The sequence below is a fragment of the Carcharodon carcharias genome, chromosome 25, assembly GCF_017639515.1.
Source record: "Carcharodon carcharias isolate sCarCar2 chromosome 25, sCarCar2.pri, whole genome shotgun sequence".
Taxonomy (NCBI): Eukaryota; Metazoa; Chordata; class Chondrichthyes; order Lamniformes; family Lamnidae; genus Carcharodon; species Carcharodon carcharias.
Window position 1 is genome coordinate 46440302 of NC_054491.1, and position 270524 is coordinate 46710825.

At 50.9% G+C, this 270524-nt stretch overlaps 2 protein-coding genes across 2 annotated transcripts; both read right to left on the reverse strand.

Annotated features, from left to right (window-relative positions):
* Positions 1–735: 735 nt before the first annotated feature.
* Positions 736–62053, reverse strand: birc5b (baculoviral IAP repeat containing 5b). The gene is made up of 4 exons (XM_041174298.1): positions 61976–62053; positions 55296–55405; positions 4128–4245; positions 736–849 (listed from the first exon to the last, which is right to left on the reverse strand). The coding sequence occupies exons 1-4, from the start codon at positions 62051–62053 to the stop codon at positions 736–738; spliced, it is 420 nt and encodes a 139-aa protein (XP_041030232.1).
* Positions 62054–95283: 33230 nt separating this feature from the next.
* On the reverse strand, positions 95284–218801 carry LOC121269599 (zinc finger protein 385D-like). The gene is made up of 8 exons (XM_041174299.1): positions 218756–218801; positions 211159–211301; positions 208141–208251; positions 124144–124318; positions 116744–117031; positions 115527–115702; positions 106354–106455; positions 95284–96680 (listed from the first exon to the last, which is right to left on the reverse strand). The coding sequence occupies exons 1-8, from the start codon at positions 218799–218801 to the stop codon at positions 96459–96461; spliced, it is 1263 nt and encodes a 420-aa protein (XP_041030233.1). The 3' UTR covers positions 95284–96458.
* Between the last annotated feature and the right edge of the window lie 51723 nt (positions 218802–270524).

Consider the following 270524-nt stretch of genomic DNA (forward strand, 5'->3'; position numbering starts at 1 on the left):
CATGGTGCTTTCCAATGATATCCTTCAGGATAGATTCTAGAAAAAGGACAGAGCAAATTTCAGCAGAGTGGTATCTCCTCATTATACCCCCGCAAATGCTGAAGGGAAAATTCTGGATTGTTGCATAGTTAAGACTGAAGTTGGCTTTGATACCAAGGCAGCATTTGACTAAGTGTGGTATCAAAGAAGCCCTAGCAAAAAAAACTGGGGTCAATGGGAATCGGGGGGAAACTCTCCGCTGGTTGGAGTCTTACCTAGCACAAAGGAAAATGGTTGTGGTTCTCGGTGGTCAAATCATTTAGTCCAAGAACATCACTGCAGGGTAGTGTCCTAGGCCCAACCATCTTCAGCCACTTCAATGACCTTCCTTTCATCAGAAGGTCCTCAGTGGGAATTGGGGGATTCGGGGAGGGGTGTGGGGATGCGCAGATGATTGTTCAATACCATACTCAGCTCCTCGGGTACTGAAATCAGTCCACGTCCATATGCAGCAAGAGCTGGACAACTTTCAGCCAAGGCTCAAAGGTGACATGTAATATTCATGTAACATGTAACAGCAAACCTCTGCACTCCAGTAAAAAAAAAACACTGCCCTCATCATCAGGAACAGAGAGCTGCAACACAGTCAAACAAAATGATGTCCTTCCTGCAAAACTGATTATAAAATATCCTTTTATTACAACATTACAGAAACAGATAAAATCCAGACATCTGTGAAACTTCAACATTCTGAAATCACTTCTTCCGAACAGCATTGAACTTGGGGTTTGTCAAGTTTTCCAGAACTTTTACTCTTGCAGCTTTAACCGATTCTCGATACATACTCACTTGCTCTGAAGCAACTTTCTTCTACAAAGTTGAAAAAAAATGCAAATAAATAGAAGCTTTTCAGTATTCCACAGTCCAACAATCAAAGAGCCAGTAAGTCAGCACTGTCAGCAGGGCTGACACATTGTACATCAGGTGTGGAGAGTACCTTTCAGGCTGCTACTGTACAGAGCTAGGTTCAAGAAAATACATTCCCCACTTCAACCATCTGAAGCTAATAGGTTCAATAAAAAGTAAAACTCCCTCTACACCATCCCCATCAAACACTCCCAGGACAGGTACAGCACGGAGTTAGATACAGAGTAGCTCCCTCTACACTGTCCCCATCAAACACTCCCAGGACAGGTACAGCATGGGGTTAGATACAGAGTAAAGCTTCCTCTACACTGTCCCCATCAAACACTCCCAGGACAGGTACAGCAACGGGGTTAGATACAGAGTAAAGCTCCCTCTACACCGTCCCCATCAAACACTCCCTGACAGGTACAGCACGGTGCCCCATCAAACACTCCCAGGACAGGTACAGCACGGGGTTAGATACAGAGTAAATCTCCCTCTACACGTTCCCATCAATCACTCCCAGGACAGGTACAGCACGGGGTTAGATACAGAGTAAAGCTCCCTCCACACTGTCCCCATTAAACACTCCCAGGACAGGTACAGCACGGGGTTAGATACAGAGTAAATCTCCCTCTACAATGTGCCCATCAAACACTCCCAGGGCTGCTACAGCACGGGGTTAGATACAGAGTAAATCTCCCTCTACACTGTCCCCATCAAACACTCCCAGGACAGGTACAGCACGGGGTTAGATACAGAGTAAAGCTCCCTCTACACTGTCCCCATCAAACACTCCCAGGACAGGTACAGCACGGGGTTAGATACAGAGTAAAGCTCCCTCTACACTGTCCCCATCAAACACTCCCAGGACAGGTACAACACGGGGTTAGATACAGAGTAGCTCCCTCTACACTGTCCCTATCAAACACTCCCAGGACAGGTACAGGACGGGGTTAGGTACAGAGTAAAGCTCCCTCTACACTGTCCCTATCAAACACTCCCAGGACAGGTACAGCACGGGGTTAGATACAGAGTAATGCTCCCTCTACACTGTCCCCATCAAACACTCCCAGGACAGGTACAGCACGGGGTTAGATACAGAGTAAAGCTCCCTCTACACTGTCCCCATCAAACACTCCCAGGACAGGTACAGCACGGGGTTAGATACAGAGTAAAGCTTCCTCTACACTGTCCCCATCAAACACTCCCAGGACAGGTACAGCACGGGGTTAGATACAGAGTAAAGCTCCCTCTATACTGTTCCCATCAAACACTCCCAGGACAGGTACAGCACGGGGTTAGATACAGAGTAAAGCTCCCTCTGTACTCTCCCCATCAAACACTCCCAGGACAGGTACAGCACGGGGTTAGATACAGAGTAAAGCTCCCTCTACACTGTCCCCATCAAACACTCCCAGGACAGGTACAACGCCGGGGTTAGATACAGAGTAAAGCTCCCTCTACACTGTCCCCATCAAACACTCCCAGGACAGGTACAGCACGGGGTTAGATACAGAGTAAACGTCCCTCTACACTGTCCCCATCAAACACTCCCAGGACAGGTACAGCACGGGGTTAGATACAGAGTAAAGCTCCCTCTCTACTGTCCCCATCAAACACTCCCAGGACAGGTACAGCACGGGGTTAGATACAGAGTAAAGCTCTCTCTATACTGTCCCCATCAAACACTCCCAGGACAGGTACAGCACGGGGTTAGATACAGAGTAAAGCTCTCTCTACACTGTCCCCATCAAACACTCCCAGGACAGGTACAGCACGGGGTTAGATACAGAGTAAAGCTCCCTCTACACTGTCCCCATCAAACACTCCCAGGACAGGTACAGCACGGGGTTAGATACAGAGTAAAGCTCCTCTACACCGTCCCCATCAAACACTCCCAGGACAGGTACAGCACGGGGTTAGATACAGAGTAAAGCTTCCTCTACACTGTCCCCATCAAACACTCCCAGGACAGGTACAGGACGGGGTTAGATACAGAGTAAAGCTTCCTCTATACTGTCCCCATCAAACACTCCCAGGACAGGTACAGCACGGGGTTAGATACAGAGTAAAGCTTCCTCTACACCGTCCCCATCAAACACTCCCAGGACAGGTACAACACGGGGTTAGATACAGAGTAAAGCTCCCTCTACACTGTCGCCATCAAACACTCCCAGGACAGGTACAGCACGGGGTTAGATACAGAGTAAAGCTTCCTCTACACTGACCCCATCAAACACTCCCAGGACAGGTACAGCACGGGGTTAGATACAGAGTAAAGCTTCCTCTACACTGACCCCATCAAACACTCCCAGGACAGGTACAGCACGGGGTTAGATACAGAGTAATGCTCCCTCTACACTGTCCCCATCAAACACTCCCAGGCAGGTATAGCACGGGGTTATATACAGAGTCAATCTCCCTCTACACTGTCCCCATCAAACACTCCCAGGACAGGTACAGCACGGGGTTAGATACAGAGTAAAGGTCACTCTACACTGTCGCTATCAAACACTCCCAGGATAGGTACAGCTCAGGGTTAGGTACAGAGTATGGCTCCCTCCCCTTACACTGTCCCCATCAAACACTCCCAGGACAGGTACAGCACGGGGTTAGATACAGAGTAAAGCTCCCTCTCTACTGTCCCCATCAAACACACCCAAGGCAGATTCAACACGGTGTTAGATACAGAGTAAAGCTCCCTCTACACTGTCCCCATCAAACACTCCCAGGACAGGTACAGCACGGGGTTAGATACAGATTAAAGCTCCCTCTACACTGTCCTCATCAAACACTCCCAGGACAGGTACAGCACGGGGTTAGATACAGAGTAAAGCTTCCTCTACACTGTCCCCATCAAACACTCCCAGGACAGGTACAGGACGGGGTTAGGTACAGAGTAAAGCTCTCTCTATACTGTCCCCATCAAACACTCCCAGGACAGGTACAGCACGGGGTTAGATACAGAGTAAAGCTCTCTCTATACCGTCCCCATCAAACACTCCCAGGACAGGTACAGCACAGGGTTAGATACAGAGTAAAGCTCTCTCTATACCGTCCCCATCAAACACTCCCAGGACAGGTACAGCACGGCGTTAGATACAGAGTAAATCTCCTGTTACTCTGCATTCGATTTTAATCAAATCTCTGATCTACAAGATGGAGGCGAGTGAATCACCTTCCATTTAGAGTTTTTTTTTCCCTTGAAGTAAACGTGTACAGAAAGGTTTAAATATCACCATGTATAACTTCAGCCGCTCCATTTCCAATCTGAAGAACTCTTCCACAGTCAGATCCAATACATCAGCTTTCAAAGCAAGGAATGCACAAGCTGGAGAGTGACTTTGGTGCTCCAGCCTGTTGCAAAACAGTCAAGGGGGAAAAGGAAAAAACAAAGATTAGTTGGGGGACAGTCACAGTTGTTCAGTAATACTCTTACTCAGACCAGGAGAACACTCTTATCGGTGTTCCAAAGGTATGACAAAAATTGTCCTTTTCAACACTGATTCCAGCCCAGCGCCCGAGGATGTTGCTAAACTTAAATTTTTCATTGCATCCCATCTGTAACCATGTCTCAGCTAGACCTAGGGAAGAGGCAACATACCATCTGAACACAAACATTCTCTAAAGGCCCCCATACACCAAACCACATGACAAATTACCAGGCATGCCTATCAATACACACCTCCATTCCAGACCTTTCCCCTTCTTGTACAAGTTGGTAAGTGATTCACTTCCTAGTTCCCCGAATTGTAGGCTTCTCTCCTTCATTGTGCCCAAGGAACTGTTGTGGGGTCTGTTGAGCAGCTTAAAGCCTCTCAGATGCCAGCTCAATAACGTTCCCTCTATTGCTACATGGGCAAGCAGGAAAATTGAGACCATGCACAACTTCCCCAAGGTTTGTGACTGCATAATCAGTCTTAAAACAACCACACCGTGCAATTCATTAGCGACCGACGGCCCAGCCGAGGCACAGGTCCAGACCGACGGCCCAGCCGAGGCACAGGTCCAGACCGACGGCCCAGCCGAGGCACAGGTCCAGACCGACGGCCCAGCCGAGGCACAGGTCCAGACCGACGGCCCAGCCGAGGCACAGGTCCAGACCGACGGCCCAGCCGAGGCACAGGTCCAGACCGACAGCCCAGCCGAGGCACAGGTCCAGACCGACGGCCCAGCCGAGGCACAGGTCCAGACCGACAGCCCAGCCGAGGCACAGGTCCAGACCGACGGCCCAGCCGAGGCACAGGTCCAGACCGACGGCCCAGCCGAGGCACAGGTCCAGACCGACGCCCAGCCGAGGCACAGGTCCAGACCGACGGCCCAGCCGAGGCACAGGTCCAGACCGACGGCCCAGCCGAGGCACAGGTCCAGACCGACAGCCCAGCCGAGGCACAGGTCCAGACCGACAGCCCAGCCGAGGCACAGGTCCAGACCGACAGCCCAGCCGAGGCACAGGTCCAGACCGACAGCCCAGCCGAGGCACAGGTCCAGACCGACAGCCCAGCCGAGGCACAGGTCCAGACCGACAGCCCAGCCGAGGCACAGGTCCAGACCGACAGCCCAGCCGAGGCACAGGTCCAGACCGACAGCCCAGCCGAGGCACAGGTCCAGACCGACAGCCCAGCCGAGGCACAGGTCCAGACCGACAGCCCAGCCGAGGCACAGGTCCAGACCGACAGCCCAGCCGAGGCACAGGTCCAGACCGACAGCCCAGCCGAGGCACAGGTCCAGACCGACAGCCCAGCCGAGGCACAGGTCCAGACCGACAGCCCAGCCGAGGCACAGGTCCAGACCGACAGCCCAGCCGAGGCACAGGTCCAGACCGACAGCCCAGCCGAGGCACAGGTCCAGACCGACAGCCCAGCCGAGGCACAGGTCCAGACCGACAGCCCAGCCGAGGCACAGGTCCAGACCGACAGCCCAGCCGAGGCACAGGTCCAGACCGACAGCCCAGCCGAGGCACAGGTCCAGACCGACAGCCCAGCCGAGGCACAGGTCCAGACCGACAGCCCAGCCGAGGCACAGGTCCAGACCGACAGCCCAGCCGAGGCACAGGTCCAGACCGACAGCCCAGCCGAGGCACAGGTCCAGACCGACAGCCCAGCCGAGGCACAGGTCCAGACCGACAGCCCAGCCGAGGCACAGGTCCAGACCGACAGCCCAGCCGAGGCACAGGTCCAGACCGACAGCCCAGCCGAGGCACAGGTCCAGACCGACAGCCCAGCCGAGGCACAGGTCCAGACCGACAGCCCAGCCGAGGCACAGGTCCAGACCGACAGCCCAGCCGAGGCACAGGTCCAGACCGACAGCCCAGCCGAGGCACAGGTCCAGACCGACAGCCCAGCCGAGGCACAGGTCCAGACCGACAGCCCAGCCGAGGCACAGGTCCAGACCGACAGCCCAGCCGAGGCACAGGTCCAGACCGACAGCCCAGCCGAGGCACAGGTCCAGACCGACAGCCCAGCCGAGGCACAGGTCCAGACCGACAGCCCAGCCGAGGCACAGGTCCAGACCGACAGCCCAGCCGAGGCACAGGTCCAGACCGACAGCCCAGCCGAGGCACAGGTCCAGACCGACAGCCCAGCCGAGGCACAGGTCCAGACCGACAGCCCAGCCGAGGCACAGGTCCAGACCGACAGCCCAGCCGAGGCACAGGTCCAGACCGACAGCCCAGCCGAGGCACAGGTCCAGACCGACAGCCCAGCCGAGGCACAGGTCCAGACCGACAGCCCAGCCGAGGCACAGGTCCAGACCGACAGCCCAGCCGAGGCACAGGTCCAGACCGACAGCCCAGCCGAGGCACAGGTCCAGACCGACAGCCCAGCCGAGGCACAGGTCCAGACCGACAGCCCAGCCGAGGCACAGGTCCAGACCGACAGCCCAGCCGAGGCACAGGTCCAGACCGACAGCCCAGCCGAGGCACAGGTCCAGACCGACAGCCCAGCCGAGGCACAGGTCCAGACCGACAGCCCAGCCGAGGCACAGGTCCAGACCGACAGCCCAGCCGAGGCACAGGTCCAGACCGACAGCCCAGCCGAGGCACAGGTCCAGACCGACAGCCCAGCCGAGGCACAGGTCCAGACCGACAGCCCAGCCGAGGCACAGGTCCAGACCGACAGCCCAGCCGAGGCACAGGTCCAGACCGACAGCCCAGCCGAGGCACAGGTCCAGACCGACAGCCCAGCCGAGGCACAGGTCCAGACCGACAGCCCAGCCGAGGCACAGGTCCAGACCGACAGCCCAGCCGAGGCACAGGTCCAGACCGACAGCCCAGCCGAGGCACAGGTCCAGACCGACAGCCCAGCCGAGGCACAGGTCCAGACCGACAGCCCAGCCGAGGCACAGGTCCAGACCGACAGCCCAGCCGAGGCACAGGTCCAGACCGACAGCCCAGCCGAGGCACAGGTCCAGACCGACAGCCCAGCCGAGGCACAGGTCCAGACCGACAGCCCAGCCGAGGCACAGGTCCAGACCGACAGCCCAGCCGAGGCACAGGTCCAGACCGACAGCCCAGCCGAGGCACAGGTCCAGACCGACAGCCCAGCCGAGGCACAGGTCCAGACCGACAGCCCAGCCGAGGCACAGGTCCAGACCGACAGCCCAGCCGAGGCACAGGTCCAGACCGACAGCCCAGCCGAGGCACAGGTCCAGACCGACAGCCCAGCCGAGGCACAGGTCCAGACCGACAGCCCAGCCGAGGCACAGGTCCAGACCGACAGCCCAGCCGAGGCACAGGTCCAGACCGACAGCCCAGCCGAGGCACAGGTCCAGACCGACAGCCCAGCCGAGGCACAGGTCCAGACCGACAGCCCAGCCGAGGCACAGGTCCAGACCGACAGCCCAGCCGAGGCACAGGTCCAGACCGACAGCCCAGCCGAGGCACAGGTCCAGACCGACAGCCCAGCCGAGGCACAGGTCCAGACCGACAGCCCAGCCGAGGCACAGGTCCAGACCGACAGCCCAGCCGAGGCACAGGTCCAGACCGACAGCCCAGCCGAGGCACAGGTCCAGACCGACAGCCCAGCCGAGGCACAGGTCCAGACCGACAGCCCAGCCGAGGCACAGGTCCAGACGGAATGCAATCAAAAGTGCCAAGTTTACTAACGTAATGGGATGCTGGTCCTGAATCAATATCGGACATCGTACAGAACATTGTAGCTGAGCCCCTCGCTTGCAACTGCCCCACACATTCAAATTCCAAAGGCAAAGGTCAAGCCCACCTCACTCCAGTCTGCTCAAAATATACAACTGAAATCTCCATTGCGAAACGCTTTAACACGCCGACCACAAAGCCTTGGAGGCTTTTCCTATAGTTCATACCTGGCTCCAGAAATCCCAAATTCCTCAGATTTTTAAACACACAATACAGGAGGAAGGACATCAAACACATCACTATTCAGTCGCTCCAATTCTGACAGGGACCACAACTGCCCTAAGACCACAACAGGACCATTTGTTTCTGAACTAGCGACCATTGGATAATAACAATGGGGTCGCTCCATATTCAGCAGAAGGGAAAAAGTGGTGGCATTAATCTTGGCACTAACCCCTTAGTTTACCCAGTATCAAAATACAGACCAGGATAGTAAGGAGTGCAAAAGGCAAAGAGGGAATTCCTGAAATATGTACAAGAGAATTTGCTTGATGTGTGTTTCTAGCCCAATGAGAAATGAAGTAGTGCTTGGTCTAGTTCCTGGCAATGAACTGGGGAAAGAAAAGATTGTTTCAGTGGGAGAGAATTTGGGGAAGAGGGATCACAATAGTAGGTTGAGAAAAATCAGGGGAGGACCAGGTACGACCATTGTTGAGATACCCAACTGAAGAGCAGGCATGGAAGAATGGAGGCAGAAAATTAGCCATGATCGTAGCGAATAGCAGACCAGGCTTGAGGCACTATACTGTCTAGTTCTTTCTCATAGTCTTAAAAATTCAGAGAGTTGAAAAGGGTGGATTGGAATGGAACACAGCAGACAAAGCAGCAGTTGAAGAGGTGCAAAACAACAACAAAAATAGCTGGAAAACTCAGGTCCGACAGCATCTGCAGAGAGGAACACAGCTAACGTTTCGAGTCCTTATGACTCTTCAACAGAACTAAGGAAAAATAGAAGAGAGGTGAAATATAAGTTGGTTTGGGGTGGGTGGGGGGAGGGAGGGTGGGACAAGTAGAGCTGGATAGAGGGCCAGTGATAGGTGGAGATAACCAAAGGATGTCACAGACAAAAAGAACAAAGAGGTGTTGAAGGTGGTGATATTATCTAAGGAATGTGCTAATTAAGGGTAGAAAGCAGGACGAGCAAGGTACAGATAGCCCTGGTGGGGGTGGGGTGGGGTGAAGGGATCGAAAAAGGCTAAAAGATAGAGATAAAACAATGGATGGAAATATATTTAAAAGTAATGCAAATAGGTGGGAAAAGAAAAATCTATATAAATTATTGGAAAAAAAAGGGGGGAGAAATCAGAAAAGGGGTGGGGATGGAGGAGAGTGTTCATGATCTGAAGTTGTTGAACTCAGTATACAGTCCAATAGGCTGTAAATTGCCTAGTCGGAAGATGAGGTGCTGTTCCTCCAGTTTGCATTGAGCTTCACTGGAACAATGCAGCAGGCCAAGGACAGACATGTGGGCACGAGAGCAGGGTGGAGTGTTAAAATGGCAAGTGACAGGGAGGTTTGGGTCATTCTTGCGGACAGACTGCAGGTGTTCTGCAAAGTGGTCACTCAGTCTGCGTTTGGCCTCTCCAATTTAGAGGAAACTGCATTGGGAACAACGAATGCAGTAGACTAAATTGAGGGAAGTGCAAGTGAAATGCTGCTTCACTTGAAAGGAGTGTTTGGGCCCTTGGACGGTGAGGAGAGAGGAGGTAAAGGGGCAGGTGTTGCACCTTCTGCGGTTGCATGGGAAAGTGCCGTGGGAGGGGGTTGAGGTGTAGCGGGTGATGGAGGAGTGGACCAGGGTATCACGGAGGGAACGATCCCTGCGGAATGCTGCCAGGGGGGTGAAGGGAAGATGTGTTTGGTGGTGGCATCGTGCTAGAGTTGGCGGAAATGGTGGAGGATGATCCTTTGAATGCGGAGGCTGGTGGGGTGATAAGTGAAGAGGTGCCTTCAGAGAAATGCAGGCCAGGCCCATTTCATTGCGGGATAAGGGAGGGATACCCAATGCTCTAGCTCCTTGGGTGACTGAAGATAAACATTAAAATGAAACAGAAAAGGAGGCTTATTACAAATGCAAGGTTGATAATACAAATGGGACCCAAGCTGAATATACAAATTATTCAATTTTAAAAATGGAATGGAGGTGGGGCAGAGTTCAGAATAAAATAACCCAAGAGATCACTCCAGAACATAAATCATAAAAAAAGGTTCTAAAGGAAGGATTGGGCCAATTGGGGGTGAGAAATCTTTGAGAGTGAGCGCATGACTAAGGGTCTTTATTATTGTAAAAAATGCAAATCCCTGAAGCCAAGCGATAGCCTCCATGTTTGCTGAGTTTAAAACAATTATTCTGTCAGTCAGTTTTGTAGAGGGGTCACTCCTCGGTAATGTGCAGTATTATTTGTGGAAAGACACAAAGGAATTTGTATTGAGGGCCCAGAGGTGCAGGTTGGCTGTACAGTGTCCCTGACCTGTCCCTAGCCACAGTCACCATGGCAATTCAGAGCCTGCCATTGGCAGATGGGGTTTGGCACAAAGAACTTGTTAATGACTTCCCATATCACCCATTCCTTGATCCAGTGGATGTCCTGCTGGTAGATCTCCCTGGGGAGGCTCGGGGTGGGAGGGTGGGGGGGGGAAAGAGAGCGGGGTGGTCTATACGTGAGGCTCGGGGGGGGGGGAGAACGCTCTCTGTATGGGACACTGAGATGGAAGCCAGGCAGGTGGGTTGAGCGGATCATCGTGGAGTGATGGAGAGTGATGCACAACAGCTGTGCGGCTGTCAGTTGGTGGAGTGATATTTGCAAGGACAGGAAGCCAGGGGAGAAGTGTTAAGCAGAGAGTTCTAGTTATGATGCACATTGTTGCACACGATCCAGCAAGTTTGGTTAGTAGGTTGTTTCTGGTAATATATACTTTACATCTGTCTTTATCAGAGAAGACACAGCCAGTATTGCTATTGCATAGGATAAGACTAGATAGAGGAGGCAAGTTAGGACCCTGAGGTAAAAAAAAGGCACTCAGTCCAACTGGGGGTAGGGTGCAAATCACAGAGGGTTTGGCTACAAACACATTGGGCACTGGAGTGGCACCAGAGGAATGCAAATACTCCACCGTTTAAAAATAGGATAAACTCTGCAAATAACAGTCAGCTCAATGCAGTTCTGGAAAATTCTAGAGACAATAATTCAGGACAACATTAATTGCTATTCAGAAAATTATGTGAAAATAGTCAGCACATCTTTTAGAGAGAAGTCCTGTTTGAGTAACTATTTGCTTTGAGTTCTGATCTTCAGCACATGGCCAATGAGGGTAGTGTGGTGGTTCATGTTGTGGATATAGACCGATGACATTACTGTCATGATAATAACCGAGTGTAGTTGTGGACTCCAGTATTAGACTCTATACGGTGCTCTGTATTATATATGGGGACACCTGACCTTGGGGCTGAAGGTCAGTTAGCACAGGTTGGTTACCTGTCTGGATAGAATCCAGATGCTGCAGCTGTGTGTTCGTGTTAGGAAAATGTGTTATCAGTAAAGTTAGCTCAGCTACAATGTCGACAGCCTGTGTGCATCATTAAAACAAGCAGCAAGACACAGTCAGAAATAAACTAAACACAACAATAGAGGTTCCGGTGGGGGGGGGGGGGGGGGGGGTTGGGGGCCCGGGGGCTGGGGGGGGTTCCAGCAGCAATTCAAGCTGTTCCTTACAGCGACACCAGTGATAAAAAAAGGCCCTCAAAAAAAAGTGACGAGAGAAATGACTTGAAAGAAATAACGAGCAGGATTTTCCGGTCAGCGAGCAGAGGCAGTGGTGGAACTCCCGACGTTATCCTGCATCATTTCCGTTTTCAGGTCGGCGGGGGCGCAGCCAAGTCAGCTGCACACCTGCCGACCTGTCAACAGCCCATTGAGGCCATTGAAAAAACTAATTAAGGTCATTAATGGACCTGCCCGTTCAACCTTAAGGCTGGTGGGCAGGCCGGGACCCCTGGCGGGCTTTGGAAAAAGCATGAAGGCTCATCCATGGGTGGGATGAGGTTTCATGAGGGTACTTAAATTTTTATCCAATCTTGCAAGTTATGAACATGTCCCAACTCATGTGACAGTGACACATGAGGGGACATGTCAGGGAAAATATTCTATCATTTGTATTACAAATTTCAGGGAGATCTGTGCACCCTTTCACACGCATGCACGAAAGAGTGCACCCCTGGGTGAGGGACCCCCCCCCCCCAACCGCCCGCACAGGGAGCGCATAGCACTTCCTGGCACGTCACGCTAGGTGGGCCTTAATTAGCCCACCCATGTAAAACGGCAGCGTGTCCCTGATCAGGGTCATCAATCGGAGGTGCGCCTGTGCCCATACATCCCCCAACAGGGGGAGAATTTTCCCCAATTCAAAAATTTGAAGCCTACTGCAGCCACGTATGAAAGAGACTAATTTGTTTTTTTAAAAACGGGCTTGCCAGGCAGCGACAGCATTAGTCAGTATGTAACAGAGCTGAGAAAGTAAGCCAAACCGTCTGAATTTGGAGCACTTGAAGAATCACTCATCCGAGATAGAATCATTTACGGAATCACAAATGTCACTCAGAACGGCTTGTGCAGAGAAGTTGATCTCACGCTGGAGAAAGCAATAAATACCTGCAGAGCGGCAGAAACAGTAAAATGCCAGATTAAACAGATGACAGATGATAAGCTGTACACAGTCAAGCAGTTAGACGCAGTTAAACAGAAACAGCCCCAGGAAAGAACAAATAGACAGCCTGAAGGTAAAAAGAACAAAACTGCTATTAAAACATTTAACTGCAGCCGATGTGGGACAGACCATTTACCACAGTTGTCCAGCTTACAGAAAGCAGTGTAAGAACTGTGATAAACTAAATCACTTCACTAAGATGTGTAAATCAAAGAAAGTGCAAACCATCGACAATGAAACTGAACTTTTCATTGGTGCAGAAACAACAAATTCCAAAGATGACGAATGGAAGGTTGATTTTAAAATTGTCAACATGATGGTGAATTTCAAGCTTGCCACAGGTGCACAAACAAGTGTCATTCCCATAGCCTGTATCGTAAGATAAGCAAAGAAAAACAGCTAACTAAAGCAAAAAAGCAAAGCTGTCTACTTCCACAGCAATTTTTCACCTGTGTAAGGCAAGTGTACACCTAGTGAACCAAAAACACAGTCTCAAGCACTTCCATTCATAGTGGAGAAAACTGATGCAAAACCCATTCTTGGAATCAAAGCTTGTGAAAATCTGAAGCTAATCAAAAGAATAATGACTGTCACCACTGATAACATGCTGAGTGAGTATAAAGATGTGTTCCAGGGGATTGGCTGCCTAAAAAGGAGAACACGTCATCAAGATTGACAAAACTGTGACACGCAAAATACACCCACCCAGGAAAATAGCAGTCATGCTGAGAGAGAGACTGAAAGCAGAGTTGGACAAACTTCACATCAAGAAAATTGAAGAACCGACAAAGTGGTTTAATCCAATTGTAATTGTGGAAAAATCAGATGGGAATCCGAGTCTGTCTGGATCCCAGAGACCTAAACCAGGCAGTACAAAGAGAGCATTACCCACAGTAGGAGAGATCACATGTAAGCTAACTGATGCTAAATACTATTCAGTCTAGAATGCAAATTCAGGCTTCTAGCAGGTCAAGCTGGATGAAAGCAGCTCCTATCTCGGTACCTGCAACACTATACAGGCTCTTACGCTTACCTTTTGATATTATTCAACTCCAGGTGTTCTACTTTTAGGCTTTTAATATATCTGTTAGTAGATGTTGATAAAATGTTTCCCCTACAATTATTTCTTAATTGTACAGCTGCCTGAAGGGTTAGAGGGTGTGGAAACCTATATTGATGATGTACTGGGTTTAGGGAGCCTCACATGAAGAACAACCACAGACTGAGGCAGGTGCTGGCCAGAGTGAGAGAAAGGAACCTCAAGTTGAAGGAAAAGTGCAAAATAGATCTTCATGAAATCAAATACTTGGGGCATGTGCTAACAAGTGAGGGACTGAAGCTGGACCCGAGTAAAATCGAAGAGTAGTGAACTTGCCACTTGCAGAATGTAAGAAAGATTTGGTGACCTATGTCGGGAAATTCATCCCAAACATATCAGACCTGACAGCATCTCAGAGAACTTCTACAAAATGATGTGGAATGACACTGGGAACATAGTCGCCAGGAATTTTTGACCAGTCTGAAGAGAACATTGACCCAGGCACCAGGGTTAAACTATTACAATGTCAGTCAGCCAGTCACGATCTCAGTAGATGCTGCAGAGACTGGCCTGGGAGCTGTCCTCTCGCAAAATGAGGCACCAGTGGCGTATGCTTCAAAGGCAATGACTGAACACAGCAGTGGTATGTCCAAATAGAGAGAGACATGCTAGCAATTGTGTTTGGACTGGAGCAGAATTTTGCCCTCGGTTGATGGGCGGACCCCACTGACTTGCCGGTGGGTGCGCAGCCAAACTCCACCGCCAAAATGGGACCTGCGCCAGAGTGGGGGAACTAATTAAGGCTCGCCCAGTCCGACAGGAAGTGCTGTGTGTTTCCTGTGTGGGAGGTGGAGGGATTCCCCATCTGTTAAAGTGCTGCTCCTTCACGCATGTGTGCGCAAGAGTACACTGCTCCCTGAGACCAAGGACTATCTCAGGGAGATTAGTGAGTGTCAAAAACATTAAAAATAGAATAATTATCAACATGTCCCCATCATGTGACAATGTCACACGAGATGGGACAGGTTAATAAAAAGGACAAACTTTATTAAAGTTTTTAAAAACGTACATGAAACTTCACCCCGTCAGTGGATGAGGTTTCCTGTGTTATCAGGAACCCGCTGGGGCTCCTGGCCTGTCCACCAGCCTTAAGGTTGGACAAGCAGGTTTTTCAATGGCCTCAATTGGCCATTAACAGGTCAGCAGGTGAACAGCTGATCTCGCTGTCTGCCCGTCTTCCTCAAAATTGAAAGGGACCGGGATGACTTCAGGGGTTCCTCCTGACATCATTTTCCCATTGGCAAGCAGGCCTCTCCCCCAAATCACCAATGGGAACATTCTGGCCCTAGGTGTTTGGTCTAGAATGCTTCCACCAGTTTGTCTATGGCAAAGACATAGAGATAGAATTGGATCATAAGCCTTTGGAAGCTGTATTTCAAAAGCCCCTGAATTGTGCACCAAGATTCCAGAGATCACTAATACACCTGCAGAAGTATCTGGTCAGAGTTAAATACAAACTGGGCAAGGAAATGTACATCACAGATACTGTCACTGACACCTACCCATCACAGAGAAAGAGGATAAAGAAACAGAAGCACAGGTTCACTTGCTGGCAAAAGAACTTACCTGTGGCTGTAACCAAACTGGATAAGATCAGGGAAGTGACCAAGAACAACCCCACCCTGAGAAAACTGCAGCAGATTGTATGGGCCAGCCAGTTTGCACATCGGAGCAGAGCCCTTTCTGCTGTACAAGAATATTGCAACTTTCCTGAGGAAATGCATGTGGCAGAAGAAATACTTCAAGGGAGAAAAGATCATAATTCCTGCAACACTGAGGGAAGAAATGCTGCAGCGCATACATAAAAGTCACATCGGCATAGAAACATGCAGGAGAAGAGCTCGGGATGTAATGTATTGGCCTGGAATGGGAGCACAAGTCAGGGAAATGGTGGATGCATGTATAGTGTGCCAAAATTACAGCGAATCCAACAGAGGGCGCTGGTGAGAAGTGACTGAAGCATTCTGGGAGGAGTCATTGCAGACACCGCGACTCAGGAGGGAATTTAGGAGCACCCACTGTCAAAGAATGGAACAGCCCCAAACATTACATTGCTGTAGTGTTTCCATCCCTCCCTCCTCCTCAAACCTAAAAAGAAGAAGAGGCAGTGCCTTCAGGAGTGTACCAGACCTGTGAAGGATACTCTTCTGAAACTGGATTTTAAAGAAAAAGCACCTAATTGGTGAGTAAATCCTGGGAACAGACTCGGAGGGAGGAGCATTGGAGAGGTGAGTATAAATCTAGCTTACCTAGGGGATTTGCGGCTTTGTCTCTAGGGAACAGACTCAGAGGGAGGAGCACCGGAGCGGTGACCTCAGGGCACAGAGTAACTGAAGCCAAAACTGAAAAAGTGACATCACAGGAAAGCTGTGACCTGATTGGTTGGTAGGAAATCTGCAGCAAATTTGAAAAAAACACTGCAAAGCTAATTTATAAATTAATTATCTAAGTAGAGATGGCTGGGCAGGTGATGTGCTGTAGCTGTATGATGTGGGAGCTGGCAGATCCCATTGCGAGCCGCAGTGACCACATCTGCAGCAAGTGTTGGTTGCTGGAGGAGGTCCGGCTCAGAATTGATGAGCTGGAGTCCGAGCTCCAGATGCTGCGGCACATCCAGGAGGGGGAGAGTTACCTGGACGCTTTGTATCAGGAGGCGGTCACACCCGGTAGATTAAGTACCTCAAGTCTGGTCAGTGGTCAGGGTCAGCAGGGTGTGACTGCAAGTGAGGCAGGTAAAGGGATCCTGTGTTCAAGAGCTGAGGCTCCTCTGTTCCTGACCTTGTCCAACAGGTACGAGGTACTTGTTCCCTGTGTGGATGAGGAAGAGGGCTGTAGGGAGGATGAGCCAGCTGACCACGGTACCATGGCACAGGAGGCCATTCAAGAGAGGGAAGCAAAAAGACAAGTGGTAGTTGTAGGGGATTCTATAATTAGGGGAATTGATAGCTTCCTTTGTAAGCAGGATCGAGTCCCGCATAGTATGTTGTCTGCCCGGTGCCAGGGTGAGGGACATCTCTGACCAGCTCGAAAGGATATTGGAGATGGAGGGGGAGGATCCAGCTGTTGTGGTCCACGTTGGGACAAATAACATAGATAAGACTAGGAAAGAGAACCTGTTTGGGGATTATCAGGAACGAGGAACTAAATTAAAGAACAGGTCCTCAAGGGTTATAATCTCTGGATTACTACCTGAGCCACGTGCAAATTGGCATAGGGATGTGAGAATAAGGGAAGTAAACACGTGGCTAAAGGAGTGGTGCAGGAAAGAGGGGTTCCATTTCGTGGGGCACTGGCATCAGTATTGGAACAGGAGGGATCTGTACCGTTGGGACGGTCTCCACCTGAACCGATCTGGGACCAATGTTCTAGCAAAAAGGGTAAATAAGGCAGTCAACAGGACTTTAAACTAGAAGGTGTGGCGGGGGGGGGGGGGGGGGGGGGGGGGGGGAGGGCAGGTGGTGTGGTGGAGGAAAGGGTAAAACCCCAAGAATTATGACTAATGGGAAACAAAGCAGCAGGTTAGCGTGTGGTGGGGGAGTGGGGGTGGATTCAACTTCATGGAAAATTATGAAAAAACTGAAAATAGAGAGCCCAGAAGAGGCTATTAAAGTCTCCAGAACACAAAATAGGACAGAGTGTTTGGAAAGGGCTAGGAATCTAACTTCAAGCACATCAGATAAAGGGACGACAATGAGAAAGGGGATGGGAAATACAGGACTGAAGGTGTTGTATCTGAATGCACGCAGTATACGAAATAAGGTAAATGAGCTTGTGGTGCAGATTGAAATTGGCAGGTATGATGTGGTGGGCATCACGGAGACATGGCTGCAATGGGATCAGGACTGGAGCTAAATATCCAAGGATATACATCCTATCGAAAAGATAGGCAGGTTGGCAGAGGGGGTGGGGTTGCTTTGTTAGTAAGAAATGAAATTAAATCGATAGCAAGAAATGGCATAGGGTCAGATGATGTAGAATCTGTGTGGGTAGAGTTCAGGAACTGCAAAGGTAAAAAAACCCTAATGGGAGTTATGTACAGGCCTCCGAACAGTAGTCAGGATGTGGGGCACAGGATACACCAGGAGATAGAAAAGATGTGTAAGAAAGGCAAGGTTACAGTGATCATGGGGGATTTCAATATGCTGGTAGACTGGGAAAATCAGGTTGGTAGTGGATCCCAAGAAAAGGAATTTGTGGAATGTCTACGAGATGGCTTTTTGAAGCAGCTTGTGGTGGAACCCACTAGGGAACAGGCAATTCTAGATTTAGTGATGTGTAATGAGGCAGATTTGATAAGGGAGCTTAAGGTGAAGGAACCCTTGGGAGGAAGTGACCATAATATGATAGAATTTACCCTGCAATTTGAGAGGAAAAAGCTGGAATCAGATGTAACAGTATTACAGTTGAATAAAGGCAACAACAGAGGCATGAGGGAGGAGCTGGCCAGAATTGACTGGGAGATGAGCCTAGCAGGAAAGACAGTGGAACAGCAATGGCAGGATTTTCTGGGAGTAATTTGGGAGACACAGTAAAAATTCATCCCTAGGAAGAAGAAGCATACTAAAGGGAGGATGAGGCAACCATGGCTGACAAGGGAAGTCAGGGACAGCATAAAAGCTAAAGAGAAAGCATACAATGCAGCGAAGAGCAGTGAGAAACCAGGGGATTGGGAAGCCTACAAAGACCAACAGAGGACAACTAAAAAAGAAATAAGGAGGGAGAAGATTAAATATGAGGGTAAACTAGCCAGTAATATAAAAGAAGATTGCAAGAGTTATTTTTAGATATATAAAGGGTAAGAGAGAGGCAAAAGTGGACATTGGGCCACTGGAAAATGACGCTGGAGAAGTAGTGGTGGGGAAAAAAGAAATGGTGGAGGAACTGAATAGGTACTTTGTGTCAGTCTTCACAGTGAAGACACGCATGACATCCCCAAAGTTCAAGAGAGTCAGGGGTCAGAGGTGAGTATGGTGGCTATTACCTAGGAGAAGGTGCTAGGAAAACTGAAAGGTCTGAAGATGGATAAATCACCTGGACCAGATGGATTACACACCAGAGTTCTGAAGGAGATAGCTGAAGAGATAGTGGAGGCGTTAGTGGTGATCTTTCAGGAATCACTGGAGTCAGGGAGGGTCCCAGAGGACTGGAAAATCGCTAATGTAACCCCCCTGTTTAAGAAGGAAGTGAGGCAAAAGACGGGAAATTAGCCTGACCTCGGTCGTTGGTAAGATTTTGGAGTTCATTATTTAGGACGAGATTTCAGAATACTTGGAAGTGCATGGTAAAATAGGGCAAAGTCAGCATGGTTTCATCAAGGGGAGGTCATGCCTGACAAATCTGTTAGAATTCTTTGAAGAGGTAACAAGTAGACTAGACAAAAGGAGAGCCAATGGATGTTATCTACTTGGACTTCCAGAAGGCCTTTGACAAGGTGCTGCATAGGAGGCTGCTCAGTAAGATAAGAGCCCATGGTGTTAGAGGCAAGGTACCAGCATGGATAGAAGATTGGCTGTCTGGCAGGAGGCAGAGAGTGGGGATAAGGGGGTCCTTCTCAGGATGACGGCCGGTGACTAGTGGAGTTCCGCAGGAGTCAATGTTGGGACCACAACTTTTTACATTAATGATCTAGATGAAGGAACTGAGGGCATCCTGGCTAAGTTTGCAGATGATACAAACATGATACAAAGGAGGTGGGGAGGCTGAAGGATTTGGACAGGTTAGGAGAATGGGCAAAGAAGTGGCAGATGGAATACAACATGGGGAAGTGTGAGGTCATGCACTTTGGTGGGAAGAATAGAGGCATAGACTATTTTCTAAATGGGGAGAGAATTCAGAAATCTGGAGTGCAAAGGGACTTGGGAGTCCTAGTCCAGGATTCTCTTAAGGTTAACTTGCAGGTTGAGTCGGTAATTAGGAAGGCAAATGCAATGTTGGCATTTATTTGGAGAGGACTAGAATATAAAAGCAGAGATGTGCTGCTGAGGCTTTATAAGGCTCTGGTCAGACCACATTTAGAATATTGTGAGCAATTTTGGGCCCCGTATCTCAGGAAGGATGTGCTGGCCCTGGAGAGGGTCCAGAGGAGGTTCACGAGAATGATCCCAGGAATGAAAGGCTTAACATATGAGGAACATTTGAGGACTCTGGGTCTATACTCAATGGAGTTTAGAAGGATGAAGGGGGATCTGATTGAAACTTACAGAATGCTGAAAGGCCTGGATAGAGTGGACGTGGGGAAGATGTTTCTATTAATAGGAGAGACTAGGACCCGAGGGCACAGCCTCAGAGTAAAGGGAAGACCTTTTAGAACAGAGATGAGGAGAAACTTCTTTAGCCAGAGAGTGGTGAATCTATGGAATTCATTGCCACAGAAGGCTGTGGAGGCCAGGTCATTGAGTGTATTTAAGACCGAGATAGATAGGTTCTTGATTGGTAAGGGGATCAATGGTTACGGGGAGAAGGCGGGAGAATGGGGCTGAAAAACTTATCAGCTATGATTGAATGGCAGAGAAGACTCGATGGGCCGAATGGCCTAATTTCTGCTCCTATGTCTTATGGTCTAAATCGCAACAAAGAGAACCACTTCAACCACAGTGATCCAGAGGGGCCCGGTATAGTAATTGTAGCTTTAAAGGAGTGTAATGACTGTAGTTTTAAGGCTTAGTGTTGTATGGTATCATGTGACAGTGTGAATGAATCAGCTTTTAAGTGCAGGGAACATTAGAGTGAGAGTTCTTCTAGTTGTGGAGCTTGATGGAAGCATGTAACTGCTGCCGCAGCCTGCAAATAAAATTCAATGTGTCTAATGAGAAACCATTCTGGAAAATCAAGCCCATAACAAACTGGCGACGAGGATAAATCGGGTTTGGCATCGTCCAACGACTGAGTGTATCTTATTTAAACAGATGATATGCTCACCAGGCATGCTACATTTAGGCAGGATTGACCCTTTCAAACCATCCACAGAGGATTGGTGTCAAAATGTAGATCACATCAGGTTCTATTTACAGGCAAATGAAATAAATGGGGGAGGAAAAGAGGGGGAACAATTTTAAGCATTTGCTGGAGTAAAACTATAATTTAATCTGAAGTTTGGCTGCTCTGAACGCTCCCTGTTCCTTCACTGTCACTGGATCAAAATCCTGGAACTCCCTCCCTAACAAGGTGGCTCACTGCCACCTTCAAGGTCAGTTAGGGTTGAGCAATAAATGCTGGCCTAGCCAGCGATGCCCACATCCTATAAATTAATAAAAGTAAGACTGTTAAAGGGGAAGACCCAAGTGTGTACACAACTCCAAGTCTTGGAGGACAGGACAAGTTGAGAAAACTCTTTCAGTGTGGATCCTTGGCCAGGAATTTAAGCCAAATCTTGATAAGACCCTGGTTAGGTCCCAGCTGGACCATTGTGTCTAATTCTAGACATGGTTGTCAAGGAATTGGGAGAGGCATGATTTACCAGAAAGGTACCAGGGATGAGAGGTGTCATGTTATCTGGAGACACTGGAATCGCTCCCCTTAAAGCAGAGAAGATGAAGTATAGAGTTTAAGAGTTTTAATAGCCCCTCCTTTTTTTTTTTTAAATTGTTTCCAGTGGCAGTCAATAACCAGATGGCACAGATTTAAAGAATCAAAGGAAATACAAAGACTTAAACCACAAGCAGGAATGCACTGCCCAAAAAGTGTGGGGCAGTTGATACCAATTCAATAGTAACCTTCAAAAGGAACAATGGATAAGTAATTGAAGGGAGAAGAGGACTACAGGGAAAGAATCACAATCTCAATTGTTACAGCACAGAAAGAGGCCATTCAGCCCATCAAATCTGTGGCAGCTATTTGTAGGGGCAATTTACTAGCGCCATTCTCCTGCCTTCCTGTAGCCCTGCAGAGATTTACCTTTCAGATAATAATCCAATTCTCTCTTGGATGCCTCAATTGAACCTACTTCAGCCACACCAGACAATGCATTCTAGATCCTAACCTCTCGCTCTGCATTCTAGATCCTAACCTCTCGCTCTGCACGCCAGATCCTAACCTCTCGCTCTGCACGCCAGATCCTAACCTCTCGCTCTGCACGCCAGATCCTAACCTCTCGCTCTGCACGCCAGATCCTAACCTCTCGCTCTGCACGCCAGATCCTAACCTCTCGCTCTGCACGCAGATCCTAACCTCTCGCTCTGCACGGCCAGATCCTAACCTCTCGCTCTGCACGCCAGATCCTAACCTCTCGCTCTGCACGCCAGATCCCTAACTCTCGCTCTGCACGCCAGAATCCTAACCTTCTCGCTCTGCACGACAGATCCTACATCTCGCTCTGCACGTCCGATCCTAACCTCTCGCTCTGCACGCCAGATCCTAACCTCTCGCTCTGCACGCCAGATCCTAACCTCCTCGCTCTGCACGCCAGATCCTAACCTCTCGCTCTGCACGCCAGATCCTAACCTACTCGCTCTGCACGCCAGATCCTAACCTCTCGCTCTGCACGCCAGATCCTAACCTCTCGCTCTGCACGCCAGATCCTAACCTCTCGCTCTGCACGCCAGAATCCTAACCTCTCGCTCTGCACGCCCAGATACCTAACTCTCGCTCTGCACGCCAGATCCTAACCTCTCGCTCTGCACGCAGATCCTAACCTCACGCTCTGGCACGCCAGATCACTAACCTCTCGCTCTGCACGCCAGATCCTAACCTCATCTCGCTCTGCACGCCAGATCCTAACCTCTCGCTCTGCACGCCAGATCCTAACCTCTCGCTCTGCACGCCAGATCCTAACCTCTCGCTCTGCACGCCAGATCCTAACCTCTCGCTCTGCACGCCAGATCCTAACCTCTCGCTCTGCACGCCAGATCCTAACCTCTCGCTCTGCACGCCAGATCCTAACCTCTCGCTCTGCACGCCAGATCCTAACCTCTCGCTCTGCACGCCAGATCCTAACCTCTCGCTCTGCACGCCAGATCCTAACCTCTCGCTCTGCACGCCAGATCCTAACCTCTCGCTCTGCACGCCAGATCCTAACCTCTCGCTCTGCACGCCAGATCCTAACCTCTCGCTCTGCACGCCAGATCCTAACCTCTCGCTCTGCACGCCAGATCCTAACCTCTCGCTCTGCACGCCAGATCCTAACCTCTCGCTCTGCACGCCAGATCCTAACCTCTCGCTCTGCACGCCAGATCCTAACCTCTCGCTCTGCACGCCAGATCCTAACCTCTCGCTCTGCACGCCAGATCCTAACCTCTCGCTCTGCACGCCAGATCCTAACCTCTCGCTCTGCACGCCAGATCCTAACCTCTCGCTCTGCACGCCAGATCCTAACCTCTCGCTCTGCACGCCAGATCCTAACCTCTCGCTCTGCACGCCAGATCCTAACCTCTCGCTCTGCACGCCAGATCCTAACCTCTCGCTCTGCACGCCAGATCCTAACCTCTCGCTCTGCACGCCAGATCCTAACCTCTCGCTCTGCACGCCAGATCCTAACCTCTCGCTCTGCACGCCAGATCCTAACCTCTCGCTCTGCACGCCAGATCCTAACCTCTCGCTCTGCACGCCAGATCCTAACCTCTCGCTCTGCACGCCAGATCCTAACCTCTCGCTCTGCACGCCAGATCCTAACCTCTCGCTCTGCACGCCAGATCCTAACCTCTCGCTCTGCACGCCAGATCCTAACCTCTCGCTCTGCACGCCAGATCCTAACCTCTCGCTCTGCACGCCAGATCCTAACCTCTCGCTCTGCACGCCAGATCCTAACCTCTCGCTCTGCACGCCAGATCCTAACCTCTCGCTCTGCACGCCAGATCCTAACCTCTCGCTCTGCACGCCAGATCCTAACCTCTTCGCTCTGCACGCCAGATCCTAACCTCTCGCTCTGCACGCCAGATCCTAACCTCTCGCTCTGCACGCCAGATCCTAACCTCTCGCTCTGCACGCCAGATCCTAACCTCTCGCTCTGCACGCCAGATCCTAACCTCTCGCTTGCGCAGTCCTAACCTCTCGCTCTGACGCAGATCCTAACCTCTCGCTCTGCACGCAGCAGATCCCTAACCTCCTCGCTCTGCACGCCAGATCCTAACCTCTCGCTCTGCACCGCAGATCCTAACCTCTCGCTCTGCACGCCAGATCCTAACTCGTCGCACGCCAGATCCTAACCTTCGCTCTGCACGCCAGATCCTAACCTCTCGCTCTGCACGCCAGATCCTAACCTCTCGCTCTGCAGCCCAGATCCTAACCTCCGCTCTGCACGCCAGATCCTAACCTCTCGCTCTGCACGCCAGATCCTAACCTCTCGCTCTGCACGCCAGATCCTAACCTCTCGCTCTGCACGCCAGATCCTAACCTCTCGCTCTGCACGCCAGATCCTAACCTCTCGCTCTGCACGCCAGATCCTAACCTCTCGCTCTGCACGCCAGATCCTAACCTCTCGCTCTGCACGCCAGATCCTAACCTCTCGCTCTGCACGCCAGATCCTAACCTCTCGCTCTGCACGCCAGATCCTAACCTCTCGCTCTGCACGCCAGATCCTAACCTCTCGCTCTGCACGCCAGATCCTAACCTCTCGCTCTGCACGCCAGATCCTAACCTCTCGCTCTGCACGCCAGATCCTAACCTCTCGCTCTGCACGCCAGATCCTAACCTCTCGCTCTGCACGCCAGATCCTAACCTCTCGCTCTGCACGCCAGATCCTAACCTCTCGCTCTGCACGCCAGATCCTAACCTCTCGCTCTGCACGCCAGATCCTAACCTCTCGCTCTGCACGCCAGATCCTAACCTCTCGCTCTGCACGCCAGATCCTAACCTCTCGCTCTGCACGCCAGATCCTAACCTCTCGCTCTGCACGCCAGATCCTAACCTCTCGCTCTGCACGCCAGATCCTAACCTCTCGCTCTGCACGCCAGATCCTAACCTCTCGCTCTGCACGCCAGATCCTAACCTCTCGCTCTGCACGCCAGATCCTAACCTCTCGCTCTGCACGCCAGATCCTAACCTCTCGCTCTGCACGCCAGATCCTAACCTCTCGCTCTGCACGCCAGATCCTAACCTCTCGCTCTGCACGCCAGATCCTAACCTCTCGCTCTGCACGCCAGATCCTAACCTCTCGCTCTGCACGCCAGATCCTAACCTCTCGCTCTGCACGCCAGATCCTAACCTCTCGCTCTGCACGCCAGATCCTAACCTCTCGCTCTGCACGCCAGATCCTAACCTCTCGCTCTGCACGCCAGATCCTAACCTCTCGCTCTGCACGCCAGATCCTAACCTCTCGCTCTGCACGCCAGATCCTAACCTCTCGCTCTGCACGCCAGATCCTAACCTCTCGCTCTGCACGCCAGATCCTAACCTCTCGCTCTGCACGCCAGATCCTAACCTCTCGCTCTGCACGCCAGATCCTAACCTCTCGCTCTGCACGCCAGATCCTAACCTCTCGCTCTGCACGCCAGATCCTAACCTCTCGCTCTGCACGCCAGATCCTAACCTCTCGCTCTGCACGCCAGATCCTAACCTCTCGCTCTGCACGCCAGATCCTAACCTCTCGCTCTGCACGCCAGATCCTAACCTCTCGCTCTGCACGCCAGATCCTAACCTCTCGCTCTGCACGCCAGATCCTAACCTCTCGCTCTGCACGCCAGATCCTAACCTCTCGCTCTGCACGCCAGATCCTAACCTCTCGCTCTGCACGCCAGATCCTAACCTCTCGCTCTGCACGCCAGATCCTAACCTCTCGCTCTGCACGCCAGATCCTAACCTCTCGCTCTGCACGCCAGATCCTAACCTCTCGCTCTGCACGCCAGATCCTAACCTCTCGCTCTGCACGCCAGATCCTAACCTCTCGCTCTGCACGCCAGATCCTAACCTCTCGCTCTGCACGCCAGATCCTAACCTCTCGCTCTGCACGCCAGATCCTAACCTCTCGCTCTGCACGCCAGATCCTAACCTCTCGCTCTGCACGCCAGATCCTAACCTCTCGCTCTGCACGCCAGATCCTAACCTCTCGCTCTGCACGCCAGATCCTAACCTCTCGCTCTGCACGCCAGATCCTAACCTCTCGCTCTGCACGCCAGATCCTAACCTCTCGCTCTGCACGCCAGATCCTAACCTCTCGCTCTGCACGCCAGATCCTAACCTCTCGCTCTGCACGCCAGATCCTAACCTCTCGCTCTGCACGCCAGATCCTAACCTCTCGCTCTGCACGCCAGATCCTAACCTCTCGCTCTGCACGCCAGATCCTAACCTCTCGCTCTGCACGCCAGATCCTAACCTCTCGCTCTGCACGCCAGATCCTAACCTCTCGCTCTGCACGCCAGATCCTAACCTCTCGCTCTGCACGCCAGATCCTAACCTCTCGCTCTGCACGCCAGATCCTAACCTCTCGCTCTGCACGCCAGATCCTAACCTCTCGCTCTGCACGCCAGATCCTAACCTCTCGCTCTGCACGCCAGATCCTAACCTCTCGCTCTGCACGCCAGATCCTAACCTCTCGCTCTGCACGCCAGATCCTAACCTCTCGCTCTGCACGCCAGATCCTAACCTCTCGCTCTGCACGCCAGATCCTAACCTCTCGCTCTGCACGCCAGATCCTAACCTCTCGCTCTGCACGCCAGATCCTAACCTCTCGCTCTGCACGCCAGATCCTAACCTCTCGCTCTGCACGCCAGATCCTAACCTCTCGCTCTGCACGCCAGATCCTAACCTCTCGCTCTGCACGCCAGATCCTAACCTCTCGCTCTGCACGCCAGATCCTAACCTCTCGCTCTGCACGCCAGATCCTAACCTCTCGCTCTGCACGCCAGATCCTAACCTCTCGCTCTGCACGCCAGATCCTAACCTCTCGCTCTGCACGCCAGATCCTAACCTCTCGCTCTGCACGCCAGATCCTAACCTCTCGCTCTGCACGCCAGATCCTAACCTCTCGCTCTGCACGCCAGATCCTAACCTCTCGCTCTGCACGCCAGATCCTAACCTCTCGCTCTGCACGCCAGATCCTAACCTCTCGCTCTGCACGCCAGATCCTAACCTCTCGCTCTGCACGCCAGATCCTAACCTCTCGCTCTGCACGCCAGATCCTAACCTCTCGCTCTGCACGCCAGATCCTAACCTCTCGCTCTGCACGCCAGATCCTAACCTCTCGCTCTGCACGCCAGATCCTAACCTCTCGCTCTGCACGCCAGATCCTAACCTCTCGCTCTGCACGCCAGATCCTAACCTCTCGCTCTGCACGCCAGATCCTAACCTCTCGCTCTGCACGCCAGATCCTAACCTCTCGCTCTGCACGCCAGATCCTAACCTCTCGCTCTGCACGCCAGATCCTAACCTCTCGCTCTGCACGCCAGATCCTAACCTCTCGCTCTGCACGCCAGATCCTAACCTCTCGCTCTGCACGCCAGATCCTAACCTCTCGCTCTGCACGCCAGATCCTAACCTCTCGCTCTGCACGCCAGATCCTAACCTCTCGCTCTGCACGCCAGATCCTAACCTCTCGCTCTGCACGCCAGATCCTAACCTCTCGCTCTGCACGCCAGATCCTAACCTCTCGCTCTGCACGCCAGATCCTAACCTCTCGCTCTGCACGCCAGATCCTAACCTCTCGCTCTGCACGCCAGATCCTAACCTCTCGCTCTGCACGCCAGATCCTAACCTCTCGCTCTGCACGCCAGATCCTAACCTCTCGCTCTGCACGCCAGATCCTAACCTCTCGCTCTGCACGCCAGATCCTAACCTCTCGCTCTGCACGCCAGATCCTAACCTCTCGCTCTGCACGCCAGATCCTAACCTCTCGCTCTGCACGCCAGATCCTAACCTCTCGCTCTGCACGCCAGATCCTAACCTCTCGCTCTGCACGCCAGATCCTAACCTCTCGCTCTGCACGCCAGATCCTAACCTCTCGCTCTGCACGCCAGATCCTAACCTCTCGCTCTGCACGCCAGATCCTAACCTCTCGCTCTGCACGCCAGATCCTAACCTCTCGCTCTGCACGCCAGATCCTAACCTCTCGCTCTGCACGCCAGATCCTAACCTCTCGCTCTGCACGCCAGATCCTAACCTCTCGCTCTGCACGCCAGATCCTAACCTCTCGCTCTGCACGCCAGATCCTAACCTCTCGCTCTGCACGCCAGATCCTAACCTCTCGCTCTGCACGCCAGATCCTAACCTCTCGCTCTGCACGCCAGATCCTAACCTCTCGCTCTGCACGCCAGATCCTAACCTCTCGCTCTGCACGCCAGATCCTAACCTCTCGCTCTGCACGCCAGATCCTAACCTCTCGCTCTGCACGCCAGATCCTAACCTCTCGCTCTGCACGCCAGATCCTAACCTCTCGCTCTGCACGCCAGATCCTAACCTCTCGCTCTGCACGCCAGATCCTAACCTCTCGCTCTGCACGCCAGATCCTAACCTCTCGCTCTGCACGCCAGATCCTAACCTCTCGCTCTGCACGCCAGATCCTAACCTCTCGCTCTGCACGCCAGATCCTAACCTCTCGCTCTGCACGCCAGATCCTAACCTCTCGCTCTGCACGCCAGATCCTAACCTCTCGCTCTGCACGCCAGATCCTAACCTCTCGCTCTGCACGCCAGATCCTAACCTCTCGCTCTGCACGCCAGATCCTAACCTCTCGCTCTGCACGCCAGATCCTAACCTCTCGCTCTGCACGCCAGATCCTAACCTCTCGCTCTGCACGCCAGATCCTAACCTCTCGCTCTGCACGCCAGATCCTAACCTCTCGCTCTGCACGCCAGATCCTAACCTCTCGCTCTGCACGCCAGATCCTAACCTCTCGCTCTGCACGCCAGATCCTAACCTCTCGCTCTGCACGCCAGATCCTAACCTCTCGCTCTGCACGCCAGATCCTAACCTCTCGCTCTGCACGCCAGATCCTAACCTCTCGCTCTGCACGCCAGATCCTAACCTCTCGCTCTGCACGCCAGATCCTAACCTCTCGCTCTGCACGCCAGATCCTAACCTCTCGCTCTGCACGCCAGATCCTAACCTCTCGCTCTGCACGCCAGATCCTAACCTCTCGCTCTGCACGCCAGATCCTAACCTCTCGCTCTGCACGCCAGATCCTAACCTCTCGCTCTGCACGCCAGATCCTAACCTCTCGCTCTGCACGCCAGATCCTAACCTCTCGCTCTGCACGCCAGATCCTAACCTCTCGCTCTGCACGCCAGATCCTAACCTCTCGCTCTGCACGCCAGATCCTAACCTCTCGCTCTGCACGCCAGATCCTAACCTCTCGCTCTGCACGCCAGATCCTAACCTCTCGCTCTGCACGCCAGATCCTAACCTCTCGCTCTGCACGCCAGATCCTAACCTCTCGCTCTGCACGCCAGATCCTAACCTCTCGCTCTGCACGCCAGATCCTAACCTCTCGCTCTGCACGCCAGATCCTAACCTCTCGCTCTGCACGCCAGATCCTAACCTCTCGCTCTGCACGCCAGATCCTAACCTCTCGCTCTGCACGCCAGATCCTAACCTCTCGCTCTGCACGCCAGATCCTAACCTCTCGCTCTGCACGCCAGATCCTAACCTCTCGCTCTGCACGCCAGATCCTAACCTCTCGCTCTGCACGCCAGATCCTAACCTCTCGCTCTGCACGCCAGATCCTAACCTCTCGCTCTGCACGCCAGATCCTAACCTCTCGCTCTGCACGCCAGATCCTAACCTCTCGCTCTGCACGCCAGATCCTAACCTCTCGCTCTGCACGCCAGATCCTAACCTCTCGCTCTGCACGCCAGATCCTAACCTCTCGCTCTGCACGCCAGATCCTAACCTCTCGCTCTGCACGCCAGATCCTAACCTCTCGCTCTGCACGCCAGATCCTAACCTCTCGCTCTGCACGCCAGATCCTAACCTCTCGCTCTGCACGCCAGATCCTAACCTCTCGCTCTGCACGCCAGATCCTAACCTCTCGCTCTGCACGCCAGATCCTAACCTCTCGCTCTGCACGCCAGATCCTAACCTCTCGCTCTGCACGCCAGATCCTAACCTCTCGCTCTGCACGCCAGATCCTAACCTCTCGCTCTGCACGCCAGATCCTAACCTCTCGCTCTGCACGCCAGATCCTAACCTCTCGCTCTGCACGCCAGATCCTAACCTCTCGCTCTGCACGCCAGATCCTAACCTCTCGCTCTGCACGCCAGATCCTAACCTCTCGCTCTGCACGCCAGATCCTAACCTCTCGCTCTGCACGCCAGATCCTAACCTCTCGCTCTGCACGCCAGATCCTAACCTCTCGCTCTGCACGCCAGATCCTAACCTCTCGCTCTGCACGCCAGATCCTAACCTCTCGCTCTGCACGCCAGATCCTAACCTCTCGCTCTGCACGCCAGATCCTAACCTCTCGCTCTGCACGCCAGATCCTAACCTCTCGCTCTGCACGCCAGATCCTAACCTCTCGCTCTGCACGCCAGATCCTAACCTCTCGCTCTGCACGCCAGATCCTAACCTCTCGCTCTGCACGCCAGATCCTAACCTCTCGCTCTGCACGCCAGATCCTAACCTCTCGCTCTGCACGCCAGATCCTAACCTCTCGCTCTGCACGCCAGATCCTAACCTCTCGCTCTGCACGCCAGATCCTAACCTCTCGCTCTGCACGCCAGATCCTAACCTCTCGCTCTGCACGCCAGATCCTAACCTCTCGCTCTGCACGCCAGATCCTAACCTCTCGCTCTGCACGCCAGATCCTAACCTCTCGCTCTGCACGCCAGATCCTAACCTCTCGCTCTGCACGCCAGATCCTAACCTCTCGCTCTGCACGCCAGATCCTAACCTCTCGCTCTGCACGCCAGATCCTAACCTCTCGCTCTGCACGCCAGATCCTAACCTCTCGCTCTGCACGCCAGATCCTAACCTCTCGCTCTGCACGCCAGATCCTAACCTCTCGCTCTGCACGCCAGATCCTAACCTCTCGCTCTGCACGCCAGATCCTAACCTCTCGCTCTGCACGCCAGATCCTAACCTCTCGCTCTGCACGCCAGATCCTAACCTCTCGCTCTGCACGCCAGATCCTAACCTCTCGCTCTGCACGCCAGATCCTAACCTCTCGCTCTGCACGCCAGATCCTAACCTCTCGCTCTGCACGCCAGATCCTAACCTCTCGCTCTGCACGCCAGATCCTAACCTCTCGCTCTGCACGCCAGATCCTAACCTCTCGCTCTGCACGCCAGATCCTAACCTCTCGCTCTGCACGCCAGATCCTAACCTCTCGCTCTGCACGCCAGATCCTAACCTCTCGCTCTGCACGCCAGATCCTAACCTCTCGCTCTGCACGCCAGATCCTAACCTCTCGCTCTGCACGCCAGATCCTAACCTCTCGCTCTGCACGCCAGATCCTAACCTCTCGCTCTGCACGCCAGATCCTAACCTCTCGCTCTGCACGCCAGATCCTAACCTCTCGCTCTGCACGCCAGATCCTAACCTCTCGCTCTGCACGCCAGATCCTAACCTCTCGCTCTGCACGCCAGATCCTAACCTCTCGCTCTGCACGCCAGATCCTAACCTCTCGCTCTGCACGCCAGATCCTAACCTCTCGCTCTGCACGCCAGATCCTAACCTCTCGCTCTGCACGCCAGATCCTAACCTCTCGCTCTGCACGCCAGATCCTAACCTCTCGCTCTGCACGCCAGATCCTAACCTCTCGCTCTGCACGCCAGATCCTAACCTCTCGCTCTGCACGCCAGATCCTAACCTCTCGCTCTGCACGCCAGATCCTAACCTCTCGCTCTGCACGCCAGATCCTAACCTCTCGCTCTGCACGCCAGATCCTAACCTCTCGCTCTGCACGCCAGATCCTAACCTCTCGCTCTGCACGCCAGATCCTAACCTCTCGCTCTGCACGCCAGATCCTAACCTCTCGCTCTGCACGCCAGATCCTAACCTCTCGCTCTGCACGCCAGATCCTAACCTCTCGCTCTGCACGCCAGATCCTAACCTCTCGCTCTGCACGCCAGATCCTAACCTCTCGCTCTGCACGCCAGATCCTAACCTCTCGCTCTGCACGCCAGATCCTAACCTCTCGCTCTGCACGCCAGATCCTAACCTCTCGCTCTGCACGCCAGATCCTAACCTCTCGCTCTGCACGCCAGATCCTAACCTCTCGCTCTGCACGCCAGATCCTAACCTCTCGCTCTGCACGCCAGATCCTAACCTCTCGCTCTGCACGCCAGATCCTAACCTCTCGCTCTGCACGCCAGATCCTAACCTCTCGCTCTGCACGCCAGATCCTAACCTCTCGCTCTGCACGCCAGATCCTAACCTCTCGCTCTGCACGCCAGATCCTAACCTCTCGCTCTGCACGCCAGATCCTAACCTCTCGCTCTGCACGCCAGATCCTAACCTCTCGCTCTGCACGCCAGATCCTAACCTCTCGCTCTGCACGCCAGATCCTAACCTCTCGCTCTGCACGCCAGATCCTAACCTCTCGCTCTGCACGCCAGATCCTAACCTCTCGCTCTGCACGCCAGATCCTAACCTCTCGCTCTGCACGCCAGATCCTAACCTCTCGCTCTGCACGCCAGATCCTAACCTCTCGCTCTGCACGCCAGATCCTAACCTCTCGCTCTGCACGCCAGATCCTAACCTCTCGCTCTGCACGCCAGATCCTAACCTCTCGCTCTGCACGCCAGATCCTAACCTCTCGCTCTGCACGCCAGATCCTAACCTCTCGCTCTGCACGCCAGATCCTAACCTCTCGCTCTGCACGCCAGATCCTAACCTCTCGCTCTGCACGCCAGATCCTAACCTCTCGCTCTGCACGCCAGATCCTAACCTCTCGCTCTGCACGCCAGATCCTAACCTCTCGCTCTGCACGCCAGATCCTAACCTCTCGCTCTGCACGCCAGATCCTAACCTCTCGCTCTGCACGCCAGATCCTAACCTCTCGCTCTGCACGCCAGATCCTAACCTCTCGCTCTGCACGCCAGATCCTAACCTCTCGCTCTGCACGCCAGATCCTAACCTCTCGCTCTGCACGCCAGATCCTAACCTCTCGCTCTGCACGCCAGATCCTAACCTCTCGCTCTGCACGCCAGATCCTAACCTCTCGCTCTGCACGCCAGATCCTAACCTCTCGCTCTGCACGCCAGATCCTAACCTCTCGCTCTGCACGCCAGATCCTAACCTCTCGCTCTGCACGCCAGATCCTAACCTCTCGCTCTGCACGCCAGATCCTAACCTCTCGCTCTGCACGCCAGATCCTAACCTCTCGCTCTGCACGCCAGATCCTAACCTCTCGCTCTGCACGCCAGATCCTAACCTCTCGCTCTGCACGCCAGATCCTAACCTCTCGCTCTGCACGCCAGATCCTAACCTCTCGCTCTGCACGCCAGATCCTAACCTCTCGCTCTGCACGCCAGATCCTAACCTCTCGCTCTGCACGCCAGATCCTAACCTCTCGCTCTGCACGCCAGATCCTAACCTCTCGCTCTGCACGCCAGATCCTAACCTCTCGCTCTGCACGCCAGATCCTAACCTCTCGCTCTGCACGCCAGATCCTAACCTCTCGCTCTGCACGCCAGATCCTAACCTCTCGCTCTGCACGCCAGATCCTAACCTCTCGCTCTGCACGCCAGATCCTAACCTCTCGCTCTGCACGCCAGATCCTAACCTCTCGCTCTGCACGCCAGATCCTAACCTCTCGCTCTGCACGCCAGATCCTAACCTCTCGCTCTGCACGCCAGATCCTAACCTCTCGCTCTGCACGCCAGATCCTAACCTCTCGCTCTGCACGCCAGATCCTAACCTCTCGCTCTGCACGCCAGATCCTAACCTCTCGCTCTGCACGCCAGATCCTAACCTCTCGCTCTGCACGCCAGATCCTAACCTCTCGCTCTGCACGCCAGATCCTAACCTCTCGCTCTGCACGCCAGATCCTAACCTCTCGCTCTGCACGCCAGATCCTAACCTCTCGCTCTGCACGCCAGATCCTAACCTCTCGCTCTGCACGCCAGATCCTAACCTCTCGCTCTGCACGCCAGATCCTAACCTCTCGCTCTGCACGCCAGATCCTAACCTCTCGCTCTGCACGCCAGATCCTAACCTCTCGCTCTGCACGCCAGATCCTAACCTCTCGCTCTGCACGCCAGATCCTAACCTCTCGCTCTGCACGCCAGATCCTAACCTCTCGCTCTGCACGCCAGATCCTAACCTCTCGCTCTGCACGCCAGATCCTAACCTCTCGCTCTGCACGCCAGATCCTAACCTCTCGCTCTGCACGCCAGATCCTAACCTCTCGCTCTGCACGCCAGATCCTAACCTCTCGCTCTGCACGCCAGATCCTAACCTCTCGCTCTGCACGCCAGATCCTAACCTCTCGCTCTGCACGCCAGATCCTAACCTCTCGCTCTGCACGCCAGATCCTAACCTCTCGCTCTGCACGCCAGATCCTAACCTCTCGCTCTGCACGCCAGATCCTAACCTCTCGCTCTGCACGCCAGATCCTAACCTCTCGCTCTGCACGCCAGATCCTAACCTCTCGCTCTGCACGCCAGATCCTAACCTCTCGCTCTGCACGCCAGATCCTAACCTCTCGCTCTGCACGCCAGATCCTAACCTCTCGCTCTGCACGCCAGATCCTAACCTCTCGCTCTGCACGCCAGATCCTAACCTCTCGCTCTGCACGCCAGATCCTAACCTCTCGCTCTGCACGCCAGATCCTAACCTCTCGCTCTGCACGCCAGATCCTAACCTCTCGCTCTGCACGCCAGATCCTAACCTCTCGCTCTGCACGCCAGATCCTAACCTCTCGCTCTGCACGCCAGATCCTAACCTCTCGCTCTGCACGCCAGATCCTAACCTCTCGCTCTGCACGCCAGATCCTAACCTCTCGCTCTGCACGCCAGATCCTAACCTCTCGCTCTGCACGCCAGATCCTAACCTCTCGCTCTGCACGCCAGATCCTAACCTCTCGCTCTGCACGCCAGATCCTAACCTCTCGCTCTGCACGCCAGATCCTAACCTCTCGCTCTGCACGCCAGATCCTAACCTCTCGCTCTGCACGCCAGATCCTAACCTCTCGCTCTGCACGCCAGATCCTAACCTCTCGCTCTGCACGCCAGATCCTAACCTCTCGCTCTGCACGCCAGATCCTAACCTCTCGCTCTGCACGCCAGATCCTAACCTCTCGCTCTGCACGCCAGATCCTAACCTCTCGCTCTGCACGCCAGATCCTAACCTCTCGCTCTGCACGCCAGATCCTAACCTCTCGCTCTGCACGCCAGATCCTAACCTCTCGCTCTGCACGCCAGATCCTAACCTCTCGCTCTGCACGCCAGATCCTAACCTCTCGCTCTGCACGCCAGATCCTAACCTCTCGCTCTGCCACGCCAGATCCTAGACCGTCTCGCTCTGCACGCCAGATCCTAACCTCTCGCTCTGCACGCCAGATCCTACCTCTGCGGCTCTGCACGCCAGATCCTAACCTCTCGCTCTGCACGCCAGATCCTAACCTCTCGCTCTGCACGCCAGAGTCCTAACCTCTCGCTCTGCACGCCAGATCCTAAGCCTCTCGCTCTGCACGCCAGATCCTAACCTCGCGCTCTGCACGCCAGATCCTAACCTCTCGCTGCTGCACGCCAGATCCTAACGCTCTCGCTCTGCACGACCAGATCCTAACTGGCTCGCTCTGCACGCCAGATCCTAACCTCTCGCTCTGCACGCCGAGATCCTAACCTCTCGCTCTGGCACTCCAGATCCTAACCTCGTCGCTCTGCACTCCAGATCCTAACCTCTCGCTCTGCACTCCAGATCCTAACCTCTCGCTCTGCACTCCAGATCCTAACCTCTCGCTCTGCACTCCAGATCCTAACCTCTCGCTCTGCACTCCAGATCCTAACCTCTCGCTCTGCACTCCAGATCCTAACCTCTCGCTCTGCACTCCAGATCCTAACCTCTCGCTCTGCACTCCAGATCCTAACCTCTCGCTCTGCACTCCAGATCCTAACCTCTCGCTCTGCACTCCAGATCCTAACCTCTCGCTCTGCACTCCAGATCCTAACCTCTCGCTCTGCACTCCAGATCCTAACCTCTCGCTCTGCACTCCAGATCCTAACCTCTCGCTCTGCACTCCAGATCCTAACCTCTCGCTCTGCACTCCAGATCCTAACCTCTCGCTCTGCACTCCAGATCCTAACCTCTCGCTCTGCACTCCAGATCCTAACCTCTCGCTCTGCACTCCAGATCCTAACCTCTCGCTCTGCACTCCAGATCCTAACCTCTCGCTCTGCACTCCAGATCCTAACCTCTCGCTCTGCACTCCAGATCCTAACCTCTCGCTCTGCACTCCAGATCCTAACCTCTCGCTCTGCACTCCAGATCCTAACCTCTCGCTCTGCACTCCAGATCCTAACCTCTCGCTCTGCACTCCAGATCCTAACCTCTCGCTCTGCACTCCAGATCCTAACCTCTCGCTCTGCACTCCAGATCCTAACCTCTCGCTCTGCACTCCAGATCCTAACCTCTCGCTCTGCACTCCAGATCCTAACCTCTCGCTCTGCACTCCAGATCCTAACCTCTCGCTCTGCACTCCAGATCCTAACCTCTCGCTCTGCACTCCAGATCCTAACCTCTCGCTCTGCACTCCAGATCCTAACCTCTCGCTCTGCACTCCAGATCCTAACCTCTCGCTCTGCACTCCAGATCCTAACCTCTCGCTCTGCACTCCAGATCCTAACCTCTCGCTCTGCACTCCAGATCCTAACCTCTCGCTCTGCACTCCAGATCCTAACCTCTCGCTCTGCACTCCAGATCCTAACCTCTCGCTCTGCACTCCAGATCCTAACCTCTCGCTCTGCACTCCAGATCCTAACCTCTCGCTCTGCACTCCAGATCCTAACCTCTCGCTCTGCACTCCAGATCCTAACCTCTCGCTCTGCACTCCAGATCCTAACCTCTCGCTCTGCACTCCAGATCCTAACCTCTCGCTCTGCACTCCAGATCCTAACCTCTCGCTCTGCACTCCAGATCCTAACCTCTCGCTCTGCACTCCAGATCCTAACCTCTCGCTCTGCACTCCAGATCCTAACCTCTCGCTCTGCACTCCAGATCCTAACCTCTCGCTCTGCACTCCAGATCCTAACCTCTCGCTCTGCACTCCAGATCCTAACCTCTCGCTCTGCACTCCAGATCCTAACCTCTCGCTCTGCACTCCAGATCCTAACCTCTCGCTCTGCACTCCAGATCCTAACCTCTCGCTCTGCACTCCAGATCCTAACCTCTCGCTCTGCACTCCAGATCCTAACCTCTCGCTCTGCACTCCAGATCCTAACCTCTCGCTCTGCACTCCAGATCCTAACCTCTCGCTCTGCACTCCAGATCCTAACCTCTCGCTCTGCACTCCAGATCCTAACCTCTCGCTCTGCACTCCAGATCCTAACCTCTCGCTCTGCACTCCAGATCCTAACCTCTCGCTCTGCACTCCAGATCCTAACCTCTCGCTCTGCACTCCAGATCCTAACCTCTCGCTCTGCACTCCAGATCCTAACCTCTCGCTCTGCACTCCAGATCCTAACCTCTCGCTCTGCACTCCAGATCCTAACCTCTCGCTCTGCACTCCAGATCCTAACCTCTCGCTCTGCACTCCAGATCCTAACCTCTCGCTCTGCACTCCAGATCCTAACCTCTCGCTCTGCACTCCAGATCCTAACCTCTCGCTCTGCACTCCAGATCCTAACCTCTCGCTCTGCACTCCAGATCCTAACCTCTCGCTCTGCACTCCAGATCCTAACCTCTCGCTCTGCACTCCAGATCCTAACCTCTCGCTCTGCACTCCAGATCCTAACCTCTCGCTCTGCACTCCAGATCCTAACCTCTCGCTCTGCACTCCAGATCCTAACCTCTCGCTCTGCACTCCAGATCCTAACCTCTCGCTCTGCACTCCAGATCCTAACCTCTCGCTCTGCACTCCAGATCCTAACCTCTCGCTCTGCACTCCAGATCCTAACCTCTCGCTCTGCACTCCAGATCCTAACCTCTCGCTCTGCACTCCAGATCCTAACCTCTCGCTCTGCACTCCAGATCCTAACCTCTCGCTCTGCACTCCAGATCCTAACCTCTCGCTCTGCACTCCAGATCCTAACCTCTCGCTCTGCACTCCAGATCCTAACCTCTCGCTCTGCACTCCAGATCCTAACCTCTCGCTCTGCACTCCAGATCCTAACCTCTCGCTCTGCACTCCAGATCCTAACCTCTCGCTCTGCACTCCAGATCCTAACCTCTCGCTCTGCACTCCAGATCCTAACCTCTCGCTCTGCACTCCAGATCCTAACCTCTCGCTCTGCACTCCAGATCCTAACCTCTCGCTCTGCACTCCAGATCCTAACCTCTCGCTCTGCACTCCAGATCCTAACCTCTCGCTCTGCACTCCAGATCCTAACCTCTCGCTCTGCACTCCAGATCCTAACCTCTCGCTCTGCACTCCAGATCCTAACCTCTCGCTCTGCACTCCAGATCCTAACCTCTCGCTCTGCACTCCAGATCCTAACCTCTCGCTCTGCACTCCAGATCCTAACCTCTCGCTCTGCACTCCAGATCCTAACCTCTCGCTCTGCACTCCAGATCCTAACCTCTCGCTCTGCACTCCAGATCCTAACCTCTCGCTCTGCACTCCAGATCCTAACCTCTCGCTCTGCACTCCAGATCCTAACCTCTCGCTCTGCACTCCAGATCCTAACCTCTCGCTCTGCACTCCAGATCCTAACCTCTCGCTCTGCACTCCAGATCCTAACCTCTCGCTCTGCACTCCAGATCCTAACCTCTCGCTCTGCACTCCAGATCCTAACCTCTCGCTCTGCACTCCAGATCCTAACCTCTCGCTCTGCACTCCAGATCCTAACCTCTCGCTCTGCACTCCAGATCCTAACCTCTCGCTCTGCACTCCAGATCCTAACCTCTCGCTCTGCACTCCAGATCCTAACCTCTCGCTCTGCACTCCAGATCCTAACCTCTCGCTCTGCACTCCAGATCCTAACCTCTCGCTCTGCACTCCAGATCCTAACCTCTCGCTCTGCACTCCAGATCCTAACCTCTCGCTCTGCACTCCAGATCCTAACCTCTCGCTCTGCACTCCAGATCCTAACCTCTCGCTCTGCACTCCAGATCCTAACCTCTCGCTCTGCACTCCAGATCCTAACCTCTCGCTCTGCACTCCAGATCCTAACCTCTCGCTCTGCACTCCAGATCCTAACCTCTCGCTCTGCACTCCAGATCCTAACCTCTCGCTCTGCACTCCAGATCCTAACCTCTCGCTCTGCACTCCAGATCCTAACCTCTCGCTCTGCACTCCAGATCCTAACCTCTCGCTCTGCACTCCAGATCCTAACCTCTCGCTCTGCACTCCAGATCCTAACCTCTCGCTCTGCACTCCAGATCCTAACCTCTCGCTCTGCACTCCAGATCCTAACCTCTCGCTCTGCACTCCAGATCCTAACCTCTCGCTCTGCACTCCAGATCCTAACCTCTCGCTCTGCACTCCAGATCCTAACCTCTCGCTCTGCACTCCAGATCCTAACCTCTCGCTCTGCACTCCAGATCCTAACCTCTCGCTCTGCACTCCAGATCCTAACCTCTCGCTCTGCACTCCAGATCCTAACCTCTCGCTCTGCACTCCAGATCCTAACCTCTCGCTCTGCACTCCAGATCCTAACCTCTCGCTCTGCACTCCAGATCCTAACCTCTCGCTCTGCACTCCAGATCCTAACCTCTCGCTCTGCACTCCAGATCCTAACCTCTCGCTCTGCACTCCAGATCCTAACCTCTCGCTCTGCACTCCAGATCCTAACCTCTCGCTCTGCACTCCAGATCCTAACCTCTCGCTCTGCACTCCAGATCCTAACCTCTCGCTCTGCACTCCAGATCCTAACCTCTCGCTCTGCACTCCAGATCCTAACCTCTCGCTCTGCACTCCAGATCCTAACCTCTCGCTCTGCACTCCAGATCCTAACCTCTCGCTCTGCACTCCAGATCCTAACCTCTCGCTCTGCACTCCAGATCCTAACCTCTCGCTCTGCACTCCAGATCCTAACCTCTCGCTCTGCACTCCAGATCCTAACCTCTCGCTCTGCACTCCAGATCCTAACCTCTCGCTCTGCACTCCAGATCCTAACCTCTCGCTCTGCACTCCAGATCCTAACCTCTCGCTCTGCACTCCAGATCCTAACGCTCTGCACTCCAGATCCTAACGCTCTGCACTCCAGATCCTAACGCTCTGCACTCCAGATCCTAACGCTCTGCACTCCAGATCCTAACGCTCTGCACTCCAGATCCTAACGCTCTGCACTCCAGATCCTAACGCTCTGCACTCCAGATCCTAACGCTCTGCACTCCAGATCCTAACGCTCTGCACTCCAGATCCTAACGCTCTGCACTCCAGATCCTAACGCTCTGCACTCCAGATCCTAACGCTCTGCACTCCAGATCCTAACGCTCTGCACTCCAGATCCTAACGCTCTGCACTCCAGATCCTAACGCTCTGCACTCCAGATCCTAACGCTCTGCACTCCAGATCCTAACGCTCTGCACTCCAGATCCTAACGCTCTGCACTCCAGATCCTAACGCTCTGCACTCCAGATCCTAACGCTCTGCACTCCAGATCCTAACGCTCTGCACTCCAGATCCTAACGCTCTGCACTCCAGATCCTAACGCTCTGCACTCCAGATCCTAACGCTCTGCACTCCAGATCCTAACGCTCTGCACTCCAGATCCTAACGCTCTGCACTCCAGATCCTAACGCTCTGCACTCCAGATCCTAACGCTCTGCACTCCAGATCCTAACGCTCTGCACTCCAGATCCTAACGCTCTGCACTCCAGATCCTAACGCTCTGCACTCCAGATCCTAACGCTCTGCACTCCAGATCCTAACGCTCTGCACTCCAGATCCTAACGCTCTGCACTCCAGATCCTAACGCTCTGCACTCCAGATCCTAACGCTCTGCACTCCAGATCCTAACGCTCTGCACTCCAGATCCTAACGCTCTGCACTCCAGATCCTAACGCTCTGCACTCCAGATCCTAACGCTCTGCACTCCAGATCCTAACGCTCTGCACTCCAGATCCTAACGCTCTGCACTCCAGATCCTAACGCTCTGCACTCCAGATCCTAACGCTCTGCACTCCAGATCCTAACGCTCTGCACTCCAGATCCTAACGCTCTGCACTCCAGATCCTAACGCTCTGCACTCCAGATCCTAACGCTCTGCACTCCAGATCCTAACGCTCTGCACTCCAGATCCTAACGCTCTGCACTCCAGATCCTAACGCTCTGCACTCCAGATCCTAACGCTCTGCACTCCAGATCCTAACGCTCTGCACTCCAGATCCTAACGCTCTGCACTCCAGATCCTAACGCTCTGCACTCCAGATCCTAACGCTCTGCACTCCAGATCCTAACGCTCTGCACTCCAGATCCTAACGCTCTGCACTCCAGATCCTAACGCTCTGCACTCCAGATCCTAACGCTCTGCACTCCAGATCCTAACGCTCTGCACTCCAGATCCTAACGCTCTGCACTCCAGATCCTAACGCTCTGCACTCCAGATCCTAACGCTCTGCACTCCAGATCCTAACGCTCTGCACTCCAGATCCTAACGCTCTGCACTCCAGATCCTAACGCTCTGCACTCCAGATCCTAACGCTCTGCACTCCAGATCCTAACGCTCTGCACTCCAGATCCTAACGCTCTGCACTCCAGATCCTAACGCTCTGCACTCCAGATCCTAACGCTCTGCACTCCAGATCCTAACGCTCTGCACTCCAGATCCTAACGCTCTGCACTCCAGATCCTAACGCTCTGCACTCCAGATCCTAACGCTCTGCACTCCAGATCCTAACGCTCTGCACTCCAGATCCTAACGCTCTGCACTCCAGATCCTAACGCTCTGCACTCCAGATCCTAACGCTCTGCACTCCAGATCCTAACGCTCTGCACTCCAGATCCTAACGCTCTGCACTCCAGATCCTAACGCTCTGCACTCCAGATCCTAACGCTCTGCACTCCAGATCCTAACGCTCTGCACTCCAGATCCTAACGCTCTGCACTCCAGATCCTAACGCTCTGCACTCCAGATCCTAACGCTCTGCACTCCAGATCCTAACGCTCTGCACTCCAGATCCTAACGCTCTGCACTCCAGATCCTAACGCTCTGCACTCCAGATCCTAACGCTCTGCACTCCAGATCCTAACGCTCTGCACTCCAGATCCTAACGCTCTGCACTCCAGATCCTAACGCTCTGCACTCCAGATCCTAACGCTCTGCACTCCAGATCCTAACGCTCTGCACTCCAGATCCTAACGCTCTGCACTCCAGATCCTAACGCTCTGCACTCCAGATCCTAACGCTCTGCACTCCAGATCCTAACGCTCTGCACTCCAGATCCTAACGCTCTGCACTCCAGATCCTAACGCTCTGCACTCCAGATCCTAACGCTCTGCACTCCAGATCCTAACGCTCTGCACTCCAGATCCTAACGCTCTGCACTCCAGATCCTAACGCTCTGCACTCCAGATCCTAACGCTCTGCACTCCAGATCCTAACGCTCTGCACTCCAGATCCTAACGCTCTGCACTCCAGATCCTAACGCTCTGCACTCCAGATCCTAACGCTCTGCACTCCAGATCCTAACGCTCTGCACTCCAGATCCTAACGCTCTGCACTCCAGATCCTAACGCTCTGCACTCCAGATCCTAACGCTCTGCACTCCAGATCCTAACGCTCTGCACTCCAGATCCTAACGCTCTGCACTCCAGATCCTAACGCTCTGCACTCCAGATCCTAACGCTCTGCACTCCAGATCCTAACGCTCTGCACTCCAGATCCTAACGCTCTGCACTCCAGATCCTAACGCTCTGCACTCCAGATCCTAACGCTCTGCACTCCAGATCCTAACGCTCTGCACTCCAGATCCTAACGCTCTGCACTCCAGATCCTAACGCTCTGCACTCCAGATCCTAACGCTCTGCACTCCAGATCCTAACGCTCTGCACTCCAGATCCTAACGCTCTGCACTCCAGATCCTAACGCTCTGCACTCCAGATCCTAACGCTCTGCACTCCAGATCCTAACGCTCTGCACTCCAGATCCTAACGCTCTGCACTCCAGATCCTAACGCTCTGCACTCCAGATCCTAACGCTCTGCACTCCAGATCCTAACGCTCTGCACTCCAGATCCTAACGCTCTGCACTCCAGATCCTAACGCTCTGCACTCCAGATCCTAACGCTCTGCACTCCAGATCCTAACGCTCTGCACTCCAGATCCTAACGCTCTGCACTCCAGATCCTAACGCTCTGCACTCCAGATCCTAACGCTCTGCACTCCAGATCCTAACGCTCTGCACTCCAGATCCTAACGCTCTGCACTCCAGATCCTAACGCTCTGCACTCCAGATCCTAACGCTCTGCACTCCAGATCCTAACGCTCTGCACTCCAGATCCTAACGCTCTGCACTCCAGATCCTAACGCTCTGCACTCCAGATCCTAACGCTCTGCACTCCAGATCCTAACGCTCTGCACTCCAGATCCTAACGCTCTGCACTCCAGATCCTAACGCTCTGCACTCCAGATCCTAACGCTCTGCACTCCAGATCCTAACGCTCTGCACTCCAGATCCTAACGCTCTGCACTCCAGATCCTAACGCTCTGCACTCCAGATCCTAACGCTCTGCACTCCAGATCCTAACGCTCTGCACTCCAGATCCTAACGCTCTGCACTCCAGATCCTAACGCTCTGCACTCCAGATCCTAACGCTCTGCACTCCAGATCCTAACGCTCTGCACTCCAGATCCTAACGCTCTGCACTCCAGATCCTAACGCTCTGCACTCCAGATCCTAACGCTCTGCACTCCAGATCCTAACGCTCTGCACTCCAGATCCTAACGCTCTGCACTCCAGATCCTAACGCTCTGCACTCCAGATCCTAACGCTCTGCACTCCAGATCCTAACGCTCTGCACTCCAGATCCTAACGCTCTGCACTCCAGATCCTAACGCTCTGCACTCCAGATCCTAACGCTCTGCACTCCAGATCCTAACGCTCTGCACTCCAGATCCTAACGCTCTGCACTCCAGATCCTAACGCTCTGCACTCCAGATCCTAACGCTCTGCACTCCAGATCCTAACGCTCTGCACTCCAGATCCTAACGCTCTGCACTCCAGATCCTAACGCTCTGCACTCCAGATCCTAACGCTCTGCACTCCAGATCCTAACGCTCTGCACTCCAGATCCTAACGCTCTGCACTCCAGATCCTAACGCTCTGCACTCCAGATCCTAACGCTCTGCACTCCAGATCCTAACGCTCTGCACTCCAGATCCTAACGCTCTGCACTCCAGATCCTAACGCTCTGCACTCCAGATCCTAACGCTCTGCACTCCAGATCCTAACGCTCTGCACTCCAGATCCTAACGCTCTGCACTCCAGATCCTAACGCTCTGCACTCCAGATCCTAACGCTCTGCACTCCAGATCCTAACGCTCTGCACTCCAGATCCTAACGCTCTGCACTCCAGATCCTAACGCTCTGCACTCCAGATCCTAACGCTCTGCACTCCAGATCCTAACGCTCTGCACTCCAGATCCTAACGCTCTGCACTCCAGATCCTAACGCTCTGCACTCCAGATCCTAACGCTCTGCACTCCAGATCCTAACGCTCTGCACTCCAGATCCTAACGCTCTGCACTCCAGATCCTAACGCTCTGCACTCCAGATCCTAACGCTCTGCACTCCAGATCCTAACGCTCTGCACTCCAGATCCTAACGCTCTGCACTCCAGATCCTAACGCTCTGCACTCCAGATCCTAACGCTCTGCACTCCAGATCCTAACGCTCTGCACTCCAGATCCTAACGCTCTGCACTCCAGATCCTAACGCTCTGCACTCCAGATCCTAACGCTCTGCACTCCAGATCCTAACGCTCTGCACTCCAGATCCTAACGCTCTGCACTCCAGATCCTAACGCTCTGCACTCCAGATCCTAACGCTCTGCACTCCAGATCCTAACGCTCTGCACTCCAGATCCTAACGCTCTGCACTCCAGATCCTAACGCTCTGCACTCCAGATCCTAACGCTCTGCACTCCAGATCCTAACGCTCTGCACTCCAGATCCTAACGCTCTGCACTCCAGATCCTAACGCTCTGCACTCCAGATCCTAACGCTCTGCACTCCAGATCCTAACGCTCTGCACTCCAGATCCTAACGCTCTGCACTCCAGATCCTAACGCTCTGCACTCCAGATCACTCCACTCCAGATCCTAACGCTCTGCACTCCAGATCCTAACGCTCTGCACTCCAGATCCTAACGCTCTGCACTCCAGATCCTAACGCTCTGCACTCCAGATCCTAACGCTCTGCACTCCAGATCCTAACGCTCTGCACTCCAGATCCTAACGCTCTGCACTCCAGATCCTAACGCTCTGCACTCCAGATCCTAACGCTCTGCACTCCAGATCCTAACGCTCTGCACTCCAGATCCTAACGCTCTGCACTCCAGATCCTAACGCTCTGCACTCCAGATCCTAACGCTCTGCACTCCAGATCCTAACGCTCTGCACTCCAGATCCTAACGCTCTGCACTCCAGATCCTAACGCTCTGCACTCCAGATCCTAACGCTCTGCACTCCAGATCCTAACGCTCTGCACTCCAGATCCTAACGCTCTGCACTCCAGATCCTAACGCTCTGCACTCCAGATCCTAACGCTCTGCACTCCAGATCCTAACGCTCTGCACTCCAGATCCTAACGCTCTGCACTCCAGATCCTAACGCTCTGCACTCCAGATCCTAACGCTCTGCACTCCAGATCCTAACGCTCTGCACTCCAGATCCTAACGCTCTGCACTCCAGATCCTAACGCTCTGCACTCCAGATCCTAACGCTCTGCACTCCAGATCCTAACGCTCTGCACTCCAGATCCTAACGCTCTGCACTCCAGATCCTAACGCTCTGCACTCCAGATCCTAACGCTCTGCACTCCAGATCCTAACGCTCTGCACTCCAGATCCTAACGCTCTGCACTCCAGATCCTAACGCTCTGCACTCCAGATCCTAACGCTCTGCACTCCAGATCCTAACGCTCTGCACTCCAGATCCTAACGCTCTGCACTCCAGATCCTAACGCTCTGCACTCCAGATCCTAACGCTCTGCACTCCAGATCCTAACGCTCTGCACTCCAGATCCTAACGCTCTGCACTCCAGATCCTAACGCTCTGCACTCCAGATCCTAACGCTCTGCACTCCAGATCCTAACGCTCTGCACTCCAGATCCTAACGCTCTGCACTCCAGATCCTAACGCTCTGCACTCCAGATCCTAACGCTCTGCACTCCAGATCCTAACGCTCTGCACTCCAGATCCTAACGCTCTGCACTCCAGATCCTAACGCTCTGCACTCCAGATCCTAACGCTCTGCACTCCAGATCCTAACGCTCTGCACTCCAGATCCTAACGCTCTGCACTCCAGATCCTAACGCTCTGCACTCCAGATCCTAACGCTCTGCACTCCAGATCCTAACGCTCTGCACTCCAGATCCTAACGCTCTGCACTCCAGATCCTAACGCTCTGCACTCCAGATCCTAACGCTCTGCACTCCAGATCCTAACGCTCTGCACTCCAGATCCTAACGCTCTGCACTCCAGATCCTAACGCTCTGCACTCCAGATCCTAACGCTCTGCACTCCAGATCCTAACGCTCTGCACTCCAGATCCTAACGCTCTGCACTCCAGATCCTAACGCTCTGCACTCCAGATCCTAACGCTCTGCACTCCAGATCCTAACGCTCTGCACTCCAGATCCTAACGCTCTGCACTCCAGATCCTAACGCTCTGCACTCCAGATCCTAACGCTCTGCACTCCAGATCCTAACGCTCTGCACTCCAGATCCTAACGCTCTGCACTCCAGATCCTAACGCTCTGCACTCCAGATCCTAACGCTCTGCACTCCAGATCCTAACGCTCTGCACTCCAGATCCTAACGCTCTGCACTCCAGATCCTAACGCTCTGCACTCCAGATCCTAACGCTCTGCACTCCAGATCCTAACGCTCTGCACTCCAGATCCTAACGCTCTGCACTCCAGATCCTAACGCTCTGCACTCCAGATCCTAACCTCTCGCTCTGCACTCCAGATCCTAACCTCTCGCTCTGCACTCCAGATCCTAACCTCTCGCTCTGCACTCCAGATCCTAACCTCTCGCTCTGCACTCCAGATCCTAACCTCTCGCTCTGCACTCCAGATCCTAACCTCTCGCTCTGCACTCCAGATCCTAACCTCTCGCTCTGCACTCCAGATCCTAACCTCTCGCTCTGCACTCCAGATCCTAACCTCTCGCTCTGCACTCCAGATCCTAACCTCTCGCTCTGCACTCCAGATCCTAACCTCTCGCTCTGCACTCCAGATCCTAACCTCTCGCTCTGCACTCCAGATCCTAACCTCTCGCTCTGCACTCCAGATCCTAACCTCTCGCTCTGCACTCCAGATCCTAACCTCTCGCTCTGCACTCCAGATCCTAACCTCTCGCTCTGCACTCCAGATCCTAACCTCTCGCTCTGCACTCCAGATCCTAACCTCTCGCTCTGCACTCCAGATCCTAACCTCTCGCTCTGCACTCCAGATCCTAACCTCTCGCTCTGCACTCCAGATCCTAACCTCTCGCTCTGCACTCCAGATCCTAACCTCTCGCTCTGCACTCCAGATCCTAACCTCTCGCTCTGCACTCCAGATCCTAACCTCTCGCTCTGCACTCCAGATCCTAACCTCTCGCTCTGCACTCCAGATCCTAACCTCTCGCTCTGCACTCCAGATCCTAACCTCTCGCTCTGCACTCCAGATCCTAACCTCTCGCTCTGCACTCCAGATCCTAACCTCTCGCTCTGCACTCCAGATCCTAACCTCTCGCTCTGCACTCCAGATCCTAACCTCTCGCTCTGCACTCCAGATCCTAACCTCTCGCTCTGCACTCCAGATCCTAACCTCTCGCTCTGCACTCCAGATCCTAACCTCTCGCTCTGCACTCCAGATCCTAACCTCTCGCTCTGCACTCCAGATCCTAACCTCTCGCTCTGCACTCCAGGAACCTAACCTCTCGCTCTGCACGTCCAGATCCTAACCTCATCGCTCTGCACTCCAGATCTAACCTCTCGCTCTGCACTCCAGATCCTACCTCTCGCTCTGCACTCCAGATCCTACCTCTCGCTCTGCACTCCAGATCCTAACCTCTCGCTCTGGCACTCCAGATCTAACCTCTCGCTCTGCACTCCAGATCCTAACCTCTCGCTCTGCACTCCAGATCCTAACCTCTCGCTCTGCACTCCAGATCCTAACCTCTCGCTCTGCACTCCAGATCCTAACCTCTCGCTCTGCACTCCAGATCCTAACCTCTCGCTCTGCACTCCAGATCCTAACCTCTCGCTCTGCACTCCAGATCCTAACCTCTCGCTCTGCACTCCAGATCCTAACCTCTCGCTCTGCACTCCAGATCCTAACCTCTCGCTCTGCACTCCAGATCCTAACCTCTCGCTCTGCACTCCAGATCCTAACCTCTCGCTCTGCACTCCAGATCCTAACCTCTCGCTCTGCACTCCAGATCCTAACCTCTCGCTCTGCACTCCAGATCCTAACCTCTCGCTCTGCACTCCAGATCCTAACCTCTCGCTCTGCACTCCAGATCCTAACCTCTCGCTCTGCACTCCAGATCCTAACCTCTCGCTCTGCACTCCAGATCCTAACCTCTCGCTCTGCACTCCAGATCCTAACCTCTCGCTCTGCACTCCAGATCCTAACCTCTCGCTCTGCACTCCAGATCCTAACTCTCGCTCTGCACTCCAGATCCTAACCCTCTCGCTCTGCACTCCAGATCCTAACCTACGCTCTGCACTCCAGATCCTACCTCTCCGCTCTGCAGCTCCAGATCCTAACCTCATCGCTCTGCACTCCAGATCCTAACCTCTCGCTCTGCACTCCAGATCCTACCTCTCGCTCTGCACTCCAGATCCTACCTCCGCTCTGCACTCCAGATCCTAACCTCTCGCCTGCACTCAGATCCTACCTCTCGCCTCTGCACTCCAATCCTAAACCTCTCGCTCTGCACTCCCCAGATCCTAACCTCTCGCTCTGCACTCCTGATCCTACCTCTCGCTATGCATCACCAGATCCTAACCTCTCGCTCTGCACTCCCAGATCCTAACCTCTCGCTCTGCACTCAGATCCTACCTCTCGCTCTGCACTCCAGATCCTACCTCTCGCTCTGCACTCCAGATCCTAACCTCTCGCTCTGCACTCCAGATCCTAACCTCTCGCTCTGCACTCCAATCCTAACCTCTCGCTCTGCACTCCAGAACCTAACCTCTCGCTCTGCACTCCAGATCCTAACCTCTCGCTCTGCACTCCAGATCCTAACCTCTCGCTCTGCACTCCAGATCCTAACCTCTCGCTCTGCACTCCAGATCCTAACCTCTCGCTCTGCACTCCCAGATCCTAACCTCTCGCTCTGCACTCCAGATCCTAACCTCTCGCTCTGCACTCCAGTGATCCTAACCTCTCGCTCTGCACTCCAATCCTAACCTCTCGCTCTGCACTCCAGATCCTAACCTCTCGCTCTGCACTCCAGATTCCTAACTCTCGCTCTGCACTCCAGATCCTAACCTCTCGCTCTGCATCTCCAGATCCATACCCTCTCGCTCTGCACTCCATGATCCTAACCTCTCGCTCTGCACTCCAGATCCTAACCTCTCGCTCTGCACTCCAGATCCTAACCTCTCGCTCTGCACTCCAGATCCTAACCTCTCGCTCTGCACTCCAGATCCTAACCTCTCGCTCTGCACTCCAGATCCTAACCTCTCGCTCTGCACTCCAGATCCTAACCTCTCGCTCTGCACTCCAGATCCTAACCTCTCGCTCTGCACTCCAGATCCTAACCTCTCGCTCTGCAACTCCAGATCCTAACCTCTCGCTCTGCACTCCAGATCCTAACCTCTCGCTCTGCACTCCAGATCTACCTCTCGCTCTGCACTCCAGATCCTAACCTCTCGCTCTGCACTCCAGATCCTAACCTCTCGCTCTGCACTCCAGATCTAACCTCTCGCTCTGCACTCAGATCCTAACCTCTCGCTCTGCACTCCAGATCCTAACCTCTCGCTCTGCACTCCAGATCCTAACCTCTCGCTCTGCACTCCAGATCCTAACCTCTCGCTCTGGCACTCCAGATCCTAACCTCTCGCTCTGCACTCCAGATCCTAACCTCTCGCTCTGCACTCCAGATCCTAACCTCTCGCTCTGCACTACTCAGATCCTAACCACGCTCTGCACTCCAGATCCTAACCTCTCGCTCTGCACTCCAGATCCTAACCTATTCGCTCTGCACTCCAGATCCTAACCTCTCGCTCTGCACTCCAGATCCTAACCTCTCGCTCTGCACTCCAGATCCTAACCTCTCGCTCTGCACTCCAGATCCTAACCTCTCGCTCTGCACTCCAGATCCTAACCCTCTCGCTCTGCACTCCAGATCCTAACCTCTCGCTCTGCACTCCAGATCCTAACCTCTCGCTCTGCACTCCAGATCCTACCTCTCGCTCTGCACTCCAGATCCTAACCTCTCGCTCTGCACTCCAGATCCTAACCTCTCGCTCTGCACTCCAGATCCTAACCTCTCGCTCTGCACTCCAGATCCTAACCTCTCGCTCTGCACTCCAGATCCTAACCTCTCGCTCTGCACTCCAGATCCTAACCTCTCGCTCTGCACTCCAGATCCTAACCTCTCGCTCTGCACTCCAGATCCTAACCTCTCGCTCTGCACTCCAGATCCTAACCTCTCGCTCTGCACTCCAGATCCTAACCTCTCGCTCTGCACTCCAGATCCTAACCTCTCGCTCTGCACTCCAGATCCTAACCTCTCGCTCTGCACTCCAGATCCTAACCTCTCGCTCTGCACTCCAGATCCTAACCTCTCGCTCTGCACTCCAGATCCTAACCTCTCGCTCTGCACTCCAGATCCTAACCTCTCGCTCTGCACTCCAGATCCTAACCTCTCGCTCTGCACTCCAGATCCTAACCTCTCGCTCTGCACTCCAGATCCTAACCTCTCGCTCCTGCACTCCAGATCCTAACCTCTCGCTCTGCACTCCAGATCCTAACCTCTCGCTCTGCACTCCAGATCCTAACCTCTCGCTCTGCACTCCAGATCCTAACCTCTCGCTCTGCACTCCAGATCCTAACCTCTCGCTCTGCACTCCCAGATCCTAACCTCTCGCTCTGCACTCCAGATCCTAACCTCTCGCTCTGCACTCCAGATCCTAACCTCTCGCTCTGCACTCCAGATCCTAACCTCTCGCTCTGCACTCCAGATCCTAACCTCTCGCTCTGCACTCCAGATCCTAACCTCTCGCTCTGCACTCCAGATCCTAACCTCTCGCTCTGCACTCCAGATCCTAACCTCTCGCTCTGCACTCCAGATCCTAACCTCTCGCTCTGCACTCCAGATCCTAACCTCTCGCTCTGCACTCCAGATCCTAACCTCTCGCTCTGCACTCCAGATCCTAACCTCTCGCTCTGCACTCCAGATCCTAACCTCTCGCTCTGCACTCCAGATCCTAACCTCTCGCTCTGCACTCCAGATCCTAACCTCTCGCTCTGCACTCCAGATCCTAACCTCTCGCTCTGCACTCCAGATCCTAACCTCTCGCTCTGCACTCCAGATCCTAACCTCTCGCTCTGCACTCACAGATCCTAACCTCTCGCTCTGCACTCCAGATCCTAACCTCTCGCTCTGCACTCCAGATCCTAACCTCTCGCTCTGCAACTCCAGATCCTAACCTCTCGCTCTGCACTCCAGATCCTAACCTCTCGCTCTGCACTCCAGATCCTAACCTCTCGCTCTGCACTCCAGATCCTAACCTCTCGCTCTGCACTCCAGATCCTAACCTCTCGCTCTGCACTCCAGATCCTAACCTCTCGCTCTGCACTCCAGATCCTAACCTCTCGCATCTGCACTCCAGATCCTAACCTCTCGCTCTGCACTCCAGATCCTAACCTCTCGCTCTGCACTCCAGATCCTAACCTCTCGCTCTGCACTCCAGATCCTAACCTCTCGCTCTGCACTCCAGATCCTAACCTCTCGCTCTGCACTCCAGATCCTAACCTCTCGCTCTGCACTCCAGATCCTAACCTCTCGCTCTGCACTCCAGATCCTAACCTCTCGCTCTGCACTCCAGATCCTAACCTCTCGCTCTGCACTCCAGATCCTAACCTCTCGCTCTGCACTCCAGATCCTACCTCTCGCTCTGCACTCCAGATCCTAACCTCTCGCTCTGCACTCCAGATCCTAACCTCTCGCTCTGCACTCCAGATCCTAACCTCTCGCTCTGCACTCCAGATCCTAACCTCTCGCTCTGCACTCCAGATCCTAACCTCTCGCTCTGCACTCCAGATCCTAACCTCTCGCTCTGCACTCCAGATCCTAACCTCTCGCTCTGCACTCCAGATCCTAACCTCTCGCTCTGCACTCCAGATCCTAACCTCTCTCGCTCTGCACTTCCAGATCCTAACCTCTCGCTCTGCACTCCAGATTCCTAACCCTCTCGCTCTGCACTCCAGATCCTAACCTCTCGCTCTGCACTACCAGATTCCTAACCTCCGCCTCTGGCACTCCAGATCCTTACTCACGCTCCTCACTCCAGACTCTAACCTCGCGCTATGCGCTCCAGAGCCTGACCTCTCGCTTCTGCAACTCCAGATCCCTACCTCTCGCTCTGCAACTCCAGATCCTAACCTCTCGCTCTGCCCTCCAGATCCTATAACCTCCTCGCTCTGCACTCCAGATCCTAACCTCCCTCTGACTCCTGATCCAATCCAAGCAATCCTAACCTCTCGCTCTGCACTCCAGATCCTAACCTCTCGCTTCTGCACTCCAGATCCGAACCTCTCGCTCTGCTCCCAGACCTAACCTCTCGCTCTGCACTCCAGATCCTAACCTCTCGCTCTGCACTCCAGATTCCTAACCCTCTCGGCTCTGCACTCCAGATCCTAACCTCTCGCTCTGCACTCCAGATCCTAACCTCTCGCTCTGCACTCCAGATCCTAACCTCTCGCTCTGCACTCCAGATCCTAACCTCTCGCTCTGCACTCCAGATCCTAACCTCCTCTCGCTCTGCACTCCAGATCCTAACCTCTCGCTCTGCACTCCAGATCCTAACCTCTCGCTCTGCACTCCAGATCCTAACCTCTCGCTCTGCACTCCAGATCCTAACCTCTCGCTCTGCACTCCAGATCCTAACCTCTCGCTCTGCACTCCAGATCCTAACCTCTCGCTCTGCACTCCAGATCCTAACCTCTCGCTCTGCACTCCAGATCCTAACCTCTCGCTCTGCACTCCAGATCCTAACCTCTCGCTCTGCACTCCAGATCCTAACCTCTCGCTCTGCACTCCAGATCCTAACCTCTCGCTCTGCACTCCAGATCCTAACCTCTCGCTCTGCACTCCAGATCCTAACCTCTCGCTCTGCACTCCAGATCCTAACCTCTCGCTCTGCACTCCAGATCCTAACCTCTCGCTCTGCACTCCAGATCCTAACCTCTCGCTCTGCACTCCAGATCCTAACCTCTCGCTCTGCACTCCAGATCCTAACCTCTCGCTCTGCACTCCAGATCCTAACCTCTCGCTCTGCACTCCAGATCCTAACCTCTCGCTCTGCACTCCAGATCCTAACCTCTCGCTCTGCACTCCAGATCCTAACCTCTCGCTCTGCACTCCAGATCCTAACCTCTCGCTCTGCACTCCAGATCCTAACCTCTCGCTCTGCACTCCAGATCCTAACCTCTCGCTCTGCACTCCAGATCCTAACCTCTCGCTCTGCACTCCAGATCCTAACCTCTCGCTCTGCACTCCAGATCCTAACCTCTCGCTCTGCACTCCAGATCCTAACCTCTCGCTCTGCACTCCAGATCCTAACCTCTCGCTCTGCACTCCAGATCCTAACCTCTCGCTCTGCACTCCAGATCCTAACCTCTCGCTCTGCACTCCAGATCCTAACCTCTCGCTCTGCACTCCAGATCCTAACCTCTCGCTCTGCACTCCAGATCCTAACCTCTCGCTCTGCACTCCAGATCCTAACCTCGTCGCTCTGCACTCCAGATCCTAACCTCTCGCTCTGCACTCCAGATCCTAACCTCTCGCTCTGCACTCCAGATCCTAACCTCTCGCTCTGCATTCTAGATCCTAACCTCTCGCTCTGCACTCCAGATCCTAACCTCTCGCTCTGCACTCTAGATCCTAACCTCTCGCTCTGCACTCTAGATCCTAACCTCTCGCTCTGCACTCTAGATCCTAACCTCTCGCTCTGCAGTTTTATTCTGTCTCCATTGCTTCTTTTGCCAATTACCTGAAATCTGAGATCTCATTCTCAAATCCTTCCAATGGGAACATTTTTTCACCTATTTACTCTGTCCAGACCCCTCATGATTTTGAATACCTCTATCAAATCCTCTCAACCTTCTCTTCTCCAAGGAAAATAGTCCCAACGTTTCCAAATCTACCTATCTGAAGTTTCTCATCCCTGGAACCATACTCATGAAACTTTTCTGAACTCTGTAATGCCTTCACATCCTTCCTAAAATCCGACTACCCAAACTGGACTCAATAATCCCGTTGAGGCTGACCAGTGTTTTTACACAAGTTTAACATAACATTCTTACTTTTCTACTCTATCCCTTCCCCCCTCATTAATAAAGCCGAGGATGCTTTAGATTCTATGAACCGCTCTCAGCCTATCCCGCCACCTTTAATGACTTATGTACAATACATCCAGGTCCCTCTGCTCCTCCTTTATGTTATATTGTTTGTCCAATTTCTTTCTACCAACACGAATCACTTCACATTTTTCCACCTTAAAATTCCATCTGTCATACATTTCACTAACTTGTCTAATGTTCTTTTGAAGTTCTGCACTGATCTCAGTTCCAAATACTTCATCATTCACACATTTTGAAATTGTGCTCTGTACACCATGGTCTAGGTCATTAATATGTATTAGGAAGAGCAAGGGTCTCAACACTGACCCCTGGGGAACATCATTATAAATTTTCCTCCAGTTGAAAAACATCCATTAACCTCTAATGTTATCTGTCACTCAGCCAATTTTGCTGTCCTTTTATTCCATGAGCTCTAACTTGCTCACAAGTGCAGTATTTTTAATCAAGTGTCTTCTGGAAGTCCATTTTACCACATCAACCCGCTCTGTTAACTCAAAAATCTTCAACAAGAGCAGAGTAGGATTAATTGGATGCTCCAAAATGACAACACAGGCAAGATGGACAAGTGGCTGCCTCCTGTCCTATATTATTCTATTGATTGTAACACTTTAGCATGAGGCTCCCAGATAACCATAGCTCAGCACTACATCCCAGTTATCACACAACTTCAGGATAAATGCCAAGTTCATTCTAATAGAACAAATGATAAATATATCCCCTCCCAGTCCCCATCTACCAGGGGTCATCTTCAGGCTCCCAGCTTTCCAACTCCTTCAGACAGAAAAAGCAGGTGGCGATATCAGGTTCATTCTCAGTTGGGCAGTGTAGAAATCCAGCCTCAGCCATCTGGAGAGAGACCGTGAATCATCAATGCATCAACATCAGGACCAACGCAATCAAAAATCAACATGATCAGATCCAGCTCGAGGGCAGAGAAGTTTCAAAAAGTGATGTCAGCATAAAAGTGAGAGCTGATTGGTGAGCAGTGGGTAAGTGTTTTTCTTCCATTTAAAATAGATTAAGCTAAAAAAGGTCATGGTTCTAGTTTTTATTTAAAAGTACATGAATACAGTAAAGTTTAAGAGGGGTTTTTTCCCCAACTAGAGGCTTGGCAGGGCAGCTCAGTCCCGTGTTATGTGCCGCCTGCAACATGTGGGAAGTCCTAGACGCTCCTTGAGCTCTGACTGATCACGTGTGCAGGAAGTGCCACCAGCTGCAGCTACTTGAACTCAGTTTCAGAGTTTCAGCGGCAGCTGGAAGCACTGAGGTACATCCGCAAGGCTGAGAGTTTTGTGGATAGCACGTTTTTAGACGTGGTCACCCCACAGCATATGGAAGTGCAGACAGAGGGAATGGATGACCATTAGTCAGAAGAAAGGTGTCAGGCAGGTAGTCAGGAAATCCCCAGTATGCATCACGCTTGAGAACCATTTTTCTGTGTTGGAAAAATGTGAGAGTGATGGTTCCTCTGGGGAGAGCAGCCACACTCATGGCACTGAGTGGCTCAGCTGCACAGGGTGGGGAAGTGGTGGGGGGGAGAGAAAAGAGGTGGAAGAGCAATAGTGGTAGGAGGCTCGATAGTAAGAGGAACAGACAGGCGTTTCTGCGGCTGTAGATGTGACTCCAGGATGCTATGTTGCTTCCCTGGTGCCAGGGTCAAGCATGTCACTGAACAGCTGCAGGGCATTCTAAAGGGGGAGGGCAAACAGACAGAGATCGTGGTGCATATTGGTATCAACGACATAGGTAGAAAGAGGGATGAGGTCCTGCAAGCAGAATTTAGGGAGCTAGGAAACAGATTAAAAAGCAGCATCTCAAAAGGTAGGAATCTCTGGATTACTTCCGGTGCCATGCACTAGTGAGTATAGAAATAGGAGGTTAGTCCAGATGAATGTGTGGCTGGAGAGATGGTGCAGGAGGGAGGGCTTTAGATTTCTGGGATATTGGGACCGTTTCTGGGGGCGGTGGGACCTGTACAAGGCGGATGGGTTGTACCTGTTCCAGAATGGGACCAACATCCTGGCGGGGAGGTTTGCTAGTGCTGTTGGGGAGGGTTTAAACTAACTTGGCAGAGGGGTGGGATCCTGAGAAAAGGTTCAGCAGGGAGAGATGCACAGCCAAAATTAGGTGAGAGCACAAGTGAGCCTGGGAGACATAGAAATTATAGGCCAGTTAAGGCACAAGGGAGTTTGGCAAGGTTGGATGGTATTTATTTTAATGCAAGGAGCCTGATGAATAAAGCAGATGAGTTGAGGGCACACATTAACACATGGAAGAATGATGTCATTGCTGTCACAGAGACATGGCTGAGAAAGGGGCAGGATTGGCAGCTCAATATTCCAGGATATAGGGTCTTCAGGCAAGACAGGGAAGGAGGTAAAAGAGGAGGGGGTATTGCAATATTGATTAAGGAATCAACTATAGCAGTGAGGAGGGATGACATCTTAGAAGGCTCCTCAAATGAAACCATATGGGTAGAACTTAAAAACAAAGGAGCAATCACATTGCTGGGAGTGTACTGTAGGCCCCCAAACAGTCAGAGAAATAGAAGAGCAGTTATGTAGGCAGATTTCAGAGAAGTGTAAAAATAATAGGGTAGTAATAATGGGGGATTTCAACTTCCCCAACATTAACTGGGTTAGTCATAGTGTGATAGGTTTGGAGGGAGCCGAATTCTTAAAATGCATCCAGGAAAGCTTTTTAGGTGAGTACGTAGAAGGTCACAGAATCACAGTGCAAAAGAGGCCCTTCGGCCTATCGAGTCTGCTCCAACACGTGAGAAACACCTGACCTACCTACCTAAGCCCATTTACCAGCACCTGGCCCATAGCCTTGAATGTTATGACGTGCCAAGTGCTCATCCAGGTACTTTTTTTTTTTAAAAAGGATGTGAGGCAACCCGTCTCCACCACCCTCCCAGGCAGTGCATTCCAGACCATCAGCACCCTCTGGGTAAAAAGGTTTTTTTCTCACATCCCCCCCTAAACCTCCTGCCCCTCACCTTGAACTTATGTCCCCTCTTGACTGACCCTTCAACTAAGGGGAACAGCTGCTCCCTATTCACCCTGTCCATGCCCTTCATAATCTTGTACACCTCAATCTTCACTGCTCCAATGAAAACAACCCAAGTCTATCCAACCTTTCTTCATAACTTAAATGTTTTATCCCAGGCAACATCCTGGTGAATCTCCTCTGCACCCCCTCCAGTGCAATCACATCCTTCCTATAATGTGGCGACCAGAACTGCACACAATACTCCAGCTGTGGCCTCACCAAGGTTCTATACAACTCCAACATGACCTCCCTATTTTTGTAATTTATGCCTCAATTGATAAAGGTAAGTGTCCCTTTTTCACCACCCCACTAACATGCCCCTCCGCCTTCAGAGATCTATGGACACACTCGCCAAGGTCCCTTTGTTCCTCAGAACTTCCTAGTGTCATGCCGTTCATTGAATACTTCCTTGTCAAATTACTCCCTCCAAAGTGTATCACCTCACTTTTCAGGGTTAAATTCCATCTGCTACTTATCTGCCCATTTGACCATCCTGTCTATATCTTCCTGTAGCCCAAGACACTCAACCTCACTGTTAACCACCCGGCAAATCTTTGTGTCATCCGCAACCCACTACCCTCTGCATAAAAAAGTTCTTCCTCATGTCCCCCTTACACCTTCTGCCACTTATCTTGAATCTATGTCTCCTGGTTCTAGAATTCTCCACCAAGGGAAACAATTTTATCCTGTCCACTATCTATTTCCCTCATAATTTTATACACCTCAATCAAGTCACCTCCCAGCCTTCTTTGTTCTGAGGAAAATAACCCCAACCTATCCAATCTCTCCTTGTAGCTACACTTTTCTAACCCTGGCAACATTCTTCTAAACCTCCTCTGCACTCTCTCCAGAGCTATTACGTCTTTCCTGTAACGTGGTGACCAGAACTGCACACAATACTCCAGTTGTGGCCTCACTAGTGTTTTATATTATTCCAACATTATATCCTTACTTTTATATTCTATACCTCTGCCAATGAAGGAGAGCATTCCATATGCCTTCTTTACAACCTTGTCTACTTGAACTGCTGCCTTCAGGGTCTTGTACGCCAAGATCTCTCACTTCATCTACCCCTCTTAGTATATTCCCATGTCATCACCCTCTGTCTGCTACAACTAAGCCAATTTTGAATCCACCTTATCAAATTACCTTGTATCCCATGTGCATTTGCCTTCTTTATAAGTCTCCCATGTGGGATCGGTGTTGGGTGTCTTGATACTTGTGGTATACATAAATGATTTAGACTTGAATGTAGGAGATTTGATCAGTAAGTTCGCGGATGACACGAAAATTGGTGGGGTGGTAAATGTGAGGAGGATAGCCATAGATTATAGGAGGATATAGACAAGCTGGTCAGATGGGCTGATCAGTGGCAAATGGAATTTAATCTGGATAAGTGTGAGTGATGCACTTGGGCAGGACAAACAAGGTATGCAAATACACGATGAATGATAGAACCCTGAGAAGTACGGAGGGTCAGGGGACATTGGTGTGCATAGCCACTAGTCCCTTAAGGTAGCGGAACAGGTAAATAAGGTGGTTAAGGCAGTACACGGGCTACTTGCCTTTATTAACTGAGGCTTAGAATATAAGAGCAAGGATGTTATGCAGGAACTGTATAAAATAACTGTGGTTAGGCCACAGCTAGAGTATTGCGTGCAGTTCTAGAATCTGCATTATAGGAAGGATGTGATTGCACTAGAGTGTGTGCAGAGGAGATTTACCAGGATATTGCCTGGGCTGGAAAGTTTTAGTTATGAAGAGAGATTGGATAGACTAGGGTTATTTTCCCTGGAGCAGAGGAGATGGATGGGGGACATGATTGAGGAGTATAGATATGGTAGACATGAGGGAACTGTTCCCCTTGGTGGAGGGATCAATAACCAGGGGACAGAGATTTAAGGTAAGGGACAGGAGGTCTAGAGGGGATGTGAGGAAGAATTTTTTCACCCAGAGGGTGGTGGGAATCTGGAACTCACTGTCTGAAAGGGTGGTAGAGGCAGAAACCCTCATAACATTTAAAAAGTATTTGGATGTGCACTTGCGATGCCATGGCATACAAGGCCAAGGGCCTAGTGCTGGAAAATGGGATTAGAATAGTTCGGTACTTGTTTGACGGTGCAGACTTAATGGGCCGAAGGGACTTTTTCTGTTGTGCGGACTCTAGAATATGTGGAGAGAAACCATGAATCATCAATATAGCAACATTTGGAGAGAAATTGGCCCAGGTTTCACAGCAACGGTGAAGCTGCACACTCACCATGGAGCACAAAGAAACCTGTAGTGAGCTCCATATCCTTCCTCCTTGGGAAGGGATCTCATCCTGCGGAGAAACCGGGGTGGGCGGGTGACAAAAGAGGAAAAACACCCCACAGAGGAGGAGGAAATTACTGGATTTTCAATTCTAACTACGTTTGGGATGTCGGAAGTTGCAGTTCATTTCAGAGAAATGATAGCAGACACTTGAATTTCCCTCAGTCACAAAACCCAGAGCACAGTAAATCCTCCTCATTATTCATTAACAGCTGGGCTCATTTTTTCCTCAAGGTGATGTCTAATTCCATGTGGAAAGTTATTATTGAATCTATTTCCACCACCTTCATACAGCACTGAAGGTTCCATGTAACATTAAATAACTTTTCAAAAAAAAAAAAAGAGTTGATTATATACTTGAAAAGTAAAAGCTCAGGGCTATGGGGAAAGAGAAATGGGATTAATTTTGTAACCCTTTCAAAAATCTGTACAGACGCAATGGGCTGAATCCTGTGATTCTCAGATTCTAATAGCTGGATGACTTCAAACGAATCTGTGCACAAAAAAGTGTTTAAAATTTAGAAGCCTCAAATGGTAGAGATTCTAGGGCAATGATATTTCAATTAAAAATATTTAAGCACAAAAAGGTCCAAACTGGGAGATTTATAAGCTACATTACAATCAAGTAATTAGGCTTTTAGTCACCATAGAAGTAGGTGGTCATGATCCCAAGGAGCACCATTAAACTCCTGAATAGAAGACAGGGCTAGAGATTCCCAAGGGATTAACAGTTGTGGAAATAATGATCTGGAACAGCTCACAGGGTCCAAAAAGCAAAAGAAAGAGAGAGAGAGAGAGGGAGAGCCAAGAGCTTCCCAATGGGATTGGGAAAGATAAAAGGTCCATTTAAACTCCTGCAACCCAGATGGAAGCAAAAGTTAGGCAGCTGTGTCAATTTTCAATTCAGCAAGTTGTTTATTTAACCAATTTGGATATTTGAGCCACCTTCAGACAGAACTCATTAAGGCCCCTTAACTTTTTGGGGTTTAAAAATAAAACGTAATTGTGGCCCTTCTCTCAAAGCAAAATCAGTCAATTTTTGATGGAGACAGGGTTAATTCTACTGTTTTTGGATGTTAGGGTAAGTCTTTGTTCAGGAATAGCCCTCAGACTAGAAAACCACCATTGTCACCTTGTTACTTAAGGACAAGGGAAAATTTAGGAAATTATAAATTCATTTGTTAAGGGAAGCTACTAGAGTCAGTTATGTCTAACAAACGTAGTTGAATGGTTACCTCCAAAAAACCAATATGGTAGGTAAAGCAGCCAGGAATTAAGAGGGTGAATCTAGGGCAGTGCCATGAGCTTCTTGTTAGTTTTACTCCTCCTTCCCCTTCACCCAAAAAAGAAACAGACAAGGTGGCAGGGGGAGTGGTTGGAACACCCCCCCCCACCCCCGCACCAAGTAAAGGGAGGGAAACTAAGAGCAAGATAAGGATGACCCAGATATATTATCCTATCCTAGTCTTTAGTAACTGACAGGTCACCTGACCAAACAATCATTCTTCTAATGAGTGCAGGTACACACTTGCAAACAAAATTTAATACTTCAGTTATTTAATACTTCTCAGTTTGTCTCTTCTCATTGTAACTTATACTTACAGTAATTATTCAACCAACAAGCTATTGTACATCCAATATCCAGATAAATGTATTACCTTACACAAGGTCAAAAATCAGCAGTGGTAGCGCTGACCTCAGCCTCCTGGTTTAAATTGGGTTGAAACTCCATTTGAGAGTCAACACAGACCTAGAAACATTTAGTATCACCTTAAAGAAAGACATTAACCTCTAATCTTGTGGAGAGGGGATTGCCTGGCCAGCTCCCACACCAGAGGAACTCTCAGCTCAGTTCCCTCCACCCTGTTATTCAGGGACGTACAAACTCCCAGGACAGTTTCTGTTTTGTGCTGGACAGTACAGAGGCATTTCAACCTCTCCCCTACACACAAATAAAAAACAGATCATCAGACAGTCTCATCAACATACACAATCCACTCAGACTGACAGTCAATTACATTCACACATTCCAATAGTTCCCATACTCACATTTTCAGGTGTACATCGGCAGTTCTCAGTAAATGGCCAGTTTTTGAACGTGGCCAGCCTGTTCTCATAGGAATACATTAACTTAGACTCCAACAGCCACCTGCAATGATCAACCATCTTACTCAAGAACAGCTCCTTTGTGCTCACCCTCCCTGCTACTGAGAGTAATCAGCTCCAGCTGATCAGTCACTCACCCTATTAAAGGAATGAACCAATAAGACAGGGCCCTGTATTAAATGGGCTGGTGGTTCCATTAATTTAAACCAAATGCTACTGAATAATCTTCAAGCACCCTCCTTTAACCAGTAAAATACAATTGGACAGAAGCTTGGTGGGACAACTGTCATTCAACGATTAAGTAGAATCAATTGCAGTTAGCAGTTAGGCTGGAGAGAGGAACATCAGACAGAGGTCCGGCTTTTTCTTGCCCACTGGCATCGGGTGTTCAGTAGCATGAACAGACAATATGGTGTAATCTGCCAAGTTGCCTTCAGTAACCCTGCGAATGGAGTGCAGCAGAGATACATCTGGTCACGACCAGATAGGTCCATCAGTTCCAGTATAGACTTCCTAAGCTTTCAGTCAGATCCACCGACGTCAAATCGGTGTTCTTCTCTAACCACTGCCTCCTACTGGCTGACTGTCACTTACAGGAAGACCAGAGGGTGGGCAGGGGGACATGGAAACTGAACGCGCAACTGCTGACCCCAGAGAACATTGAGGAGCTCAAGAGGGATTACAAAGGTTGGAGAACCATGAAACCCCTCTTTGAGTCGCTGACACACTGATGGGAAGCGATCAAGAGAAACATCAAGTGGTTTTTCATCCTCAAAGGCATCCAGAAAGCTAGAAAGGAACAGAGGGAAATGTCCTGACTCCAGAAAAACATGCAGATTCTGCTCCGGCTGCAATCAATGGTGGTCAATGTCAAGGAGGAACTCAAGAGGTGAAGAGCCAGCAAGCCTCGCACTTTGCCTCGGAGGCCTCCAAGATCATCTTCCGTTCCAGAGTCCGCTCCGTGGAGCAGGATGACACTGCTCACGTTTCTTCTTCCAAAAGGTACACAGAGACAGCTCTGTGATCAGCAGCCTGAAGGAAGAAGACAGCTCAGTAAAGTCATCACAGTCCGACATTTTGAGGATCAGCAAATCCTTTTATGCCGGATTGTATGACATGAAGTCCACAGACAGCACGGCCTCCCAGTCCTTCCTGTCCTCTATCACGGAGGTCTTAGACGACAGCACACGGGAGAGCCTGGACAAACCGCTAACTCCTGACGAACTGACTAAGGCCCTTGAGTCCTTCGAGAAGAGTAAAATTCCCAGAAGCAACGGCTTGCCAGCGGAGTTGTATTCTGCTCTGTGGGACTGGATCAACCCAGACCTGCTAGAAGGGTATGAGAGTATGCTCCTGGCCGGCAGTATGTCAGAATCCATGAGGAAAGACATCATCACCCTCATCTACAAGCACAAGGGGGAAAGGGAGGAAATTAGAAATTGGCGACCCATTTCACTGTTGAACGTGGACTATAAGATTCTGTCCAAGGTCATTGCCAATCGGGTCAAGTCCGCTCTGGAATTGGTGATCCACCCTGACCAGACCTGCGCTGTGCCGGGCAGGAAGATCTCTGACAGCCTCGTGCTGCTCAGGGATACGGTTGCCTATGTACAGGACAGGGGTGTGGATACCTGCCTCATCAGCCTGGATCAGGAGAAGGCCTTTGACAGAATATTGCACACCTACATGATGGATGTGCTCTCCAAAATGGGGTTTGGGGAGGGAATTCGCAACTGAATCCAACTGCTCTACACTAACATCAGTAGTGCAGTCTCAATCCATGGGTGGGAATCAGATAGCTTTCCTATTAAACCTGGATCAGGCAGGGCTGCCCTCTCTCGCCTGTTCTTTTCGTGTGTTGCATAGAACCCTTTGCTGAGTCCATCAGGAAGGATCCGGGCATAAGACGAGTGACGATCCCAGGCAGTGGAGGCACTCAGATCAAAGTCTCCCTGTACATGGACGATGTTGCCGTCTTCTGCTTGGATCCGCTGTCGGTGCACAGACTGATCCACATGATTCCAAATGCTTCAGTGCAGAGGGATCTGGGTGTCCTCATGCATGAATCGCTGAAAGCTAGTCTGCAGGTACAGCAGGTAATAAGGATGGCAAAAGGAATTTTAGCATTTATTGCTAAAGGAATAGAATATAAAAATAGGGAAGTGTTGTTGCAACTGTACAAGGCATTGGTGAGACCGCACCTGGAGTACTGTGCACAGTTTTGGTCCCCTTACTTGTGGAAGGATGTAGTTGCATTGGAGGTGGTTCAGAGGAGGTTCACTAGATTGATTCCGGAGATGCGGGCTTGTCTCACGAGGAGAGATTGAGCAGTTGAGGCCTTTACTTGCTAGAGTTAAGAAGGATGAGAGGAGATCTAATTGAGGTATATAGGATGCTAAAGGGGATGGACAAAGTAGACGTGGAGCAGATGTTTCCCCTTGTGGGGCATTCTAGAACGAGAGGCCATAGTTTTAGGCTCAGGGGTGGTAGATTTAAATCAGAGATGAGTAGGAATTACTTTTCTCAAAGGGTCATGAATCTGTGGAATTCACTACTTCAGAGTGCAGTGGATGCTGGGATGCTGAATAAATTTAAGGAGGAGATAGACAGATTTTTAATTAGTAACAGGTTGAAAGGTTATGGGGAGAGGGCGGGAAATTGGAGTTGAGGCCAAAATGAGATCAGCCATGATTGTAATGAATGGTGGGGCAGGCTCGAGGGGCTGAATTGCCTATTCCTGCTCCTCATTCTTATGTTCTTATCTTGTTCTTATCTGCAACCAGTTTGAACTGGCCCCAGGAGCCAAGGTAAATCGTGGGAAGAGCGAGGCCATGTTCTTTGGGAACTGGGCTGACCGATCCTTTGTTCCCTTCACCATCAGGTCAGACAGCCTGAAGGTGCTGGGGATATGGTTCGGAGGGACCAGGGAATGAGTTAGAAACTGGAAGGAGCGAGTGTCTATGGTGAAAAGAAAACTGGGCATGTGGGAGCGACGCTCCCTCTCCATTGTGGGTAAGAACCTGGTCATCAGGTGTGAGGCACTCTCGCTGTTGCTGTACGTGGCGCAGGTCTGGCCCATTCCACACTCCTGTGTGGTGGCGATCACCCGAGCCATCTTCCGCTTTATCTGGAGGTCAAAAATGGATCGTGTCCGCAGAGACAAGATGTACAAATCTCTAGATAAAGGGGAGAAAAAATGTGTCCAACATCGCCCTCATACTGATGGCCACCTTTGTGTGTGGTTGCATCAAGCGGTGCATAGACCCTCAGTATGCAAACACGAAGTGTCACTACATGCTGAGGTTCTACCTGTCCCCGGTGTTGTGAAGGATGGGTCTGGCCAAGCTGCTGCGAAACGCTCCAAGTAGTTGGACCGTGCGGTACCACCTGTCCCTCGTGGGAAAATTTATGCAGAGAAACACCTTTGACCACAAGTCCATCAGGCAGTGGTCGGCATGTAACGCCTTAGAGGCCCTGAGGGAAAAGGAGAGGGTGGATCCTGTGGGATGGTTCCCTGAGCAGACTGACAAAGTCATTTGACAGAATACCTCATCGCCAAAACTTTCCAACAAACACCAAGATGTAGCTTGGCTGGTGGTGAGAAAGGCCCACCCTGTCAGATCCTTCCTACATGCCAGGAGTCTCACTCCCTCTGCACATTGTCCTCAAGGTGGCTGCGGTGGGGAAGAGACCGTTGTTCACCTCCTTGTGGATTGTGCCTTTGCAAAGAAGGTCTGGAGAGAGATGCAGTGGTTTCTGTCGAGGTTCATCCCGAGCAGTTCTGTGACACAGGACTCTGTGCTCTACGGGCTGTTCCCAGGGACACACACCAAGACAAACATCAACTGCAGCTGGAGGATCAGCAACTCGGTGAAAGACGCTCTTTGGTCTGCCCGAAACTTGTTGGTCTTCCAGCGCAAAGTGTTGCCCCCAACCGAGTGTTGCAGACTGGCACATTCTAAAGTCCAGGACTACATGCTGAGGGACGCACTAAAGCTTGGGGCAGCCACTGCAAAGGTGCAATGGGGAAGGGTCGCTGTCTAAGACTTTTCTGAGACAGTGCACCGATGGGTGGGGGGTGCTGGGAATTGTATAGACCCCTCGGGCTGTATGACTCATATTGAATATATGCAGTGAATATTACATGTGTCACAATAGGATTGAAGTTCCTCAGAGTGTAACATGATCTATGTCGATAACTTAAATACCATTGCACTGTCTGTCTATAATGACCATGTTGAAATGTATTGAAGCGCCTCACGATCTATGTGGAAAACTGGAATTTGATTGCACTTTTTATGATGACCATTTAGAAATGTTTTGTAATGTTCTTTCAGATATTTTATGAATAAAGTATATTTTTCCATTAAAAAAGGACAATATGGAGCAATCAGTTTCATGATGGTGTGAAAGCAGTTTGAGATCATCTGCTCAGTGACAGGCCGCGTATCCCACCATCGGGCATTAGGAACCTCATTGTAACACATCTGTACATCATTATTAACCCCATTGTAACACATCTGTACATCATTATTAACCCCATTGTAACACATCTGTACATCATTATTAACCCCATTGTAACACATCTGCATATCATTATTAACCCCATTGTAACACATCTGTACATCATTATTAACCTCATTGTAACACATCTGTACATCATTATTAACCCCATTGTAACACATCTGTACATCATTATTAACCCCATTGTAACACATCTGTACATCATTATTAACCTCATTGTAACACATCTGTACATCATTATTAACCTCATTGTAACACATCTGTACATCATTATTAACCCCATTGTAACACATCTGTACATCATTATTAACCCCATTGTAACACATCTGTACATCATTATTAACCTCATTGTAACACATCTGTACATCATTATTAACCCCATTGTAACACATCTGTACATCATTATTAACCCCATTGTAACACATCTGCATATCATTATTAACCCCATTGTAACACATCTGCATATCATTATTAACCTCATTGTAACACATCTGCACATCAGCCCACCGGAATCATCCCCCCCCCCCCCACCCCCTGTCCGTTGGATCATCCGTCCATGTCGGAGGGAAAGCAGCAGATAAAAGGTGTGAACATGGAGGGAAACTCGGGGGTGGGGGGGAGGTGGTGGGGAGGTGGGACAAGGGCTGCCTTGTAGTTGAGGCAACCTGTGGGAGGGGGTAGGGTGGGGGGTAGGGTGGGGGTGGGGGTGGGACAAGGACTGCCTTGTGGTTGAGGCGACCTGTGGGAGGGGGTAGGGTGGGGGTGGGGTGGGGGTGGGGGTGGGGTGGGGGTGGGACAAGGGCTGCCTTGTGGTTGAGGCAACCTGTGGGAGGGGGTAGGGTGGGGGTGGGGTGGGGGTGAGGTGGGGGTGGGGGTGGGGGTGGGACAAAGGCTGCCTTATGGTTGAGGCGACCTGTGGGAGGGGGTAGGGTGGGGGTGGGGTGTTGGTGAGGTGGGGGTGGGGGTGGGGATGGGACAAGGGCTGCCTTGTGGTTGAGGCGACCTGTGGGAGGGGGTGGGGTGGGGGTGGGGTGGGGGTGAGGTGGGGTTGGGGGTGGGGGTGGGACAAAGGCTGCCTTGTGGTTGAGGCGACCTGTGGGAGGGGGTAGGGTGGGGGTGGGGTGGGGGTGAGGTGGGGGTGGGGGTGGGACAAGGGCTGCCTTGTGGTTGAGGCGACCTGTGGAAGGGGGTAGGGTGGGGGTGAGGTGGGGGTGGGGGTGGGACAAGGGCTGCCTTGTGGTTGAGGCGACCTGTGGGAGGGGGTAGGGTGGGGGTGGGGTGGGGGTGATGTGGAGGTGGGGGTGGGACAAGGGCTGCCTTGTGGTTGAGGCGACCTGTGGGAGGGGGTAGGGTGGGGGTGGGGTGGGGGTGAGGTGGGGGTGGGGGTGGGACAAGGGCTGCCTTGTGGTTGAATATAGCGCAGAAGCATTCAGGATGGAGGGGTAGGTTGGGCGAGGGAAGCAACCATGTATTAGGGACACCTTATATAAAGTGAACATTCCTCTGCAACGAAAACAGTTCAAGCGCAGCCATTGATATGATTGGAGTCGAGCTTCTAGCTTATCTGCCCACTCAAGCAATGCAAAGGCACCAAAATGCCACCAAAATGCTCCAGAGCTTTTCAACCCCCATCAGCACAGACTGCAAGCTAATGAGGGTTTCAGTGGACTGCAGAGCAGTTGTACGGCTGCACATTTTGTACAATCTCCTTGCTAAAGCTGGCCGAGGAGCAGTCACTGGTAGAGGTGCTCACAGTCCCTTGCAATGTCAGCATCCTGATTTGGACCAGTCTGCCCGATGGTTCAAGCTAACAGTGCTGCCTTGTTAGGAGGTTAGGAGGGTGCCTGTGCATGAGCTGAGAGTACAGCTTGCAGTCCAATGGGCAGCAGCAGCCAATCATTCGGGTGGAGTGAGGCGGAGGTGGGTGGGGTCTCAGGCAGCCATGAGGCGCACCAATCTCTGGCTATCCAGCCAGCACTCTCCGAGATGTGTTAAGGGGCCTTCAGACTTAACCAGGACAGGTTCTTGGTACACCCATGCTAACCCACGTGTCACTCGCTTTCACCCTGCAGGTGGAGTACATCAGGAGCAAGGAGCCTAGTGAATTAGCTGGATGCCTCGTGGCACACAGAGAGCGAAGAAGACAGAGGAGAGAGCGCGACTGAGGCTCCTGGCTGCACAGAGGGAGGAAAAGCACCCTCTAAAAGAAGGGGCAGCTGGGGCCCCCGCACACATACTGCCCAAGAGCCACAGTGAGCTGTGGCTGGTCGGCGCCTTGCCAAACCCAGACATCGCCTTTCATTCCTGCAAATTATCGAGGACCAATGTCGCCGAAGATTGCGCATGTCTAGGGAACTGGTTGCTCACATCTGCCACCTGCTGCAGGATTTGGTGCCAAGGGGACATGGAGGGAAACACTGCCAGTGGCATGAAAGTGATCTTGGTGCTCAATTTCTACACCAGTGGCTGCTTTCAGGGCTCCATAGGTGACCTATGTGGGATCTCACAAGCCTCCACCCACAAATGAATCCACAAGGTCACAGATTCCATCTTTGCGAGGGCAACAATTTTGTGTATTTCGCCCGGGACTGGGACAGTCAGGATGCAAAAGCAACTGGAGTTGCCCAGATCTCGGGTTTCCTACAGGTGCAGGGTGCGATTGACTGCACTGCATTCAGGTCTCCGTTACAACATGCAGTGGACTACATCAACCTCAAGGGATTCCACTCGCTGAATGTGTAGCTGATGTGCGATCACCAGAAATGTATCCTGCAGGTGTGTGCACGGTTTCCAGGGAGTATGCATGACTCCTACATCCTCAATCAGTCACAGACCCTGGAGCCTTCCAGGGCCCACAGAAGCTGCAGGAATGGCTCCTCGGAGACAAGGGCTACCCACAGAGGCCGTGGTTGATGAACCTGTGCAGCGGCCTCAGACTGCAGCAGAGTGACGGTATAATGAGCTCATGCTGCAACTCACAACTTGGTGGAGCAGACCATCGGGATGCTGAAAATGAGGTTGGAGGCTGGTGAAGCCTTGCAAAATAATCCAGAGAGGGTGTCACACATTGTCATTGCCTGCTGCACCCTTTACAATCTGGCACTGCAATGGGGAGAGGAGCTGGCTGAGGAGGAGATGGATGAGCTGGAGGTCTCCTCTGATAAGGAGGACGCTGACAGGGATGAGGATGAGGAGGTCCTCGAAGGTGACAATGATGGGAATGAGGCCCTCGCACTGGCCAGATGTGACAGGCTCACTGGGGAGGCCCTCATAGCTGCCAGATTTGTGGAGGAGGATGACGATATGCAGTGAGGTGTCCCCATAGATCCTCACATTGCATCTGCGAATGTTTGACTCCAGCCTGGCTTTAGGCAGTGTGAATACCCTCTATGATAATGCTCCTGTCATGGAGAAGCAGTGAAGTCCTTAATAGTCACTTGATTGCAGGAGGATGATGACGACATGCAGTGAGGGCACTCCACAGATCTTCACACAGCCTCTGAGAATGTCTGACTCCTGTCTGGCCGAGGGCAGCTTGCTTGCGTTCTGTGATCAGGGTCACATCATGTAGACACAGACATGATGCTGTGTCCACCTCCAGTACCTCAGCCCTTCAGGAGCTGGTGCACAGCGTCACTGGTCACAGATGCTGACGAGATGGGGCCCAGCCCCAACTTAAAGGTGCAGAGAGCACACAGAGAGAATGAGAGAACCCTGTGGTGCCTGCCCACTACATTCTGGCAGCAATGACAAGCACCGCCGAGGTGCAGGCATCAGTAATGTTTCCAGGGAGTGTGAGGCTGGACCATCACTGTGGTCTGAAGGTTGCACAGACACAGGGAAGAGATCCTGGACTGAGACACCTGCCTTTATCTTGTACAGAAAGGTTTCACATCTGAGTGACACAAACACTGCTCATCAGAACAAGGAGCCATAGGCAGGGAGACATTCTTGGGAGTTTATTGACAATGGTGAACATACGACCGGTGCCCAGGCTGACCTTCCTGAATGGACACGGTGTGCCTCGTTGCTGCCTGAGTGGGAGCTTTCTGTGTGGCTCTGCCTGGAGCAGGAAGAAGCCAGGAATTGTTGCTGCTGCTGTGGTTTTCTACTGTGAATTGCATGGCAAAATCAGGGAAACATCTCTCTTAAGGAAGTTTCCTATCTGCTGAGAGAGGGGAAGAACACTGCAGGGAAGGGGAGGAGAGCTGCACCTCTTAGAGAGGGCCTACAGCCAGGGGCCTCAGGCTTTGGGCCTAGCCCCATTTGGAGGGAGGAGAGGACCAGGAGGGATCAAATTACCTCTGGAACAAAGAACTGTTGTAACATCAAGAGGTGGGTGCTGTCAACCTGAGGGGGTGTGGGGAGAGGATTTCTCTCCAGGAGATTATTATACTGACAGGGGGAGACTGAAGAGCAAGTAATATCGGCAGGGTATGGCTGTGTTTGTGGATTTTCTTTTTGATGTATTGTGACAATCTGCGCCCACCCCACCCTTCACCTTGGGTTGGAGCCCAGGCTAGCCAGAGCTGCTCGGTGAAGGATACCATCTGTCCGAAAGACTGTGTGCCAGGCAATTCCAGCTACCCAGACAAAGACGCTTGCTTCCCCTTGTCTGAAGACACACCTTCTGTGAAGAAACCACCTCCCAACCACCCCAACCCCGTCTCCACCCCACCAACCACCACCCCCACCCCAACGCCCATTCCACCCCCACCCCAACACCCATTCCACCCCCACCCTAACACCCATCCACCCCCACCCCAACACCCATTCCACCCCCACCCCAACACCCATCCACCCCCACCCCAACACCCATCCACCCCCACCCCAACACCCATTCCACCCCACCCCAACACCCATCCACCCCCACCCCAACGCCCATTCCACCCCCATCCCAACGCCCATTCCACCCCCACCCCAACACCCATTCCACCCCCACCCCAACACCCATTCCACCCCCACCCCAACACCCATTCCACCCCCACCCCAACGCCCATTCCACCCCCACCCCAACGCCCATTCCACCCCCACCCCAACGCCCATTCCACCCCCACCCCAACACCCATCCACCCCCACCCCAACACCCATTCCACCCCCACCCCAACGCCCATTCCACCCCCACCCCAACGCCCATTCCACCCCCACCCCAACGCCCATTCCACCCCCACCCCAACGCCCATTCCACCCCCACCCCAATGCCCATTCCACCCCCACCCCAATGCCCATTCCACCCCCACCCCAAACCCATTCCACCCCCACCCCAACGCCCATTCCACCCTCAGCCTAACACCCATTCCACCCCCACCCTAACGCCCATTCCACCCCCAACCCAACGCCCATTCCACCCTCAGCCTAACACCCATTCCACCCCCACCCCAACGCCCATTCCACCCCCACCCCAACACCCATTCCACCCCCACCCCAACACCCATTCCACCCCCACCCCAACGCCCATTCCACCCCCATCCTAACGCCCATTCCACCCCCCAACCCCATTCCACCCCACCCAACTCCCATTCCACCCCCACCCCAACACCCATTCCACACCCACCCCAACGCCCATTCCACCCCCACCCCAACACCCATTCCACCCCCACCCCAACGCCCATTCCACCCCCACCCCCACCCCAAAGCCCATTCCACCCCCACCCCAACGCCCATTCCACCCCCACCCCAACGCCTATTCCACCCCCACCCCAACACCCATTCCACCCCCACCCCAACGCCCATTCCACCCCCACCCCAACGCCCATTCCACCCCCACCCCCACCCCAACGCCCATTCCACCCCCACCCCAACGCCCATTCCACCCCCACCCCAACGCCCATTCCACCCCCACCCCAACGCCCATTCCACCCCCACCCCAACGCCTATTCCACCCCCACCCTAACACCCATTCCACCCCCACCCCAATGCCTATTCCACCCCCACCCCAACACCCATTCCACCCTCACCCCAACACCCATTCCACCCCCACCCTAACACCTATTCCACCCCCACCCTAACGCCCATTCCACCCCCACCCCAACGCCCATTCCACCCCCACCCCAATGCCCATTCCACCCTCACCCCAACACCCATTCCACCCCCACACCAACGCCCATTCCACCCCCACCCCAACGCCCATTCCACCCCCACCCCAATGCCCATTCCACCCCCACCCTAACACCCATTCCACCCCCACCCCAACACCCATTCCACCCCCACCCCAACGCCCATTCCACCCCCACCCTAACAGCGGCACCTGACAGCCCCGTGCTGTTCCATCCTCTGCCTATGTCTTCCTCCCTCCCTCTTTGTCTCTCTCTCTCTACCCTCCTCTCTGAACTTTCTCACTTGGGGAGTACGTTTCCCACCCTTGTCTCCCTGTATTATATGAATAACAATACCGGTTTGGGCTGGTTGCGGCTCTGATAGCCCATAGCTACACCGGCAGGGCCAATGAAAGCCACCTATATGGGGGCGATGGTTTCTCCATCTCCTGCCTCTCCCATAGTCCTGTCACCTTATTGCCTGGTGACCAGGGAAGATAGCGCTGAGAGCTACACCCACCTGATGTGTGCATTGAGGCCTGCGGGAAGACAATGGCCACAGAGGTTGGCCCCTTGACTGTTGTGGCAGCCTCAAAGATGTTCGGGCTTTATCCTGAGGTCCGAGCGGGCAGTGCACCTGGCCCTTGAAAAGGGGCTCACTGTGGGCAGGACCCCCTTGAGGCCACCGCCGGGAGGCTCATTATTTCAAACATCCCGCCCTTTGTCTCCAGTGAGCTCCTCCTCCCCGCCTCCATCAACTGGGGGAGGTCAGGTCTGGGGTTGCACTGATCCCGCTCGGCCTCAGGGACGCGGCCCTCTGCCACGTGCACTCCTTCCGGCGCCAGGTATTCGTCCGCCTGGCCCGGGATGAGTGCATGGAGGGGGGCCTTTAATTTAGATTTTGAGGGGGCTGCCTACCGGGTCTTTTGGACTGCGGATGGCGTATGGTACCATGCCTGTAAGGAGGTGGGTCACGTGAAGAACTGCCCCTGCCTCCAAGGCTGACAACATCACCCAGGCGGCAGCAGCTGGCACTGCTGCTCCTCCCCCCACCACCCGTCCATCTCCCTCCCCCCACCACCCCTCCATCTCCCTCCTCCTGCCACCACTCCATCTCCCTCCCCCCACCACCCCTCCATCTCCCTCCCCCCACCACCCCTCCCCCCACCACCCATCCATCTCCCTCCCCTCACCACCCGTCCATCTCCCTCCCCCCACCACCCCTCCATCTCCCTACCCCCGCCACCCCTCCCCCCACCACCCCTCCATCTCCCTCCCCCCACCACCACTCCATCTCCCTCCCCCCACCACCACTCCATCTCCCTCCCCCCACCACCCCTCCATTTCCCTCCCCCCACCACCACTCCATCTCCCTCCCCCCACCACCCGTCCATCTCCCTCCCCCCACCACCCCTCCATCTCCCTCCCCCCACCACCCGTCCATCTCCCTCCCCCCACCACCCGTCCATCTCCCTCCCCCCACCACCCCTCCATCTCCCTCCCCCCACCACCCCTCCCCCCCCACCACCCCTCCATCTCCCTCCCCCCACCACCCCTCTATCTCCCTCCCCCCACCACCACCTCCATCTCCCTCCCCCCACCACCCGTCCATCTCCCTCCCCCCACCACCCCTCCATCTCCCTCCCCCCACCACCCCTCCATCTCCCTCCCCCCACCACCCCCCCATCTCCCTCCCCCCACCACCCCTCCATTTCCCTCCCCCCACCACCCCTCCATCTCCCTCCCCCCACCACCCCTCCATCTCCCTCCCCCCACCACCCCTCCATCTCCCTCCCCCCACCACCACCATTCCATCTCCCTCCTCCTGCCACCCCTCCCCCCACCACCTGTCCATCTCCCTCCCCCCACCACCCGTCCATCTCCCTCCCCCCACCACCCCTCCATCTCCCTCCCCCCACCACCCCTCCATCTCCCTCCCCCCACCACCCCTCCCCCCACCACCCATCCATCTCCCTCCACTCACAACCCCTCCATCTCCCTCCCCCCACCACCCCTCCATCTCCCTCCCCCCACCACCCGTCCATCTCCCTCCCCCCACCACCCGTCCATCTCCCTCCCCTCACAACCCCTCCATCTCCCTCCCCCCACCACCTCTCCATCTCCCTCCCCTCACAACCCCGTCCATCTCCCTCCCCCCACCACCCCTCCATCTCCCTCCCCCCACCACCCCTCCATCTCCCTCCCCCCACCACCCCTCCATCTCCTCCCCCAACACCCCTCCATCTCCCTCCCCCACCACCCCTCCCCCCACCACCCATCCATCTCCCTCCCCTCACAACCCCTCCATCTCCCTCCCCCCACCACCCCTCCATCTCCCTCCCCCCACCACCCCTCCATCTCCCTCCCCCCCACCAGCCGTCCATCTCCCTCCCCCCACCACCCCTCCATCTCCCTCCCCCCACCACCCCTCCCCCCACCACCCATCCATCTCCCTCCCCTCACAACCCCTACATCTCCCTCCCCCCACCACTCCTCCATCTCCCTCCCCCCACCACCCCTCCATCTCCCTCCCCCCAACACCCCTCCATCTCCCTCCCCCCACCACCCCTCCATCTCCCTCCCCCCACCACCCGTCCATCTCCCTCCCCCCACCACCCCTCCATCTCCCTCCCCCCCACCACCCGTCCATCTCCCTCCCCCCACCACCCCTCCATCTCCCTCCCCCCACCACCCCTCCCCCCACCACCCATCCATCTCCCTCCCCTCACAACCCCTCCATCTCCCTCCCCCCACCACCACTCCATCTCCCTCCCCCCACCACCCGTCCATCTCCCTCCCCCCACCACCCCTCCATCTCCCTCCCCCCACCACCCCTCCATCTCCCTCCCCCCAACACCCCTCCATCTCCCTCCCCCCACCACCCCTCCATCTCCCTCCCCCCACCACCCCTCCATCTCCCTCCCCCCACCACCCCTCCATCTCCCTCCCCCCACCACCCCTCCATCTCCCTCCCCCCACCACCCCTCCATCTCCCTCCCCCCCACCACCCCTCCATCTCCCTCCCCCCACCACCCCTCCCCCCACCACCCATCCATCTCCCTCCCCTCACAACCCCTCCATCTCCCTACCCCCACCACCCCTCCATCTCCCTCCCCCCACCACCCGTCCATCTCCCTCCCCCCACCACCTGTCCATCTCCCTCCCCCCACCACCCCCCCATCTCCCTACCCCCACCACCCGTCCATCTCCCTCCCCCCACCACCCCTCCATCTCCCTCCCCCCACCACCCCTCCATCTCCCTCCCCCCACCACCACCATTCCATCTCCCTCCTCCTGCCACCCCTCCCCCCACCACCTGTCCATCTCCCTCCCCCCACCACCCGTCCATCTCCCTCCCCCCACCACCCCTCCATCTCCCTCCCCCCACCACCCCTCCATCTCCCTCCCCCCACCACCCGTCCATCTCCCTCCCCCCCACCACCCCTCCATCTCCCTCCCCGCACCACCCCTCCATCTCCCTCCCCCCACCACCCCTCCATCTCCCTCCCCCCACCACCCGTCCATCTCCCTCCCCCCCACCACCCCTCCATCTCCCTCCCCTCACAACCCCTCCATCTCCCTCCCCGCACCACCCGTCCATCTCCCTCCCCCCACCACCTGTCCATCTCCCTCCCCCCACCACCCCTCCCCCCACCACCCCTCCATCTCCCTCCCCTCACAACCCCTCCATCTCCCTCCCCCCACCACCCCTCCATCTCCCTCCCCTCACAACCCCTCCATCTCCCTCCCCCCACCACCCCTCCATCTCCCTCCCCTCACAACCCCTCCATCTCCCTCCCCCCACCACCCCTCCATCTCCCTCCCCCCCACCACCCCTCCATCTCCCTCCCCCCAACACCCCTCCATCTCCCTCCCCCCACCACCCCTCCCCCCACCACCCATCCATCTCCCTCCCCTCACAACCCCTCCATCTCCCTCCCCCCACCACCCCTCCATCTCCCTCCCCCCACCACCCCTCCATCTCCCTCCCCCCCACCACCCGTCCATCTCCCTCCCCCCACCACCCCTCCATCTCCCTCCCCCCACCACCCCTCCCCCCACCACCCATCCATCTCCCTCCCCTCACAACCCCTCCATCTCCCTCCCCCCACCACCCCTCCATCTCCCTCCCCCCACCACCCCTCCCCCCACCACCCATCCATCTCCCTCCCCTCACAACCCCTCCATCTCCCTCCCCCCACCACCACTCCATCTCCCTCCCCCCACCACCCGTCCATCTCCCTCCCCCACCACCCCTCCATCTCCCTCCCCCCAACACCCCTCCATCTCCCTCCCCCCACCACCCCTCCATCTCCCTCCCCCCACCACCCCTCCATCTCCCTCCCCCCCACCACCCCTCCATCTCCCTCCCCCCACCACCCCTCCATCTCCCTCCCCCCACCACCCCTCCATCTCCCTCCCCCCACCACCCCTCCATCTCCCTCCCCCCACCACCCCTCCATCTCCCTCCCCCCACCACCCCTCCATCTCCCTCCCCCCCACCACCCCTCCATCTCCCTCCCCCCACCACCCCTCCCCCCACCACCCATCCATCTCCCTCCCCTCACAACCCCTCCATCTCCCTACCCCCACCACCCCTCCATCTCCCTCCCCCCACCACCCGTCCATCTCCCTCCCCCCACCACCCCTCCATCTCCCTCCCCCCACCACCCCTCCATCTCCCTCCCCCCACCACCCGTCCATCTCCCTCCCCCCACCACCCGTCCATCTTCCTCCCCCCACCACCCGTCCATCTCCCTCCCCCCACCACCTGTCCATCTCCCTCCCCCCACCACCCCTCCATCTCCCTCCCCCCCACCACCCCTCCATCTCCCTCCCCCCACCACCACTCCATCTCCCTCCCCCCACCACCCCTCCCCCCACCACCCATCCATCTCCCTCCCCTCACAACCACTCCAACTCCCTCCCCCCACCACCCCTCCATCTCTCTCCCCCCACCACCCCCCCATCTCCCTCCTCCTGCCACCCCTCCCCCCACCACCTGTCCATCTCCTCCCCCCACCACCCGTCCATCTCCCTCCCCCCACCACCCGTCCATCTCCCTCCCCCCACCACCCCTCCATCTCCCTCCCCCCACCACCCCTCCATCTCCCTCCCCCCACCACCCGTCCATCTCCCTCCCCCCACCACCCCTCCATCTCCCTCCCCCCACCACCCCTCCATCTCCCTCCCCCCACCACCCCTCCCCCCACCACCCATCCATCTCCCTCCCCTCACAACCCCTCCATCTCCCTCCCCCCACCACCCCTCCATCTCCCTCCCCCCACCACCCCTCCATCTCCCTCCCCCCACCACCCCTCCATCTCCCTCCCCCCACCACCCCTCCCCCCACCACCCATACCATCTCCCCTCCCCCTCACAACCCCTCCATCTCTCCCTCCCCCCACCACCTCCTCCATCTCCTACCCCCCGCCACCCCTCCATCCCCTCCCCCCACCACCACTCCATCTCCTCCCCCCACTCACCCCCATCTCCCCCCCCCCCACCACCCCCTCCATCTCCTCCCCCCCCCCCACCCCTCCCCCCACCACACCATCCATCTCCCTCCCCTCACAACCCCTCCATCTCCCTCCCACCACCACCCCTTCCACTTCCCTACCCCCCGCCACCCCTCCATCACTCCTCCCCCCACAACCACTCATCTACCTCCCCAGCCCCACCACCCCGGACCATCACCCTCCCCCCACCACCCCTCCATCACCCTCCCCCCACCACCCCTCCATCTCCCTCCCCCCACCACCCGTCCATCTCCCTTCCCCCCACCACCCCCCCATCCTCCCTCCCCCCCACCACCCCTCCATCTCCCCTCCCCCCACCACCACTCCATCTCCCTCCCCCCCACCACCCCCCCATCTCCCTCCCCCCACCACCCCTCCATCTCCCTCCCCCCACCACCCGTCCATCTCCCTCCCCCCACCACCCGTCCATCTCCCTCCCCCCACCACCCGTCCATCTCCCTCCCCCACCACCCGTCCATCTCCCTCCCCCCACCACCCCCCCATCTCCCTCCCCCCACCACCCGTCCATCTCCCTCCCCCCACCACCCGTCCATCTCCCTCCCCCCACCACCCGTCCATCTCCCTCCCCCCACCACCACCCCTCCATCTCCCTCCTCCTGCCACCCCTCCATCTCCCTCCCCCCACCACCCGTCCATCTCCCTACCCCCACCACCCCTCCATCTCCCTCCCCCCACCACCCCTCCATCTCCCTCCCCCCACCACCCCTGCATCTCCCTCCCCCCACCACCCGTCCATCTCCCTCCCCCCACCACCCCTCCATCTCCCTCCCCCCACCACCCCTCCATCTCCCTCCCCCCACCACCACCATTCCATCTCCCTCCTCCTGCCACCCCTCCCCCCACCACCTGTCCATCTCCCTCCCCCCACCACCCCGTCCATCTCCCTCCCCCCACCACCCGTCCATCTCCCTCCCCCCACCACCCCTCCATCTCCCTCCCCCCACCACCCCTCCATCTCCCTCCCCCCACCACCCCTGCATCTCCCTCCCCCCACCACCCCTCCATCTCCCTCCCCCCACCACCCCTCCATCTCCCTCCCCCCACCACCCCTCCATCTCCCTCCCCCCACCACCCGTCCATCTCCCTCCCCCCACCACCCGTCCATCTCCCTCCCCCCACCACCCCTCCCCCCTCCATCACTCCATCTCCCTCCCTGCAAGTTTCCCTGACCTAAGGGGCTGCTTTTATTTTGTCCCTGATTTTGTTAATTTAGTTTATTTGGTTTGACTCGAGTTAATTCTCCTTTAACTGTCCTAACCTGCCGCTACATCTTGGTGCTCCCCAGACATCCACAGCGGAGGTGGAGCAGCCTGCTGACTGCGACACCCTGTCTGTGATGATCCTGGCGGGTGTCTTCCGGAGGGCCGAGACCTGGAGGGGTCCTGCAGTGTGACCCTGCTTTCGGGGTCCTGCTGTGCGGCACTGACACCCTCCTCGCCCTGTGGAGCTGGAGCTGCTGGGGTCACTGGATGGCCGGCGGGTGAGTGATAACCCACCCACCATGGAAACCGCATGTTTCCTGGGAGTGCATCAATGAGGTGGGTTTGGGATGATAGGGAGAGAAAACCTAAACCCACCATCGCCGTCAGCGGAGTTTAGAAGAGTGAGGGTGATTTGATTAATGTATACACGATCCTGAACTGTCTTAACAAGGTGGATGTGGAAAGGATGTTTCCTCTTGTGGGTGAGTCCAGAACTTGGGGACTATGTCTTAAAATTAGGACAGAGATGAGGAGGTGCTGTCTAAGGAGCCTTGGTGAATTCCTGCAGTGCACCTTGTAGATGGTACACACTGCTGCTACTGTGCGTCGGTGGTGGAGGGAGTGAATGTCTATGGATGTGGTGCTTTGTCCTGGACGGTGTCCAGCTTCTTGAGTGCTGTGGGAGCTGCGCTCATCCAGGCAAGTGGGGAGTATTCCATCCCACTCCTGGCTTGGACAGACTTCGGGGAGTCAGGAGGTGAGTTACTCATCACAGGATTCCCAGCCTCTGGCCTGCTCTTGTAGCCACAGTATTTATATGGCTAGTCCAGTTCAGTTTCTGGTCAATGGTAACCCCCAGGAGGTTGATAGTGGGGGATTCAGTGATTGGAATGCCATTGAACATGAAAGGGCGATGGTTGGATTCTCTCTTGTGGGAGATTCCCATTGTCTGACACTTGTGAGGTGCGAACGTTTCTTGCCACTTGTCAGCCCAAGACTGGATATTGTCCAGGTCTTGCTGCATTTGAACATGGACTGCTTCAGCATCTGAGGAGTCGTGAATGGTGCTGAACATTGTGCAATCACCAGCGAACATCCCCTCTTCCGACCTTATGATGGAAGGAAGGTCATTGATGAAGCAGCTGAAGATGGTTGGGCCAAGGACACTACCCTGAGGAACTCCTGCAGTGATGTCCTGGAGCTGAGATAACTGACCTCCAATGACCACAACCATCTTCCTTTGTGCTAGGTATGACTCCAACCAGTGGAGAGTTTTGCCCCTAATTCCCATTGACTCCAGTTTTGCTAGGGCCCCTTGATGCCACACTCGGTCAAATGCTGCCTTGGTATCAAGGGCAGTCACTCTCACCTCACCTCAGGAGTTCAGCTCTTTTGTCCATGTTTGAATCAATTCTGCCATGAGGTCAGGAGCTGAGTGACTCTGGCGGAACCAAAACTGGACATCAGTGAGCAGGTTATTGCTAATCAAATGCTACTTGATAACACTGTTGATGACCCCTTCCATTAAGTTACTGATGATGGAGAGTAGACTGATGGGGTGGTAATTGGCCGGGTTGGATTTGTCCTGCTTTTTTGTACAGGACATACCTGGTAATTGTCCACATAGCCGGGTAGATGCCAGTGTTGTAGCTGTACTGGAACAGCTTGGCTAGGGGTGCAGCAAGTTCTGGAGCACAAGTCTTCAGTACTATTGCTGGAATATTGTCAGGGCCCATAGCCTTTGCAGTATCCAGTGCCTTCAGCCATTTCTTGATATCACATGGAATGAATCAAATTGGCTGAAAACTGGCACCTGTGATGTTGGGGATCTCCGGTAGAGGCTGAGATGGATCATCCACTCGGCACTTCTGGCTGAAGATTGTAGCAAATGCTTTAGCCTTATCTTTTGCACTGATGTGCTGGACTCCTCTGTCATTGAGGATGGGGATATTTGTGGAGCCTCCTCCTCCAGTGAGTTGTTCAATTGTCCATCATCATTCATGAATGGATGTGGCAGGGCTGCAGAGCTTAGATCTGATCTATTGGTTGTGGGATCGCTTAGCTCTGTCTATCACTTGCTGCTTATGCTGTTTGACACACAAGTAGTCCTGTGTTATAGCTTCACCAGGTTGACACCTCATTTTGAGGAATGCCTGGTGCTGCTCCTGGCATGCCCTCCTGCACTCTTCAGTGAACCAGGGTTGATCCCCTGGCTTGATGGTAATGGTAGAGTGGGGGATATGCCGGGTCATGAGGTTACATATTGTGTTCGAGTACAATTCCAATGGCCCACAGCATCTCATGGATGCCCAGTCTTGAGTTGCTAGATCTGTTTGAAATCTATTCCATTTAGCACGGTGATAGAAACATCAAAACATAGAAACTAGGAGCAGGAGGAGGCCATTCGGCCCTTCGAGCCTGCTCCACCATTCATTATGATCATGGCTGATCATCCAACTCAATATCCTGCTCCCACTTTCTCCCAATATCCTTTGATCCATTTCACCCCAAGAGCTATATCTAACCCCTTCTTGAAAACATACAATGTTTTGGTCTCAACTACTTTCTGTGGTAACAAATTCCACAGGCTCACCACTCTCTGGGTGAAGAAATTTCACCTCATCTCAGTCCTAAATGGTCTACCCCATATCCTCAGACTGTGACCCCTGGTTCTGGACTCCCCCACCATCGGGAACATCCTTCCTGCGTCTACCCTGTATAAGTCCTGTTAGAATTTTATAGGTTTCTATGAGATCCTCCCTCATCCTTCTGAGCTCCAGCGAATATAATCCTAACCGACTCAATCTCTCCTCATATATCAGTCCCGCCATCCCAGGAATCAGTCTGGTAAACCTTTGCTGCACTCCCTCTATAGCAAGAACATCCTTAATCAGATAAGGAGACCAAAACTGCGCACAATATTCCAGATGTGGTCTCACCAAGGCCCTGTATAATTGCAGCAAGACATCCCTGTTCCTGTACTCAAATCCTCTGGCTATGAAGGCCAACATACCATTTGCCTTCTTTACCGCCTGCTGCACCTACATGCTTACCTTCAGTGACTGGTGTACAAGGACACCCAGGTCTCGTTGCACATTCCCCTCTCTCAATTTATATCCATTTAGATAATAATCTGCCTTCCTGTTGTTGCTACCAAAGTGGACAATCTCACATTTATCCACATTATACTGCATCTGCCATGTATTTGCCCACTCACTCAGCTTGTCCAAATCACACTGAAGCATCTCTGCATCCTCCTCACAGCTCACCCTCTCACCCAGCTTTGTGTCATCTGCAAATTTGAAGATATTACATTTAATTCCCTCATCTAAATCATTAATATATATTGTGAATAGCTGGGGTCCCAGCACCAATCCCTGCGGTACCCCACTAGTCACTGCCTGCCATTCGGAAAAAGACCCGTTTATTCCTACTCTTTGTTTCCTGTCTGCCAACCAGTTTTCTATCCATCACAATACTCTACCCCCAATCCCATGTGCTTTAATTTTACACGCTAATCTCTTATGTGGGACTCTGTCGAAGCCTTCTGAAAGTCCAAATAAACCACATCCACTGGCTCCCCCTCATCAACTCTACAAGTTACATCCTCGGAAAATTCCAGTAGATTTGTCAAGCATGATTTCCCTTTCATAAATCCATGCTGACTCTGTCCAATTCTGCCACTGTTTTCCACATGCTCAGCTATTAAATCTTTTATAATGGACTCTAGAAATTTCCCCAATACTGACGTCAGGCTGACTTGTCTATAATTCCCTGTTTTCTCTCTGCCTCCCTTTTTAAATAGTGGGGTTACATTAGCTACCCTCCAATCTGTAGGGACTGTTCCAGAGTCTGTAGAATCTCGGATGATGACCATCCACTATTTCTAGGGCCACTTCCTTAAGTACTCTGGGATGTAGATTATCAGGCCCCGGGGATTTATCGGCCTTCAATCTCATCAATTTCCCCAACACCATTTCCCTACTAATACTGATTTCTTTCAGTTCCCCCTCTCACTAAACCCTGCGTTCCCCAACATTTCTGGTAGGATATTAGTGTCCTCCTTTGTGAAGACAGAACCAAAGTATGTATTTAGTTGGTCAGCCATTTCTTTGTTCCCCACACAACACAATGGAGGGTATCCTCAATGTGAAGACGGGATTTCATCTCCACAATGACTGTGCGGTGGTCATTCCTACTGATACTGTCATGGACAGATGCAGCTGGGACAGGCAGGTTGGTGGGGATGAGTATGTTTTTCCCCCTTGTTGGTTCCCTCACCACTGGCACAGACCCAGACTAGCAGCTATGTCCTTTAGGACTCAGCCAGCTCGGTCCTTAGTGGTGCTACCGAGCCACTGCTGGTGATGGACATTGAAGTCCCCCACCCAGAGTACATTCTGTGCCCTTGCCACTCTCAGTGCTTCCTCCAAGTATTGTTCAACATGGAGGAGCACTGATTCATCAGCTGAGGGAGGGTGGTACGTGGTACTCAGCAGGAGGTTTCCTTGCCCATGTTTGACCTGATACCATGAGACTTCATGGTGTCTGGAGTCGATGTTGAGGACTCCCAGGACAACTTCCTCCCGGCTGTATACCACTGTGCCCCTACCTCTGCTGGGTCTGTCTTGCCAGTGGGACAGGACATACCCAGGGATGGTGATGGTGGTGTCTGGGACATTATCTGTAAGGTATGATTCTGTGAGGATGACTATGTCAAGCTGTTGCTTGACTAGTCTGTGAGACAGCTCTCCCAATTTTGGCACTTGCTCCCAGATGTTCGTAAGGAGGATTTTGCAGGGTTGACAGGGATTGCCGTTGTTGTTTCCGGTGCCTAAGGCAAAGGCAAGCCTAGGAACATCAGGAAGGGATGTCTGCTGCACTCCTCAGATTGCAAGGCATGGTGGAGAAGTTTGTCCACCTTCAGTCTGAGGTGATAGCGCCAGCATGCCAACGCACCGAGGTCAACACTGGCAGGATGGTGGCTGGAATAGAGACCTTGGTCCAGGACATCGGTCCTGCACTGCTGCGTGGACTGAACTCCATTGCAGATGCCATATTTGGCCTCCAGCAGTGTCAACACGAGAGGGGTGCAGGTCAGCTTGATCTCACTCCAGCTGCCCCTTCTCCTCAAGGAGTCAGCCAGGGGCTCTCGGGCACCCATAGGGAGGAGGATCAGCGGGTGCACACCCCAGGGCCCTCCACCTGGGAGTGTCCAGCCCATCCTGTGACCTTAGCAGCTCCAGCTCCACAGGCCGAGGAGGGTGCCACTGCCACACAGCAGGACCCTGGAAGCAGGGTGGGACCCTCCAGGTCTCAGTCCTCCAGAGGATGCACATCAAGGTCATCACAGACAACAGGACACAGCAGTCAGCAGCCTGCCCCCACCTCTGCTGTGGATGTCAAGGGAACACCAAGACAGGGTTAAGAAGATGACGAAAATGTAGCTTCACTGTGTGATCAGGGGCGTTAATCACTTGTATGTAATGTTGACTATTGTAAATAAACTCTCAACAGTGTCAGTGTCAATGGATCCTAGTTCTGATGAGCAGAGTTTCTGTCACTCAGATGTGAAAGCTTAGTCTGTGCACAAGATAGAGGCAGGGGTCTTAGTCCAGGGCCTCTGTGTAATCTTCCCAGCGCACTGATGGTGCATCTTCACTGTCACTGGACACATCAGTTGTGCCTGCACCTCAATGGTGCTTATCATCACGGTGAGAATGTCCTGGGTCAGCGGCACAGAGTTCCATCATTCCCTGTGTGTGTTCATCACTGTGAGTTCGGCACAGAGTTCCATCATTCCCTGTGTGTGTTCATCACTGTGTGTTCGGCACAGAGTTCCATCATTCCCTGTGTGTGTTCCAAGGACCTTTGAGATGCGGCTGACTCAATGTTCACAGATGCAATGTGAGGATCTATGGGGTCTCCTCACTGCATGTCCACAAATCTCACAGCTGTGAGGGCCTCCTGAGCGTGCCTGCCTCATCTGGACAACACGATGTTTTCATTGCCCTCCTCCTCACCTTTGAAGACCTTCCTCATCCCCACCGACATCCTCCTCATTGGAGGAGGCATGTAGCTCCTCCATCTCCTCTTCAGCCAGCTCCTCCCCCTGTTGCAGGGCTCCACCAGACCGGCCCACACACCGGAACCGCATCTTCAGTATCCCGACGGTCTGCTCCACCAAGTTGCGAGTTGCAGCTTGAGCCTCGTTATACCTTCGCTCTGCTGCAGTCTGAGGCCACCACATGGGTGTCATCAGCCACGGCCTCTGCAGGTAGCCCTTACCCCGAGGAGCCAACCCTGCAGCTTCTGTGGACCCTGGAAGGCTGCAGGGATCTGTGACTGAGGGTGTAGGAGTGGTGGACGCTCCCTCGCAATCGTGCACAGGCCTGCAGGATGGGTTTGTGGTGGTCGCACACCAGCTGCACACTCAGTGAGTGAAAGCGCTTGTTGTTCACATAGTGCCCTCCTTGTTGCCACGGAGACCTGAGTGTAATCGATGGCAACCTGCACCCCTGGGAAAGCCGAGAAGTGGGAAAATCCAATCGCTCTTGCATCCTGGCTGTCCTGGTCCCAGAAGAAATGCACAAAGTTATGCTGCTTAGTGAATATAGGGTCCGTGATCTCATGAATATATTTGTGGGTGGAGGCTTGTGAGATCCCACAGAGGTCACCTGTGGAGCCCTGAAAGAAGGCACTGGCATAAAAATTGAGCGCCGAAGTCACTTTCACGGCCACTGGCAGCGATACCCTCCACGTCCCTGTGGTGCCAAATCCTGCAGCAGGTGGCAGATGTGACCGACCAGTTCCCGGGACAAGCGCTGTCTTCAGCAACACTGCTTCTCGATCATCTGCAGGGATGTAGACCTTGGGTGTGACTAGACACCGCCACACTGTGGTTCCTCAGCAGAATGAGCAGGAGCCCCAGCCACCTCTTTCTCTTGAGGGTGCTGCTCCTCCCCCTGCCCAGCCTGGCACCTCCATCACTCCCTTCTCCTTCCTCTTCACTCTCTGTAAGCCATGAGCATGCAACTGGGTCACCAGGCTCCATACTCCTGATGTGCGCCTGCTGCAGGATGAAAGAGAGAGGCACATTGGTTAGTATTGGTCTCATGATTATGTGCTCAGCCTCCCTCCCATCTTTTGACTAAACAGACGGAAAGTATTCATTAAGAACCCGGCCCACATTTTGTACCTCCGTACACACGTTGCCTTTTTGGTCTCTAATGGACCCGGTTCTTTCCTTTGTTATCTTTTTGCTCTTTTTGTATTTATGAAACGTCTTTGTGTTGCCCTTGACTTGAATTCCAATATTTTTTTTCATGTCCTTTCTTTTGTTGTCTGATTTCACCCCCACTCCTCCATCTTACTGCAGTATTGAGAATTTCACCCCTACTCCTCCATCTTACTGCAGTATTGAGAATTTCACCCCTACTCCTCCATCTTACTGCAGTATTGAGAATTTCACCCCTACTCCTCCATCTTACTGCAGTATTGAGAATTTCACCCCTACTCCTCCATCTTACTGCAGTATTGAGAATTTCACCCCTACTCCTCCATCTTACTGCAGTATTGAGAATTTCACCCCTACTCCTCCAGTTTACTGCAGTATTGAGAATTTCACCCCTACTCCTCCAGTTTACTGCAGTATTGAGAATTTCACCCCTACTCCTCCAGTTTACTGCAGTATTGAGAATTTCACCCCTACTCCTCCATCTTACTGCAGTATTGAGAATTTCACCCCTACTCCTCCATCTTACTGCAGTATTGAGTATTTCACCCTTACTCCTCCATCTTACTGCAGTATTGAGAATTTCACCCTTACTCCTCCATCTTACTGCAGTATTGAGAATTTCACCCCTACTCCTCCATCTTACTGCAGTATTGAGAATTTCACCCCTACTCATCCAGTTTATTGCAGTATTGAGAATTTCACCCCTACTCCTCCATCTTACTGAAGTATTGAGAATTTCACCCTTACTCCTCCATCTTACTGCAGTATTGAGAATTTCACCCCTACTCCTCCATCTTACTGCAGTATTGAGAATTTCACCCCTACTCATCCAGTTTATCGCAGTATTGAGAATTTCACCCCTACTCCTCCATCTTACTGAAGTATTGAGAATTTCACCCTTACTCCTCCATCTTACTGCAGTATTGAGAATTTCACCCCTACTCATCCAGTTTATTGCAGTATTGAGAATTTCACCCCTACTCCTCCATCTTACTGCAGTATTGAGAATTTCACCCCTACTCCTCCAGTTTACTGCAGTATTGAGAATTTCACCCCTACTCTTCCAGTTTACTGCAGTATTGAGAATTTCACCCCTACTCCTCCATCTTACTGCAGTATTGAGAATTTCACCCCTACTCCTCCAGTTTACTGCAGTATTGAGAATTTCACCCCTACTCCTCCATCTTACTGCAGTATTGAGAATTTCACCCCTACTCCTCCATCTTACTGCAGTATTGAGAATTTCACCCCCACTCCTCCATCTTACTGCAGTATTGAGAATTTCACCCCTACTCCTCCATCTTACTGCAGTATTGAGAATTTCACCCCTACTCCTCCATCTTACTGCAGTATTGAGGATTTCACCCCTAATCATCCAGTTTACTGCAGTATTGAGAATTTCACCCTTACTCCTCCATCTTACTGCAGTATTGAGAATTTCACACCTACTCCTCCATCTTACTGCATTATTGAGAATTTCACCCCTACTCCTCCATCTTTCTGCAGTATTGAGAATTTCCCCCCTAATCCTCCAGTTTACTGCAGTATTGAGAATTTCACCCCTACTCCTCCAGTTTACTGCAGTATTGAGAATTTCACCCCTACTCCTCCAGTTTACTGCAGTATTGAGAATCAGACGAAGTTTTGTTTGCCTTTTGCTCTCTGACACCCAGGGGGACAGTTGTTTCTGGATTTAGGAGTCATATACTTTCTCTTTGTGGGAACATGTTGTTACAGACTGGGGAGAGAGTGTGATATTTGTGTTTAACCTTTATGCTTTTTTTTAAGAGGACATTTTAGTTAAAAAGAAGCGTTATATAAAAAAGCTGACTTGATTCAACTGACAAACCTCTAGCACCTGTAGCAAGTGGAACAGCAGAACCTTCCATTTCTAAGCAAACTGAGATACCTCAGCCAACACTGCTCTCTAGACCAAAGCAAATCTGCAAACTGCCTGACCGATTTGTTCCTGCCTAAAGGGCGAGGAGATGTGATGTTTGAGATAAACGTGTTTCTCATGTGTCGTTGCAGACTCGATGGGCCAAAGGGCCTCTTCTGCACTCTGTGATTCTGTGAACGTTTATGCTTTTTTGTAAAAGGACATTTTAGTTAAAATGAAGTGTTATGTAATAAACCTGACCATAGGGTGCGCTATGTCTCAGATGTAGTGCCCTTTGGTGTAGAATAAGGAATAAAGGAACCTTCTGTTTTTTTACAGGACGTGGGGGTTCAGAAACAGATAGGTGTGAGTGTGCTTGTTTCCTAAATTGTTATGAAGTGACAAAACACTTCAGAGAGGCAAACCTGAACACTTTTATTTTCTCACAGTCTGACCGTAAGTAGAGGCGTTTTAATTTTTGAAATAGGCTGTGGTGTGTTTCCCCAAACCCTCGGTTTGTGAAGTCAATTTTTAAAGTGACTCGCAGCAAACTCTCTTCAGAGTTAAATCAGATGTATTTTTTATTCATACATTCAAACCTAGGAAATGATGGCAACTCCACACACACACACACAAACAAACAATACGAAGACAGGAAATAGGAGTTCTTACAACATGAATAACTGAAAAGAAAAAGAGTCACAAATATGGATATCAGTACACGTCATTGCCAGAGCCCAGAAAGTCAGAGTCCAGTAAAGGTTCCTTCACAGAGGAGCTACAATTCAGGTGGGTTCAGCTAACTGAAGCAGGAGTTGCAGAATTCCTTTCAAACTGATGGTGATGCACGGGGGTGAGGTTGGTTATACAGAGACTTGCCCTGGTCAGCAGGAATCGCCCAGTGAAACAGGTTTCAAGGATTTGATGCAGGTTGTTGGTCAGCCTGGGGTCCTGCTTTGAGTTTGTAGGTTAAACAGCAACTGAGTTGCAAATCTAGAAATGTAATATTAAAACGTTCTAAAGGCCAGAAGCTTAGGTCTTGTGATGTTGTCAATTAATGAGTCAGTTGCAGGCTAACAAACAGTTTCTATGCCTCTTGTCAAAATCCATTGTTCACCTTAGAAGGTAGTTGGTGGCTGTTAGTGCCTCTGCAGGTATAACAATTTTTGATGGCTTTCCCTTTGTTATATAACCAGGCTGGAGAGACAGATTGACAGCTAGTCCCTAGTTTAGTTGATTGTAATATGTCCTCACAATGAGAGGTGTGAGATTGCACAAGGATAAGAATTGAGCTTTTGACCTGTAACTGCTTCCAGAAACTTGGAGCCAACTTATGAATCATGTGACCCATAGTAGCCATCTTTTGGTTCCATTTTTTAAGTAAGCAAAAAAAGTAAGGTGTAATTTAAACAGTTTATGATCTCTTTCATAAAGACATGACAATATTTCTTAGAGACATGACAATATTTTTCTGAACCCACTTTAGCTCCAACTTGAATATCACCCACCGTTCTGACATTGATTTACCTTCAAGTAGCTGTTCTCAGTCTACCTTTGCTAAATCGCACCTTAGGAAATTTGGCCTTTCCTTGATTTAAAACTTTTCTTCTTGGTCTATCTTTCCCGATTCCATAACTGCTCTAAATCTTAAATTAGGAAATGTGACAGCCAATAGTGCACAGCAAGCTCCCACAAACAGCAATGTGATAATGACCAGATAACCTGTTTTAGGGGTGTTGATTGAGGGATAAATATTGACAAGACAATGGAAGTAATTCCCCTGCTCTTCTTCAAAATCGTCTTATTGAATGGAGGAGTAGGCCTGAGGACCCCTGTTCCAATTTCTCATGTTTTACGTCCTGATATGGAACACCAGCCCAAGGTTCCATACCTGGACTTGCAGCTTCTCTCTAGAAACTTTTACCAGGCCTACAATGTGTGAGGAAATCTGCGTTTAGAAGATATCTGGGAACTAGTCTGAAAGAATTAAAATTTGCAACCTTTCCTCAAAACAAATTCACCCTAACCTGCTAAAATTGATAATGGGTGTTTCGGGTCTAATAAAAATGCTGCTTTGTCCAACTTTGCAACATCTTTAATTGGTTTATAGTATTGAGCTTTGATAGACTGCTTTTAATTTAATAACTTTTATTACCTCCAATTATGTTTGTTCTTATAGTTAAATTAATGAAGACAATAAGGAATTGAGACCTGACAGCAGTCAGGAAGGACGTGTGGTTGCAGGCCTATAGGATGGGCCACTAGCCCAGAGACAATGGAAGCTTGTGGTGAGACTGGAGTCTGAGATAAGCGGGCGTGAGGCACTCTCTGTGTCTGTACAGAGTGTCATGTGATTGGATAGATGAGGGGGAATATGGATGAAAATGTAATTGGATGGATTCTGCTAAAAGGTCCTGCTTTGGGGTTTGACCAGGGTTGGAACAACCTCCGTGAATATTCTACAGTGAACAGCTGGAGTATAAACAAGGATGAACTGCAGAAGGAACGAGGAATGGGAATCACAACATCTGCTAAAGAACACTGGGGTCACATAATTCTCAACGGCTAAAATGCTGTTTGTATTGTACCAAATAAAAACCATCACAGTTAGTAATACATTGTCAACTTAAGACTGTGAGAGTCCAAAAGGGTGAGAACCTCAAACCAGTTTCCAGGGCCAGGGGTCATCATGAGTTCAGGGCACCACCTCACAATGATCCCAGAAAGATCCAGATGTTAGTGCGCTGGAAAAACTGCTACAGGAGAAGGAGCAAGCAAACGTAAAAAATATCACAGAGTCTGAAGATTGTGACCTTTAGAAGGTAAACCATCAGGGCCAACAGGAAGGAGAAGGGGACTGGCTTACACCCTCTCACTCATATTTGATCTCCAGCCAGCTCCACCTTGTAGTCCCAAGGAATAACAGGGGTTTATTTTATTCATTCATGGGATTTGGGCGTTGCTGGCTGGGCCAGCATTTATTGCCCATCCCTAGTTGCCCTTGAGAAGGTGGTGGTGAGCTGCCTTCTTGAGCCGCTGTAGTCCATGTGGTGCAGGTACACCCACAGTGCTGTTAGGGAGGGAGCTCCAGGATTTTGACCCAGTGACAGTGAAGGAACAGCGATATATTTCCATGTCAAGATGGTGAGTGACTTGGAGGAGAACTTCCAGGTGATGGCATTCCCATGTGTCTGCTGCCCTTGTCCTTCTAGATGATAGTGATCGTGGGTTTAGAAGGTGCTGTCTAAGGAGGACTGTTGAGTTGGTGCAGTGCATCTTGTAGATGGTACACACTGCTGCCACTGTGTGTTGTCGGTGGTGGAGGGAGTGAATATTTGTGGACTGCTTTGTCCTGAATGGTGTCAAGCTTCTTGAGTGTTGTGGGAGCTGCACTCATCCAGGCAAGTGGAGAGTATTCCATCACACTCTTGACTTATGCCTTGCAGATGGTGGACAGATTTTGGGGAGTCAGGAGGTGAGTTACTCGTCACATAATTCCTAGCCCCTGACCTGCTCTTGTAGCCACAATATTTATATGGCTCATCCAGTTCAGTTTCCATTCAATGGTAACCTCCTGGATGTTGTTAGTGGGAGATTCAGCAATGGTAATGCCATTGGATGTCATGGGGAAACGGTTAGATTCTCACTTGTTGGAGATGGTCATTACCTGACACTTGTGTGGCATGAATGTTACTTGCCACTTGTCAGCCCAAACCTAGATATTGTCAAGGTCTTGCTGCATTTGGACATGGACTGCTTCAGTATCTGAGGAGTTGCGAATGGTGCTGAACATTGTGCAATCATCAGCGAACATCCCCACTTCTGACCTCATAATGGAAGGAAGGTCATTGATGAAGTAGCTGAAGATGGTTGGGCCGAGGACACTACCCTGAGGAACTCCTGCAGTGATGTCCTGGAGCTGAGATGATTGACCTCCAACAACCACAACCATCTTCCTTTGTGCTAGGTATGACTCTAACCAGTGGAGAATTTGACTCCAGTTTTGCTAGGGCTCCTTGATGTCACACTCAGTCAAATGCTGCCTTGATGTTAAGGGCAGTCACTCCCACCTCACCTCAGGAGTTCAGCTCTTTTGTCCATGTTTGAACCAAGACTGTATTGAGGTCAGGAGCTGAGTGGCCCTGGCAGAACCCAAACTGGGTGTCAGTGAGCAGGTTATTGCTCATGCGGTGAGCAACTGCCCATGACCCCTTCCATTAGTTTACTGATGATGGAGAATAGACTGATGGGGCAGTAATTGGCCGGGTTGGATTTGTCTTGCTTTTTGTGTACAGGACACACCTGGGCAATTTTTCACATAGCCGGGTAGATGCCAGTGTTGTAGCTGTACTGGAGCAGCTTGGCTAGGGGTGTAGCAAGATTTGGAGCACAAGTCTTCAGTATAATTGCCGGAATATTGTCAGGGGCCATAGCCTTTGCATTGTCCAGTGGCTTCAGGTCTTTCTTGATAGCATGTGGGGTGAATTGAATTGGCTGAAGACTGGAAGTTGTGATGCTGGGGACCTTCGGAGGAGGCCGAGATGGATCATTGGCACTTCTGGCTGAGGATTGTAGTACATGTAACAGCCTTATCTTTTGCACAGATGTGCTGGGCGCCTCCATCATTGAGGATGGGGATATTTGTGGAGCCTCCTCCTCCAGTGAGTTGTTTAATTGTCCACCACCATTCACGACTGGATGTGGCAGGACCATAGAGCTTAGATCTGACCCAAAAACAAAAATAGCTGGAAAAACTCAGCAATTCTGACAGCATCTGCGGAGAGGAATACAGTTAACGTTTCGAGTCCGTATGACTGATGAAGGGTCATTCAGACTCGAAACGTTAACTGTGTTTCTCTCGGCAGATGCTGTCAGACTTGCTGAGCTTTTCCAGCTATTTTTGTTTTTGTTTCAGATTTCCAGCATCTGCAGTATTTTGCTTTTATCTTAGATCTGATCCGTTAGTTGTGGGATCACTTAGCTCTATCACTCATTGCTTATGATGTTTAGGACACAAGTAGTCCTATGCTGACACCTCATTTTGAGGTATGCCTGGTGCTGCTCCTGGCATGCCCTCCTGCACTCTTCATTGAACCAGGGTTGATCCCCGGGCTTGATGGTAATGGTAGAGTGGGGGATATGCTGGGCCATGAGGTTACAGATTGTGTTCGAGTACAATTCTGCTGCTGCTGATGGCCCACAGCACCTCATGGATGTCCCACAGCACCTCATGGATGTCCCACAGCACCTCATGGATGTCCAGTCTCAGGTTGCTAGATCTGTTCAAAATCTATCCCATTTAGTACAGTGGTAGTGCCACACAACACGATGGAGGGTATCCTCAATGTGAAGATGGGACTTTGTCTCCACAATGACTGTGCGGTGGTCATTCCTACTGATACTGTCATGGACAGATGCAGCTGGGACAGGCAGGTTGGTGGGGATGAGGTCAAGTATGTTTTTCCCTCCTGTTGGTTCCATCACCACCTGCCACAGACCCAGACCAGCAGCTGTGTCATTTAGGGCTCGGTCAGTAGTGATGCTACCAAGCCACTCTTGGTGATGGACATTGAAGTATCCCACCCAGAGTACATTCCATGCTCTTGCCACCCTCAGTGCTTCCTCCAAGTGGTGTTCAACATGGAGGAGCATTGATTCATCAGCTGAAGGAGGGATGGTACATGGTAATCAGCAGGGGGCTTCCTGATGCCATGAGACTTCATGGGATCTGGAGGTGATGTTGAGGACTCCCAGGGCCACTCCCTCCCGACTGTATACCACTGTGCCCCCACCTCTGCTGGGTCTGTCCTGCCGGTGGGACAGGACATACCCAGGGATGGTGATGGTGGTGTCTGGGACATTATCTGTAAAGTATAATTCTGTGAGAGAGGTTGACAGGGGGAAATGGAATTAGAAATATGGACCCAGTCAGTATCAGTGTGCAGCCTTTGAAATGGAACAGAGAGAAGTGGTCCCAGCGAGAGAAGCTGAGGGAAATCCAGTTGAGACAATGAGGTGGCGACCATCATGATCACTCTTTCCTTGCTGCTGGTATCCCAGCCAATTTGAGGTGGGACAGCAGAGGAAAATCCAGGTCTCATTGCCCTTGGGAAGCTGACTGCTTACTGAACCAGTCATAGCCAGAGAATCTCCTACAGTGAGAAATTTATACTCTAATAGTAGATGCGGCAGCATCTTTGGAGAAAGAAACAGAGTTAGAAACTGAGTATTTCCAGCATGCTCTGCTTTTATTTCAGATTTCCAGCAGCTGCAGCATTTTGCTTTTGTACATATAGGTGAGATATTGTGGCTTAAATCTGAAAATATTGTAATGGCTAACAGAAACTCTCTAGTTCTTCGCAATACAACAGAGACAGGGATAGACTGTGATATATGATTTGGTAAATGGCAGAGTAAATAGTTACTCCAAAATAATCCTTCAAACTAAGACAGGACTGTGACAAAAAGAAAGTTGGTGCAGGTTAGTAAAATGTAAATTTAGCATTAATGTCAGATAATTCTTCAAAGGCTGGTCAGCATTTGGAATGATCTCCTCAAATGGAGGGAAAGTGCTCCAGGATTTTGATCCAGCGACAGTGAAGGAATGGCAATATATTTCCAAGTCAGGATGGTGTGTGGTTTGGAGGGGAACTTGCAGGTGGTGGTGTTCCCCATGCATCTGCTGCCCTTGTCCTTCTATGTGGTAGTGGTCGGGGGTTTGGAAGGTGCTGTCTAAGGAGCCTTGGTGAATTCCTCCTGTGCATCTTGTAGACGGTACACACTGTTCTTCGGTGGTGGAGGGAGTGAATGTTTAAGGTGGTGGTTGGGGCTGTCAGTCAAGCAGGTAACTCTATCCCAGATGGTGTCAAGTTTCTTGAATGTTATTGGAGCTGCACACATCCAGTTGGAGAATATTCTATCTCATCCTTTGCAGATGTTGGACAATCTTCAAGGAACCAGGAGATGAGTTTCTGCATTCTCTCACGGGCCTTCATATCCTTCCTAAAGTGTGGTAATCAGAACTGGATGCAATACTCCAATTGAGGCCAAACCAGTGTTTTATACAATTTTAACATAACTGCCTTGCTTTTGTACTCTATACTACTTTTAAAAAGCCCAGGATACCGTCTGCTTTATCAATCACTCCCTCAACCTGCCCTATCAGCCTGCACATTATTCTTACAAAAATGATTCACTTCACACTTCTCTGCATAAAGACTCATTCGCCACTTGTCTGCCCATTCCGCCCACCTGTGTATGTCTTTTTGAAGATCTGCACTATCTTCCTCACTGTTACTTTTAAGTTTTGCATTGCCTGGAAATTTTGAAATTGTTCCCTGTACATAAAGGCCGAGGTCACTAATACATCAGGGAAGAGCAAGGGTCATAACACCAACCTTTGGGGAAACTCCACCTTCCTCCTGTCCAAAACACAACAATTCACCATTACTCTGTTCCCTGTCACTCAGACAGTTTTGTAACCATGTTGCTACTGTCCCTTTTATTCCATGAGCTATAACTATGCTCACAAGTCTGTTGTGATGCACTGTGTCAAATGCTTTTTGGAAGTCCATGTACAATAACATTATCCTCATCAACCCTCTCTGTTACCCCATCAAAATACTCCAAGTTAGTTAACTAAATATTTGAATGCAGTCCCTAAGGCGGGGCTACCTTTTTTATGGAAATCTGGAGACCCTTCCCTTCTGCCCAGCTGCACTTTGTGTGGGGATCGAGCCACGTGAGGTCTGTTGTTGGTGTTTTGTTTGAGCAGGTGTCTCCCCCATTCAGCAGGAGGTGCCATCAGTGGAAACATCTCACTGCCACGAGATTCCATCAAAGGCACCTTTGGAAGAGAACCAGCCTCAGGTGAGTTTTGAGCTCCAACGTTCTTTCATTGAGGGTTCCAATCCCTAACCTTGAACTGTGTCCTCAACACAATGCTATGAATTAGAGGCAGGGAAACAGGATTCCGATTTCACGTGGTGCAGTGTGCTGGTTTTGCTGGGTTAGTATGGGGTAAAGAGAATGGGTCTCGGGGAGGTCCGAATTGGTCCTGGAGCTGGTTGAAGTAGAGAGTGAACCATTGATGGTGCCTGGTAAATGGTGGGAGCTGCAGCCGGTCGCAGAGACAGCGAGGGTGAGACTGTTGTCATGACAGAAGCCAATGGACTGGGCAGAAACCTGGCTGCTACTGACTCCTGGAACTCATTCTGCAAGGGCAGCAACATCTGGTGAAATAAGAAATGCTCTTTAATGGAATCTCTCCCTTTGTAAATGTTGAACAACAAAATGCAAGTTTTCACTTTGAATTATCTATATTGTTCACAATCACCCTCATCACATCTGACTGACTGGAGGATTGTGTCTGATTCTGAGGGACATCCTTCAGGAAGGAATGACAGAATTATGCAGAAGAGATTTACTAGAATGGTACCAGGGATGGGGGACTTCCATTCTGTGAAATGTCTAAAGAAGCTGGACTTGATCTGCTCAAAGAGAATGTTGAGAATGTTAAGAGGAGGTTTAACAGATGTTCAAAATCACAAACTGTTTTGATAGGGTAAAGAAGAAGAAACTGTTTCCAGTGACAGGAGGATCAGTAACCAGAGGGACACAGGTATAAGGTGATTGGCAAAACAACCAAAGAAAAGTTGAGGGGGAATTTATTTTACACAGTGGGTTATGATGTGCTGCCTAAAAAGATGATGGAAACAGATTCAATAGTAACTTCCAAAAGGGAATTAGATAAATTCTTGAGAGGGAGAAAATTCCAGGGCTATGGGAAAAGGACGGGTAATTTAATCGCTCTTTCAAAGAGCTGGCACAGGCTCGATAGGCTGAATGGTCTCGTTCTGTGTTTTATGATTCTCTGATTCTCTGAAATGACTGAATGTAAACTGGCAAAATGTACTGATGGCAGTGACTGGGAGTGCGGGAGTAGATTCCCAGCATGACTTTCATCAGTTACACAATTAGGCAGGTGCAGAGCAACAACAACAACTTATATTTATATGGCACCTTTAATGTTATAAAATGAGTATTGCTGAAAGAAGACACATTGTTGAAGCTTTTTGTCTTGCGCTCATTAGGGTATTCTTTTTTAAATTCATTCACAGAATGTGGGTGTCACTGGCTGGACAGCATTTATTACCCATCCCTAATTGCCCTTGGGAAGGTGGTGGTGAGCTGCCTTCTTGAACCGCTGCAGTCCATGTGGTGTAGATTCACCTACAGTACTGTTAGGGAGGGAGTTCCAGGATTTTGACCCAGCAATACTCAAGGAAGGGCGATATATTTCCAAGTAAGGATGGTGAGTGACTTGGAGGTGAACTTTCATGTGGAGGCATTCCCAAGTGTCTGCTGCCCTTATCCTTCTGGATGGTAGCAGTATGATTTTGGAAGGTGCTGTCTAAGCAGCCTTGGAGAGTGGCTTAGGTGCATCTTGTAGATGGTACACACTGCTTATACTGTGCATCAGTGGTGGAGTGAGTGAATGTTTGTGGATGTGGTACAAATCAAGCAGGGCTGCTTTGTCCTGGATGGTGTCCAGCTTCTTGAGTGTTGTGGGAGCTGCACTCATCCAGGCAAGTGGAGAGTATTCCATCACACTCCTAACTTGTAAATGTGAACAGACTTTGAAGAGTCAGGAGGTGAGTTACTTGCCACAGGATTCCTAGCCTCTGACCTGCTCTTGCAGCCACAGTATTTATATGGCTAGTCCAGTTCAGTTTCTGGTCAATGGTAACCCCCAAAATGTTGATAGTGGGGGATTCAGCCATGGTAATGCCATTTAACGTCAAGGGGCAATGGTTAGATTCTCTCTTGTTGGAAGTGGTTATTGCCTGGCACTTGTGTGACAAATGTTACTTGCCACTAATCAGCCCAAGCTTGGACATTAGCCTAGATCTTGCTTCAGTATCAGAGGAGTCACAAATTATGCTGAAATTGTGCAATCATCAGCGACCATCCCCACTCTTCTGACCATTGATGAAGCAGCTGAAGATGGTTGGGCCGAGGACACTACCCTGAGGAACTCCTGCAGTGATGTCCTGGAGCTGAGATGATTGACCTTCAACAACCACAATCATCTTCCTTTGTGCTAGGTATGACTCTAACCAGCAGAGAGTTTTCCCCCTGATTCCCATTGACTCCAGTTTTGCTAGGGCTCCTTGATGCCATTCTAGGTTGATGCCACTCTTGGTCAAATGCTGCCTTGATGTCAAGGGCAGTCACTCTCACCTCACCCTGGGAGTTCAGCTCTTTTGTCCATGTTTGAACCAAGGCTGTAATGAGGTCAGGAGCTGAGTGGCCCTGGCGGAACCCAAACTGGGCATCAGTGAGTAGGTTATTGCTAAGCAAGTGCCACCTGATAGCACTGTTAATGATCCCTTCCAGCACTTTACTGATGATCAAGAGTAGACTGATGGGGCAGTTATTGTTTGGGTTGGATTTGTCCTGCTTTTTGTGTACAGGACATAACTGGGCAATTTTCCACATAGCTGGGTAGATGCCAGTGTTTTGTTCACAGAATATCAAATGTAAAGGGAACAACAATTTATACTTCATGAGAAGAGAATACTGATTGGTTAGCAAATGTTCTCTGATTGGTACAGGCATTGCCATGGAGAATGCACCAGTTAACTTATGACTGATAGTAAACTGCCAAGCTTTGTTTAAATTCAAACCAGGCAGGTTGACTCTGATTGGTCAAGTTTTTCCCTGGGGAATGAATGAGAGAATGGCTGCCACCTATTTTGTTTCATTGAAACAGGCGCAATGCATGTACATGTTCTTTCTACCTACAAAGGACAGGGCCCTGTCTATGTAGCTTCTAACATGCATAAGTGATCCACACTGCAAGCCTGACTGACAATCTTAAATTGGTTGTCAGTTTAATTCTTAACACACTGAGGATTATTTAGCAAATGTTGTCCAATCACCGAATCACATCTAATGTTGGACACCGTGTTTTGCATCTTGCAAGCTCTCTCAACCTGTCCTTCCACATTCATTGAATTATGCACATATGCACCCAGATTCCCCTGCTCCTGCATCACTTCAGAACTGCAGCCTTTGTTTTTTATTGTCTCTGCATTCTTTCTACCAAAATGAATCACTTCACATTTTACTGTACTGAATTTCATTTGCCACTTGTCTGTCCATTCCACCAACCTGTCTATGCCCTTTTGAAGTTCTGCACTAACCCCCTCACTGTAGAGAATGGTTCCAAGTTTCATATCATCCACAAAGTTTGAAATTGTTCCCTGTACACCGAGGCCTAGGTTATTAATATATATCAGGAAGTGTGGGGTCCTAATGTCATCCCTTGGGGAGCTCCATTATAAACCTTCCTGCAGTATTAAAAACCATTAATCAAAACTCTGTTTCCTGCCACCCAGCCAATTTTATTTCCATGTTGCTACTCTCCCTTTTATTCCATGCGTTCTAACTTTGCCTGTAACTCTCTTGTGCAGCACATTATCAAATGCCTTTTGGAAGTCACCATATCAAAAGCAAAATACTCCAGCAAGCTCGCTAACCACAATTCGAGCTTAATGAATCCATGCTGGCTTTTCTTAATTAACCTGCTTTTGCCCAAGTGACTGTTAATTGTAGCCCAAATTATGATTTCTAGAAGCTTCCCCAACACTGAGAGTAAATTGACTGGCTGTAGTTGCTGGGCTTTTCTTTACACCCTTTTATTGAACAAGGGTGTAACATTTGCAATCCTCCAATCCTCTACCACCATCCCAAAACCTGAGGAAGATTGAAAGGTTATGGGGAGATGTCAAGAAACAATAATTCAGGGTAAAATTAATGGTCACTTGGACAAATGTAGATTAATTAAGGAAAGCCAGCATGGATTTGTTAAGGGAAAATCATGTTGGACTAACTTGCTGGAGGTTTTTGAAGAGCTAACAAAGAGAGTTGTTGAGGGTAATGATGTTGATGTGATGTTCTTGGATTTCTAAAAGGCATTTGCTACAGTGCCATATGACAGACTTGTGGGTAAAGTTAGAGCTCATGGAATAAAAGGGACAGTGGCAACATGGATAGGAAATTGGCTGAGTGACAGGAAACAGAGTAATGGTTAATGGATGTTTCTCGGGCTGGAGAAGGTTTGTAGTGCAGTTCCCCAGGGGTCAGGGTTGGGACTCTAGTTTTTCCTGATATATATTAATGATCTAGATCTTGCTGTGTAGAACACAGTTTCAAAATTTGCAGATGATATGAAACTTGGAAGCATTGTGAACTGTGAGGAGGACAGTGTAGAGCTACAAAAGGACATTGGAAGGTTGGTAGACTGGGCGGACAAAATGAAGATGAAATTTAATGCAGAGAAATCTGGGGTGATTCATTTTGGTATGAAGAGCATGGACAGACAACATAAAATAAAGCGTGCAGGAGCTGGTGTATGTGTGATTTGAAGGTGGCAGGACAGGCTGAGAGCGTGGTTATCCTGGGGCTTTATTAATCGGGCCATAGAGTACAAGAGCAAAGTGATGTTGAACTTGAATAGGACACTAATTCAGCCTCAGCTGGAGTATTGCCTCCAGTTCTGGGTGTCACACTTTAGGAAGGATGTGAAGGCATTGGAAAGAGTGCAGGAAAGATTCACGAGAATGGCTCAAGAGATGAGGAACTTCCGTTATGAAGATATAATGGAGGAGTTGGGACTGTTTTGCTTGGAGAGGAGAAGGCTGAGAGGTATTCAAAATCATGAGGGGTCTGGACAGAGTAGATAGGGAGAAACTGTTCCCATTTGTGAAAGGATCGAGATGAAAGGGCATCGAATTAAAGTAATTAGCAAAATAAGCAATGGCAGCATGAGAAAACTCTTTCTCACATTGTGAGTGTTTGAGATCAGGAATGCACTGCCTGAGGTGGAGGCAGGTTCAATTGAGGCATTCAAGAGGGAATTAGACTGTTATCTAAAAAGGGAGAATGTGCAGAGATACAGGGAGAATGCAGGGCAATGGCACTAGGTAAATCGCTCATTTGGAGAGCTGGTGCAGACACAATGGGCTGAATGGCCTCCTTCTGTGCTGTAACAATTCTGTGATTCTATGAAGTACGGTCAGCCTTTCTCAGTTCATGGTCCTCCTTATCGATTTTAAACCCTTCAAGTGTCTGAATTACCTCCTCTTTCACCATGGCCTGTGCAGCATCTTCGTCCTTGGTAAAGATAGATGCAAAGCATTCATTTAATACTTCAGCCATGTCCCTGCCTCCAGGCATAAATCCCTATTTTTGGTCCTTAATCAGTCCCGCTCCTCCTCCTAACACCGTTCTACTATCTATATGCCTATAGAAAGCTTTTATATTCCTTTGTATGTTAGCTGCTAGTCTTTTCTCATACTCGTCTTTGCTTCTATTGTTTGCTTTTTCAATTCCCCTTCTGAGCACTTTTTAAATTCTTTCCTGGGGTATGGACATCGATGGCTAGGCCAGCATTTATTGCCCATCCCCAATTACCCTTGAGAAGGTGGTGGTGAGCTGCCTTCTTGAACCGCTGCAGTCCATGTGGTGTGAGTACACCCACAGTGCTGTTAGGAAGGGAGTTCCAGCATTTTGACCCAGTGATAGTGAAGGAACGGTGATATATTTCCAAGTCAGGATGGTGAGTGGCTTGGAGGGGAACTTGCAGGTGGTGGTGTTCCCATGCATCTGCTGCTCTCTTCCTTCTAAGTGGTGGAGATCGTGGGTTTGGAAGGTGTTGTTGAAGGAGCGTCAGTGAATTACTGCAGTGCATTTTGTAGATGGTACACACTGCTGCTACTGTGCGTCGGTGGTGGAGGGAATGAATGTTTAAGGTGGTGGATGTGGTGCCAAGCAAGTGGGCTACTTTGTCCTGGGTGGTGTCAAGTTTCTTGGGTGTTGTTGGAGTTGCACTCATCCAGGCAAGTGGGGAGTATTCCATCACACTCCTGTTCGACCCGACTCCACTCCTCCACCCACCCCCAACACCCAGGTCTCTGCCCCCACCCTGACTCCTCCCATCTACGGGATTCCTTTCAACCCAAGGGACTACACCCCCGATGGGAACTCCCCCAACCCACGGGATTCCCCCAGCCCCACCCTCCACCAGCCCCCTCCCACTCCTCCAGACAGACTCAACACTCACCCCAACACCCACCAAGGCCCAACACAACCTGACAACACCCTTCCAAGGCCCAACCCAACCAAACAGCAGTCCCTTTAGGCTCTGGCCAACCCTCCCCTGTCCTACCAGCCATAATCTGACCCACTGCTCCAGGCACGACCCGACCAAACCTAACGCCCTTACCCCACACCACCCGCCCTTCCCCTCCCCCCCCACCACCGAGGCCTGACCACCCCTGAGGCCCATCCCAACCACTCCCATACCGAGGCCTGACCCCCACCCCTCCCCAGTCCTGACCCGACCCCTGCACCCCCCTCCATGTTTGCCCTGATCCCTGCCCCTCAGGCGTGTCCGAACCCCGCCTCCCCCGGCCCTGACCCAACCCCTGCCCCCCCACCATGTCCGACCTGAGCCCTGCTCTCCAGGCCCGAACCAAACCGACCCCCTGCCAAAATCCAGCACCCCCAAGGCCTGACCTAAAACCATCCAAACTCCCCCCTCACTCCCTCCAAAATCCATCCACCCCCTTCCCACAATCCTACCCACTTACCTTATATACTTACCTTCTCCCTGGCCTGTCAAGGACATTTAAACTCGGCTGGACCTTTAATTTACCTGGTTTACACCAGCTAATGTGGTAAAAGAGGGGGTGTGACCTCCTGACAGCGCTGCCCTTCAATCTAGGCCATGCAGACGCACTACACTGCTCGGATCTCACCCGGCCTGATTCACAAGGCTGAGCGAGATAGGATCAAAAAAATTGAGGTAAAAGGCTTGAACAGAATGACAATCAATTCTGACTGCTGCTCCGAGGAAGTTTAAGCCCATTAATTTCCTTACTTTTCTCACTCATTTTAGCACCTCGGTTACTGTCTATTTTTGGAATATAACTTGTGTCTTCTCCTGTGAAAACAGATAGAAAACCTTTGTTCAGTGTCTCTGCCATTTCCTTATTCCCCATGATAATTTCTCCTGTCTCTGCTCCTAAGGGATTAACATTTACTTTAGCTACTCCCTTCCTTTTTATATGTATAGTAAAAGCTCCTGCAATCTGTTTTCATATTTGTTCTAATGCTATTTTTTTCCCTTTTTATCAACTTTCTGGTGGCCCTTTGCTGATTGCTAAACCATTCTCAATCCTCAGACTAGCTACTCATCTTTGCAACTTTCTAAGCCTCTCCATTTCAGCTAATGCAATCCTTACCTTCCTGAGCAAGTCTTTCTTGCTGAATTTTTGTTTTTCAACAGAATGTATTTTTGTTGAATGTTATTTAATTATTTCGTTAAATGCCCCCCACTGTTTACTCACACCCATAGTTTTTATTTACCCAACCAATCTCAGCCACTTCTCCCCTCATACCTATATAATTGGCTTTGGTTAAGTTAAAGATTCTGGATTGTAATTGGATTATGCCACTTTCAAACTAAACATGGAATTCAATTCTATTATGATCATTGTTTCCCAGAAGATCTTTTACTATGAGATTACTAATTGGCTCTGCCTCATTCTATAATACTAGATTTAAAAAAACTTTATCTCTAGTTGGTTCCATAATGTATTGCTCCAGGAAGCAATCACAAACACATTCTACAAACTCAATTTCTTAAACACCTCTGTCGATTTGATTGATCCAGTCTATATAAAGATTAAAGTCTCCCACAATTATTACTTTGCCTTTGTTACATCCTCCAAAGATTCCTTCAGAACTGAAGGAGAAACATACGGACTCGAAACGTTAACTCTGTTTTTCTCTCTCCACAGATGCTGCCAGACCTGCTGAGTTTTTCCAGCACTTTCTGTTTTTATATCTTTATTTCCAGTATTATTACTGTTTGGGGGATCTATAAACTACTCACAGCAAATTTGCTATTCTTAATTTCCACCCAGATTGATTCCACTTCATGATCTTTGAAGATTCTTTCTCCTGTCTTTCTTATGTCATCCTTTACTATCAGGGCTACCCTTTCTCCTTTGCCATTCTGTTTGTCTTTTTAAAATGTTACGTATCCTGGAATATTTAATCCCCAACTTTAGTCATTATTTAACCTTGTCTCTGTTATGATAATTAGATCTAAGTCATTTATCTCTATTTGTACCAACAGTTCAGCTATCTTATTATGAATGCATCATGCACTCAGATAAAGAACCTTTCAAGTCATTTTTCACTGCTTACTCGCTGATGCATAATTACTGTTAAAATTTCCATCCCTTCCTCTCCCACTCTGCCTGTTTTTAACTGAAGGCCGTACAGTTCTGTCACCTCCACTTTTTTCTTTGGATTTCTAAATCTCTCTTCACCCAAACTCTCTCCCCACCTCCCCTTCCACCCCCATTAGTTTAAAGCCCTATCCACAGCCCTAGCTGTACAATTGGCCAGGACACAGGTCCCAGCCTGGTTCCCTCTTCCCTGAGTACTGATAGCAGTGCCTCAAGAATTGAAACCCCTTCTTCCCACTCCACGCTTTCATCCACGTGTTTAATTCTATGATCTACTTGACCCTATATCAATTTGCACATGGCTCAGTTAACAATCCAGATGACCTGCGTTTTAATTTGGACCTTAAGTTTTTCAAATCCATTCAGCTGAACATCATTCCTGGTTCTACCAATGGACCATGCAAACTGGATCCTTCCCTTCTCACTCCAAGTTCATCTCCATCCATGAGGAGATGTCCTTAACCCTGACACCGAATTCCCACCTGTACCAAATACCCAACTTAGCACTCATTCCTCATCTCACTCTGTGTTCCCACTCATTGAGGTTGCAAAACCTGTCTGCTTTTGTAGAAAGCTGATAGCAACAGTCACCTTCCTGCTATAATAATTAACGTCTCTCCAGGCAACCATTTTCAGTTGATTGACATATAACTGCCACTGCTAGGCAGTTTCTGTTAACCAGGTTTTTTTAACTAGCTTACAACTATAAAGCTCTAAGTCTGACTGTTAATCTAAATTATAGCTTGACTATAACTTACCAGAGCCATCCCACTGAGAACAAATTCCCGACTTCACCCTCGTTCCTGTCTCTGTGCTCTCACTCATTGAAGTTGGCTTTCCCATGGTTAATTATTCTTACTCAGGATTGTTCTTTATCCTTCTCCATAGCCAACCTAAACCTTCTGGTGCAATAATTACTGTCCCCTAAATGTTCCCCCACTGACAGTCGATCCACTTGGCCCATCTCATTCCCAAGAACCAGGTCTAGCAATGCCTACTTGTTTGCTGGGCTGGAAACATGCAGCTGTTGAACATTTTCCTGAACACATTCTAGGAACTATTGCCCCTCTCTGCCTTTTACACTAACACCATCCCAGTCTAGATTTGGATAATTAATGTTCCCAGTTATAATGCTCCATGATTCTTGCACTTCTCTGTAATTTCCTTGCAGATTTATTCTTCTACATCTTTCCAACTATTTTGTGGCTTATAGACAACATCAAGCAATGTCATTCTATTTTTCCTTCATTCTGTCCTTGACCCCTCTGGGGTACCTTCTTTCTCAATGTTCACTTTGGCTTCTGTTTAATTTTACATCTTTTGAACTTGATTTGTATTATATAGCCTGAGGACTCAGAATGCTTTTTGTGCATCAGCAAGAGGAACCAGGTTAAGGTGTCTCCTCATACTCCCAGCGAGCCAGTCAGCAGCATCTGGTTCCTGGGTCACCCTCGAACGCTGCGTTATCAGAGACTTGCTGTTTTGGTTGCAGTCGACTGTATCAGACACAAGGGAAAGTACATGGGAAGAGCTGGAATTGGGACAGAGTCCTCTTTTCTCCTTTTCCACTGAGACTTACCGCTGGTGCTTGAACATTGAGCTGTAGCTTGTTGCGTGGACTGAGTTTGGGCTTTGGAGACTTTCCTGCAGCTCTGTCCTTGTGCCTTCGGCTGGATATGTGCTACAGACAGAAAAAATATTAGCTCTTTCACAATGGCAAAGAATCAGCCCTTAAAACCCCCCTGCTGCTAAAACAGGGCCCACCCACACACCCTCCCCCAAACTCAACACCTTCACAGCCACTGATTAACCCTCCTCACCCACCCCACCCAAATGCTCACATCAGTAAGAGTGAGGCAGGGACAGGCAGAGTGAGTGAGGCAGATACAGGCAGTATGAGCGGAGCAGGGACAGGCAGTGAGAGTGGGATAGGTACAGGCAGCAAGTGTGTGGCAGGTACAGTCAGTAAGTGTGGAGAGGGTACAGGCAGTTAGTGTGGAGAGGGTACAGGTAGTGCGAGTGCAGTAGGTACGGGGAGTGCGAGTAGGGCAGCTGCAGGTAGTAAGTGTGAGGAAAGTACAGGTGGTGAGAGTGGGGCACACACAGGCAGTGAGTGTGAGGCAGGTATAGGTGGTCGAATGGGGCAGGTAAAGGCAGTGAGTGTAAAACAGGCATTGGTAATGAGTGTGAGACTGGCAAGTAATTAGGAAAGCTAATAGAATGTTAGCATTTATTGCGAGGGTAATTGAATGCAAAAGTAGGGAGGTTATGCTTCAGGTATACAGGGCATTGGTGAGACCACATCTGGAGAACAATGTACAGTATTGGTCTCCTTATTTAAAGAAGGATGTAAATGCATTGGAAGCAGTTCAGAGAAGGTTGACTAGACTAATATCTGGAATGGGTGGGTTGTCTCCTGAGGAAAGGTTGGACAGATTAGGCTTGTATCCAGAGGAGTTTAGAAGAGTAAGAGGTGACTTGATTGAGATCCTGAGGGGTCTTGATAGGGTGGATGTGGAGGGGATGTTTCCTCTTGTGGAAGATTCTAGAACTAGGGGTTACTGTGAGTGTGGGGCAGGTACAGGCAGCAGGCATGGGGCAAGGTCAGGTAGTGAGAGTGGGGCAGTTACAGGCTGTATGTGTGAGGCAGTTACAAGCAGCGAGTTTGCAGCAGGTACAGGCAGTGGATGTGGGGTATGTAATGGCAGTGAGTGTGGGACAGGGTACAGGCAACAAGTGTGGGGCAGATACATGCAGGGATGTGTGGCTGTACAGTCAGCAGGTGTGGGGTACAGACAGGAATATGGGGCAAGTACAGGCAGGGGTGTGGGGATGTACAGGCAGTGAGAGTAGGGCAGATACAGTCAGCGGGCATGGTGCACATAGAGGGAATGAATGTGGGGCAGTTACAGGCAGTGAGAGTAGGCCAGATAAAGGTTGCAGGAGTGTGGCAGCTACAGGTAACGGGTGTGGGACAGGTACAGGAAGCAGGTGAGGAGCAGGTACAGGCAGTGGGTGTGGGGCATGTACAGGCAGTGAGAGTAGGCCAGATAAAGGCAGGAGTGTGGCAACTACAGGTAATGGGTGTGGGACAGGTACGGGAAGCAGGTGAGGAGCAGGTACAGGCAGTGAGAGTAGGACAGGTACAGAAAGTGGGTGATAAAAACAAAAAACTGCAGATGCTGGAAATCCAAATCAAAAATCCGGAATTATCTGGAAAAACTCAGCAGGTCTGGCAACATCGGCGGAGAAGAAAAGAGTTGACGTTTCGAGTCCTCATGACCCTTCAACAGAACTGATTTTTCTTTACAAGGAGAGGGAAATATAAGCTGGTTTAAGGGAGGGGGGGCGGGGGTGGCGGGGGGGAGAAGTGGAGGGGGGGTGTTGAGATAGGAGCAGATCATCAAAAGATGTCACAGACAAAAGAACAATAGAACACATAGGTGTTAAAATTAAAGTTGGTGATATTATCTAAACGAATGTGCTAATTAAGAATGGATGGTAGGGCACTCAAGGCATAGCTCTAGTGGGGGTGGGGGGGCATAAAAGATTTAAAAATAATGGAAATAGGTGGGAAAAGAAAAATCTATATAAATTATTGGAAAAAAAAACAAAAGGAAGGGGGAAACAGAAAGGGGGTGGGGATGGTGTTGGGGACTCACGACCTAAAGTTGTTCAACTCAATGTTAAGTCTGGAAGGCTGTAAAGTGCCTAGTCGGAAGATGAGGTGCTGTTCCTCCAGTTTGCGTTGAGCTTCACTGGAACAACGCAGCAGGCCAAGGACGGACATGTGGGCAAGCGAGCAGGGTGGAATGTTAAAATGGCAAGTGACAGGGAGGTTTGGGTCATTCTTGTGGACAGACCGCAGGTGTTCTGCAAAGCGGTCACCCAGTTTAGGTTTGGTCTCTCCAATGTAGAGGAGACCACATTGGGAGCAACGAATGCAGTAGACTAAGTTGGGGGAAATGCAGGTGAAATGCTGCTTCACTTGAAAGGAGTGTTTGGGCCCTTGGACGGTGAGGAGAGAGGAAGTGAAGGGGCAGGTGTTGCATCTTTTGCGTGGGCATGGGGTGGTGCCACAGGAGGGGGTTGAGGAGTAGGGGGTGATGGAGGAGTGGACCAGGGTGTCCCGGAGGGAACGATCCCTATGGAATGCCAACAGGGGGGGTGAAGGGAAGATGCGTTTGGTGGTGGCATCATGCTGGAGTTGGCGGAAATGGCGGAGGATGATCCTTTGAAAGCAGAGGCTGGTGGGGTGATAAGTGAGGACAAGGGGTACAGGCAGTGGGTGTGAGGCAGGCACAGGTTGTGGGTGTGAGGCATGTACAGGCTGCAGGTGAGGGGCAGGTACAGCCAGTGGGTGTGGGCAGGTACAGGCAGTGAGTGTGGGGCAGGTACAGGCAGTGAGTGTGGGGCAGGTACAGGCAGTGAGTGTGGGGCAGGTACAGGCAGTGATGGGCAGTGAGAATGGGGCAGGTACAAGCAGTGAGAGTGGGGCAGGTACAAGCAGTGGGTGTGGGGCAGGTACAGGCAGTGATGGGCAGTGAGAGTGAGGCAGGTACAAGCAGTGGGTGTGGGGCAGGTACAGGCAGTGAGAGTGAGGCAGGTACAGGCAGTGAGAGTGGGGCAGGTACAAGCAGTGGGTGTGGGGCAGGTACAGGCAGTGAGAGTGGGGCAGGTACAAGCAGTGGGTGTGAGGCAGGTACAGGCAGTGAGAGTGAGGCAGGTACAGGCAGTGAGAGTGGGGCAGGTACAAACAGTGGGTGTGGGGCAGGTACAAACTGTGGGTGTGGGGCAGGTACAGGCAGTGAGAGTGGGGCAGGTACAAGCAGTGGGTGTGGGGCAGGTACAAGCAGTGGGTGTGGGGCAGGTACAAACTGTGGGTGTGGGGCAGGTACAGGCAGTGAGAGTGGGGCAGGTACAAGCAGTGGGTGTGGGGCAGGTACAAGCAGTGGGTGTGGGGCAGGTACAGGCAGTGAGAGTGGGGCAGGTACAAGCAGTGGGTGTGAGGCAGGTACAGGCAGTGAGAGTGAGGCAGGTACAGGCAGTGAGAGTGGGGCAGGTACAGGCAGTGATGGGCAGTGAGAGTGAGGCAGGTACAGGCAGTGAGGTTGAGGAAGAAGCAAATAACACCAAAGTGCTCCACAGCCAATTAAATACCCTTTATAATGTCATTACTGTTCTGGTGCTGGAAAAGCTGTATCTATTTTTTGCAGAGTTAAACACCACAACCAGTAACTAGACAGTGACCAGATCATCTTTTATAGGTGTTAGTGAGCGATAAATATTGCCCAGGGCTCCTGGCAGAATTTCCCTACTTTTCTTCCAATGGTTTATTGCACCCTCCACATTTAGCTCATGAGACAGGCTGGGCCTAGGCTTAATGGCTCATTCAAAAGTAAATGGACGGTAAAAGGAAGAGTGGGGCCAATTTGGAACCAAAAAGGGGATTTACATATAAAGACAGGGCCTGCCTGAAATATTAGATAAATACTTTGCACCTGTCTTTACCAAAGAGGAAGATGCTGCCTAGATCATGGTGAAAAAGGAAGTGATACAGACTCTAGGAGGGTTTAAAATTGATAAGGATGAGGTATTGGATAGGCTGTTTGTACTTTGCGTTGATAAGGCACCAGCACCAGATAAGATGGATCCAAGAATACTGAGGAAAGTGAGAGTGGAATTTGTGGAGACCGAGCAATAATTTTCCAATCTTCCTTAGACTCAGGGTAATGCCAGAGGACTGGAGAATTGCAAACATTGCAAAGAACTCCAGCAAGCAAGTTAAACATGATGTTCCCTTAACAAATCCATGCTGACGCTCCTGCATTTGCCCAAGAGACTTTCAATTTTGCCTCAAATTATTGTTTCTAGAAGTTCGAAAAAGGGTGTAAAGAAAAGCCCAGCAACTACATACCAGTCAGTTTAACCTTTTGGTTGGGAGGCTTCTAGAAACAATAATTTGGGACAAAGTTGAAAGTCTCTTGGGCAAATGCAGGTTAATTAAGGAATGTCAGCATGGATTTGTTAAGGGAAAATCATGTTGAACTAACTTGCTGGAGGTTTTTGAAGAGGTAACAGAGACAGCGTTGATGAGGTCGATGTTGTTGATGTGGTGTACATGGACTTCCAAAAGACATTCATTATAGTGCCACACAATAGACTTATGGGTAAATTTAGAGCTGATGGAATAAAAGGGACAGCAGCAACATGGATGTGAAACTGGCCGAGTGACAGAAAACAGAAAGCAGTGGTTGATGGTTGTTTCTCAGACAGGAGGAAGGTTTATAGTGGAGCTCCCCAGCGATCAGTGCCAGGATCATTGCTCTTCCTGATATAATCTAATAACCTAGACCGTGGTGTACAGGGCACAATTTCAAAATCTGTAGATGATACAAAACTTGAAGGCATTGTGAACTGTGAGGAGGACAGTGTAGAGCTTCAAAAGGAGGTAGACAGGTTGGTGGCAAGTGGCAAATGAAATTGAATGCAGTTATATGTGAAGTCAAACATTTTGGTAGGAAGAACATACAGAGACAATATAAAATAAAGGATTCCGTGCTACAGCGGGTGCAGGATCAGGGAGATCTGGGTGTATATGTGTATTAATCACTGATGGTTGAGAGTGTGGTTAATAAAGTATACAGCATCCTGGGCTTTATCAACAGAGGGGAAGAGTACAAAAGCAGGGAAGTTATGTTAAACCTGTATAAAACTCTGGATCAGCCTCAGCTAGAGCACTGTGTCCAGTTCTGGGTGCCACACTTTAGGAAGGATGTGAAGATATTAGGGAAGAAAAGATGAAGAAAAGATTCATGAGAATGTTTCCAGGGGTAAGGGTCATCAGCTATGAAGGTAGATTCACAGAAGCACACAATCACAGAATCACAATGCAGAAGAGGCCCTTCGGCCCATCGAGTCTGCACTGACACATGAGAAACACCTGACCTACCTACCTAACCCCATTTACCAGCACTTGGCCCATAGCCTTGAATGTTATGACGTGCCAATTGCTCATCCAGGTACTTTTTAAAGGATGTGAGGCAACACGCCTCCACCACCCTCCCAGGCAGCGCATTCCAGACCATCACCACTCTCTGGGTAAAAAAGTTTTTCCTCACATCCCCCTAAACCTCCTGCCCCTCACCTTGAACTTATGTCCCCTCGTGACTGACCTCTCAACTAAGGGGAACAGCTGCTCCCTATCCACCCTGTCCATGCCCCTCATAACCTTATACACCTCGATCAGGTCGCCCCTCAGTCTTCTCTGCTCCAACGAAAACAATCCAAGTCTATCCAACCTCTCTTCATAACTTAAATGTTTCATCCCAGGCAACATCCTGGTGAATCTCCTCTGCACCCCCTCCAGTGCAATCACATCCTTCCTATAATGTGGCGACCAGAACTGTACACATTACTCCAGCTGTGGCCTCACCAAGGTTCTATACAACTCCAACATGACCTCCCTACTTTTGTAATCTATGCCTCGATTGATAAAGGCAAGTGTCCCATATGCCTTTTTCACCACCTCACTAACAGGCCCCTCCGCCTTCAGAGATCTATGGACACACACGCCAAGGTCCCTTTGTTCCTCAGAACTTCCCAGTGCCATGCTGTTCATTGAATACTTCCTTGTCAAATTACTCCTTCCAAAGTGTATCACCTCACACTTTTCTGGGATAAATTCCATCTGCCACTTACCTGCCCATTTGACCATCCCGTCTATATCTTCCTGTAGCCCAAGACACTCAACCTCACTGTTAACCACCCGGCCAATCTTTGTGTCATCCGCAAACTTACTAATCCTACCCCCCACAGAGTCATCTATGTCGTTTATATAAATGACAAATAATAGGGGACCCAGCACAGATCCCTGTGGTATGACACTGGACACTGGCATCCAGTCACTAAAGCATCCTTCTGTCATCACCCTCTGTCTCCTACAACTAAGCCAATTTTGAATCCACCTTATCAAATTACCCTGTATCCCATGTGCCTTTCCCTTCTTTATAAGTCTCCCATGTGGGATCTTGTCAAAGGTTTTGCTGAAATCCATATAAACTACATCAACTGCACTACCCTCATCTACACACCTGGTCATCTCCTCAAAAAATTCAATCAAATCTGTTAGGCATGACCTCCCTCTGACAAAGCCATGCTGACTTTCCCTGATCAAACCTTGCCTCTCCAAGTGGACATAGATACTCTCCTTTAGAAATTTCTTCAATAGTTTCCCTACCATTGACGTGAGACTCACTGGCCTGTATTTCCCTGGTTTATCTCTACAACCCTTCTTAAATAGCGGAACCACATGAGCTGTTCTCTGGTCCTCTGGCCCCTCCCCCGTGGCCAGAGAGGAATTAAAAATTTGGGTCAGAGCCCCTGCGATCTTCTCCCTTGCCTCCCTCGGCAGTCTGGGACACAAATCATCCGGATCAGGAGATTTGTCCACTTTTAAGCCTGCCAACACCTCCAATACCTTGTCACTCCCTATATCAATTTGCTTAAGAACCTCACAGTCTCCCCATTTCCATACCTTCATCCTCATCCTCTTGGGTGAAGACGGATGTGAAGTATTCGTTCAACACTCTACCGATGTCCTCTGGCTCCACCCATAGATTGCCCCCTTGGTCCCTTATGGGTCCTACTCTTTCCTTGGTTATCCTCTTCCCATTGATATACTTATAGAATATCTTGGGATTTTCCCTACTTTTAGCAACCAGAGCTTTCTCATATCCCCTCTTTGCTCTTCTAATTGCTTTCTTAAGCTCCACCCTACACTGTCTGTACTCCACTAATGCCTCTGCTGATTTGCTCCCCTTGTACCTGCTAAAAGCCTCTCTTTTCCTTCTCATCGTATCCTGAATATCTCTGGTCATCCATGGTTCTCTGGGCTTGTTACTCCTTCCTATCACCCTAGAGGGAACATGTACCCTCTCCATTTCCTTTTTGAACGCCCCCACTGCTCCTCTGTAGATTTCCCCACAAGTAGCTGTTCCCAGTCTACCTTGGCCAGTTCCTGTCTTATTTTACTAAAATCTACTCTTCCCCAATGCAAAACATTTGTTTGCAACTTGTTGATTTCTTTGTCCATAACAAACTTAAACTGTACCATGTTGTGGTCGCTATCACTAAAATGCTCCCCCACCACCACCTCAGCCACCTGTCCAGCTTCATTCCCCAGAATTAGGTCCAGCAATGCACCGTCCCTTGTTGGACCTTCTACATATTGACCTAAAAAGTTCTCCTGTACACATTTCAAGAAATCCACTCCATCCAAGCCCTGAACACTATGTCTATCCCAATTAATATTGGGAAAGATCGGAGAATGTTGGGACTGTTTTCATTGGAGAAAAGAAGGTTGAGAGGAGACTTGATAAAGGTGTTCAAAACCATGAGGGGTCTGGACAGAAAAGGTGGGAGAAACTGTTCCCATTGGTGGAAGGATTGAGAATGGAAGGGCACAGGATTAAGGTTATTGGCAAAAGAACAACGGTGACATGAGGAAAAACTGTTTCACACAGTGAATGATTAGGGTCTGAAATCTGCTGCCTGAGAATGTGATGGAGGCAGATTCAATCGAGGCATTCAAGAGGGAACGGGATTGCTATCTGAAATGGAAGAATGTGCAGGGCTGGAGGAGGGGGGGGGGGGTGGGGGGGGCGGGGGGGAGGAGGTGTGGGAGTGACGCTAGATAAATTGGTCCTTCAGAGAGCCAGCACAGACATGATGGGCTGAATGGCCTCCTTCCCTGCTCTAACTGGTGTCTGGTGTTTTCAATGTGGCTGCCCATTCATTTCCATCTGAGTTTGCAACAAAATGCAGTCTGCCTATCCCCATGCCTCCACTTTCACTCCCTGGTCTTACCCTTCTCCCACACCCAGCACCCCAGCACAAACACTTGTACTTTCACCAGGAGAGTGATAGAAGCCCCAGAGAAACATACAGCAGGAGAGTGGGAGAATCCCTCTAGAAATTCAAACAAGAGCAATATTTATTTAACTCAGGGCCATCTTCAGAAAATGTTTTTTTTCACAAATTCAGATCTATTATGAAATGGAAAGGTTATGTAAGTAGTGTCTGCCAGATGACAGATGCCACATATCTATAAAAGTTGTTAAACAATCTCTAAAAACCAGAAAAGCCTCCATTCCATGGTGCCAGCATTTTACAACCAAACACAACTGCCCCCTCATTAACCTCAAAATGTCGTAGACCACTTTACCACAGGGTGTGCTTGTCATGTGGTTTTAAAGAGACAGGCTGCGTTAACCACAACACTATTGTAGAATCATAGACTGAGGCCATTCAACCCATCAGATCCATGTCAGATCTCTTGCAAGTTGCACTCCCTCACCCTTCCCTGTAGTCTGCATTATTTTACTCTTATCCAGTTCTCATTTTAAACCCCAATTAAAACTGCCTCCACAACACTCTAATGTAACAGTTAAACACTGCACAAATGGTCTAGCCTATCAGTGAACAGCGCAGAAGAAAATCCACTCCATTTTATTTATTTTTTGTCCTTTAACTAGAGTTCAATCTAAGCACATGAAAACTGGAATTATCACCCAGCTGATTCCCACTGATGTTTAAATCAATCCCAGACTCTTCCATTCTGACCAATCTCTACTCAGGTGTTAGCACTTGGCCAGGATGGCTTATATCTCCTCCCATTACACATGTCTTTGGAGCAAGAGCTCTCTGATCTGATCAGACCGGATACTGGGGATAGGGTGAATAACATTGCACCTGCTTCAGCTGGATGTCTGAGTTAACACAAACGTCACACAGCTGACAGTGGAAGATCTTGTCCTGTAATTCAGAGCAGGGCCTTGTCTGTCCATGGAGTTTCAAATGTGGTTTCGGATAAACCTTTATGGGACCCAAACCATTTCGAGCCGCAATCATTGTCTTGTGTTTGGTGCCTGAATTGGAAACAAAGAGAAGGTACTTAATCTTCAATTCTTTCAAACATCTCTCAGATTTTCACTCTGAAGAAATTGGTGGCAGGTTGGCTCACACAAACCTTGACCATTCACCAACATGTCACATCATATGTTTATTCCCCAAATGTTTAGTTACAGTAGCATCACAACTAAAAACCATCCAGTCACTGGGCACAGGTCAGAAGCTGGATCCTGAAAAATTTATACCATCCATAACTTTAACTTTACTGACCCCATCACCCCAGAGACCGACCTTACTGACCCCATCACCCTGGAGACCGACCTTACTGACCCCATCACCCCAGAGACCGACCTTACTGACCCCATCACCCTGGACCCCATCACCCCGGAGGCCGACTTTACTGACCCCCTTCACCCTGGAGACCAACCTTACTGACCCCATCATCCTGGAGACCAAACTTACTGACCCCATCATCCTGGAGACCAAATTTACTGACCCCATCACCCTGGAGACCAACCTTACTGACCCCATCACCCTGGAGACCAAACATACTGACCCCATCATCCTGGACCCCATCACCCCGGAGGCTGACCTTACTGACCCCCATCACCCCGGAGACTGACCTTACTGACCCCATCACCCTGGAGACCAAACTTACAGACCCCATCACTCCCAGAGATTCGCTTTACTGACCCCCATCACCCCGGAGACCGAACTTACTGACCCCATCACCCTGGAGACCAAACTTACTGACCCCATCACCCCGGAGACCAACCTTACTAACTCCATCACCCCGGAGTCCGAACTTACTGACCCCACCATCCTGGAGACCGACCTTAGTGGACCCATCACCCTGGAGACTGACCTTACTGACCCCATCACCCTGGAGACTGACCTTACTGACCTCATCACCACAGTAAGATTGACCTTACTGTTGCCTGAAGAATAACACAGAGCACGGCCTGCAGGAGAAATTCTCCTGCAGCATCTTTTTGTGTTTCATTGGAGGTGGAGAGACACCTCTGAAAGATGAAAGGAAACCTGTAGCTGTCACTTACCTCTATTGTGAGCCTGCAGTTGGGAAAATGAGTTCACAACAACTTTGCACAGTGAGCAATATCGCAGTTTCATTACCGACTCCTCATCAGACAGGTTATTAACAATTCCTGCAGCAATGGCTGTCATTCCATCCACCTCAGAATCTCCCCTCGCTAGAGTTAGAGTCGAAGTACTGTCAGTTGATGCAGTTAGGTCAGTGGTTGGTTGAAAGTGAGTAGGGAGCAATGTGGGAACAGACTGGAGAGCTTCTGGATGGACTGCATTGGAAATAACCTCCACGTCATCGTCTATTGAAGAAACAAGGTGAATATATTAAACTCCTGATGCATGAAGCCAGACATATTAAACTCTGCTTAATTAAACTCAGTCCTCCCATGACTGTGTTTTAGTGGAAACATGGATTTCTACATATCCTGTCCTGACCTACTGCTGGGAGATTGTCGGAAACAGTGTCAACACATTTCTCCAGGGTTCCCCAGAACTCTGCCCACAGATAGGACAGGAGGACCGACCTTACTGAATGCAGAAATCTACAGCCAGATAGAAGCCCATTGATAATCAGCCAGCCATTCTAATCTGAAAGCAAAACAGAAAATGCTGGGAAAGCCCAGCAGGTCTGACAGCCTCTGTGGAGAAACAGAGTTGACATTCTGAGTCCTTATGAAACATTCTCTGTTTCTCTCTCCACAGAGGCTGTCAGACCTGCTGGGTTTTCCCAGCATTTTCTGTTTTGCTTTCAGATTCCCAGCAGCTGCAGTATTTTGCTTTTACTGTAGCCATTCTAATTTGTTGAGACAAATTTCCCTCAACGTTAAACGTATAAAATGCTCCAAAATGTTAAACTTGTGATCTACAGCCTTGCTCTCCCTGGCCCAGTAATTTCACAAAGCTTACAATACACACAGTATGTGACATCTCTCTCTCCTGTGACACAGAAAGGGAGATCTAACGAGGGTTTCAAGGTTACTAACAGCTTTGACAGGCCACACAGTGAGAGATTGTTGTCGCTGATTTGTGAATGAATGAGCACAGGTTGCAAGTTAGCACTGCAGAACTGGAGAGGGCATAAGAAGAAATGTTTTCACACTGAAGGTTTTTTGACATCAAATGAGTTACCTCAAAGGTATCTGAAGCAAAAACTGTAACTTAATTTGATTGAAAGAATAATGAAAAATATCCAGGGAAAGGACCGGGAGATGGGATTATAGGATTATAGGACATAATCTGGAGAGAGTGCAGAGGAGGTTTACAAGAATGTTGCCAGGGTTAGAAAAGTGTAGCTATGAGGAGAGATTGGATAGGTTGGGGTTATTTTACCTGGAACAAAGAAGGCTGGGAGGTGACTTGATTGAGGTGTACAAAATTATGAGGGGAATAGATAGAGTGGACAGGATAAAATTGCTTCCCTTGATGGAGAATTCTAGAATCAGGGGACATAGATTCAAGATAAGTGGCAGAAGGTGTAGGGGGGACATGAGGAAGAACTATTTTACCCAGCGGGTAGTGGGTGTCTGGAATTCGCTGCCCAAGTTGGTGGTAGAGGCAGAAACTCTAAACTCTTTTAAAAAGTACTTGGATCTGCACCTTAAGTGCTCTAAGCTGCAGGGCCGTGGGCCGGGTGCAGGAAGGTGGGATTAGAAAGGGCACCTGGGTGTCCTTGGGCTGGCATGGACAAGATGGGCCGAATGGCCTCCTTCTGTTTTGTAACTTTTCTATGGTTCTATGGAAACAGCTTGAGGTGAAAACCTGTTAAATCCCCTTTTGGTTTTCTGGAGCAATGTTACAATTTTTCAAGCTTTTCTTCATAACGATAACATCATGTTTGAGCTTTCATTCTGATGAAACTTCACTGTACCTTTGTGATGAGTATATAGACACAAACCTACTGAGAGGGGTTCAGGGGGAGGCTGTGACATGGTGGTATTTTCACTGGACTAGTAATCCAGAGACCCAGGGTAATGTTCTGGGGGACCCAGGTTCAAATCCCACCACAGCAGAATATCTAGAATTAAAAATCTGATGATGACTGTGAAACCATTGTTGATTGTTATAAAAATCCATCTGGTTCACTAATGTCTGCTGTCCATAACCTCACCTACATGTGGCTCTTAAAAATGCCCTCTGAACAAAGACCATGAGGGATGGGGAATAAATGCTGGTCCAGCTGTGACACCCACATCCCAATTTTTTTTTTAAATATTTGAGGTGGATTTGACACCAAAACAGAAAATACAGATCTGGCAGCATCCAGGGAGAGAGGACCAAAGTGAATGCTTTCAGTTGAATATGACTCCTCTTTAGAACTGAGTGTGGGGTGGATTTGATGATGCAGTAGGTTTTCCATGGTCTGTGCTTTGCATTTATTGGCTGTGGAGTGTAGGATATGGTCATTTGTACAAGGATTGTGAACAGACAGGAGATGGGTGAATAGAACAAAAAGTGGGGTAGAGTGTATGGAAGCAGATTAAATGGGTTGGTAAAGTTCATGATTCAGTAGAGTGTACAGTGGGCTATGGGCAGAGAAGGGAGGGTTAAGTAGAAGCTTGATAGTGTAGAGTGCACATGCGTTATTGTAGGAGGAGATTAAATAGTTGGGTAGAGTCCATAGCATGGTGGAATATACATGTGCTGTGGAGTACAATTAGATGGGAGAGTAGAATCTATGATAGGTTCATATGCGCCTGGGCTATAGGAGGAGACCAATGGATGGTTAGTATCCAAATAAGGTAGAGTGTGGACGGAGTGGCACCAAGAGTCCTCATACGTTAGAGTTGTGAGAGAAGATTCAAACAGTGGGTGAGTGTCCATCATCAGGTACATTGTTCATGTGCTGTGTGTTGAGATTAAATGGGTGGGTATATTCCATGTAAGGTTAGAGTGTGTTCATGGGTTGTGGGAGGAGATTAGATGTTGGGTGGAGAAATGAGGTACCTTCCTCAGCAGATCTGAGTGAGCAGGTTGATATGACATGCTCCATACATGGAATACAAAGTTACAACCTCACTTTGGACCATTGCTCATCTTCCACTTATGAAGTAAGTGCTGCATTGTGCATGCTCTGTGTGGATTTAGTTGAGACGGTCTTTGAGGGAGCTTGAAGTCAGGGAGCTGTGCTGTTAGCTCAGTGACATGAGGTTGATTCTTTATGCTATATTTGCTATTCTGGATTCTGTCCATCTGGATAGTGGGTTGATATTAGCTATATAATATGAGCTACTGTTTCCCAGGATGGACAACATAAACAAACACTTTCTTGGTCAGTGGTATGGAAATTATTGGAGAAGATTCTTCATGACAGGATTTACTACCATTTGGAAGCAAATAGGTGTATTAGTGAGAGGCAGCATGGTTTTGTGAAGGGGAGTGTCTCACTAACTTGATCAAGTTTTTCGAGGAAGTGACAAAGATGATCGACGATGGAAGGGTAGTGGATGTTATATACATGGATTTCAGTAAGGTCTTTGACAAGGTCCCTCATGGCAGACTGGTACAGAAGGTAAAGTCACACGGGATCAGAGGTGAGCTGGCAAGCTGGATACAGAATTGGCTTGGTCATAGAAGACAGAGGGTAGCAGTGGAAGGGTGCTTTTCTGAATGGAGAGCTGTGTCTAGTGGTGTTCCGCAGGGATCAGTGCTGGGACCTTTGCTGTTTGTGGTATACATAAATGATTTGGAGGAAAATGTAACTGGGCTAATTAGTAAGTTTGTAGATGACACTAAGGTTGGAGGAGTTGCAGATAGTGAAGAGGATTGTCAAAGGATACAATGGGATATAGATCGGTTGGAGACTTGGGTGGAGAAATGGCAGATGGAGTTTAATCCAGACAAATGCAAGGTAATGCATTTTGGAAGGTCTAATACAGGCAGGAATTATACAGTAAATGGCAGGACCCTTAAGTGCATCGACGGGCAGAGGGATCTGGGTGTACAGGTCCACAGGTCACTGAAAGTGGCAACGCAGGTGGATAAGGTAGTCAGGAAGGCATATGGCATGCTTGCCTTCATTGGCAGGGGTATTGAGTATAAAAGCTGGGAAGTCATGCTGCAGCTGTATAGAACCTTGCTTAGGCCACACTTGGAATATTGCGTGCAATTCTGGTCACCACATTACCAGAAGGATAAGGAGGCATTGGAGAGGGTGCAGAGGAGGTTAACCAGGATGATGCCTGGTCTGGAGGTTATTAGCTATGAGGAGAGGTTGGAGAAACTCAGATTGTTTTCACTAGAACGACGGAGATTGAGGGGCGACTTGATAGAAGTTTACAAAATTATGAGTGGCATGGACAGAGCAGATAGTCAGAAGCTTTTTCCCAGGGTGGAAGAGTCAATTACTAGGGGACATAGATTTAAGGTGAGAGGAGAAAACTATAGAGGAGATGTGCAGGGCAAGTTTTTTACGCAGAGGGTAGTGAGTGTCTGGAATTCGTTGCCAGAGGAGGTGGTGGAAGCAGGTACGATAGTGGTGTTTAAGAGGCAGCTGGACAAATACATGAATAGGATGGGAATAGAGGGATACAGACCCCGGAAGTGCAAAATGTTTTAGTTGACGGGCAATATGATCAGCGCAGGCTTGGAGGGCCAAAGGGCCTGTTCCTGTGCTGTACTTTTCTTTGTTCTTTGTTCTTTGGTGTTGCTTTTGACTTTTTCCAACTTATTTTCTATTCTTTCACGGGATGTGAACTTCGCTGGCTGGGCCAGCATTTATTGCCCATCCCTAATTGCTCTTGAGCCGCTGCAGTCCATGTGATGTAGATACATCCACAGCGCTGTTAGCGTGGGAGTTCCAGGATTCTGACCCAGCGACAGTGAAGGAACGGCGATATATTTCCAAGTCAGGATGGTGTGTAATTTGGAGTGGAACTTGCAGGTGGTGGTGTTCCCATCTATCTGCTGCCCTTGTCCACCTAGATGGTAGTGGTCGTGGGTTTGTTGAAGGAGCCTTGTGAATTCCTGCAGTGCATTTTGTAGATGGTACACACTGAGTACTGTGCGTCTGTGTGTAAGATGGTTTTTAAGATGGGGTGCTGATTAAGCGGCTGCTTTCTCCGTTTTCTACTTCACCCAGAGTTGGAGTGGAGCTAATTATCCGTGACACTGTCCACATGGAAGTATAAAGCACATCCACCATCTTTGTGTGGCAACTGCAAGACAGTGCAAGAGAGTAATATTCCACAGCAGAATAGGGCCACTGTTACGGTGCAAAGTGTTTGGGGCAATTAATCACAGCACACATCTGGTCTTCCTGTATGCACTAGTTTACCAAAAACTTGTCAGCTAGTGTCATCAACAAGACCAAACACCCAAAAGTGGCTTCCCGTTTTGAAAAGAATGATACAGCTGAGGTGAGAGTGACTGCTTTTGACATCAAGGCAACATTTGAGTGAGTGTGGCATCAAGGAGCCCCAGCAAAACTGGAGTCAATAGGAAGGCCTAGCACAAAGGACTGAAGAAGAGTCATAGAGAGTCGTACAGACTCAAAACGTTAACTCCATTTCTCTCTCCACAGATGCTGCCAAACCTGCTGAGTTTTTCCAGCATTTTCTGTTTTAATTTCAGATTCTAGAATCCGTGGTATTTTGCTTTGATTACAAAGGAAGATGGTTTTGGTTGTTGGAAGTCGATCAATCTCAGTCCCAGGACATTGCTGCAGGAGTTCCTCAAAGTAGTGTCCTCGGCCCAATTATCTTCAGCTGATTTCTCAATGACCTTCCCTCCATCATAAGGTCAGAAGTGGTGATGTGCAATCCTCAGTAAACAATGTTCCACGCATGCTCAGATACTGAAGCAGTCTGTGCCCAAATGCAACAAGACCCGGACAACATTTAGGTTTGGGCTGATAAGTAACATTTGCACTACACAAGTGCCAAGCAATTCTCTCCAACAAGAGAGACTGTAACCATCTCCCCTCGACATTCAATGGCACTCCCATTGCTGAATCCCCCCACCATCAACATTCTGGGTGTTACAATTGATCAGAAACTAAACTGGAAAATTCACCTAAATACTGTGGCTATAAGGGCAGTTCAGGTGCTGGGAATTATGCGGTGAGTAACTCACCTCCTGACTCCCCAAAGCCTGCCCACCATCTACAAGTCACAAGTCAGGAATGTGATGGAATACTCTCCACTTGCCTGGATGAGTGCAGCTCCCACAACACTCAAGAAGCTTGACACCATCCAGAACAAAGCAGCCCATTTGATTGGCACCCCATCCACCATCTTAAACACTCATTTCTTCCAGCATTGGTGAGCAGTGGCAGCAGTGTGTACCATCTACAAAATTCTCTGTGGAACTTTCCAAGGCTCTTTTGGCAGCACCTTCCAATCCCCTGAACTCTATTGCCCAGAAGAACAGGGCAGCACGTGCACTGAGGATGGCCTGGAGCTCGAGCACCTTTCCTTCATCACTGTTGGGTGAAAATCCTGGAACTCCCTCCCTAATAGCACCAGATGGACTGAAGTATTTCACGGCTCACCACCACCTTCTCAAGGGCAATTAATATTGGGCAATAAATGATAACCTCAACAGCCACACCCACACGTCCCACGTACAGATAAAACAATAGGTGGTAAGAGTCAGTTCTCAAGTATTAAGTAGATGGGCTATTGAAGAAGAATAATTAGATGGGTAGAGTCCACGATAGGGTAGTTTATTCATGGAATGTGGGACAAGATTAAATGTTTGGTTTGTGCTGATGCAGGGGATTATTGTCCTTGGCAGTGTGGGGGCATTAACTGGTTAGCTAGAGTCTGTGGTCAAGTGTGGATGGGCTACAGGAGGAGGTTTAATGGGTGGGAAGAGTCCAGCACCATTTCTCTCTCCTCCAGGTTTCCTGTAGCCTCTGAAATCGGTAGGGAAACCCCATCAGTGATGTTCACAGCACACGTGATCCAGCCAGCAAGCTTTTGTTAAAGACTTAAAGGAGCAGTGCATGAAAATATTGCTGCAATATAAATTATTGCAAAGCGAACATCAGGGCAGACAGAAGGATTCAAAGGCTGATTGAGTAAATAACCCGTGGGAAACATTTAAAGAAACAATTCGAAATTTTCAACAAAAAATTAGTAAGAAAGAATATAAGGGAAGTTAAGGATAGTATTATGTTAAAAGATGTTAGAAACTGGACTCGTTAGCCATCACATGCAAATCCTTTATTTCCCTCAGGATAAATCTAACTCTAAACAGTGTTTGAAAGATCTGTTCAAGCCAAAAGCAGCCTTTCCCGATGCTCCCTGTGGGTTAGTGCATGAGGAAGCACCAATAGATGAGGAAAATGATAATCTGTAGCCCCACTAGCAGAGAAAGATGTCCAGGGTGAATAGGGCATGTGCAGCAAGGGTCCACTGTTAGAACTACACAGAACACGCTGATGAAACACACATAAAATACATTGGAGAACCTGCTGTCCTAATGTTCTTTTCAGTGACACCTGTAGGTGAGGTGTAGCTGGTCCTGGAGATGGTAGAATTTGCATTGTCCCTGGTAGGAGGCCCTTTCTGTTTAACTTTGTTGGACTCCAGCCCCTTGACCATCCTGGCGTGCTTGTTGCCTTTGTAGTGGGCTTCAGCTTGGCTCTAACAAAGGAAAACAAATGAACAGTGTAATCAGACTCATTCACACATATCTCTGTACTAAATACAATACAGTACAGTTCACCCACCAGTCCCCAATCATGTGTTTGGTTGAGAGATAAGTTTAGTGGTGTCAGATATCAATACCAGTGAGATATGTATCTCCACTATATTTTCCTACTGGTAGAATATTTTTAACCCAACTGTGTCTTTAGGTCTCTTTGAATAGTTTGGTGTTCCCTCAGTGTCACTAACACAACCTGAAATGATGACGTGGCATTGCTGTTTAGTATTTGTAAAAATGCCTGAACAATCATAATGGACGGTTAATGAAACTGTATTCGATTAAACCTATACTGGGCAAAATTATTCACTATGTTTCTGGAAGTTATTGAAGCTGTGTCTTTATAAAGAATGTGGATTGTTAATGCAGCTTTCCATTGTTCTCAGAATTCCTATTGCAGCTCAGGGGGGAATTATAGCTCTGTCCAGTTATTAAATTTGTCGATTATTATTACAGCTCTGCACAGTTTTATGGATCTAGATTATTATTGCAAGGAAGCTTTCTGTCTCTGGACAGTTCTAAATGGGTCTGGATTGGTATTACACACCCGTCTTAGCAAACTACCACACCATCGCCAATCTCCCTTTCCTCCCAAAGTCCTAGAATACGTCATAAACACCCAAATCTGTGCTCATCTTTCCAAGATCTCAAAATTTAAATTCCTCTAATCAGGTTTCCACATCACCAAGTACTGAAACAATTCTTATCAAAGTCACAAATGGCATCCTATAAGACTGGGACAAAGGCAAACTGTCCGTCCTGATCCTTCTCAAGCAGTCTGCAGCCTTTGACAACAGTTGACCACACCATCCTCTTCCAGTACCTCTCCACCATCATCCAGCTGTGGGACTGCTCTCATCTGGTTCTATTCTTACTGATTTAATCATAGCCAGGATATCAGCTGTAATGGTTTCTGTTCTCACTCCTGCAATCAGTCCTCTCGATTGTTATTATGCCCACTGCATAGGTACTTAGGGCCTGGATTGTTACTACAGATAATATTATTACATTTATGGATTTTTTTATGGGTTGTGGGTATCTTGGGAATGTCGAGCAAATATTTCCCATCCCTAATTGCCCTTGAAAAAGTGGTGATGAGCCTCCTTATTGAACCATTACAGTCCATCTGATGCAGGTACACCCATCTTCTTCTTCTTAGGCAATCTCTCAGGTTCAAAGATGACCCACTTCCATTCCAGTTTGATGTGTTCTGAGATGGCTGATGAGTCCAATGTAAGATCTGCAGACACTGCCAAGCGGGGTAGGTGGTGTTTGAAGGGTTGAGTAGATGGGTTGTTTGGAGGTTAGTGCGCTGTCTCTGACACCGCGACTTCACTCCAGCCCGTTCCTGACGAAGTCTCTCATTGTGTTTGGTGTCTTCCTGAATGAACCTTCTCCATTTTGTCAGTCACAAGCCAGGGTCTCCCATTAGTCAGCGGGGATGTCTGACCTCTTCAGAGGACATCCCTAAAGTGTTTCCACTGTCCTCCTGGGAGTCTCCAGCCATGACCGAGTTCCATGTAGAGCAGTTGCTTTGGGAATCCAGTGTCAGGAATACGAACAACATGTCCTCCCAGCCGAGCTGGTTTTGAGTGATTAGCACCTCGATGCTGGAAAAGCTGGCCTGGGAGAGGGCGCTGCTGTTGGATTGCTCCTCTTACCATCGGATTGGGAGGATCTTACGAAGGCCTCGCTGGTGATACTTCTCCGGTGCTTTGAGCTGCCTGCTATAGGTTGTCCAAGTCTCTGAAGGATATAGGAGCATGGGAATCACTGCTGCCCGGTGAACCTTGACCTCGGTCCCAGGATTGAGACCCTGGTCCTCAAATACTCACTTCCTCAGTTGGCTGAGGGCTGAGCTGGCACATTGGAGGCGATGAAGAATTTTATCATCTATGTCTGTCTTTGTCAAGAAGAGGTTCCCAAGATACGGAAAATAGTCCACATTTTCCAGGATCTCGCCGTTAATCGTAATTGACAGGGGGAGGTGTTGTGCTGTGGGAACTGGTTGGAAGAGGACCTTGGTTTCCAGGCATTTTTGGGTCTGGTTCCAATCAAGCGGGGCTGCTTTGTCCTGGATGGTGTCCAGCCTCTTGAGTGTTGTTGTAGCAGCCTCATCCAGGCAAGTGGAGAGTATTCCATCATGCTCCTGACCTGTGCCTTGTAGATGGTGGACAGGCTTTGGGGAGTCAAGAGGTGAGTTACTCACCACAGGATTCTAGCCTCTGATCTGCTCTTGTAGTCACAGTATTTATATGGCTAGTCCAGTTCAGTTTCTGGTCAATGGTAACCCCTGGATGTTGATAGTGGGGGATTCAGCAATGGTAATGCCATTGAATGTCAAGAGGCAATGGCTAGATTCTCTCTTGTTGGAGATGGTTATTGCCTGACACTTGTGTGACACAAATGTTACTTGCCACTTGTCAGCCCAAGCCTGGATATTGTCCAGGTCTTGCTGCATTTGGACATGGACTGCTTCAGTATCTGAGGAGTCGCAAACATGTGCAATCATCAGCGAACATCCCCACTTCTGACCTTATGATGGAAGGAAGGTCATTGATGAAGCAGCTGAAGATGGTTGGGCCAAGGACACTACCCTGAGGAACTCCTGCAGTGATGTCCTGGAACTGAGATGACTGACCTCCAGTAAACACAACCATCTTCCTTTGTGCTAGGTATGACTCCAACCAGTGGAGAGTTTTCCCACAATTCCCATTGATTCCAGTTTTGCCAGGGCTCCTTGATGTCACACTCGGTCAAATGCTGCCTTGATGTCAAGGGCAGTCGCTCTCACCTCACCTCAGGAGTTCAGCTCTTTTGTCCATGTTTGAACCAAGGCTGTAATGAGGTCAGGAGCTGAGTGGCCTTGGTGGAACCCAAACTGAGCATCAGTGAGCAGGTTATTGCTAAGCAAGTGTTGCTTAATAGCACTGCTGATGACTCCTTCTATTAATTTACTGATGATCGAGAGTAGGTTGATGGGACAGTAATTGGCTGGGTTGGATTTGTCCTGCTTTTGTGTACAGGACATACCTGGGCAATTGTCCACATAGCCAGGTAGATGTCAGTGTTGTAGCTGTACTGGAACAGCTTGGCTAGGGGTGTGGCAAGTTCTGGAGCACAAGTCTTCACTGAGATGTCAACCTGATGAAGCTATAAACCGGACTACACACATGCCACACAGCATATTGCTGGAATGTTGTCAGGGCCCATAACCTTTGCAGCATCCAGTGCTTTCTGCCATTTCTTGATATCACGGAGAGTGATTCGAATTGGCTGAAGACTGGCATCTGTGACCCTGGGGACCTCCAGAGGAGGCTGAGATGAATCATCCACTCGGCACTTCTGGCTGAAGATTGTTGCAAATGCTTCAGCTTATCTTTTTCACTGATGTGCTGGACTCCCAAATCATTGAGAACGGGGGTATATGTGGAGCCTCCTCTTCCAGTGAGTTGTTTAATTGTCCATCACCATTCACAACTGGATGTGGCAGGACTGCAGAGATTAGATCTGATCTGTTGGCTGTGAGGTTGCTTAGTCCTGTCTATCACTTGCTGCTTATGCTGTTTGGCACACAAGTAGTCCTGTGTTGTAGCTTCACCAGGTTGACACCTCATTTTTAGGTACGCCTGGTGCTGCTCCTGGCATGCCCTCCTGCACTCTTCATTGAACCAGGGTTGATCCCCTGGCTTGATGGTCATGGTAGAGTGGGGGATATGCCGGGCCATGAGGTTACAGATTGTGTTCGAGTACAACTCTGCTACTGATGGCCCACAGCACCTCATGGATGCCCAGTCTTGAGTTGCTAGATCTGTTCGCAATCTATCCCATTTAGCACAGTGGTAGTGCCACGCAACACAATGGAGGGTATCCTCAATGTGAAGACGGGATTTCATCTCCACAATGACTGTGCGGTGGTCACTCCTACTGATACTGTCATGGACAGATGCAGCTGGGACAGGCAGGTTGGTGAGGATGAGGTCAAGTATGTTTTTCCCTCCTGTTGGTTCCCTCCCCACCTGCTGCAGACCCAGTCTAGCAGCTATGTCCTTTAGGACTCAGCCAGCTCGGTCAGTAGTGGTGCTACCGAACCATTCTCAAAGATGGACATTGAAGTCCCTCACCCAGAGTACATTCTGCGCCCTTACCACCCTCAGTGCTTTCTCCAAGTGATGTTCAACATGGAGGAGCACTGATTCATCAGCTGAGGGAGGGCGGTACGTGGTAATCAGAAGTACCGTGTTTGCCCGTGTTTGACCTGATGCCATGAGACTTCATGTGGTCCAGAGTCGATGTTTAGGATTCCCAGGGCAACTCTCTCCCTACTGTATATCACTGTGCCACCACTGCTGGGTCTGTCCTACCGGTGGGACAGGACATACCCAGGGATGGTGATGGTGGTGTCTGGGACATTATCTGCAAGGTATGATTCCGTGAGGATGACTATGTCAGGCAGTTGCTTGACTAGTCTGTGAGACAGCTCTCCCAATTTTGGCACTCACTCTCAGATGTTAGTAAGGAGGACTTTACAGGGTCAACAGGGCTGAGATTGCTGTTGTTATTTCCGGTGCCTAGGTCAATGCCGGTTGGTCCGTCCAGTTCCATTCATTTTGACTTTTTAATGGATTGTTACAACTCAGTGGCTTGCTAGGCCATTTCAGAGGGCAGTTAAGAGTCAACCACATTGCTGTGGGTCTGGAGTCACATGTAGGCCAGACCAGGTAAGGCTGACAGATTTCCTTCCCTAAAGGGTATTAGTGAACCAGTTAGATTTTTATGACAATCAGCAATGGTTTACATGGTCATCATCAGACTTCTAATTCCAGATTCTTATTGAATTCAAATTCCACCATCTGCCATGGTGAGATTCGAACCCAGGTTCCCAGAGCATTACCCTGGGGTCTCTAAATTACTCGTCCAGCAACAATACCAATGTGCCAATTAAGAATGGATGGTAGGGCACTCAAGGTACAGCTGTAGTGGGGGTGGGGGGCATAAAAGATTTAAAAATAATGGAAATAGGTGGGAAAAGAAAAATCTATATAAATTATTGGAAAAAACAAAAGGAAGGGGGAAGAAACAGAAAGGGGGTGGGGATGGAGGAGGGAGTTCAAGACCTAAAGTTGTTGAATTCAATATTCAGTCCGGAAGGCTGTAAAGTGCCTAGCCAGAAGATAAGGTACTGTTCCTCCAGTTTGTGTTGGGCTTCACTGGAACAATGCAGCAAGCCAAGGACAGACATGTGGGCAAGAGAGCAGGGTGGAGTGTTAAAATGGCAAGCGACAGGGAGGTTTGGGTCATTCTTGTGGACAGACCGCAGGTGTTCTGCAAAGCGGTCACCCAGTTTACATTTGGTCTCTCCAATGTAGAGGAGACCGCATTGGGAGCAACGAATGCAGTAGACTAAGTTGGGGGAAGTGCAAGTGAAATGCTGCTTCACTTGAAAGGAGTGTTTGGGCCCTTGGACGGTGAGAAGAGAGGAAGTGAAGGGGCAGGTGTTGCATCTTTTGCGTGGGCATGGGGAGGTGCCATAGGAGGGGGTTGAGGAGTAGGCCCGCTTCCACAACTCTTTCTCCAGTACATCGATGATTACTTCAGTGCCGCTTCATGCTCTCGTCGGGACTTGGAAAAATTTATTAATTTTGCTTCCAATCTCCACCCCTCCATCATTTTCACGTGGTCCATCTCTGACACTTCCCTTCCCTTCCTTGACCTCTCTGTCTCAATCTCTGGTGATAGACTGTCCACCAATATCCATTACAAGCCTACCGACTCCCACAGCTCCCTCGACTACAGCTCCTCACACCCCGCTTCCTGTAAGGACTCCATCCCATTCTCTCAGTTCCTTCGCCTCCGTCACATCTGTTCTGATGATGCTACCTTCAAAAACAGTTCCTCTGACATGTCCTCCTTCTTCCTTAACCGAGGTTTTCCACTCACGGACGTTGACAGGGCCCTCAACCATGTCTGGCCCATCTCCCGCGCATCCGCCCTCACACCTTCCTCTCCCTCCCAGAAACATGATAGAGTCCCCCTTATCCTCACTTATCACCCCACCAGCCTTCGCATTCAAAGGATCATCCTCTGCCATTTCCGCCAAATCCAGCATGATGCCACCACCAAACACATCTTCCCTTCACCCCCCCACGGCGGCATTCCATAGGGATCGTTCCCTTCGGGACACCCTGGTCCACTCCTCCATCACCCCCTACTCCTCAACCCCCACCTATGGCACCACCCCATGCCCACGCAAAAGATGCAACACCTGCCCCTTCACTTCCTCTCTCCTCAACGTCTAAGGGCCCAAACACTCCTTTCAAGTGAAGCAGCATTTCACTTGCATTTCCCCAACTTAGTCTACTGTATTCATTGCTCCCAATGCGGTCTCCTCTACATTGGAGAGACCAAACGTAAACTGGGCGACTGCTTTGCAGAACACCTGTGGTCTGTCCGCAAGAATGACCCAAACCTCCCTGTCGCTTGCCATTTTAACACTCCACCCTGCTCTCTTGCCCACATGTCTGTCCTTGGCCTGCTGCATTGTTCCAGTGAAGCCCAACGCAAACTGGAGGAACAGCACCTCATTTTCCGACTAGGCACTTTACAGCCTTCCGGACTGAATATTGAATTCAACAACTTTAGATCTTGAACTCCCTCCTCCATCCCCACCCCCTTTCTATTTCTTCCCCCTTCCTTTTGTTTTTTCCAATAATTTATATAGATTTTTCTTTTCCCACTTATTTCCATTATTTTTAAATCTTTTATGCTCCCCCCACCCCCACTAGAGCTGTACCTTGAGTGCCCTACCATCCATTCTTAATTAGCACATTCGTTTAGATAATATCACCAACTTCAACACCTCTGTGTTCTTTTGTTCTTTTGTCTGTGACATCTTTTGATGATCTGCTCCTATCACTGCTTGCTTGTCCCTACAACCACACCACCCCCCTCCACTTCTCTCCCCCCACCCAACACACCCCCCCCCACTGCTTTCTGGATGAGCCATTAAACTGAGATCCCACCTGCCTGCTCGGGTGGATGTAAACAATCCCATGGGATTATTTCAAAGACAAGAAGGGCACTTCCCCAGTGTCATGGTCAATATTTATCCCTCATCCAAAATCACAGAAACTGATTATCTGACCAGTATAACATTGCTGTTTGTGGGAGCTTGCTGTGCACATATAGGCTGTCACATTTCCTACATTACAACACTGACTGCATTTCAGCAAGTACTTCATTGGCTTTAAAGACATCCAGTAGTTGTGAAAATTTCTACATAAATACAAGTCTTTACTTTCTTTTACCTTAGTATCAAGGCCTTTTGATTTCTTTGCAGTGTTCAGCCAGATAGCTGCTCTTTTCACTGCAAGAAGCTCTCAAGATTTAAAGTTTAACATCTAAACATTCTGCCCTAATCTCCATGGGTGCTACACACCCTCTGGGCAGAGTTTTCTGCCTGTCGGGTGGGTAGGCCCGACCCAACCTCCAGTGGGCAGGGAGCCGATCCCTGCCAGCGAAGCAGGCCCCACTGCCATTTTACGTGGGCCAGCCAATTAAGGCCCACCCAGTGTGATGTCCGGCGGGAAGCGCTATGTGCTCCCTGTGCGGGGGGTGGGGGGGGGGGGGATTCCCCAAGAGCGAGAGTGTGCTCTTTCACACATGCACACGTCAGAGCCCACATCTCCCTGAAGCTAAGTGCAGCCTCAGGGAGATCGCTTCCACTTTGAAAAAGATTAAATATAGAAAAAAAAATCCCTAACATGTCCCCCCCGCTGTGACAATGTCACATGTTCATAATTTACAGAATAACTTTAATAAACTTTTTAAAACACTGTACAAAACCTCATCCCGCCGGTGGATGAGGTTTCATGTTTTCTCTATTCCCCACAGGGGCTCCTGGCCGACCCATTAACATTAAGGGTGGATGGGCAGGTCCTTTAATTGTTTCAATGATCCCATCAATGTCCTCAATTGGCCATTGACAGGTCAGCGGGCCCACAGCTGGTTCCGCTGTCTGTCTATGTTCCTGAAAATTTAGTTGGGGCGGGGTGACATCAGGGGTTCTGCCTGACATCATCCCCCATCATTCTACACGTCGGCGATTGGGCCCCGCCCCCTGCTCACCGACAGCAAAATTCTGCCCTCTGGTTACTCTCCTAACTGTCCAATCTTCATGTCTGAAGATAAATAATGAATATTGTAATGACTAAACCCCAAAACAGTTCCAAATCCCACACACACACACTCTGTCAGGGGTCTCCAGATAACAGTCAAGATCGGCAATCTTGATGGCTCTTCCCATTACTATCACAAGGACATTCAGGTCAAATGCTTCATCCTCACCCTGCAGCTGTTGTGATCAGTGCAGTTAAAGCTCGGCATAGATGATGCTGGAGCCTTGTTGGCCTATATGGATTAATGATGCAGTTCCCTAAAGGGCCACTGGGGAGAGCTCCACACCTAAACTAAACTCAGGAGAACATCAGCAGCCCATTAAACAACAGGAGCAATTTGTCCGGCTGCTCTTGTTCCAATATTAGGATCCACAACAATACATTTATGTAGAAGTTTAAAGCACGTTCCGGAACATTCACCATCTGAATAACAGATTAGCAATCTTTGCTGGGCAGATTCTATCCGATATTACAAAGCAATATTGTGAGGTTCATCATTAAGTTTGTATTGGGCTGATGAGGTGTTATTGTGTCATTAGAAGTTGGTATTGCAGCTGAAATGAACAATATTGTGATCTGGTTCTTGCTGTGATAATAATCCCACAACACGGCCCTGAACACAATCCCACAGCACGGCCCTGAACACAATCCCACAACACGGCCCTGAACACAATCCCAAAACACGGCCCTGAACACAATCCCACAACACGGCCCTGAACACAATCCCACAGCACGGCCCTGAACACAATCCCACAGCACGGCCCTGAACACAATCCCACAGCACGGCCCTGAACACAATCCCACAGCACGGCCCTGAACACAATCCCACAGCACGGCCCTGAGCACAATCCCACAGCACGGCCCTGAACACAATCCCACAACACGGCCCTGAATACAATCCCACAGCACTGCCCTGAACACAATCCCACAGCACTGCCCTGAACACAATCCCGCAACACGGCCCTGAACACAATCCCACAACACGGCCCTGAACACAATCCCACAACACGGCCCTGAACACAATCCCACAGCACGGCCCTGAACACAATTCCACAGCACGGCCCTGAACACAATCCCACAGCATGGCCCTGAACACAATCCCGCACCACTGTCCTGAACACAATCCCGCAACACGGCCCTGAACACAATCCCGCAACACGGCCCTGAACACAATCCCGCAACACAGCCCTGAACACAATCCCGCAACACGGCCCTGAACACAATCCCGCAACACGGCGCTGAACACAATCCCGCAACACGGCCCTGAACACAATCCCGCAACACGGCCCTGAACACAATCCCGCAACACGGCCCTGAACACAATCCCACAGCACGGCCCTGAACACAATCCCACAGCACGGCCCTGAACACAATCCCACAACACGGCCCTGAACACAATCCCACAGCACTGCCCTGAACACAATCCCACAGCACTGCCCTGAACACAATCCCGCAACACGGCCCTGAACACAATCCCGCAACACGGCCCTGAACACAATCCCACAACACGGCCCTGAACACAATCCTACAACACGGCCCTGAACACAATCCCACAACACGGCCCTGAACACATTCCCTGAACACAATCCCATAACACGGCCCTGAACACATTCCCACAACACAATCCCACAAAACGGCCCTGAACACAATCCCACAAAACGGCCCTGAACACAATCCCACAGCACTGCCCTGAACACAATCCCACAGCACGGCCCTGAACACAATCCCACAACACAGCCCTGAACACAATCCCACAGCACGGCCCTGAACACAATCCCACAGCACGGCCCTGAACACAATCCCACAGCACGGCCCTGAACACAATCCTGCACCACTGTCCTGAACACAATCCTGCACCACTGTCCTGAACACAATCCCACAACATGGCCCTGAACACAATCCTGCACCACGGTCCTGAACACAATCCCACAACACGTCCCTGAACACAATCCCGCAACACGGCCCTGAACACAATCCCACAACACGGCCCTGAACACAATCCCGCAACACGGCCCTGAACAAAATCCCGCAACACGGCCCTGAACACAATCCCGCAACACGGCCCTGAACACAATCCCGCAACACGGCCCTGAACACAATCCCGCAACACGGCCCTGAACACAATCCCACAACACGGCCCTGAACACAATCCCACAGCACGGCCCTGAACACAATCCCACAGCACGGCCCTGAACACAATCCCACAGCACGGCCCTGAACACAATCCCGCAACACGGCCCTGAACACAATCCCGCAACACGGCCCTGAACACAATCCCGCAACACGGCCCTGAACACAATCCCGCAACACGGCCCTGAACACAATCCCGCAACACGGCCCTGAACACAATCCCACAGCACGGCCCTGAACACAATCCCACAGCACGGCCCTGAACACAATCCCACAACACGGCCCTGAACACAATCCCACAGCACTGCCCTGAACACAATCCCACAGCACTGCCCTGAACACAATCCCACAGCACTGCCCTGAACACAATCCCACAGCACTGCCCTGAACACAATCCCACAGCACTGCCCTGAACACAATCCTGCACCACTGTCCTGAACACAATCCCGCAACACGGCCCTGAACACAATCCCGCAACACGGCCCTGAACACAATCCCACAACACGGCCCTGAACACAATCCTACAACACGGCCCTGAACACAATCCCACAACACGGCCCTGAACACATTCCCTGAACACAATCCCATAACACGGCCCTGAACACATTCCCACAACCACAAAACGGCCTGAACAATCCACAAAACGGCCCTGAACACAATCCCACAAAACGGCCCTGAACACAATCCCACAACACGGCCCTGAACACAATCCCACAACACGGCCCTGAACACAATCCCACAGCACGGCCCTGAACACAATCCCACAACACAGCCCTGAACACAATCCCACAGCACGGCCCTGAACACAATCCCACAGCACGGCCCTGAACACAATCCCACAGCACGGCCCTGAACACAATCCTGCACCACTGTCCTGAACACAATCCTGCACCACTGTCCTGAACACAATCCCACAACATGGCCCTGAACACAATCCTGCACCACGGTCCTGAACACAATCCCACAACACGTCCCTGAACACAATCCCGCAACACGGCCCTGAACACAATCCCGCAACACGGCCCTGAACACAATCCCGCAACACGGCCCTGAACAAAATCCCGCAACACGGCCCTGAACACAATCCCGCAACACGGCCCTGAACACAATCCCGCAACACGGCCCTGAACACAATCCCGCAACACGGCCCTGAACACAATCCCACAACACGGCCCTGAACACAATCCCACAGCACGGCCCTGAACACAATCCCACAGCACGGCCCTGAACACAATCCCACAGCACGGTCCTGAACACAATTCCACAGCACGGCCCTGAACACAATCCCACAGCACGGCCCTGAACACAATCCCACAGCACGGCCCTGAACACAATTCCACAGCACGGCCCTGAACACAATTCCACAGCACGGCCCTGAACACAATCCCGCACCACTGTCCTGAACACAATCCCGCACCACTGTCCTGAACACAATCCCACAACACGGCCCTGAACACAATCCCACAACATGGCCCTGAGCACTATCACACAGCACAGCCCTGAACACAATCCCACAGCACGGCCCTGAACACAATCCCACAGCACGGCCCTGAACACAATCCCACAACATGGCCCTGAACACAATCCCACAGCACGGCCCTGAACACAATCCTGCACCACTGTCCTGAACACAATCCCACAACACGGCCCTGATAACCATCCCACAGCACGGCCCTGAACACAATCCCACAACACGGCCCTGAACACAATCCCACAACACGGCCCTGAACACAATCCCACAACACGGCCCTGAACACAATCCCACAACACGGCCCTGAACACAATCCCACAGCACGGCCCTGAACACAATCCCACAGCACGGTCCTGAACACAATCCTGCACCACTGTCCTGAACACAATCCTGCACCACTGTCCTGAACACAATCCCACAACATGGCCCTGAACACAATCCTGCACCACGGTCCTGAACACAATCCCGCAACACGGCCCTGAACACAATCCCGCAACACGGCCCTGAACACAATCCCGCAACACGGCCCTGAACACAATCCCGCAACACGGCCCTGAACACAATCCCGCAACACGGCCCTGAACACAATCCCGCAACACGGCCCTGAACACAATCCCGCAACACGGCCCTGAACACATTCCCACAACACAATCCCACAACACGGCCCTGAACACAATCCCATAACACGGCCCTGAACACATTCCCACAACACAATCCCACAAAACGGCCCTGAACACAATCCCACAAAACGGCCCTGAACACAATCCCACAGCACTGCCCTGAACACAATCCCACAGCACTGCCCTGAACACAATCCCACAGCACTGCCCTGAACACAATCCCACAGCACTGCCCTGAACACAATCCCACAGCACTGCCCTGAACACAATCCCACAGCACTGCCCTGAACACAATCCTGCACCACTGTCCTGAACACAATCCCGCAACACGGCCCTGAACACAATCCCGCAACACGGCCCTGAACACAATCCCGCAACACGGCCCTGAACACAATCCCACAACACGGCCCTGAACACAATCCTACAACACGGCCCTGAACACAATCCCACAACACGGCCCTGAACACATTCCCACAACACAATCCCACAACACGGCCCTGAACACAATCCCATAACACGGCCCTGAACACATTCCCACAACACAATCCCACAAAACGGCCCTGAACACAATCCCACAAAACGGCCCAGAACACAATCCCACAGCACTGCCCTGAACACAATCCCACAGCACTGCCCTGAACACAATCCCACAGCACGGCCCTGAACACAATCCCACAACACGGCCCTGAACACAATCCCGCAACACGGCCCTGAACACAATCCCGCAACACGGCCCTGAACACAATCCCGCAACACGGCCCTGAACACAATCCCGCAACACGGCGCTGAACACAATCCCACAACACGGCCCTGAACACATTCCCTGAACACAATCCCATAACACGGCCCTGAACACATTCCCACAACACAATCCCACAAAACGGCCCTGAACACAATCCCACAAAACGGCCCTGAACACAATCCCACAAAACGGCCCTGAACACAATCCCACAGCACTGCCCTGAACACAATCCCACAGCACGGCCCTGAACACAATCCCACAACACAGCCCTGAACACAATCCCACAGCACGGCCCTGAACACAATCCCACAGCACGGCCCTGAACACAATCCCACAGCACGGCCCTGAACACAATCCTGCACCACTGTCCTGAACACAATCCTGCACCACTGTCCTGAACACAATCCCACAACATGGCCCTGAACACAATCCTGCACCACGGTCCTGAACACAATCCCACAACACGTCCCTGAACACAATCCCGCAACACGGCCCTGAACACAATCCCGCAACACGGCCCTGAACACAATCCCGCAACACGGCCCTGAACAAAATCCCGCAACACGGCCCTGAACACAATCCCGCAACACGGCCCTGAACACAATCCCGCAACACGGCCCTGAACACAATCCCGCAACACGGCCCTGAACACAATCCCACAACACGGCCCTGAACACAATCCCACAGCACGGCCCTGAACACAATCCCACAGCACAGCCCTGAACACAATCCCACAGCACGGTCCTGAACACAATTCCACAGCACGGCCCTGAACACAATCCCACAGCACGGCCCTGAACACAATCCCACAGCACGGCCCTGAACACAATTCCACAGCACGGCCCTGAACACAATTCCACAGCACGGCCCTGAACACAATCCCGCACCACTGTCCTGAACACAATCCCGCACCACTGTCCTGAACACAATCCCACAACACGGCCCTGAACAATCCACACACGGCCCTGAACACAATCCCACAACATGGCCCTGAGCACTATCACACAGCACAGCCCTGAACACAATCCCACAGCACGGCCCTGAACACAATCCCACAGCACGGCCCTGAACACAATCCCACAACATGGCCCTGAACACAATCCCACAGCACGGCCCTGAACACAATCCTGCACCACTGTCCTGAACACAATCCCACAACACGGCCCTGAGAACCATCCCACAGCACGGCCCTGAACACAATCCCACAACACGGCCCTGAACACAATCCCACAACACGGCCCTGAACACAATCCCACAACACGGCCCTGAACACAATCCCACAACACGGCCCTGAACACAATCCCACAGCACGGCCCTGAACACAATCCCACAGCACGGTCCTGAACACAATCCTGCACCACTGTCCTGAACACAATCCTGCACCACTGTCCTGAACACAATCCCACAACATGGCCCTGAACACAATCCTGCACCACGGTCCTGAACACAATCCCGCAACACGGCCCTGAACACAATCCCGCAACACGGCCCTGAACACAATCCCGCAACACGGCCCTGAACACAATCCCGCAACACGGCCCTGAACACAATCCCGCAACACGGCCCTGAACACAATCCCGCAACACGGCCCTGAACACAATCCCGCAACACGGCCCTGAACACATTCCCACAACACAATCCCACAACACGGCCCTGAACACAATCCCATAACACGGCCCTGAACACATTCCCACAACACAATCCCACAAAACGGCCCTGAACACAATCCCACAAAACGGCCCTGAACACAATCCCACAGCACTGCCCTGAACACAATCCCACAGCACTGCCCTGAACACAATCCCACAGCACTGCCCTGAACACAATCCCACAGCACTGCCCTGAACACAATCCCACAGCACTGCCCTGAACACAATCCCACAGCACTGCCCTGAACACAATCCTGCACCACTGTCCTGAACACAATCCCGCAACACGGCCCTGAACACAATCCCGCAACACGGCCCTGAACACAATCCCGCAACACGGCCCTGAACACAATCCCACAACACGGCCCTGAACACAATCCTACAACACGGCCCTGAACACAATCCCACAACACGGCCCTGAACACATTCCCACAACACAATCCCACAACACGGCCCTGAACACAATCCCATAACACGGCCCTGAACACATTCCCACAACACAATCCCACAAAACGGCCCTGAACACAATCCCACAAAACGGCCCAGAACACAATCCCACAGCACTGCCCTGAACACAATCCCACAGCACTGCCCTGAACACAATCCCACAGCACGGCCCTGAACACAATCCCACAACACGGCCCTGAACACAATCCCGCAACACGGCCCTGAACACAATCCCGCAACACGGCCCTGAACACAATCCCGCAACACGGCCCTGAACACAATCCCGCAACACGGCCCTGAACACAATGCTACAACACGGCCCTGAACACAATCCCACAACACGGTCCTGAACACAATCCCACAACACAATCCCACAACACGGCCCTGAACACAATCCCACAACACGGCCCTGAACACAATCCCACAACACGGCCCTGAACACAATCCCACAACACGGCCCTGAACACAATCCCACAACACGGCCCTGAACACAATCCCACAACACGGCCCTGAACACAATCCCACAACATGGCCCTGAGCACAATCCCACAGCACGGCCCTGAACACAATCCCACAGCACGGCCCTGAACACAATCCCACAGCACGGCCCTGAACACAATCCCACAACACGGCCCTGAACACAATCCCACAGCACGGCCCTGAACACAATCCCACAGCACGGCCCTGAACACAATCCCACAGCACGGCCCTGAACACAATTCCACAGCACGGCCCTGAACACAATCCCACAGCACGGCCCTGAACACAATCCCGCACCACTGTCCTGAACACAATCCCACAAAACGGCCCTGAACACAATCCCACAACATGGCCCTGAGCACAATCCCACAGCACAGCCCTGAACACAATCCCACAGCACGGCCCTGAACACAATCCCACAGCACGGCCCTGAACACAATCCCACAGCACGGCCCTGAACACAATCCCACAGCACGGCCCTGAACACAATCCCACAACATGGCCCTGAACACAATCCCACAGCACGGCCCTGAACACAATCCTGCACCACTGTCCTGAACACAATCCCACAACACGGCCCTGAGAACAATCCCACAGCACGGCCCTGAACACAATCCCACAACACGGCCCTGAACACAATCCCACAACACGGCCCTGAACACAATCCCACAGCACGGCCCTGAACACAATCCCACAGCACGGCCCTGAACACAATCCCACAGCACGGCCCTGAACACAATCCCACAGCACGGTCCTGAACGCAATCCTGCACCACTGTCCTGAACACAATCCTGCACCACTGTCCTGAACACAATCCCACAACATGGCCCTGAACACAATCCTGCACCACGGTCCTGAACACAATCCCACAACACGGCCCTGAACACAATCCCGCAACACGGCCCTGAACACAATCCCGCAACACGGCCCTGAACACAAACCCGCAACACGGCCCTGAACACAATCCCGCAACACGGCCCTGAACACAATCCCGCAACACGGCCCTGAACACAATCCCGCAACACGGCCCTGAACACAATCCCGCAACACGGCCCTGAACACAATCCCACAACACGGCCCTGAACACAATCCCACAACACGGCCCTGAACACAATCCCACAGCACGGCCCTGAACACAATCCCACAGCACGGCCCTGAACACAATCCTACAACACGGCCCTGAACACAATCCCACAACACGGCCCTGAACACATTCCCTGAACACAATCCCATAACACGGCCCTGAACACATTCCCACAACACAATCCCACAAAACGGCCCTGAACACAATCCCACAAAACGGCCCTGAACACAATCCCACAGCACTGCCCTGAACACAATCCCACAACACGGCCCTGAACACAATCCCACAGCACGGCCCTGAACACAATCCCACAGCACGGCCCTGAACACAATCCCACAGCACGGCCCTGAACACAATCCCACAGCACGGCCCTGAACACAATCCTGCACCACTGTCCTGAACACAATCCTGCACCACTGTCCTGAACACAATCCCACAACATGGCCCTGAACACAATCCTGCACCACGGTCCTGAACACAATCCCACAACACGTCCCTGAACACAATCCCGCAACACGGCCCTGAACACAATCCCACAACACGGCCCTGAACACAATCCCGCAACACGGCCCTGAACAAAATCCCGCAACACGGCCCTGAACACAATCCCACAACACGGCCCTGAACACAATCCCACAACACGGCCCTGAACACAATCCCACTGCACGGCCCTGAACACAATCCCACAGCACGGCCCTGAACACAATCCCACAGCACGGCCCTGAACACAATCCCACAGCACGGTCCTGAACGCAATCCTGCACCACTGTCCTGAACACAATCCTGCACCACTGTCCTGAACACAATCCCACAACATGGCCCTGAACACAATCCTGCACCACGGTCCTGAACACAATCCCACAACACGGCCCTGAACACAATCCCGCAACACGGCCCTGAACACAATCCCGCAACACGGCCCTGAACACAATCCCGCAACACGGCCCTGAACACAATCCCGCAACACGGCCCTGAACACAATCCCGCAACACGGCCCTGAACACAATCCCGCAACACGGCCCTGAACACAATCCCACAACACGGCCCTGAACACAATCCCACAACACGGCCCTGAACACAATCCCACAGCACGGCCCTGAACACAATCCCACAGCACGGCCCTGAACACAATCCTACAACACGGCCCTGAACACAATCCCACAACACGGCCCTGAACACATTCCCTGAACACAATCCCATAACACGGCCCTGAACACATTCCCACAACACAATCCCACAAAACGGCCCTGAACACAATCCCACAAAACGGCCCTGAACACAATCCCACAGCACTGCCCTGAACACAATCCCACAGCACGGCCCTGAACACAATCCCACAACACGGCCCTGAACACAATCCCACAGCACGGCCCTGAACACAATCCCACAGCACGGCCCTGAACACAATCCCACAGCACGGCCCTGAACACAATCCTGCACCACTGTCCTGAACACAATCCTGCACCACTGTCCTGAACACAATCCCACAACATGGCCCTGAACACAATCCTGCACCACGGTCCTGAACACAATCCCACAACACGTCCCTGAACACAATCCCGCAACACGGCCCTGAACACAATCCCACAACACGGCCCTGAACACAATCCCGCAACACGGCCCTGAACAAAATCCCGCAACACGGCCCTGAACACAATCCCGCAACACGGCCCTGAACACAATCCCGCAACACGGCCCTGAACACAATCCCGCAACACGGCCCTGAACACAATCCCGCAACACGGCCCTGAACACAATCCCACAACACGGCCCTGAACACAATCCCACAGCACGGCCCTGAAAACAATCCCACAGCACGGCCCTGAACACAATCCCACAGCACGGCCCTGAACACAATCCCACAGCACGGTCCTGAACACAATCCTGCACCACTGTCCTGAACACAATCCCACAACACGGCCCTGAACACAATCCTGAACCACGGACCTGAACACAATCCCACAACACGGCCCTGAACACAATCCCACAACACGGCCCTGAACACAATCCCACAACACGGCCCTGAACACAATCCCACAGCACGGCCCTGAACACAATCCCACAGCACGGCCCTGAACACAATCCCACAGCACGGCCCTGAACACAATCCCACAGCACGGCCCTGAACACAATCCCACAACACGGCCCTGAACACAATCCCACAGCACGGCCCTGAACACAATCCCACAACACGGCCCTGAACACAATCCCACAACACGGCCCTGAACACAATCCCACAACACGGCCCTGAACACAATCCCACAACACGGCCCTGAACACAATTCCACAGCACGGCCCTGAACACAATTCCACAGCACGGCCCTGAACACAATTCCACAGCACGGCCCTGAACACAATTCCACAGCACGGCCCTGAACACAATCCCGCACCACTGTCCTGAACACAATCCCGCACCACTGTCCTGAACACAATCCCACAACACGGCCCTGAACACAATCCCACAACATGGCCCTGAGCACTATCCCACAGCACAGCCCTGAACACAATCCCACAGCACGGCCCTGAACACAATCCCACAGCACGGCCCTGAACACAATCCCACAACATGGCCCTGAACACAATCCCACAGCACGGCCCTGAACACAATCCTGCACCACTGTCCTGAACACAATCCCACAACACGGCCCTGAGAACCATCCCACAGCACGGCCCTGAACACAATCCCACAACACGGCCCTGAACACAATCCCACAACACGGCCCTGAACACAATCCCACAACACGGCCCTGAACACAATCCCACAACACGGCCCTGAACACAATCCCACAGCACGGCCCTGAACACAATCCCACAGCACGGCCCTGAACACAATCCCACAGCACGGCCCTGAACACAATCCCACAACACGGCCCTGAACACAATCCCACAACACGGCCCTGAACACAATCCCGCAACACGGCCCTGAACACAATCCCGCAACACGGCCCTGAACACAATCCCGCAACACGGCCCTGAACACATTCCCACAACACAATCCCACAACACGGCCCTGAACACAATCCCATAACACGGCCCTGAACACATTCCCACAACACAATCCCACAAAACGGCCCTGAACACAATCCCACAAAACGGCCCTGAACACAATCCCACAGCACTGCCCTGAACACAATCCCACAGCACTGCCCTGAACACAATCCCACAGCACTGCCCTGAACACAATCCCACAGCACTGCCCTGAACACAATCCCACAGCACTGCCCTGAACACAATCCCACAGCAATGCCCTGAACACAATCCCACAGCACTGCCCTGAACACAATCCCGCACCACTGTCCTGAACACAATCCCGCAACACGGCCCTGAACACAATCCCGCAACACGGCCCTGAACACAATCCCGCAACACGGCCCTGAACACAATCCCACAACACGGCCCTGAACACAATCCTACAACACGGCCCTGAACACAATCCCACAACACGGCCCTGAACACATTCCCACAACACAATCCCACAACACGGCCCTGAACACAATCCCATAACACGGCCCTGAACACATTCCCACAACACAATCCCACAAAACGGCCCTGAACACAATCCCACAAAACGGCCCAGAACACAATCCCACAGCACTGCCCTGAACACAATCCCACAGCACTGCCCTGAACACAATCCCACAGCACGGCCCTGAACCCAATCCCACAACACGGCCCTGAACACAATCCCGCAACACGGCCCTGAACACAATCCCGCAACACGGCCCTGAACACAATCCCGCAACACGGCCCTGAACACAATGCTACAACACGGCCCTGAACACAATCCCACAACACGGTCCTGAACACAATCCCACAACACAATCCCACAACACGGCCCTGAACACAATCCCACAACACGGCCCTGAACACAATCCCACAACACGGCCCTGAAAACAATCCCACAACACGGCCCTGAACACAATCCCACAACATGGCCCTGAGCACAATCCCACAGCACAGCCCTGAACACAATCCCACAGCACGGCCCTGAACACAATCCCACAGCACGGCCCTGAACACAATCCCACAACACGGCCCTGAACACAATCCCACAGCACGGCCCTGAACACAATCCCACAGCACGGCCCTGAACACAATCCCACAGCACGGCCCTGAACACAATTCCACAGCACGGCCCTGAACACAATCCCGCAGCACGGCCCTGAACACAATCCCGCACCACTGTCCTGAACACAATCCCACAACACGGCCCTGAACACAATCCCACAACATGGCCCAGAGCACAATCCCACAGCACAGCCCTGAACACAATCCCACAGCACGGCCCTGAACACAATCCCACAGCACGGCCCTGAACACAATCCCACAGCACGGCCCTGAACACAATCCCACAGCACGGCCCTGAACACAATCCCACAACATGGCCCTGAACACAATCCCACAGCACGGCCCTGAACACAATCCTGCACCACTGTCCTGAACACAATCCCACAACACGGCCCTGAGAACAATCCCACAGCACGGCCCTGAACACAATCCCACAACACGGCCCTGAACACAATTCCACAGCACGGCCCTGAACACAATCCCACAGCACGGCCCTGAACACAATCCCACAGCACGGCCCTGAACACAATCCCACAGCACGGCCCTGAACACAATCCCACAGCACGGCCCTGAACACAATCCCACAACACGGCCCTGAACACAATCCCACAACACGGCCCTGAACACAATCCCACAGCACGGCCCTGAACACAATCCCACAGCACGGCCCTGAACACAATCCCACAGCACGGTCCTGAACACAATCCTGCACCACTGTCCTGAACACAATCCCACAACACGGCCCTGAACACAATCCTGCACCACGGTCCTGAACACAATCCCACAACACGGCCCTGAACACAATCCCACAACACGGCCCTGAACACAATCCCGCAACACGGCCCTGAACACAATCCCGCAACACGGCCCTGAACACAATCCCGCAACACGGCCCTGAACACAATCCCGCAACACGGCCCTGAACACAATCCCGCAACACGGCCCTGAATACAATCCCGCAACACGGCCCTGAACACAATCCCGCAACACGGACCTGAACACAATCCCACAACACGGCCCTGAACACAATCCCACAACACGGCCCTGAACACAATCCCACAGCACGGCCCTGAACACAATCCCACAGCACGGCCCTGAACACAATCCCACAGCACGGTCCTGAACACAATCCTGCACCACTGTCCTGAACACAATCCCACAACACGGCCCTGAACACAATCCTGCACCACGGTCCTGAACACAATCCCACAACACGGCCCTGAACACAATCCCACAACACGGCCCTGAACACAATCCCACAACACGGCCCTGAACACAATCCCACAACACGGCCCTGAACACAATCCCCCAACACGGCCCTGAACACAATCCCGCAACACGGCCCTGAACACAATCCCACAACACGGCCCTGAGCACAATCCCACAGCACGGCCCTGAACACAATCCCACAACACGGCCCTGAACACAATCCCACAACACGGCCCTGAACACAATCCCACAACACGGCCCTGAACACAATCCCACAGCACGGCCCTGAACACAATTCCACAGCACGGCCCTGAACACAATTCCACAGCACGGCCCTGAACACAATTCCACAGCACGGCCCTGAACACAATCCCACAGCACGGCCCTGAACACAATCCCACAGCACGGCCCTGAACACAATCCCGCGCCACTGTCCTGAACACAATCCCGCACCACTGTCCTGAACACAATCCCACAACACGGCCCTGAACACAATCCCACAACACGGCCCTGAACACAATCCCACAACATGGCCCTGAGCACAATCCCACAGCACGGCCCTGAACACAATCCCACAGCACGGCCCTGAACACAATCCCACAGCACGGCCCTGAACACAATCCCACAACATGGCCCTGAACACAATCCCACAGCACGGCCCTGAACACAATCCTGCACCACTGTCCTGAACACAATCCCACAACACGGCCCTGAGAACAATCCCACAGCACGGCCCTGAACACAATCCCACAACACGGCCCTGAACACAATCCCACAACACGGCCCTGAACACAATCCCACAACACGGCCTTGAACACAATCCCACAGCACGGCCCTGAACACAATCCCACAGCACGGCCCTGAACACAATCCCACAGCACGGCCCTGAACACAATCCCACAGCACGGTCCTGAACACAATCCTGCACCACTGTCCTGAACACAATCCTGCACCACTGTCCTGAACACAATCCCACAACATGGCCCTGAACACAATCCTGCACCACGGTCCTGAACACAATCCCGCAACACGGCCCTGAACACAATCCCGCAACACGGCCCTGAACACAATCCCGCAACACGGCCCTGAACACAATCCCGCAACACGGCCCTGAACACAATCCCGCAACACGGCCCTGAACACAATCCCACAACAAGGCCCTGAACACAATCCCAAAACGCGGCCCTGAACACAATCCCACAGCACGGCCCTGAACACAATCCCACAGCACGGCCCTGAACACAATCCCGCAACACGGCCCTGAACACAATCCCGCAACACGGCCCTGAACACAATCCCGCAACACGGCCCTGAACACAATCCCGCAACACGGCCCTGAACACAATCCCACAACACGGCCCTGAACACAATCCCACAACACAGCCCTGAACACAATCCCACAACACGGCCCTGAACACAATCCCACAGCACGGTCCTGAACACAATCCCACAGCACGGCCCTGAACACAATCCCACAGCACGGTCCTGAACACAATCCTGCACCACTGTCCAGAACACAATCCCACAACACGGCCCTGAACACAATCCTGCACCACGGTCCTGAACACAATCCCACAACACGGCCCTGAACACAATCCCACAACACGGCCCTGAACACAATCCCACAACACGGCCCTGAACACAATCCCACAACACGGCCCTGAACACAATCCCACAACACGGCCCTGAACACAATCCCACAACACGGCCCTGAACACAATCCCCCAACACGGCCCTGAACACAATCCCGCAACACGGCCCTGAACACAATCCCACAACACGGCCCTGAGCACAATCCCACAACACGGCCCTGAGCACAATCCCACAGCACGGCCCTGAACACAATCCCACAACACGGCCCTGAACACAATCCCACAACACGGCCCTGAACACAATCCCACAACACGGCCCTGAACACAATCCCACAGCACGGCCCTGAACACAATTCCACAGCACGGCCCTGAACACAATTCCACAGCACGGCCCTGAACACAATTCCACAGCACGGCCCTGAACACAATCCCACAGCACGGCCCTGAACACAATCCCACAGCACGGCCCTGAACACAATCCCGCACCACTGTCCTGAACACAATCCCGCACCACTGTCCTGAACACAATCCCACAACACGGCCCTGAACACAATCCCACAACATGGCCCTGAGCACAATCCCACAGCACAGCCCTGAACACAATCCCACAGCACGGCCCTGAACACAATCCCACAGCACGGCCCTGAACACAATCCCACAACATGGCCCTGAACACAATCCCACAGCACGGCCCTGAACACAATCCTGCACCACTGTCCTGAACACAATCCCACAACACGGCCCTGAGAACAATCCCACAGCACGGCCCTGAACACAATCCCACAACACGGCCCTGAACACAATCCCACAACACGGCCCTGAACACAATCCCACAGCACGGCCCTGAACACAATCCCACAGCACGGCCCTGAACACAATCCCACAGCACGGCCCTGAACACAATCCCACAGCACGGTCCTGAACACAATCCTGCACCACTGTCCTGAACACAATCCTGCACCACTGTCCTGAACACAATCCCACAACATGGCCCTGAACACAATCCTGCACCACGGCCCTGAACACAATCCCGCAACACGGCCCTGAACACAATCCCGCAACACGGCCCTGAACACAATCCCGCAACACGGCCCTGAACACAATCCCGCAACACGGCCCTGAACACAATCCCACAACACGGCCCTGAACACAATCCCACAACACGGCCCTGAACACAATCCCACAGCACGGCCCTGAACACAATCCCACAGCACGGCCCTGAACACAATCCCACAACACGGCCCTGAACACAATCCCACAACACGGCCCTGAACACAATCCCACAACACGGCCCTGAACACAATCCCCCAACACGGCCCTGAACACAATCCCGCAACACGGCCCTGAACACAATCCACAACACGGCCCTGAGCACAATCCCACAGCACGGCCCTGAACACAATCCCACAACACGGCCCTGAACACAATCCCACAACACGGCCCTGAACACAATCCCACAACACGGCCCTGAACACAATCCCACAGCACGGCCCTGAACACAATCCCACAGCACGGCCCTGAACACAATCCCACAGCACGGCCCTGAACACAATCCCACAACACGGCCCTGAACACAATCCCACAGCACGGCCCTGAACACAATCCCACAGCACGGCCCTGAACACAATCCACAGCACGGCCCTGAACACAATTCCACAGCACGGCCCTGAACACAATCCCGCAGCACGGCCCTGAACACAATCCCGCACCACTGTCCTGAACACAATCCCACAACACGGCCCTGAACACAATCCCACAACATGGCCCAGAGCACAATCCCACAGCACAGCCCTGAACACAATCCCACAGCACGGCCCTGAACACAAGCCCACAGCACGGCCCTGAACACAATCCCACAGCACGGCCCTGAACACAATCCCACATCACGGCCCTGAACACAATCCCACAACATGGCCCTGAACACAATCCCACAGCACGGCCCTGAACACAATCCTGCACCACTGTCCTGAACACAATCCCACAACACGGCCCTGAGAACAATCCCACAGCACGGCCCTGAACACAATCCCACAACACGGCCCTGAACACAATTCCACAACACGGCCCTGAACACAATCCCACAGCACGGCCCTGAACACAATCCCACAGCACGGCCCTGAACACAATCCCACAGCACGGCCCTGAACACAATCCCACAGCACGGCCCTGAACACAATCCCACAACAGGGCCCTGAACACAATCCCACAACACGGCCCTGAACACAATCCCACAGCACGGCCCTGAACACAATCCCACAGCACGGCCCTGAACACTATCCCACAGCACGGTCCTGAACACAATCCTGCACCACTGTCCTGAACACAATCCCACAACACGGCCCTGAACACAATCCTGCACCACGGTCCTGAACACAATCCCACAACACGGCCCTGAACACAATCCCACAACACGGCCCTGAACACAATCCCACAACACGGCCCTGAACACAATCCCGCAACACGGCCCTGAACACAATCCCGCAACACTGCCCTGAACACAATCCCGCAACACGGCCCTGAACACAATCCCGCAACACGGCCCTGAATACAATCCCGCAACACGGCCCTGAACACAATCCCGCAACACGGACCTGAACACAATCCCACAACACGGCCCTGAACACAATCCCACAACACGGCCCTGAACACAATCCCACAGCACGGCCCTGAACACAATCCCACAGCACGGCCCTGAACACAATCCCACAGCACGGTCCTGAACACAATCCTGCACCACTGTCCTGAACACAATCCCACAACACGGCCCTGAACACAATCCTGCACCACGGTCCTGAACACAATCCCACAACACGGCCCTGAACACAATCCCACAACACGGCCCTGAACACAATCCCACAACACGGCCCTGAACACAATCCCACAACACGGCCCTGAACACAATCCCCAACACGGCCCTGAACACAATCCCGCAACACGGCCCTGAACACAATCCCACAACACGGCCCTGAGCACAATCCCACAGCACGGCCCTGAACACAATCCCACAACACGGCCCTGAACACAATCCCACAACACGGCCCTGAACACAATCCCACAACACGGCCCTGAACACAATCCCACAGCACGGCCCTGAACACAATACCACAGCACGGCCCTGAACACAATTCCACAGCACGGCCCTGAACACAATCCCACAGCACGGCCCTGAACACAATCCCACAGCACGGCCCTGAACACAATCCCGCGCCACTGTCCTGAACACAATCCCGCACCACTGTCCTGAACACAATCCCACAACACGGCCCTGAACACAATCCCACAACATGGCCCTGAGCACAATCCCACAGCACGGCCCTGAACACAATTCCACAGCACGGCCCTGAACACAATTCCACAGCACGGCCCTGAACACAATTCCACAGCACGGCCCTGAACACAATCCCACAGCACGGCCCTGAACACAATCCCACAGCACGGCCCTGAACACAATCCCGCACCACTGTCCTGAACACAATCCCGCACCACTGTCCTGAACACAATCCCACAACACGGCCCTGAACACAATCCCACAACATGGCCCTGAGCACAATCCCACAGCACAGCCCTGAACACAATCCCACAGCACGGCCCTGAACACAATCCCACAGCACGGCCCTGAACACAATCCCACAACATGGCCCTGAACACAATCCCACAGCACGGCCCTGAACACAATCCTGCACCACTGTCCTGAACACAATCCCACAACACGGCCCTGAGAACAATCCCACAGCACGGCCCTGAACACAATCCCACAACACGGCCCTGAACACAATCCCACAACACGGCCCTGAACACAATCCCACAGCACGGCCCTGAACACAATCCCACAGCACGGCCCTGAACACAATCCCACAGCACGGCCCTGAACACAATCCCACAGCACGGTCCTGAACACAATCCTGCACCACTGTCCTGAACACAATCCTGCACCACTGTCCTGAACACAATCCCACAACATGGCCCTGAACACAATCCTGCACCACGGCCCTGAACACAATCCCGCAACACGGCCCTGAACACAATCCCGCAACACGGCCCTGAACACAATCCCGCAACACGGCCCTGAACACAATCCCGCAACACGGCCCTGAACACAATCCCACAACACGGCCCTGAACACAATCCCACAACACGGCCCTGAACACAATCCCACAGCACGGCCCTGAACACAATCCCACAGCACGGCCCTGAACACAATCCCACAACACGGCCCTGAACACAATCCCACAACACGGCCCTGAACACAATCCCACAACACGGCCCTGAACACAATCCCCCAACACGGCCCTGAACACAATCCCGCAACACGGCCCTGAACACAATCCCACAACACGGCCCTGAGCACAATCCCACAGCACGGCCCTGAACACAATCCCACAACACGGCCCTGAACACAATCCCACAACACGGCCCTGAACACAATCCCACAACACGGCCCTGAACACAATCCCACAGCACGGCCCTGAACACAATCCCACAGCACGGCCCTGAACACAATTCCACAGCACGGCCCTGAACACAATTCCACAGCACGGCCCTGAACACAATTCCACAGCACGGCCCTGAACACAATCCCACAGCACGGCCCTGAACACAATCCCGCACCACTGTCCTGAACACAATCCCGCACCACTGTCCTGAACACAATCCCGCACCACGGCCCTGAACACAATCCCACAACATGGCCCTGAGCACAATCCCACAGCACAGCCCTGAACACAATCCCACAGCACGGCCCTGAACACAATCCCACAGCACGGCCCTGAACACAATCCCACTACACGGCCCTGAACACAATCCCACAGCACGGCCCTGAACACAATCCCACAGCACGGCCCTGAACACAATCCTGCACCACTGTCCTGAACACAATCCCACAACACGGCCCTGAGAACAATCCCACAGCACAGCCCTGAACACAATCCCACAACACGGCCCTGAACACAATCCCACAGCACGGCCCTGAACACAATCCCACAGCACGGCCCTGAACACAATCCCACAGCACGGCCCTGAACACAATCCCACAGCACGGCCCTGAACACAATCCCACAGCACGGTCCTGAACACAATCCTGCACCACTGTCCTGAACACAATCCTGCACCACGGTCCTGAACACAATCCCACAACACGGCCCTGAACACAATCCTGCACCACGGTCCTGAACACAATCCCGCAACACGGCCCTGAACACAATCCCGCAACACGGCCCTGAACACAATCCCGCAACACGGCCCTGAACACAATCCCGCAACACGGCCCTGAACACAATCCCGCAACACGGCCCTGAACACAATCCCACAACACGGCCCTGAACACAATCCCACAACACGGCCCTGAACACAATCCCACAACACGGCCCTGAACACAATCCCACAGCACGGCCCTGAACACAATCCCACAGCACGGCCCTGAACACAATCCCACAGCACGGTCCTGAACACAATCCTGCACCACTGTCCTGAACACAATCCCACAACACGGCCCTGAACACAATCCTGCACCACGGTCCTGAACACAATCCCACAACACGGCCCTGAACACAATCCCACAACACGGCCCTGAACACAATCCTGCACCACTGTCCTGAACACAATCCTGCACCACTGTCCTGAACACAATCCCACAACATGGCCCTGAACACAATCCTGCACCACGGTCCTGAACACAATCCCACAACACGGCCCTGAACACAATCCCGCAACACGGCCCTGAACACAATCCCGCAACACGGCCCTGAACACAATCCCGCAACACGGCCCTGAACACAATCCCGCAACACGGCCCTGAACACAATCCCGCAACACGGCCCTGAACACAATCCCGCAACACGGCCCTGAACACAATCCCGCAACACGGCCCTGAACACAATCCCGCAAAACGGCCCTGAACACAATCCCACAACACGGCCCTGAACACAATCCCACAGCACGGCCCTGAACACAATCCCACAGCACGGCCCTGAACACAATCCCACAGCACGGTCCTGAACACAATCCTGCACCACTGTCCTGAACACAATCCCACAACACGGCCCTGAACACAATCCTGCACCACGGTCCTGAACACAATCCCACAACACGGCCCTGAACACAATCCCACAACACGGCCCTGAACACAATCCCACAACACGGCCCTGAACACAATCCCACAACACGGCCCTGAACACAATCCCACAACACGGCCCTGAACACAATCCCCAACACGGCCCTGAACACAATCCCGCAACACGGCCCTGAACACAATCCCACAACACGGCCCTGAGCACAATCCCACAGCACGGCCCTGAACACAATCCCACAACACGGCCCTGAACACAATCCCACAACACGGCCCTGAACACAATCCCACAACACGGCCCTGAACACAATCCCACAGCACGGCCCTGAACACAATTCCACAGCACGGCCCTGAACACAATTCCACAGCACGGCCCTGAACACAATTCCACAGCACGGCCCTGAACACAATCCCACAGCACGGCCCTGAACACAATCCCACAGCACGGCCCTGAACACAATCCCGCACCACTGTCCTGAACACAATCCCGCACCACTGTCCTGAACACAATCCCTCAACACGGACCTGAACACAATCCCGCAACACGGCCCTGAACACAATCCCGCAACACGGCCCTGAACACAATCCCGCAACACGGCCCTGAACACAATCCCGCAACACGGCCCTGAACACAATCCCACAACACGGCCCTGAACACAATCCCACAACACGGCCCTGAACACAATCCCACAGCACGGCCCTGAACACAATCCCACAGCACGGCCCTGAACACAATCCCACAGCACGATCCTGAACACAATCCTGCACCACTGTCCTGAACACAATCCCACAACACGGCCCTGAACACAATCCTGCACCACGGTCCTGAACACAATCCCACAACACGGCCCTGAACGCAATCCCACAACACGGCCCTGAACACAATCCCACAACACGGCCCTGAACACAATCCCACAACACGGCCCTGAACACAATCCCCCAACACGGCCCTGAACACAATCCCGCAACACGGCCCTGAACACAATCCCACAACACGGCCCTGAGCACAATCCCACAGCACGGCCCTGAACACAATCCCACAACACGGCCCTGAACACAATCCCACAACACGGCCCTGAACACAATCCCACAGCACGGCCCTGAACACAATTCCACAGCACGGCCCTGAACACAATTCCACAGCACGGCCCTGAACACAATTCCACAGCACGGCCCTGAACACAATCCCACAGCACGGCCCTGAACACAATCCCACAGCACGGCCCTGAACACAATCCCGCACCACTGTCCTGAACACAATCCCGCACAACTGTCCTGAACACAATCCCACAACACGGCCCTGAACACAATCCCACAACATGGCCCTGAGCACAATCCCACAGCACAGCCCTGAACACAATCCCACAGCACGGCCCTGAACACAATCCCACAGCACGGCCCTGAACACAATCCCACAACATGGCCCTGAACACAATCCCACAGCACGGCCCTGAACACAATCCTGCACCACTGTCCTGAACACAATCCCACAACACGGCCCTGAGAACAATCCCACAGCACGGCCCTGAACACAATCCCACAACACGGCCCTGAACACAATCCCACAACACGGCCCTGAACACAATCCCACAACACGGCCCTGAACACAATCCCACAGCACGGCCCTGAACACAATCCCACAGCACGGCCCTGAACACAATCCCACAGCACGGCCCTGAACACAATCCCACAGCACGGTCCTGAACACAATCCTGCACCACTGTCCTGAACACAATCCTGCACCACTGTCCTGAACACAATCCCACAACATGGCCCTGAACACAATCCTGCACCACGGTCCTGAACACAATCCCGCAACACGGCCCTGAACACAATCCCGCAACACGGCCCTGAACACAATCCCGCAACACGGCCCTGAACACAATCCCGCAACACGGCCCTGAACACAATCCCGCAACACGGCCCTGAACACAATCCCGCAACACGGCCCTGAACACAATCCCACAACACGGCCCTGAACACAATCCCAAAACGCGGCCCTGAACACAATCCCACAGCACGGCCCTGAACACAATCCCACAGCACGGCCCTGAACACAATCCCGCATCACGGCCCTGAACACAATCCCGCAACACGGCCCTGAACACAATCCCGCAACACGGCCCTGAACACAATCCCGCAACACGGCCCTGAACACAATCCCGCAACACGTCCCTGAACACAATCCCACAACACGGCCCTGAACACAATCCCACAACACGGCCCTGAACACAATCCCACAGCACGGCCCTGAACACAATCCCACAGCACGGCCCTGAACACAATCCCACAGCACGGTCCTGAACACAATCCTGCACCACTGTCCTGAACACAATCCCACAACACGGCCCTGAACACAATCCTGCACCACGGTCCTGAACACAATCCCACAACACGGCCCTGAACACAATCCCACAACACGGCCCTGAACACAATCCCACAACACGGCCCTGAACACAATCCCACAACACGGCCCTGAACACAATCCCGCAACACGGCCCTGAACACAATCCCGCAACACGGCCCTGAACACAATCCCACAACACGGCCCTGAGCACAATCCCACAACACGGCCCTGAGCACAATCCCACAGCACGGCCCTGAACACAATCCCACAACACGGCCCTGAACACAATCCCACAACACGGCCCTGAACACAATCCCACAACACGGCCCTGAACACAATCCCACAGCACGGCCCTGAACACAATTCCACAGCACGGCCCTGAACACAATTCCACAGCACGGCCCTGAACACAATTTCACAGCACGGCCCTGAACACAATCCCACAGCACGGCCCTGAACACAATCCCACAGCACGGCCCTGAACACAATCCCGCACCACTGTCCTGAACACAATCCCGCACCACTGTCCTGAACACAATCCCACAACACGGCCCTGAACACAATCCCACAACATGGCCCTGAGCACAATCCCACAGCACAGCCCTGAACACAATCCCACAGCACGGCCCTGAACACAATCCCACAGCACGGCCCTGAACACAATCCCACAACATGGCCCTGAACACAATCCCACAGCACGGCCCTGAACACAATCCTGCACCACTGTCCTGAACACAATCCCACAACACGGCCCTGAGAACAATCCCACAGCACGGCCCTGAACACAATCCCACAGCACGGCCCTGAACACAATCCCACAACACGGCCCTGAACACAATCCCACAACACGGCCCTGAACACAATCCCACAGCACGGCCCTGAACACAATCCCACAGCACGGCCCTGAACACAATCCCACAGCACGGCCCTGAACACAATCCCACAGCACGGTCCTGAACACAATCCTGCACCACTGTCCTGAACACAATCCTGCACCACTGTCCTGAACACAATCCCACAACATGGCCGTGAACACAATCCTGCACCACGGTCCTGAACACAATCCTGCACCACGGTCCTGAACACAATCCCGCAACACGGCCCTGAACACAATCCCGCAACACGGCCCTGAACACAATCCCGCAACACGGCCCTGAACACAATCCCGCAACACGGCCCTGAACACAATCCCACAACGCGGCCCTGAACACAATCCCAAAACGCGGCCCTGAACACAATCCCACAGCACGGCCCTGAACACAATCCCACAGCACGGCCCTGAACACAATCCCGCAACACGGCCCTGAACACAATCCCGCAACACGGCCCTGAACACAATCCCGCAACACGGCCCTGAACACAATCCCGCAACACGGCCCTGAACACAATCCCACAACACGGCCCTGAACACAATCCCACAACACGGCCCTGAACACAATCCCACAACACGGCCCTGAACACAATCCCACAGCACGGCCCTGAACACAATCCCACAGCACGGCCCTGAACACAATCCCACAGCACGGCCCTGAACACAATCCCACAGCACGGTCCTGAACACAATCCTGCACCACTGTCCTGAACACAATCCCACAACACGGCCCTGAACACAATCCCACAACACGGCCCTGAACACAATCCTGCACCACGGTCCTGAACACAATCCCACAACACGGCCCTGAACACAATCCCACAACACGGCCCTGAACACAATCCCACAACACGGCCCTGAACACAATCCCACAACACGGCCCTGAACACAATCCCGCAACACGGCCCTGAACACAATCCCGCAACACGGCCCTGAACACAATCCCACAACACGGCCCTGAGCACAATCCCACAACACGGCCCTGAGCACAATCCCACAGCACGGCCCTGAACACAATCCCACAACACGGCCCTGAACACAATCCCACAACACGGCCCTGAACACAATCCCACAACACGGCCCTGAACACAATCCCACAGCACGGCCCTGAACACAATTCCACAGCACGGCCCTGAACACAATTCCACAGCACGGCCCTGAACACAATTCCACAGCACGGCCCTGAACACAATCCCACAGCACGGCCCTGAACACAATCCCACAGCACGGCCCTGAACACAATCCCGCACCACTGTCCTGAACACAATCCCGCACCACTGTCCTGAACACAATCCCACAACACGGCCCTGAACACAATCCCACAACATGGCCCTGAGCACAATCCCACAGCACAGCCCTGAACACAATCCCACAGCACGGCCCTGAACACAATCCCACAGCACGGCCCTGAACACAATCCCACAACATGGCCCTGAACACAATCCCACAGCACGGCCCTGAACACAATCCTGCACCACTGTCCTGAACACAATCCCACAACACGGCCCTGAGAACAATCCCACAGCACGGCCCTGAACACAATCCCACAACACGGCCCTGAACACAATCCCACAACACGGCCCTGAACACAATCCCACAGCACGGCCCTGAACACAATCCCACAGCACGGCCCTGAACACAATCCCACAGCACGGCCCTGAACACAATCCCACAGCACGGCCCTGAACACAATCCCACAGCACGGTCCTGAACACAATCCTGCACCACTGTCCTGAACACAATCCTGCACCACTGTCCTGAACACAATCCCACAACATGGCCCTGAACACAATCCTGCACCACGGTCCTGAACACAATCCCGCAACACGGCCCTGAACACAATCCCGCAACACGGCCCTGAACACAATCCCGCAACACGGCCCTGAACACAATCCCGCAACACGGCCCTGAACACAATCCCGCAACACGGCCCTGAACACAATCCCGCAACACGGCCCTGAACACAATCCCGCAACACGGCCCTGAACACAATCCCACAACACGGCCCTGAACACAATCCCACAACACGGCCCTGAACACAATCCCACAGCACGGCCCTGAACACAATCCCACAGCACGGCCCTGAACACAATCCCACAACACGGCCCTGAACACAATCCCACAACACGGCCCTGAACACAATCCCACAACACGGCCCTGAACAAAATCCCCCAACACGGCCCTGAACACAATCCCGCAACACGGCCCTGAACACAATCCCACAACACGGCCCCGAGCACAATCCCACAGCACGGCCCTGAACACAATCCCACAGCACGGCCCTGAACACAATCCCGCAACACGGCCCTGAACACAATCCCGCAACACGGCCCTGAACACAATCCCGCAACACGGCCCTGAACACAATCCCGCAACACGGCCCTGAACACAATCCCACAACACGGCCCTGAACACAATCCCACAACACGGCCCTGAACACAATCCCACAACACGGCCCTGAACACAATCCCACAGCACGGCCCTGAACACAATCCCACAGCACGGCCCTGAACACAATCCCACAGCACGGTCCTGAACACAATCCTGCACCACTGTCCTGAACACAATCCCACAACACGGCCCTGAACACAATCCTGCACCACGGTCCTGAACACAATCCCACAACACGGCCCTGAACACAATCCCACAACACGGCCCTGAACACAATCCCACAACACGGCCCTGAACACAATCCCACAACACGGCCCTGAACACAATCCCCCAACACGGCCCTGAACACAATCCCGCAACACGGCCCTGAACACAATCCCACAACACGGCCCTGAGCACAATCCCACAACACGGCCCTGAGCACAATCCCACAGCACGGCCCTGAACACAATCCCACAACACGGCCCTGAACACAATCCCACAACACGGCCCTGAACACAATCCCACAACACGGCCCTGAACACAATCCCACAGCACGGCCCTGAACACAATTCCACAGCACGGCCCTGAACACAATTCCACAGCACGGCCCTGAACACAATTCCACAGCACGGCCCTGAACACAATCCCACAGCACGGCCCTGAACACAATCCCACAGCACGGCCCTGAACACAATCCCGCACCACTGTCCTGAACACAATCCCGCACCACTGTCCTGAACACAATCCCACAACACGGCCCTGAACACAATCCCACAACATGGCCCTGAGCACAATCCCACAGCACAGCCCTGAACACAATCCCACAGCACGGCCCTGAACACAATCCCACAGCACGGCCCTGAACACAATCCCACAACATGGCCCTGAACACAATCCCACAGCACGGCCCTGAACACAATCCTGCACCACTGTCCTGAACACAATCCCACAACACGGCCCTGAGAACAATCCCACAGCACAGCCCTGAACACAATCCCACAACACGGCCCTGAACACAATCCCACAACACGGCCCTGAACACAATCCCACAGCACGGCCCTGAACACAATCCCACAGCACGGCCCTGAACACAATCCCACAGCACGGCCCTGAACACAATCCCACAGCACGGTCCTGAACACAATCCTGCACCACTGTCCTGAACACAATCCCACAACACGGCCCTGAACACAATCCCACAACATGGCCCTGAGCACAATCCCACAGCACAGCCCTGAACACAATCCCACAGCACGGCCCTGAACACAATCCCACAGCACGGCCCTGAACACAATCCCACAACATGGCCCTGAACACAATCCCACAGCACGGCCCTGAACACAATCCTGCACCACTGTCCTGAACACAATCCCACAACACGGCCCTGAGAACAATCCCACAGCACAGCCCTGAACACAATCCCACAACACGGCCCTGAACACAATCCCACAACACGGCCCTGAACACAATCCCACAGCACGGCCCTGAACACAATCCCACAGCACGGCCCAGAACACAATCCCACAGCACGGCCCTGAACACAATCCCACAGCACGGTCCTGAACACAATCCTGCACCACTGTCCTGAACACAATCCTGCACCACTGTCCTGAACACAATCCCACAACATGGCCCTGAACACAATCCTGCACCACGGTCCTGAACACAATCCCGCAACACGGCCCTGAACACAATCCCGCAACACGGCCCTGAACACAATCCCGCAACACGGCCCTGAACACAATCCCGCAACACGGCCCTGAACACAATCCCGCAACACGGCCCTGAACACAATCCCACAACACGGCCCTGAACACAATCCCACAACACGGCCCTGAACACAATCCCACAGCACGGCCCTGAACACAATCCCACAGCACGGCCCTGAACACAATCCCACAACACGGCCCTGAACACAATCCCACAACACGGCCCTGAACACAATCCCACAACACGGCCCTGAACACAATCCCCCAACACGGCCCTGAACACAATCCCGCAACACGGCCCTGAGCACAATCCCACAGCACGGCCCTGAGCACAATCCCACAGCACGGCCCTGAACACAATCCCACAACACGGCCCTGAACACAATCCCACAACACGGCCCTGAACACAATCCCACAGCACGGCCCTGAACACAATCCCACAGCACGGCCCTGAACACAATTCCACAGCACGGCCCTGAACACAATTCCACAGCACGGCCCTGAACACAATTCCACAGCACGGCCCTGAACACAATCCCACAGCACGGCCCTGAACACAATCCCGCACCACTGTCCTGAACACAATCCCGCACCACTGTCCTGAACACAATCCCGCACCACGGCCCTGAACACAATCCCACAACATGGCCCTGAGCACAATCCCACAGCACAGCCCTGAACACAATCCCACAGCACGGCCCTGAACACAATCCCACAGCACGGCCCTGAACACAATCCCACAGCACGGCCCTGAACACAATCCCACAGCACGGTCCTGAACACAATCCTGCACCACTGTCCTGAACACAATCCCACAACACGGCCCTGAACACAATCCTGCACCACGGTCCTGAACACAATCCCACAACACGGCCCTGAACACAATCCCACAACACGGCCCTGAACACAATCCCACAACACGGCCCTGAACACAATCCCACAACACGGCCCTGAACACAATCCCCCAACACGGCCCTGAACACAATCCCGCAACACGGCCCTGAACACAATCCCACAACACGGCCCTGAGCACAATCCCACAACACGGCCCTGAGCACAATCCCACAGCACGGCCCTGAACACAATCCCACAACACGGCCCTGAACACAATCCCACAACACGGCCCTGAACACAATCCCACAACACGGCCCTGAACACAATCCCACAGCACGGCCCTGAACACAATTCCACAGCACGGCCCTGAACACAATTCCACAGCACGGCCCTGAACACAATTCCACAGCACGGCCCTGAACACAATCCCACAGCACGGCCCTGAACACAATCCCACAGCACGGCCCTGAACACAATCCCGCACCACTGTCCTGAACACAATCCCGCACCACTGTCCTGAACACAATCCCACAACACGGCCCTGAACACAATCCCACAACATGGCCCTGAGCACAATCCCACAGCACAGCCCTGAACACAATCCCACAGCACGGCCCTGAACACAATCCCACAGCACGGCCCTGAACACAATCCCACAACATGGCCCTGAACACAATCCCACAGCACGGCCCTGAACACAATCCTGCACCACTGTCCTGAACACAATCCCACAACACGGCCCTGAGAACAATCCCACAGCACGGCCCTGAGAACAATCCCACAGCACAGCCCTGAACACAATCCCACAACACGGCCCTGAACACAATCCCACAACACGGCCCTGAACACAATCCCACAGCACGGCCCTGAACACAATGCCACAGCACGGCCCTGAACACAATCCCACAGCACGGCCCTGAACACAATCCCACAGCACGGTCCTGAACACAATCCTGCACCACTGTCCTGAACACAATCCTGCACCACTGTCCTGAACACAATCCTGCACCACGGTCCTGAACACAATCCTGCACCACGGTCCTGAACACAATCCCGCAACACGGCCCTGAACACAATCCCGCAACACGGCCCTGAACACAATCCCGCAACACGGCCCTGAACACAATCCCGCAACACGGCCCTGAACACAATCCCGCAACACGGCCCTGAACACAATCCCACAACACGGCCCTGAACACAATCCCACAACACGGCCCTGAACACAATCCCACAGCACGGCCCTGAACACAATCCCACAGCACGGCCCTGAACACAATCCCACAACACGGCCCTGAACACAATCCCACAACACGGCCCTGAACACAATCCCACAACACGGCCCTGAACACAATCCCACAACACGGCCCTGAACACAATCCCCCAACACGGCCCTGAACACAATCCCGCAACACGGCCCTGAACACAATCCCACAACACGGCCCTGAGCACAATCCCACAGCACGGCCCTGAACACAATCCCACAACACGGCCCTGAACACAATCCCACAACACGGCCCTGAACACAATCCCACAACACGGCCCTGAACACAATCCCACAGCACGGCCCTGAACACAATCCCACAGCACGGCCCTGAACACAATTCCACAGCACGGCCCTGAACACAATTCCACAGCACGGCCCTGAACACAATTCCACAGCACGGCCCTGAACACAATCCCACAGCACGGCCCTGAACACAATCCCGCACCACTGTCCTGAACACAATCCCGCACCACTGTCCTGAACACAATCCCGCACCACGGCCCTGAACACAATCCCACAACATGGCCCTGAGCACAATCCCACAGCACAGCCCTGAACACAATCCCACAGCACGGCCCTGAACACAATCCCACAGCACGGCCCTGAACACAATCCCACAACACGGCCCTGAACACAATCCCACAGCACGGCCCTGAACACAATCCCACAGCACGGCCCTGAACACAATCCTGCACCACTGTCCTGAACACAATCCCACAACACGGCCCTGAGAACAATCCCACAGCACGGCCCTGAACACAATCCCACAACACGGCCCTGAACACAATCCCACAGCACGGCCCTGAACACAATCCCACAGCACGGCCCTGAACACAATCCCACAGCACGGCCCTGAACACAATCCCACAGCACGGCCCTGAACACAATCCCACAGCACGGTCCTGAACACAATCCTGCACCACTGTCCTGAACACAATCCTGCACCACTGTCCTGAACACAATCCCACAACATGGCCCTGAACACAATCCGGCACCACGGTCCTGAACACAATCCCGCAACACGGCCCTGAACACAATCCCGCAACACGGCCCTGAACACAATCCCGCAACACGGCCCTGAACACAATCCCGCAACACGGCCCTGAACACAATCCCGCAACACGGCCCTGAACACAATCCCGCAACACGGCCCTGAACACAATCCCGCAACACGGCCCTGAACACAATCCCGCAACACGGCCCTGAACACAATCCCGCAACACGGCCCTGAACACAATCCCACAACACGGCCCTGAACACAATCCCACAACACGGCCCTGAACACAATCCCACAGCACGGCCCTGAACACAATCCCACAGCACGGCCCTGAACACAATCCCACAGCACGGCCCTGAACACAATCCCACAGCACGGTCCTGAACACAATCCTGCACCACTGTCCTGAACACAATCCCACAACACGGCCCTGAACACAATCCTGCACCACGGTCCTGAACACAATCCCACAACACGGCCCTGAACACAATCCCACAACACGGCCCTGAACACAATCCTGCACCACTGTCCTGAACACAATACTGCACCACTGTCCTGAACACAATCCCACAACACGGCCCTGAACACAATCCTGCACCACGGTCCTGAACACAATCCCACAACACGGCCCTGAACACAATCCCACAACACGGCCCTGAACACAATCCCACAACACGGCCCTGAACACAATCCCACAACACGGCCCTGAACACAATCCCCCAACACGGCCCTGAACACAATCCCGCAACACGGCCCTGAACACAATCCCACAACACGGCCCTGAGCACAATCCCACAACACGGCCCTGAGCACAATCCCACAGCACGGCCCTGAACACAATCCCACAACACGGCCCTGAACACAATCCCACAACACGGCCCTGAACACAATCCCACAACACGGCCCTGAACACAATCCCACAGCACGGCCCTGAACACAATTCCACAGCACGGCCCTGAACACAATTCCACAGCACGGCCCTGAACACAATTCCACAGCACGGCCCTGAACACAATCCCACAGCACGGCCCTGAACACAATCCCACAGCATGGCCCTGAACACAATCCCGCACCACTGTCCTGAACACAATCCCGCACCACTGTCCTGAACACAATCCCGCACCACTGTCCTGAACACAATCCCACAACACGGCCCTGAACACAATCCCACAACATGGCCCTGAGCACAATCCCACAGCACAGCCCTGAACACAATCCCACAGCACGGCCCTGAACACAATCCCACAGCACGGCCCTGAACACAATCCCACAGCACGGCCCTGAACACAATCCCACAGCACGGTCCTGAACACAATCCTGCACCACTGTCCTGAACACAATCCTGCACCACTGTCCTGAACACAATCCCACAACATGGCCCTGAACACAATCCTGCACCACGGTCCTGAACACAATCCTGCAACACGGCCCTGAACACAATCCCGCAACACGGCCCTGAACACAATCCCGCAACACGGCCCTGAACACAATCCCGCAACACGGCCCTGAACACAATCCCGCAACACGGCCCTGAACACAATCCCACAACACGGCCCTGAACACAATCCCACAACACGGCCCTGAACACAATCCCACAGCACGGCCCTGAACACAATCCCACAGCACGGCCCTGAACACAATCCCACAACACGGCCCTGAACACAATCCCACAACACGGCCCTGAACACAATCCCACAACACGGCCCTGAACACAATCCCACAACACGGCCCTGAACACAATCCCCCAACACGGCCCTGAACACAATCCCGCAACACGGCCCTGAACACAATCCCACAACACGGCCCTGAGCACAATCCCACAGCACGGCCCTGAACACAATCCCACAACACGGCCCTGAACACAATCCCACAACACGGCCCTGAACACAATCCCACAACACGGCCCTGAACACAATCCCACAGCACGGCCCTGAACACAATCCCACAGCACGGCCCTGAACACAATTCCACAGCACGGCCCTGAACACAATTCCACAGCACGGCCCTGCACACAATTCCACAGCACGGCCCTGAACACAATCCCACAGCACGGCCCTGAACACAATCCCGCACCACTGTCCTGAACACAATCCCGCACCACTGTCCTGAACACAATCCCGCACCACGGCCCTGAACACAATCCCACAACATGGCCCTGAGCACAATCCCACAGCACAGCCCTGAACACAATCCCACAGCACGGCCCTGAACACAATCCCACAGCACGGCCCTGAACACAATCCCACAACACGGCCCTGAACACAATCCCACAACACGGCCCTGAACACAATCCCACAGCACGGCCCTGAACACAATCCCACAGCACGGCCCTGAACACAATCCTGCACCACTGTCCTGAACACAATCCCACAACACGGCCCTGAGAACAATCCCACAGCACGGCCCTGAACACAATCCCACAGCACGGCCCTGAACACAATCCCACAGCACGGCCCTGAACACAATCCCACAGCACGGCCCTGAACACAATCCCACAGCACGGCCCTGAACACAATCCCACAGCACGGCCCTGAACACAATCCCACAGCACGGCCCTGAACACAATCCCACAGCACGGTCCTGAACACAATCCTGCACCACTGTCCTGAACACAATCCTGCACCACTGTCCTGAACACAATCCCACAACATGGCCCTGAACACAATCCTGCACCACGGTCCTGAACACAATCCCGCAACACGGCCCTGAACACAATCCCACAACACGGCCCTGAACACAATCCCACAGCACGGCCCTGAACACAATTCCACAGCACGGCCCTGAACACAATTCCACAGCACGGCCCTGAACACAATTCCACAGCACGGCCCTGAACACAATCCCACAGCACGGCCCTGAACACAATCCCACAGCACGGCCCTGAACACAATCCCGCACCACTGTCCTGAACACAATCCCGCACCACTGTCCTGAACACAATCCCACAACACGGCCCTGAACACAATCCCACAACATGGCCCTGAGCACAATCCCACAGCACAGCCCTGAACACAATCCCACAGCACGGCCCTGAACACAATCCCACAGCACGGCCCTGAACACAATCCCACAACATGGCCCTGAACACAATCCCACAGCACGGCCCTGAACACAATCCTGCACCACTGTCCTGAACACAATCCCACAACACGGCCCTGAGAACAATCCCACAGCACAGCCCTGAACACAATCCCACAACACGGCCCTGAACACAATCCCACAACACGGCCCTGAACACAATCCCACAGCACGGCCCTGAACACAATGCCACAGCACGGCCCTGAACACAATCCCACAGCACGGCCCTGAACACAATCCCACAGCACGGTCCTGAACACAATCCTGCACCACTGTCCTGAACACAATCCTGCACCACTGTCCTGAACACAATCCTGCACCACGGTCCTGAACACAATCCTGCACCACGGTCCTGAACACAATCCCGCAACACGGCCCTGAACACAATCCCGCAACACGGCCCTGAACACAATCCCGCAACACGGCCCTGAACACAATCCCGCAACACGGCCCTGAACACAATCCCGCAACACGGCCCTGAACACAATCCCACAACACGGCCCTGAACACAATCCCACAACACGGCCCTGAACACAATCCCACAGCACGGCCCTGAACACAATCCCACAGCACGGCCCTGAACACAATCCCACAACACGGCCCTGAACACAATCCCACAACACGGCCCTGAACACAATCCCACAACACGGCCCTGAACACAATCCCACAACACGGCCCTGAACACAATCCCCCAACACGGCCCTGAACACAATCCCGCAACACGGCCCTGAACACAATCCCACAACACGGCCCTGAGCACAATCCCACAGCACGGCCCTGAACACAATCCCACAACACGGCCCTGAACACAATCCCACAACACGGCCCTGAACACAATCCCACAACACGGCCCTGAACACAATCCCACAGCACGGCCCTGAACACAATCCCACAGCACGGCCCTGAACACAATTCCACAGCACGGCCCTGAACACAATTCCACAGCACGGCCCTGAACACAATTCCACAGCACGGCCCTGAACACAATCCCACAGCACGGCCCTGAACACAATCCCGCACCACTGTCCTGAACACAATCCCGCAACACTGTCCTGAACACAATCCCGCACCACGGCCCTGAACACAATCCCACAACATGGCCCTGAGCACAATCCCACAGCACAGCCCTGAACACAATCCCACAGCACGGCCCTGAACACAATCCCACAGCACGGCCCTGAACACAATCCCACAACACGGCCCTGAACACAATCCCACAGCACGGCCCTGAACACAATCCCACAGCACGGCCCTGAACACAATCCTGCACCACTGTCCTGAACACAATCCCACAACACGGCCCTGAGAACAATCCCACAGCACGGCCCTGAACACAATCCCACAACACGGCCCTGAACACAATCCCACAGCACGGCCCTGAACACAATCCCACAGCACGGCCCTGAACACAATCCCACAGCACGGCCCTGAACACAATCCCACAGCACGGCCCTGAACACAATCCCACAGCACGGTCCTGAACACAATCCTGCACCACTGTCCTGAACACAATCCTGCACCACTGTCCTGAACACAATCCCACAACATGGCCCTGAACACAATCCGGCACCACGGTCCTGAACACAATCCCGCAACACGGCCCTGAACACAATCCCGCAACACGGCCCTGAACACAATCCCGCAACACGGCCCTGAACACAATCCCGCAACACGGCCCTGAACACAATCCCGCAACACGGCCCTGAACACAATCCCGCAACACGGCCCTGAACACAATCCCGCAACACGGCCCTGAACACAATCCCGCAACACGGCCCTGAACACAATCCCACAACACGGCCCTGAACACAATCCCACAACACGGCCCTGAACACAATCCCACAGCACGGCCCTGAACACAATCCCACAGCACGGCCCTGAACACAATCCCACAGCACGGCCCTGAACACAATCCCACAGCACGGTCCTGAACACAATCCTGCACCACTGTCCTGAACACAATCCCACAACACGGCCCTGAACACAATCCTGCACCACGGTCCTGAACACAATCCCACAACACGGCCCTGAACACAATCCCACAACACGGCCCTGAACACAATCCTGCACCACTGTCCTGAACACAATCCTGCACCACTGTCCTGAACACAATCCCACAACACGGCCCTGAACACAATCCTGCACCACGGTCCTGAACACAATCCCACAACACGGCCCTGAACACAATCCCACAACACGGCCCTGAACACAATCCCACAACACGGCCCTGAACACAATCCCACAACACGGCCCTGAACACAATCCCCCAACACGGCCCTGAACACAATCCCGCAACACGGCCCTGAACACAATCCCACAACACGGCCCTGAGCACAATCCCACAACACGGCCCTGAGCACAATCCCACAGCACGGCCCTGAACACAATCCCACAACACGGCCCTGAACACAATCCCACAACACGGCCCTGAACACAATCCCACAACACGGCCCTGAACACAATCCCACAGCACGGCCCTGAACACAATTCCACAGCACGGCCCTGAACACAATTCCACAGCACGGCCCTGAACACAATTCCACAGCACGGCCCTGAACACAATCCCACAGCACGGCCCTGAACACAATCCCACAGCACGGCCCTGAACACAATCCCACAGCATGGCCCTGAACACAATCCCGCACCACTGTCCTGAACACAATCCCGCACCACTGTCCTGAACACAATCCCGCACCACTGTCCTGAACACAATCCCACAACACGGCCCTGAACACAATCCCACAACATGGCCCTGAGCACAATCCCACAGCACAGCCCTGAACACAATCCCACAGCACGGCCCTGAACACAATCCCACAGCACGGCCCTGAACACAATCCCACAGCACGGCCCTGAACACAATCCCACAGCACGGTCCTGAACACAATCCTGCACCACTGTCCTGAACACAATCCTGCACCACTGTCCTGAACACAATCCCACAACATGGCCCTGAACACAATCCTGCACCACGGTCCTGAACACAATCCCGCAACACGGCCCTGAACACAATCCCGCAACACGGCCCTGAACACAATCCCGCAACACGGCCCTGAACACAATCCCGCAACACGGCCCTGAACACAATCCCGCAACACGGCCCTGAACACAATCCCGCAACACGGCCCTGAACACAATCCCACAACACGGCCCTGAACACAATCCCACAACACGGCCCTGAACACAATCCCACAGCACGGCCCTGAACACAATCCCACAGCACAGCCCTGAACACAATCCCACAGCACGGCCCTGAACACAATCCCACAACACGGCCCTGAACACAATCCCACAACACGGCCCTGAACACAATCCCACAACACGGCCCTGAACACAATCCCCCAACACGGCCCTGAACACAATCCCGCAACACGGCCCTGAACACAATCCCACAACACGGCCCTGAGCACAATCCCACAGCACGGCCCTGAACACAATCCCACAACACGGCCCTGAACACAATCCCACAACACGGCCCTGAACACAATCCCACAACACGGCCCTGAACACAATCCCACAGCACGGCCCTGAACACAATCCCACAGCACGGCCCTGAACACAATCCCACAGCACGGCCCTGAACACAATTCCACAGCACGGCCCTGAACACAATTCCACAGCACGGCCCTGCACACAATTCCACAGCACGGCCCTGAACACAATCCCACAGCACGGCCCTGAACACAATCCCGCACCACTGTCCTGAACACAATCCCGCACCACTGTCCTGAACACAATCCCGCACCACGGCCCTGAACACAATCCCACAACATGGCCCTGAGCACAATCCCACAGCACAGCCCTGAACACAATCCCACAGCACGGCCCTGAACACAATCCCACAGCACGGCCCTGAACACAATCCCACAACACGGCCCTGAACACAATCCCACAGCACGGCCCTGAACACAATCCCACAGCACGGCCCTGAACACAATCCTGCACCACTGTCCTGAACACAATCCCACAACACGGCCCTGAGAACAATCCCACAGCACGGCCCTGAACACAATCCCACAGCACGGCCCTGAACACAATCCCACAGCACGGCCCTGAACACAATCCCACAGCACGGCCCTGAACACAATCCCACAGCACGGCCCTGAACACAATCCCACAGCACGGCCCTGAACACAATCCCACAGCACGGCCCTGAACACAATCCCACAGCACGGTCCTGAACACAATCCTGCACCACTGTCCTGAACACAATCCTGCACCACTGTCCTGAACACAATCCCACACCAGGGCCCTGAACACAATCCTGCACCACGGTCCTGAACACAATCCCGCAACACGGCCCTGAACACAATCCCGCAACACGGCCCTGAACACAATCCCGCAACACGGCCCTGAACACAATCCCGCAACACGGCCCTGAACACAATCCCGCAACACGGCCCTGAACACAATCCCGCAACACGGCCCTGAACACAATCCCACAACACGGCCCTGAACACAATCCCACAACACGGCCCTGAACACAATCCCACAACACGGCCCTGAACACAATCCCACAGCACGGCCCTGAACACAATCCCACAGCACGGCCCTGAACACAATCCCACAGCACGGTCCTGAACACAATCCTGCACCACTGTCCTGAACACAATCCCACAACACGGCCCTGAACACAATCCTGCACCACGGTCCTGAACGCAATCCCACAACACGGCCCTGAACACAATCCCACAACACGGCCCTGAACACAATCCTGCACCACTGTCCTGAACACAATCCTGCACCACTGTCCTGAACACAATCCCACAACATGGCCCTGAACACAATCCTGCACCACGGTCCTGAACACAATCCCACAACACGGCCCTGAACACAATCCCGCAACACGGCCCTGAACACAATCCCGCAACACGGCCCTGAACACAATCCCGCAACACGGCCCTGAACACAATCCCGCAACACGGCCCTGAACACAATCCCGCAACACGGCCCTGAACACAATCCCGCAACACGGCCCTGAACACAATCCCACAACACGGCCCTGAACACAATCCCACAACACGGCCCTGAACACAATCCCACAGCACGGCCCTGAACACAATCCCACAGCACGGCCCTGAACACAATCCCACAGCACGGTCCTGAACACAATCCTGCACCACTGTCCTGAACACAATCCCACAACACGGCCCTGAACACAATCCTGCACCACGGTCCTGAACACAATCCCACAACACGGCCCTGAACACAATCCCACAACACGGCCCTGAACACAATCCCACAACACGGCCCTGAACACAATCCCACAACACGGCCCTGAACACAATCACACAACACGGCCCTGAACACAATCCCCCAACACGGCCCTGAACACAATCCCGCAACACGGCCCTGAACACAATCCCACAACACGGCCCTGAGCACAATCCCACAGCACGGCCCTGAACACAATCCCACAACACGGCCCTGAACACAATCCCACAACACGGCCCTGAACACAATCCCACAACACGGCCCTGAACACAATCCCACAGCACGGCCCTGAACACAATTCCACAGCACGGCCCTGAACACAATTCCACAGCATGGCCCTGAACACAATTCCACAGCACGGCCCTGAACACAATCCCACAGCACGGCCCTGAACACAATCCCACAGCACGGCCCTGAACACAATCCCGCACCACTGTCCTGAACACAATCCCGCACCACTGTCCTGAACACAATCCCACAACACGGCCCTGAACACAATCCCACAACATGGCCCTGAGCACAATCCCACAGCACAGCCCTGAACACAATCCCACAGCACGGCCCTGAACACAATCCCACAGCACGGCCCTGAACACAATCCCACAACATGGCCCTGAACACAATCCCACAGCACGGCCCTGAACACAATCCTGCACCACTGTCCTGAACACAATCCCACAACACGGCCCTGAGAACAATCCCACAGCACGGCCCTGAACACAATCCCACAACACGGCCCTGAACACAATCCCACAACACGGCCCTGAACACAATCCCACAACACGGCCCTGAACACAATCCCACAGCACGGCCCTGAACACAATCCCACAGCACGGCCCTGAACACAATCCCACAGCACGGCCCTGAACACAATCCCACAGCACGGTCCTGAACACAATCCTGCACCACTGTCCTGAACACAATCCTGCACCACTGTCCTGAACACAATCCCACAACATGGCCCTGAACACAATCCTGCACCACGGTCCTGAACACAATCCCGCAACACGGCCCTGAACACAATCCCGCAACACGGCCCTGAACACAATCCCGCAACACGGCCCTGAACACAATCCCGCAACACGGCCCTGAACACAATCCCGCAACACGGCCCTGAACACAATCCCGCAACACGGCCCTGAACACAATCCCGCAACACGGCCCTGAACACAATCCCGCAACACGGCCCTGAACACAATCCCGCAACACGGCCCTGAACACAATCCCGCAACACGGCCCTGAACACAATCCCACAACACGGCCCTGAACACAATCCCAAAACGCGGCCCTGAACACAATCCCACAGCACGGCCCTGAACACAATCCCACAGCACGGCCCTGAACACAATCCCGCAACACGGCCCTGAACACAATCCCGCAACACGGCCCTGAACACAATCCCGCAACACGGCCCTGAACACAATCCCGCAACACGGCCCTGAACACAATCCCGCAACACGGCCCTGAACACAATCCCACAACACGGCCCTGAACACAATCCCGCAACACGGCCCTGAACACAATCCCACAACACGGCCCTGAACACAATCCCACAGCACGGCCCTGAACACAATCCCACAGCACGGCCCTGAACACAATCCCACAGCACGGTCCTGAACACAATCCTGCACCACTGACCTGAACACAATCCCACAACACGGCCCTGAACACAATCCTGCACCACGGTCCTGAACACAATCCTGCACCACGGTCCTGAACACAATCCCACAACACGGCCCTGAACACAATCCCACAACACGGCCCTGAACACAATCCCACAACACGGCCCTGAACACAATCCCCCAACACGGCCCTGAACACAATCCCACAACACGGCCCTGAGCACAATCCCACAACACGGCCCTGAGCACAATCCCACAACACGGCCCTGAGCACAATCCCACAGCACGGCCCTGAACACAATCCCACAACACGGCCCTGAACACAATCCCACAACACGGCCAAAACACAATCCCACAACACGGCCCTGAACACAATCCCACAGCACGGCCCTGAACACAATTCCACAGCACGGCCCTGAACACAATTCCACAGCACGGCCCTGAACACAATTCCACAGCACGGCCCTGAACACAATCCCACAGCACGGCCCTGAACACAATCCCACAGCACGGCCCTGAACACAATCCCGCACCACTGTCCTGAACACAATCCCGCACCACTGTCCTGAACACAATCCCACAACACGGCCCTGAACACAATCCCACAACATGGCCCTGAGCACAATCCCACAGCACAGCCCTGAACACAATCCCACAGCACGGCCCTGAACACAATCCCACAGCACGGCCCTGAACACAATCCCACAACATGGCCCTGAACACAATCCCACAGCACGGCCCTGAACACAATCCTGCACCACTGTCCTGAACACAATCCCACAACACGGCCCTGAGAACAATCCCACAGCACGGCCCTGAACACAATCCCACAACACGGCCCTGAACACAATCCCACAACACGGCCCTGAACACAATCCCACAGCACGGCCCTGAACACAATCCCACAGCACGGCCCTGAACACAATCCCACAGCACGGCCCTGAACACAATCCCACAGCACGGCCCTGAACACAATCCCACAGCACGGTCCTGAACACAATCCTGCACCACTGTCCTGAACACAATCCTGCACCACTGTCCTGAACACAATCCCACAACATGGCCCTGAACACAATCCTGCACCACGGTCCTGAACACAATCCCGCAACACGGCCCTGAACACAATCCCGCAACACGGCCCTGAACACAATCCCGCAACACGGCCCTGAACACAATCCCGCAACACGGCCCTGAACACAATCCCGCAACACGGCCCTGAACACAATCCCACAACACGGCCCTGAACACAATCCCACAACACGGCCCTGAACACAATCCCACAGCACGGCCCTGAACACAATCCCACAGCACGGCCCTGAACACAATCCCACAACACGGCCCTGAACACAATCCCACAACACGGCCCTGAACACAATCCCACAGCACGGCCCTGAACACAATCCCACAGCACGGCCCTGAACACAATTCCACAGCACGGCCCTGAACACAATTCCACAGCACGGCCCTGAACACAATTCCACAGCACGGCCCTGAACACAATCCCACAGCACGGCCCTGAACACAATCCCGCACCACTGTCCTGAACACAATCCCGCACCACTGTCCTGAACACAATCCCGCACCACGGCCCTGAACACAATCCCACAACATGGCCCTGAGCACAATCCCACAGCACAGCCCTGAACACAATCCCACAGCACGGCCCTGAACACAATCCCACAGCACGGCCCTGAACACAATCCCACAACACGGCCCTGAACACAATCCCACAGCACGGCCCTGAACACAATCCCACAGCACGGCCCTGAACACAATCCTGCACCACTGTCCTGAACACAATCCCACAACACGGCCCTGAGAACAATCCCACAGCACGGCCCTGAACACAATCCCACAGCACGGCCCTGAACACAATCCCACAGCACGGCCCTGAACACAATCCCACAGCACGGCCCTGAACACAATCCCACAGCACGGCCCTGAACACAATCCCACAGCACGGCCCTGAACACAATCCCACAGCACGGCCCTGAACACAATCCCACAGCACGGTCCTGAACACAATCCTGCACCACTGTCCTCAACACAATCCTGCACCACTGTCCTGAACACAATCCCACAACATGGCCCTGAACACAATCCTGCACCACGGTCCTGAACACAATCCCGCAACACGGCCCTGAACACAGTCCCGCAACACGGCCCTGAACACAATCCCGCAACACGGCCCTGAACACAATCCCGCAACACGGCCCTGAACACAATCCCGCAACACGGCCCTGAACACAATCCCGCAACACGGCCCTGAACACAATCCCACAACACGGCCCTGAACACAATCCCACAACACGGCCCTGAACACAATCCCACAGCACGGCCCTGAACACAATCCCACAGCACGGCCCTGAACACAATCCCACAGCACGGTCCTGAACACAATCCTGCACCACTGTCCTGAACACAATCCCACAACACGGCCCTGAACACAATCCTGCACCACGGTCCTGAACGCAATCCCACAACACGGCCCTGAACACAATCCCACAACACGGCCCTGAACACAATCCTGCACCACTGTCCTGAACACAATCCTGCACCACTGTCCTGAACACAATCCCACAACATGGCCCTGAACACAATCCTGCACCACGGTCCTGAACACAATCCCACAACACGGCCCTGAACACAATCCCGCAACACGGCCCTGAACACAATCCCGCAACACGGCCCTGAACACAATCCCGCAACACGGCCCTGAACACAATCCCGCAACACGGCCCTGAACACAATCCCGCAACACGGCCCTGAACACAATCCCGCAACACGGCCCTGAACACAATCCCACAACACGGCCCTGAACACAATCCCACAACACGGCCCTGAACACAATCCCACAGCACGGCCCTGAACACAATCCCACAGCACGGCCCTGAACACAATCCCACAGCACGGCCCTGAACACAATCCCACAGCACGGTCCTGAACACAATCCTGCACCACTGTCCTGAACACAATCCCACAACACGGCCCTGAACACAATCCTGCACCACGGTCCTGAACACAATCCCACAACACGGCCCTGAACACAATCCCACAACACGGCCCTGAACACAATCCCACAACACGGCCCTGAACACAATCCCACAACACGGCCCTGAACACAATCCCACAACACGGCCCTGAACACAATCCCACAACACGGCCCTGAACACAATCCCCCAACACGGCCCTGAACACAATCCCGCAACACGGCCCTGAACACAATCCCACAACACGGCCCTGAGCACAATCCCACAGCACGGCCCTGAACACAATCCCACAACACGGCCCTGAACACAATCCCACAACACGGCCCTGAACACAATCCCACAACACGGCCCTGAACACAATCCCACAGCACGGCCCTGAACACAATTCCACAGCACGGCCCTGAACACAATTCCACAGCACGGCCCTGAACACAATTCCACAGCACGGCCCTGAACACAATCCCACAGCACGGCCCTGAACACAATCCCACAGCACGGCCCTGAACACAATCCCGCACCACTGTCCTGAACACAATCCCGCACCACTGTCCTGAACACAATCCCACAACACGGCCCTGAACACAATCCCACAACATGGCCCTGAGCACAATCCCACAGCACAGCCCTGAACACAATCCCACAGCACGGCCCTGAACACAATCCCACAGCACGGCCCTGAACACAATCCCACAACATGGCCCTGAACACAATCCCACAGCACGGCCCTGAACACAATCCTGCACCACTGTCCTGAACACAATCCCACAACACGGCCCTGAGAACAATCCCACAGCACGGCCCTGAACACAATCCCACAACACGGCCCTGAACACAATCCCACAACACGGCCCTGAACACAATCCCACAACACGGCCCTGAACACAATCCCACAGCACGGCCCTGAACACAATCCCACAGCACGGCCCTGAACACAATCCCACAGCACGGCCCTGAACACAATCCCACAGCACGGTCCTGAACACAATCCTGCACCACTGTCCTGAACACAATCCTGCACCACTGTCCTGAACACAATCCCACAACATGGCCCTGAACACAATCCTGCACCACGGTCCTGAACACAATCCCGCAACACGGCCCTGAACACAATCCCGCAACACGGCCCTGAACACAATCCCGCAACACGGCCCTGAACACAATCCCGCAACACGGCCCTGAACACAATCCCGCAACACGGCCCTGAACACAATCCCGCAACACGGCCCTGAACACAATCCCACAACACGGCCCTGAACACAATCCCAAAACGCGGCCCTGAACACAATCCCACAGCACGGCCCTGAACACAATCCCACAGCACGGCCCTGAACACAATCCCGCAACACGGCCCTGAACACAATCCCGCAACACGGCCCTGAACACAATCCCGCAACACGGCCCTGAACACAATCCCGCAACACGGCCCTGAACACAATCCCACAACACGGCCCTGAACACAATCCCACAACACGGCCCTGAACACAATCCCACAACACGGCCCTGAACACAATCCCACAGCACGGCCCTGAACACAATCCCACAGCACGGCCCTGAACACAATCCCACAGCACGGTCCTGAACACAATCCTGCACCACTGACCTGAACACAATCCCACAACACGGCCCTGAACACAATCCTGCACCACGGTCCTGAACACAATCCCACAACACGGCCCTGAACACAATCCCACAACACGGCCCTGAACACAATCCCACAACACGGCCCTGAACACAATCCCACAACACGGCCCTGAACACAATCCCCCAACACGGCCCTGAACACAATCCCACAACACGGCCCTGAGCACAATCCCACAACACGGCCCTGAGCACAATCCCACAACACGGCCCTGAGCACAATCCCACAGCACGGCCCTGAACACAATCCCACAACACGGCCCTGAACACAATCCCACAACACGGCCCTGAACACAATCCCACAACACGGCCCTGAACACAATCCCACAGCACGGCCCTGAACACAATTCCACAGCACGGCCCTGAACACAATTCCACAGCACGGCCCTGAACACAATTCCACAGCACGGCCCTGAACACAATCCCACAGCACGGCCCTGAACACAATCCCACAGCACGGCCCTGAACACAATCCCGCACCACTGTCCTGAACACAATCCCGCACCACTGTCCTGAACACAATCCCACAACACGGCCCTGAACACAATCCCACAACATGGCCCTGAGCACAATCCCACAGCACAGCCCTGAACACAATCCCACAGCACGGCCCTGAACACAATCCCACAGCACGGCCCTGAACACAATCCCACAACATGGCCCTGAACACAATCCCACAGCACGGCCCTGAACACAATCCTGCACCACTGTCCTGAACACAATCCCACAACACGGCCCTGAGAACAATCCCACAGCACGGCCCTGAACACAATCCCACAACACGGCCCTGAACACAATCCCACAACACGGCCCTGAACACAATCCCACAGCACGGCCCTGAACACAATCCCACAGCACGGCCCTGAACACAATCCCACAGCACGGCCCTGAACACAATCCCACAGCACGGTCCTGAACACAATCCTGCACCACTGTCCTGAACACAATCCTGCACCACTGTCCTGAACACAATCCCACAACATGGCCCTGAACACAATCCTGCACCACGGTCCTGAACACAATCCCGCAACACGGCCCTGAACACAATCCCGCAACACGGCCCTGAACACAATCCCGCAACACGGCCCTGAACACAATCCCGCAACACGGCCCTGAACACAATCCCGCAACACGGCCCTGAACACAATCCCACAACACGGCCCTGAACACAATCCCACAACACGGCCCTGAACACAATCCCACAGCACGGCCCTGAACACAATCCCACAGCACGGCCCTGAACACAATCCCACAACACGGCCCTGAACACAATCCCACAACACGGCCCTGAACACAATCCCACAACACGGCCCTGAACACAATCCCCCAACACGGCCCTGAACACAATCCCGCAACACGGCCCTGAACACAATCCCACAACACGGCCCTGAGCACAATCCCACAGCACGGCCCTGAACACAATCCCACAACACGGCCCTGAACACAATCCCACAACACGGCCCTGAACACAATCCCACAACACGGCCCTGAACACAATCCCACAGCACGGCCCTGAACACAATCCCACAGCACGGCCCTGAACACAATTCCACAGCACGGCCCTGAACACAATTCCACAGCACGGCCCTGAACACAATTCCACAGCACGGCCCTGAACACAATCCCACAGCACGGCCCTGAACACAATCCCGCACCACTGTCCTGAACACAATCCCGCACCACTGTCCTGAACACAATCCCGCACCACGGCCCTGAACACAATCCCACAACATGGCCCTGAGCACAATCCCACAGCACAGCCCTGAACACAATCCCACAGCACGGCCCTGAACACAATCCCACAGCACGGCCCTGAACACAATCCCACAACACGGCCCTGAACACAATCCCACAGCACGGCCCTGAACACAATCCCACAGCACGGCCCTGAACACAATCCCGCAACACGGCCCTGAACACAATCCTGCACCACGGTCCTGAACACAATCCTGCAACAAAGGGTGGGGAGAGTGTCTGTGGAAGAGGAAGGGTGTGTGTTTGAGGCTGAAGTGGTGTCGACTGTGGGGATCTGGTGGGGGAACTCAGAGTAGCTGGGTAGGAGGGAACAGTGACAGTCAGAGGATGAAGTGGGATGCACTAAGGTGGGAGGTTCAGGGTGTGCGACTGGCAGGTGTAGGTGTCACTGGGTAGGTCATGGAGGGGACAAGAAAGGTGGCACGAGTAACAGGAGGGGGCAGGGTCAGGGTGGGCATGGGGACAGTAATGAGCATGGGCTCGGAAGGGAGGAAAGGCATATGGAGGTGGATGGTAATATGGTCCAGGGTAACAAGGGGGGGGGGGGGGGGGGGTTCAAGGGTGACAGAGGCGGGAGTAAGAGCTGACATTGGGCAGGTCAATGGTGGTGGGAGGATGTTGGTGGGTGACAGGGAGTGGGTAAAAGTTGATGGAGTGAGTTTGGAATGATATGTAAACTATTTTTCCAGCAGCAGCTAGACAATGCATTCGATATAAAGACCTCCAAATGGGTGGAGGATGTTCCCAGCTGGGTGGAGTTCAAGGACAGTTCGTTTGGCCAACTAGAGGGACACCCTAATAATCATGAGGAGATTGTGTGGGAACAATGCTCAGTTGTGACCTTCACTCAGCAGCAGGTTTATCCCAGAATCATGGGTCTCAGGACATTGAGATCCCAGCGATATGTGAAGCTGCTGTTCAGTCTGAGCCATTTGCCATTGGCTGCAGTCAGAGGCAGGAATGAAGAAATTGAATTAAATGCCTAGGCCTAAGTGAAAAATACTGCAATCTTAAAGAACAATACCATCTTGTCTGACCACAGTTGTAGGATGAGCCCTGAGACATTCCATGTCTCTCTCTCTCAGGCCGAATATAATCAAAGTTGTGATAACCAAGTGTGTAGGCACCGCTCCTGTTGTGATGGGAATGGAAATTAACTAAAACATGGATTGGTCAGTTATCGTATGCAAATAAGCAGATTGAGATGTGCAAAATTTACTGATTGGTTGTAAAATACTTTTAAGCAAGTGTTTGTGTATTCTGCTTTGAGACGGTACAGTAACTCTCGCTGTATTGTTCTCCCTTGTGCACAAGTAATAAATGGGGTTTCTACGTATGAAATGACGCCTCGGTGTAATTAATCTCCAACAGATGGCTACAAGGGGCACGCTGGTGGTAGCCATCCAACTCGCAACTCCAAACCTCTATCCTCCTGGGTGAGTGGTGTTGGCTCACGCGGGATCATGCGGTTGGTAATCTATGATTCCGAAGCAATGGTCTGTCTGTAGAGTTTGAAAGGTGGTGGAGGCAAGTGGAGAAGTTTCAGTGTGAGGCTTCTTGGACATGGTTCCCATCGCCCTGGTCAAAGAGCAATGTCTCCATACACATTCATATATGAATGGGAGGAAGACCCATCTCTCCTGGGTGTCCTTTACCTTTCCAGGGTGACAGCAGCAGGATGATCAACAAACCTCTTGAGCGATTCTCCTGCACCAAAATAATGTCTGCCGGGGATTTGAGGGTGACAGGTGTGTTGTCCAGCGATCATGGTCACATATTATGTGGCGTTGCTGATGGTGCAGGATAAAACCTACTCACTGGGGTCAGGTTGTGTGGGAATCAGTGCAACTGAAGTTCCAAATAGAGTTCTTTGTTGGAGACGGGTGGGGTGGTGGGTGGGGTGGTGGTGAAATGTTTAACTCCTGAATGCACACAGAATGTTACATCACATGAATATCCATTGAATCAATGAGACTTGGGAAAGGAATAAAGCAGAATATATATTCTGTGGGATACAGGGGAAGGTGGCAGGTTGGATCCAAAATTGGCTCAGTGACAGGAAACAAAGGGTAATGGTCAATAGATGCTTTAGCGAATGGAAAGTGGTTTCCAGCGGTGCTCCACAGGGCTCAGTGTTGGGTTTCTTGCTGTTTGTTGCATATATTAATGCTTTGGACTTAAACATGGGAGGCACGATTGGGAAATTTGCAGATGACCCAAAAGTTGGCCATGTAGTTGATAGTGAAAGGGATAGCTGTCAACTCCAGAATGATATCAATGGTTCAGTTGAGCGGGCGGAGAGGTGACAAATGGAATTTAATCCGGAAAAGTGTGAGGCAATGCATTTGGGGAGGGCAAACAAAGTGAGAGGATACTCAATAAATGGGAAGTTATTGGGAGGGGTAGAGGAAGTGAGGGACCTAGGACTGCATGTCCACAGGTCCCTGAAGGTGGCAGGACAGGTGGGTAAGGTGGTAAAGAAAGCATATGGACAAGGCATTGAATACAAAAGCAGGGATGTAATGCTGGAACTGTATTAAGTGGTGATTAGGCCACAGCTGGAATTATGTTTACACATTACAGGACAGACATAATTGCTCTGGAGAGAGTGCAGAAGAGAATTGTAAGAATGTTGCCAGGACTTGAAAATTGCAGCTATGAGGAGAGATTGGATAGGCCGGAGTTGTTTTCCTTGGAACTGAGCAGACGGAGGGATGACCTGATTGAGGTGTACAGATTAGATAAAGTAGGCAGGGATGCCCTGTTTCTCCTAGCAGAGAGGTCAAACAGAGGCACAGATTTAAGGTGATTGGTAGAAGGATTAGCGGGGACATGAGGAAAAACTTTGTCATTCAGAGGGCGGTGGGCGTTTGGAATTCACGGCCTGGTTTGGTGGTAGAGGCAGAAAACCTCAACTCATTTAAAAGGCACCTGGATCTTTTAAAGTGTTATAACCTGCAAAGCTATGGACCAGGTGCTGGAAGGTGGGGTTAAAATGGGTAGTTAGGTTTTTAATTTTTCATTTCCAGCTGGCACAGACAGGATGGGCTGAATGGCCACTTTCTGCACAGTAACTATCCTATGGTTCTATATTTATAAAAGTGCAATGTCTGTACACTGAGTGAACACCCATGCCACCAGTGTGCACCCAATACTTATTCATTTATCAAACCTTACTGCTACATCTAGGTGTAGCCCCAACATCCACAGCAAGGATGGAGGCAGCTGCTGATTACCATGCCCTGGGACGCCTGAAATGAGTTTGACAGGTGTCCTGTGGAAGCCAGAGGCCTTGAAGGCCCTGGCATGCTAAGGGTCTCCTTCTCAGGGGCAGGGGAATCCCCCTCAGCCTGGCCCGCTGGAGGTGGTGTGGTCACTGGCAGAGGGAAGTTGGAGGGGCATGGTATCCTTGGAGTGTCCTGGGTGGATGCCCTCGGGGTGCCTGGCTGGCACTCCTCCCCCCTGTGGCTGCCTGATGACTCCTCACTCACACCTTGAGGAAAAGGGCCACCAGGAGGTGCCCCATCCCCCTCTCGCCCAGCCACTGTTGGATGCCATTCATGGCCAGAGTGATGGAGTGCAGCTCCAAACATAAATCCAGCAGAAATTGCTGACCCTGGGCCTCCCAGGTGGTTGCCATCCTGCACTGATTTTGATGGCGGAGCCATTGACATCAGCCTCCAACAACCCTGCCTGTCTCTGCGTGTGCTAGGGCCGATTCCAGAGGCTCATCATCGGACTCAGACTCTGCAAGGGCCTGGCCTCCAGCAGTGCTCTCAGTGTCAGAGACCCCAACTGGTGCGGACCCGTGACCATCAGATTGTGAACCCGAGCCTACTCCAGAACCAGGTCCCACCAAGGTGTGTGTATCTGCATTGGGCAGAGCGTGCAGGTGAGCACAGTGATGGCTATACAGGTGCAAGATCCTCCTCTTCTGCATTTGAGGTGGCCTAGGGGCTGGGGCTTCCTCTTGTGGAGGACAATCTCCTCCCCCTCTTCTTTCCGGTACCTGGAACGGAGAGAAAAGAGAATTAGTGATTGACTAGGCAGGCTCAAACATGACACATCACTCACACTCATTGTCCGCGTGTTGTCGCTGTATAATGGATGCTTTCTGGGGGAGGCCGACCTTGTCTTCCATACAGACACGGTCAGTGTCCTCACCATCCAGCTCTGCAACCTGCTCCTCGAACGGAGCGAGGCTCCTGAGCTCCGAGGTCCCGCCACTGGCCGGGGGTCTCTCCCTCTCTCTCCTGTGCGCAATCTTGTCCTGCACAAAGGCAGATGGATTGACTGTGTTCACTGTGGATGGGAGAGCAGTTCTGAAGCTTGTGTACTTGCTGTGTGTACTGAATCCTCTGCAATGAGGGATTAAGATGCCATTTCATGCAGGAACTCACATGAGATGCTGAACTTTAAGTGGCTATGATAGATTGAGTGCTGATGAGCCTTCTGCAGATTGTGTGGGAAATCCCTGTAACTGGAACCCTTGGACCACCAGATGCCCTTATGGGAGAATGAGTTTGCAGTGAGTTGTTGAGTTTCATTCTGCAGGCCATTCATCCACTTCTTACACTGAAGGACAGTCCTTCTTTGGACCCCATGGGCACCTCCCAGGTGACCTCTTCCCAGGCGGATGTGGTCAGGCAGGAGGGCCTCCTGCTCCCATCCATCAGAAAGAGGAGCTCCCACCTTCCCTCGGCTGCCTGGTTGAGAATCTCAGGGAGACGTCGCTGATCTGTGGGGCTGAAAGTGACTGTCTCCTGGACAGTGTTTTCAGGTGATGCCGAGGTCCTGGCCTGCAGTGACTGAGTGGCTGTCCAGCTGCTGTTTAAATACGGAGCCCATGAGGTGATGGCAGGGCTGATGAATCAGTGCCCACCCAGCCTGAGATTCAATAAGCCGCTCGCATAATTAATGAGCTGAAAGGCAGACAATGGGGTGTGAAAACCCGCCCTACTACCAGCAGGAAAAGCACTGAGTTCCCTGCCCACCACATTCCATTTCCAAAACAGAAATTTCCGCCCTATATCCCAGTTTAATGACCTTTCAGTTTAGCTTTAACGGGAGCTGAAATTTAAATGACTTGTGAAGAAATGTCATTTTGTTTCCGGTTCTGATTGGATGTAAGGTAGGTTTTAATGGAAATGATTTGGACTAGTGACACACAAGAGAAACATATCGAAAAACCCCCATCACTGTAACACAACACATCTCAATGAAAAGCAAACCTGAACAAATGGCATCTATGATATTAATGGAAATGTAATCATGAGCACATGACAGAAAGTAGGCAGTCAGTTTCACCGTATAAAATCATCAAAACCAGAAGGTTAGTGAGCAAAGGAACCAAATGCCAATGTTCAAATCCTGCCTCCGAGTTCAAACCTTAGGGGTAATCGGGAGTGTGAGGTCAGACAGTTTGCAGGTTGGCCAGTGTGAACTGATAGCTGAGATCCCAGCACTGGGTACACCTGAGGTATGTTCGGGAAAGATGATACAATGGGGGAGAGATGGAATTTGGCGTGGGGAGCGAGCTGGTGTGTGGTTGTGAGAGATTTGAGTTTGGGAATCGGGATTGATAAGCAGGGAGTTTAATGAGTCATTGGGAGAGGGGCTGAGCAGAAGCCAGTAATCATTCTATATTAAAGTAAAGTTGGTCAGAGTCACATGACCCATTTACCTATCCCAGTTTCCCTTGTGTTTTTTTTACCTATCCCTATCCCATGTTTCTGTTTATATAAATACAAGAGCTAGTTTACCCTCTTTCAGTGCAGCTGAATCTCAGGAAACTGTCCTGAAACAGAATTTAAGTTTTAAATTTGGAGATGGGATTAGTGTAGTGTAGTCAGATCTTTGTTGACCAGTGCAGACATGATGGGCTGAATGGCCTCCTTCTGTGCTGTAAATGTCTGAGTCTAAAACAAATCTTCAAGTTAATCTTGACCAATGGAAAAGGAAACAGAAATTTAATTTAAACAGGATTTTTCACAACCTCAGGATTTCAAAAAGAACCAAAAGATTTAAGTAATTATGTGTTGTTGACCCTGTTGTAATTTGGGGAAAGAGGCAGCCTAAATATGCAAAGCATGATCCCACCAACAAGTATAAATATTGCATTATCTGATTTAGTGATGTTGGTCAGTTTTGGAGAACTCTTTTTCAAAATGGAGCTTTTCCACCTAAGGGTTTATCATCTTATCTGACACATCATGTCTGATAGTGTAGCACACCCCTTGTACTGGGAGGATCAGCCTAGATCCTGTGCTCAAGTTCTGCAGCAGGCTTGAAGCAATAACCTTGTGACTCGGGTAAGAATGTTCCAACTGAGATAAACTGACACTTTTCTAGGATCTAAGCAATTCCATTCATGGTCAAACACCAAACATCGTTCCTCTGTCTGTTATTGTGGCTGTTTAAAGTTATTTAAAATGAAAATGACATCATTGCTCAGCGTTTGATTTACTCCGGTACATTCCACCTCTCCTTGTGAATGCACAGGAAGAATAGAAACAATGCAAAGCTGGGGGTTAAACCCCGGCTGAAATGCTTTTCACAAGGAAGGCAGTTTGGCACAAGATATATTTGAAGTGCTGATTGATGAAATGCAAGTGGCATTCATTACTGCAATACCAGGGAGATTATATTAAAAGATCAGTTTCTTCTTCAATGGATTCAGGCATCCTAGACCCGTGATCAAACTCAGCACCGAGCGCTCCCAGTTAGAATTACAATTAGTACAGGGGCAGGGTACAGGATACTGATGCTAATCCCAATCCAACAGGAAGAGGAAATGCACTAAGTGTGAAGTGACAGAAATACCTTCAGGTAAATCAATCAATCACAGAATCTTTTACATCCTCCGATTGGGCCCTGCGTGATTTTACATTTCATCTGAAAGGCCAGACCTCCAACGGGGCAGCAATTCAAGGAAAACTGAGGACAGGCAATAAAAATGCTGGCCCAGCCAATCAAACCCACAATCTGTGAATGAATCAAAAAAGTTCCTCAGTAATGCTGCCCCTTCAGTTCATTACTGCCCCTCCAACAGTGCAGCACTCCCTCAGTACTGCCCCTCCAACGGTGTAGCACTCCCTCAGTACTGCCCCTCCAACGGTGTAGCACTCCCTCAGTACTGCCCCGCCAACGGTGTAGCACTCCCTTAGTACTGCCCCTCCAACAGTGCAGCACTCCCTCAGTACTGCCCCTCCAACAGTGCAGCACTCCCTTAGCCCTGCCCCTCCAACAGTGCAGCTCTCCCTCAGTACTGCCCCTCCAACAGTGCAGCACTCCCTCAGTACTGCCCCTCCAACAGTGCAGCACTCCCTCAGTACTGCCCCTCCAACAGTGCAGCACTCCCTCAGTACTGCCCCTCCAACAGTGCAGCACTCCCTCAGTACTGCCCCTCCAACAGTGCAGCACTCCCTCAGTACTGCCCCTCCAACAGTGCAGCACTCCCTCAGTACTGCCCCTCCAACAGTGCAGCACTCCCTCAGTACTGCCCCTCCAACAGTGCAGCACTCCCTCAGTACTGCCCCTCCAACGGTGTAGCACTCCCTCAGTACTGCCCCTCCAACAGTGCAGCACTCCCTCAGTACTGCCCCTCCAACAGTACAGCGCTCCCTCAGTACTGCCCCTCCAACAGTACAGCGCTCCCTCAGTACTGACCCTCCAACACTACAGCGCTCACACTCAGTACTGTCCCTCCAACAGTACAGTGCTCCCTCAGTACTGACCCTCCAACACTACAGCACTCACACTCAGTACTGTCCCTCCAACAGTACAGCGCTCCCTCAGTACTGACCCTCCAACAGTGCAGCACTCCCTCAGTACTGCCCCTCTAACAGTGCAGCACCCACTCAGTACTGCCCCTCCAACAGTGCAGCACTCCCTCAGTACTGCCCCTCCAACAGTGCAGCACTCCCTCAGTACTGCCCCTCCAACAGTGCAGCACTCCCTCAGTACTGCCCCTCTAACAGTGCAGCACCCACTCAGTACTGCCCCTCCAACAGTGCAGCACTCCCTCAGTACTGCCCCTCCAACAGTGCAGCACTCCCTCAGTACTGCCCCTCCAACAGTACAGCGCTCCCTCAGTACTGCCCCTCCAACAGTACAGCGCTCCCTCAGTACTGACCCTCCAACACTACAGCGCTCACACTCAGTACTGTCCCTCCAACAGTACAGTGCTCCCTCAGTACTGACCCTCCAACACTACAGCACTCACACTCAGTACTGTCCCTCCAACAGTACAGCGCTCCCTCAGTACTGACCCTCCAACACTACAGCACTCACACTCAGTACTGTCCCTCCAACAGTACAGCGCTCCCTCAGTACTGACCCTCCAACACTACAGCACTCACACTCAGTACTGTCCCTCCAACAGTACAGCGCTCCCTCAGTACTGACCTTCCAGCAGTGCAGCACTCCCTCAGTACTGACCCTCCAACAGTGCAGCATTCCCTCAGTACTGACCCTCCAACAGTGCAGCATTCCCTCAGTACTGACCTTCCAACAGTGCAGCATTCCCTCAGTACTGACCCTCCAACAGTGCAGCACTCCCTCAGTACTGACCCTCCAACAGTGCAGCACTCCCTCAGTACTGCCCCTCCAACAGTGCAGCATTCCCTCAGTACTGACCCTCCAACAGTGCAGCACTCCCTCAGTACTGACCCTCCAACAGTGCAGCACTCCCTCAGTACTGACCCTCCAACAGTGCAGCACTCCCTCAGTACTGACCCTCCAACAGTAGAATGCTCCCTCAGTACTGACCATCCAACAGGACAGCGCGCTCTCAGTACTGGGAGTGTTGAACCATGACCTCTGACCCATGACCAGCTGACATTTTACCAGTAACTCAGAAATTACACTAGTATAAGCCAACAACTGCCCTTTCTGATCACAAAATGAATTGTGAGTTTGTTAAATTATTGAATTTTATGTTTTGTATTATTTTAGTATTAATTTGGATTCCAGTGGACATTGATCAAATGAGGGTCTCACAGTAGTGACAAGGACACCGGCTCTCTGCTCCTGTCACCGGCACTGCACTTAACTGTTTGAGAATCACCAACACTGGGCAAGGAGCTCAGAGTTCCTCTTGATACCAGGCTCACCAATATGAGCCTTGGAACCAGGTCTCGGTGTTATCGCAGGGCCCAGCGACCCTTCACTTTCAGCTTCACATTGTGACCAGAGGCCTCTGGACAGCTGCAGCTGGGGAGGAAAGCCAAGGGCTGACATGCAGTTCCAGCAGCTGGCAGTTTTACCACCTTTGAACTGCTTTCCAAGGGATGCTTCACCTCCCGGGCCCATTTTGTTTTCTTGTAACCATCTGACTTCAGCAGAAGAGCCAAACCACTCATAGGGTGGAGTTCTGCACGCACCCCACTGTCCCCACCACCACCCCCCACCACCCCCCCTCCCCCCTGCTGAAGGACAGGTTGGCAAAGGGTGGGGGCATAAAATTGGGCACTACTGCAATGGTGCCATGCCCACCATCTACCCGTAGCTGCCCCGCAGGTGTTTTAACCATGCATCAGGCAGCTTGCTTACCAGTGGACCAACTGAGGCTCTTCACGTGGCTGATTGATGGTGAGTAAAGAACCCTCTCCCATCGACATGATCCCACTCCCCTCTCTGGGACCTGCCAGACTGGCCCCGGCAAGACCCCAGGAACTGCCAGTGGCACAGCACCCGGCAGCTCTTGGAGGCAGGACTTCCTCTTCAATGGGGGCCCAATGTCATTAAACGGTTACAGGGCAACGGCCAAACACAGGAAACCCAGGAAAGTAAGGTCTTCCTACCTCATTTCCATGTCATTACAGGGCTTGTACCTACTCCACGTGCCAACACTCTATCTCTGTACCCAGCAAAACTGCCAGAGTCTCTAAGCAACATGGACAAGGATTGGCTCAATAGGCCTCCACTCACTATTCATCTGCTTTGCAATGACTGGTTTTAACTCAAAGATAGACATCAATCCACCTTCGTATCTCTAAGACAGATTTTAAGGATCAATTTAAAGAAGGAGAGATGTGACAGATGGAGAGGGTTAGACAGAGTATTCCAGAGGTCAGTGCTAAACCAACTGAAGGTGGAGCTGCTAATAGCAGAGAGACGACAGTCAGGATGTTGAAGAGACCAGAATTGGAGAAGCACAGCTGGGGCTGAAGGGGGTTACAGAGAAAGGGAGGGATGCAGGGGCTGGAGGAGGTTACAGAGTTCGGGGGGTGTAGGGGCTGGAGGAGGTTACAGAGATAGGGAGGGGTGTAGGGGCTGGAGGAGGTTACAGAGATAGGGAGAGGTGTAGGGGCTGGAGGAGGTTACAAACGAAAAATAAAAACAAAAATCTGCGGATGCTGGAAATCCAAAACAAAAACAGAAATACCTGGAAAAACTCAGCAGGTCTGGCAGCATCGGCGGAGAAGAGCAAAGTTGATGTTTCGAGTCCTCATGACCCTTCAACAGAACTAAGTAGAAATAGGAAAGGGGTGAAATTTAAGCTGGTTTAAGGTGGGGGTGAATTGAGGTATGCAATACCTACCCCTTTACTTCCTCTCTCCTCACCGTCCAAGGACCCAAACATTCCTTTCAAGTGAAGCAGCATTTCCCTTGCACTTCCCTCAATTTAGTCTACTGTATTCATTACTCCAAATGTGGTTTCCTCTACACTGGAGAGACCAAACGCAGACTGGGTGACCGCTTTGCAGAACACCTTCGGTCTGTCCGCTAGCATTACCCAGACCTCCCTGTGGCTTGCCATTTTAACACTCCACCCTGCTCTCATGCCCACATGTCCGTCCTTGGCTTGCTGCATTGTTCCAGTGAAGCTCAACGCAAACTGGAGGAACAGCTCCTCATCTTCCGACTAGGCACTTTACAGCCTTCCAGAATGAATATTGAATTCAACAACTTTAGATCTTAAACTCTCTCCTCCATCCCCACCCCCTTCCCGTTTCTTCCCCCTCCCTTTTGACTTTTCCAATAATTTATATAGATTTTCTTTTCCCACCTATTTCCATTATTTTTAAATGTATTCCACCCATCGTTTATTTCACCCCACCCCAACTAGAGCTGTACCTTGCTTGTCCTGCTCTCCATTCTTAATTAGCACATTCTTTTAGATAATATCACCACCTTCAACACCTCTTTGTCCTTTTGTCTGTGACATCTTTTGGTTATCTCCTCTTATCACTGCTTGCTTGTCCCAACGACCCCCCCCCCGCCTTCTTTCCCCCCCCCCCCCGCATCAAACCAGCTTACATTTCACCCCTTTCCTATTTCTACTTAGCTCTGTTGAAGGGTCATGAGGACTCGAAACATCAACTTTGCTCTTCTCCGCCAATGCTGCCAGACCTGCTGAGTTTTTCCAGGTAATTCTGTTTTTGTTTTGTTCATTAAGTATTCAAGCCTTGTCCTGCACCTCTAAGTATATATCACCTTCTTTGTACCAAATAGGACCCAGTCCATTTCTTAGTATCCACGTACTATTTACATGCTGCTAGAAGAATTTTGGGTTCCCTTTTATGTCAATTGCCATTTGATTCTCTCACTCTCTATTTGCCAGTCTTATTTTCCTCTTCACTTCCGCTTTCAAGCTATTGTATTTGACCTGATTCTTGCTTGAAGAATTCACCTGACATTCATATACACTGTATTTTTGGTTTCGTCACGTTCTCTTTCTCGCTTGTCATCGAAGGAGGTTCCCCTGCCTTTCACCATTACCAGCTTCTACTTGAAACATTTCCTCCTTAAATATCACCCATTATTCCATTACAGTTTCTCCTGTCAGTCTCTGGTTCTATTTTGTCCTGGCTAGATCCCTTCCCAGCAGATTAAAACTAGCGTTATTCCAATGTAGATGTTCTATTTTATACCGTTCCTTGCTGTTCTCCATTACTAATCTAAACCTTATGAGATGATGGGCAGAATCATCCCAGATTTGCACTTAGTGCAGTAGTGGGCGTGAAAATATGAACATAAGAAATAGGCCATTCAGCCCCTCGAACCCACTCCGCCATTCCATAAGATCATGGCTGATCTGTTTGTGTTTCAAGTTCCACATTCCCATCTACCCCTGATAACCTTTGATTCCCTTGCCTAACAAGGGAATCTATCTCCACCTTAAAAATATTCAATGACCACCACTTTCACAACCTTCTGAGGCAGAGAGTTCCAAAGTCACACAACCCTCTGTGAGAAAAAAATTCTCCTCATCTCTGTGCTAAAAGGGAGACCCCTAATTTTAAAACCATGCCCCCTAGTTCTGGACTCACCCACAAGAGGAAACATCCTTTCCACATCCACCTTGTCAATACCATTCAGGATCTTATATACGTCAATCAAATCACCCCTCACTCTTCTAAACTCCAGTGGAAACAAGCCCAGCCTGTCAAACCTTTCCTTATAAGACAACCCACTCACATCAGGTTTCAATCTAGTAAACCTCCCCTGAACCGCCACCAACACATTTACATCCTTCCTTAAATAAGGAGACCAAAACTATATGAAGTATTCAAGGTGTGATCTCACCAAAGCCCTGTATAACTGAAGAATAACATCCTTACTTTTATGTTCAATTCCTCTTGTAATAAAGGATACCATTCCATTAGCAGCCTTAGTTACTTGCGGTATCTGCATATTAACTTTTTGCACTAGAACACCTAGATCCCTCTGCACCTCGGAATTCTGCAGTCGTTCTCCCCTAATTCTCAGCTTACTTATTCTTTTGTTTGAACCAACTTCACATTTTCCCACATTTTACCCGCCGGCCACAATGGCGGATTTTTACATCGTGTTGTCTCCTCCCTGGCACGTCCTGTCTCATTAACAATGCATTCCCAGGAAACATGCCAGATCGCTGATGTTTGGGCTCGGAGTTTCGCACCATGCGGTGACCTCAGAGCTTCCTCGCTCTAGGCGCCATATTTAAAACGTACCAGAGCACGGCCTACTTCATATCTCCAGACCAGGACTGCTCCAGGTGACAGGTGGCCCCAGAAGCAAAGAAGACGGCAGCCCCCAAATTTAGTGACGCCTCTCTGGGGCACCTGCTGGACGCAGTGAAGGCCGTCGTGATGTCCTCTACCCCCACTCTGGCCACAGGAGGTCCAGCAGGGTCAGCAATCGGTCTGGGAGATGGTGGCAGAGGTGGTCAGCACCAATGGAGCACAGAGGAGGTCATCATCCAGTGCAGGAAGAGCATGAATGATCTCATCTGTTCCACCAGGGTAAGTCAACAACCTCATCACTCTCAACTCACACACTCCCAAACCCATCACACATCCTCAGGGATCTCACACCTCAAGGGACAACACCACTAACTCTCACAAACACCCTTACATCTCCATCACACCCACATGATGATCCTACACCACATCGTCCCTCTCTCAACGGAATCGTGAGTGCTCTCTCTCCTGTTTTTGACTCAACTGCCATTCACTACTTATCTCTACTTTGGTTCACAGGGAGCTCTGACCAACACCCTCAACCAGCCATTCCTGCAGCCCTATCCAGGTCCTCCCCTCCAGCCAAGAGGACACTTCCTCCATTGAAGAGCTGGAAATAAGCAGCCTGGAAGACCCATCACAGCGCTTACCCACACCCTGCACCAGCGCAGAGACACACACACCTCGGTAGGACCTGGATCTAGAGCAGGCTCGGGTTCCCAATCTGGTGGTCACCACACGGACACATGTCCGCAGCAGGAAGAGGCAGGTTCAGCCAAGCTCCCCAACACTCGGAGAACTGCTGGACCACGAGTGATTCTGGAGGGAGAAGTGAATGCGGCATGGCCCTTTGGAGTCTCGTGCAAGCACTCACCCATGCACATGGAGCCTTCACCCATTACACTCATCGTACTGTCCCTAGCATTTTGAAGGCTGCCTGCTGGGGTGCACCTGGGCTGACCTGCATCTCCCATGCAGCCGACCTGCGTCTCCCATGCAGCCGACCTGCGTCTCCCATGCAGCCGACCTGCGTCTCCCATGCAGCCGACCTGCGTCTCCCATGCAGCCGACCTGCGTCTCCCATGCAGCCGACCTGCGTCTCCCATGCAGCCGACCTGCGTCTCCCATGCAGCCGACCTGCGTCTCCCATGCAGCCGACCTGCGTCTCCCATGCAGCCGACCTGCGTCTCCCATGCAGCCGACCTGCGTCTCCCATGCAGCCGACCTGCGTCTCCCATGCAGCCGACCTGCGTCTCCCATGCAGCCGACCTGCGTCTCCCATGCAGCCGACCTGCGTCTCCCATGCAGCCGACCTGCGTCTCCCATGCAGCCGACCTGCGTCTCCCATGCAGCCGACCTGCGTCTCCCATGCAGCCGACCTGCGTCTCCCATGCAGCCGACCTGCGTCTCCCATGCAGCCGACCTGCGTCTCCCATGCAGCCGACCTGCGTCTCCCATGCAGCCGACCTGCGTCTCCCATGCAGCCGACCTGCGTCTCCCATGCAGCCGACCTGCGTCTCCCATGCAGCCGACCTGCGTCTCCCATGCAGCCGACCTGCGTCTCCCATGCAGCCGACCTGCGTCTCCCATGCAGCCGACCTGCGTCTCCCATGCAGCCGACCTGCGTCTCCCATGCAGCCGACCTGCGTCTCCCATGCAGCCGACCTGCGTCTCCCATGCAGCCGACCTGCGTCTCCCATGCAGCCGACCTGCGTCTCCCATGCAGCCGACCTGCGTCTCCCATGCAGCCGACCTGCGTCTCCCATGCAGCCGACCTGCGTCTCCCATGCAGCCGACCTGCGTCTCCCATGCAGCCGACCTGCGTCTCCCATGCAGCCGACCTGCGTCTCCCATGCAGCCGACCTGCGTCTCCCATGCAGCACCTACGCCTGTCCAACACAAAGCTCCAATGAATTTCAATTCGACAAACGTGCTCATGGTAAAGTTCTGGATTAGCTCCCCTGTCCTTTCTGCTCCTCCAGTCATCTATGTCCTTTCCCCCATCACTCTCGACCCCCTGGCATCACCTTCCACCTCCTCACCGTCACTTAGCAACCCAAACCCTTTTCTTTCCAGGATATCCAGGTGAAAGTGCACATTCCCTACCTTCCTGAGAATCCAACCCCCACCCAGACTGACCTCCCTCGTCTCCTCCCTCCCACCCCCAGAATGTGTGTCTGCCTCTGTGTCCTTACCAAACACCCCAGCCGCCCCTTCTACTGTTACTGACGCACTCTCACCCTCCCACCCTACTGGCTCCCGCTGCCCCCTCTCATACTCACCATTCCCTCCTACCGCGCCCACCCTCAGTTTGCTCCTCAGGAGGCAGTCATTGACTCCACAGACCCCTCCCTTGCACGTTCACCTCGACATGCTCCTTCACTTACCCCCTCCTCCACCCTTACTCCCTATTCTATTCTTACTCCCTCCTCTTCCAAGACACCTTCCCCTCTCACAACTCCCTCCTCCCCCAGGACACCTTTCCCTCTCCAAAATTCATTCTCTCTCTGAACACCGTCCCCTCTCCAAACTCCCTCCCTTACTCCGCCCTCCCCCTTACACCTATCTCCCCACTTGCAGCATTCTCCCCCTTTACTCTCTCCATTCCCCGACATGTTCAACCTCCGTCATAACCTCACCACCCCCCTACAACTTCGTACCCCCCAACATCACCCCTCCCCACCCACCACCCCCCCACCCCCCACCCCCAGTAGGCCTTCCTCTCCCACTCACATCTAGACCTCCCTCTCTGCTCCCCATCACTGATCATCCATAACAGCCCATGGCCAAGGTTGTGATGTTCCAAAGCAGGCCGGAAGCATCAACCGAGACCTCCCACCTTCCGAGAGCTGCTTTGCAGTGGAGCCTTGACAATGAGTATCCACCCAGCATGTGATGTATGTGTTCCTCCAGGGTCCAGTAGCTGGTGGGCTCCAGCATCTTCTGCTCCTCAGATGTCCACAATCTGAGCAAGGCCCTAACTGTAAGTCCCAACTTCTACATGTCACACTTGTCCAGGCTTGCTCTGGACTGGCGTGTTTTCCCACCAGCATCATGCCCAATGATCACTCTTACCCATATGTTCCCCACAGACACCTGACCCACCTCATTCCCCAGCATCAGATCCAACAATGCCTCTTTTCTAGTTGGATCAAGAATATACTGATTAAAGAAATCCTCCTGGACACATTTCAAAAATTTCTCCCCCCTCCTAACCCTGACTCTAACATTATCTCAATCAATAATCAGGTAATTAAAGTCTGCCAGTAACACCACTCTATAGTTCTTGCATGTCTCTGTCATCTCCCTGCAGATTTGCTCCTCTATCTCACTATTTGGAAACCTATAGAATGCCTCCATTGGTGTGATTATGTCCCTTTTTGTTTCTCAATTCTAACCAAACCAATTATTGCTTTGCCCCCTCAAGGATATCCCCTTTTTCCAACTCAACATTGTCTTCCCTAATCAGTGTTGCCTTTTGTTCCTTCCCCATCATTTCTGAACACTTTATATCCTTGAATATTAGGCCCCCAGTTTTCACCATTTCCATTATTGCCACTACATCATATACCCACATGGCCTCTTGTGCTTGTAGCTCATCACCCTTGTTCACCACACCTTGTGTGTTTACATACATGTAGTGTAATCCTGCCTGCATTCCCCTTAGTCCTTTTTAGTCCATTCCTATCTAATATGGAACTATTCCCTTCTCTAGTGCTGTAAATAAAATATCATTTTTCCAATATTACTGTGGGCTACTGTGAAGCAGGCTTGTGGGGGCTGTGTACGTGTGTGTGTGTGTGTGTGTGTGTGTGTGTGTGTGTGTGTGTGTGACTAATTTAATTAAACTGAAGACAGTAAGACTGCAAGATATAAATCATCAAACGGTTTAAGTATAAAAGCAGGCATTTTGAAGAGGAGATGGATGAGCTAAGATGGGATCCCAGTAGATATAGCCTCAGTAAGAATTTACATTAGGAGATAAATGAGGAGTGAACTTTTAGCTGTTGAATTTCAAAGAGACTGAAGAGAAGTTTTACAACTGGCAAGGATCATAAATAAATAAAGAAAAGTTATTAAGTTTATTTTTCCTGAAAGCACTGACCATAATGACAGCATAAGAGATTTTTAGATTCTGGGAAAGGTAACATTTAAAAGAAGGTTACTAACAATGGGTTTAAAAGATAAAAGGTGAGAAAATATATTTAAGGAAAGATTGAAAGCTGTATAAGGAGTGACCATGTGAGATCTTGAATGGGGGCTGTGTGAAGACAGACATGTGAAAAAGCAGCCTATAGTCACCCCCAGAGAAATACTTGCTTATTCCAGAAAGCAAGGTTTTGTTACAAGCCTTGGATTTCCACTGTCAAGTGAGAGGGAGAGAGAAGTTTGTGAAATACCTCCCTTACAGCAACAGTGGGCATCTTACAATAATATTACTGGATGTTTTATAGATTAAGAATCTATTGGGACTGTTGTCTGAAGAAGGGTGTTTATTTGTGAGTCTAGCTAAGTAAAAATCTTCTGGGAAATATTATACGACTAACTTTAACAGTGTAACTGTAATCTTGTGTGGTTAAGTTTTCTTTCCTTTTGTTAATAAATGTTTTAATTTAATGTTTAAAATCTCCAAAAATGGTAGGGGGATTTTTACTTCTGACTTCAGTGCACATGCATTCTTGTAATAAAATACAAATTGCAAATCATTGTGATAGCTTGGTCAAGTTTCCTTTTGGGATTTGGTCAGCCTGGCAATTACCACCTGCCATGTCATAACATACTGCCCAACACTCTCACTTTATGCACCTTATTTCTTTATTCTACTATTGCGTGCTAGTGCTCACCCTCTTGTCAATTCAGTTTAAATCCTCCCCAACCACAGTAGTGAACCTCCCCATGACAGCATTGGTCCCAGTGCTTGGACTTGTCCTGTTTGACTAGGTGCCTCCTTCCCCAATGTCCCAAGAACCTGAAACCCTGCCTCATAACTCAAACCATGAATTGATACTCCCTATCCTCCTATATCTACTCTGGCTAGCGCATGGCACTGGGAGTAATCCAGAGATTATTACCTTCGAGGTTCTACTTTTTAACTTCCTCCCTAGCTCCTGAAAGTCTGATTGTAGGACCTCAGTACCTGTGCTGGTACCATCTTGTACCACAACTTCTGGCTCACCCACTTCCCCTTGCATAATATTCTTCACCCTTTCCATGATGTCATCTACCCTGACACCAGGGAGGCAACACACCTTGCAATACTTATGATGACAGTTACAGAAATGCCTGTCTGTCCCCTGACTATAGAATCTCCTATAACAACAGCATTTCTACATTTTGCTGTTCCCTCCTGTGCAATCCCCAGTCCATTGGTGCCATGATCTGGACGCACTCCTTCAGAGTAGCAGGGTATCACTCCCAATGGCCTCCAGTACTGAGTACCAGTTTGAGAGTGGCACACACCCTGAAAGCTCCTGCTCGTCCTGCCCCTTCCTACTCTTGCAGATGGTTACCCACCTACTATCCTGAGCTTTCACTGCCTGAGAGCTGAATGTACAATTCAGGAAATGCTCATCCTCCCAGATGCTCTGCAGTGACTCCAACTGTTCCTCAAGCTCAGAAATCCTCAGCTTGAGTCGAGTTGTTGGAGACACTTTCTGCATACGTGGTCCCCCAGGACACATGAATTTACCATGATGCAGGAAGTGTAAGCAATAAGTCTTAGGCACCCATCAATGATGTAAAAAGAAGCCCTTTATTCCTTCTTTAATAATCTAGCTAGTACCCTGTTTACAATATTAATTTGAACTTGTTTTGTCAATTGGTTCTGTCAATGCAGATTGCCAACTTTAGTTGTGTAGGATTCTTATCAATAACCATTATTTTGGTTTCAGAAACATAGAATGGTTATGGCACAGCAAGAGGCCATTCAACCTGTCGTGTCCGTGCGACTCTCTGAAGGAACGATTCACCTAATTCCGCCACCTTCTCCCTGCTGCCCTGCAAATTCTTCCTTTTCAGATAATAATCCAATTCCCTCTTGAAAGCCTCAGTTGACCCAGCCTCCACCACAGTCTTGTCAGTGCATTCCAGATCCTCACCACTCGCTGTGTGAAAAAAAATTACCTCATGGTGCCATTGCTTCTTTTCCAATTACCTTAAATCAGTGCCCTCTGGTTCTCGATCTTTCCGCCAATGGGAACAGAGTCTCCCTATCTATTCTGTCCAAACCCCTCTATCAAATCTTCTCTCAACCTCCTCTTCTCCAAGGAAAACAGTCCCAATTCCTCCAATCTGACTACGTAACTGAAGTTCCTCAACCTGGAACCATTTTCATGAATCTTTTCTGCATGCTGTCTAATGCCTTCACATCCTTCCTAAAGTGTGGTGCTCAGAACTGGACACAGTAGTCCAGTTGAGGCTAAACAGGGTTTTATACAAGCTTAATATAACTTCCTTGTCTTTGTACTCTATGCCCCTATGAATAAAGGCCAACATGCCATATGCTTTATTAACCATTCTCTCAACCTGTCCTGCCAACTTCAATGATTTATACACATATACACCCAGGCCGCCCTTTTAGAATTGTACCCTTTGTTTTAAACTGTGTCTCGATGTTCTTCCTACCAAAGTGAATCAATTCATATTTCTCTGCATTGACCTTCATCTGCCACCTGTCCACCCACTCCACCAACCTGCCTAAGTCCTTTTGAAGTTCTACACTATCCTCCTCATAGTTCACACTACTTCCAAGTTTTGTATCATCTGCAAATTTTGAACTTATGCCCTGTACACCAAGGTCTAGGTCATTAATTTACATCAGGGAGAGCAGGGGTCCTAATACTGATCCCTGGGGAACACCACCACTAAACTTCCTCTGGTCTCTCAAAGCAACCATTCTCAACTACTCTCTGTTTCCTGTCACTCAGCTAATTTTGTATCCATGTGGTTACTGTCCCTTTTATTCCGTGAGCTGTAACTTTTCTCACAAGTCTGTTGTGCAGCACTGCATCAAATGCCTTTTGGAAGTCCATGTACACCACATCAACAGCTTTACCCTCATCAACTCTCTCTGTTAGCTCTTCAAAAAAAAAGTAACACAAATCAATGCAGATTTTCCTTAATTAACCTGCATTTGTCGAAGTGACTATTAATTTTGTTTTGAATAATCATTTCTAGAAGCTTCCCAAAACACAGAGGTTAAACTGACTGGCCTGTAGTTGCTAAATTTATCTTTACAGCCTTTTTTGAACAAGGGCGTAGCATTCGCAATTCTCCAGTCCTCTGATACTGCCGCTGAATCTAAGGAAGATTGGGAAATTATGTCCAGTACCTCTGCAATTGCCACTCCCACTTCCCTCAGTATCTTTGGGGGTATCTGAAGCTCTTTCAATTTTTAAGTACAGATAGCCTATCTAATAGCTCCTCCAGAACAGAGATGAGGAGAAACTTCTTTAGCCAGAGAGTGGTGAATCTATGGAATTCATTGCCACAGGAGGCTGTGGAGGCCAGGTCATTGAGTGTATTTAAGACTGAGATAGATAGGTTCTTGATTGGTAAGGGGATCTAAGGTTACGGGGAGAAGGTGGAAGAATGGGGTTGAGAAACTTATCAGCCATGATTGAATGGCAGAGCAGACTCGATGGGCTGAATGGCCTAATTTCTGCTCCTATGTCTTATGATCTTATTGTCTTATGATCTTATCAATTTTAAACCCTTCTAGTGTCTGAACTATCTCCTCTTGCACCATAACCTGGGCAGCATCTTCTTCCTTGGTAAAGATAGATACAAAATATTAATTTAATACCTCAGCCATGCCCCCTGCCTCCATGCCTAAATCCCCTTTATGATCCCTAATTAGCCCCACTCCTCTTTTTACAACTCATTATTTATATGCCAGTAAATGACTTTTGGATTCCCTTTTATGTTAGCTGCCAGTCTCTTCCCATACTCTCTCTTTGTTTCTCTTATTTACTTTATCAATTCCTCTCCGAACCTTCTGTATTCAGCTTGGTTCTCAGTTGTATTTTCTACCTGACATCTGTTATAAGCTCACTTTTTCTTCTTTATCTTAATCTCTATCTCTTTCATCATCCAGGAAGCTATGGATTTGTTTGTCTTACTTTTCCCCTTCATTGGAATATACTTGACAGTTCCTGAGCTTTCTCTTTTTTTAAATTCAGCCCATTGTTCAGTTATAATTTTGTCTGCCAACTTTTGATTCTAATCTCCCTGGGTCAAATCCTTTCTTACCTCATTGAAGGTGGCTTTCCTCCAGTTTATTATGCTTATTTGAGATTGTTCCTTGTCCTTTTCCATAACCAGCTTCAACCTTATGATACAATGATCCCTGTCTCCTAAAAGTTCCCCGACTGACACTTGATTCGCCTCAAACATCTGCCCATCTCAGCCTTAATATTCAATGATGGAGCATCCACAACTCTCTGGGGCAGAGAATTCCAAAGATTTACAACCCTTTGAGTGAAGTAATTTCTCCTCATCTCAGTCCTAAATGATAAGCCCCTTATCCTGAGACTCTGCCCCTATGTTTTAGAGCCCCAGCCAGGGGAAACAATCTTCAGTATCCACCCTGTCAAGCCCCTTCACAATCTTGTATCTTCCAATGAGATTACCTCTCATTCTTCTAAACTCCAGAGAACATAGACCCAATTTATTCAGCTGCTCATCATATGATGACCCCATCATCCCAGGAACCAATCTAATGAATCTCCGCTGTATAGCTTCCAAAGCAAATATATCCTTCCTTAAACATGGAAACCAAAAGTGCAGACAGTATTCCAGGAGTTCTCACTCCAAAGCCCTATACAAATATAGCAAGACTTCCTTATTCTTCTGCTCTTATCCCCTTGCAATTAAGACCAATATGCCATTTCCAATGTAAACTGACCTTCAGTAGGTGTCTAAGACTGGGGGAGTCATTAAGCTGGAGGCCGGACTGCAGACACTGTGACATATCAAGGGCGGGGAAGTTACCCAGACACTTTGTTCCAGGAGGTAGTCACACCCCTTAGGATAGGGTCATCTGATTTGGTCCATTGCCAGGGAGAGGAGGGTGTGACTGTGAGTGAGAAAGGTATAGGAGCCAGAAGGTAGAAGTAGAGGAGCCTCAGGCTTTGCAATTGTCCAACAGATTCGAGGTCCTTGCAGCCTGTGTAGACAAAGGTGGGGCTTCAGGGTGGATGAGCAAACTGACCATGGCAACATGGAGCCGAGATCATGAATCCAGACGGCTGTGTTGCCTGCCCGGTACCAGGATTCAGGACAACTACTCAGGGCTGGAGGTGAACTTGCAGTGGGAGGAGGAGGATCCGGTTGTCGTGGTACCAACGACATAGGTAGAATTTAGAAAGAGGGTCTTGGTGGAGGGAATGATCAGCCAGAGACTAAATTATTACCTGAGCCACAAGCAAATTGGATTATGGTCCATAAGATTATAGAGTTACATGTGTGGCTCAAAGCTTGGTGTGGGAGCAATATTTCTTATTTTAAAAGTATAAATTTTTAATTTAAATTAAATCTTAAAAGTTTCTTATTTCTGGTCTCTCAGAAAGTTAAAGGGTAGGTGGAGTGAGCAAGAAAATGGAGTTGGAGCCCAAGATCATATTGAATGGCGGAGCTGGCTCAATGGGCTGTGTGGGCCAGTCCTGCTCTTACTCCTTGTGTTGGAAATGGGTTTCGATTCATGAGCCACAGGGAGCAGGACTGAGGAAAGTGGGAGCTGTACCGTTGGGATGGTCTTCGCCTGAACTGCACCAGGACCAGTGTTCTGGCAAGTCATTAACTAGGGTGGTAGAGAGAGCTTTAAACTAAATAGTGGGAGTGAGGGGTCAGGTGAAGGAAGATGTGATAAATTAGCGAGAGAGGGCAAGGCAAGAGAGAAAGGTAGCAATAAGGGAATTAATAATCTGAGTGCAGCAGGAAGGGACAAAGCATACAAACTTCAGAGCGCACCAGCAGATTAGGCTAGAAGTTGCAGAAAAGATTTTAAAAATCAGAATTAAAGGCATACTGCCTGAATGCACACAGCATTCACAATAAGGTGGATGAACTGATGGCACAAATAGAAGTAAACAGATATGATCTAACTGCCGTTATGGAGAACACAGCTGCAGGGGCAGGAACTGAATGTTCAAGAGTATTTGACGTTTAGGAAGGATAGGCAAAAAGGAAAAGGAGATGGGGTAGTGATGTTAATAAAGGATGAGATAGGTATGTTAGTGAGAGAGAATCTTAGATCAAAAGATCAAGATGTTTGGGTGGAGCTAAGAAACAGCAAGGAGCTGCAAACTTTGGTAAGAGTTGTCTATAGGTCACCAAACAGTAGTGGTGACATAGGGCATGGTCTAAATCAGGAATTTAGAGGTGCAAGTGACAAAGGTAATACAGAAATCATGGGGAACTTCAATCCACATATAGACTGGGGGCTGAAGATTTTGCTGAGCGGCTGGGCACATCCCTCAGCTGCTTGAGTGTAAAGTGACACATGATGACGTGGGGTGAGCATCTCAATATCATCGCACTCACACGATATTTCAGTCGGCGGGCAAGCACAGGAGTTGGCAGTGCACCCGCCGACAATTAACAGGCCAGTTAAGGCCATTAAAGTATTAATAGAGTTCCATTTTTCACTGCCCGTCCACCCTTCCGGTTGGCCGGCAGGTCAATTAGCCAGGCGGCCTTTGGATTTTTTTATGAAACCTCGTCCACGGGCAGGACGAGGTTTCCAACAGGAATTCCAGTTTTTTCTAAATATTGAGGTGTCATTTATAACAAGTCCCTGCTCGTGACAAATTCACATGAGAGGACATGTTTTTAACATTTGTAAGATTTTATTTTTTATTTTAAAAATATTCAGCTCCCTGAGGCAGCTCTGTGTATCAGGGAGCTATCACTGTGTGCAACCGCGTGCATGCACAAACTTCCATGCTCACCCTGCCCCTGCACCCCCCCCACCCCAGCAGCGCTTGGCATTGTCACGCGTGTTTCACACTGGCTGGCCGGTAATTGACCGGCCAGCATGAAATCAATGTCGGGGCCCGATCTGGGGCACCAGTTGGCTTCACAACCGCTCTCGGGCCCTCCCGCTGGGCCCACCTGAGGAGGTCAAATCCTGCTCTGAAGAAGAGTCATATGGACTCGAAACATTAACTCTGTCTTTCTCTCACAGATGATGTCAGACCTGCTGAGTTTCTCCAGCAATTTTTGTTTTTTGTTTGAGGTAAAATCCTGCCCTCAGTAACCCTAATTAGTACCAATTCTGTGGAGGATGAATTCCTGGAATGCATACTGTTTTCTTGAACAATATGTTAGGGAACCAACTGGAGAATGGGCTATTTTAGGTCTATTGTTGTGCAATGAGAAAGAGCTAATTAATAATCTTGTACAGGAACCTCTCCACTGCCTGTCTACAATCATACCTTCTAATGTAGTTTCCCAATCTACCACAGTCAGTTTGCCCCTCATCCATTCGTAGTTTCCTTCGTTTAGATTTAAGACCCTAATTCCAGATTAAACTAAGTCAATTTTAAACTTAATGTAAAATTCTGTCAAATTTACATTCCTTTAGGGCACAAAAATTCAGCAGGAAAAGTGATCCAGCCATGGCTAACTAGAGAAATTTAAGATTGTATTAGGTCAAAGGAAGAGGCTTATAAAGTTGCCAAAAAGTAGTAAGTCTGAAGATTGGGATCAGTTTAAACTTCAGCAAAGGAGGATCGAGAAACTAATAAAGAAAGAGAAAGTAAAATATGAAAGTAAACTAGCAGGCAACTTAAAAATGGACTGTAAAAGCTTCTGTAAGTGTGTGAAAAGGAAAAGTTTAGTAAAGACAAATGTGGGCCCAATACAGGAAGAGACAGGAGAATCTATAACAGGCAACGAGAAAATGGCAGAGAAACTAAACAAATACTTTGTGTCTGTCTTCATGGAGGAGGATACAAAAAACCTCCCAGAAATACTAGAGAACCAAGGGGCTAGTGAGAATGAGGGACTGAAAAAAATTTAGCATTAGTAAAAAAGTAATACTGGAGAAATGAATGGGACTGAAAGTTGTTAAATCTCCTGGACCTGATGATCTACATCCCAGAGTGTTGAAAGATGTGGCTGTGGAGATAGTGGATGTATTGGTGGTCATCATCTGAAGTTCTATAGATTCTGGAACAGTTCCTGGAGACTGGAAAGTAGCAAATGCAACTCCACTATTTAAGAAAGGAGGGAGAGGGAAAATAAGGAACTACAGGCCTGCTTAGCCTGACATCAGTTGTAGAGAAAATGATAGAATCCATTCAAAAGGATGTGACAGACATTTAGATGGATGTAAAGGATACTTAGAAAATAACAGTGGGATTGGGCAGAGTCAACTTGGATTTCTGAAAGGAAAATCACGTTTGACAAACCTGTCAATGTTTTTTGAGGATGTAACTAGCAGAATAGATAAGGGGTGGGAAGGGGGATGGCAATGGATGTGGTGTACTGGATTTTCAGGGGGCTTTCAATAAAGTCCAGCAAAAGAGGTTAGTAAGCAAAACTAGAGCACATGCGTTTGTGGGTAATATACTGACATGGGTTAAGGATTGGTTAACGGATAGAAAACAGAGAGTAGGGATAAAGGGATGGTCCTCAGGTTGGTAGCCTGTGACTAGTGAGGTACCGAAAGGATCAGAGTTTAGGCCCCAGCTGCTTCACCATTCAATTAGATCATTGCTGATCCATCTACCTCAGCATCACTTTCCCACACTATCTCCATATCCCTTGATGTCATTAGTCTCCAGGATCTATCAATTTCTGTTTTGAACATGCTCAATGTTCCACAGCCCTCTGGGGTGGAGAATTCCAAAGATTTGCCACCCCGAGTGAAGAAATTCCTCCTTATTTCAATCCTAAATGTCCTTTCTGAGATCGTAACCCCTGGTTCTAGGCCCCCCAGCCAAGGGAATCATCCTATCTACATCTTCCCTGTCACACCTTTTGTAAGTTTCAATGAGATCACTTATGATTCTTCAAGAATCCTCTTCCACAGCCTCCAGTTCCTCGTGCCTGTCAACCATCCGGACTCACCATGATGTTCCATCCTGCCATCTTGGGGGGAGCTGGATGCCTCCAGTGGTGGGCTTTTTATGTGGGGGTCCTCCCTTTGTCTATCGGGGATATGGCAGGGGGAGTGTAGCATATAGCAGTCCCATGCAATAGATGGTTAGTCATACTCAGGCAGCGTGTAGTCTCTGCGGCCTGGAGGAGTCTATGGTTCTTATTGATAGAGTGTGGGGCATTGCAGCATCTCCTCCCTTATCCGAAGGGTCTCCTCCTTAATTTCTGGTTGCACTTCAGCCCCAAGCTCCTAATGTTTGGCCACCCAGTAAGGAGGAGGGGTGGGGCAGACAGATCTGAGGACCTCCTCGTTGGCATTCTCCTGGGCCTGTCCAAGATGACCATTAACTGGGAAAGGCAGTGGGCAGTCGAGGGGGTAGCCTGACTGCCTGTCTCTGTTCTGGTGGTCCTGGGGTGGTGGGGGGAGCATGCCACATCCACCAGTATGATTGAGGCCCTCTGTGACTGCAGGGTACCAGAGGCTGTGGGTTTGGAATGCACAATCGATACCAGAAATCACATTTAATTTAAGTTTCCTTCAAAGTTTTGGTTTGCTTTTGCCACAATGGATCAGTGCAGCTGTTTTAAATGGGACAATCAATTTGTTGTTGTGCCTTAAAAGAGGAATAGTAGCAAACTGAAAGAGGGTTTTCTTTTCGTTGGAGGTGCACAGTCTGACATGTGTACACCTGCAAATAAAGCCTGTCAGTGAGTAAAGACTGGGCTCCAGAATTACACGCTTCACCGCTGGGTTTCCTGCATTTGGAAAGGCAGAGCAAGCAGGACATACGTGAAGAGAGAGAGAGAAAGTGGCAGAGAGAGAGGAAGTACAGGAGGGGAGAGAGGGACAGGAGTGAGGAGAGAGGGACAGGGGAGGGGAGAGAGGGACAGGGGAGGGGAGAGAGGGACAGGAGTGGGGAGACAGGGATGGGGGAGAGGGACAGACAGAGAGGGACAGGAGTCGGGATGGAGACAGGAGAGGGAAGAGGGACAGGAGTGGGGAGAGGGGGCAGGGAGAGTGGGACAGGACAGGAATAGGGAGAAAGTGAGACAGGGAGGGGGGACAGGGTGGGGAAGAGGGATAGATAGACATGAGCTGAGAGAGGGGCTCAGGATATGATCCTATTAAAGGATGTCTAAAAGCTGGTCCACGTATTAGGCAAGTTATTGGCATTTGTATTTTTTCTGCCACCAACATAAAACAATAGACAGTGTTTTGAAATGTTCTCCACAAGTGTTTTATTCTAATCCCGTGAACTGGCCCAAGTTAAACGGACAGACTGACCTGGGAGTTGAAACAAAGCTGGCAAATGTTGCAGGAGTTGATCTGCCTCTTGTTTGGAGGGAAGGGGATTCCAAGAGGGTGACTAACGGCTGCCCTGAGCACCATGTCGGTCTGTGCAGAACCAAAACACCCAAGGGTAACATCAGTACAAAACCATCATTGACTGCACCACAACACAACCCTCCCGATAGCGCTGTAACAAAATGATCCCCACAATACTGAGCCTAACCTTAAAAATGACAACGAATGACAATGAGTGTCAAAGCTATGGCCCAGGGTCGGTTGGTAGTTGGCCTGACAATGGGCGGGAAAGCTGATGGCAAACCTACCTTGGCCGTTTGGGGGAGCCTCTGTTCAATCTTCTGCCCGACAATCCCGCAGCTGCTATTGGGGTTCCTGTCCCTTTAAGGGATGAGATTCCTCCAATTAGAGGGCTGGCAGCTTTTCAGCCCCAGCATCCATCGCCACCAGGAAAGGTGGTCAGTGTTGGGACTGCACCCAGTCAGAAGCAGTGTTGGTGTCCTCACGGTAAGGTAAGTGAGGTCAGGGTTTCCAGGGCTCTGGGTGGTGTTGTCCCAGTGACTGCCTGATTAGGAGGGTCCCAGCACCAAACATGCAGGGAAGCCACCAGTGTTCGCCTGGTGGTCCCCCTACATGGCGGAGGATCCATTTGCTGCTGGTAAAATGCCCTGGTGGCAGGAAGGCAATAGACAGTCGACCACTCACCCCCTCTCCTGATTTATCAGCTCCCCCACCTCCCATTCTCAGGCCACTCCTCAGCCAGTCCAATAAAACCCTGACCAATGGTGTCTTAGAAATGATGCTGCAGATAAAGTGTCATGTCAGAATGATCTAATAGCACAGACAATGAAAAGGAATTAGCATCATGGGCTTTTAATTGATTGAAAGTGACAGTTTTTCACCATTTTGTGACTCTTTTCAAGGCTTTAGCCCCTCCCATTCACTGGGAATGATGTGGGAGGAGAATTAAAATGACAGATTTGCACAGGCCGTTCTCAATGTGATGTTTTCACTATCCTCCTCCTGTAGCATTTTGACTATTTTCAGTGTAGTCTATCCCCAGCTACTCACTGTTTGACCTGCATTAGGATCGTGAAGTAGGAGAGTAAACCCAGATTAAAGGTTATGACATCACTGAGACCCAGTTACAATTTAGACATAACTGAAAGATTCTAAGTTCTGATGGGCTAAAACCTGGTTTCTTCCATTTCTCAGGGACAGGGCCAGAATTTTCCAGCCTTCCCATGGAGGGTTCCCCTGCAATGGGACCAGCGAGCCACTGAACTCTCCATTCACATCAGCGGGACTGGAAGATCCCATGGTCAGGAGGGTCTGGAAAATTCCAGCCAGGATGACCCCATGGCCAGTTCTGCTGAGACAGGCAGGACACAAAATTAACCTTCCAGTGATGTCCAAATTGCGTAACTGCCTCCTGATTTCACTGAGTTCAGTTTGCAGCCGAGTTCTGGATGCGCTCCTGGCTGGCGTTGTGCATGGATAGTACATGTTCCCACTATCTTGCCCTCTGAAAGGGAGCAGCCCTCATTACACAGAAGTTGGTGCCGACTGCCTGTAGTGCAAATGACTGTAAAGAGAAGGACACCAAATGGAGCAACAGCCAAGAGAGACGGAGAGGTCTCCTGGGTTCTCGGGTGTGATATTGAAGGCCTTTGTCCAGGAGGTTGACAGAAGGAGAGAGGGCATGTTTCTTCAGGGAGTCTGAAGACCCTGAAGGACCACCCTCAGGAGGGAATGGAAACTGGTGCCAGGGAGGTGAATTCCTCTCTGAGCTGACAATAATGCTACAAGAAGCCTAATGACCTCACACAGGCGGTCCAGGTGAATGCGCCTGCACATTACACTCACGATTCAGACCTAACATCCAAATGCTCCACCTCACCCTGAAGCACATTCCAATGATTCCAGGCTCACACCCACCTCTCCCTCTCTCTCCACACTATCCAGCTGTGGCACCCACACACAGTGTAACACGCTCACTGACATTCTATCCCCCTCGGGGGAGGGGAATGGGGGAGGGGGGGTGTGGGGCAGGGTGACATGTAAGGAGGCAGAGCTCCATTACCTAAACCTTCCATTGCATCTTTCATTACCAACACCAATCAGGATGATTGGACATTCCTGCCCTTTGGCCCTTCTCAAATGTTGGCCTCTGATTGGCCAGTGGCTCTTGGGGGGAGGTGGTGGGATTTCAAGCTCCAGGGTCCTTGATCACATGGGAGGCTCAACACTGACCAGATAAGTGCCTGAGTGCACTGAGGGGTATGGGAGGTGCTATGTCACAAGAACTAAATCCCAGCTAGCATATAGATAGCCACTTAGCAACTTACATCACTTAACATCTTTAGAAAAGACAGATTTTCACCGGCACTGTCAGGTCAGGCTTAAAACCAGGCCCCAGGCATGAAATTTCCCAGTCCCTTGGAAACAAAAGGCAAGAGTTGTTCTCCTTGGAACAGTGGAGGTGAGGGGAGATTTGACTGAGGTGTACAAAATTGAGGGGGGGTCTGGATGGGAAGGGCCTATTTACTTTAGCAGAGAGGTCAGTAACGAGGGGGATAGATTTAAAGTGATTGGTAGAAAGATTAGATGGAGATGAGGTAAGATGCTTTCATCCAGAGGAACTCACTGTCTGAAAGGGTAGTTGAGGCAGAAATCCTCAACTCATTTAAGAGGTTTCTAGATATGCAGCTTGAGTGCCCTAGCCTGCAGGGCTACAGACCGGGATCATGCTGAGTGCCTCGTTTTCCGGCCAGCACAGACACGATGGGCAGAACAGCCTTGTCCTGTGCTGTAAGATTTCTATGATTCTATGAAATTGGAGATTTAAAAGCTGGTTTTGATGTTTTTCTATTTACACACTTCTCAATGTCTCTTCATTCCCTCCCTCCCTCCTCGCATTCTGAAATCTAGATACTGGCACACCATTGATTTGTTTTGTTGCAAATGGAGCCTTTTACTGTTATAAGTTTTACTCACTGGATTGACATTGTGAAAGAGCCTGATGGGAGAAAGGACATCAAATGGGAAAGAGAGAACTGGCTTCACATCCATCATGCGTTGTATCATTGCAGTGTGAGTCTGGCCAACTGCTGGGAGTGTCTTCAGTTGATTAATGCTACCTAGAACAAAAAACAAAGCAAATAAAGATTAGTTATCTCTGAGAAACGAGGGTAAAGGGATTGGATATATCAGAACGTGATGGTGGTCTCTCAGCAATAGTTCAAATAAAACATGGGATTTGCATCCTAAGCTCCTCCATCTCACCATCTCTCTCTCTCTCTTCTTTTAAAACCAACCTCCTTGACCAATTTTATGGTCATCTGTCCTAATATCCCCTTCATTGGTTCAATGTAAGTTTTGTCTGATAATACTCCACAGAAGTGACTTGGAGCACTTTACTGTGAGAAATGAGCTATAGAAATGAAAGTTGTTATTATTGTTGTGTTTGCTTTTATTAAAAGTGATGACAGTTCAAAACTTATTCATTGGCTGTGGAGTGGTTAGGCAGCTGAAGTCCAAAGGAACAGGAGTACATACTTTCTGTGAATGGTCTGCACTGTGCTCAGGAGGGGTTGGATGTAGCAAGAATATGAACATAATTGGCTGTGTTAGGCCGTCCCTAATGATAATTCTCTGGCTCAGGGTATTTTGATTTGCCTCTTGGTGGGTTACAATGTCTCAGGGTGCATTTCTCCATCTCTGATTGTATTGCAATGTCTCCAAGTATATTACACTGACTCTGGATTCAATACACTGTCTATTGCTGTTTTTAAAGTTTTTTTTATTGGATTCATATGTAATCCTACTTTTGTTGTGTTTTTACCAGAATTTACTGAACAACTGGCCACACAGAGGGTGTGTGGGTGAAAGGTGGAACTTTCTGCAGAAAGGTTTCTATTGAAGTCAGGAAGGGCTGCTTGGGTTTGTGGTTACCCTGGGCTCAGTTGGAGAAACTCAGTATCTTGGTGAAACTGGGAGTGACAGCTGTTATTTAATCTGAACTGGCCTGACCAAGGATCCAGGAACACAATACTAGCTGTGCTCCCCATCCCAAGGTGGAAATTGCCCAGCATCGAGGTGCTAAACACTCAAAACCAGCTCCGCTGTGCAGGACATGTCGTTTGTATTGCTGACGCCAGACTCCCAGAGCAATTGCAGAGTTCGGTCACAACAGGAGACTCCCAGGAGGACAGAGGAAACACTTTAGGGATATCCTCAAAGCATCTCTGAAGAGGTCAGACATCCCCACTGACTCATGGGAGACCCTGGCTTGTGACTGACCAAATGGGAAGACACCACACACAATGAGAGATTTCATCAGGGACGGGCTGGGGTGAAGTCGCAGTGTCAGAGACAGCGCACTAACCTCCAAACAACCCATCTACTCGACCCTTCAAACACCACCTACCCCGCTTGTGGCAGAATTTTACGACTGGGATTTTACATTCCTGCTGTGGTCAATGGGGTTTATAATGTCTCGTCGCATTTTCTGACCCTGTCCCTGCTGAAATGGGGCCATAAAATTCTTCCCAGAGAGTCTGCACTTATCTGGACTGATCAGCCATCTCAGAAGCCATTGAAGCGGAGAGGAAGGGAGTCGTCCTTAATTTTGAGAGGCTGCCTAAGAAGAAGGACTGTGCTGTGTGAGAGAGGCTGGTGTCAGCTCACACCCTGCAGCCCATGAATAAACATCAAAGAATGTTCATTTGTTTTCCAAATAGCAAAGACAGACAGTCGCCATAGTGAGAACTGTTCTTGAGTTCAGGTTGTTTTGGAATGGGTCAGCCCTGCCCCTTGACACCGGAAGGAGATGAGAATAAACTGCAGTCAATGCTATCAACCTTAGTGAATGAAACCTGGACAACCTGCCCTGTTCACACTGTTGATCCTGAACCTGGTACTATTTGTATTAAACTTCAACTAAACACTTTCACTGTCTCATGGTGTTGGGCTCACAGTTTGGTGCTTGTGGAGGAGACACAGTCCACTCATTATTAATCTCATAGACTGCTGGCTCCCATCAAAATGGCAAAATCTATTATTAGTAAAGGCTGTGGCCAACTTGTACACTGTTCGACAAATTATACCTGTTTTCACATGCAATAGAGTAAAGTGAGTCCATGACCAATGGATCAGATCTAAGCTCTGCAGTCCTGCCACATCCAGTCGTGAATGGTGGTGGACAATTAAACAGCTCACTGGAGGAGGAGGCTCCACAAATATCCCCATCCTCAATGATGGAGGAGCCCAGCACATCACTGTAAAAGGCAAGGTTTTGCAATCATCTTCAGCCAGAAGTGCCGAGTGGATGATTCATCTCGGTCTCCTCCGGAGGTCCCCAGCATCACAGATGCCAGTCTTCAGCCAGTTCAATTCACTACACATGATATAAAGAAACAGCTGAAGGCACTGGATATTGCAAAGGCTACAGACCCTGACAATATTCCAGCAATAGTACTGAAGCGTGGTGCTCCAGAACTTGCTGCACCCCTAGCCAAGCTGTTCCAGTACAGCTACAACACTGGCATCTACCTGGCTATGTGGAAAATTGCCCAGGTATGTCCTGTACTCAAAAAGCAGGACAAATCCAACCTGGCCAACTACTGCCCCATCAGCCTGCTCTCGTTCATCAGTAAACTGATGGAAGGGGTCATCAACAAGCGGCATTTGCTTAGCAATAACCTGCTCACTGACACCCAGTTTCGGTTCTGCCAGGGCCACTCAGCTCCTGACCTCATTACAGCCTTGGTTCAAACATGGACAAAAGAGGTGAACTCCCAAGGTGAGAGTGACTGCCCTTGACATCAAGGCAGCATTTGACCGAGTGTGGCATCAAGGAGACCTAGCAAAACTGGAGTCAATAGGAATCAGGAGGAAAACTCTCCACTGGTTGGAGTCACACCTAGCACAAAGGAAGATGGTTGTAGTTGTTGGAGATCAAAAATGGGACGCTCGATGAAGATTGCAGTGTTCAGTATCATTCACAACCCTTCAGATACTGAAACAGTTCATTCCTGCATCATTTCAGCTTGGGCTGACAAGTGGCAAGTAACATTCAGGTCATACAAGTGCCAGGCAAATGAACATCTCCAACATGCAAGAATCTAACCATCACCCCTTGACATTCAATAGCATTACAATCACTGAATCCCCAACTGTCAACATCCTGGGAGTTACCATTGACCAGAAACTGAACTGGACTAGCCATATAAACACTGTGACTGAAAGAGCAGGTCAGAGGTTGGGAATCCTGTGGCAAGTATCTCACCCTCTGACTCCCCAAAGCCTGTCCACATCTACAAGGCACATGTGTGATGGAATACGCTCCACTTGTGAGTGATTGCAGCTCCAACAACACTCAAAACTCTTGACACCATTAGGACAAAGCAGCCTGCTTAATCAGCACCCCATCATCCTTTCACCACCAGTGCACAATGACAACAGCATCAAAATCCCAGTGACAGTGAAGCATCAATGATATAGTTCAAGTCAGGATAGTGTGTGACTTGGAGGAAATATGCAGATGGTGATGCTCCCAAGTATCTTCTGCCCTTGTCCTCCTCGGTGGTTGAGGTCGTGGATTTGGAAGGTGCTGTCAAAGGAGGCTTGGTGAGTTGGTACACACTGCTGCCACTGTGCGTCAGATGTGGAGGGAGTAAATGTTTAAGGTGGTGGATGGGATGCCAATCAAGTGGCCTGATTTGCCCTGGGTGGTGTCAAGCTTCTTGAGTGTTGTTGGAGCCGCACTCACCCAGGCAAGTGGAGAGTATTCCATCAGACTCCTGACTTGTATAGAATGGACTCCCATACAAATAATTAATACTATCCCAATCCACAGAAAAGAAAGATCAAGTCTGGATTGGGAATGGCCATGATTAAGTTTACATATAGTTGAGCTGTGGATTAGAGTTGAGTAATGCAGATTGTAATGTTAGCTGCTTGTTGTTCTTTGGTGAGATGCAGTAAAGCAGCAAACTCACTTTCAGGGAGAAGCATAAGTTTACACAGAGCCAGGCATTTCACCAGATGTATACACTACAAATAGCAGGTCATCATTGGAAGAAAACAGGATAGTATTTCTGAAAAAAGAGACAAGCTGTCAAAGCTTTTCATCGTGCACTCATCAGGACAGACACAAGAATACCAAATTTCAAAGAGAACAACAATTTATACTGTATGAGAAAAGGGTGCTGATTGATTAGCAGGTGGACTCTGGTTGGTTCAGGTGTTGTTATGGAGAATGTACCAGGAAACAGTTAACCCCCAAGCTTTTGGTTAACTTCAAAAAATACACATCAACTCAGATTGATCAAGGTGTTGCCATGGAGAATAGGAACATTTGTTCCCACTGCTTTTGTTTAATTGTAAAAGAAAAAAGGATAGAGAGAGGTCAGCCACACATATAAGGCTTTTGAGTGAAGATCTTTTTTATTTATTTATTCATGGGATGTGGATCTACTAACTAGGCCAGCATTTATTGCCCATCCCTAGTTGCCCTTGAAAAGGTGATGGTGAGCCGCCTTCTTGAACCGCTGCAGTCGCTGTGCTGTAGGTACACCCATAGTGCTGTTAGGGAGAGATTCCAGGATTTTGATCCAGGCACACACACCACATCCCTCAATCAATAACACAGTTACACAACCAGACAGCTTTCGCACACCCACACATTCAAACACACACAAACTCATCCACCCACACATAACAGCCACACTCACACTCAAAAAATAGTGCTCAGATTCACATAGGGTTGAAATACACAACTCCCTCTATTTTTATTTACAGGCACAGATATCTAAACACGTGAACAGTGCTGCACTTGCCTGTATATAGATACACACACACACACCCGTATATATACACACAGACATTTTTGCGGTACTCTTGCATGCGTTCAATGTTCCTGTATAAGTACTGACTCTTATTCATAGCTTTTGTACACACAAAGCCCTCTTACATATGCTTGTCAAAATGCAACCCTTGCATTTGTGAAGGTAGAAAAATAGATTCCCTTCACAATTTTCGTTTTCTGTTTGCCTATCTTAAATACAGATCAACCAACTTTCTAACCTTGGAAGTTCAGGTAGCTTCCCTTAAAATATAGACTTAAAGTCTGTGTCTATTCTTTGAATGAGCTCTCTAATTAGTGCCACTCCCCTGCCCTTTCTCCACAGGCCGTGCAAATCTCTCTTTTCAAGTATTTATCTAATTCTTCGTTAAACGTTACAATTAAAACTGTTTCCACCATTCATTCAGCCAGCGCATTCCAGAGCCTAACACCTCGCTGTGTAAAAACAACCTGCCCTCATCCTGCCTCTGGCTCTTTTGTCATTTATCTCACATCCAAGTGCTTTGGTTCCTACTTGAAACAGGGTTATTGCTAAATTCGCTCACCTGCTAGAAATGCCCACACCTGGTAGAACAAGGAATTTGTTATAAAAGACAGAGTGAAGACACCAACTAAACAATTAAGTTGAGGCAAAATGAATGAAGAAAGCTGCTCATCTCAGAGTCATGGACCAACGCAGTCGGTGAATTAAACGGTACCAAAACTAGTCATTTACTAAGCACCAAGCACAGTAGAATGAGTAAAGTGTGTATGAAAGTACATTACAGCGATTACTTTAAAACTGCAACTTACCCAATAACATGGCTGAGATAGGTGAGGAGATAAAGAGTGCTGGAGGTATATCTCCAAGTGTGAATGAGGCAGCACACCCAAGCTTTACAAAAGCAACACACAGGAGCTGATATTCAATCGCACCTGAATTCCTTCATAAATACCAGTAAATAGGAGCCACATCAATGGTCAGTCTGACAGGCTGCACCCCTCGGGCACTGCTCATGCCTCATTGATTGGTTCAGGCGCCTGCAGGAAGAGCACAATGGCAGGGCTGTTAGCAGATCAACAGCCAACTTCTGCAACACTCTCCAGCTACTTCAGTAACTGCTTCAGTGTGTGTACAACTGCCCAGGACAGGAGAGTCACCAGACTGAGGTGGGGTTACAGAGGCTCTGGCTGCTCCAGGTTAGAGCAGAATGTTACCTTTCCCTGCTTTGAGTTTAACATGAGAGAGAAAATGTGGAATGGAATATGGAACACAATCATGTAATTCTCCTTGACAGAGTATCACTCAGTCCTAGGAACACGCAGAAAAAATCAAAAGTTAAAAGTTTGGGATCTGGAATGCTCAATCGGAAAAGGTGGGGTAGCTGATACTGAAAGTAATTTTAAAAGGGAGTTGAGCAGGTGCTTGAGGATGAGGAATGTACAGGTTTACAGTTCTTTCAGAGAGCAGAGACAGGCACAGTGGGCTGAATGGCCTCCTTGTGCTGTAAGTTTGTATTTTCTGTGATTCTGTGAATGACTCCATCACACTCAACCGCCGGAATTTTCCGTTCCCATTGGCGTCAGGCGTCATTGGCAGGTGTGAGCGGACAATATGGTGGGAAGGCCTAAAATAGGTTTCACAACGTCGTAAAGCCAGTTTGCGATCATCCATCAATGGTGGGACCAGGTTTCCCACCGCTAGTCATTGGGAATGTTAGTCATTATAATCTGTGCGTGCCGGAATCATCCCCCCCATGCTGGGAGGCGGTGATGTCCCGGGATTAATAATCCAGAGGGCCAGGGTGATGTCCAGGGGACCTGGGTTCAAATTCCACCATGGCAGATGGTGGAATTTGAATTCAATAGAAACCTAGAATTAATAGTCCAATGATGACCATAAAACCATCGTCGATTGTTGTAAAAACCCATCTGGTTCACTGATGCCCTTTAGGGAAGGAAACTTGCCGTCCTTACCTGGTCTGGCCTACATGTGACTCCAGACCCACAGCAATGTGGTTGACTATTAAACAAATGCTCTCTGAACAAGGGCAATTAGGGATGGGCAATAAATGCTGTCCTAGCCAGCAACACCCACATCCCGTGAATGAATTAAAAACCCCGGGCACTTGGTGTGATTGCACACTGTAATGTTTCACAACAGCATTGAAAAGGCATGCACCAGGTCAGCTAATCTTCAAGGGGAACTGAGAGGTGATTGCACACTAACACTCACCAGGGCTGCCCATTCAACTGCTAGGTTGATGTGCCGCGTGTTCAGGTGAGGGCACAGGCAAGTCACTTTATCCTGGATGGCTGACAGTGCGGGGGTTGTGGGGGGGGCAGTGGGGGGTGGTGGGTGGAGAGGCAGCACAGTCTGGTGTGATTGGGGGGGAAAGGCAACGTGGTCTGCTGGGAGTGTACAGGCACACATGCGGATTGTGAGGGGAGGGAAGTGGCCAGGCATTAGGAAGACCTTGTATAAAGCGACCATTTCTTCACAGCTGAGACAGTTCAGATGCAGCTACATTGATATGCTTGGAGTCAGGCCTCTAGTTTATCTGCCCACTCAAGCAACGCAGAGGCATGAGAGAGCCACCAACTGCTCCAGAGCTTTTCACCCCTTGGGCACAGACTGCAAACTAATGAGTGTTTTAGTGAACTGCAGAGCAGTTGTACGACTGCATGCCTTGTACAATCTCCTTGCTAAAGTTGGCCATGGAGCAGTCACTGGTGGACCTCACTCACGGCCCCTTGCAATGTCAGCATCCTGGTTCGGACCAGCCTCCTCCATGGTAAGCCAACAGTGCAGCCTTGCAGTGTGGGTTAGGAGAATGCCTGTACCTGAGCTGAGAGCACAGCATGCAGTCCAATGGGTAAGGCCACTGCCAATTGGACAGGTGGAGAGGGGCGGAGAAGGGTGGGGTTTCGGGCAGCCATGCAGCACACTAAACTCTGGCCATCCAATTGGCAGCCAGCACTCTCCGCGATGTGTTAAGGGGCCTCCAGACTTAACCAAGAAATGTTCTTAGTACACTCATGCTAACTCATGCATCTCTCTCTTTCATCCTACAGGAGGAGTATATTCGGAGCATGAAGCCTGGTGACCCAGCTGCATGCTCATGGCTTACAGAGAGTGGAGACAAAGGAGAAGAGAGTGAGGAAGGCACCTGGCTGCGCAGAGGTAGGATCAGCACCCTCAAGAAGAAGGGATGGCTGGGGCTCCTGTTCACGCCACTGAAGAGCCACAGCGAGCCACCATTGGTCAGTGCCTTGCTAGGCCCAGGGTCTACAAATGGCGCTTGTCATCCCTGCAGATGATCGAGAAGCAGTGTTGCTGAAGATAGCGCTTGTCCCGGGAACTGGTCGGTCACATCTGCCACCTGCTGCAGGATTTGGCACCACAGGGACGTGGAGGGCATCGCTGCCAGTGGCTGTGCAAGTGATCTTGGTGCCCAATTTCTACACCAGTGACTCCTTTCAGGGCTCCACAGGTGGTCTCTGTGGGATCTCCCAAACCTCCACCCACAAATGCATCCATGAGGTCACAAATGCCATACTCATGAAGGCACATAACTTTATGCATTTCACCCGGGATTAGGACAGCCAGGATGCAAGAGCACTGGGATTTGCACAGATCTCAGGTTTCCCACAGGTGCTATCAACGGCACTAACTGCTCAGATCTCCATGGCAACAAGCCATGATGTTGAACTGATGTTCAACTACCAGAAGCCCATCCTGCAGATGTGCGCATGGTTTCTAGGGACCATGCATGATGCCTACATCCTCAGTTGGTCACAGATCCCTGCAGTCTTCCAGGGTCCACAGAAGCTGCAGGGTTGGCTCCTCGGGGTAAGGGCTACCCACAGAGGCCGTGGCTGATGACACCCATGTGGCTGCCTCAGACTGCAGCAGAGCGAAGGTATAACGAGGCTCAAGCTGCAACTCGCAACTTGGTGGAGCAGACCATCGGGATACTGAAGATGCGGTTCCGGTGTGTGGGCCGGTCTGGTGGAGCCCTGCAATGCAGTCCGTAGAGGGTGTCACACATCGTCGTCGTCTGCTGTGCCCTTTACTACCTGGTGCTGCAACAGGGAGAGGAGCTGGCTGAGCAGGAGATGGAGGAGCTGGAGGTCTCCTCTGATGAGGAGGACGCTGACAGGGATGAGGATGAGGAGGTCCTCAAAGGCAACAATGATGGGGATGAGGCCCTCGCACTGGCCAGATGTGACAGGCTCACTGGGGAGGCCCTCATAGCTGCCTGATGTGTGGAGGAGGATGACGATATGCAGTGAGGTGTCCCCATAGATCCTCACATTGCATCTGTGCATGTTTGACTCCAGTCTGGCTGATGGCAGCGCCAATACCCTCTGGGATAAGGTTCCTGTCATGGAAAAGCCATGGATGCACAAAGTCCTTACATTCCAGGAGGAGGATGATGACAACAGGCATTGAGGACATGCCATAGATCCTCACATAGTTTATGTGAATGTCTGACTCCTGTTTGGCTGATGCCAGCTTGCTTGTGCTTTGTGATCAGGGTCATATCATGTAGATGCAGCAGGGAAACTTTAACTTCTCCTTCATGAGCTGAACCCTTCAGGGCCACACTGTCACCGGACACAGATGCTGATGAGATTGGGGGCCAGCCTCACCTCAAAGGTGCTGAGAGCTCACAGAGAGAATGACGGAACTCTGTGCCACTGACCCAGGACATTCTGGCAGCAATGATAAACCCTATCGAGGTGCAGGCAAGGCTGATGTGTCCAGTGACAGTGAAGGCACACCAGCAGTGCTTTGGGAAGGTTGCACAGACACAGGGAAGAGGCCCTGGACTGAGACACCTGCCTTTATCTTGTACAGAAAGGTTTCACATCTGAGTGACACAAACACTGCTCATCAGAACAAGGAGCCATAGGCAGGGAGACATTCTTGGGAGTTTATTGACAATAATGAAGAATATGTACAAGTGATTAACAACCGTGCCCAGGCTGTGCAATGGCCTAAGTAGCCAAGTGGTTATGGTACTGGGTTTGTAACCCCAAGATCAAGAGTTCCAATCTCACGATGGCAAACTATGAAGCAATGTAACTTCATCTGAAACAGATGGAAACGGGTTTGTACTTGAAAGAGTTACATCCTTTACATTGCTAATTCTGTCTTGGTACTCCCCAACATCCACTGGAGGTGGAGACAGCCTGCTGACCACTACACCCTGTCTGGGATGACCTTGACGTGTGTTCTCTGTAGGGCTGAGAGCTGCAGGGCCCCACCCTGCTTTCAGGGTCCTGCTGTGTGGCAGTGGCATCCTCCTCGGCCTGTGGAGCTGGAGCTGCTGGGGTCACAGGAAGAAGGGTTTCAGATGGGCCGGACAGTCCCTGAGTCACCTGGATGGATGGGCCCTGGAGCATGCACGTGCTGATCCCCCTCCCAATGGGTGGCTGAGGGCTCCTGGCTGACTCCTTGAGAAGAAGGGGAAGCTGGAGTGAGATCGAGCTGCCCCACACCCCTTTCGCGTTGACGCTGTTGAAGGCCAACCATGGTGTCAATGATGGAATTGAACCCGTGCAGCAGTGCAGCAGTGAAGTCCTGGACCAAGCTCCAGCAACTGTGATATGAATGAGTCCAGAGGCTCATCATCTGACTGGGACTGAGCTGATTTCTGGCCTCCAACAGCCCTCCAAGTGCCAGGGACCTGGGAAGTCACTGCCACCGCCAACAGTGGATCAGACAGTGCGATGTGTTCACCAGATGGTGGTCCCAAGGCTATTTTAAAGCTAGGTCCCACTGAGGTGTGTGTCTCTGCTCTAGTGGAGGGCGTGGGTGAGCGTTATGATGCGACTTCAGGGAGGGTGTCATCAGATTCTCCTTCTGAGGTTTCTTCAGTACTTGAATCGAGTACCAGGGTCGTGGATGCCCTCGGCTGCTTCCCAGATGTGCCTGTGAAAGCAAGGAGAGTGCCTGGCAGTGGCCTGTGAAAGAGGACACATCACTCACAGCATGGTTGTCTGATGGATGTTGCACTGCTGGATCCTCACTAGGTTGAGCACCATCAATCTCACCGTCAGCACGGGACAGGTCCCAGTCATTGCCGGCCAGCTGGATGACTCTATTTCCCAAATCCATCAGGACCTCAACTCAGGCATTCCTCCACTGGTCTGTGACCTCTCCCTCTTCCTACATGAATACAGATGGAGAGAGGGTAAGCAGGACATGTCAGGCCAGATAACAGGGGTAACAAAAACAAAAAATGCTGGAAAAACTCAGCAGGTCTGACAGCATCTGGCATCTGACAGCAACTCCTTCACAGTTCTGCAGGAGAGTCATACAGACTCAAAACATTAACTTTGTCTTTCTCTCCACAGATGCTGTCAGACTTGCTGAGTTTTTCCAGCAATTTTTGTTTTTTGTTTCCAATTTCCAGCATTTGCAGTATTTTGCCTTTATCTGCAGATAACAGGGATGCCTGGCACGTGTGGGTGGTGAGTGGTGCCATGGAAGGGTTGAGAACACGATCCACCGGATGATGAAGGTGTGTGTGAGAGAGTGGTCAGTGATGTCCCTTGAACTGGCAGTGAGTGAGATCCCTGTGGATGTGTGATGGGTTTGAGAGTGTGTGAGTTGAGAGTGATGAGAAGAGTGACTTACCCTGGCAGAGTGGAGGAGATCATTCATCCTCTTCGGGCACTGGGTGACTGTCCTCTTTTGCAGTTCATTGGCATTGACCACCGCTGCCACTTGCTTGCTGGTCTTCACCCAGAGCAGGGTAGAGGATTTCACAGTGGTTCTCTACTGCCTCCAGTAGGTGCTCGAGGGAGGTGTCGCTAAAACTGGGGGGCAGTACGTTTCTTCCCTTTGGCAGCCATCAGTTCCCAGCAGCTTCCTATCCCTTGAGCTCTGCGCAGGGAGCTCTGTGCAGGGAGGGCCATTAAATATGGCGCCCGGTTTACTGAAGGCCTGAGGTGATGGCAGGGCCGGTGAATCAGACGATGACACACCAGCGACCCGGCGTGTTTCCTGTGAGTGCATAACTAATGAGGCAGGAATAGGGCAATACAGCATGAAAAGCCACCTTGTAGCCAGCAGGTAAAAAGTCATTTTTTCCCACCTGCTACCTCACTTAGTGCAAATCTGAGACGATTCCCCCCAATGTTCAAAGATCACTGGCAGCAGACAAAATACAACATGCTCTATCTCCCATCCATGACTTATTCAAATTTCACAATTTTCCATCTCAGATGTTCTCTCTAAAGGTGCTGACACTCACTGGGTACAGTTGGTTTCTCTCTCTCTCTCCCCTGAAGGTGTTGGACAATAACTTGGTGCCATGTTGAGTCCAAAACGTCCTCCATGCTGCAGCCACAGCCCTTCTGGTGCAGCCTGCACTGAAGACCACCCTGGTCAGAGTGTTAGCACAGTAAAGGGAGTGTGTGCTGCGAGTGTGACATCAGGCAGCAGATCTCACTGTGAGTTGAGGCAACGGTAACATTTGACCTCTAAGCCCCAGTTCCTAAAGAGCCTGCACAGCTGAGGAGCCCCCCAGCTCCCCCATCATTAAACACTATTTAAAGGGATCATCAACTGTTTTCAGATTAGTTGCTGTTTGATTTTGATTGGCTGTTGCTGATTGAGGATTTGTACAGTTATTGATGAATTGATGAGCCGTTTGGTGATTTGGACAGTTATCCAGGGTTGGTGAAGTTTACAGGGAATTGTGTTACACACTATACCGGCCTTCTTTCTCTTTTCAAGGTTGTTCCCAGTCAGGGCTGCTGTATTTATCATGCCCCTTGGCCTACAGCAGGGGAGATTGAGCACAGCTAACACAGAAGAAGAAATGCAGTTGAAGAGGAAGAGGATGGGGGAGAAGGCCTTTGAGCAGCAGCACCTATTCACACAGGATCTTCATGGAGAAATTCTCCTCCCTCAGCCTCAGTGATAGGTCTCCAGTTTACCAGGAAGGAGCTCAGTGAAATCTCTCACCTGTTCTAGGCAGATCTGCAGCCTCAGAGCAGAATGAGGATGGCAGAGCCATGAGCTGTTAAGGTGACCATGGCCATGAACATTTATGCAGCAAGTTCCTTGCAGGCTGGAGAAAGGAATATTTGCAACTAATCTCACTTCACCATCCACTGTTGTATAAGGCTGAGTTTCTGCATGCAGAGAAAGCTGAATAGGTCTCATTGTGTTTGGTCAGAGAGAAGCAGGCAGTGAGCACAAGCTTCACCAGGGTAGCAGCCTTCACTGCAGTGCAGAGTAACACTGGATAACAAACTTCACTACAGTGCAGGGTGACACTGGATAACAGCCTTCACTGCAGTGCAGAGTAACACTGGATAACAAACTTCACTACAGTGCAGGGTAACACTGGATAACAGCCTTCACTACAGTGCAGAGTAACACTGGATAACAAACTTCACTACAGTGCAGGGTAACACTGGATAACAGCCTTCACTACAGTGCAGGGTGACACTGGATAACAGCCTTCACTGCAGTGCAGGGTGACACTGGATAACAGCCTTCACTACAGTGCAGGGTGACACTGGATAACAGCCTTCACTACAGTGCAGGGTGACACTGGATAACAGCCTTCACTACAGTGCAGGGTGACACTGGATAACAGCCTTCACTACAGTGCAGGGTGACACTGGATAACAGCCTTCACTACAGTGCAGGGAGACACTGGATAACAGCCTTCACTACAGTGCAGGGTGACACTGGATAACAGCCTTCACTAAAGTGCAGGGTGAAACTGGATAACAGCCTTCACTGCAGTGCAGAGTAACACTGGATAACAGCCTTCACTGCAGTGCAGAGTAACACTGGATAACAAACTTCACTACAGTGCAGGGTGACACTGGATAACAGCCTTCACTACAGTGCAGGGTGACACTGGATAACAGCCTTCACTACAGTGCAGGGTGACACTGGATAACAGCCTTCACTACAGTGCAGGGTGACACTGGATAACAGCCTTCACTACAGTGCAGGGTGACACTGGATAACAGCCTTCACTGCAGTGCAGGGTGACACTGGATAACAGCCTTCACTACAGTGCAGGGTGACACTGGATAACAGCCTTCACTACAGTGCAGGGTGACACTGGATAACAGCCTTCACTGCAGTGCAGAGTAACACTGGATAACAAACTTCACTACAGTGCAGGGTGACACTGGATAACAGCCTTCACTACAGTGCAGGGTGACACTGGATAACAGCCTTCACTACAGTGCAGGGAGACACTGGATAACAGCCTTCACTACAGTGCAGGGTGACACTGGATAACAGCCTTCACTACAGTGCAGGGTGACACTGGATAACAGCCTTCACTACAGTGCAGGGTGACACTGGATAACAGCCTTCACTACAGTGCAGGGTGACACTGGATAACAGCCTTCACTACAGTGCAGGGTGACACTGGATAACAGCCTTCACTACAGTGCAGGGTGACACTGGATAACAGCCTTCACTACAGTGCAGGGTGACACTGGATAACAGCCTTCACTACAGTGCAGGGTGACACTGGATAACAGCCTTCACTACAGTGCAGGGTGACACTGGATAACAGCCTTCACTACAGTGCAGGGTGACACTGGATAACAGCCTTCACTACAGTGCAGGGTGACACTGGATAACAGCCTTCACTACAGTGCAGGGTGACACTGGATAACAGCCTTCACTACAGTGCAGGGTGACACTGGATAACAGCCTTCACTACAGTGCAGGGTGACACTGGATAACAGCCTTCACTACAGTGCAGGGTGACACTGGATAACAGCCTTCACTACAATGCAGGGTGACACTGGATAACAGCCTTCACTACAGTGCAGGGTGACACTGGATAACAGCCTTCGCTACAGTGCAGGGTGACACTGGATAACAGCCTTCACTACAGTGCAGGGTGACACTGGATAACAGCCTTCACTGCAGTGCAGGGTGACACTGGATAACAGCCTTCACTGCAGTGCAGGGTGACACTGGATAACAGCCTTCACTGCAGTGCAGGGTGACACTGGATAACAGCCTTCACTGCAGTGCAGGGTGACACTGGATAACAGCCTTCACTATAGTGCAGGGTGACTCTGGATAACAGCCTTCATTACAGTGCAGAGTAACACTGGATAACAGCCTTCATTACAGTGCAGTGTAACACTGGATAACAGCCTTCACTACAGTCCAGAGTAACACTGGATAACAGCCTTCACTACAGTGCAGAGTAACACTGGATAACAGCCTTCACTACAGTGCAGAGTAACACTGGATAACAGCCCTCACTACAGTGCGGAGTAACATTGCATAACAGCCTTCACTACAGTGCAAGGTGACACTGGATAACAGCCTTCACGACAGTGCAGGGTGACACGGGATAACAGCCTTCACTACAGTGCAGGGTGACACGGGATAACAGCCTTCACTACAGTGCAGGGTGACAAAGGATAACAGCCTTCACTACAGTGCAGGGTGACACTGGATAACAGCCTTCACTACAGTGCAGGGTGACACTGGATAACAGCCTTCACTACAGTGCAGGGTGACACTGGATAACAGCCTTCACTACAGTGCAGGGTGACACTGGATAACAGCCTTCACTACAGTGCAGAGTAACACTGGATAACAGCCTTCACTACAGTGCAGGGTGACACTGGATAACAGCCTTCACTACAGTGCAGGGTGACACTGGATAACAGCCTTCACTGCAGTGCAGGGTGACTCTGGATAACAGCCTTCACTGCAGTGCAGGGTGACACTGGATAACAGCCTTCACTGCAGTGCAGGGTGACACTGGATAACAACCTTCACTGCAGTGCAGGGTGACACTGGATAACAGCCTTCACTACAGTGCAGGGTGACACTGGATAACAGCCTTCACTACAGTGCAGAGTAACACTGGATAACAGCCTTCACTACAGTGCAGAGTAACACTGGGTAACAGCCTTCACTACAGTGCAGGGTAACACTGGATAACAGCCTTCACTACAGTGCAGCGTAACACTGGATAACAGCCTTCACTACAGTGCAAGGTAACACTGGATAACAGCCTTCACTGCAGTGCAGGGTGACACTGGATAACAGCCTTCACTATAGTGCAGGGTGACTCTGGATAACAGCCTTCACTACAGTGCAGAGTAACACTGGATAACAGCCTTCACTACAGTGCAGAGTAACACTGGATAACAGCCTTCACTACAGTGCAGAGTAACACTGGATAACAGCCTTCACTACAGTGCAGAGTAACACTGGATAACAGCCTTCAATACAGTGCAGAGTAACACTGGATAACAGCCTTCACTACAGTGCAGAGTAACACTGGATAACAGCCTTCACTACAGTGCAGGGTAACACTGGCTAACAGCCTTCACTACAGTGCAAGGTAACACTGGATAACAGCCTTCACTACAGAGCAGTATAACACTGGATAACAGCCTTCACTACAGTGCAGAGTAACACTGGATAACAGCCTTCACTGCAGTGCAGAATAACACTGGATAACAGCCTTCACTACAGTGCAGAGTAACACTGGATAACAGCCTTCACTACAATGCAGGGTGACACTGGATAACAGCCTTCGCTGCAGTGCAGGGTAACACTGGATAACAGCCTTCACTACAGTGCAGAGTAACACTGGATAACAGCCTTCACTACAGTGCAGAGTAACACTGGATAACAGCCTTCACTACAGTGCAGGGTGACACTGGATAACAGCCTTCACTACAGTGCAAGGTAACACTGGATAACAGCCTTCACTACAGAGCAGTGTAACACTGGATAACAGCCTTCACTACAGTGCAGAGTAACACTGGATAACAGCCTTCACTGCAGTGCAGGGTAACACTGGATAACAGCCTTCACTAAAGTGCAGGGTGACACTGGATAACAGCCTTCACTACAGTGCAGGGTGACACTGGATAACAGCCTTCACTACAGTGCAGGGTGACACTGGATAACAGCCTTCACTACAGTGCAGGGTGACACTGGAAAACAGCCTTCACTACAGTGCAGGGTGACACTGGATAACAGCCTTCACTACAGTGCAGGGTGACACTGGATAACAGCCTTCACTACAGTGCAGGGTGACACTGGATAACAGCCTTCACTACAGTGCAGGGTGACACTGGATAACAGCCTTCACTACAGTGCAGGGTGACACTGGATAACAGCCTTCACTACAGTGCAGGGTGACACTGGATAACAGCCTTCACTACAGTGCAGGGTGACACTGGATAACAGCCTTCACTACAGTGCAGGGTGACACTGGACAACAGCCTTCACTACAGTGCAGGGTGACACTGGATAACAGCCTTCACTACAGTGCAGGGTGACACTGGATAACAGCCTTCACTACAGTGCAGGGTGACACTGGATAACAGCCTTCACTACAGTGCAGGGTGACACTGGATAACAGCCTTCACTATAGTGCAGGGTGACTCTGGATAACAGCCTTCACTACAGTGCAGAGCAACACTGGATAACAGCCGTCATTACAGTGCAGTGTAACACTGGATAACAGCCTTCACTACAGTGCAGAGTAACACTGGATAACAGCCTTCACTACAGTGCAGAGTAATACTGGATAACAGCCTTCACTACAGTGCAAGGTGACACTGGATAACAGCCTTCACTACAGTGCAGGGTGACACTGGATAACAGCCTTCACTACAGTGCAGGGTGACACGGGATAACAGCCTTCACTACAGTGCAGGGTGACACGGGATAACAGCCTTCACTACAGTGCAGGGTGACAAAGGATAACAGCCTTCACTACAGTGCAGGGTGACACTGGATAACAGCCTTCACTACAGTGCAGGGTGACACTGGATAACAGCCTTCACTACAGTGCAGGGTGACACTGGATAACAGCCTTCACTACAATGCAGGGTGACACTGGATAACAGCCTTCACTACAGTGCAGAGTAACACTGGATAACAGCCTTCACTACAGTGCAGGGTGACACTGGATAGCAGCCTTCACTACAGTGCAGGGTGACACTGGATAACAGCCTTCACTACAGTGCAGGGTGACACTGGATAACAGCCTTCACTGCAGTGCAGGGTGACACTGGATAACAGCCTTCACTACAGTGCAGGGTGACACTGGATAACAGCCTTCACTGCAGTGCAGGGTGACACTGGATAACAGCCTTCACTGCAGTGCAGGGTGACACTGGATAACAGCCTTCACTATAGTGCAGGGTGACTCTGGATAACAGCCTTCATTACAGTGCAGAGTAACACTGGATAACAGCCTTCATTACAGTGCAGTGTAACACTGGATAACAGCCTTCACTACAGTGCAGAGTAACACTGGATAACAGCCTTCACTACAGTGCAGAGTAACACTGGATAACAGCCTTCACTACAGTGCAGAGTAACACTGGATAACAGCCCTCACTACAGTGCGGAGTAACATTGCATAACAGCCTTCACTACAGTGCAAGGTGACACTGGATAACAGCCTTCACGACAGTGCAGGGTGACACGGGATAACAGCCTTCACTACAGTGCAGGGTGACACGGGATAACAGCCTTCACTACAGTGCAGGGTGACAAAGGATAATAGCCTTCACTACAGTGCAGGGTGACAAAGGATAATAGCCTTCACTACAGTGCAGGGTGACACTGGATAACAGCCTTCACTACAGTGCAGGGTGACACTGGATAACAGCCTTCACTACAGTGCAGGGTGATACTGGATAACAGCCTTCACTACAGTGCAGGGTGACACTGGATAACAGCCTTCACTACAGTGCAGAGTAACACTGGATAACAGCCTTCACTGCAGTGCAGGGTGACACTGGATAACAGCCTTCACTACAGTGCAGGGTGACACTGGATAACAGCCTTCACTGCAGTGCAGGGTGACTCTGGATAACAGCCTTCACTGCAGTGCAGGGTGACACTGGATAACAGCCTTCACTGCAGTGCAGGGTGACACTGGATAACAACCTTCACTGCAGTGCAGGGTGACACTGGATAACAGCCTTCACTACAGTGCAGGGTGACACTGGATAACAGCCTTCACTACAGTGCAGAGTAACACTGGATAACAGCCTTCACTACAGAGCAGTATAACACTGGATAACAGCCTTCACTACAGTGCAGAGTAACACTGGATAACAGACTTCACTGCAGTGCAGAATAACACTGGATAACAGCCTTCACTACAGTGCAGAGTAACACTGGATAACAGCCTTCACTACAATGCAGGGTGACACTGGATAACAGCCTTCGCTGCAGTGCAGGGTAACACTGGATAACAGCCTTCACTACAGTGCAGAGTAACACTGGATAACAGCCTTCACTACAGTGCAGAGTAACACTGGATAACAGCCTTCACTACAGTGCAGGGTGACACTGGATAACAGCCTTCACTACAGTGCAAGGTAACACTGGATAACAGCCTTCACTACAGAGCAGTGTAACACTGGATAACAGCCTTCACTACAGTGCAGAGTAACACTGGATAACAGCCTTCACTGCAGTGCAGGGTAACACTGGATAACAGCCTTCACTACAGTGCAGAGTAACACTGGATAACAGCCTTCACTAAAGTGCAGGGTGACACTGGATAACAGCCTTCACTACAGTGCAGGGTGACACTGGATAACAGCCTTCACTACAGTGCAGGGTGACACTGGATAACAGCCTTCACTACAGTGCAGGGTGACACTGGATAACAGCCTTCACTACAGTGCAGGGTGACACTGGATAACAGCCTTCACTACAGTGCAGGGTGACACTGGATAACAGCCTTCACTACAGTGCAGGGTGACACTGGATAACAGCCTTCACTACAGTGCAGGGTGACACTGGATAACAGCCTTCACTACAGTGCAGGGTGACACTGGATAACAGCCTTCACTACAGTGCAGGGTGACACTGGATAACAGCCTTCACTACAGTGCAGGGTGACACTGGATAACAGCCTTCACTACAGTGCAGGGTGACACTGGACAACAGCCTTCACTACGGTGCAGGGTGACACTGGATAACAGCCTTCACTACAGTGCAGGGTGACACTGGATAACAGCCTTCACTACAGTGCAGGGTGACACTGGATAACAGCCTTCACTACAGTGCAGGGTGACACTGGATAACAGCCTTCACTATAGTGCAGGGTGACTCTGGATAACAGCCTTCACTACAGTGCAGAGCAACACTGGATAACAGCCGTCATTACAGTGCAGTGTAACACTGGATAACAGCCTTCACTACAGTGCAGAGTAACACTGGATAACAGCCTTCACTACAGTGCAGAGTAATACTGGATAACAGCCTTCACTACAGTGCAAGGTGACACTGGATAACAGCCTTCACTACAGTGCAGGGTGACACTGGATAACAGCCTTCACTACAGTGCAGGGTGACACGGGATAACAGCCTTCACTACAGTGCAGGGTGACACGGGATAACAGCCTTCACTACAGTGCAGGGTGACAAAGGATAACAGCCTTCACTACAGTGCAGGGTGACACTGGATAACAGCCTTCACTACAGTGCAGGGTGACACTGGATAACAGCCTTCACTACAGTGCAGGGTGACACTGGATAACAGCCTTCACTACAATGCAGGGTGACACTGGATAACAGCCTTCACTACAGTGCAGAGTAACACTGGATAACAGCCTTCACTACAGAGCAGGGTGACACTGGATAGCAGCCTTCACTACAGTGCAGGGTGACACTGGATAACAGCCTTCACTACAGTGCAGGGTGACACTGGATAACAGCCTTCACTGCAGTGCAGGTTGACACTGGATAACAGCCTTCACTACAGTGCAGGGTGACACTGGATAACAGCCTTCACTGCAGTGCAGGGTGACACTGGATAACAGCCTTCACTGCAGTGCAGGGTGACACTGGATAACAGCCTTCACTATAGTGCAGGGTGACTCTGGATAACAGCCTTCATTACAGTGCAGAGTAACACTGGATAACAGCCTTCATTACAGTGCAGTGTAACACTGGATAACAGCCTTCACTACAGTGCAGAGTAACACTGGATAACAGCCTTCACTACAGTGCAGAGTAACACTGGATAACAGCCTTCACTACAGTGCAGAGTAACACTGGATAACAGCCCTCACTACAGTGCGGAGTAACATTGCATAACAGCCTTCACTACAGTGCAAGGTGACACTGGATAACAGCCTTCACGACAGTGCAGGGTGACACGGGATAACAGCCTTCACTACAGTGCAGGGTGACACGGGATAACAGCCTTCACTACAGTGCAGGGTGACAAAGGATAACAGCCTTCACTACAGTGCAGGGTGACACTAGATAACAGCCTTCACTACAGTGCAGGGTGACACTGGATAACAGCCTTCACTACAGTGCAGGGTGACACTGGATAACAGCCTTCACTACAGTGCAGGGTGACACTGGATAACAGCCTTCACTACAGTGCAGAGTAACACTGGATAACAGCCTTCACTGCAGTGCAGGGTGACACTGGATAACAGCCTTCACTACAGTGCAGGGTGACACTGGATAACAGCCTTCACTGCAGTGCAGGGTGACTCTGGATAACAGCCTTCACTACAGTGCAGAGTAACACTGGATAACAGCCTTCACTACAGTGCAGAGTAACACTGGATAACAGCCTTCACTACAGTGCAGAGTAACACTGGATAACAGCCTTCACTACAGTGCAGAGTAACACTGGATAACAGCCTTCACTACAGTGCAGAGTAACACTGGATAACAGCCTTCACTACAGTGCAGGGTAACACTGGCTAACAGCCTTCACTACAGTGCAAGGTTACACTGGATAACAGCCTTCACTACAGAGCAGTATAACACTGGATAACAGCCTTCACTACAGTGCAGAGTAACACTGGATAACAGCCTTCACTGCAGTGCAGAATAACACTGGATAACAGCCTTCACTACAGTGCAGAGTAACACTGGATAACAGCCTTCACTACAATGCAGGGTGACACTGGATAACAGCCTTCGCTGCAGTGCAGGGTAACACTGGATAACAGCCTTCACTACAGTGCAGAGTAACACTGGATAACAGCCTTCACTACAGTGCAGAGCAACACTGGATAACAGCCTTCACTACAGTGCAGGGTAACACTGGATAACAGCCTTCACTACAGTGCAAGGTAACACTGGATAACAGCCTTCACTACAGAGCAGTGTAACACTGGATAACAGCATTCACTACAGTGCAGAGTAACACTGGATAACAGCCTTCACTGCAGTGCAGGGTAACACTGGATAACAGCCTTCACTACAGTGCAGAGTAACACTGGATAACAGCCTTCACTAAAGTGCAGGGTGACACTGGATAACAGCCTTCACTACAGTGCAGGGTGACACTGGATAACAGCCTTCACTACAGTGCAGGGTGACACTGGATAACAGCCTTCACTACAGTGCAGGGTGACACTGGATAACAGCCTTCACTACAGTGCAGGGTGACACTGGATAACAGCCTTCACTACAGTGCAGGGTGACACTGGATAACAGCCTTCACTACAGTGCAGGGTGACACTGGATAACAGCCTTCACTACAGTGCAGGGTGACACTGGATAACAGCCTTCACTACAGTGCAGGGTGACACTGGATAACAGCCTTCACTACAGTGCAGGGTGACACTGGATAACAGCCTTCACTACAGTGCAGGGTGACACTGGATAACAGCCTTCACTACAGTGCAGGGTGACACTGGATAACAGCCTTCACTACAGTGCAGGGTGACACTGGATAACAGCCTTCACTGCAGTGCAGGGTGACACTGGATAACAGCCTTCACTGCAGTGCAGGGTGACACTGGATAACAGCCTTCACTATAGTGCAGGGTGACTCTGGATAACAGCCTTCACTACAGTGCAGAGGAACACTGGATAACAGCCTTCATTACAGTGCAGTGTAACACTGGATAACAGCCTTCACTACAGTGCAGAGTAACACTGGATAACAGCCTTCACTACAGTGCAGAGTAACACTGGATAACAGCCTTCACTACAGTGCAGAGTAACACTGGATAACAGCCTTCACTACAGTGCAAGGTGACACTGGATAACAGCCTTCACTACAGTGCAGGGTGACACTGGATAACAGCCTTCACTACAGTGCAGGGTGACACGGGATAACAGCCTTCACTACAGTGCAGGGTGACAAAGGATAACAGCCTTCAATACAGTGCAGGGTGACACTGGATAACAGCCTTCACTACAGTGCAGGGTGACACTGGATAACAGCCTTCACTACAGTGCAGGGTGACACTGGATAACAGCCTTCACTACAGTGCAGGGTGACACTGGATAACAGCCTTCACTACAGTGCAGGGTGACACTGGATAACAGCCTTCACTACAGTGCAGGGTGACACTGGATAACAGCCTTCACTACAGTGCAGGGTGACACTGGATAACAGCCTTCACTACAGTGCAGGGTGACACTGGATAACAGCCTTCACTACAGTGCAGGGTAACACTGGCTAACAGCCTTCACTACAGTGCAAGGTAACACTGGATAACAGCCTTCACTACAGAGCAGTGTAACACTGGATAACAGCCTTCACTACAGTGCAGAGTAACACTGGATAACAGCCTTCACTGCAGTGCAGAATAACACTGGATAACAGCCTTCACTACAGTGCAGAGTAACACTGGATAACAGCCTTCACTACAATGCAGGGTGACACTGGATAACAGCCTTCGCTGCAGTGCAGGGTAACACTGGATAACAGCCTTCACTACAGTGCAGGGTAACACTGGATAACAGCCTTCACTACAGTGCAAGGTAACACTGGATAACAGCCTTCACTACAGAGCAGTGTAACACTGGATAACAGCCTTCACTACAGTGCAGAGTAACACTGGATAACAGCCTTCACGGCAGTGCAGGGTGACACTGGATAACAGCCTTCACTACAGTGCAAGGTAACACTGGATAACAGCCTTCACTACAGAGCAGAGTAACACTGGATAACAGCCTTCACTACAGTGCAGAGAAACACTGGATAACAGCCTTCACTACAGTGCAGGGTAACACTGGATAACAGCCTTCACTACAGTGCAGAGTAACACTGGATAACAGCCTTCACTACAGTGCAGAGTAACACTGGATAACAGCCTTCACTACAGTGCAGGGTGACACTGGATAACAGCCTTCACTACAGTGCAGAGTAACACTGGATAACAGCCTTCACTAAAGTGCAGGGTGACACTGGATAACAGCCTTCACTACAGTGCAGGGTGACACTGGATAACAGCCTTCACTACAGTGCAGGGTGACACTGGATAACAGCCTTCACTACAGTGCAGGGTGACACTGGATAACAGCCTTCACTACAGTGCAGGGTGACACTGGATAACAGCCTTCACTACAGTGCAGGGTGACACTGGATAACAGCCTTCACTACAGTGCAGGGTGACACTGGATAACAGCCTTCACTACAGTGCAGGGTGACACTGGATAACAGCCTTCACTACAGTGCAGGGTGACACTGGATAACAGCCTTCACTGCAGTGCAGGGTGACACTGGATAACAGCCTTCACTGCAGTGCAGGGTGACACTGGATAACAGCCTTCACTATAGTGCAGGGTGACTCTGGATAACAGCCTTCACTACAGTGCAGAGTAACACTGGATAACAGCCTTCATTACAGTGCAGTGTAACACTGGATAACAGCCTTCACTACAGTGCAGAGTAACACTGGATAACAGCCTTCACTACAGTGCAGAGTAACACTGGATAACAGCCTTCACTACAGTGCAGAGTAACACTGGATAACAGCCTTCACTACAGTGCAGAGTAACACTGGATAACAGCCTTCACTACAGTGCAATTTGACACTGGATAACAGCCTTCACTACAGTGCAGGGTGACATGGATAACAGCCTTCACTACAGTGCAGGGTGACACGGGATAACAGCCTTCACTACAGTGCAGGGTGACAAAGGATAACAGCCTTCACTACAGTGCAGGGTGACACTGGATAACAGCCTTCACTACAGTGCAGGGTGACACTGGATAACAGCCTTCACTACAGTGCAGGGTGACACTGGATAACAGCCTTCACTACAGTGCAGGGTGACACTGGATAACAGCCTTCACTACAGTGCAGGGTGACACTGGATAACAGCCTTCACTACAGTGCAGGGTGACACTGGATAACAGCCTTCACTACAGTGCAGGGTGACACTGGATAACAGCCTTCACTACAGTGCAGGGTGACACTGGATAACAGCCTTCACTGCAGTGCAGAGTGACACTGGATATCAGCCTTCACTATAGTGCAGGGTGACTCTGGATAACAGCCTTCACTACAGTGCAGAGTAACACTGGATAACAGCCGTCATTACAGTGCAGTGTAACACTGGATAACAGCCTTCACTACAGTGCAGAGTAACACTGGATAACAGCCTTCACTACAGTGCAGAGTAATACTGGATAACAGCCTTCACTACAGTGCAAGGTGACACTGGATAACAGCCTTCACTACAGTGCAGGGTGACACTGGATAACAGCCTTCACTACAGTGCAGGGTGACACGGGATAACAGCCTTCACTACAGTGCAGGGTGACACGGGATAACAGCCTTTACTACAGTGCAGGGTGACACGGGATAACAGCCTTCACTACAGTGCAGGGTGACAAAGGATAACAGCCTTCACTACAGTGCAGGGTGACACTGGATAACAGCCTTCACTACAGTGCAGGGTGACACTGGATAACAGCCTTCACTACAGTGCAGGGTGACACTGGATAACACCCTTCACTACAGTGCAGGGTGACACTGGATAACAGCCTTCACTACAGTGCAGAGTAACACTGGATAACAGCCTTCACTACAGTGCAGGGTGACACTGGATAACAGCCTTCACTGCAGTGCAGGGTGACACTGGATAACAGCCTTCACTGCAGTGCAGGGTGACACTGGATAACAGGCTTCACTGCAGTGCAGGGTGACACTGGATAACAGCCTTCACTGCAGTGCAGGGTGACACTGGATAACAGCCTTCACTGCAGTGCAGGGTGACACTGGATAACAGCCTTCACTGCAGTGCAGTGTGACACTGGATAACAGCCTTCACTGCAGTGCAGGGTGACACTGGATAACAGCCTTCACTACAGTGCAGAGTGAGACTGGATAACAGACTTCACTACAGTGCAGAGTAACACTGGGTAACAGCCTTCACTACAGTGCAGGGTAACACTGGATAACAGCCTTCACTACAGTGCAGGGTAACACTGGATAACAGCCTTCACTACAGTGCAAGGTAACACTGGATAACAGCCTTCACTGCAGTGCAGGGTGACACTGGATAACAGCCTTCACTATAGTGCAGGGTGACTCTGGATAACAGCCTTCACGACAGTGCAGAGTAACACTGGATAACAGCCTTCACTACAGTGCAGAGTAACACTGGATAACAGCCTTCACTACAGTGCAGAGTAACACTGGATAACAGCCTTCACTACAGTGCAGAGTAACACTGGATAACAGCCTTCACTACAGTGCAGAGTAACACTGGATAACAGCCTTCACTACAGTGCAGGGTAACACTGGCTAACAGCCTTCACTACAGTGCAAGGTAACACTGGATAACAGCCTTCACTACAGAGCAGTGTAACACTGGATAACAGCCTTCACTACAGTGCAGAGTAACACTGGATAACAGCCTTCACTGCATTGCAGAATAACACTGGATAACAGCCTTCACTACAGTGCAGAGTAACACTGGATAACAGCCTTCACTACAATGCAGGGTGACACTGGATAACAGCCTTCGCTGCAGTGCAGGGTAACACTGGATAACAGCCTTCACTACAGTGCAGGGTAACACTGGATAACAGCCTTCACTACAGTGCAAGGTAACACTGGATAACAGCCTTCACTACAGAGCAGTGTAACACTGGATAACAGCCTTCACTACAGTGCAGAGTAACACTGGATAACAGCCTTCACTGCAGTGCAGGGTGACACTGGATAACAGCCTTCACTACAGTGCAAGGTAACACTGGATAACAGCCTTCACTACAGAGCAGAGTAACACTGGATAACAGCCTTCACTACAGTGCAGAGAAACACTGGATAACAGCCTTCACTGCAGTGCAGGGTAACACTGGATAACAGCCTTCACTACAGTGCAGAGTAACACTGGATAACAGCCTTCACTACAGTGCAGAGTAACATTGGATAACAGCCTTCACTACAGTGCAGGGTGACACTGGATAACAGCCTTCACTACAGTGCATAGTAACACTGGATAACAGCCTTCACTACAGTGCAGGGTAACACCGGATAACAGCCTTCACTACAGTGCAGGGTAACACTGGATAACAGCCTTCACTACAGTGCAGAGTAACACTGGATAACAGCCTTCACTGCAGTGCAGGGTGACGCTGGATAACAGCCTTCACTACAGTGCCGAGTAACACTGGATAACAGCCTTCACTACAGTGCAGAGTAACACTGGATTACAGCCTTCACTACAGTGCAGAGTAACACTGGATAACAGCCTTCACTACAGTGCAGGGTAACACTGGATAACAGCCTTCACTACAGAGCAGAGTAACACTGGATAACAGCCTTCACTACAGTGCAGGGTGACACTGGATAACAGCCTTCACTGCAGTGCAGAGTAACACTGGATAACAACCTTCACTGCAAGGCAGAGTGATACTAGATAACAGCCTTCAATACAGTGCAGAGTAACACTGGATAACAGCCTTCACTACAGTGCAGAGTAACACTGGATAACAGCCTTCACTACAGTGCAGAGTAACACTGGATAACAGCCTTCACTACAGTGCAGGGTGACTCTGGATAACAGCCTTCACTACAGTGCAGGGTGACTCTGGATAACAGCCTTCACTACAGTGCAGAGTAACACTGGATAACAGCCTTCACTACAGTGCAGGGTGACTCTGGATAACAGCCTTCACTACAGTGCAGGGTGACTCTGGATAACAGCCTTCACTACAGTGCAGGGTGACTCTGGATAACAGCCTTCACTACAGTGCAGGGTGACTCTGGATAACAGCCTTCACTACAGTGCCGGATGACTCCGGATAACAGCCTTCACTACAGTGCAGGGTGACTCTGGATAACAGCCTTCGCTACAGTGCAGGGTAACACTGGATAACAGCCTTCACTACAGTGCAGGGTGACACTGGATAACAGCATTCACTGCAGTGCAGGGTGACACTGGATAACAGCCTTCACTGCAGTGCAGGCTGACACTGGATAACAGCCTTCGCTACAGTGCAGGGTGACACTGGATAACAGCCTTCGCTACAGTGCAGGGTGACACTGGATAACAGCCTTCGCTACAGTGCAGGGTGACACTGGATAACAGCCTTCGCTACAGTGCAGGGTGACACTGGATAACAGCCTTCGCTACAGTGCAGGGTGACACTGGATAACAGCCTTCGCTACAGTGCAGGGTGACACTGGATAACAGCCTTCGCTACAGTGCAGGGTGACACTGGATAACAGCCTTCGCTACGGTGCAGGGTGACACTGGATAACAGCCTTCGCTACAGTGCAGGGTGACACTGGATAACAGCCTTCGCTACAGTGCAGGGTGACACTGGATAACAGCCTTCGCTACAGTGCAGGGTGACACTGGATAACAGCCTTCGCTACAGTGCAGGGTGACACTGGATAACAGCCTTCACTACAGTGCAGGCTGACTCTGGTTAACAGCCTTCGCTACAGTGCAGGGTGTCACTGGATAACAGCCTTCACTACAGTGCAGGATGACTCTGGATAACAGCCTTCACTATAGTGCAGAGTAACACTGGATAACAGCCTTCACTACAGTGCATGGTGACTCTGGTTAACAGCCTTCACTACAGTGCAGGGTGTCACTGGATAACAGCCTTCACTACAGTGCAGGGTGTCACTGGATAACAGCCTTCACTACAGTGCAGAGTAACACTGGATAACAGCCTTCACTACAGTGCAGGGTGACTCTGGTTAACAGCCTTCACTACAGTGCAGGGTGTCACTGCATAACAGCCTTCACTACAGTGCAGGCTGACACTGGATAACAGCCTTTCTGGCCAGGTTGTTTGTGATACAGAAACAAACCTTCCAATGCAAATCTTGAGTTAAAGTCTAACGGTGACCATGAAACCATTGTCAATTGTCACCAAAACACATCTGGTTCACTAATGACCCTCCACCAGCAGGACAGACCCAGCAGACGTGGCAGCACAGTGGTATACAGTTGGTGGGGAGTTGCCCTGGGAGTCCTCAACATCAACTCTGGACCGCATGAAGTCTCATGGCATCGGGTAGAACATGGGCAAGGAAACCTCCTGCTGATTACCATATAATACATTGTCCCCTCAGCTGATGAATCAGTGCTCCTCCATATTGAACACAACTTGGAGAAAGCACTGAGGGTGGCAAGGACGCAGAATGTACTCTGGGTGGGGGACTTCAATGTCTATCACCAAGGGTGGCTTGGTAGCACCATTACTGACCAAGCTGGCTGAGTCCTAAGGGACATAGCTGCTAGACTGGGTCTGCAGCAGGTGGGGACGAACCAAAGAGAGTGAAAAACATACTTGACCTCATCCTCACCAACCTGCCTGCTGCAGATGCATCTGTCCATGACATTATTGGTAGGAACAATGACTGCACAGTCTTTGTGGAGCTGATGTTCTGTCTTCACTCTGAGGATACCCTCCATCATGTTGTGTCGCACTACCACCATTCTAAGTGGGAGAGATTTTGAACAGGTCAAGCAACTCAAGACTGGACATCCATGAGGTGCTGTGGGCCATCAGCAGCAGCAGAATTGTACTCGAACACAATCTGTAACCTCATGGCCCGGCATATCCCCCACTCTACCATTACCATCAAGCCAGGGGATCAACCCTGGTTCAATGAAGAGTGCAGGAGGGCATGCCAGGAGCAGCACCAGGCATTCCTAAAAATGAGGTGTCAACCTGGTGAAGCTATAACACAGGACTATTTGTGTGCCAAACAGCATAAGCAGCAAGTGATAGACAGAGCTAAGTGATCCCACAACCAATGGGTCAGATCTAAGCTCTGCAGTCCTGCCACATTCAGTCATGAATGGTGGTGAACAATTGAACAACTCACTGGAGGAGGAAGCTCCACAAATATCCCATCCTCAATGATGGGGGAGCCCAGCACATCAGTGCAAAAGATAAGGCTGAACCATTTGCAACAATCTTCAACCAGAAGTGCCGAGTGGATGATCCATCTCAGCCTTCTCTGGAGGTCCCCAGGGTCACAGATGCCAGTCTTCAGCCAATTCGAATCACTCCACATGATATCAAGAAATGGCTGAAGGCACCGGATACTGGAAAGGCTATGGGCCCTGACAATATTCCAGCAATAGTACTGAAGACTTGTGCTCCAGAACTTGCTGCGCCCCTAGCCAAGCTGTTCCAGTACAGCTACAACACTGGCATCTACCCAGCTATGTGGAAAATTGCCCAGGTATGTCCTGTACACAAAAAGCAGAACAAATCCAAACCAGCCAATTACTGCCCCATCAGTCTACTCTCCATCATCAGTAAAGTGCTGGAAGGGGCCATCAACAGTGCTATCAAGTGGCACTTGCTTCACAATTACCTGCTCACTGACGCCCAGTTTGGGTTCCACCAGGGCCACTCAGCGCCTGACATCATTACAGCCTTGGTTCAAACATGGATAAAAAAACTGAACTCCCGAAACAAGGTGAGAGTGACTGCCCTTGACATCAAGGCAGCATTTGACCAAGTGTGGCATCAAGGAGCCCTAGCAAAACTGGAGTCAATGGGAATCAGGAGGAAAACTCTCCGCTGGTTGGAGTCACACCTAGCACAAAGGAAGATGGTTGTGGTTATTGGAGATCAGTTATCCCAGCCCCAGAGCATCACTGCAGGAGTTCCTCAGGGTAGTGTCCTAGGCCCAACCATCTTCAGCTGCTTCATCAATGACCTTCCTTCCATCATAAAGTCAGAAGTGGGGATGTTCGCTGATGATTGAACAATGTTCAGCACCATTCGCGAATCCTCAGTTACTGAAGCAGTCCACGTCCAAATGCAGCAAGACCTGGACAATATCCAGGTTTGGACTGACAAGTGGCAAGTAACATTCATGCCACACAAGTGTCAGACAATGACCATCTCCAGAAAGAGAGAATCTAACCATCGCCCCTTGACGTTCAATGGCATTACCATCACTGAATCCCCCACTATCAACCTCCTGGGGGTTACCATTGACCAGAAACTGAACTGGACTAGCCATATAAATACTGTGGCTACAAGAGCAGGTGAGAGGCTAGGGATTCTGCAGTGAGTAACTCACCTCCTGACTCCCCAAAGCCTGTCCACCATCTACAAGTCACAAGTCAGGAGTGTGATGGAATACTCTCCACTTGCCTGGATGAGTGCAGCTCCAACAGCACTCAAGAAGCTCAACACCATCCAGGACAAAGCAGCCCGCTTGATTGGCACCCTAACTGCCAACTTCAATATTCACTCCTTCCATCACCGACGCACAGTGGCAGCAGTGTGTACAATGTACAAGATGCACTGCAGCAACTCACCAAATCTGTCCAAGTCACTCACCATCCTGACTTGGAAATATATCGCTGTTCCTTCACTGTTGCTGGGTCAAAATCCTGGAACTCCCTTCCTAACAGCATTGTGGGTGCACCTACACCACATGGACTGCAACCGTTCAAGAAGGCAGCTCATCACCACTTTCTCAAAAACAATAAGGAATGGGGAATAAATGCTGGCCTAGTCAATGACACCCACATCCTGTGAAAGGATTTGTAAAAATCACTCCACTATTGGGGGCGGCACTTTCAGTTGCCTGGACTCTAAGCTCTGGAAGACGCTCCCTGCACCTCTCCACATTGTCCTCAAAACCTACCTCTTTGACCAAGCTTTCGACATCTGACCTAATATCTCCTTACGTGGCATGGTGTCATATTTCGTTTTAGAATGCGCCTGTGAAGCACCTTGGGGGGTTTTGTTACGATAAAGGTGCTTTATAAATGTAGGTTGTAGTTGTTTGGTGTTGGAGGTTGGCAAACAGTGAGTATGATACTGCCACAGGAGATAGGCTAGCAGCATGTGCAAATGAATGGCAGATGGAACTTAATACAGAGAAGTGTGAGGTGACGCATTTTGGAAGAAGGGATAGTGAGAGGTAATACAGACTTAGTGGCACAGTTCTAAACAGTGTGCAGGGTCAAAGGGACCTAGAAGTTCATGTGCATTGATCCTTGAAGGTGACGGGACATATTGAGAGATTGGTGAGCAAAGCATCTGGGATCTTGTGCTTCATAAATAGAGGCACTGAGTACAAAAGCAGGGAAGTTATAAAGCTCTGGTTAGGCCACAACTAGAGTTTTGCATCCAGTTCTGGTCACCACACATTAGGAAGGACATGGGGATCCTTGAGAGGAGATTTACCAGAATGCTTTCAAGGATGGGGAATTTGAGCTAGAAGGTTATTTGTAGAAGTGGGGTTGTTCTCCTTGGAGCAAAGGATGTTGAGGGGAGATGTGATAGAGGTGTACAAGATTATGTTTTAGATAAGATAGACAAAAAGAGCTATTCCCATTGGCTGATGGGAACATAGATTTAAGATTTTGGGCAAGAGATAGATAGGTGATGTGAGAAAGAACTTCTTTACACAGTGAATGGTAATGACCTGGAACTCGCTGTCTCCAAGGCTGACGAGAGTGGAAATGCTGAATGATTTCAAAAGGAAATTGGATGGACACTTGAGGGAAATAAACTTGCAGGGTTACAGGAATAGAGCAGGGGAATGGGACAGACTTGATTGCTCTACAGAGGGCTGGCAATGACTCAATGGGCCAAATGGCCTCCTTCTGTACTGTAATGACTCTCATGACTCTAACTCATTATTAATTGTCTGTGTTTTTTTCCTAATGGTTACACAAGAGATTCTGGAATGTGACCTTTTGGGCCCATTAGTGTTGCACACGTTGTATCAGATTGCGCATTAGATTACACCAGTCATTACTAATTCAGCAGACGCAGTGTTGTGTTCAATAAGTTTTCTACTAATTTGCTGTCCAGTCCTTTTGTAGACTTGGTTTTAATGGATGTAATGATGAAGGGGAGAAATCTGAGCCCACTTGTTTCAGCAGCTGCAGAGTTTGACTCATAAATAGATCAAGTTGCTGTTAATTCAACACTCTCCTCCATGAGCTGCCCATCAGAACCATTCTTACTCAGCAGGCCAGCTTCTGTTCAGAACTTCCCAACCTAGATGTTAAACTGGGAATAGCATTATATATCTGAGCGATGTGAATACTGTGAGCAGCCAGAACACTCACTGGTGTTCCCCCATCACTGTTTCCCCAGACATTTGTGGCCAACAGAGAAGGTTGTTGCCAGTTGACGACTCTCTGCATTGGCCACTTTCCTGCTACTGTTGGGGATCTGGGATGGAGTGTGTTGTATAGAAGATTCATGTACTTTTTAAAAATTCATTTTACAGGATGTGAGCATTGCTGGCTAGGCCAGCATTTATTGCCCACCCCTAATTGCCTTTGAGAAGGTGGTGGTGAGCTGCCTTCTTGAACCGCTGCAGTCCATGTGGTGTAGGTACACCCACAGTGCTGTTAGGGAGGGAGTTCCAGGATTTGACCCAGCGACAGTGAAGGAACGGCGATATATTTCCAAGTCAGGATTGTGAGTGACTGGGAGGGGAACTTCCAGGTTGTGGTGTTCCCATGTGTCTGCTGCCCTTGTCCTTCTCTGTGGTAGTGGGTTGTAGGTTTGGAAGGTGCTGTTGAAGGAGCCTTGGCGAATTCCTGCAGTGCATCTTGTAGATAGTACACACTGCTGCCACTGTGTGTCGGTGGTGGAGGGAGTGAATGTTTGTGGATGGGGCGCCAATCAAGCAGGGTTGCTTTGTCCTGGATGGTGTCCAGCTTCTTGAATGTTGTGGGAGCTGCACTCATCCAGACAAGTGGAGAGTATTCCATCACATTCCTGACCCGTGCCTTGTAGATGGTGGACATGCTTTGGGGAGTCAGGAGGTGAGTTACTTGCCATCGAACTGCAGTTGTTTGAATATTTTCATTGTCTCAACAATAAGAATTTGAATTAAATAGCACCTCTAACTACTTAACTATTTAAACAGCCCAAGGCAATTCACAGGAAAATTAAAATATGACACCGAGCCACATAAGGAGATATTAGGTAGGATGACCAAAAGTGTGGACAAACAGGTAGGTTTTAAGCAGAGTTTTGAAAGAGGAAAGTGAAGTAGAGAGACAGAGGGGTTTAGGGAAGGAATTCCAGAGTTTGGGGCCTAGGCAACTGAAGGCACAGCCATTATTGATGGAACGACTAAAATTGCAGATGTTCAAAGGCCCGGGCACAAACATTTTGGAAGGTTGTAGTGCTGGTGGGTATTACAGAGATAGGGAGGAGCGATGCCATAGATGGATTTGAAAAAAATGGATGAGAATTTTAAAATTTCCCCAACTGAGAGCAAACGTAGATCAGTGAGCACAGGGTTGACGGTGTGAGTAAGAACATGTACAGCATGGTTTCAGATGACCTCAATATGGAGGCCAGCCAGGCATACTTTGGAAAAGTCAAGACCAGAGGTAGCAAAGGCCCGGATGAAGGTTTCAGAAGCAGATGAGCTGAGACAGCGATGCAGTCAAACAATGTTATGGGGGTGAAATAGACGGGCTTGGAAATTGCACTGATGTGTGGTTGGAAGCTCATTTCAGAGGCAAATATGACACCAAATTTGCAGACAGTGTGTTTCCGCTTGTCAGGGAGAAAGATGGAGATTGGCTTAGGGGTGGAGTTTGTGGTGGGGACCAAAGACAATAACTTCAGTATTTCCAACATTGAAATGGAGGAGATTTCTGCTCACCCACTACTGGATGTCAGATAAGCAGTCTGATCATTTAGAGATGGTGAAGAAGTCGAAAGAGGTAGTGGTGGCAAGGTAGGGACTGATGTCAACATGTTAAAACATGTCATCATGTCCTTTCAGATGATGTCACCAAGACTGTATGCAAATGGGAAATAGGAGGTGGCAAAGGGTGGGTCTTTGTGGGACACCAGAGGTAACTTTGTGGGACAGGGAAGAGGAGCCATTGCAGGTGAAACCCTGGCTATGAATAGATAAATAATAATGGAACCAGGAGATAACAATCCCAACCAGCTGGATGACAGTAGAGAGACATTGGAGCAGGGTGGTGTGGTTAACCATGTCAAAGGCTGTAGATAGGTTGAGACAACCAAGGACAAATAGTTTGCCTTTGTCACAGGACATAGGAAGTCATTTGTGATTGTGTCAAGAGCTGTTTCAGTGCTGTGATAGTGGAGGAAACCTGATTGGTGGGATTGAAACATTGAATTCCAGGACAGATGAGCATGGATTGGTGCGGGGGGGGGGGGCGGCAACAGCATGCTCAAGAACTTTGGAGAGGAAGTGGAGGTTGGAGATGGGATGCTAGTTTGCTAAGAGTTCCCTGTCAACAGGATTCTTTTGAGGAAGGAGTGATGAGGAAGATCTCAGCCCTGACTCACACTTCCTTATTCTGAGACTGTGAGCCCTAATCCCAGCCTCCCAGCCAGGGGAAATAACCTCAGAAATAACCAGTAAAGGGGCAGGTGTTGCATCTTCTGTGGTGCAAAAACACCTGCCCCTTTACTCCCCTCTCCTCACCGTCCAAGGGCCCAAACACTCATTTCAAGTGAAGCAACATTTCACTTGCACTTCCCTCAATTTAGTCTACTGCATTCTTTGCTCCCAATGCGGTTCCTCTACATTGGAGAGACCAAATGCAGACTGGGTGACCGCTTTGCAGAACACCTTCGGTCTGTCCGCAAGCATGACACAGACCTCCCTGTCGCTTGCCATTTCAACACTCCACCCTGCTCTCATGCCCACATGTCTGTCCTTGGCCTACTTCATTGTTCCAGTGAAGCTCAACACAAACTGGAGGAACAGCTCCTCATTTTCCGACTAGGCACTTTACAGCCTTCTGGACTGAATATTGAGTTCAACAGTTTTAGATCATGAACTCTCTCCTTCATCCCCACCCCCTTTCTGTTTCTCCCCCTCCTTTTTATTTTTTCCGATAATTTATATAGATTTTTCTTTTCCCACCTATTTCCATTATTTTTAAATGTATTTCCATCCATTGTTTAATCTCTACCTTTTAGCCTTTTTCGATCCCTATATCATTTCTTGCTATTGATTTAATTTCATTTCTAACTAACAAAACAACTCCACCCCCTCTGCCAACCTGCCTATCTTTTCGATAGGATGTATATCCTTGGATATTTAGCTCCCAGTCCTGATCCCCTTGCAGCCATGTCTCCGTGATGCCCACCACATCATACCTGCCAATTTCAATCTGCGCCACAAGCTCATTTAGCTTATTTCGTATACTGCGTGCATTCAGATACAACACCTTCAGTCCGGTATTTCCCATCCCCTTTCTCATTGTCATCCCTTTATCTGATGTGCTTGAAGTTAGATTCCTAGCCCTTTCCAAACACTCTGTCCTATTTTGTGTTCTGGAGACTTTAATAGCCTCACCTGGGCTCTCCTTTCATTTCAGTTTTTTCATAATTTTCCATGAAGTTGAATCCCTCCCCCCACACGCTAACCTGCTGCTTTGTTTCCCTTTAGTCATACTTCTTGGAGTTTTACCCTTCCCTTCACCACCCCCCCCCCCCCCACCCGCCACTTTCTAGTTTAAAGTCCTGTTGACCACCCTATTTATCCTTTTTGCTAGAACATTGGTTCCAGATCAGACTCCTTCAACAGCACCTTCCAAATCCACAACTTCTACCACCTAGAAGGGCAAGGGCAGCAAATTCATGGGAACACCACCACCTGAAAATTCCCCTCCAAGTCACACACCATCCTGATTTGGAACTTTATTGCTGTTCATTCACTGTCGTTGGATCAAAACCCTGGAGTTCCCTTCCTAACAGCACTGTGGGTGTACCTACACCACATGGACTGCAGCGGTTCAAGAAGGCAGCTCACCACAACCTTCTCAAGGGCAATTAGGGATGGGCAACAAATGCTGGCCTTGCCAGTGATAGCCACATCACAAAAAATAATTTTTTTAACATCCTTTGTATTAAACTGCATTTTCCACATGTCTGCCCATTTCACCAATCAGTCTATGGTCTCCTGAAGTCTGTTACCATCCTCTTCACTGTTCACTACATTTTCAAGTTTTGTGTCATGTACTTTGGAATTATTCCCTCTATGCACAACTCTAGGTCATTAATATGGAGCAGTGGTCCCAATACCAATCCAGAAGGGACACTATTTTACACTTTGTCCTGATTCTTTTCTCTGCATGTTTCCCTAACACAGACATTCAGCTGACTGGACTGTCATTGCTGGGTTTACCATAGAACCATAGAAAAGCTACAGCACAGAAAGAGGCCATTCAGCCCATCATTTTGGGGTGTGGTTGTCCGACCACAGTTCACCTATTAGTCCATATGTGCTGTATACTTACCCTGAATATTAAAGGATAGGATAGATTTTGTAAATTGTGTTAGCTTTATGAATTTGTGTGTATCTGCAAAGGTGTAGTTGGGGTGAAGGGATATGTGATTTGACTCATTTACTGGTGTTTGCATTGAAATCTTTTCAAACTTTTTGTCTAGTGTAATGTAACCCATTTTTCTTGTTTAATAAATGTTTTATTCTTTTGTTAAAAGTTCATCAGCTGACTCCTGTGACTCTGTTCAGTAACTGACCTCTAAGGTTTCTAAAAGAAAATAACATTTAGGATTTATCAAGCCAGATTTCACTCTGAAATCTGACTTGTCCAGTATTAACATCAGCTGGGATCGCAACACAGTCCAAAAAAGAGAAATCCATGAAAATGAGTGTGACATCGAGGCAATCAACTGAAGGTAAATCAACTGCTGATTTACAGACTGGCTTGGTGGGATATTCAGTGTGCATTCCTCCTGAGCTCATCGAGGGCCACGCCAACTTCCAGTTTTCTGCACACGAGTGATCGTTGGAAGTTGCCATGCTGTTGCAATCTCAATAGCACTGGCCATCTTAGTGTCCGCTGCTATTGTGACCGCAAAATTCGGGCCATCAACATTGGCCAAATATCCACCTGGAGGAAAGTTTTGGTCACCCAGATGTCGACAAGTAATCTGAAAATTTCAAGATGGTGCAGATTGGAGAGAGATGGGCTGAATTACCTCCTTCTGTTCCCCAAATTTTCTATATTTCAAAGGATTTTTTTGAGGAGAGAGATGATGATGACAGATTTGAAGGAGAGTGAGACAATTAACATGGCAGCCAGATGGGAAGTCAGCAGTTTAGTGTTTAAGGAGCAGAAGATACGTCTATGGACAAGTTGTGAACAGAGAGACCATGAGTGAAGTTAGGGAGAAACTAGAGAAAGATATAAATTCAAGGTGAAGGTGGGGGTACCTGTAGAATAAGTTTAATTGAGTGTTGAGGAACCAGAAATGTTGGGGAACACAGGGTTTAGTGAGAGGGAGGAATTGAAAGAAATCAGTATCAGTAGGGAAATGGTGTTGGGGAAATTGATGGGATTGAAGGCTGATAAATCCCCAGGGCCTGATAATCTACATCCCAGAGTACTTAAGGAAGTGGCCCTAGAAATAGTGGATGGTCATCATCCGAGATTCTATAGACTCTGGAACAGTCCCTACAGATTGGAGGGTAACTAATGTAACCCCGCTATTTAAAAAGAGAGATAGAGAGAAAACAGGGAATTATAGACCAGTCAGTCTGACATCTAGAGTCCATTAAAAAAGATTTAATCACTGAGCACATGGAAAATAGTGGCAGAATCGGACAGTCAGCATGGGTTTACAAAAGGGAAATCATGCTTGACAAGTCTACTGGACTTTTTCGAGGATGTAACTAGTAGAGTTGATAAGGGGAAGCCAGTGGATGTGGTTTATTTGGACTTTCAGAAGGCTTTTGACAAAGTCCCACATAAGAGATTAGCACATGGGATTGGGGCTAGTGTATTGAGATGGATAGAAAACTGGTTGGCAGGCAGGAAACAAAGAGTAGGAATAAACGGGTCTTTTTCCGAATGGCAGGCAATGACTAGTGGGGATTTAGATGAGGGAATTAAATGTAATATCTCCAAATTTGCAGGTGACACAAAGCTGGGTGGGAGGGTGAGCTGTGAGGAGGATGCAGAGATGCTTCAGTGTGATTTGGACAAGCTGAGTGAGTGGGCAAATACATGGCAGATGCTGTATAATGTGGATAAATGAGAGAGGGAAATGCGCAACGAGACCTGGGTGTCCTTGTACACCAGTCACTGAAGGTAAGAATGTAGGTGCAGCAGGCGGTAAAGATGGTAAATGGTATGTTGGCCTTCATAGCGAAAGGATTCGAGTGTAGGAGCAGGGATGTCTTGCTGTAATTATACAGGGCCCTGGTGAGACCACACCTGGAATATTTGGTCTCCTTATCTGAGGAAGGATGTACTTGCTATAAAGGGAGTGCAGCGAAGGTTTACCTGACTGATTCCTGGGATGGCGGGACTGACATATAAGGAGAGATTGAGTCGGTTACGATTATATTCACTGGAGTTTAGAAGAATGAAGGGGGGATCTCATAGAAACCAATAAAATGCTAACAGGACTAGACCAGGTAGATGCAGGAAGGATGTTCCCGATGGTGGGGGAGTCCAAAACCAGGGGTCACAGTCTGAGGATATGGGGTAGACCATTTAGGACTGAGGTGAGGAGAAATTTCTTCACCCAGAGAGTGGTGAGCCTGTGGAATTCGCTACCACAGAAAGTAGTTGAGACCAAAACATTGTATGTTTTCAAGAAGGAGTTAGATATAACTCTTGGGGTGAAAGGGATCAAAGGATATGTGGAGAAAGCAGGAACAGGATATTGAGTTGGATGATCAGCCATGATCATGATGAATGGCGGAGAAGGCTCGAAGGGCCGAATGGCCTATTCCTGCTCCTAGTTTCTATGAAAGAGTTGGGGAAAGAGAAGGTAGTGGCAAAAACTGATGAATGGATGGTGTCAAGCTTAGTAACAAATAAGCCCTTGAGTTCTTTATACTTCTTATTGGAGGTAACTCTGACAATGCTTTCAAAATGCTTAAAGTTGGTCTGAAAATAATTTGTCAATTTGCTTGAGATTTAGTAACCTCCAGTTCTCATTCTGTCAAATGTGATCACATTCTGATTGCTGGCACTTAAAGCTATAGCCAGCTTTGTGTTAGAAATCTGATTATCTTCATTACTCTATCAAACCTATCAAAATCTCCTCCACTTATTGGATCTTTTACAAACTGACTCATAAAACATTCTTCCATCAGGTTTCATATTGTAATTGTAAACCAGCATTAAGTATTAATTAGAAGCTGTTCACTAACCTGAAACATCTGTAGATTTGTGGTGGGCAGTATTACAAAGGCCCTGACAGCAGGGGAGTGAATAGTTATCCCACTCTCAGGAGACTTCCATAATCAAGAAAAGGAGATACACTTAGATATGAAACACATGTTGTCAGAAGGTTGCCAGTACATAGTTCAGAGATGCTACAGAGCCATTCTGACAAGCGCTGAGACATCAGTTTTCACTGGCTCAATAGGAAATAGACCAGAGATGAAGCTGAGACACTGAACCAAATCAGGCATGGTCAGCTCAGTCTGTCTCTCTAATCAAACCACAATCCAAGAGTTTAGTAGCATTTGCCCCATGGCCAATGTTGGATCTGACTCCTGCGCCACTTATAAGCGATGAAGTGACCACCAAGTCTTAACTTCATGTAACAATTATACTAGAAGAAAACTGCCTGAACAAATCAAGATTAATTGTCATCTGTGTCATGCTTAGTATGAGTGTGACGATATTGAATATTATGGTCTGTAAGATCATACTTTGTGAAAGTGACCACAAAACCTGTTGATACGGCTGCAACCTAACACATGAGTATGAGCATTAAACTGTGGACAGTATTTGATTCTGTGGCTAGTATTTAGTTAAACATGGAGCTGAATAAGGGAACTTTGCAGAGACCCATGAAGTTTAAACATCCCGCTGTTTAAGGAAGAATCAGTATTTGAGGAATATGGGATCTCTGGACTGTTGGCCTCAGTGCCATATTGAACAAAGGAAAATATTTGAGCTCAGGTTGGGGCAGAGATAAGAGTGAATGACCATTGTCAACTGACATTGTATCGTGGTTGTCTGGACCCCAGAAGCATTAACCCGGCAGTCCTGTGACTGTATCTAGCTTTCAAGGACTACAGTTTAAAATAGCCAGAACAGAGCAAATCCAGAAGAGAAACATCTGAAACACCAGAAACACCTGAACCATCATAGCTGAAGGTCTTGTAAGGCAGCAAAATATGGTACTTGTTCCAGTTTCCAAGTCCACCTGAGAACCAATCTCCTGGCTATTCATCCACAAGAGGCTTTGAATGAGAATCCTCTGTTTCTAAAAGACCTTCACTCCAACTAAAGGATCAACTCAACTAATCAGGCCTACGTCACTTGTTCATATGGGTCCCCTGCAGTATACCCAAGAGCCCACAAAACTGCATTCCTTACAGCCTCCAGAGTGGCTTCCCCTTGCCGAACTGTGCTCAGTAAAAACCACTACACATATCTGGCTTCAAGGCTGCCAACAACACTTTTACATGTTGAGTGTCACGACACGTATTTGAACCCAGCACCCGTTCTACCACCACAAACATGATTGTAGGGTCTTCTCCTTTTCTCAACTTTGCCCTCACCTTGTCGGCTAATTATGTGTTAGTCTGAGGAACCTCAGATGTACCCCATTAGATGCGCTGGTTCTGTTGGTCAACCAGGTATTTCTCCAGGTTCATAGGAGCCATTATCGCTGAGTAGGCGACACCTGGAGGATCTGGAGCCTGGGCCAGGGCTCGACAATCACCAAATTGAGACATGTTGTTGGGATCCACATTCCCCAGTCCCATCAAACAAAAAGTGCCCCCTGTCATTCTCAGCTGTTGTTTGAATTCCTCTCTTTGGGCCTAACAGTACTGATAGCTCACAGCCCCACTTGATTCCCTCCGCAAAACCCTCAATGCAGCTTTAACATCTTTTAACTCCCTCTCAGCCTATTCTGCTCTCTTCTCAGTATGCTTGCATTCTTCTTTCAAATCCCTACATTTTGTTGACATTCTGTCAACTGTTTGAAACATTAATTCATTACACTGGTGTTTCTCACTATTAGTCCATGATTTCTCTCTTTCCTCCTGCCATTGTCACATAAGACAGTTCACTACTGCCTCTCTCACTTGCCTTCTCTTTTGGTTCTGCCTTTTCTGGCTCCAATTGCCTTATCCTTTTCTTCTGATTCTACAACTGAGCAATGGAAGTCACAAACCATATAGCTTTCATTAACAAAAACAGAAAATGCTGGAAAAACTCAGCAGGTGTAACAGCATCTGTGGAAAAAAAACAAAACAGAGTTAACGTTTCAAGTCCTTATGACTCTTCATTAACCATATTCTTTCATTAACCATTGCTTTACAAGTGAGATCATCATCCACTCTGCTGCCTTCTCCACAAGGTATTCTGCACCAGGTTTTTGTCCTAAAACCTTGATTTTCCATGCTACATGTGTAATGCTCAGGAGGGGATTCGTTTAAACAGCACTACGTTCTCCTCTCACCACTCGTCTGTAAACAGAAAGGTATTTTTGGTTTACTTCCCACTTTATAAGCAGTGGCATATTTCCCAACCTCTCAGTTTTGGTGTGATCCAATTTTTTTTTAATAACCCCACAGTGAATTCAAGATAGGATGAACTCAAAGGGTTACTTTATTTGCACATACTCAAAACACAGGAGGAGGGTTTCTTCCTTTGCATTCATGCAATAAAAGTGGGATAGAGAAAAGAAAGATTTACACTGTTACAGAGAAAAGAAGTAATGTTTCACGTGGGTTCCAGAGTCCAGAATCAAAGTCCAATAAGATATTCTTTCACAGGGGTCGGTAAGCTGAAAACCGAAGCTGGATAATTCACTTTTCCAGTAGTGTTGACTTCATACCTAAGAGGTCAATGGCAGCAGGCCTTTGCCAAGAACATCCCCATATTCAGGTAGCCGTCAAGTACACACACACTCCTGACTTCGAAAGAGGTTGCAGATGCTTCACTGCCACATGTTCCAGACCCTGGAACTACCTTCCTAACAGCTCTGTATGCACCTTCAAAAGGTGGAATGCATTGGGTGCAGACCCTGTCATGACAGCTCCTTCTCAGGTAATGGGGGTGGAGGGGCATCATATGCTGAGATAGGCATGCAGAGATGATTCAGTCATGTAGATGATAGTAGAAACATAGACATTGAAACATAGAAACTAGGAGCAGGAGTAGGCCATTCAGCCCTTCGAGCCTGCTCCGCCATTCAATATGATCATGGCTGATCATCCAACTCAATATCCTGCTCCCACTTTCTCCACATACCCTTTGATCCCTTTTGCCCCAAGAGCTATATCTAACTCCTTCTTGAAAACATACAATGTTTTGGTCTCAACCACTTTCTGTGGTAAGAATTCCACAGGCTCACCACTCTCTGGGTGAAGAAATTTCTCCTCATCTCAGTCCTAAATGGTCTACCCCATATCTTCAGACTGTGACCCCTGGTTTTGGACTCCCTCACCATCAGGAACATCCTTCCTGCATCTACCCTGTCTAGTCCTGTTAGAATTTTATAGTTTTCTATGAGATTCCCCCTCATTCTTCTGAACTCCAGCAAATATAATCCTAATCTCTCCGCATCTGTCAGTCCCTCCATCCCAGGAATCAATCGGGTAAACCTTCGCTGTACTCCCTCTATAGCAAGAACATCCTTCCTCAGATAAGGAGACCAAAAGTGCCCACAATATTCCAGGTGTGGTCTCACCTGTACAATCCCATGGTACAGGCTTACCAATAGAAGCAGTGTAGATGGGGCCAGGCGTCCAGCCTGGGCCAGTGCTCCTTTTCTGCGATGCTGCTAGTTGGATGGTAAAATGGCAGACTAAGATTTTGCAGTACATCAAGGCAATATCACTGGTTCAACAAACCAGAGGTCCATGTCACTAGACTTCCACTTCACACTGTCTTTGACAAAAGATGTGTGTCCCTTGGCTGGGTCCCCAAGATTGTTGAATGTCTCAACCATTAAGAATTGAAAGGTAGGTTGTGAAGCCCTTTTTCTTAGCAGATGAGCAAGCTCCTGTTGGCCAGCCTTGGTTATGAAATGCAGATGACTTTTATGTAAGTTTCTTTGAATTTGGTCTGTGCAGTCCACAATGTGTCGTTAGTGGCTCTTCAGAGATAATGATGTGCAAGTTCCCATCATTCTGCCAGGTGCCTTTTGTTCAAAGGTTTCAGACAGAGTCTGTGTCCTGCTTTAAATGTTTAGAGATAGCAATGTGCTTGGATCTATATATTTTATAAAAAGAATATGCAGGGTGAGGTCTTAGTCCCTCACACATACTTGCTAAATTAATTCTCCATGGTCTTACCCTCTTCATCTGATTGACCCATTGTGTCAACTCACTCAATCTCCTGACTGAAGCTTTCAATTTCTAACATCTCAGATGTAACAATTTCACCTCAAACTCGACAGCTTTAGTCCCAAAAGCTTAAAACTTGCCAAAAACCTAAACTTGGTAACAATAGAGTGATTTAGGGCAGAATTTTCCCATTGGCGTATGGAGGTGGGAAATGACGCCGGTGTCATCAGGCGAGTGTCCCAACATCACTGCGCACCATTGCGATATTTCGTTGGATGGGCACGCGATGATATCCGATGCATGCCAGCCATTAATTAATGGGCCACTTAAAGCCCTTGAGGCACCAATCGAAGGTGATTTTTCGGGGCCCATGTGATCTTTGGGTCGGCGCACAGGCGCAACGAACTGGCGGGTAGGACACATTTGTATAAACCTCATCCGCGGGCAGGATAAGAGGGCTCAGTTGCCTGTGTGATCTGCAATACTTCAAAACACATACCAGCTGCTTGGTCTGGACTCACAACCTTCAGGTCAGCACTCTGCAGCGAGGAATCTTTTTTTGGGCCTGCAGGTTTCAGGAAGCCTTCCCTTAGCCTGGGAATGGTTCACAGAGTCCTAGAGTCATAGACGTCACAAGCACTGAAAAAGGCCCTTCGGCCCATCGAGTCTGCGCCGGTCAAACAAGTATCTAACTATTCTAATCCCCTTTTCCAGCACTAGGCCCATTGCCTTGTATGCCATGGGCATACAATAGGAATGAGGTGCCTCCAGTGGGAGCTGAACTCTCCACTGGAGGCACCTCCTCTGAGGAGGAAGGGCTAGAAGGGGGAGGAGGCCAGGAGTCCACATTCAGCCTCCAGGCGCAGGCACAAGGGACTCAGGGCCAAGATGTAGTCCAAGGTGGAAGGGCCTGCAGAAGACACCACTATCCTGCTGTCAGTGTTTACAGGTGGAGAAGCAGCTACCTCAATATTTCTGAGGTGCAGGGCCAAAGGAGGCTCCACCTCTCAAGGGAGACAGTAGGTTACAGACGCTCTGTTCAGATGGGCATTGACCTTCATCCACTTCCGCTGGGACCAGGCAAGCCAGACACAACGAGCCAGAGGCTTCGCGGCCAATCTTTTTCTCCACCTATCTTTTTCTCTTCACATACCTAAAGAAACTTTTACAGTCAGTTTTTATGTTCCCTGCAAGCTTACTCTCGGACTCTATTTTCCCCTTCTTAATCAACCCCTTGGTCCTCCTTTGCTAAATTCTAAACTGTTCCCAATCCTCAGATCTGTTGTTATTTCTGGCCAATTTGTATGCCTCTTCCTTGCATCTAATACTATCTCTAATTTCCCTTGTAAGCCATGGTTTGCTCACCTTTCCTATTTTACTTTTGTGCCAGACAATTGTTGCAGTTCACCAAAGCGCTCCTTGTCCAGAGCGCTGCTGGTGAATAGGCCGGGCAGGAGGGTGGGGCAGGGGGTAGGGGGCACTGTGACCCTTGTTTTTCTGACAATTGTCTTGCTGCCCTCCTCGAGGAGGTGGCATCACAGCGGGAGGTCCTCGTTCCCCAGGACAGGAGGAGGAGGCCCTCCTCTACATGACCAAGCATACCTGGGAGGAGGCGGTGGAGGTGGTGAGCTTCCACAACGTAGTGTGACACACCTGGGTCCAGTGTCACAAGTGCTTTAATGACCTGTTGCACTTGGGAAGGCTGAGGTCAATGTTGGCTTTGGTCACTTAACCCAGCAGGTCAGCTTTCCTCCCTGATTCCCCCAGCTCCCCCCCGACCAAGTCTGAGAGCAGTGACTGCATTGAATCGTTGATGGAATGGTCCTTCGCTGGGTGGGCCAGCAGATATTGCCCATGCCGAGCTCACTCTGAGAGGGTGGTGAAGAGATGGGTTCTGCTCCCACAGCATGTGGTACACTGAGACCCACATGACTGTTTTGGGGGTAACCTGGAGGAGCTGCACCTGGGCGCAGTGCTGGAACTCCAGGATATGTCAAAGTCAGGGCGATGAGATGCTGCGAGGGGAGCTTCAAGGTGGCGTTGGCACCGATCGATCTGCTCCCTCTGCGCTCCACGTGCTTGCGCCTCCTTGCTATGGAAGGTTAGACCATGTGGTGCCTAATGTGATGCAGGCAGCATTTGGCCAAGGTGGGGAGACAGGGCTAGCATCTTTGTGTGTGAGTGTTCAGCAGCAGCGGGGTGAGGAGACACTGGAACCCTGCGATATCCCACTCTGGTTGGGGTGGGCCGTCTGCAAAGAGAGTCCAGGTACAAGTAGCACTAATCAATGCTCTTCTCTCCTTTTCAGGAGAAGAATGTTCATAATATCACCGAGAGGGTGAGGACTGGCGGTGGGCCGGCCCAGTTAGCGATTCTCAGCCGCTTCCAGCAGGAGGCCCTAGATTTGGAGAGGCACCATGCACCAAGCCCACCGGTGTCAGTGAGGCTGGGGTGTCACAGGCAGGTATGTTTGCCCAGCAGTGAGGTCACCATTGTTCTCCCAGCAGCCATGGCAGTGATGAATGCTCAGTGATTGAAGTTTGCAACATGGCTTGACCATTTCTTATGGAAGGATGAGCGCATAATGATCTGGGAGACAGGGATACACATTGACGTTGTCTCCACGTTAACTGATCCTTGTTCTTCCTTTCAGCATCAGTGGAGCAGGGCCGGGAGGAAGAACAGCAGGGCCCCCTCTCACACCTGAGGTCCCTGAAGTCTCGAACTCACCAGCATCACACCATCTCTGCCAGGCAGGCACCCGCGCAGATATTATCACCACTGTGAGAACATCTGGTAGTGTCCCAGGGCACTTCACACTCGCTGGAGGTGTTGGCAGAGACAGAGAGTGCCCATTGCGCCAGCAGTCGGAGGACTGCAGGGGACCAGGCACATGCTCAGTCGGTGCCAGATGATGTGCCTCTGGAGTCGTCCGCGATGCAGCAGCTGCAGGAAATGCGGCCAGATGTGCGGGAGCATCTGGGGGAGATACATGAGGCTATGCTTGGCTTGGTGTCCATGGTGGAGGAGTCTACTCGGACTATCGCTGGTGCAATGAACCTCATGATCGAGCGCCATGTGTCCTCCATGGAGAGAGTGGCAACTCACGTGGAGAGGCTCCTCCAGGAGACCCATCAGGGCTTGGACCAGCAAGCCCTCACAGCAGCACTGACCTCATCTGGTCAGTGCCAGTGTGGGAGATAGTCTGGGCACCAAGTTTCCCAGCTCGGTGCCCATCCATCAACGGTGAGCAGGGAGGTCTGAAGTGATTTGCTAGAGTGGTTGGGGAGGGTTTAAACTAAAATGGCAGGGCAATGGGAACCTATGCAAGGAGTCAGAGGAAGGGGAATCAAAGACAAGAACAAAAGACAGAAAGGGGAATAAAAAAAGTGATAGGCAGAGAAATCAAGGGCAAGAATCAAACAGGGCCTCAGTGAAAAATAGTGGGAATGGGACAAGTAATGTTAAAAAGACAAGCCTTAAGACCTAGTGCTTTAACTCGAGGAGCATTCACAATAAAGCGGATGAATTAACCGCGCAAATAGATGTAACCAGGTATGATATAATCGGGATTACAGAGACATGGCTGCAGGATGACCAGGGATGGGAACTGGACATCCAGGGGTATTCAGTATTTAGGAAGGACAGACAGAAAGGAAAAGGTGGTGGAGTTGCGTTGCTGGTTAAAGAGGAAATTAATGCAATAGTGAGGAAAGATATTAGCTCCGACGATGTGGAATCTGTATGGGTAGAGCTGAGAAACACTAAGGGGCAAAAAACATTGGTGGGGGTTGTATAGAGACCCCCCAAGCTGTAGTGGTGATGTTGGGAATGGCATTAAACAGGGAATTAGAATTGCAAGCAATAAAGGAACATCTGTAACTATGGGTGACTTTAATCTGCATATAGATTGGGCTAATCAAATTAGTAACAATAGCATAGAGGAGAAATTCCTGGAGCGTATACGGAATGTTTTTCTGAACCAATATGTTGAGGAACCAACTAGAGAACAGACCATCCTAGACTGGGGATTGTGTGATGAGAAAGGAATAATTGGCAATCTAGTTGTGTGAGGCCCCTTGGGGATGAGCAACCATAATATGATAGAATTCTTCATCAAGGTGGAGAGTAACCTCGTTGCTTCTGAGACTAGGTTCCTGAATCTTAATGAAGGAAACTACGATGGTATGAGGCACGAGTTGGCTGTGATGGATTGGGAAATGTTACTTAAAGGGATGACGGTGGATAGGCAATGGTGAGTCACAGCAGCTTTTTAAAAACAGGCTGCCCGGGTCACCATTGGACCCGGTGGTCATTGCAGTCCCACCGCCACCGGCCCAGTCCCGCTGTCCTCGGGAGCCACGAATCACGCCGAGTGGACCTTAATCGACCCACCCGCATAAAATGGCGGCGCGGACCCTATTGCGGGTGGTGATCAGGTCCACGCCTTCCTGTGCCCACTCCTGCGCCGCCCACCTGACAAGCAGAAAATTCTGTCCATAGTTACACCCAAATTAGTCAGTGTTTGTTGGTCATGTTGTTGGGACTTGTCTAGCCAGATGACAGCCTGTAAGGGCTTGCTGCATCATTGACAATCATTGGTGACTGACGGGGATATGGACATTGTATTTTCTGGGGTGGTTAGAATGTAGAGGCTTCTCTGCCTTCATTGAGACAGGAAGTTTAAGTGTTTCTCAAACATTAATATTTTATCAGATAAAGAACCTCAATGGCAAGATAGCAGCCCCTGATGCCCCTCCACCCCCATCACACCTAAGAAGGGGCTGTCACGGCAGGGTCTGCACCCAATGCATTCCATCTTTTGAAGGTGCACACAGAGCTGTTGGGAAGACAGTTCCAGGTAAAAACAAAAATTGCGGATGCTGGAAATCCAAAACAAAAACAGAATTACCTGGAAAAACTTAGCAGGTCTGGCAGCATCGCCGGAGAAGAAAAGAGTTGACGTTTCGAGTCCTCATGACCCTTCAACAGAGCTGAGTGAATATCAGGAGAGGGGTGAAATATAAGCTGGTTTAAGGTGGGGGGGGGTGTGTTGGGTGGGGGGAGAGAAGTGGAGGGGGGTGGTGTGGTTGTAGGGACAAGCAAGCAGTGATAGGAGCAGATCATCAAAAGATGTCACAGACGAAAGAACAAAAGAACACAGGTGTTGAAGTTGGTGATATTATCTAAACGAATGTGCTAATTAAGAATGGATGGTAGGGCACCCAAGGTACAGCTCTAGTGGGGGTGGGGGGGCATAAAAGATTTAAAAATAATGGAAATAGATGGGAAAAGAAAAATCTATATAAATTATTGGAAAAAACAAAAGGAAGGGAAAAGAAACAGAAAGGGGGTGGGGATGGAGGTGGGAGTTCAAGAACTAAATTTGTTGAATTCAATATTCAGTCCGGAAGGCTGTAAAGTGCCTAGTCGGAAGATGAGGTGCTGTTCCTTCAGTTTGCGTTGGGCTTCACTGGAACAATGCAGCAAGCCAAGGACAGACATGTAGGCAAGAGAGCAGGGTGGTGTCTTAAAATGGCAAGCGACAGGGAGGTTTGGGTCATTCTTGTGGACAGACCGCAGGTGTTCTGCAAAGTGGTCGCCCAGTTTACATTTGGTTTCTCCAATGTAGAGGAGACCGCATTGGGAGCAACGAATGCAGTAGACTAAGTTGGGGGAAATGCAAGTGAAATGCTGCTTCACTTGAAAGGAGTGTTTGGGCCCTTGGACGGTGAGGAGAGAGGAAGTGAAGGGGCAGGTGTTGCATCTTTTGCGTGGGCATGGGGTGGTGCCATAGGTGGAGGTTGAGGAGTAGGGGGTGATGGAGCAGTGGACCAGGGTGTCCCGAAGGGAATGATCCCTACGGAATGCCGACAGGGGGGGTGAAGGGAAGATGTGTTTGGTGGTGGCATCATGCTGGAGTTGGCAGAAATGGCGGAGGATGATCCTTTGAATGCGGAGGCTGGTGGGGTGATAAGTGAGGACAAGGGGGACCCTATCATGTTTCTGGGAGGGAGGAGAAGGCATGAAGGCGGATGCACGGGAGATGGGCCAGACACGGTTGAGGGCCCTGTCAACGACCGTGGGTGGAAAACCTCGGTTAAGGAAGGAAGAGGACATGTCAGAGGAACTGTTTTTGAAGGTAGCATCATTGGAACAGATGCGACAGAGGCAGTTCCAGGGTCTGGAACATGTGGCAGTGAGCTACTTCTTTCCAAGTCAGGAGTGTGTGTGTATTTGACGGGAACCTGAATATGGGGTTGTTCTTGGCAAAGGCCTGCCACCATTCCCTTTTAGGTGTCAGAGGTCACGGCATTGTAGGCTGGTCTGGAGGGAGGCTACTCAAACAGCTTGCACATCCACAGTGACATGTTTTGAGGCAGTGATCAACAGATCTTGCAGTGCTTTCACTCTGGCTGAAAAAGGGGGAAAATGTGTGTCTCCCAGGCCTCCCTCTTTTGCCCTGGCATCTCCAGATGGAGCCCCACCATACCTTCCCTCATGCTCATCTGATTATTCCTTCACCATTGTCTGAGGATGAATCCGGCTCCTCTCTGTCCCCAGTTTCAATTCCTCACCTCTTAGCTACGTGAGGTTGTGTAGGGCAACAGACCACATTGATCCAGAGACTCTCTGTGACACTGCAGCAATCCGCCCGAGCAGTCCAGGTACTGGAACTTCAGCTCCGGCAGTCCAGTGGGCTGTTATACTGTTATCCTTGTTGAGACATTGTACTCCTCTGCTGAGCTTTGTGGATTCTGCACAGGTGTCATGAACCACACCCTCAGAGGATATCCCCTGTCCCTAGGAGCCAACGCTGCTGTTGCTGAGGGGGGGTCAAACAGTTGCGGCACCTGAGAGTGAGTGGAAATGTATGATTCATGAGAGCTGCCTGAGAAGTGAGCACACACCTTCAGGATTCATCTTCATTGAGCACACTGATGGAATGAAACTCCTTTCAGTTTATGAATGCTACTGACTGTTCCCTCAAGCTCTTAGCAATCAATTACCCTATGTACTTGTAGAATTTGAGCAAAGGAGCCAAATCCAATAGCTCTAGCTGCCTGGCTCTCAGGACAGGCTGTTAATTTCACAAATTCATCGGCCCTTTTGAACAGGACATTGGTGAATCCCCTGATGCTGACATGTGGCTCACTGGGAGGTATCACACATACCCTGTGAAACTCTGGAAATATCCGGTAGCTTAGAAATCGGATGCAGTGAATTCTACAGGCATAAGGTTGCCTCACATTCCACAGGGCCATAGGTCTTCATGAAGGAGCTGACATAGGTTAATGACTGTCTGTCGTAAATTCCTCATATGTCTCTGACATTGTCTCTCAGGCATCTATAGGTAGTAGATCCATGTGCGATACACTCAATGGTGTGTCTCACTGGCCCCTAGCTGCCAGCATCCTGAGCAGTCTCACACTCTGGTGTTATCTTATACTGGTCTTCTGGCTGTTGTTGAGCATTGCCAAAGGCCATCCTTTCCTGGACTCTCTGCTCCTCTGCCCAAGCATCCAAAAACACTGGATGCACTAGACACGCTTGTCTGCCTGAAGTGAACTGTGGAGAGAATGCAGGCAAAGATATGGTCAGCACACCCCACCTTCCTGACTTAAGGACTGTGGACCACTGTTTAACATCTACCACACCCTGGTCTCCGTCCACCCCAACATGGCATCCTCCTTCCTTGACCTGGTCTCTGGCCATCTCAGCCTGTTGTCACAGTGATGTCCCTTAACATTCCCACTATCACCCTGATGCTACCAGCCATCACCCTCTACCCTCCCTCGGTCACTTGTAACTTTCACTGCATCACCTCAACTCTCCCTCCAACACACATGCCCTGCCTAACCCTTCAACCCTCCCACCATTGCCCTTGAACAACTCAGAGTCACCCTCAACCTTCTATCCGTCACCCTTGACTTGACTCCACCCCACACCTGTAAGCCCCGAACTACCTATTGCTATCCTTGACCCTCCCTTCATCACCGTTGCCCTGTCCTCGGTTACCTGCAAATCTACGGCTATCATTCTTGACCTCCCCTCCATCAAGCTCGAACTCCCACTGGTAATCTTGACCTTCCCTCTGTTGTCCAGCTCCCTACCTCTGTCCCGCATAATCCTCCTTAGGCCCGCCACAGCCCTCCCTCCCTCAGGCAACTGACCCCTCCCTCAGACAGCTGACACCCTCCCTCCCTCGCACAGCTGACACCCACCCTCCCTTGGACAGCTGACACATGACCACAACGAAGCAACTCCACCTCCTCTCCTCTGTTCCAATGACCTTCCCTATACAAGAAAACCAGCTCCAACTCATTCCAAATCTACTACGAAAACTCCCTCACCTGCTCCACACCAGCCTTAACCAGTTGTGAAAGTGAAGGCAATGTGATTCACGTTCACTGCCAACTTAATCGCAAAGGTACCATTTTATCTGGTGAACTGGTGACTTAATAAGTATTCCTGACATTCTAGAGTATTTCATATAGGTTCCCTCTGCTTGTCATCTGGAAGCTTGATCTGCCTCCAAGCCACCACCTGCTTAATTCAGCAATTTCATCGCAACAGTGTGAAGATGGAATTTCATCTTCAGCCCAATTAAATTCCCCCAATCACCTCATTTCCCACTCCCTGAACCATCATTAACCTCCAACCTGTATGTTCAACTAATTTTGTCATAATTGAAAATCCTCAGTCAGATTTACAGCAAATATAAAGCTAACTTTACACAGTATTTTAAATCTGATAACTTTTTGCCACCTATGTTTCTCTCGAGGGATTGATGTCCTATTTATGATAAGAAAGGCGCTGCTTTCTTTAGATGTGGTTGGACATCAGATGACCTCCAGCCAATGCTGTTCATCTGTGCTAACCATGGCTTATTTAAGGAAGGGTGTAAATGCATTGGAGGTTTACTAGATTGAAACCTGGTGTGAGTGGGTTGTCTTATGAGGAAAGGTTAGACAGACTGGGCTTGTTTCCACTGGAGTTTAGAAGAGTGAAGGGGTGACTTGATTGAAGTATATAAGATCCTGAACAGTATTGAAAAGATGGATGCGGAAAGGGTGTTTCCTCTTGTGGGTGAGTCCAGGACTATGGGGCACTGTTTAAAATTAGGGGCCGCCCTTTCAGAGCAGAGATGAGGAAAAGTTTTTCTCTGAGGGCTGTACAACTTTGGAACTGTCTGCCTCAGAAGGTCATTGAATATTTTTAAGGCAGAGGTAGATAGATTCTTGTCAGGCAAGGGAATCAAAGGTTATCAGGAGTAGATGGAAATATGGAATTTGAAACACAAATAGATCAGCCATGATCTTATTGAATAGCAGAGCAGGCTGAAGGGGACTAATGGCCTCCTCCTGCTCCTATTTCTTATGTTTGTATAAGGTTGTGACACTTGGGGGATGGGGTGAGCTGGTGGTCGAACATCATGATGCTAAAGGTTTTATGACTGGTCAGGCTCAATAAACTATTTAGACTATAATTTTCGTATGCTCATGGCTTCTTCCCTTTATTCTCCAATCATTGAATGGGTTATCACCTTCCAAATCCATGCTTATTTTTCCCACAATCAGTTTGAAACTTTTCAATCTGGTTTCTGCCTTTGCTACTGGACTGAGAGGGGCCTTATCAAATTCACCCAGCTGTTCCTCACCAATGCTTCTCTCAAGCACTCCATTGCATTTAATTTAGGCACCTTTTATCTATTATCAGCATTGAAAGAGCAGATATTTACTTCAATTAAATATTGGAAACACAAAAGCCATTGTCCTTGATCAAGATGAACTTCTGCCTTTGTATCCTCTCCAACATCAAGATAGTTTAGTTCCATGCCTATAATATTGCCCATCTTCCATGCCTGTAATATTGCCCATCTTTGCACCTGCCTCAGCTCATATGTTTCTGAACTCTCACCAATATATTTGTTACCTCTGGATTCAACTATTCCAATGCTCTTTCTACTTGCCTCCCAGCCTCTTCCTTCCATAAGTGTGAGCTCATCCAAAACCCTTCTGCTCATATCCTATCTCAAGTCCATCACTCTTGTGTTTGCTGAACTCCTAGTTAAACATCATGCATGCCTTATTATGCATGCTTGGCTGAGAGCCCAAACTTCCATTAGTCAGTTGAAAGAGGCGCACACAAGGAGAAACATTGCTTGATTGACAGCCTTGTTTTTCTTAGATCTATTTCTCAATGGCTCAATATGTATTTACATAAAATTAAGAGCTGTCAATTGCTTATAGCTTCCGCTATTGATACTTTAATGGTCTGGTTGATTGACACTTTTAAGGGTTGTAATAACAACAGTTTTTTTAAAGAAGTTATGAAAGGCTGTTTTATTAAGATTTTTCCACACAGGTTATTTTTGCTATCGGGTTCATTGGTTCTGCACAGAGTGTATACTGGATGAATGGAGATAGAAGTGCCATGAGTTGGCTTGGAGGGTTTGAAAGACCATTGACAGTGGGTAGGGGGAATGGGTTGGCGTGGAGGGTATGATGGGCCATTGGGAGTGGGTGGGAGCATGAGTTGGCATGGGGGCTTTGGTAAGACCTTTTGAAATTATCTTTCAAAATATTCCCTCATCCAGTCTATGGTTCACAACACCTCTGAGGGGCAGTGAACCAGAGTTCTTGAAAAGCTGGCCCACCTCCACAACAATTACAGGGGGCCAGGAGATGCCAACCTCCGCAAAGGAAACTGCCAGGTCTGCAGTGCAGAATGCAGCATTGCTACCCACGCCCTTCTCCTGTGCCAGCAACAATTGTGAGCGTTGGGAATGGGGGTGTGAATCCCAGAATCAAAGAACAAAGAACAAAGAAAAGTATAGCACAGGAACAGGCCCTTCGGCCCTCCAAACCTGCGCCAATCATATTGCCCGTCAACTAAAAGATTTTGCACTTCCGGGGTCCATATCCCTCTATTCCCATCCTATTCATGTATTTGTCAAGCTGCCTCTTAAACACCACTATCGTACCTGTTTCCACCACCTCCTCTGGCAGCAGATTCCATACACTCACTATCCTCTGCGTAAAAAACTTGCCCTGCACATCTCCTCTACAGTTTTCTTCCCTCACCTTAAATCTATGTCCCCTAGTAATTGACTCTTCCACCCTGGGAAAAAGCTTTTGACTATCGACTCTGTCCATGCCACTCATAATTTTGTAAACGCCCCTCAATCTCCGTCACTCTAGTGAGAACAATCCGAGTTTCTCCAACCTCTCCTCATAGCCAATAACCTCCAGACCAGGCAGCATCCTGGTAAACCTCCTCAGCACCCTCTCCAATGCTTCCATATCCTTCTGGTAATGTGGTGACCAGAATTGCATGAAATATTCCAAGTGTGGCCTAACTAAGGTTCTATACAGCTGCAGCACGACTTCCCAGCTTTTATACCCAATACCCCTGCCAATGAAGGCAAGCATGCCACATGCCTTCCTGACTACCTTATCCACCTGCGTTGCCACTTTCTGTGACCTGTGGACCTGTACACCCAGATCCCTCTGCCCGTCAATGCACTTAAGGGTTCTGCCATTTACTGTATAATTCCTGCCTGTATTAGACCTTCCAAAATGCATTACCTCACATTGGTCCTGATTAAACTCCATCTGCCATTTCTCCACCCAATCTTCAAATGATCCAAATCCCATTGTATCCTTTGACAATCCTCTTCATTATCTACAACTCCTCCAACCTTAGTGTTGTCTGCAAACTTACTAATTAGCCCAGTTACATTTTCCTCCAAATCATTTATGTATACCACAAACAGCAAAGGTCCCAGCACTGATCCCTGCGGAACACCACTAGTCACAGCTCTCCATTCAGAAAAGCACCCTTCCACTGCTACCCTCTGTCTTCTATGACCAAGCCAATTCTGTATCCATCTTGCCAGCTCACCTCTGAACCCGTGTGACTTTACCTTCTGTACCAGTCTGCCATGAGGGACCTTGTCAAAGGCCTTACTGAAATCCATGTATATAACATCCACTGCCCTTCCATCGTCAATTATCTTTGTCACTTCCTCAAAAAACTTGATCAAGTTAGTGAGACACGACCTCCCCTTCACAAAATCATGCTGCCTCTCACTAATACGCCCATTTGCTTCCAAATGGTAGTAAATCCTGTCAAGGAGAATCTTCTCCAATAAATTCCCTACCACAGACGTATGGCTCACTGGCCTGTAATTTCCTGGATTATCCCTGCTTCCCTTCTTAAACAATGGAACAACATTGGCCATTCTCCAGTCCTCTGGGACCTCACCCGTAGCCAGTGAGGATATAAAGATTTCTGTCAAGGTCCCAGCAATCTCCTCCCTTGCCTCCCTAAGTACTCTGGGGTAGATCCCATCTGGCCCTGGGACTTATCCACCTTAATATTCTTCAAGACACCTAACACCTCCTCTTTTTTGATCTCAACATGATCCAGGCTATCTACACACTCTTCCCTAGACAAATCGACCACTAAGTCCTTCTCTTTGGTGAATACTGATGAGAAGTATTCATTTAGTATCTCTCCCATTTCTTCTGGCTCCACACACAGATTCCCACCTCTGTCCCTGAGTGGGCCTAACTTTTCCCTGGCTACCCTCTTGCTTTTTACATATGTATAAAAGGCCTTGGGATTTTCCTTAATCCTGGTTGCCAGTGACTTTTCATTACCTCTTTTAGCCCTCCTGACTCCTTGCTTAAGTTTCTCCCTACTTTCTTTATATTCTCCATGGGCTTCATCTGTTCCCAGCCTTCTAGCCCTTACGAATGCTTCCCTTTTCTTTTTGACTAATCTCACAATATCCTTCGTTATCCAAGGTTCCTGAAACTTGCCATGCTTATCCTTCATCCTAGCAGGAACATGCCGGTCCTGAATTCTTATCAACTAACGTTTGAAAGCCCCCCCACATGTCAGTTGTTGATTTGCCCTCAAACATCCGCCTCCAGTCTAGATTCCTCAGTTCCTGCCTAATATTGTTATAATTAGCCTTTCCCCAATTAAGCACCTTAACCTGAGGACTCCTGTTATCCTTATCCACCAGTACCTTAAACTTACTGAATTATGATCACTTTTCCCGAAATGCTCCCCTACGGAAACTTTGACAACCTGGCCGGGTTCATTCCCTAATACCAGGTCCAGTATTGCCCCTTCCCTAGTTGGACTATTTACATATTGTTTCAGGAAGCCCTCCTGGATGCACCTTACAAATTCTGCACCATCCAAACCCCTAACACTAAGTGATTCCCAGTCAATATAGGGAAAGTTAAAATCACCCACCACAACAACCCTATTGCTTTTACATCTTTCCAAAATCTGCCTACATAACTGTTCCTCAATCTCCCGCCGGCAATTGGGAGGCCTATAGTAAACCCCCAACATTGTGACTGCACCCTTCCTATTCCAGAGCTCTACCCATATTGCCTCGCTGCATGAGCCCTCCAAGGTGTCCTCCTGTCGTACAGCTGTGATATTCCCCTTAACCAGCAATGTAACTCCCCCACCTCTTCTACATCCCTCTCTATCCTGCCTGAAACATCTAAATCCTGGAATGTTTATTTGCCAATCCTGTCCATCCTTCAACCAAGTCTCTGTATCAGCAATAACATCATAGTCCCAAGTACTAATCCAAGCTCTAAGCTCATCTGCCTTGCCTGTTATACTTCTCGCATTGAAACAAATGCATTTCAGACCCCCAGTCCCACTGTGTTCAGTAATTTCTCCCTGCCTGCCCTTCCTCTTAGTCCTACTGGCCATATTCACTGGTTCGCAGTCATTTATTTCACCTGCTGACCTATTGCTCTGGTTCCCACCCCCCTGACATACTAGTTTAAACCCTCCCGAGTGACACTAGCAAACCTCGCAGCCAGGATATTGGTGCCCCTCCAGTTTAGATGCAACCTGTCCTTCTTGTACAGGTCCCACCTGCCCCGGAAGAGATCCCACTGACCTAGATATCAGAAACCCTCCCTGCTACACCATCTGTTCAGCCACATGTTCAGCTGCACTATCTTCCTATTTCTAGCCTCACTGGCATGTGGCACAGGGAGTAATCCTGAGATTGCTATCCTAGAGGTCCTGTTTTTTAACTTTCTGCCTCACTCCCTGAACTCCTGCTGCAGGACCTCATCACTCTTCCTGCCCTATGTCGTTAGTACCAAATGTGTACCACGACCTCTGGCTGTTCTCCCTCCCCCTTCAGAATGTCCAGTACCCAATCAGAGACATCCTGGACCCTGGCACCAGGGAGGCAACATACCATCCTTGTGTCTCTTTCACGACCACAGAAGCGCCTATCTGAGCCCCTGACTATAGAGTCCCCTATGACAATTGCTCTTCTGTGCTTTGACCCCACCCCACCGCTGAACAACAGAGCCAGCCGCGGTGCCACTGCTCAGGCTACTGCTGTTGTTTTCCCCTGATAGGCCATCCATCCCCCCCAACAGTATCCAAAATGGTATACCTGTTAGAGAGAGGGACAGCCAGGGATTACTGCACTGACTGCCTGCCCCTTCTAGCAGTCACCCATCTATTTATCTGTACCTTGGGTGCAACCACATCTCCAAAACTCCTGTCAATGATGCTTTCCGCCACCTGAATGCTCCTAAGTGCATCCAACTGCTGCTCCAACCGATCCATGCGGTTGTGAGGAGCTGCAATTGGGTACACTTCCTGCAGATGTAATTGTCTGGGACACTTAAAGTGTCACAGATTTCCCACATCCCACAGGTGAAGCACTTCACCCCAGCAACTGCCATTTCTAGAACTATTTAATAAATTAATTTAAATCTAATAACTGCTTATTGACTCCTTATTAACTATACGTACCCTAGGGCTAGATTTCTACTATAAATGCTAAATTATAAGAACAGTAATCCCCTGATTCTGGTGTAGATACCCTCTACTTAATAATTAAGTGATTAATCAGGTCCCATCCAGAATTTTTAAAGGTCAGCGTGGACTCTACAAAAATCCAATCCAATAATCTTACTTTTCACAATAAAACTTTGTGAACCTCTTTTCAACTTGCAAA

Excerpts from the sequence above, each read along its gene's own strand:
- birc5b (XM_041174298.1), bottom strand. The coding sequence starts at position 62,053 with ATGTATTCCTATGAGAACAGGCTGGCCACGTTCAAAAACTGGCCATTT. Across the intron at positions 55,406-61,975 it reads GCCGATGTACACCTGAAAAT|ATGGCTGAGGCTGGATTTCT; the intron begins GTGAGTATGGGA and ends GTCTCTCTCCAG. Across the intron at positions 850-4,127 it reads AGCGGCTGAAGTTATACATG|AAGAAAGTTGCTTCAGAGCA; the intron begins GTGATATTTAAA and ends TCAACTTTGTAG.
- LOC121269599 (XM_041174299.1), bottom strand. The coding sequence starts at position 218,801 with ATGGAGGAGGCTGGTCCGAACCAGGATGCTGACATTGCAAGGGGCC. Across the intron at positions 208,252-211,158 it reads TCTTTCACAATGTCAATCCA|ACCGACATGGTGCTCAGGGC; the intron begins GTGAGTAAAACT and ends GGTTCTGCACAG. Across the intron at positions 124,319-208,140 it reads AGCTTTGTTTCAACTCCCAG|AGCCAAGCTGAAGCCCACTA; the intron begins GTCAGTCTGTCC and ends TTCCTTTGTTAG.